At 42.3% G+C, this 242,126-nt stretch overlaps 26 protein-coding genes, 1 long non-coding RNA gene and 1 pseudogene across 33 annotated transcripts in view; 6 read left to right on the top strand and 22 right to left on the bottom strand.

Moving 5' to 3' along the window:
• Positions 1-9,025: 9,025 nt before the first annotated feature.
• Positions 9,026-10,636, bottom strand: LOC121054744 (aspartyl protease family protein 2-like). Its single transcript, XM_040525286.1, has one exon. It carries the CDS (start codon positions 10,614-10,616, stop codon positions 9,114-9,116), a length of 1,503 nt encoding a protein of 500 aa, XP_040381220.1. The 5' UTR covers positions 10,617-10,636; the 3' UTR covers positions 9,026-9,113.
• A 3,232-nt stretch (positions 10,637-13,868) lies between these two features.
• LOC102700566 (calcineurin B-like protein 5) lies at positions 13,869-16,493 on the bottom strand. Its single transcript, XM_006644272.2, has 8 exons — positions 16,310-16,493; positions 15,803-15,885; positions 15,674-15,730; positions 15,075-15,183; positions 14,901-14,953; positions 14,494-14,574; positions 14,295-14,407; positions 13,869-13,938 (listed from the first exon to the last, which is right to left on the bottom strand). Exons 1-8 carry the CDS (start codon positions 16,395-16,397, stop codon positions 13,869-13,871), a joined length of 654 nt encoding a protein of 217 aa, XP_006644335.1. The 5' UTR covers positions 16,398-16,493.
• A 1,601-nt stretch (positions 16,494-18,094) lies between these two features.
• Positions 18,095-21,850, bottom strand: LOC121056055. The gene is made up of 3 exons (XR_005812975.1): positions 21,832-21,850; positions 20,963-21,178; positions 18,095-18,500 (listed from the first exon to the last, which is right to left on the bottom strand). It is a non-coding gene; the product is annotated as an uncharacterized LOC121056055 (long non-coding RNA).
• A 2,876-nt stretch (positions 21,851-24,726) lies between these two features.
• Positions 24,727-26,515, bottom strand: LOC102700279 (scopoletin glucosyltransferase-like). The gene has a single exon (XM_006644271.3). The coding sequence runs from the start codon at positions 26,429-26,431 to the stop codon at positions 24,923-24,925; it is 1,509 nt and encodes a 502-aa protein (XP_006644334.3). The 5' UTR covers positions 26,432-26,515; the 3' UTR covers positions 24,727-24,922.
• A 5,174-nt stretch (positions 26,516-31,689) lies between these two features.
• On the bottom strand, positions 31,690-33,028 carry LOC102699999 (annotated as a pseudogene).
• A 2,635-nt stretch (positions 33,029-35,663) lies between these two features.
• On the bottom strand, positions 35,664-40,872 carry LOC102700202 (amino acid transporter AVT1I-like). Of its 2 annotated transcripts, XM_040519928.1 has the most exons (4): positions 40,697-40,872; positions 40,043-40,133; positions 36,546-37,377; positions 35,664-36,298 (listed from the first exon to the last, which is right to left on the bottom strand). In XM_040519928.1, exons 3-4 carry the CDS (start codon positions 37,347-37,349, stop codon positions 35,762-35,764), a joined length of 1,341 nt encoding a protein of 446 aa, XP_040375862.1. In that variant the 5' UTR covers positions 37,350-37,377; positions 40,043-40,133; positions 40,697-40,872; the 3' UTR covers positions 35,664-35,761. The 2 variants fall into 2 exon arrangements, with proteins under 2 accessions (XP_040375862.1, XP_040375863.1); XM_040519929.1 differs by lacking the exon at positions 40,043-40,133.
• Positions 40,873-45,032: 4,160 nt separating this feature from the next.
• Positions 45,033-47,096, bottom strand: LOC102699920. The gene is made up of 3 exons (XM_006646004.1): positions 46,092-47,096; positions 45,504-45,650; positions 45,033-45,407 (listed from the first exon to the last, which is right to left on the bottom strand). Exons 1-3 carry the CDS (start codon positions 47,094-47,096, stop codon positions 45,033-45,035), a joined length of 1,527 nt encoding a protein of 508 aa, XP_006646067.1.
• A 4,534-nt stretch (positions 47,097-51,630) lies between these two features.
• LOC102699646 lies at positions 51,631-53,448 on the bottom strand. Its single transcript, XM_040525284.1, has 4 exons — positions 52,495-53,448; positions 52,083-52,175; positions 51,703-51,916; positions 51,631-51,635 (listed from the first exon to the last, which is right to left on the bottom strand). Exons 1-4 carry the CDS (start codon positions 53,446-53,448, stop codon positions 51,631-51,633), a joined length of 1,266 nt encoding a protein of 421 aa, XP_040381218.1.
• Positions 53,449-54,445: 997 nt separating this feature from the next.
• LOC102699364 lies at positions 54,446-56,646 on the top strand. Its single transcript, XM_040525254.1, has 4 exons — positions 54,446-54,846; positions 55,039-55,390; positions 55,757-55,903; positions 56,026-56,646. The coding sequence occupies exons 1-4, from the start codon at positions 54,446-54,448 to the stop codon at positions 56,437-56,439; spliced, it is 1,314 nt and encodes a 437-aa protein (XP_040381188.1). The 3' UTR covers positions 56,440-56,646.
• Positions 56,647-61,622: 4,976 nt separating this feature from the next.
• LOC102722920 (F-box/LRR-repeat protein At3g26922-like) lies at positions 61,623-63,313 on the bottom strand. The gene is given in 4 exon segments (XM_006646002.2): positions 61,623-61,984; positions 61,987-62,029; positions 62,140-62,289; positions 62,363-63,313. Coding segments are annotated over 4 exon segments (1,506 nt in total).
• A 5,228-nt stretch (positions 63,314-68,541) lies between these two features.
• Positions 68,542-70,601, bottom strand: LOC102722636 (probable strigolactone esterase DAD2). Its single transcript, XM_040527025.1, has 3 exons — positions 70,407-70,601; positions 70,045-70,274; positions 68,542-69,402 (listed from the first exon to the last, which is right to left on the bottom strand). The coding sequence occupies exons 1-3, from the start codon at positions 70,527-70,529 to the stop codon at positions 68,847-68,849; spliced, it is 909 nt and encodes a 302-aa protein (XP_040382959.1). The 5' UTR covers positions 70,530-70,601; the 3' UTR covers positions 68,542-68,846.
• An 8,485-nt stretch (positions 70,602-79,086) lies between these two features.
• Positions 79,087-82,915, bottom strand: LOC102722356. Its single transcript, XM_006646000.2, has 2 exons — positions 82,352-82,915; positions 79,087-79,383 (listed from the first exon to the last, which is right to left on the bottom strand). The coding sequence occupies exon 1, from the start codon at positions 82,829-82,831 to the stop codon at positions 82,358-82,360; it is 474 nt and encodes a 157-aa protein (XP_006646063.2). The 5' UTR covers positions 82,832-82,915; the 3' UTR covers positions 79,087-79,383; positions 82,352-82,357.
• Positions 82,916-86,401: 3,486 nt separating this feature from the next.
• LOC102722073 lies at positions 86,402-88,231 on the bottom strand. Its single transcript, XM_040519856.1, has 3 exons — positions 87,942-88,231; positions 86,569-87,597; positions 86,402-86,486 (listed from the first exon to the last, which is right to left on the bottom strand). Exons 2-3 carry the CDS (start codon positions 87,541-87,543, stop codon positions 86,466-86,468), a joined length of 996 nt encoding a protein of 331 aa, XP_040375790.1. The 5' UTR covers positions 87,544-87,597; positions 87,942-88,231; the 3' UTR covers positions 86,402-86,465.
• Positions 88,232-89,791: 1,560 nt separating this feature from the next.
• LOC107304946 (protein SODIUM POTASSIUM ROOT DEFECTIVE 3-like) lies at positions 89,792-90,804 on the bottom strand. Its single transcript, XM_015841115.2, has 3 exons — positions 90,588-90,804; positions 90,318-90,393; positions 89,792-90,167 (listed from the first exon to the last, which is right to left on the bottom strand). The coding sequence occupies exons 1-3, from the start codon at positions 90,771-90,773 to the stop codon at positions 90,040-90,042; spliced, it is 390 nt and encodes a 129-aa protein (XP_015696601.1). The 5' UTR covers positions 90,774-90,804; the 3' UTR covers positions 89,792-90,039.
• A 3,314-nt stretch (positions 90,805-94,118) lies between these two features.
• On the bottom strand, positions 94,119-99,838 carry LOC102721793 (protein MLN51 homolog). 2 transcript variants are annotated; one of them, XM_015832564.1, is made up of 12 exons: positions 99,198-99,838; positions 97,818-97,917; positions 97,506-97,732; positions 96,513-97,348; positions 96,280-96,394; positions 95,732-95,851; positions 95,251-95,291; positions 95,099-95,144; positions 94,929-94,998; positions 94,764-94,842; positions 94,535-94,656; positions 94,119-94,436 (listed from the first exon to the last, which is right to left on the bottom strand). In XM_015832564.1, the coding sequence occupies exons 1-9, from the start codon at positions 99,746-99,748 to the stop codon at positions 94,971-94,973; spliced, it is 2,064 nt and encodes a 687-aa protein (XP_015688050.1). In that variant the 5' UTR covers positions 99,749-99,838; the 3' UTR covers positions 94,119-94,436; positions 94,535-94,656; positions 94,764-94,842; positions 94,929-94,970. The 2 variants fall into 2 exon arrangements, with proteins under 2 accessions (XP_015688050.1, XP_006646061.1); XM_006645998.2 differs by having other exon boundaries at positions 94,535-94,606.
• A 5,961-nt stretch (positions 99,839-105,799) lies between these two features.
• Positions 105,800-106,468, top strand: LOC121053277. The gene has a single exon (XM_040519982.1). The coding sequence runs from the start codon at positions 105,850-105,852 to the stop codon at positions 106,264-106,266; it is 417 nt and encodes a 138-aa protein (XP_040375916.1). The 5' UTR covers positions 105,800-105,849; the 3' UTR covers positions 106,267-106,468.
• A 2,453-nt stretch (positions 106,469-108,921) lies between these two features.
• Positions 108,922-110,131, top strand: LOC102721505 (formin-like protein 3). The gene is made up of 2 exons (XM_015833686.2): positions 108,922-109,412; positions 109,547-110,131. The coding sequence occupies exons 1-2, from the start codon at positions 108,998-109,000 to the stop codon at positions 109,876-109,878; spliced, it is 747 nt and encodes a 248-aa protein (XP_015689172.2). The 5' UTR covers positions 108,922-108,997; the 3' UTR covers positions 109,879-110,131.
• Positions 110,132-113,015: 2,884 nt separating this feature from the next.
• On the top strand, positions 113,016-114,144 carry LOC102721225. 2 transcript variants are annotated; one of them, XM_006645996.3, is made up of 2 exons: positions 113,016-113,408; positions 113,534-114,144. In XM_006645996.3, the coding sequence occupies exons 1-2, from the start codon at positions 113,108-113,110 to the stop codon at positions 113,824-113,826; spliced, it is 594 nt and encodes a 197-aa protein (XP_006646059.3). In that variant the 5' UTR covers positions 113,016-113,107; the 3' UTR covers positions 113,827-114,144. The 2 variants fall into 2 exon arrangements, with proteins under 2 accessions (XP_006646059.3, XP_040385963.1); XM_040530029.1 differs by having other exon boundaries at positions 113,018-113,422.
• Positions 114,145-117,109: 2,965 nt separating this feature from the next.
• Positions 117,110-119,191, bottom strand: LOC102720939 (leucine-rich repeat extensin-like protein 6). The gene has a single exon (XM_040524884.1). It carries the CDS (start codon positions 119,140-119,142, stop codon positions 117,397-117,399), a length of 1,746 nt encoding a protein of 581 aa, XP_040380818.1. The 5' UTR covers positions 119,143-119,191; the 3' UTR covers positions 117,110-117,396.
• Positions 119,192-124,722: 5,531 nt separating this feature from the next.
• LOC102699724 (probable sulfate transporter 3.5) lies at positions 124,723-127,742 on the bottom strand. Its single transcript, XM_040520151.1, has 7 exons — positions 127,372-127,742; positions 126,883-127,262; positions 126,537-126,602; positions 126,316-126,429; positions 125,871-125,987; positions 125,647-125,773; positions 124,723-125,559 (listed from the first exon to the last, which is right to left on the bottom strand). Exons 1-7 carry the CDS (start codon positions 127,703-127,705, stop codon positions 124,739-124,741), a joined length of 1,959 nt encoding a protein of 652 aa, XP_040376085.1. The 5' UTR covers positions 127,706-127,742; the 3' UTR covers positions 124,723-124,738.
• Positions 127,743-132,067: 4,325 nt separating this feature from the next.
• On the bottom strand, positions 132,068-136,037 carry LOC107303672 (protein SYS1 homolog). Its single transcript, XM_040520028.1, has 3 exons — positions 135,587-136,037; positions 134,217-134,443; positions 132,068-132,775 (listed from the first exon to the last, which is right to left on the bottom strand). The coding sequence occupies exons 1-3, from the start codon at positions 135,808-135,810 to the stop codon at positions 132,768-132,770; spliced, it is 459 nt and encodes a 152-aa protein (XP_040375962.1). The 5' UTR covers positions 135,811-136,037; the 3' UTR covers positions 132,068-132,767.
• Positions 136,038-138,848: 2,811 nt separating this feature from the next.
• Positions 138,849-141,256, top strand: LOC102699444 (50S ribosomal protein L25). Its single transcript, XM_015838811.2, has 3 exons — positions 138,849-139,384; positions 140,391-140,520; positions 140,910-141,256. The coding sequence occupies exons 1-3, from the start codon at positions 138,926-138,928 to the stop codon at positions 141,128-141,130; spliced, it is 810 nt and encodes a 269-aa protein (XP_015694297.2). The 5' UTR covers positions 138,849-138,925; the 3' UTR covers positions 141,131-141,256.
• Positions 141,257-144,038: 2,782 nt separating this feature from the next.
• On the bottom strand, positions 144,039-146,423 carry LOC102722621 (FCS-Like Zinc finger 11-like). 3 transcript variants are annotated; one of them, XM_015837082.2, is made up of 4 exons: positions 146,236-146,423; positions 145,784-145,856; positions 144,701-145,402; positions 144,039-144,602 (listed from the first exon to the last, which is right to left on the bottom strand). In XM_015837082.2, exons 3-4 carry the CDS (start codon positions 145,375-145,377, stop codon positions 144,437-144,439), a joined length of 843 nt encoding a protein of 280 aa, XP_015692568.1. In that variant the 5' UTR covers positions 145,378-145,402; positions 145,784-145,856; positions 146,236-146,423; the 3' UTR covers positions 144,039-144,436. The 3 variants fall into 3 exon arrangements, with proteins under 3 accessions (XP_015692568.1, XP_006644333.1, XP_006644331.1); XM_006644270.3 differs by having other exon boundaries at positions 144,039-144,560; XM_006644268.2 differs by having other exon boundaries at positions 144,039-144,581; positions 146,236-146,419.
• A 13,160-nt stretch (positions 146,424-159,583) lies between these two features.
• LOC102720665 lies at positions 159,584-194,551 on the bottom strand. Its single transcript, XM_015833680.2, has 36 exons — positions 193,839-194,551; positions 192,817-192,961; positions 192,097-192,369; positions 191,818-191,985; positions 191,516-191,731; positions 191,220-191,314; positions 190,783-190,957; positions 189,359-189,753; positions 187,596-187,719; positions 186,823-186,918; positions 186,662-186,733; positions 183,979-184,116; positions 183,447-183,597; positions 183,002-183,363; positions 181,337-181,779; positions 180,968-181,270; positions 180,655-180,879; positions 180,397-180,487; positions 179,978-180,055; positions 179,417-179,707; positions 179,128-179,325; positions 178,473-178,955; positions 176,807-176,968; positions 176,402-176,731; positions 176,233-176,315; positions 175,435-175,539; positions 174,914-175,145; positions 174,074-174,418; positions 173,877-173,978; positions 173,359-173,502; positions 173,073-173,161; positions 172,547-172,629; positions 172,307-172,422; positions 161,258-161,343; positions 160,657-160,756; positions 159,584-160,122 (listed from the first exon to the last, which is right to left on the bottom strand). Exons 1-36 carry the CDS (start codon positions 194,549-194,551, stop codon positions 160,057-160,059), a joined length of 7,278 nt encoding a protein of 2,425 aa, XP_015689166.2. The 3' UTR covers positions 159,584-160,056.
• A 9,685-nt stretch (positions 194,552-204,236) lies between these two features.
• On the top strand, positions 204,237-215,029 carry LOC102722341 (regulator of telomere elongation helicase 1 homolog). Its single transcript, XM_040525138.1, has 25 exons — positions 204,237-204,338; positions 204,473-204,768; positions 204,966-205,105; positions 205,753-205,834; positions 205,931-206,081; positions 206,301-206,463; positions 206,595-206,771; positions 206,962-207,086; positions 207,364-207,415; positions 208,025-208,166; positions 208,296-208,450; positions 208,541-208,632; positions 208,708-208,815; positions 208,895-208,963; positions 209,469-209,555; positions 209,995-210,054; positions 210,629-210,744; positions 211,145-211,202; positions 211,274-211,373; positions 212,296-212,333; positions 212,413-212,892; positions 213,033-213,178; positions 213,315-213,420; positions 214,215-214,352; positions 214,689-215,029. Exons 1-23 carry the CDS (start codon positions 204,237-204,239, stop codon positions 213,391-213,393), a joined length of 3,018 nt encoding a protein of 1,005 aa, XP_040381072.1. The 3' UTR covers positions 213,394-213,420; positions 214,215-214,352; positions 214,689-215,029.
• Positions 215,030-215,189: 160 nt separating this feature from the next.
• On the bottom strand, positions 215,190-215,987 carry LOC107303618 (transcription repressor OFP14). The gene has a single exon (XM_040520231.1). It carries the CDS (start codon positions 215,934-215,936, stop codon positions 215,190-215,192), a length of 747 nt encoding a protein of 248 aa, XP_040376165.1. The 5' UTR covers positions 215,937-215,987.
• A 10,871-nt stretch (positions 215,988-226,858) lies between these two features.
• LOC102722059 (aldehyde dehydrogenase family 2 member C4-like) lies at positions 226,859-233,534 on the bottom strand. Of its 2 annotated transcripts, none has more exons than XM_006644266.3 (9): positions 233,154-233,534; positions 229,187-229,329; positions 228,685-229,068; positions 228,458-228,547; positions 228,193-228,366; positions 227,960-228,097; positions 227,686-227,823; positions 227,517-227,578; positions 226,859-227,421 (listed from the first exon to the last, which is right to left on the bottom strand). In XM_006644266.3, exons 1-9 carry the CDS (start codon positions 233,269-233,271, stop codon positions 227,148-227,150), a joined length of 1,521 nt encoding a protein of 506 aa, XP_006644329.1. In that variant the 5' UTR covers positions 233,272-233,534; the 3' UTR covers positions 226,859-227,147. The 2 variants fall into 2 exon arrangements, with proteins under 2 accessions (XP_006644329.1, XP_040385927.1); XM_040529993.1 differs by lacking the exon at positions 233,154-233,534 and adding an exon at positions 229,433-229,595.
• Positions 233,535-237,901: 4,367 nt separating this feature from the next.
• Positions 237,902-242,126, bottom strand: part of LOC102721779 (aldehyde dehydrogenase family 2 member C4-like) — a 7,895-nt gene continuing 3,670 nt past the window's right edge. Inside the window, exons 2-8 of the mRNA XM_006644265.3 lie at positions 240,689-240,831; positions 239,828-240,301; positions 239,567-239,740; positions 239,341-239,478; positions 239,087-239,224; positions 238,556-238,617; positions 237,902-238,474 (exon numbers count right to left, since the gene is read on the bottom strand). Coding sequence (XP_006644328.1) covers positions 238,201-238,474; positions 238,556-238,617; positions 239,087-239,224; positions 239,341-239,478; positions 239,567-239,740; positions 239,828-240,301; positions 240,689-240,831 — 1,403 coding nt within the window. The 3' untranslated portion in view covers positions 237,902-238,200. The remainder of the gene's footprint in view (positions 238,475-238,555; positions 238,618-239,086; positions 239,225-239,340; positions 239,479-239,566; positions 239,741-239,827; positions 240,302-240,688; positions 240,832-242,126) is intronic.

The raw sequence follows: 242,126 nt of genomic DNA, 5'->3' as shown, positions 1-242,126 counted from the left end.
CAATATATATATAATTTTCACATAAAATACATCATTTAGTAATTTGAAAAACGTGTTAACGAAAATCAAGGATTAGTTTAGCCAGATAGCCCGAAAAGAACGCATCCAATGACGGCTTGCCACGCTGTCACTCCATGCTTTGGCCACAGCACAAATTAATCAGGCGTCTGACGATCAATTGATTGCCTGCGACGAACTGAAAGCAGATTAGCAGACTCGTTTTTGCGGCAGAACCTGTATAGCCGAACTTCGGTCTTAGATTTGACACGAGCACTCATTTACGATTAATTATTCTTTGTTAGAAAAACGGCAATAGTGTGATGTTCGTGGTGCATGTTACTGAGTGTATGCGTCTGAGCTGTCTTTCTCAGAAGTAATAATAATCAAAGGGGGCCTAATGTATCGGTAATGTGAAGGTCTAAGATATAATCTAGGACGGAGTCCAGATCAAGCCCAATTCTATCCTTAACAAAAGACTTGTTGAACCACAGCAGCAGCTCTGGTTCATGCAACGGCAGGAGTCTTTTCTTTGCACAGCATCGCGTATATCTTCGGAAAGCACCAACAGTCGATGCACACGCACGATGTGAAAGTGCTTTATTAATTGACCGTACAAAATAGTACTAGGTGGTGCATAAAAGACGTGTGCTTTATTAATTTCAAGACATTACAGCAGCGCCTCGTCAACGCAAAACAAAATGGGTTGCTTCTATGGTGTGAAAAAAAAAAGGGAAATCGAATGGAAGGAAAGCAAAGCGAAGATAACAAATAGAAGATCAGGACGATGCCTTTCGCTCAAATGCAGGGAAAGAATGGTGTAAAGTGCAGAGGAAAGCCGGGATGCCATCAGGACATACGCGGGCACTATCTTTAATTAGGCCCCTTAGAGCCCGGTATTTATGTCCAGGATTAATCTGCACCGACTTTAGCTGTACACACAATCCATACATGGCTAACGCCATACTCTATTGTATCGGAAAGCTGAGCCATGGCAACGGAAGAAAAAGAAGAGAGAGAGAGAGAGGAACGGTCCAGACTCGAAAAGAAGGCTGTCATGACGAGGCAATGGAGTGGAGCAATGGGCTGATGGCACCTGCCACAGAGAGCGATTGTGGGTCCGACCTGTAAGCAAGTGTTGAGCCACCTGGCCGACTTTTGGCATGCATGCCGTATTGCCGTTGCACGGGAAAAAATACGTAGTGCAAACGACGATGTCGTGGAATCTTGGAAACTATTGCATAGTTTTCTCTTTAAAATTGTTTTAAGAAGATCACATATACAGTCCCTCTTCCAAAAAAAAAACGAATTCTCCACCGTGTCGAATTTAGAAAAAAAATTAGTCACATATAAAGTACTATTCATGATTTATCATCTAATAAAAACAAAAATATTAATCGCAAAAATTTTTTGAATAAAACAAAGAGTCAAAAATTAAAGGTAAAAAGTAAATTGATTTATTTTGAGACAGAGGGAGTACGCAGTATGATGATATTGGAGAACTACAGAAAATTGCATGACCAATTTCAAATTTGTTCGTGACATAAAATTAACAAACAGCTATGAAAAAAATATTATTCTTGATTTTTGGGATTTTCCCCCTCCACTATTTGCTATTTTTATATTTCACGGGCGAAACTGTGTTTGGTATTGTAATTTCGTATGGTTCTCTAATTTTATCTCACCTATGTGTATGAATTCTTTGAGATTTTTGAAAACTTATATAGTGCAGAAGTTCACGAGCTTGCATGGTTTCTATCAAAATTGTGGTTGCCACGTTCCACTTAGAATAAGATCCTCTGACGACGTACGTTGTCATTAACACTTGGGCCAAACTAACAACGTTCCTCTTGCTTGCACCGCACTCCCGGCAGCTACAGATGCTGCCATCGATTATCATCAGCTGTTCTACGCTTGGGCAAACACGAGAGGCAGCAGCACTGGTAGTGATCTTGTCCTGCTATGGTACATCAATCACTTCTCATCACTGGCCACTCGCAGCTGCCTCGAAAGCGATCTCGTCTTGTGTCCCGTGTTTAACCTTTTCCTTTTCACGATTCCATCGATCGATTTTAGGATTTCATGTGCTGCCCCCGGCCCCAGCTTATCACACAACACGAAGGCGCGAGATTAAGACGAAATCCATCTAAATCTGTGGATTTGCTTGATGTTTATTGTTCGTAAGAGAGGCACCGCTTGACGCAGTCACGGAGCTCTCTCTCTTGTAGCCTCGTAAATAAGGTGAAATGGGTGAGCATGTTCTTAGAGGATGGGCAAAGAACGTAAGTGGTGCCTAAAAAAAGAAAAGGTTAGATTAATTGCGAGAATCTTGACTGGTCAAGAACTCGAGCTAAAAAATTCAGTAAAGTATGCCTTAGCAAAGTTGTTGAGAGAAGAAGAAATTAAATGGTACCAAAGGGAGAAAACAAAGAAAATTGTAGGAGACACTAATACTAAATACTATCACATGATTGCAAATGGAAAGCATAGGAAAACTAAGATTTTTCAGTTTGAACAAGAAGAGGGTGTAATCAAAGGAGAGGAGGAACTAAGAAAGTATATAACTAAGTTCTATGAGAACCTCTTTGGGCCCCCCGATAGAAATAATTTTTCTATGTTTGAGGACAAAAAGAGGATATACCATAGGTGACGGTGATAGAAAATGATATGTTAACAAGAGAATTTTCTGAAGAAGATGTTAAATTGGCTATTTGTCATATGGAACACAATAAAGCACCAGGACCTGATGGTTTCCCGGTAGAATTTTACCAAGTGTTCTGGGATAAATTAAATATGACCTAATGACAGTCTTTAAGGACTTCCATGGGGGCAATCTTTCCCTCGAAAGTTTGAACTTTGGAATTATTACTCTTCTTCCTAAAAATAAGGAGGCAAAGAAAATTCAACAATACAAACATATATGCTTACTTAATGTGAGTTTTAAAGTCTTTACAAAGGTTATGACAAACAAGGTCGCTCTAGTAGCACAAAATGTCATAAGGCCATTGCAGACCGCCTTTCTAAAAGGAAGAAATATAATGGAGGGAGCTATCATTCTTCATGAAACCTTGCATGAGATGCATAGGAAAAAATTGGATGGGGGTGATTCTGAAGCTTGATTTCGAAAAGGCATATGATAAGGTAGACTGGAGATTCCTTCAGCAAACCTTGAGGATGAAGGGCTTTGCGAATCGATGGTGTAAATGGATAGATAAAATAGTGTCAGGAGGAAGCGTGGCGGTAAAAGTGAATGATGAAATTGAGCACTATTTTCAAACAAAAAAAAGGATTGCGTTAAGGCGATCCCCTTTCACCAATTTTATTTAATTTGGTGGCGGATATGTTGGCAATTCTTATAAGTAGATCGAACGAAAGGGATATGACACGAGGAGTAGTACCTAATTTAGTTGATAATGGGTTGTCTATCCTACAATATGCAGATGACACTATACTCTTTATGGAAAATGATTTAGATGGGGCCAATAATCTCAAAATGGTACTAGGTGCCTATGAGAAATTATCTGGCCTAAAAATCAATTTTCATAAGAGTGAGTTGTTTTGCTTTGGTAAGGCCAAAGAAAGGGAAAATGTTTTTTCTCTTCTTTTCGGTTGTAATATAGGGTCATTCCCATTCAAATACCTAGGGCTTCCATTGCATTACAAAAGTCTTTTGAATAAGGACTGGAAAGAACTAGAGGAGAGGTTTGAGAAAAGGCTAAGTAGTTGGAAAGGAAAATTTCTTTCAACCGGTGGAAGGTTAGTGTTTATCAATTCAGTGCTAACCAGTTTAGCAATGTATATGCTTTCTTTCTTTGAAATTCCTAAAGGTGTTTTAAAGAAACTGGACTATTATAGATCCATATTTTTTTGGCAACGTGATGAGTATAAAAAGAAGTATAGATTAGCTAGGTGGAGCGTGCTATGTAAGCCAAAGGAATGTGGGGGGCTTGTAATCCTGGACTTAGAGACTCAAAATAAGTGTATGGTCAGTAAATGGATCTTTAAGTTGATCAACGAAGATGGTGTGTGGCAGAATTTGTTGAGGAAAAAAAAAATTTGGCTAGGAAAACCATTTTTCAGGTCCAAAAACAACCGGGGATTCACATTTTTGGGCTGGCCTTATGACAGCAAAAGAACCCTTCCAAACACTTGGCCACTTCATAGTGAATAATGGGAAACAAGATTTTGGGAGGATTGTTGGTTGGGAAACCAATCCCTTCAAATGGAATTTTCAACCTTGTACAACTTGGTTAGAAATAAAAACTTGGTTGTAGCCGATGTGTTAGTAAGGACCCCCTTGAATGTTTCTTTTAGAAGAGCAATTGTGGGCAAAAACTTGGATGATTGGTTTGATATTGTCTCAAAGGTGGTAAATGTTAAATTGAACAATAAGCAAGACCAATTTTATTGCAAGAACAATAAAATGGGGTTGTTTTCTGTTAACTCCATGTATAAAGTTTTTATGTTTAACGGTGTAATATCTAGGAAATCTTTAATTTGGAAGCTAAGGATTCCTTTAAAAATTAAAATTTCCTTTGGTATATTAAAAAAGGGGTGATTCTAACAAAAGATAATCTTGCTAAAAGAAGATGGAAGGGTAGCTTGCTTTGTAGCTTCTGTAACTCTAATGAGTCAATACAACATCTCTTCTTTGATTGCATAATGGCTAGATACATTTGGATTGCGATCTATCTTACTTTTGGAATCAAGCAACCACGAAATTGTTCTCACTTGTTTGGAAATTGGTTAAGAGGTTTTGAACCTAGGCTTAGAAGACAAACTTGGGTGGGTATTGCAGCGATTTGTTGGGCTTTGTGGCTTTGGAGGAATGACTAGTCTTTAATGGCTATAATCTCATATCTTTTTTACAGGTAATTTTTAAAGCAACTCAATTGGCAATACTTTGGTCTTTGCTTCTTAAGGAAGACGAAGGTGAAGAAGTAATCGGAAAGTGCAAGCTTTTGGAGAAGCGAATGATGGAGCTTTTGTCTACTTCTGGGTGGAACTTTAGAAAAAGAATTGAAACTTAGATTTCAATTATCCACCTTAATTTTGAACTGTTTTAATTATGTTGTACCCATGTATTGGGAGAGTATTTTGTACTCTTGTTGTCACTATTGGGCTGTGTACACCTTCATAAGGTGTAGAGGCTGGGTTTAATATAATCCATTATCTAAAAAAAATGTTCGAGCTCCATGGACTCTACTTGAGCGACATCAGATAGTTGATGCTCTAATTTTTTTTTGTATTACTGAGAACTAATATAGAGTCATAGAGTTGTCTTGTACAATAATACATATAAATATGCGTAATATATTAGTACTATATTATTAATATATAACCAATCTCTCATATAAATGGTGTCATAGAGTGGCTATAAATTTATAGTAAGTTTTTATTCTCAATCCTCTACCATACAAATATAATATGATAATATAATTATGTTTTTACTCGTATAACAAATATCTATGTGTGTGCTTTCATCTATATTGGAATTGGGGAATCGGAAATGGCCAAACATCAACGAGTTTAATTCGAAGGTTGTGTTTCTTTCCTCTCCAAATTATGGATTTTCGTTGACAAGCTTTTTAAGCATATACAGTTTGTTTTGTTCAAAAGTTTTGAACATATATAAAAGTTTTTTGTTTGATCTATATAATGTAAAATTAACTTTATAGTATTTAATTTTATCGTTTATACCCTCAAAATGCTATCATACAAACCAAATTATCACAAATTCGAAATCTTCATCACTCTCAAACGGGCAATAGTTGGACCATTTTTTCTGCAACCCCCTATCTGAGCTAGAACTCTCAACATTGCATTGCTAGACCAGCGGCAAAAGTTTGACATTTATTAAAACAGAAGAGAATATGCTATTTTGTAAGCCCTTAATTTTCTAACACACTCCCTCGACAAATAAACATTTCCTCGACAAATAAGACGAATAATCAAACACACCATAAAAAAATCTTTATGCGAAGGAAATTATCCAATAAAATACAGTGTTATTTCAACCACGAGATTGGCCTGGTAACGTGCAGCACTATCATGAACTATACCATTCCAACAGTACAGTACTATAATGTTTGCTTAACTCTGTTTTTTTTTTCAGTTTGAGAATTTGCCGGACTCGTCGCAAGTCAACTCAAGGGGATCTGCCGGTCGACGAAATCTGAAGCTCTTCGGCCGGACTGGCCAAAAAATAAATAAAACTGCACCACGCATACGGGCCAGTAGGAGGATACGCACAAAATTGAATTACTGTGGCAGTAATAACTCGGTGAACCTACACGTACGTGCCCGTACGTACGTGCAGCAGTGGGGCGCACATGGCACGCGCAACGTACAACGCCGCGGACGATGCTGACAACAAAGGCAGGGGGTCTACTAATCGTCAAACAATGTCCGTTTGGTCCATCAAAAAATGTGAGGCCCTGTTTTAGATCCTTAAAAAGGGCAAAAAATTTTATTATTTTGGAGCATTTTTTGGTAAAATGGATCTAAACTCTAGGATAAGAAAATGATAACTTTGTATTTGGCATTTGACAGTATAGAGTAGCAAATTTCATCAAAAAACGCAGAGTGATGCGGACCACCTCTCACTTTTGCCCAAAAAAGGCAACTTTTACATGCCTCTAAACACCAAGGACCTGTTTAGATCCATTTGGAATAGCAAATGACAAATGACAAAAGTTTTCATGACAAAAGTTTTGACATTGCATTTTTGCAACTCGGTGTTTAGAGACATGCAAAAGTTACCATTTTTGGGTAAAAGTGAGAGGTGGTCCGCATCCCTATGTGCTTTTTGACGAAATTTGCTAATCTAGACTGCCAAATGTCAAATGCAAAGTTGTCATTTTTTTACCCTAGTGTTTAGATCCATTTTATCAAAAAGTACTCCAAAATCACAAAACTTTTGCATTTTGAAGGATCTAAACAGGGCCCAAGTTGCAAAAATGCAATGTCAAAACTTTTATCACCAAAACTTTTGTCATTTGTTATTTATTATTTCAAATGAATCTAACCAGGCCCTGAATACTGCTACTATAAAAAACGACATCACCACGAGATGACGAGACACACACAGAGAGAGAAAATAGCTAGAGACGTTGCTTGATTTGCGGAGTACTTTACTTGGATGATACGCGAGATACTACTCCACTTGCCACATGCTTTGGTTTGAGTTTGACGCCATTTCTTTTTGTTTCCGAGAGGGGCCTTGGCGCATTTCGTGGCCAAATGTTCATACATGTACACATGACATGAGTCATGAGTAAGCTCTAGTAGATGCTGCTACTCATGTGCCGTGTGAGTAGCAAGCGAAGGATGGCATTTGCTGGGTAATCCTCCTCATGATGGCCTGCTGACTACTACTCCCCCGCGCCGGCGCCGCGCGTGACATCCGTCAACGAATCCAATCATCCATGCAACGGCGGTACGGCACTACTCATTAGCTTAGCGCTTGATTGTGTATATGTCCCTTTTTTTAGGTTAAGTACTACTGCTACTCGGCTAACATGCATGGCGCGCTAGGTGATGCGAGTGTGACGCGCATACATGCGCCTGCCTCGTGACGGCGCTGGCCCGCGGGCCCCTTCTCTCCTGGAGGCCAAGCTGAGGCCGAGCCTGCCTGCGATACAGCGATTTGGGGCGTGTCGCCGTCGCGAAATCAATGTGGGTGGTGGTGGTGCACGCAGGCACGCAGCTGATGCCACCCACGGGGGCCACGGGGCGGTGGAAGAAGAGGCGCGGAACCGCGGAAGCGGTTGCGACTTGCGAGCGATCGATATCAATATCTCATCGTCGTAAGCTTCACCGACCCAACTAAGGGGCGCGGGATTTGTTTCCGGAAGAAGGGAGCACCGAGCACGCCATCCGCGTCACGCACTCACGGCGCCACCACCACCACCTGGATCGTTCCGGTTCGTCGGTGCCCGCCGGCGCCGCGCCATGTAGTAGCTAAAAAGTCCGTGCGAAGAAACGTTCCCCTCTCTCCCCTCCGTCTGTGCCACATGCCGTCGATATCCGTTGCACGCACCGTGTCCGTGTTCGGCGAGGCGGCACATGGATGCAGAGTCGGGCATGCAGTGCATCCGCGGCTGCATGCTGGATAAATTTCCACACTGGTCTGTGCATGGGGTGGGTGGCAGGAGAGGCCTCTTGGACAGCGACAAACACGCCCAAAAAAAAAAAAGAAAGGGCCACAGTGCCCGAGGCAGCCAAAGCGGCGGTGGAACGAAAAAGCAAACCCCCTTCGTTTCACTTGTAACAGACCAACGTTCCCATGACCACCGTTCTATCCCTCTCGCCTCCGTATCCGTGGTATTATTTTTGTCTCAAAATAAGATAGTTTTTTAGTTTTTTTATATAATGTTTTGACTCTTCGTTTTATTTAAAATTATTTTATAATTAATATTTTTATTAGATAATAAAATATAAATAGTACTTGATGCGTAACTAATTTTTTAAATTTTTATACAAATTTTTCAAATAAAACAAATGCTCAAACGTTACGCACGAAAAACAAAAAATAGTTATTATTATGAAACGGAGACCGCAGGAGTACTAGGCGAGAGATGGGCCCACGCCATGTGGGCCCGCACTTACAAACTTACCTTTACTCCTCGGGACCGTTAGAAAACTTCCAGGTGACCGGCTGTGTGTTCAGCGTTCACTTGTGCTCACCGTGTATACTCAGAGCCTGAGCCTGTATATTCAGCAAGTGTCACATGTCTAATGCAATTTTAAACTACATGCACTCGCAAATTTTACAGCAAAAAGCCCAGCAGGGTGGCTAAAGACCAAGAAAAGAAAAGGAAACGACAGATTAACACATGCACGTACTGACACTGGTCATACACTCACACTGACATAGTCAAGGAGATTTTTTTTATAAACCATCACTTTAACCGTTTTACAGCTTTCAAACCGCCTTTCATCCCTCTCAGAACACACGCACCGGCAGACAACATCGTGCACCGCCGCTCGCTTTACAGCATCCAAAGCTCCTCACTTCACCACCCTGATTAAACCAAACCCCTTAGTACTTAATTATGACTAACCAAGGCGTACGTACTCCGGTTAATTAGTCTTGCGCAGAGCGTGCTGTGATTTTAGCAGCCCTTGGGCACGAAGCCGAGGCGCTGGCCGTCGCCGTCGAACACCACGCGGAAGCCCTGCTGCTGGATGTTGCCGATGATGGACACGCCGCCGTCGGTCCCGGCGAAGGCGAAGCAGAACGTGCCCCTCGAGTCCACCGGGATCAGGTAGTTCTCCGGCGGCAGCGCGGCCTCGGCGCCGCCCGCGAAGTGCATCGACACGGTCGGGACCTTCACCACCTTGAGGCCGCTCAGGTCGTAGCACGTGTCGAACAGCGAGAACCCGCCCGGGGAGAGGCGGAGGCCCGCGGCCGCCGCGCGGAAGGCGTCGCGCAGGGCGGCGTACGCCGGCCGCGCGAGGCGGGTCACGGACGTGCCGGAGTCGACGATGACGCCGCCGCGGCCGGTGGATGGGTCCAGGCGGAGGTCGGACTCGGCGACGCCCGGGACGCGCGCGCCGCCCACGCTGATGCCCATCAGCTGCACGTAGTAGAACGTCTCCATCCTGGGGTTCTTCACCATCGGGGTGAAGGACGCGGCGGCCGAGGGCCCCACGGCGCCGGAGCCGAACGTGACGGTGGAGGACCGGGACGTGGTGCTGGCCGACGAGGAGGTGCGGTCCACGAGGCAGTACGAGAAGCTCCGGCCGAAGCGGCGGGAGATCTGGGTAGGGAAGGACAGGCTGCCGCGGCCGAGCCCGAGGAGCCCCGCCGCCGCGACGAAGAGACCCTCGTTGTCGTGGCCGCAACCCAGGGCGACTCGCGGCACGCGAGCCCCGCCGGCGAACGTGAGGGTCTCCGTGGCGAAGTCCCCGGCGGTGACGGAGCCGTCGCCGTAGGCGACCTGATAGAGGCACGCCTTACGGCGCAGGTCGCAGCCGCCAGAGTCGAGCCTGCGGCAAAGCGGCGCGGCGCAGTCGACGGCGCCGTACGAGTGGGAGGCCCGCGGGTCGAACATCTGGCCGGACTGGTCGTAGCAGCGGCGGCACGGCGCGCACTGCAGCCACACGACGTCGCTGCCGGTGTCGAGCACCATGAGCGCCGCCGTCGCGGGCGTCCCCACCCCGATCTTGGTGAAGTACTCCCCGCTCCCCTGCGCCAGCCCAGACACCACCGGCGCCACGAACCCACTGCCGCCGCCGCCGCGCGTACCGTTAGCCGCAGCACCCCCCGCGGCCGCGGAGATCCGCGACGCCCTCTTGCTGTCCCGCTTCAGCCGGTGCGCGAGCAGCTCGGCCGCGGTGGCGTTCACCGCGAAGTCATCACGGTGGACGACGCGAAGGCCGACCGTCGCCGCCGCGGCGGCGCCCTCGTCCGCGGCAAGGCTCCCCTGGAACAGATCGTCATCCTCGACGGCGGCGGAGGCGGGGGCGGTGTACGGGTGGGGCGAGAGCGGGGTGGCAACGAGGGTCTGGTACCTCACAGCCTCCCCAACGGCAGCATGAGGGCCGGCGGCGAGGAGCAGGAGGAGGAGGAGAAGCGCCGCGGAGGAGGCGAGCGAGGGCGGAGGCGGCGCCATGAGCAGCAGTAGCAGCAGCGGGTGTGCGAAGTGAGAGCGCAGTGGGCGGAGTATATAATAATAAGAAGGGGGGAGTGTGGCAAGTAGCGTCATTATCACAGGAGATTAGATTAGCGCGGAGGTGATTACTGCAGGACGAGCGGAATTTGCATCTGCGGGGCATGTTCCGGCGGGGGCGCAACGCAGCAGAATAAATGTCCGATTCTTCCGCAGCCGGCCCACGAGCCGGTGACCCCGGCGGTGCGGTGCGGCGCGGGCACGTTCCCATCCCGTGTGCGTCGTAGCTAGCGGCGCCTCGCCCTCAGCTCAGCCACCCGCCACCGCCAGCGTGGGACAGATAGTAGCAGCAGTAGTAGTACTGTGCTAGGCTAGGCTGTGTGTCAGGGCCAGGCCAGCAGCTGCGGCTACGGCGACATGTGACGACGAATCGCGCGGCGGCGCCTGCGTGGGTTCGACCGATCGGCCTCCTCTTCCCTTCGGTCAAGCAAAGCCTTCGAGTTTGCGATCATCCTCCAATCCTGGGACCGTTTGGAACTCAAGTCTCCAAATAGTACACTTGTAGTAGTACATTCGAGGCTGCCTGCAGTGGTGTGGTGCACCGTTGCGTGATGTTCCAGGGGACACGCGTTCCGTACCATGGCTGGCAGCGCCCATCGGCCGGAGCGCAGGGCAGGGGGCACTCGTTTTCAATTCAAGACGTAAACCAGGCGTCCAGGCCCGCTCATACCTGTATATCACTCGTACTCCTATGTAGTAGTATTCACAAGGCGTCGCTGGAGAATTCCGTTGCCACCCAGCTTAATTTTTTCTACATGGGCCATGATCGTGTGACTTCCGATGGCCCGCTACGATCATTTCGGTGTGACGGGATCACTCCTTTTTCTTTTATTCCCGACCGAAACACGCGGCATTGTGCCCGCTGCTCTCGAGGATATAGACTGGCATTTTCGACCTGCTCTCTGGACAAGTGTTTGCAAGGGGAGGCCCACACAGGCCGTTGTTTCCGATGTAGAGATGGACGCTGGATTTTCGTCCTCAAGTAACCATACAATACACCACGTAAACGTCCTCTTTTCTGTCTCTCTGAACTTTCGTCCGCCAACTCCTTTTCTTATGGTTCAACCTTGCTACTCGACGCCCTAGATCTCTTCAGATCTTAACTCCTCCCTTAGTTTAGTTTCTGATTCATCGTTGACTAAGGTTGGCCTTCTATAAGCCTAACATTTATCCCACCTTGTCATGTGGCTTTAGACATTCGCTCCTCCTTATTATAGTATCAATACTCGCCAATGACCAATGTTGACTTTTATCATCTGCACACACATGGAGCAAACAAGCTGCCCAGGTACAAATGTCGCAAGTTGATCCATACTATTCACATAAATACGCATATTGAGCCTGTCAATTTTCTATCACAAACAATACCAAAACACCCTTGGTCCTTCGTAATTGGAGCAACCTTTTCCTTGCCGTGACAAGAGCTGGTTCCCCGGATCTGAGAGACTTGCTTTGATGGATACAAGTGCAGCTCGCTCGCTCCCGATGCAGCTCCCATCCAGCTTGCCAGAGCCAAGGGAAGATCAGAGTGAAGTGTCTATGAACAAAAGCAAGGCAGGGCCGGTCCTGGGGCAGGTCGAGCAGGGCGACCGCCCTGGGCAAATTTAATTACATGTAGCACACAAACAACGAATGGCATATGCATGCACAAAGAAATATCTTGTCGATTCATCTACTTTGGAATATACAATAATTTATAGAGTTTATTTTAATTAACTTATAGTACTTACTCTAAAAAATATACTATCTCCTCTCAAAAAAATAATTTATCTTGTAGTCATAAATAAGTGATGTTTCACATTAATTGCACATATCATATTTAATCTTTTATCATCAATTTATATTTAAATGGTTTCATTCAGCTCTTGAAAATTTAATGATTAGATCTATTTTCAAAAATAGATTTGAAAATATCATACATTTGCGTTGTATTATAATAATTAGTAACAAAATAGGTACATCTATTAATTATTTCACTTACTAAAATGTTTATTTTATAACCATTTAAAGTATATCTATATTTGAATAAAGAGCCTCCATAGTTTTGGATTGCCCTGGACCCCTAAGATGTTAGGACCGGCCCTGAAGCAAGGATATTATGATCGTTGTTGCTTGGGTAAGGAACATTGACTTGCTCATTCTCGTTGAGATGTTTATTTCTTCTCTTCGCAGCGTGAACAAACTTTTTAGCAATGTTGTTACAAACTGAATTCTCGGAATGTGAATGCTCGGAAAAACAAGCTTACACATTGACGTTGCCCCGTCAGGTTCTTGGTCAATGCTGGGAAAAACTGCCTCTACTTTCTTTTGATAGATGCCCAATCGATTCATCACAGACTGAATTCTAAACGTATGTCAAGTCTGTGATGTGTAGCTAGATGAGTCTTCTTTACTAGACAAAATATCTCTGAGTATAATTTCTAGCGTTAAGTGTACGGCTGTACGCTGGTATTGAGTATGCTTGCCTGAACATCTCCTTTGCAAAACTTTTTTTTTAGTTTGTGTAATTTTAAGGTACTTGAGGTGTTTTAGAGATGTATGTAATTTTGCCTAGTAAATGTCGCACCTGTTGGTAAGGGTAAAAGATCTGTTAGTGTAGTGCTTCCATAGTCTGTACAGTTCAACTACTATCAAGATATCTCTGCAGTTCAGAAGTTCTATTAATTCATAAAAGTTCATCTGAACTCTGAATGCAGTAGCTGAAGATAGGATTTGCTCTTAATTAGCTTTAGACCTTTTCTGACGACACAAGCATCACGTCAGAGATGTGGTATCAATGTTACACATAAGAGCATTTTTTTTTCACTATGAAATACATGAGATCAAATTGATGGAATACAACTATTGCCATGTGAAATTGCTAGGAAATTCCACGCTCCAAACAGACCTTGGAGCCCTGAAAAGATCACCCTTCATTTCTACACCTAAAGACTTCCATGCTTGCAATATTTTTCTGACACAAATGAAAAACAAAACACTTGCTGATAGCGAAGAAAGTGGTGTGTGGCTGTACATGTGTGAGCATCAGCTGGTCAGCGATGCTAGAGTTAGATGCTACATTTTTGAGGTATCAACTCTCGTCTCCTGAATTTTAGCTACTTCTCCAGTCCACAATGCACGCGACGAGCAAGTCAGCAAACAATACAAGCGAGAGGTGCTGCAATCTTTGCAGTTGCTGCAACACCGTGTTTCAGGTTAGGCAATCATGTCTGCTTCAGTGACTTCTGAGTGAATCACAAAACTTGGGAATACCATAGTGATGTCCCTGGATAATATTATTGCCCATTAGTTAATGCAAAATATATGAACCAAAAGGTGACTACTGTGAGGTGTATTTGTGAAGCACATTACTTTTAGAGTTTTAGTGTTAACTTCCATCAAGCAATGGAATAAGTAACAACGGCATTATGTAAAAGGAAACCAAAGAATAAACAAGGATGAGTGCAAAACAAGGGGAAATCATTTCTCTTAGTCAAAATCCATATTGATCTACATCTTATGGTCACATATATATTCTGAATTCCTGATGCAGATGAATAATGGCGTAATTTCTACAATCTACATAGCGGGCAACTCTATTCATTGATGCACAATGGTAGTAAATTTGTGCATAGCACTTACTTGAGGTATGGGAGGGTCATATTCCGCAGCACATATGGATTATTTTTGACAAACTCATTCCACTCCTCCTGGTCTATTCTCTCGTCGCCTTTTGTGTCAGCCTGGTCAAATGTCTGTTTTAACAAATTTAAAAGATTCAGAACAATAAATAAGGATGAATTTACTTGGTGTTCTAGTGAGTAATAAGCTAGGACCATACCCTATCTACAATCATCTCGACCGCATCACTTGTAATATTCAAATCTGATTCATCCAAAAGAGCCAACACCATCTCCTTCAACTACAAAACAATAAATACTATTAAAACATATTCTATAGCAATTCACCAAATTGAGTTAATACAGCATGATTGTTATGATGAGGGGAGGAATGATTAAACACCAACATATAATTTTTTTTTGCTGATTAAACAACTCTCAGAAATACAAACAAGCATAACTTTTATCATGCAGTTTTATTCCCGATCTTTCAAACATGTTCTGTAGCTGCTTGATCTGTTGATTTGTTTCAATAAGATAATAATTTTCTATGTAGCATCTATACAGTATATCAAATGGTGCTCAAATGATTTTTCTGGTAATTCAAAAGGAAAAAAATAGCACTTACCTCATGCCGTTCAATAAATCCTGTCTGTCTTAAGTCATACAACTTAAATGCAACTGCAATAAGAAGTTGCAACATCATTAGTGAAATAAAATGTCCGATTCTAAACATCTACATATTCTTATGCCCGACATGTTTATTTTGTAGGAATAGACAAATTGACTGGAGAGTCCTTACATCCAGCTTTCTGTTCTTCAGGTGCATCTGGATGAAACACGCTAAGAGATCGAACAAATTCACCAAATTCTATGACACCATTTCCTTTTTGATCAAACAAGTCAAACACCTGTGATTATTTTCAAACACATAGAAACTTAGGACTGCTTATACTGAATGCCTATACATTCAAACTACCTTTTTTTCTCAACTGAAAGCCTCTTATGTAAAATCTCTTCCTTTCTTGTAGTTTTTAAATGTTGCTTTTATGAACAAGAGAGAAATTACACTACTTCAGGCCACTTAAAAAGAATCACTTTAGAAAGGATAACAAATGAGTGTTGTGTGTTGATGTTGGATAGCTAAGAAAATAGTGAGTACAAGAATGTATACTGGAAATCCTGTCTACAGTTAATGCGACGATATGTAGTTTTGCTGCTTATTATCATAAAGAAGAAAGAATGAGCACTGCAAACATCATTTAGATATATTCATTCAGAAACAATATGGAGAAGATATATTATTGTTAATAATATAAACTTTAACAATGCTGAACAGAGGAATCATAACAAAAAACATACAAATTAACAATTTGGAGCAAACTACTCTAACACTCTTACCCTATCAGCAAACAGATTTTTCTTGTTGTTCCTAAAGAGAGCAAGATGGAATTCTTCCTGGATAAGAAAAAAGATAAGCTGCATGCCTCTTAAAAGATTGTACCTATCAAATTAAGCAGTACTTTCTACCTTGTGAATCAGACCATCTTTGATTATTGAATTACTTAATTTCCTGAAGAGATCGTATAATGCCTCAACTTCATTCACAGTAACTGCAATGATAGGTGAATGTTATAAAACTTGTAATACCTGGCAAAAATATGTCGATTTCAGGTACCATTACAGAAGTAGGTGATGTCATGATAACATATAACATGCTTAGTTAGATGTGTTTGGCCTAGCCTGCAAATCTAATATGGGGTGCCCATTGGGTTAGTGGTAGAAAGGAAGGTTATTGATTCAAGTTTCTATTCTACTCAGGAAAACACTAGTCATTTTCTCCAATATATTGTTCTTTTGTTCGGTTTGCAATGACAATCCCATATGAAAGCTAATCCACAACTTCTAAGACAGAATCGTTAATATATATATAGAAAACAAACCAAATCCTTTTCTTTCTTATGGAAAGATGGATTTCAATCTCACACGGTGTTCCAGTGGCAATATTAACAAAATCTGGTAGATCCACTTTCTCACAAGATGTTTCAGCTGCAAGAGCGACAGCTTCCCGTGGATTCAAGGAATCTGTCGAACGACCCACTTGCTTTGCTGGTAGACAGCCCATCAAAGAATCCAAACGCGGAGGCTTGAGTCCAAAAATGAAGCCGATTGCAAACCTTCAGCATACAATTCAAGTAGAAAGAGAAACGAACCCTGTAAGCTCTACATGAAAAATACATCAGCAGTGAAAACAAAACAAGGGAATATATCAGTGTATTACAAACATACAACAATTAAGATGTTCCCAGATGCTGATATCCTTCAGGAATACAGGCCACAATGTGGAGCATCTGGCAAACTTTTATTGCTAAACACCACCGTGTCTTAAGTCAATACAATAGTGAATGATGGATATTTTTATCATCCTTAAAAAGTATCTCATGGTATCAAGAATTTTAGTACAAATTTTTGGTACTTTAAGGTACAAAGTAACTTAAGGTACCACACTTTTTATACTAAAAAGTGTGATATCTTAAGGTATTTTTTCAAGAATGGTAAAAAAACTCATGAATGATACTCGCTCCTGTCAAAAAAATATCGTTTAGGACAAAATTTGGTTAAATCAATAAAATTCCGATAAGGAATTTTGTGTTAAACATTATATACTGTATGGTACATATTCTTGTAGGGGCTTCCGTCATATGTTGGGTTCTTTGGCTTAGCAGAAATGATATGATTTTTGATAAAACACCATCAAAATCTTATTTGCAGGTATTTTTTAGGGCAACATATTGGCTTCGGGGCTGGGCTCAACTGTAAAGGTATGATGATGATATCAAGCTAATAAATGATGCATGTCGTAAACTAGAGTCGACGATTATGCACCTTTTTACCAACTTCGGATGGAGATTCTCGAATAGAATTAAGTAATTAAGGGTTCTTTTATCTTGTGTTGGTGTCTTTTAGTTTGGAGTTTCTCTACATTATGTTAGTGTGTGTCAAATTTATTCATATACGGATTTTATAATAATTAGCCATAGCTCATTGAGCAAAGGCCGGAATGTTATTCCATTATCTTAAAAAAAATCTCAAGTCAGTTCAACACTGTATGATACATCTACTGGAGTTAGTATTTAAAAAATTCAATAACAATACATGTAGATGGACCGTAAGACTGTTCATGGAAATTGGAAAGGAATAAAGAAATAAAGCTACATAAAAAAGAAAGAAAGTAAAACATTTTTGACCCAAATTGTTCAAGAAAGAAACATTTCTCTGGGCCCAGTTCGATCATCCGATAATCATGACGCCGTCGGAATATTCCTCAGATTGGTCAACCCCTCAACTCTAATGGCGACTAAGGCCTTGTTTATTCCCAATTTTTTTTCCAAAAATATCGCATCAAATTTTTGGACATCTAAATAAAGCATTAAGCATAGATGAACCAAAAAACTAAGGCAGTGTCTATTTAGGAGTTAACTAATTTTTTCTTAAGTGTCAGTCAATTTTTTTGGTGTATTGTCCTTCCTCCTCCTCCCAATGTGGACACTTGAGTTACTGTAGTTTTAGGCTTTTTGGCCCAGATACAAAAGTCTGTATATGCTATCTCTTCCTTAAGTATGGGCTTTTGGTGTTTTTTTTAGCTTTATATTTTTTTTTGCTTTGGCTTCTAGCGTAAGCAAAACACGTTGAAGGAGCTCCACTCCAGTGGGATTTTTTTGGGCTCCTTTTTTCACTTTGAGGTCCTGTAGCACTATTGGGTTTAGTTTTTATAGTCATTTGTGTTATTTTTTGTTCTTATGATTAAGCTAGGATTTGGTTCCGTTGAATTTCCAAGATAACTTTTTGTTTCATTCAATTGACTTTGTCTATCTAACCAAATTGTTTGAAACACATACAATTAAAATTATTCTGTACACTTAGGATAACAAATATTCACCAAATCCTGACCATGTTAAAACAGACCCGAATACAAAATGAGCTAATTGGACTACGCGAGGCTCTGCTTAGTCCAACATCTCTTCACATATAAAATATATCCGTCATATTCACAATGGCCACCATAGGATCTGAGTGCTTAGTGAATTAACAACAATCACAAAATTTATAATCCAAACACCAATATTTTCCTCCGGCTTTCATATCATCATCTTATCCATCGATGCTGATAGTATGCTCATCGGCTAATGTTCTTCGTCACTGGTTAGTAGTGTAGGAAGTTGCCATTCTACAAAATACACCAGTGCAACAAGATGTTATTGTTAACAACTTCAGTCAATATCTAATATAACATAGAAATATTTCCAAGCAAAAATAATGAAATTAATTCTAGTCCCAAGAAACTGCAGTGAAAGCCATAAATTCTAGCAGCAAAACATCGATGATGATATCATCATCATGCCTGAAAAATAAAAGCCGAAAAGCTGCTCTAAATTGAAATATACCATGACTTTGATGGACCAAAAACTCACAAATCCAGAGCTTTAGCATAATACTACCCCTATCGGCTTGTTTGCATCTGGGATGTAGCACCTCCACAACATCGCTCTCACCACTTGATACTACAATTCATCTTCACCCCCAAAACCAAAATTGCAACAAAAGCTACCGAGTGTTACATCAGTAGACTAATCCCAATTTTTTTATATAAAACATACAAATAAAAATTTCTCATCATCCACACCAAATAGCGAACCTTGAGGTAACCCTCCATTTGCATGATCCCGGTGACTAATTATTTTTTATTTGCATGTCACATCCCACCAGTATAAACAAAATTATTGCCATAAACAAAAACAGTAAGCGCATCACCCAAGTGTAACAAAACAAAAGCTTAGCCATGCTGCTAGATTCCTTCATAATTTAGTAGGATACTTTCCCCTGAACATGGAGTGCTATAACTGAAACAAAGAAACCCGCAACACCACACCCCATCTGGATTTGTGCTCAAACAAAATACTTCCCAAACCTCTAAAACCTATTATTCCACTTAGTTTATACTGAAGTTACATCTTGTATATACTAAAGTTGCTTATTGGCCTATTATGCAAGTATAGGTCAAGCTATGAGCAAATTTAGTATATATGTTGGGCAACTTTAGGTGACTGATAGCTGAATGAGAGATCATAAATACCAAAGTTTAGATCGATTCTGAGGAGCAAAGAAATCTCAACCAAACAAAATTGCCCAGCTAGGTGGAAAAATTAGATGGAATGACATAAAGCGAACCAAGATGAAGAAAATAACTATGATTGCACCTAATTTATATTGAAGTTGCGCTTCGATTATACTAAAGTTGCATATTTACAAATTATGCAACTGTAGGTTAAGAAATGTGCAGATTTAGTATACGCATTGTGCAAGTATAAATGAGTGATAGTTAATAAAAAAGAAATCAAAGAACTAGTAAATACAAAATTTTAAATTAGATTTTGGCAAAGCAAAATAATATCTAGTATAAAATCTGGTGTAATAGCTATATACATCACATGAATAAAAAGGCACATGAAAAGGCAGACCCAAAAAAAAGAGAAAACTGGGTAAAAAACTAAAAGTCAATTGTGGTTAGGACTTAGGACATGAATTGCACATGGAAAAAAATGTGATTAGAAGTACATTTTTGCCTGCAAGTACACAAATGGACAAAATAGTGGCAGAAAACTCTGCAATGGTAGAAAATTACACGAGAGTGAATATCTTGCTAACAAAACAGTGAGCTGCACATTTGAGCTCAATCCAAATGTCACCTGATGACCGCAAACAGGGATCCCTAGGGGAGCAAATCCAAATCCCCCATCCCCAACTAAAACCTCGTCCCTCTGTTGAAATTCAATAGTTGCATAAAACTTATAATTGAAGTTGCGCAAATTTACTATAGAATTTGCTTATAGGGGGTAATTATTTTCTCCTAACATTGAAATCACAAAACATAAAGTTCAGTTTGCTGCTTTTCTTTAGAAAGGCATAGCCGGACTATTCAAGTAGAAAAAAAAATGAACAGAATAGATCGCAAGTAAAAAACAAGTTGCATTCAAAAAGAAGTGCTTGACAAAAGCCTTGTGCTAAATTAATAGAATGCACTCAACTATTAACTAGATGCTAAAAATAATGCAACTTTACTATGTGAGTTTGATGCAAAATTTTGTGTTCATGTACATTAATTTTACATTAAATCACACAAAAATTAGGCTAAACAGTGCATGCCAATTGGCCAATTCATTGCACGTGCAGGCAAAATCGACTTGCCCCCTTCATCCTCTGTCTAAAACACAAAATGTTAGTACTGGATATGAAAAAAAAAACGAGCTACAAATAAACCCGCATTCATGCGCTTAGTCATTCGCAACAGAAAACCTAAGATAAAAAAACAGCTGCCATGGGAACCCCGAAAACCTGAGCATAAACATCTACCCAAGCAAAAACCTCAGTTGCGTAGACTATGACTTCATATTTTTAGAACATGGAGCTTATAGACAAGAAAAATTGCAGAAACCTCACGAATTCCTTATAAATCACATGGTCCTATGCAAGATAAACATACTAGATTACTAGGCACAGTAACCAAATTGAAACCACACAAACCCTAGCTCTTCCAATAAATCACCTACAAATGAATCATAATGGGAAAAAAAAGCCTAATGAGATTGGTTTAGCAACTTGAAAGATGGAAAAATCATACTCTCTACATACCTCATCCTCTCCGTTGTCGACCGGCGGAATCCTCTCCGTTGTCGACTGGCTCCGCCAGCAGCACCTTCATCTCCTCGGCCTCCAAATAGCCCCCGTGCCCTCCTCCTACCCAACTAACCAGAGCAGCCACGGATAAGCCAGGATCGCTCTAGCGCAACCACCACCTCCGCCAGCCTCTACGCCTCCCCCTTCCTCTCCTTAGCCCTGCCACCATGGCTGCAGAAACAAATTACTCCGTAAGTGAGTACGAGATGGCCAGATGGAGATGGGGGAATATGCGACGGTGAGGGAAAAAATCTCCAACACGGGACTAGGGAGAGACATTCAGCCTGTTACCAAAGACACAACAATCCAAGCCCAGTAGCATGCACGCATCTTAAAGTAAATCCGATGGTAGGAAAAATCGACTGACACATGAAAAAAGGCAGTCCCAAATAGCAAAAATGAAAAACTAATTGCAAAATGTTGAGACGAATATTTTGAGCCTAATTAGTCCATGATTAGCCATAAGTGCTACAGTAACCAATATGTGCTAATAATAGGCTAATTAGGCTCGAAAGATTCGTCTCGCGGTTTCAAGGCTAGCCGTGAAATTCGTTTTTTCATTCGTATCCGAAAACCCCTTCCGACGTTCGGTCAAACATTTAACTGATATTTCTCCAAAATATTTTCTCAGTCTAAACAGCGACTCCTACCAGCGCAACGAGATCAATGCGGACGGCACAAATTTTTCCAGCACAAATCAAGAAACGTCGCCACTATCCAAACGAAGAAAAATCCACCACGAACCAGAGCTCTGGACTCCATCAGAGCAAAAAGAAAGAAAAAGAAAAGGAAAAGACGGGGGAGGGAAGAGGAAATCACCGTACCCGCCGCCGGAAGTGCTGCGCGCGCCGGGCAGTTCTTCCCGGCCATCCGGACCTCGTCGTCTCGTCCTCCTCCTCTCTCTCTCTCTCTCTCGGGCCGCCGCTGTTCTAGCAGCTGCCGGTCGGGGCCTGTACCTTGATACTACTACTACCACTCCCTTCTGGATTGACCAGAAGAAAATGGATGACACGACGCATCGCTGTAGTCAACTCATATTTCCGCCCCTCGTTAAAATTTATTTTTTAATCTTAAATTTAAATTTGATTTTAGAAATCTGTACCGTATTTTTTTCATAATTATATTTATAGTCACAAAGAATAAATATATTAAATATATATAAATTACTACCTCTGTTTTATAATATAAGATGTTTGTCTTTTTAGTTGCAACGTTTAATCATTCGTCTTATTTAAAAATTTAGTACAAATATAAAAAGTCGTGCTTAAAATTCTTTTGATAATAAAGTAAGTCACCAGTAAAATAAATGATATTTTCTTAATTTTTTAAATAATACAACTAATCAAACATTGGAAGAAAAAAACCAAACATCTTACTATACGAAATGAAACGAGTAGTTTTCGGTCAAATATGTCAAGCTAACTCGGGAGGGGAAAGGAGAAAACGAGACGACTTTACTTTCTTTTTCTTTCCTTTCCGCCTCGCTTCCGTGTGCGCGTGCTCGTAGACGTCAATAGCGTCTTGTGCTCGTGCAGTGGCTTCAGGAACAAAATAGTGCTTGTGCTGTTGTCAGTTGGTTGATGCCGGGGCACCGTGACGTGAACTTCGTAATTTCGCTTTTGCGTTTTAAAAAGATTGCGCACCCACGGTTTACCTCTGAGCTTATAAGCGGCTACCAAATTTACCAGGTTAGTATCAAAATAAAAATATACTTAGAATGGAAGGTGAGATAGTACGAATATAGAATAGGTACTACTTCCCATATTTCTCTATTCTAAAATATAATTTTTTTTATACCTGAGCATAGAGATTAAGAAAGTAGACATGAATATTAGAAATATATTGTGATTGGTTCACATGATAATATAACTTACCAAATTAAATAGGGAATGATTATGATTGGTTGAAATGATAAGATATGTGTAGAAATATCTTTATTTTATGACAAAGTGTGGGTGACAGAAATAACTTTATTTAGGATGGGGTAAGTATAAATCTAGATAATATACGTCTAGATTTGTATTACTAGTATATGTCGTATTCTATCATATGTTTATTATCTTGAGACAAAGCATGTAAATGTTAAAATTTAGATTTTGCGGACAACGACTCATTTGACCCTTGTTTGTGAAAGTGCATCTAGCCACTAAAGCGAGTTTTGGATGATTAATGATAATCCTAGTCAAAGCATGTGTGCACTAACAAATTATGGTTGCAGAGAAGTAAAAAGTTTGACTCATGTACGGAATGCGTGAAAATGTTTGAAGTGGTCCAAAAGGTGAAAAGCGAAGGTGAAAAGCGAATGGGGTCAAGACAGTCACGTACGTTTTCTTTTTTGTTTTTGAGTCATAGGATAATCCGTACTATTAAAAGGGGTCACTAAGCCGCTACATGCATCTGTGAGAGAGTCATGAGTGTGTGAGGCTTGTTTGAGAAATTCTAGAGAGCCTGGACCAAGCAGTCCGTCCCTAGACAACAGCTAGAACATAAGTGTTAGCTGGACTGTCCGGACCCCAACCCATGTAACTTTATCCAACGGCTAGTTGATGTTTGACAGCACTATATAAGCCACATCAGGATTCTAGCAGTTGGTGAGGCTTCAAGTTCAAACTCTAGGGTTCCTAGGTGAGTTCTAGCCCCTACCAAACCTCCCCCACTAATCCAAACACCTCCTAGATTGATTAACGCGACGGATTAGTGCAAGAAGACACCTATTAAACATTGAATAGAAAAATCCTCTCATCACAATCACATTTTGATGGCCTTTATCACTTTGCTATTTATGCACTATGGTAACACCATCGTATCGTGAGGAGTTCTCTGTTAAAAAAAATCACGAGGAGTTTTCTTTTAAAAAAATCATATCATTTTAGTGAAAAAAATGCAAAAATATATGTCAAGTAAGAAAAGTTCTTAAATAAGGCCTTATCAAACTTACCGTGATTGATAGAGCCACAATCGAACACAAGATTAATAACATGGTCTTGCCCGACACATTAATTTAACATGGCCCACATCTGCCATGGCTAGGGGCCTATCGAACACCCCAGTTCGACAGGCTTCTCCACCACCCCTATCATTCGTTGGCAGTTTAATAATGCCTTTAAAATGGTATCCCACCCAGTCAACATGAGCACTTCGTGGATAGTCTCTTGTCGAATTAGGCTATATTGATAAAACAATTTTACATTCTTTGAAAAAGTACTATGAGATACCAAAATTTTAATGTAAAATTTAGTATCTCTTGATACCTTAACTACTAGGACAAAAAAATCACGATTATCATGACAATAATCGTGGACAAGGGATTTTAAAGAAGCACTTTGCTCCATCAGACGACGATTTTAAAGGCCTATCCATAAATTATAGCAGTTTTTCCACTGTTCTTGATAGCTTCTCGCCGCAATAATCATGGTTATGGTGACAATTGCGGTTTCCGCAGTTACCATACCACTGGTTTTGGAAACCCTGGTTGGGGGTGGCTGATGCCGGAGAAGACAATCAGCTTGTTAGAGCTGGAGGAGGAGTAGCTTGCGCACAAACCTTAACGTGGATCCAATGGTGAAATATCCGTAAGAAACCTCCAGAGATTTCGTTGAATGCCATCTCTCAATTCGAAATCCAAAAGAGATTCCGCGATGAGAATAAAAACTCCCCGTACGATTAAACCAAGCAATACTACGATTTGTATGTGACTAACTCCGGTGTATTTTACTGGTAGTAGAATTTATTAGACGGCTATGATTGAATTATAATACTAACAATATTAGCTATAGTATAAATTTGAAAAGACAATATCGTCCTAAAATTACAAAATAATACCAATCCAGTAATTAACGAAGTATAAAAATACCATTTATTTCTACTAGTAGTATAATCCTACATGTAAAATCCAACTACTTGTATATATCGACGCTACCGTGAATTGCCATCTCGTACATCGTCGGAGCTCCGGCGAGCCATCAGCTCGTCAATCAGCCGTCCAACGTCGTCGTACGACGACCCGCCCTTCTCCGGCGCGCCCCTCGCCTTCACGCCTAGCTCCCTTGCCTTCTCCCGTATCGCCACGCCCTCTGCGCCGTCGCCCATCACCCTCCCTATGGCCTCCGCGATAACCTCGCCGCCGATCGCCCGGTGGATCTCCGTATTCGACGCGAAGTCCCTGGCGCCGACGCCGACGCCCACCTTGAGGACGTCCGCGATGAGCTTCTCGTTGTAGAACTGGTCAGCGTACCGCGGCCATGTCACCATTGGCACGCCGGCGCTCACGGCCTCCAGCGTCGAGTTCCACCCGCAGTGCGTCACGAACCCGCCGACGGCGGGGTGGTTCAGGATGAGCATCTGCGGCGCCCAGCCCCGGATGGTGAGGCCGCGCTCGCCGCGCGGCGAGATCAGCCCGGCGAAGCTTTCGGGCATCCAGTCCGGTGCGTCGGTGGTGGTGTCCGCGCCGCTGATGACCCACACGAAGTTCTTGCCGGAGAGGTCGAGGCCTCGGGCGAGCTCGCGAATCTCCGCCGGAGAGAAGCTGGACAGCGTGCCGAAGGAGACGTACACCACCGAGCCGTCTGGCTTCGCGTCGAGCCACCGCAGGCAGGCGTCCGCGTCTGGTGAGAGCTCGCTGGTGCCTCTCGCGGCCACGTCCTTGCTCGCGACGGCGGCCGGTCCGATGAGCCACGTGCGGCGGCCGAGCGCCGTGCGATAGTGCTCGACGTACTCCGGCTCCAGCTCGTGGAAGCTGTTGAACAGCTCGCCGTAGCTCCTCTGGTCGGCGTCGTACATGGTCTTGTAGTAGACCCAGTGGTCTGGCCGCTTCTTCGGGTCCACCATCTGGCTCCGCCTCAGCTCGACGCGGTGCGGCAGCCCCGGCAGGGACACGACGGCGTCGGGGTCGTCGTCGGGGCAGGCCTCCACCGGGTTGTTCCGCACCATGCTCTCGTTGCAGGACCGCGCGAAGACGCTGGTGCCGAGGAACACCAGCCGCGGGACGCCGTGCTCGGCGGCGGCGTCCACGGACCAGGTGAAGAACCCGTCGGCCACGACGGCGTCGACGCGGTGCTCTGCCAAGAAGCGGTCGAACGGCTCGCGCATCCGCTGGATGGCAAGGACGAACTTGCCACGGTCGTCCTCGGACCTGAGCGCCGTGCCGCTCTCGACGCCCGGCGGGAGCCCGACGTCCGGAAAGGGCACGACGGCGACGTCGATCGCCGGGCCGCCGCCGGTACCTCCGCGCAGAGCGGCGTTAGCGCGGTCCACGGCCGAGCGGATGACGGCGGCGTTGACCGGGGTGGTGAGGATGGTGCACCTGACGCCGCGGGCGGCGAAGAGCGCGGCCATGTCGGCGACCGGGATGAGGTGGCCGGGTATGAGGAACGGGAGGAAGAGGACGTGCAGCGGCTGCTGCTCATCCTTGTCCGCCATGCCCATGTCACTCTCAGCTAGCTCAAGGTGGGTGCTTCGGAGAAAGCAGGGTGACGAGCTGAGCAAGCTGAGGTCGAAGCCTGAAAATATCATCTGTTCATGTCATCTTATGAGAACCTCCAGCAGCTCATCCATCCCATCCTTATCTTAAAAATAGAAGATAAAGAGTAAAAGTTGAGCTCCAGTAGAACATCTATCTTATTATTTATTTTTTTATGTCATCCATATTAAGAGAGAGAAACTCTTATATTTAAATGTTCTCTCTTCAATTCTCCAAATAGATATAGAGGATATCATATATATATATATATGATCTGTTATAGTACCAAGGGATATGAAAGATAAAAGTGTTTTACATGATTCATTGATGAATATATATATAGATGACCTGGGATGGTCTTATAGTGCCCCGAGTCAAAAAAATGCCTTCAGCTCGAATCATCCGGGAAGAGCAGCGGTCGCCATTTCTGACTTGGTGATCGATTGCGCTCAAGTCAATCAATTCCCTTGTTTCGGCAGAAACTTCACCGCAATACCGGTAGTATTGCGTGCGGTTGTGTTCTTTTCTCCCCCAAGTTAATTATTTCTCGGTTTTAATTATCTCATGTTTTTAAAATAGATTTTTAACTTCATAGTTTTAATATTAGAGTAATTTTATCATCCTTAAAGAGGTGCCAGGAGGTAGCACTATTTTCTATATAAAATTTAATACATCTTGGTATCTTACGTACTAGAAAACAATGGTACTTTCTGGTATCTCCTTAAGGATGAAAAAAATGCTCTTAATTTTATTGTTTATACTATGCAATAGTTATTACGAAAATTAGATAATCTTTTTATCTTTATCTAAGGCAGTAACATGTCGCTTTCCTGATTTTTCGGTTGTTTGAATGTAGTGGTGAATGGTGAGTGTAACCGAGCACTGAACTGGTCTGCTGATATGGCCGAGCGAAGGAGAGATGATGTGATCGCCAGAACATGGGCACATGCTGCTTCGTCACAGCTTACGTATAACCTCATCATGGTTGAGCAGTCTTTGCCTACAAATTTCTACCGCCTACTTTTTTTAAAAGATTTTATTTTAATGTATTTATTGATTAACCATTCGTTTTATTTAAAATTTTAAAATAAAATTAAAAAATAGTCACGTGTAAAGTTTTATTCATCTTTTATAGTCTAGTTACAATAAAAATATTAACCGTAAATCTTTTAAATAATTACAATAAAATATTAACCATAAATATTTTAAATAAGTCGAAGAATCACATGTCATATTAAAAAATAATAATAATAAGGGGACGCTACCGTACGGTAGCCCGTTGAACTACCGTTGGGATAGACAGTTAACGTGGAGCTATTTTCACATTTTAATTATCTTTTGAAAACCAAAGACAGCCTTGGCTGGTAGAAGAAGAGAATTGACCAAGTTTATATGAAAACCGGGCCCAAAAACCTTAATGCACAGTTAATTAAGGGAAACCGGCTAAAACCTCTACACAGAAAACACTAAGTCTAACCATACAATAAACCACAACGACAGAACCCAACATAGGATGCTACAGCCAAGCTAGACACGAGACGACATAAAACAGCTCCAATATCACAAAGGAGGTGGTATCGTTACCGAGCTAGCTGCCAAGCGACCCAGCAGTGCCGACTTCACAACCGCAACGATATTGTTACCAGTATGCCGACGAAGCGAAAAGCAGCTTCGACAACCTACAAAAGATATCAGCCAAGCCATCAAAGGGCCACTTTCTTCGCATGACCAGCACCAAAACTCCTAGGAAGAGATTACACAGTGTCATTGTTGCTAAGCGTCATTTCACCCCATTAGCGAGCGGATCCGACTTCACTTAGCAAACACACCAAGAAGCAAATCGCCCACCACACGAGGGAAACAGGTCCAAGAAGACGAAGGCCTCGCCGATCAACAAGGCAAGAAGACTATAGAAGTGAAAAGGACCATCCACGGTTGTCGATGCACAAGTAACTTCTCTGAAACAACACCCCAAGAAGGATATGACGTGGAACACCATCGTTACTCGTTCAAAGACAAGGTTTTCACTTAAAAAATATAGGCATGAAAAAAACACCAAGACAACGCCTCCAAAGAGGAAAACGGCGCCCACAGACTTCGTTCGCCAGCGTCTCCACACCACCCAAAAAACATCCATTTCCATAAGGACCAAAGAATAATCTAAATCACCTCACAAGCAATTAGACCTCAACTAAGCCTACCACCACCCTGCCAACTGGCCGTAGGACCGCCAGATCCGAGCACGCTGGCCCTGGGCGCCAGTGCCCAGCCACCCCCGGCTGCGCGGACAATGGCGCCGCCCTGCAACCACCACGCTGAACAACTCACGCCCCTCCGCGGCCGCGCATACGCCGTCGCGCGCCTGCAGCCGAACGAAGTGGAGTCCACGCCTCTCCCCTTCATCCTCAGCCGCCGCCGCGCCGTCACCTCTGCCGTAGGGGGGAGAGGACGAGGGGCGGCGGCTCCCGACGGCGGCGCTCCCTCCAGCCAGCTCCACCGGCCTGCCACCACCGACCCCTCGGCGACGCGCCAGATCTGAAAGGGGCGGAGGCCGACGCCTCTGCCCCCTGCTGCCAGATCTGAAAGGGGAGAGGTGGAGGCCGTCTCCGACACTGCCCTGCCACCACCTTGCCGCGCACGAGCTCGTCCGGTCCATCTCCGGCCAGATCTGTGCACCAACTAGCTCACCCGTGTGCTGCCATGGATCCCCAGCAATGGCGCCCTTGGGAGAGAAGAAGTGCCTCGCCGCCGCCGTCCTTGCCACCGCCAGCTTTGCCGTCGAGCTTGCTCAAGCGGCGGCGAGGTGGGGAGGAGAGCTGGGTGGAAGCCCGGCGAGGAGGGCGTCGCCGTCCGGGTCACCCCTGGGGAGGGAGCGACACGGACGTATTCGTCCTACCCCAACCCTCCCACATTTTAATTATCAATCCAACTATACCTTCAAGCTGAAAAAGTCGGAGGATAGGATCACATGAGCTCACACCATCAGCCTAACGAGATGGCAGACAACAACACGGCTAGCGTATGTGCATCAACTCTGCAGTTACTCACGATTTTCTGTTGAATTTGAACTCTTTGGATAAAATTTTTATCGGTGATTACGTCTTTCCTTATTCAAATTCATAAGAAATTTTATCAAATTTTGATGTTAACAGTCCCATACCAATTTCAGTTTAATTTATTGTTTATAATTTGTAGAAGTCGAATTTAAACTTTTATTTGTAGATTGATATAACTTACATTAATCTATCTTATTAATTCTTTTTATATTTTTAATGACTATTTAGATAATTACAAGAAATGGGTGATGTCCACCCTGTGCTAAAAATAGTTTCTAGGCCGCATATCTTTATATTGCCTAACAGATTCACTCGGTTTTTACGCGCACGCTTCCCAAACCATTAAACATCGTGTTTTTGTAAAAAAATTATATAGAAAAGTTTTTTAAAAAATCATACCAATCATTTATAATTTTTATAATTAATATATTAATCTCTTAATATGTTTTTCGTGTCAATTACTTATGAACCCAAGAATGTGGCCCTAATCAGGGGCGGAACTACAGTGTATCGGTCGGGGTGAGTCTGACCCCGATAACCTCCAAAGAAATTATTGTTATAGTGTTTTATCAGTTAAGATAATACTAAAAATCAAATAAGATTAGTATATTTTTACCCCGGTGATCTTGATTAACTAATTTTCTAGCACCGTCCCTGGCCCTAGTATGGCCGGGTACGGAAGCAGTTGCCAGCCCATCCGATTTGCCCCTTAACCAAATTAGTCATTGATATTGCCGAGAGAGAGAATCTATATGTATATATTTTCTTACACTCCTATTGATTCAGCTTCATCTATAAACAACAACAACAACAAAATTTCAAGTGCCCGACACTTATAGATGGCCATATGGGCCGGGCCTTATTGAAAGCACGAGCACGGCCCAGTAAAACACGGCCTGACCTAGTATAATTCGTGCCCTTGCTGGTCAGGCCCGAGTGAGTGTGTCGTGCTTGGGCCGTAACCTCAGCACGTTGGGCCAGCACGAGCACGGCCCGTTAATGCTGACGGCCCGATATGCCCCGGTTTAATGGTTGGATGGGTTGGCAGCTGGCATGGGAGGGAGGAGGCCCGTTGGAGAATGGGAGAGGCCATCCGCCGCCGTATAAAAGGGGGCGCCGAATCGGCAACCCTAACCCTCGTCCGTCGCCTTGCATTTGCTTGTCGCCTTGCCGTCTCCTCTCCTCTCGGCTCTCGCGGTCTCGCCTCTCCTCGGCTTTCTTAGTTTTTCTTCCCGTCGCCGCCGTCTTCTAGCGGCTCTAGCCCTCACATCCTCCTGCTCCCTCGTCATCTCTGGCTCCAGCAGCCCGGCTCCTCCCGTGAATCCGTGACCCGTCGGTCGTCGCCGCCGAACCTCGACACGACGTCGCCACGCCTGGCTCCGTCGGTCGGCACTCGGCTGGAGTGAGCAAAGTCGTCGATTTGGCTCGTGTACCCCCCAATCTCGGCAACTCTGGTGCTCCGGCAGCGCAGGTGAGCTCTCCCTCTCCCCTTCTCGCTGCTCTCGGGTCTCGGCCTCCTAACCCTAACCCTAATTTCCTAATTTCTTCTAGGTCGTTGGCCGGTGCTCCTTGGAGTGCCTGGCGAGTGCGGCGCGCGCCGTCGAGGAACCGGAGGGCCGACCGCCGACCTCGACATGTCGGACGGTGGTGACCCGATGACCATCAACGATGAGCTAAGGTTGTTGGGGGAACGGGGGGACGACGAGGACGACGTCGACTATGAATTGTGATTTTGACTGCCTGAGTGCATGTGCTTGATAAGTGATAAGTGATAATTTTGTTATTTAGTTGAGACTCTGGTTATTTTGAATTTTTGATTGATTGCTGAAGTATTTGTTGGTTTCTGGTTTGAGTAATTGAGTCTGAATTCAGGCTTCTATGATTTCTGTGATTGTCTGAATTTTGCTGAGTCTGTGAATGAAATTATGAAATTGTGATCTGAGATGTCTATAACGGGCCGGCACGGCACGACCGAGCCAAACGTGCTGGCACGGCACGCTAAAACCACTTCTGTGCCGTGCTTGGGCTTGCTGCTAAGCACGGCACGCGACAAGGCACGGCACGGCTGGCTTGTCGTGCCTATCGTTCCTATGCCTTAGCGTGCCGTGCCCTAACGTGCCTGTGCCGTGTCATGCCGGGCGGCCCATATGACCATGTATACCGACACTGTGGTCGCACTATTGTCTATGAGTACTACAGAAACTAATAGAAAACCACCTCAGAAAGTGCTTATAATCTGCTGCAAAGAAGTGTATGTGCCGGTGACGGCAACGAACACCCCTAGCAGCAGAATTCCGGCGATGGCCACCATCTCCGTGCGACGGATGCCATCGGCTTTGTATATCTTGAGGTAGCAGAGGCAGGGGAAGAGCACGGTCGCCATGACGCTGAGGAACGAGCCGATGAACGACATGAGGTAACCGAAGAAGGGCACCGTCGACGCCACCACCACCGTGCTTGCGAGAATGGCTGTGCTTATGGCCGCCCTCGCCGGCGCGCCGCCGTGCTGCAGCGAGAACTTCTCCTCGACCGCCGCCGTGATGGGCGCGACGAGCAGAGCGTACTTGGCCAGCGGGTTCACCAGCGTCGTCACGATGGCGATCTTGGTGTAGAGCTTCCCGGACGGGAGGTTCAGCGTCACCTGCGACTGCACGTCGTCTCCGTAGATCAGGTAGCCCAGCACCGCCGTGAGGCCGTAGTTGAGGCTGCACAGCACCGACGAGATGAAGAGAACCCTGGAGAAGTGCTTGTTGTTTCTCATGGACGAGTATATCGTCAGGAAGACGGCGTGGCCGGTGAAGCAGACGAAGTAGAGGCCGAGGAGGTGGGCAGGCCGGCGAGGTTGAGGGCGTTGCTGTTCCTGCGGAACCCGGCCTCGGCGACGCCGGCCCAGACCAGCGACGCCGTCAAGGCCGCCGACGCGACGAGCCCGGCCGCCGACACGTAGGCGAGCATGCCGAGGTTCTTGAGCCAGGTGGTGGGCAGTATGACGGCGGCGGCGAGGACGATGAACAGCTGCTTCCCGTGGAGCCGATACCCGAGGAGCTCCATGCTCGCGCCGGGGAAGAGCTTGTCAAGGTTGTCGCCCTCGAGGACGAGGAAGCTGATGGCGACGAGGTAGAGCTCAACGTACATGAAGAAAGCGATGGCCCTCCGGCCGACGGCGCCGAAGGCGAACCGGCCGATGTCCGGGTAGCTGGCGATGGAGCCGTCGGCGCGCATGCAGCGCTCGATGAGCGTGCCGGTGTAGCAGCAGACGGTGCCGACGACGGCGAACAGCAGCAGGCTGAGCCACCCGCCCTGCGACACCGCGTACGGCATGGACAGCACCCCGATCCCCGAGACGGCGTTGGTGAGGTTGAGGCACGTCCTGGAGAACGACGCGCTGGCGCCGGCGTGGTAGGAAGTGAGCTGCGCCTCCACGTCGTCGGCGAGCCCAGCCTGGTCCTTCCCCGGAAGCAGCAGGGGCTCGCCGAGCGCGCTCGCCGCCACCTTCTGTTCTGCCATATACCGATCGATCTAGCACGATCTATGGAACGGAAGGATGGCTAGGTGGAGCAGAGCCAGATCGATTACTCTGTTTAGTTCTGATATGGAATAAGAGCCATGCTGCCCCCACCTCTAGAGTAAGGCTAATAATATAGCCAATAAGCTGGCTATAAGATTTTTTATAGTCTTTTCTTGGTCCACCCATATACTAGTTAACTCTTCATCACTAATACAGGACCCAGATGTCACTCTTACAGAGTTTCTTGGTTCCTGTGCCCAAGCTAGCTACAAGCTTACAGCCTGCTTACACTCTCTCTCATTCTCTCTCCTCCATATAAGCATATAGCCAGTTTATAGCATGCTATTATACTTGCTCTATACACAAACGCTACAAGTGAACTTAAAGTACGTCCACGTGACCACATCCCTGCCTCATCCCTAACTCGTCGAATCTACGATTTTAGGTAAAGGTGCATCGGTATAAAATAGACAACATGATTCAATATACATGAACCGGCGTCCGGAACATGACTATTCAATTAAGGGCCTATTTTATTCCTAATGACTTTTTTCTAAAACTATCGCATCGAATCTTTAGACACTTAAATAGTGACGAATTGCACAGTTTGAGTAGGAAAACGAATATTTTAAGTCTAATTAGTCCGTGATTAGCCAGAAATACTACCGTAACCGTAGGTGCTAATGACAAATTAATTAGACTCAAAATATTCATCGGGAGATTTACATGCGAGCTGTGAAATTCTTTTTTTCATTCAGGTCTAAAAAATCTCTTCTGCCATCCGATCAAACGTTCACCTTGACATCCAAAAGTTTTATTCTGGGAACAAAACCGGGCCTAATTCCCCTCGCTTAAAACCTGCAACGATTCGCACTGGGCAGGCAATGGATCCAGCAAAAGCTGACATCGATCGCGGGAGAGACGACGTACGTGACCCCGGCGACGGCGACGTGGACGCCGCCGCGCACTCATCATATCGGAGCCGGGGCCGGCCCAGGAGGATGTGAGGTGCATGAGGGGGGTGGGTCAGGCATATCCGTATTCGCCGCACGTGTTTGGCAAGCCCCGCTCCGACCGGATCGATCCATCCGCATTAGAAGAAAAATGTGGAAGCCGTGGGACGTACGCCTCGCGTCGCGTTGCACCCTTGTACGCGGCGGAGGTGGAGGAAGAAGGGGCCCGGCGGGCGGGCGGGCGGGGGTTCGAGTGTGACGTGTGTTTTGGTCGTGACCCTGACGTGCCAGACGAGACGCGCGCGTAGGTTCAATTCCCTCGTGAAACCCCTGCGCGTAGGTTCAATTCTACCCGTCGGGCCCGATCCTACCCGGAAAATCGGACGTCCACGTCACCTTCCATCATTTTACGTGCATATTACCTTTCTAATTTTGGAAAGGGACTCTCTTACTCTAATTAGGGTCTATTTGGGGAGCTTCTCCTAGCTGCAGCTTTTTCCAGAAACTGCTTTTGCCAGAAGTTGCCCCAAACGGTTCACAGCTTCTAAGAATCAAAAGTTGCCCCAAACGGTCCACGGCTTCTAAGAATCTGTAGTTACAGATTCTAAAAAATGAACTAAGAATCCAGAACCTGAAGAAGCTGGGTTTAGAAGTTTTTCCAAATTCTCAGAAGCTGGCTATAAGCAGCTGCTTCTCAGAATCTAAAGCTCCCCAAACAGACCCTTAGGCTTGTTTAGATTGCAAATTTTGTTTGCAAAAACATCACATCAAGTTTTTGAACACACATTTGAAGTATTAAACGTAGTCTAATTACAAAACAAATTTTAGATTCTGCTTGGAAACCGTGAGACGAATCTTTTGAGTCTAATTAATCCGTTATTAACACATGTTGGTTACTGTAGTACTTATGGCTAATCACGTCCTAATTAGGCTCAAAAGATTCGTCTCATGATTTACTCCATAACTGTATAATTAGTTTTAATGATCATATATATTTAATGCTTTATTTATATATTTAAAAATTCGATGTGATATTTTTGAAAAAAGTTTTTAGAGACTAAACAGCGCCGATGGTTGATATATACTACAGAGGTAGGTTGATATGTGGCGCCCACAATCATGCATGGACCCATATCTTAGCCATTAAGTTAAATACTTCCCACAGTAACTATATATTCGATATACGGTTCGATTATTTCTTGTTTTGTTTGTTAGAATTAATTTTTTACAATAAGATCATATTTCTCTAAAGATATTATTTTTATATTTTATGTTAAGTCAAAATTTTTATGAATTTTTTATTAGTTGAGTAAATGCATACAATCCCTATTATGGAAATGCAAATTAAGAAACAAAACGACTCAAACAACAAACGAACAAACCAAATGATGTATTTTAATTTTTACTTTTTAACATGTGATTAATAAAAATGGACCTTTTGGTATGTTACCATCGTTCATTTTTAGAACGTTGTATAGCATTCTTTTTAAAAGAAACATAACCGTGAAAAATCACATAGCATGTGGGACATACCATCAGATAAAGTAGGGGGTTGATTGTTTTGATTTTAAAAAAAAAAGCCAAAAAACATATTTACAAACAAAAGATAATTTATAAATAAAACTTTTTATATCCATATTCTTAGCTATCTAAAAGCTAATTCTGAAATATAAACTTCGGTAAAAAAACCTCTTAAAATAAACTTTAAATTTAAAGCTAAAAACTAAAATTTCTGCTTATAAGCATAACCAGAAGCGAAATGATAAGAGCTAGTGTATATCAAAATGTGCCGATAATCTGGTGAAGGGAGGTGTAAGTGCCTATGACAGCGGCACACACCCCAAATAGCAGTATCCCGATGATCGCTGCCACCTCGAGACGGTGGATTCCCCGATGCATGTAGATCTTGAGGTAGCATAGGCACGGGAATAGGACGGCGACGGTGACGTTCAGTGACGACCCGATGAGCGACATGAGGTAGCCAAAGAAGGGGAGCGTGCACGCCAGCGCCACCATGGTGATGACGATGATAGTGCTGGTGAACACCCTACCAAGCCCATTGTTGCCTGGCATGGGCATCGTTGTTGCTGATCTCTTCAGCTTCTCCTCTATCACCGTCGTGATAGGTTGGATCACGAGAGCGTACTTCGCCAGCGGGGTGATTAGTGTCATTAGGATGGCGATCCTCGTGTACAGCTTCCCTGTGGGTAAGTTTAGTGTCACCTGTGCGTGCACATCGTCACCGTAGATCATGTATCCCAACACTGCTGTCAATGTATAATTGAGACTGCACAACACTGAAGAGATCAACAAAACCTGCAAATATTAGTTGCACATATTAATTGAGAAAATTTATGGAATATTAGAACATACTCCCTCTGTTTCATATTATATGATTATCTTGATTTGTCTATATGTATCCATATATCAATGTACATGTTTTGTATATGTGTCTAGATTCATTAGCACATATATGAATCTACTTAAAAGCAAAAAAAATCTTATAGTACTAAATGAATCATAGATCAACCTATTGAGCTGATAGGGTGCGTATTTAATGTACCTTTGGAAAATCCCTGCTTCTCTTCATCGAGGTGTAGACGGTCGGGAATACACCATGGCCAGCGAAGCAGACGAAGTAGAGGCTGAGGGCCGAGGGCAACCCGCTCAGGTTCAAGAGGTTGCCGCCGCCGGTGCGGAAGCCGTTCTCGGCGACGCCAGCCCAGACGAGGGACGCCGTCAGCGCCATGGACGCGATGAGGCCGACCGCCGAGACGTAGGCGAGCTTGCCGAGGTTCTTCAGCCAGGTGGTCGGGAGGATGACGGCTGCCGCTAGGAGCACGAACAGCTGCTTCCCGTGCAGCTGGTACCCTAGGAGCTCCACCGTCGTGCCAGGGAGGAGCTTGTCAAGGTTGTCGCCCTCGAGGATGAGGAAGCTGATGGCGACCAGGTAGAGCTCGGTGTACATGATGACACCGATGGCCGTCCGGCCGACGGCGCCGAATGCGAGGTGGCCGATGTCCGGGTAGCTCCGGACGGAGCGGTCGGCACGCATGCAGCGGTCGACGAGCTTGCCGCTGTAGAAGCAGATGGCGCCGACCATGGCGAAGAGCACCAGACTGAGCCACCCGCCCTGCGCTAGCGCGTACGGCACAGACAGCATCCCGATGCCCGAAATCACATTGCTCAGGTTCAGGCAGCTTCGCCAGAAGGAGGCACTACCGTTGCTGTAGAACGAAGCGCCGCCTGTGCTGCAGCGAGGCAGGAGCCGCTGCTCCTCCACGTCGTTAAACACCTCGTCGTCTTGTAGTTTTTCTTCTTCCTCATCTTTGCCACGGAGTAAAGGCTCGTCGAGATGGCTCGTCATCGTCCGCGTTGTCGTTTTTTGTGAAGATCTATTTGGAATATATAACTATAACTGAGATGATTAATTATGTATAAAAAATTTGGAGATGAAACGGACAGATAAAGAGCATGTAGATATCAACGTAAGAATAATTATGCATAAAAAATGGAAAGATAAATAGCATGTATATATAAATATGATGGATTATTAGAAAATTTTAGCATCGTTTTGTTGGGTTATCAATCTATTAGTACTTCATATCTCCATTTTTGAATTCTCATCAAAATTAGCAAATAAATTTTGTAAGGTGATAATCATAACTTTAATTTTAGCGAAAATATGCAATTGAAGAAGCAAAGAGTGTTTTGGTACTGTCTATGATAAAAAGTTAGTAGACATTGTGCGTTTATATTCGACTAACGTGGGTCAGGGTTATTTGGTTTATGTGTTTAGGTGTTGAAAGGTGAGTATGACTACGCTCGGGGAGAAGCGGAGGTCTAAAGTGGTCAGGATGTCATGTAATAAGGTGTGATAGACGTCAATATTATAGGACCTTTGTTAACGGTGGATCGGGAAAGAGTTGAAGTCCGAGAAGATTCATGTACCGAGTGACAAGATGGGATCTGAGATAGCGCATGGTGGACGGGTCATCATGCGGGGACTAATTTGCAACGTGCTTCACATGTGAAGCATCTTGTGGAATGGAGCAGCGCAAGATGGTCAACAACAGCTCAGCAGGTGAAGCCAGCAGGCCATGATGCGTGCGGTGAGGATGGCTCAGCCATGGACAGGCTGACGGGCACGATCGACCCACGGAGGCGATGTCAGGCCAGCTCAGCAGGTTGGCGCGCAGCATTCACGACCCAGCAGGTTGGTGCACATATGCGTGGAACGCCCGCAGGAGTGTATGTGAGGGCTGGCCACATCTGATCCCGCCCCGCCATTTGGCAACACCCTATTGGACTGCCTCATAGTAGCGGCCATGTTTGTGATCAATTTTGGATGAGCTAGTTATTGTGATCATCCATATGACCTGTTGATGTGGCTCTTTAGAGGCCATTGAGATAAAATCCAAGGGCTGAAAAAAATAGTCTAAGTTAGATGGCTCTCTAAGGATATTTTGGACCTTTTGCATGGGATCTCCACTCTATGCGTGTTAGTGCTGGCACTCTGGAGAGAAAAATGAGAGATACGATGTACTTTTAGTTTGTAATAAGTTTCTAATCATTCATCTCTTTTTATATAGTTCCATTTCATGAATTCTAGAGAGATGTGTATTTAAATTTCTATAAATTTATTTTTTTATAACTTAAATACCACAATTTAAATTCTGTATTTTAAATTGCGGAATTTAAATACAATGAACTTAGAAGACACCAACTCGACACCCTTGAAATTTATGAAAATAATGACGAAACTAATTAAACGGTTTAAAGTGTTTATTGGAATTATGTTTACCATATATCAAACGACATCAAATTAACAACTTAACACCCTTGAAACTTATGAAAATAATGACTAAACTAATTAAGCGGTCTAAAGTGTCCACTGGATGTTTGTTCATTTATTATTCTTTAGATTACCAAATTATGTTTATCATATATCGCTTCGCTATGAGCTATCCAATCGTATATATCAAGAAAATAAGACATCACTCTAAACAAAAAAAAAAATCCATATATACTCAATGTAAACAGAAAAAGAATAAATAAAAAAATGAATATTGAAGAAGCGCCAAAAACCCCACTTAGGGTTTTTGGTTTTTTCGCTAAAAATTAGAGATATAAATTATTCCGAGTGAACTCATATTCGGGATAAAATAGATAATGTTTTTCCTATTAAAAATATATACATCCATAGATCTATACATGTATTAATTAGATATTTTGCATGAGTTCTCACGTTAAAAATTGTATCGTAGATTAATTAGATCAAATTATTATGACCGTAGATTATATGCGATCGAGTTTTAATGGTTGTGATCGAGTTGTAATGGCCCCGCTTAAAGAAAAAGAATTTCGTTGCAATTTATTAATTTATAACTGTATTTGGATTAGATCTTTTATCATACATATACATATATATATTTTTATTGTTTAGTATTACTAGAGTCAATTACTTTAATATTGACTTTTGTGGTTTGCACGTGCAAACAGATCCATTGTCATTGTTATCTCTTTCTAGCTGCACTTATGACCGCTATATTTGTAAACGAAAAATATTTTATAAATAAAATTATTATGTGATCTAAGGTGGAACGAAAAAAACCTCAAAATTAACTCTAAATTTAAGTTTAAAATTCAAATTTTGATTTATAAGCGTAAAGCATAAGTGAAAAGGTGAGACTTATATAGCGTTTACCAGCATGACTAAGCAAAACTAATTATTCTTCGCCTGTTATCGTATAAAATATCAGCTAGTTATATCATAATTAAAATGTATAAATGGATATAAGGTTAACCACGCCAATCACATTCAAAAATAAACATGAGAATTTAAAAATAATATCAATATTTTTTTAGAGAAGGGTATTTTTACCCGGTCTCGCTTAGCTTAAGTAGAGGATCTAGCTCTTCAAATACCCAATCTGAAATCCATGCTTCTATATTGATTCGAACCCAAGATCTTGGTGTTACTCAGATCACGGTAACCACCAAGCTACATGTCCTTTCACAAAAATAATATCAACATGAGGTAAATGCTGGATGACTTGCCTTCCTATCAACGGTCTGTCAACGGTCTTCAATTAGTCTTCTGGACTCTTCTAAAGAACTCGCGATGCTTAAAAAGTTGGAAACTATACAACTACATGTAAAACAAGACAAAAAAAATAAAAACCAAATAAACAATACACAAAAATAAACAAATATTTAGGCCATTTGAACAAACTCAACGTCGAGTTCGTATAGATTTGTTATGAATTTACGACAAGTAATTGATTTTAAGCAATCTCAAAATTTTGAATAGGACACACTAAATAATTGATTTTATAACAATAAAATAAAATTATTGTATTATCAAACGACTAAGAATAAATTTAACTTAGGTTGACTGATCGAGATCGCGAGACCGAGATGATTACAGGGTGAAACCACATGGGCAGCGGGCCAGCGACAGCGAACTTTTTCATCGTGGTCGATGGATAACAGAAATAACAAGGTGATTGCTACGTATTCTTAACGATATAAGAGACAACTATAAAATAATAACTTTTAGTGAAAAAAATTAAAATTAAAATCAACTTCAAATTTATATTTAACATTTTAAGTTTTGGTTTATAAACGTAATCATAAAAAAAAATTGACGGGGGAACGCATCCGCTAAAACACGAAAACCGAAATCATGATAGCGACGAGGATGGGACGAACCTGCAGTCGCAACGACGAAGGGCACGGGGCAACGACGAAGGACAGGGGCAGGGAGGCGGCAGCGCGGCGGCGCAGGCCAGGGAAACGGCGGCAGCGCCGGCAGGCGACCGCAGGCGACGGCTGGACGCAGCCGGCGCCGGTGGCTGCGCACGGCGACGGCGGCGCGAGGGAAAACAGCGACGTGAAATTCGGGAAAGTGGTGAATAGAAACAGGAGAGCATTTATACAGGGAGAAATCGAAGAGATTGAGCCCGGCCAAAAATCCCCGTGTTTTCCGGATTTCGGCTAAAAATTATCGATAATGGTTTGCTCCTATTTTAAGAGTTCCAAACTTCCAACGGATTCATCCGGATTTGACGAGGGAAAGAGGAGTCCACCGCGGGGAGGAGAGAGAGAGAGCTGGAGGTTGAGGAGGGGATGAGAAGTAGACTTTCTTGTCTGGCTTGAATGGGCTAACGCTACCGGACGGGCTGAAGATAGGGTCAGTAACCAGACTTCTGCCAGTTGGACTGGCTCAAAAGAGAATGAGCCTGGGCCAGATTTGGCCCGAATCTTGGTAGAGGATTCCGAAAGGATTTTAATTTAATAATTGCTGAAATGATGTTTGTATTATTAAAATTACTTATTTTGATCTAAAAAAATCAGAAAAATTATATGGTGTATAATTAATCATGGATACTTTTCATAAAATATCTCTAAGCCCCATTTTACTAAGGAAATTTTATTCCCACAATAATTCACATGTTAATTAACTGCAGACTAATATCAATTCTAGAAATAATTTTATTGTTCCCTTATTTGAAAATCAGGGTGTGACATCTTTGCCATATCTTTTTTGTCCCAATATAATTTATTTGTTTTGAGCAATCATAACATTGGAGTGTATGAAAGCAATGAACAAATACAAGCATTGGGATTATTTTGGATCAGAGTGGGCATTTTCGTTATGATCCATTGTTACTCGCTGCATATATGGCTAGATGTAAATATAATTTCTAATCAGGTACGTGAGAACGACATTCCTATTTTTGCTGTGCGGCTTGTTACAGGCATGCACTTCTCTGTCTGTAAACTAGCTTTCAAATTTATTTCAACATTAACAATGCAACTTTTCTGTCTGGAATGCAAGTATTGATAGATTGCATATCAGATAATTGGTGAAATTTCTGAACATATGGGTCTATTAGAGGTTGATCAATGTATTAGTTCATGTCCTGTTTCTGTTATCGAGAGTCTGTTAAAGAGAGATGCACTAATACTACAAAAGTGTTGTTTCCTCCATTCCATATTACAAGACTTTCTTGGTTTACCTAGATTCATCCATGTATCCATATATATGTTTTACCTATGTGTCTAGATTTATTAGCACATAAATAAATCTAGGCAAGATCAGAAAATCTTATAATGTGGAATGGAGGGAATATTTGTCTGTAGGTGGATGTTCACTTTAATTTTAGACATATTCAACTAATAGAAGTACATGCTGACACGCATGTACTTTTGCAGTGCCGAATGTTGAGCATTATCCATATCAATCATATCAATCTGTCATTAGACATCAGTTCATCACGGGCCATTGCAAGCTATGATCCTTACCAGGCACTCGGGTAAGGCCAATATCTATCCATATTTTTTTAACTTTGTCAGAAATAATATCCAAATAACTGATTGTAGTTCCAAGAACCAGATCGAAAGACATTTATACCACGCAGCTAGAAAGATGTCGATGGTGAGGACCGATGCAACTAATTTTGGAGGATGGCATTCAACCCCAGGTAGTACAACGTTGAGATCAAACTAAGATAGATAAAAACATGGCATGCACGATGAGGTGATGTATGGAATAGGATACGACCATGAAGTAGTAGTTCCAGTTGTCTCGGTGGTGGACAGTGAACTTGAAGGAGAATAGAGGCGATTTACGAGATCCACATTAGCGGACCAAGTGTGACAGACGATACCACCTCGTGGTATAGGGCTTCCAACGAAACAGTGCCTGAGCTCTTAGTCTTAATTTCCCCACAACTCATTCATCACAACGATACATGAAATTACTTTTCCACTCTCTCGACCCCACGCATCTTGCGGATGGACGCCAAGTACCAATAGGCAATGTCACCGATGAATCATAGCCCTCCAATCAAGCTTATTCAACGACTGAGAATTGGTAGCTCCCTCTCCTCGAGGGTGGTAAAATCCCTCATATAATATATATTCTCAGGTTAGATATTTTGGCCACCCATTTCACGTCTTACAACATATTATAAAAAGATCAATTATTTTGAAGTCCTATGATATCTAGGTTGGAGCACTACTTTTTTATAACAATAAATGTTTACCACAATGGTCACATGAAAATTAAATATTTTTTTGTGAACATCAACTAGCAGCGGGGGGGGGGGGGGTAATAATATATTGGTCATGCATATTCAAAACTAAAGTTGGATCAAATTACTCTTATGACCAAACATTTGCTATGTTCTAGTATTTACTATTAATTGGTTGCCATATCATGCATTTTGTTCTTAATTATAACATGCATGATATATAGGTTGCGCCTTATTAGCGTTGTGTACAACTCTGGAAATTTTCGTATATTCATCCAAACAGTGGATATTTTTTTTTATCTTTGACATCACTGGATATGAGAAGAATACATTATTGGTACAAAGGTAAGATGTAACCAGTTAATCCATGCAGCATGCTGGCAACATCATAAAGGTATTATTATCAGCGGGCTCCCTATTCTCTATTTCAAAAGTTCTGGAGTTAAACAAGTTAGCTAAACAATTTTGAGCTACTCTTTAGCTCTCATAAGAGCTAGCTCTCACTGGAGTGGGAGTTTGGAGTTATGAGTAGGAGCTTGGAGCTCTACCAAATAGGGCCTTAATGGCGGACTAAAATTTCAGATTGCAATGGCATGATTTAATCTGATTATATGAAGTACTCTATGTTATATGTTGATGATGCTTAATGGTGGACTAAGAACTTGATGAACCTTAGTTGGATTTGAAATTTTGAGGAAAAAAAACCCTGATTTTTATTTCAACAAGTTGTATGTTGATGATGGGTCCGTAAAAATACTTCCAGGAAGTGATTTTTTAGACTATTAGTGGATTCTTGATTTTAGAAATGCTGCACATTACCGTCAGCTCGACTACCGAAGAATCGAACAAGAACATACTATCACATGATAATAGCTAAGCATTCCATATATGTATGTAATGCGTATATATAATCTCTAGTGCTATATCGATCTATACTTTAGATGCCAACAAGACAAAAACACTGCAGATATATGTTTTGAGAGCATTTTTCCCATTTTTGAGGAGATACCACTGTTTTTTATGTAAAATTTGGTACATTTTACTACCTAAGGTACCAAAAGATATCGCCGTTTTCTATGTAAAATTTGGTATCTCTTAGTACCACTAGATACTAGAAGGTATCAAATTTTAAATAGAAAACAGTGGTACATCATAGTACCTACTCAAGGATAAAAAAAAGCTCAAACCATTAACTATTAATCTATAAAAAAATCCTACTAGCTAGTTCTTTGCCATCATCATCTTGAACTTTAAATGACAGCCTAGCTCCGACCTTTATGTCCAAAAAAATGAGTAATTTTACCATCCTTGAGAAGATATTAGGAGGTATCACTATTTTCTATGTAAAATTTGGTACCTTCTCAAGGATGGTAAAGTTACTCATATTTTGGACATAAAGGTCAGAGCTAGGCTACCATTTAAAGTTCAAGATGAGGATGGCAAAGAACTAGCTAGTAGGATTTTTACGGATTAGTAGTTAATGGTTTGAGCTTTTTTTCTCATCCTTGAGGAGGTATCAAAGATGTACCACTGTTTTCTATGTAAAATTTGATGGGCATCAAATTTTACATAGAAAACAGCCCATCAAATTTTACATAGAAAACAGTGGTACCTATTGGTACATTCTCAAGGATGATAAAATTGCTCTAATGGTTTTGAAAGAGAAAGGGATGGTATAAACGAAGTTCTAAACAGTACTATATTACATCTGCGAAATAGAATCATTGACATCCATTACAACAGAAACAACAGCTCTGGGAAAATTAAATCACACCAAATTAATTAAGGGTTACACAAATTTTACAGCAGTACAAAGCGTTGGACACTGCCTCACATTAACTAACATTAATTAATACCACTGGAATTTAACTGTCAAGCACACATGATAGAATTTTCAGATGTCACATTTATTCGGTAATTAACCACCTTATTAAGCAGCCCTTTTACAGACCGTGTGTGACGATCTGAAAGCACAAAACGGTACGAAGATGATAAAAGACACATCTTGATCAACTGTAGCAGCAATCAAAAGGATCATCACGAGAAAGATCAGCTGCCTTCTTGTAGTGCCAGGGGTGGTCTTCACCGGAGAAAATGACCTCTGCACGGCCGAGGCCGATGCTCAGAGACGCCACCATTGTCATTTTAGCATTCAGTTCATCATCCGAAATAGTTCCGCATCGATGCTCGAAGAAGATGCAGACCTTCTCGAGCATCGTTCCTCCTTCGATGACGGAATCGATGAACGCTATCTCAGAATTCTCCCAGGAGAACCCATGAAACACCACCTTCTTGATGCTGAATCTGACGCATTCAACCGAGCTAATCTCTTCCCAGAACTCAAAATCACCAAGGTGGGTTGGAGATTGAGGATCTTTGACAGGCTGCCAAACCAGTGTTCAGGTTATGATATCTCAATCATCCCTGAAGACTTTGTTCTGATCGATGCGAATTAAATTAAGCAGGAAGAATGGCCTTACCATGAGATGCAGCGTTTCAACGTTAGGAAAACATCTGAGCAAGTATGACACCATCTTTGCTTCATCAGCCACTCCAAATCGAACTTGCAAGCCCAATATCTTGACACTTGGAACAGCTAGTTCATCAGGGCTAGTCCTTAACCCAGGCTACAGTAAAGGCATTACATGAAAATATGGAACCGCAAAAAATAAAAAAAGAATCAAGTGACCGAAATTAAGTTTGAATGTATCTCTTCAAACCAATTATGAATTTGGTGAAATTTTAAATATAACCAACAACTTCCTATTACTTTGCTAACTTCAATTAGTATCATATGCAATTATCTATGAAAAAAAACATAAGAATATAAAATTATCCTTTAACATGGGGAAAAGTAATTCCCCCCTAAATTGGCTGACCAGGACATGCTGATACTCCTACAGTGCCCCAGAAGTACAAAGACTATTGTAGCATAAAAAGGCTATTAATGGGAAAGTCCCAGGTATCATATACTCCTACCACCACAGATCTGTACAGACAAAAATCTGAAAAATAATTAATCAATAATTAATTGCAATTTGGAAGTAATAGAATATACTAATGGTTACCTTCATTGAAGTGCCATCAATCTGCAGACGATGAGAGGATGGTTTCAGGTAGCCAATCACCTTGATAGACGAGGCCCGGCTGATCCTGATCCTCATGAGATAGCCGCAGTAGGGGCCTGACGAGCACCACAGGACGATCCGCTCCAGCAGCGGCGCGGCGACGACGGCGAGCTCGCGCGCCACGCACTGGCACAGCACGACGCACCGGAGGCTGCCGCCGACGAGGCGGACGCGCTCCGGCGCGCCCCAGCTGTAGACGAGCACGAGCGTCTGCAGCGCCGGGCTGCACGCCAGCATGTTCTCCAGGTCGCCCTCCTCGATGGAGCACCGGTTGAGGACGAGCTCCCGCAGGCGAGGGAACGACGGCGGTGGCGTGCCGCCGTCGACGCCGCGGTGGAGGACGCCGGCCGTGGACGGGAACCGCCAGACGGAGGCGTGGAGGCGCTCCAGGGAGCCGCCGCAGCACTGGAGGAGGTCGGTGGGGAGCACGTAGAGGCCCGACCACGGGATGTTGTGCAGGGTGAGGTCGCGGACGCCCTTGGCGGCGACGGTGCGGATCCAGCCGACGAAGGTGGCCCTCTCGGACTCCGGGAAGTAGCTGGTCAGGGTGACGGTGTGGAAGGGCCCCGGGTGAGACTCGATGATTCGCGTGACGGCGGCGGCGACCGGGGCCACGCCGGTGAAATTCGCGGCCAGGATGAGGTCGGAGTCCTGGAACACGAGCGGCGCGGACGACCTGGCCCGAAGCCACTGCGACGACAGCACCGCGGTGCGAGCCGGATCGGTGGCCGGGAGACGCGAGACGATGGTGGAGAGGATCTGCTCAGGCAGGCCACCGATGGCATCTTCGCCGCCGCCGACACGGGTATGCAGTGAGCCAGCCAGGACGGGCTCAGGCGCAGCAGCATCGCCGCCACGGGACGACGACGATCCTCCGGCGGCGGAGAAGCAGCCGAACACCCGGCGGAATGGCTTCCTGATGAGCTGGTCCATGGCGGACGGCATGGTACGTGAACGAGATCGATCGATCGGTTCGATTCAGCTAGCGTGGGGCGAGCTAGAGCAAGAGCGAGGAGGAGATGGTCTTGTATGGTGCATGGAACCCGTGTGGGGGTGGAAGCAGCTATTAGCTGCACTAAGCTGTTTGTTAGCTGATGCAGCAGCGTGCACAGGCAATCACAGCACAGGCGCGCAGCTGGTTGGGATGCATGAGATGATGAGAGGAAAGGGTGGGCTTGATGGGGTTGTGTGTACGTTGTGTGTTGGGCCCCATTTGGCAGCTAGCTAACCAATGATTGGGTGTGGGACCAGTAGTGCACACAACAATCTCCTGATCAGCTAGCCCTGCCTGTCAGGTCTCTGCTGTGTGCAGGGACTGAGTAATTAAGTAGTGTTCAGTCTTTGTAAATGATTAATTCTTTCATGATCAATTGTTTATAGGTAAATACTCTGCATATAGTAACATCTCTTTACTAAGAGTTTTACTCCCATCCATCCTTTTGTACCGCGAGATACCAGTACCTCGAGGTACTAATATCCTCACACGTGCTATCCATCCCACGACCAAACTGGTACCTCAAGGTACCATGCAATCGTGACCGTTCGATCTATCATTACCAACCGTCGGGATTTTAGTATCAACTTCATCGTGAGGTGGATAGCACGAGTAAGACTTTAGTACCTCACGGTACTATTACCTCGCGGTACAAAAGGAAGGATGAGAGTAAAACTCCTTTGCTAAACAAAAACGGTGTACAGTACGTGCATATCATATCCATTGTGTGCCGATCGGCTAATTCTTTGGCTCCTATGACAGATAGCTTATTGAACTTTTACATGTGTATCCATCACGATCAAAAATCAAATGCTATAAAATAAAATCATAAAATCAATTCTGAAAATTAAGTTTTAAAATTTAAATTTTGGCTTATAAAAGAACATTAATTGTGTTACAGGAAGACCAATAGTAGTTAATTAGGCAGGCACAGTATCTCGATTTCAAGCTAGCCACTGAAAGTTATATTAAAAAATCAATTTCTTTTCTTATACCTCGTATAACAATGCGATACGGTTATGTTGCTTATTTAAATAAAGTCCTTTGTTTCTTAGATATAAAAGTTTGAACAAACGAACTATTCTAACATAGACATGAAATAATCTAGCAAATATACCTAATAACTATATATGATATGAAATCTAGACACTCCCTGTTGTTTGAAATTGAATTGGATCCTCTCATCACTCTGTATTTCTGTATAAGGAATACGCTATACCGCATGCTCTCTTTTGTATAAAAAATGAATATTAGGACCAAAATGGTCGGTATTCATGTTCTTGACAAAGCTCATTCAAAAGAAATATTCGTCAATCCAATATGCGTTCATGTACACTAGAAAGAATCAATCAGGACTTGATAATCAAGTAACATGACCAACCCCTGAAGACTTTGCGGTTCTAGGCTCACCATCGTATATATTGGAGCTTTTTTCTCATTCTTTGAGGAGGTACTACTGTTTTCTATATAAAATTTGGTACCTTCTATCTAAGGTACTTAGATATCAAAAAGTACCAAATTTACATAAAAAACAGTGGTATCTCTTGGTACCTACTCAAGGATGGTAAAATTGCTATAAACAAGAAAACATAGCAGCAGTGGTGGATACCCTTTACAATATTGTATCGTTAAATATATGGCATTAACTGAAAACTGCAGCTATATATATAGGCTATTGTGAAATTTTAGTCTATATACGTAGCCCGGTGAAGTCTACTCTTTTGTTTAATGACATTTTCTAAAAAAGGTGCTTGTTATAGATTTATAGGTTAAGTACACAGGGGCCTCCAAAGTACAAAATGTGGCTTTGCAAAATTTCTTTTAGTGTTCCCTGAAGATCGATCCTCATGTACATGTTTTACGCTGTTGTCGGTACATTACTCGATTAATTATATGAGATTTGCTCCGGTCCAACAAATTAAAAGTACCTTAAGGTACCAAATCATTGTTTACCATTGGATCTAGCTGAATATGATGTGCATGGTTAGATCCAACGATCAAAAATGATTTGGTACCACGAGGTACCGGTATCTCGAGGTACTTTTTGTTAGACCGAAGCAAATCTATAATTATATTGGTTGGAACAACTAATGACAGAATGGAAAATAGCTTGTACAATTCAATCCTCCTCTAGTAATATAAACTGCCAAGATTGCCCTTCTAGGCTTACATCATTCCTTATTTACAAATGCTTATTGAGTTCATATAAATTTCAAGTGTGCCAGGATTTTCCCCTCTCATGGTTGATCATTCGAAATCTAAATGCATAATAAGAGTATGTGACTGCAATTGTACATAAATTATTTGATAAACACATATATAAGAACAAGGGCATGAATCACACAATAATCAACACATCAAGGATGTGCATCATAATATTTCCGGCCGGGAACGTTCCATGCATACTAAAATTAATTATGCTATATATCCAGTATTTTACAGCATTGGCTCACCACTTCATTTTCCATTAGCATTTTGTGTACATCTCAAGGATGCTTATACTGAGCAAAATATATTTAACATGATATGTCCTGTATAATAAAAGGCAAGACAATGTAAAGAAAATAAAAGAAATAAATCACATGGCAACATCATAAAGAAGTACATCCCCATATTTTTGCTTTCGCTTTTGCTTATAAGCCAAAATTTAAATTTTTAGTCTTAAATTTAAATTTAGAGTTGATTTTGAGTTTTTTTCCACCTAAGTTAATTTTCTGGCACTGGCTTTTAGATTGCTAAGAATACGTATATAAAAATTCTATTCATAAATTATTTTTTATTTACAAATATGTCATTTGGCAATCACCCCATAAGCATATATATAGACGTACGTGATTTTCTATGTCATAAAACAACATCATGCCGGCCGATAAAACGCCCACACACACAAAACTGGGATTGCATCATTTTAACTAGCAAATCTGGACTAATATATGTGAAGAATGAATGGCCCTTGATTTAATTTTTTTTACTTCCTAGTTACAAACTCTATAGCCTAACTTTGTTTTGTATTATTTCTGCTTCCCTGTAAATATCCTTTTGTTTTAATGAAAAGCTAACTATTGGGTTTGGGCCTGGTAGTAATTTACATTATAAAATCTGGAGTAATTAAGTTTCATATATGTCTACTCACGTACAAATTAAAGAACATACCTGAGCGTCCTGATCCCATGATGAATTTGTTGTCCATAGATTAAGACTGCATTTGTCTACTACATACGTTATTTAAAAGAGATTTGCTAGATTTTAGGCGCTTGAAAATTTGTGATTTTTAATTAACTAAAATTGCACTATTATGTGATGTGCAATTTTAATTTGTTTTAAGTGCAGTTTTGTTATTATTATATCTGGAGCTACTTTGTTTTCGTATAAGTTTATATATGTGTACATGTGATTTTGTAAATTCTTATAAATTCTTAATTTGTTTCTTCATGCTTAAGTTGGAATAATTTGTTGTTAAATTTTTTATGTAATAAATAAGGGATTTGTTTATATAGGGAATAAGGAAGAGATCGAACCAATTGATATTTCATCCAACGTATGAAAAAACTGACTGAAATGTTAAAAATTCCAGTTGCCCGATTTCTATACAGTCCCCTTTTAAAAATAAAAGTAGTGTGACCAAATTAATTAGCCACAGCTTTAAGTGAAAAACTACAGAGCCACGAGAGTTTGTGCCAAAAATAAAGCTGCACTGTGGCAAAATTAAAAATCAAGGAAAGTTATAAGGTATGTCACATTTAGGATTCAGTCTCTTACATCTGAAAGGGGTTTTCTTACAGAAAGAAGCTGAAGCTTATAATTGTCAAAGTATTTAAATCCACCAATTATTTCAACCAGGATGCTCTATGCGCTACATGTATCTAGGTCCAGACCTTTCTAGAGACTTCGTATTGAAATTGATTACCTTACATAAAAAATATTCCTGAAACTTCATATATTTTGTATGTTCACATATACTGCATGAAGTTATTGTATTGTTTTTGCTTCAAGTGTACCTTGAAATCTTGAATCCTATGTCTTATGCCTTTGGGATGACTCAAAAGCAGCAAAAAGTGTAAATAAGTATTGCGATTACACAATCTATATGTATGTTAATCAGTAAATACAGAGCAAAAAAACCGATCAGATGATTAAATGTAGATAGCACTATAGCAGTAGCAAGCAGCTTTTTCATTGAGAAAACAAACATCCCATGCCTAAGACATATGGTCGAAATACAGCTTAATTCATGGTTTAGAGAACATCCAATTAATATGGACTTGCAGAGGCTTATTACTATTACATTATTATGAATTCACCAGAAATAACTGATCTGTTCACAGGAGCAGAAAGTTTATATTCAGGCACTGTCATAAAGACACAATCACTGGCCTAGCTTAACTATATTATCGTTGATAGATATCGCATAACCAAAAGGGTCGCAAAGAGATAGATCTGATGCTATCTGGTAGTTCCAAGCATTTGTAGCACCTGCCAGAACTTCTACCCTGCAATATCCAGAAGTCCATAGGATTGAAGAGAATAAATCATTTATGACATTCCCCAGAGCAATACCTGCAGAAAAATCCTTCTTGGAAGGGATAATGTAAATCTCTTCCAGCAGATTTGCATTCTGTGCAATGGAAGTGAGGAATGCAAGTTCACACTCCTCTCCACTGAAATCATCAAATATGATCTTCTTGATGCTTGACCGAACACATTGGATGGAGTCAACATTTTTCCAGAATTCCATGTTATCCTCATCATTGCTCTGAGTATGTGCAATAGACTACAAAAATATTGATTTTGTAAATGTCAACTCTGTGGATAGTTAGGCCACTTAATTTAAAACAATTAAAAGATTAACTAAAAAATCAAAGGGGAACGCAACCATATCATTATCAGCTTAACATGCAATATGTTTACGCAAGGGAAACATTCGAGGAAAAAGGCACCATCTGCTCCTCCTTGCGAAGACCAAAACGAACAGTCATCGCCAACACCTCAACACTCGGAACAACCGTAGTAGCACTAGCCTTCATGCCATTCTACGTTACGACCCATATGTGCAAAACCAAAGCAACAAATTAAGTCACATCACCACTAAATTAGAGGCGTGTACGTATATACATAAGTTTAATTTTAGCTACGGATAAATCCAAATCAAGAGTACGTAAATAGAGTGAGCAATTTTAAAGTCCTTGAGAAGGTATCAGGAGGTATCAAAATTTTAGTGTAAAATTTTAGTACCTCTTAGTACCTAGGTACTAGGACAGTACCTAGATTTTACACTAAAATTTTGGTACCTCTCAATACTTACTCAAAATTGCTCAAATAGAGAATATATAGCTAGGGCTCATTAATTACCTTGATCACAGTATCACCAATCTGCAGAACATGGTCACCGGGACTGAGATGTCCAATGACCCGGAGCCTCGGTGCAGAGCGGATCATGATCTTCTTGCAGCCACTCCACTGCAAAGTATCATCGTTCCAGAGGATGAGGCGCTCAAGGGGTGGCGCGGACACGTCGAGCTCCTCCGGCGAGGAGACCCAGTACAGCATGCACCGGAGGCTGTGGCTGTGAACACGCATCCTCAGCGGCCGGCCGCATGAGCTGCTGCTGACGAGTGATAGCTCCTCCAGCTTTGGGCTGCAGGACAGCAGGGTCTCGACGTCCGATCCCTGCAAGATGCAGCGATACAGACAGATCTCCCGTAGCTCACGGAGAATGTGGCCGTGGCCGGCACGAGAGATGATTCCGGCGGCCTCCGCCGGCAGCCGGACGCCGCCGAGGTGGAGCCGCCTCAGGGACTCGCAACGGAAGAGATCGCCGGGCACCGTGACGTTGTCTGGGTGCTGCAGACTGAGGAAGGAGAGCTCCTCGAGGTGCTTGGCGGCGAAGGCCCCGAACCAGCTGTTCAGGGCCTCGCGGTGAGACCCCATGCCGGTGCAGGTCAAGCGGACGCTGCGGAAGGGGCCAGGGTGGGAGGACAGGATGCTGGACACCCTGGCAACCATGGCAGCATTGGAGAGCTCGTCCAGGGCACGCTCCTCACCGGGACGGCGCCGGAGCTGGGAGTCGTCGAGGTTGAGCGGGGCCGAGTGCCAGACCCCTGACCAGCCATGCGAAAGTGTGGTGGTGTGGATGGCGTCGGTGATGCGGAGGCGGGAGACGATTTCGGAGAGGAGACTGTTGGGGAGGGCGCTGATATGGTCTTCGCCGCTGCCATTAGAGGTGCTGTCGACGGTGGCGGTGCGCCGGCGATCCGTGGTATTGGAGAGGAATAGACGGCGGAGTTTGAGGACAAGGGAGTACATGGTGTCGCTGGCTTTTGGACGGAATTTGGCGGTGAGCAATGTGGGAGAAGGTGATTTTGTGGTTTAGGCGTTAGGGCTCTCCGTGTTAATATATATAGTGTGTAAGCCCGAATTAGGATTTGTGTGGGCTAGCTGCAGTGAGGCCAGCATAAATCTTCCCTTGCATTCCAATTAATAGTATATCTAACTCATTTAATTCTGCTCAAGATTTGTTTCAAGGAATTAAATGGCAAACCATCTCACTATTGCATTAATGTTCAGGGAACTAAATGGCATACAATCTCACTATTGCATTAATGTTCAGGGAATTAAATATCAAAAATTAATTAACCTCTTACCATTGCTTTAATGTTAAGGGTATTAAGTAGCAAAACCCTCGGATTATTGCGCTAACGTTCATTATTTTGTCACTGCTGCATAGAAAGTGTTAATGACACATGGTGGTTAGGAAGGGTGTTTGTTCCACCCACTTTTTTGTTTGAGTAAATACCCCCGCACGGTGCATATATGTTTATTGAGATAAGAATGGATATTGAGGTATGGAAATTTCACAGGTTTCTCAGGGTTTCGTGTCAAGTGACAGATAGACCGTTTCTAAAAAAGATTTCCTTTGTAAACTAAAATGTAATGGCTTTGTGCATCGTAGCTTGATACAAATGTCCGAGACACATTCTTATTTAAAAAAAATGTATCATACATAATTAATGGATGAACTGAAGGCTATTAAGCAACGGAAAAAAGATGTAAAAACGAGACTATTCTCTCGCCAAAACACCAAAACAAAATAATCAAAAAAAAAAATCCCCTTCCGCACCAGCACCACTCCTACTTCCACGCTGGCCCACCGCGCTGTCGGCCCACCCGCACGGAAACCCTAGCGAACTCCGAGCTCCTTCGCTCTCTGTCTACCCTACCTACCTCCTCGATTTCCCCCATTCCTCTCCGTCACACACACCTCGCCGCTGCCCCACCCCCACGCCGCCGGCCAGCAATCGCCATGGATAGCCGGAACATCAGCGGCGTCCTCGCCTTCCTTCCGCCACCGCCGGCCTCCAGCAAGACCAGCCCCCGCCCCGACGGCGCCGCGGTCTTCTCCTCGGGCGCGCGCGACCGCATCAGCCAGCTCCCGCGCGAGCTCCTCCAGGATATCGTGTCGCGCCTGCCCGCCGCCGACGGCGCCCGCACCACGGCGCTCTCCCGTCCCTGGGCCCGGATCTGGGCCTCCGTGCCCCTCGTCCTCGACGACGCGCTGTTCGTCCCCGCCCCCGCCGGCGCCGAGGGCTTCAGATCCCACGCCGTGGTGGTGAACAAGGTGTCCCGCGCCATCAACTCCCACCCGGGCCCCTTCCGCTCCGTCCGGCTCACCAGCACCGACTTCAACAACCACGACTGCCTCAGGCACTGGATCCGCCGCGGCGCCGAAGAACTCGTCGTCGTCCACCGCGGCGGCGGGGGCGGCATCACCCTCCCGCCGGAGATCCTCACCTGCGCCTCCATGGTGCGCCTCGCCGTCGCGCTCTGCCGCCTGCCTCCCTACGTCGACGACGACCTCGACGGCCAGGGCCAGCGAGGAGCCGTCTTCCTGCCCAGCCTGCGGGAGCTCGTCGTGTGCGAGGGCTACTTCCAGGCGGACGACCTGGGCAGGCTGCTCGTCGGCTCCCCTAAGCTGGAGCTGCTCTCGCTGATCAACGCACAGGGCATGCCCAGCTCCATGGACATCGTGAGCCCCACCATGAAAAGCTTGGTTCTTTGTGTGTTCCACACACAGGAGCTCAACTTGCTCGACGCGCCATCCCTTGAGCGTGTGATCATCTGGAGGCCTAGCATACTCGTCTTTGCTAACATCTCTTTGATCAAGATCACCGGCGCGCCCGGCCTTCGCGCAATTGGGTACCTCGACACCAACGCCCATGCGATCCAGATTGGAGGAACTATCATAAAGGTATATCACTTTTGCTATTGATCAAACAATAGCAAACATTTGATTTTTTTTTTCTGTCAAACACGCGCGCAATGCACGGGACTTAGGGGGTGGGGACATCTATGGGTTTTTTTTTGACTTACGTGCACGCCTTCGGATTATCATCCAACGACAGTGACTGGATTTGATTGATGGAATTAAAATTTTTAAACATTTGATCATTAGGTGGACCCAAGGTATATGGATATCACATTTTTGTGCTATATATTGTCTATCACATAAATATCGAATTCGTATTTGGTGTATGAACACCAAGTTGGATTCATTCTAGGGCTAGTCTTTTGTTTTATTTTGGTTTAATGTATGTGCTTGTTATATACCATGTAGGCTGGGACGAAGGTGATTAGCCCGCTTCTGACGATCCCTAGTGTTGAGACGCTGGCTATAAAAGTAAGGTTTGGATCAAAAGGGGAGGAGAATACGCTTCTGTCCTTTCTCAAGCTATTTCCAAATATCAAGACTCTATACGTGATGGTAGTATACTATATCTCTACTTGTAAATTAGACATCAGAGCTTTTTTTAAGTACTTGATCGATTGTTTCTGTTGCCGCGTGAAATTAATAGATGATATTCATATCATGCATTACTTTTGCAGGCTGCTGCTCATCCTTCCCCATCATCTTCTACATCACCTGATGAGCATGATGTAGATTTCTGGATGAAGAACCTGAGATCCATTTTATGTGTCTGTTCTCAACTAACGAAGTTCACATTCTACAACCTACATGGTGTGGTTCTCAGTGATCTTGCATTCATTAAAGCCATCATGGGATCAGCTAGATTACTTAAGGAGATGCGTCTTTTCATGTCCGATGAAATCTTCTTTCATGGGACATTTGATACAAATGAAGAGAAAGAGACTGCTCTAAGGAACTATTTATCTGAGTCTGAGATCGGCTGGGCCAGTGATACAGCGAAGCTGGATGTATTTCCATACGATGGTGCGAAATTGAAATACAAGACAGTATCTGATCCAACCCGCGACGACCCTTTTGATTACATGAGTTAGATGTGTCTTCCTTCTTCTGTGAGACTATGGATTTTGCTAATGCATGGTTGTGCATTACTCTGTTGGAGTTATTCTTATCTCCATGTAATAAGAGGGTTAATTTTAGAAGTATTCATCGTAGAAGCTGAAGTTAATTTCATTTAGCTTGATCTTCAAACGTTTGAAGCTCACTGTTTATATATGCAAACTCTTACATTTTAATTTGGTCTGTGAAATCTGGTGCTGATATTGTCATCTCTAGGTAACATTTTATACTCTAGGGGAAGCTGGTGAATTATAGTGCTGTATATAGTGTCATCTCTTGAGCTTATACTAGTTCAAGCAGTCGCGAAATGCTGAATGAGCATTTTTCTCATCCTTGAGAATGTATTGATACCTCATGGTACCTTCTCAAAGATGATAAAATTGCTCATGCTGAATACTATAAATATCATCCGAGCCTTGTTCTAAATATCATATCCGAAATGCCAGGAACAGACTTTACATGATTGATTTCTGTTTAATTTGATGGCATTTCTATTCTCCCAGATGGCTTACCACCGTAGTTAAATAGAAGCTCTCTAGCTGTTGGGACTTGACACACGATATATATACCCAGCTACAAAATATACTTTTATGAGCTACAAGTGTTTTAGAATGAGTTAGTACGGATCATTACCATCCTTGAAATGTGCATACTACATATGAGGTACCATTATTGTAATTATAACGGGGGAGTTTGCATGTTAGCTCTACCAGATTTGTACATCTCCAAAGTTCTTGTGTTTGAACCTGGTACATATACGTACTTGTGCAAGGGGCCACATAAGATCATATTATAAACAATAGAAAGTTAATTAGTTACAGTTTTTTCTATAAATTAAAAAGTTAAGATGTTGCTAGGCAGCATGTTGCGTTCATTTTTTATGTTTGCAAAATGGAACTGATATGCCTGGAATTAAAATTATGTGTAGTATAAGTTGCCGGATGCTGCAGAGTTCAGTTTGGCATGGGTGCATGTGTTCTGAATCATCTGAATTTAGCTGCAATCGAGATGCAAATCCCAAAAGCCACTTTCGAAGCTAGTCTTCAAGCGTGAGCTGACCACGTACAGGAGAAAGTCTAGCACCCCCACGTTGTTCATGGTTATTTTGAATACCAACTAGCTGTAATAAGATAGTGCCATCCTTTTTACTTCTGAAAAAGTATACAGCTTTATTGCAAATAAAATTATGAACAGGGCATAATGGCATATTATATATCTTACAAATGTCAACACATGGTGGTTTATCAAGCTGTATCTCGAGTGAAGGAAGGTACATGGTCAGAAGGTGCTAAATATATGGTCTTGAGATTGCAAGGTAAATGTACTGACACTTGGTATTAAGTAAGTACTCCTATTGAAACTTGATATAGCCTTGAGATTGCCGGCTAAATTATTGTTCTGTTCTGCTCAAGCAGATATATTGGCCAGTTACATGTGTTATTGGTTCCAACAAATTTGGCAACTGAGGTGAATTATTCGTGTCAACAATCTCTTCAAGAACTATAAAATTTTCAACTTGACCAACGAATTATACATAATTACTTGTGGCAACTTCCACTTTATTTTGCCCCGTTCATAAAATATTTCTTGTAGCCTTGCATTGTGCACTTTTGCGAACTGTACATAACAATAATTCGGTAGCGTTGACTTCCTTTGTTGATTTCACTTGCAGTGTCCATCAGCTTTATTAATTATTTTTCATATAGCTCTATTAATTTGGCGGCAGGGATTGCGAAATAATAATGTCAGCTATATTAATTAGTTTCGCTTGTCTATCAGCTCTTTTAATGTAAGTGAACAAATGAAGGACATCTGATAGGATTGCTGGGAGATCATGTGAAGTGCCAGATATAAGAACACTTCATATTTATTACTTCCATCTTTTTTTTTTAATCTTCTCTCTGAACAACAAAACGCGACAGATGAGTGACTTTTATCTCACTGGTGAATTTTTGCTTTCAAGTCAAAGAGTGTTGCGAAAAAAGGCTTTCCGGTCAATATATAAGTGCATCAGCTGAATTCGTATTTTAACTTTTGTGTGGGCATATGTTAGTGTCAAATTTTGCTTTAGACCAAAGGAGTTATTATCCGTTTTATTTATTTTTCCATCAGGAGTACATTACTAATATTCAAGCCCGTGTAGTAGTTCAAAAGCTGACATGATATATACCTCCACGATGAAGAACTAATTAAGCAGTCGTAACTGCCAATCTCATTCCATTTAAAGCTAGCATTGTTTTAATATTTGCCTTCACATTCTGAGATAACTTATTAATTAAACTTGCTCAGTTAAGAAGTTCTCTTTTTAATTTGCATGTCTTTACAGTAGCACATAGCGCCTAGATCCTGCTACCTCATGCACACCCTGATTAATTGTTGTCACCGTATCACACAGGCTATCGCCAATTCACCATTGACTTCGATGTGCTGCTGTACTGCCAAGGCTTCGCTACCTTATCCTCAACTAGACGCCACTACATGCCTCATCTTGATGCTAATTGCACATTTTTTGGACTGCTTTAGATTCTTGCTCCCGTTTGATGTTTCAATTTATTATAATCGTGATGCCAGATTATGATATATCTTTGCCTAAGTATTGTGCTAGATATTGGCAAGTTGACGAGTCGATCTTGAGCTGTTGTCCGGCTAGGGAAGGATAAGTCACTCAATATATCCATTCTATTTTAGAAGTTTTGTATCATGCGATGTTTAAATGCTTTGTCTTATGTTTGGGATTTTGTTGGAACGCATGTGCACTAGCTTGGACATACACATGGGTGATTGTTTAAAAATATTTGCAAATAAAAAATAATTTTTAATAAAACTTCTATATGTTTCTTAGCGATCTAAAAACCAAGCCTAAAAAATAAACTTCGGCGAAAAAACTCTAAAATCAACTCTAAATATAAAGTTAAAAATTTAAATTTGGCTTATAAGCATAAGCATAAACAAAAAGATGGGAATCAAAAATTACATGTTTAGCTTCACGGACTGAGTAGTATTATTTAGGATTACCCTAAAATTTTCTTATATACCTCTAATAACTGCAGTTTTGAGATTCTGAATTCTGAATTAGGCTCAGTTTTTCTAAGGCACTGTAAGTTCAGTTATGGATATATCTTACAGTAAATCTAGCAGAACTGTTCTGATGAATTTTTATTTTTTTGTCCCTTTTTTTGGTCACATATTTTTGCATGTATTAACTTGTTGGGTGATGGCCGGATTGGCAGCCTAGAAGCAGTTTTAATTTCGAATACATAATGAGCAATCTAACCATACATTCATGATCTTGTTAGTGTTGAGGATAAAACTCCTGGAGAAGTGACAACAAGTTTAACCTTTGTTTTAAAGGGGGATTTTAACACACAACATATACTTTACATCAGTGTGGTAAATTTACCCTACCAGTCGATCGATTATATGGCCGTATATATATATATATATATATATATATATATATATATATATATATATATATATATATATATATATATGGGGTAACGGTGATGAGACCATCACGAATCCACATGTCAGAACGCTATTTGCACATAGAATGCAGAATCAGCTATCTCATTAAACAGCTGAATAAACCAATTACATGCGGTAGATTATCTAGAATTCGCAATAAAATATAAGATAATAAAAGGAAGAGTCCATATAGAACAGAACATGGGGTTAACTGATATTTAGAATGAAAATGCAATAAAATCAGATATTTGAATGCAATACAATGTCAAATTAAAATTAACATTTTTTGTTAAAATTTGGAATAAAAATTTGTATTGGGTTCATCTAAAAAATTATTGGACATGAAAATTGCACACACCAAAACAGAACTCTAAAAATAAATAACTTGTATTAGGAACACATGTTCTTGTCCGAAATTTAGGACACAAAAATAAGCTAATTTTAGCCATGTGTAAATATTAGAAATGTATTTGGTAACATATTAGATATATATTTTCTAGCTCAATTACCCAAATTTAGTTTTAGGGATTAATTTTAGACATGTCTTGGAGATGCTCTAAGTATAGAATATTTCATGTAAATTTCAGTTCCCTCCACGATCCTAAATCATATTTATCCATAAATCAATAAATATTATATACATAAATTTATTAACTTGAATATTGTTGGAGCCGGTACATTTTATAATGTTAAATGGATGTCCGTAGTCCACAGTGTTCGTTTTACTTTGATTGGTAACAATTATTAAAAAATGAGTTATTATATATTATGATAATTTGTTCAATGATTTTTTATTAATGGCTAAAGTTTAAACTTAGCACGAATTTATAAATTGTTATATTTTGAGAGAGATGGAATAATTATTTAGCTATTCAATTGTACAAATAAATCTGGTTAGTTGCTTTATAATGGAGAGTGAGAGTAGTTCCTGACAATGCTATTAGTGATCTGTGACATGATGATTGTTCTGTTATATAACTAGCACCATAGTTCGAAATGTTGCCGCAACCACAGTAGTTTGGTCTCAATGTAAAAATTAAGGCAACAACTTATTGTTGTTCCCCATACTCATGTGCACATTTCAATTCTTTTTAATTCTCTATTTTTTTCAGTTGTATCAAGCATATATCTCAGCAAATTACGGACCAGCCCCCACTGTTAATACTAATCGATCCAGTGCATTGAACAGAACATCTTAAAGAGATGTGAACACAACTGGCTCAAAATGAACTCAAAAGGTTAACAGGCATGAGAGCAGGCAAGCTATGGTTGGTTTGACTTAATTTCCAGGTATGTGAATTGTAAATAAGCACATAAGCATTTATAAACAGAAAACTGCCAAGGCAGTAATTAGTAGTAACATAGTGAGGTTGTGAAATCATTATAAAACAAATTGACTGTCCATTTCAGTACCTATGCACACCTGTACCAGGAAAAAAAACATGGAAGAGCCATTGTGTAATGCATAATAATGCCACCAAAATCAGGCAAAATAGCAAGGGTAATCACATGACGAAGCAACAGTGGTTATTCAGGTAACAGTACTGTGGCTATTTCAACATACCACAAAATTTGAAACATCGGCACACTCAAAATAATTGTCAACTGTCAAATGTCAACTCCCAGTGACTATGTTAACAAAAAGCATGTGCCAGTATCAGTCCATGATGTAACTGGCATTTAGACGCCATCAATTCAGTAATGAAACTGTCACTCACATCTCCTTAGAAACAAAGAATGGGTCACTCAGAGAAAGATCAGATGCTCTTCTGTAGCTCAACGCAGGATGACCTCCTCTACGTCCAATCATCGACAGTGCACACTCCTCACTGGCACTGGCAAAGTCCGTGGAAACCAGTGACTTCAGTGTGCTCGTAGCCTTGTCCACAATGGTCAAATTTTCAGCATCCACCAGAAACACCGTCTTCTGCAGCATTTGCGCCCTCTCCAGAATGAATTTGATGAATTCAAGCTCGTTGATCCCTCCTCTGAACTGATCGAACACCACCTTCTTGATGTGCGACTGCACGCATTCTATAGGCCCAATCGGCAGAACTTGGAACTGAGCTCATCACTGGACTCGTGCTCATCACTGGACTCATGCACATCACTATACTGCAAAACACAAGTGTTCGGTTAAGTGAAAACGATGGAGCACGGAGCAGCAAAATTACTATTGTGATGAACTGATGATTGTGCAAATCAACAACCTTTATGTGAAGTGTCTCAACATGGGGAAAGCATTTCAAGAAACTGGGCAAAATCTCCATTTCCCTGCAGACATGGAAATTCACCTTTATGCCCAATATCTTCACACTAGGAACTCTTGCCGTCGGGCTCACATTCGTCACTCCAGCCTGCAAATAAATGTGTGATTACAAAATCTTCAATTCAAAGAAGCCGCAGGGAAAATTTTCTTGAGCGCTGAACCTTGATGACCGTGTTGCCGCCGATCTGAAGCGCGTTGCTGCCCATGTCCAAGTAACCCAGCACGGTGAGGCGCGGAGCGTAGCCTATCGTGATCTTGATGACTCCATCTTCACCGGCGTGCGTCCCCCAGAGGATGAGCCGCTCCAGGCACGGGGCGTCCACGACGGCGAGCTCCTCGAACATGGACACCCAGAGCAGCACGCAACGGAGGCTGTGGCTTTCGATGGGGACACGTGAGGGGGTGCAGTAGCCAGCGACGAGGGCAAAGGTCTCCAGGGGGCAGCACGCGAGCACGTGCTCGATGTCCTTCTCCTTCATGATGCTGTGGCAGATGCCGAGCTCCTGGAGATGGGGGAAGACGTCGGGGCCACGCGGGTGGCCGGTGGTGTCCGGGAAGCGGCAGACGCCGAGGTAGAGGCGGCGGAGGGAGGCGCAGCGGAGGATGGAGTCCGGGAGATCCAAGTCGAGCGGCCACGGGCAGTTGACGAACACGAGGTCTCCGATGCCCTTGGCGGCGAGGAGGCGGAGCCAGTTGGCGAGCGCGTCGCCGTGTTGGTCCATGAAGTTGCTGACGAGGCGAACGTGGGGGAAGGGACCCGGGTGGGAGGCGAGGACGCACGTCACGGCGTCCGCGAGGGTTTTCCAGATGCTGCGCGACGCGCCGCCGCCGGAGACGTGAGGCCGTTGCGGGAAGAGGTCCCGGTCGATGAGGACGAGCGGGACGGAGCGCCAGATCCCGCGCCAGCGGGAGGAGAGCGCGCTGGTGCGTGCGGCGTCCTTGATCGGGAGGCTGGAGACGATGTGGCGGAGGAGGTCGTCGGGGAGGGCGCTGATGCGATCCTCGTCGTCGCCGCCGCCAGAAGTGAAGGCGGCGGAGAGGGATGTCGTGGCAGAGACGGGTTCTTGCGGGAGGCAGGAGTGGACCAGCTGGAGAATCGTGCCGATCGCCATCGTCGCCGTCGCTGTCGCGGCTTCCGCTTCCGACCAGGGCGAGAAGAGAACCAAGCCGACAAGCAGGCAAGGGGAGAGTGGCAGGCAGCTTAGGCCTTAGGGTTTGGCGCTCATGGGCCTTATGCGTCTGGGCCAAGGATTCTCTTTTTTCGTTTTTTTTGGGCTTCGTTGATCCCAAGATTAACCAACCTAGTTAATTATTCTCGCGAACTTGTTGTGTGACTAACTATCGTACTTAGGTCATTCTCCACGGTCACTTTTATTTCACAGTTTTTAAGTATGACTCGTTAGCGTTTCAGTTTTGTTATGTGAAATAAAATGACATCTCTCAATGGACTCTTTTATTTTACAGTTTTATAGACTTAGTAGAGCATTTAAATTCCTGCACGAGAGTGTGACCAAAAGTGCTGTATAAATTGTAGATGAAAGAAAATTTTGGTCTCAATGGATTTTTATTCAGCTTTTATCTGCTTGGAAACAACGCCATGAGCCTTTCACTAGGATGAAAGAATTTTTTTCTCTTTTCTAATTAAATGTTTGACATGTCATCAAAAAATCTAACGTGAACCTAATTAATACCAAATGAAGTGGCCATTGAGAATGGCCTTATTAGGGTTTAGGCTACGTGCATGCATCGTGATTCTTTCACTAAAGTGGTCGATTGTCCTCTTAGACCTTTAATCCCCGTTACTCTGTTTAGTTTCCAAATATATCACATCGAATCTTTGGACATCTAAATATAGTATTAATATAGATGAAACAAACAGAACCTAGTTACGCAGTTATGGGAGAAATCGTGCGACGAACTTTTGAGTATAATTAGACTATGATTAGTCAAAAGTGTTACAGTAACCCACATGTGCTAAGGATGGATTGATTAGGATCAAAAGATTCGTCTAACGGTTTCCAAGCGACCCGTGAAATTTATTTTTTTCATTTGTGTCTGAAAACATCTTCCAACATCTAGTCAAACGTCTGACGTGATATTCAAAAAATTTATGTTCTCCAACTAAACACTTATTGGACTAACTGAGAATTTGGATACAGATGATCAAAGGAAGCTTATAAAAACTTTCTTTTACTGTACTACCAGTGTCTACCTCTACAATGGTCATTAATTCACAAAGCCTGCTCAGCTACCGGATGATCTGATAATCATAAGTGACATTCCTGCTGACAAAACCAACAGGGCACTGCCGCTGCTTGTGCCTGCGTTTGGTTACGACTTCTACTAACAGGACAGCTTGACAGTCCATTGTGGGCAGCCAGGTGATCACAAATTCACACACATGGTTTGCATTCCCATGTATACAAGCTAGGAGTAATTTGTAATTTGCCATGTTAATAGCCGGCCTTACAATGGTCCTATGACAATAATATGATCCCATATACACATACAGAATTCAGGCTAACCAGGGAGGAGCACAGCACACAATCCACTCTGGCCAAGGCATAACCATGGACCACATATCTGCAGAACCGAACAGCTTGTTAAGCCTTTCAGATAACCAAAGCCTTGTCTAGATTCACACGTGTCCTAACTCCTAATACATCTAACTATATATGTACAGACTATATACATTAATAAATAAATACATCTAAATAAGACTAAAATTATTATAACATAAAATGAAGGAAGTATCAATATAATCAAAATATAGAAGTCATATTTGAGGTTGTCCTTTGTCACACCCCCAAGTTCTGCTCCCAGCACGATTAACCAAAATAAATCATCGAAAACAATTCGTTTAAGTCTAATCAGGAGCAAACCCAGAATAAAAATCATTTAAATAAAAGAAAGCACTTGTTGGGATATTTTAAAGTATTCCGCAAGTGTCAAAATGCACTAACATGACTTAAAGTGGAATTTCAATTCATAGAAATAAATAAAATAATTATTAAAAATCAAGAAAAGGGAGGAAACTTCCTCTCCCTTCGTTTCCAGACAAACTCTCCTTCCCCTCCCGCGGCCCACTGGCTTGTTGTTGCTCCCCTTTGGAAAAAGTTCACTGGAGGTCCCTCAACTTAACATTAAATCTGTCTGAGGTCCCTCAAACAAAACTAAAAGCTATACCCATAAACTCACAAAATCGTCCGAAGAAGGTCCACTCGCAGTATTGACTCTATTTTTAACCAGTTTACTGATGTGACATAAGGTGGGCCCCACTTGTCAGCATCTTGATTTTTTTTACCTATCTTCCTTTCTATTCATTCTCTCTCATTCTGTCCTCTCTCTCTCTTCTTTCTCTCTTCAAGGGGTGGCAGCGGCTGGATGGGTTGGGTGTGGGTGGCGGTGGTGGTTGGGGTCGGTAGCTAGCGGCACAAGACAACGGTCGAGACACGCTGCACGGCGAGCTATAGCAGGTGCTCGATGCCAAGGCACGCCACGACATCTGCCCCAGGCATGCCGAGTCCTGCTGCTACGGCGGGAACGATGTGGCAACGATGCTCGCCACCGACGATGATCCGGACGACGAAGCTACGTCAACATCTGTCGAGTGGATGAGTGTCGTCCCTTTCCCTATAGCCAGTCGCATGAGGTTATGCAAGGGTGTGGCGAGGCCACGGCCATGGTGCTGGTGCTCCTATGCCAACACCTGTACATGGGCGCGGTGTGCGACTACGACCAAGACGACGTGCGTCATACTAGCTCGGCCAGCCCAAGCCGCCACCGCCTGTGCCGACTCTAGCCAGTGTCGTCGCTCACGCCTAGCTCGACTAGCCCAACCTAGCCAAGCGTCGCGCACCACCAGCCCCTGCGAAGTGAGGAAGAAGAGAGAGAGGAAAGCATGGGAGAGAAGGAAGAGAAAGAAAAATAGAAAAAATCAAGCTACTGACATGTAGGGCCCACCTTATGCCACGTGAGCGAAACTAGCCAAAAATAGAGTCAATACTGCCATGGGACCTTATCTAAATGGTTTATGTCAATTTAGGGGTGTACATTTCTTGTTTTGGGGTTGAAAGACTTTAAACGGATTTGGTGTTAAGTTAAAGTACCTCTGGTGAACTTCTCCTCCTTTCCCCTCCTCTCCCGCTGAGTCAACCCTAGGCCATAGCCAGCCAGTTGGCCATGTCCAAGTCGCCTCCCTCCTCCTACCGAGCCACCGATAGGTGGCGCCCATCTATCAGGGGTGTCCTCTGCCTCTGGACACTCGAGTCGAATGCCTCGCCGCACCTCACCTATGCGTCGCCAATGCCAAGGTGTCGCAGTGCCAACTCCTCCCTCCATGCTGACTCCGGGCGACCTTTTCCCCCCAAGCCGGCACCGCCGCCTAATCTCTATGCTAGCGGCTAGCCGCCTCCTCCCTCATGCCGGCACCTAGGATGGCCTGTCAGCCTTTCCTTCACACATGTCGCTGCCTTCTCCCCGCACGCTGCCAGCCCGCAGCACCAACTTCTCCCCTCCATGTTGACTCTAGCCGGCCTCTTTCTCCCAAGTCGCTCTCGTCGCCTCATCGCCTTCGCACCGGTATTCGGCACCAGGGACACCAGATGACCTCCTTCCCCTCCTCTACCATGCTGGTCGGGTGAAGGGGATCCGCGAGGTGGGACCAAGGATGGATTTTGCCCTGATGTTCACTTCGGGGCCAAGGTCAGGGAAGAAAGTCGGGATTAGTATTAGGGTCGTTCTTGCTCAACCCAGTCCCGACACGTCTCGTTGCCAAACCTAGCCGGCAGATAGGAGAAGATGGTGGTGAGGGTTTTATCCATGGCAGTGATGGGGCCATGGTGGTGGACTGGGATAGCCGGATAGGCAAGTTTTTTGGTTCGTCGGCCGGGCCAACAGTGGAGATGGAGAGTAACTGGGCCATAGAAGCGTCATGATTTTGGGTCTGAAAATAAGGCCCGAGTCCTAGATTTATGGGCCTCACTACAGGCCTATCCCCGAGCGAGGAGATTCTGAATTTAAACCGATGCCTACACATGTTGATGGGCCAGGATTTCGTTCAATCCAAACTAGGGCTAATATTGCATTACGTGGGTCAGATGAAATATTTTTTGTTTCTTTCGTTTGTGCTGAATATTTAGGGAAATTCCAATTCAAACCAACCTGCTTGGAATTCAAGCTAAATAGTCAATCAGGGAGGGACTTCGTATTTCACTGTATTTTGGCATACTTGAATTTGACCTGGATGGCGGCATTTGTTATCTTCCTTGTCCAAATTATCACATCCCTCATCGACCTTTGTCAACTTAATTATAATTAATTCCCACCCGTCAGCCGTCCAAAAACATGTTAAATTGACGCGGCGATTAAGGGAGTCTTAAACTGAATAGTTTGATGTACTTGTTAACCTATACTTATTTATTCAGAAGGCATGATGCACTCTCTTCGCCTTAATTTTATCAATACGTCCACAAGCTTCTCCCTTTGTTTCATTTTTTTTCTGTATTCATCTATGAACCAATGTCCTACATGTTAATGTTAAATATATATATGTTCAAATTCATCAGTAATATTCATATAAATATAGTGAAAATAAAACATCTTACAACCTAAAACGAACCTAAAACAGATAGAAGTAATACTCCCTCCATATTTTTTTATATGACGCCGTTGACTTTTTTATATGACGTCGTTGACTTTTAGGTCCACGTTTGACCATTCGTCTTATTAAAAAAATTATATAAATATTAATTATTTTGTTATAATATGATTTATTATTATAGGAACTTTAAGTATGCATTATAATTTTGCATATTTGGATATAAATTTTGAATAAGACGAATGGTCAAACGTAATCCTAAAAGTCAACGGTGTCATACATAAAAATATGGAGGGAGTATCATATAGCTACATGCCTACAAGTACATGTGATAAAAAGAACAACAGGTATTACGTGAAGTGGACATAGATCAGATTAGATTTGAACTAGTATGCTCGTATTTACATATAATTATTCTTCTAATAGTAGATGATGTATTTATTGACAGCAAGGCACACATGACAAGTAGCTTCATCAATCTCAAAAAATGTAAGTCCTCATAGGTATAGGTATGCGCGTACGTGTCATATGGGTTAGTGTGCACACGTTATAAGCACATAAATTTGTATTTCTTTCCGGGAAAAACCACGCTGTATATATTCCGGATGATTTCCAATATTTCAAAAGCAATAGTACAAATCGAACATCGCATTCGTTAAATTTATCCAGACACGCAAGCTTCACACGCTAACAATGCCAACCACATGCTGCCAAATAATCCAGGAAGACAAAACGACTCCGTATTTAATTTTGTCGATTAAAACGAAACTATGTATATAGAGCAATTTTATCATTCTTAAAAAGGTACTAGAAAATATCACTGTTTTCTATGTAAAATTTAATACATCTTGATATCTTAAATATTAGGTGATACCTAGAAATTAATGATATCTCATAATACCTTCTCAGGATAGAAAAAATACTCGTATATATATGTATGTGACGACGACCCAAACAGTAAGAAGGGACACACACTAGCTTCAGCTAGCCGCCGGCGACCGGCCGGCACCGGCATCGGCATGCATGGAATGGAAGTGGCTACCTAGCTAGCTAGCCACATCGATGTCGCCCTTCACATCCACCTCGGCGGCGATGGCGAGGCCACTACTGCTCCCCTCCTTCCCGGCGGCGGCCTGATCTGCAGGCTCCTCGTCGTCGGCGGCGTTGGCGAGCACGAGGTCGAGTACCCGGAGCATCTCGTCGGGCGCGACGAGCTGGGGGAAGTGCCCGACCGAGTCGACGGTCACCATGGCGGCGGCGGCGGCGCGACGCCGCTTGCCGAGGCAGTCCGCCATGTACGCGCCGACGCACGGCGGCGCGGCGAAGTCGCCGGAGGCGTGGACCAGGGTGCACGGCACGGCGACGCGGTCCAGCACGTCGCGGTTGTCGCCGAGGAAGACCATGCGCGCCAGTGCGTGAGCCACGCGCGGGTCCATGGCGAAGAAGCTTCCCGCCAGCGTCTCCACGGTGGAGGGGTCGCCGCCGGCGATGAGCGGGACGAAGCCGTTGGCCCAGGAGAGGAAGTCCGACGAGATGGTTGCCAGCATCGCGTGGATGTCCGGCTCGTCGAACCCGCCCTCGTAATCATCCGAGTTGATGTACCTTGAAACAAAACCAAACTTTACAACATCAACATGGCTTGTCAAGTGGTTCATTAATTTTCTTTCGTAAATCATTCATTAGAGCATCCTCTAAGAACTAGATAACCTAACTATTTCATCGTTAACGGGGATGACTGAAAAACATCTCAAATTTTCAGCCAAAACAAAGAACAATATTTCAATTAGAAAGCCGTTAATTAATAGGGGCTGACTGGTAGTAGAATTTACTCCATGCATTTGATCTATTTTTATCGACGACTGTGATTAAATTATACTACCAATAATGTTATGTAGTAGAATTTGAAGGATAATATTGTCCTTTTTATTGTGATCTCTGTTGAAAAAACAAAATTATAAAATAATACTAATCAAGTAATTAATAAAGTAAAAAATATTATTTTTCTACTAGTAGTATAATACTATAAGTAATATGCACCGTAGAGTTGGCGTAATTAATATCATTGTTTGGATCTAATTAACCGAAGCATGCAGCAGCTAGGTGATGGTCAACGTCACCTTAGCTTCCATGATTCCATCGACCACAGATAAAATGTTTGTTTACATCTGTAGATCTTCGAGCCTAGCTAGCTCCTTAAATTAATTTTGCCATGAATTAACCTTAACAAACGTAGTTAGCTCTCACCTCGGGGAGGCGCCGACGAGCACGAGGTGGGTGAAGAGGTCGGGGCGCTTGACGGACGCAATGCAGCCGATCATGCCGGCCATGGAGTGCCCCACGTACACCGCGCCGCTCACCCCCATCTCGTCCATCACCGCCGCCAGCTCGTCGGCGTACCTCGCGAACGTGTACCGCTCCTCCGCCGCCGCCGCCGCCTCGTCGGCGCAGGAGAAGTCCCAGTCGAACAGGAGCACCTGCACACACGCGCGCACGCGCGTTCCACTGTCATGCGATCGAGCGACGTCGACGCGCGCGGCGGCCGGCGGCCGGCCATCTCATGCATGCATGGATATGGGTTAATTAGGAGTTTAGGACAAAATATATACCATGTTAGTGAGAGCGAGATGGGGCAGCACCCTGTCCCAGATGGCATGGCTGCCTCCGTAGCCATGGGAGAGGACCAGTGTCCTCTCCCCACACCCAACCATTCTTGGATTCATATACATCATCAACCCAGCAGCTAAGCTAGCTAGCTAAACAAGACGAGAGAGAAAGGGTGAGAGAGAGAGAGAGAGTGTGTGTTATGGCTACTCTGCCTCCTGTAGCTAGCTACCCATCCGGTATTTATAGGGCGGAAATTAACTCTATGTTCGAGTTCACTCGGTAAAATAGGGTGTTTTATACAAGAAATAAGCAGAACGATATATTTATAAACGGAAAAATAAATTGAGAATAAAATTTTTATATATGTGTTCTTAATGATCTAAAAGACAAGTCTAGAAAATAAAGTATGATGAAAAAATATCCTAAATTCAACACCAAATTTAAGGTTGGAATTTAAATTTTAGTTTATAAGTATAAGCATAAGTGAAAAGAGATGAGAGTGTACATGCTTTTAAGATAATAGAATAATAAAATTTTGGCGGTTGCATATCCGAAAGCGATATTACTTCATACAAGTTTCTTAAGTCAAACATAATGAAAGCAAACATAAAACAGCCTACTACAACAAGCGATAAAACAAAAAATAAATCAGTTCACACAGAACCTATTTCTAAACCTACAGCTATCCATTTCTGTTGAATATATAGCTCTATGACCGCTCTCTAATTAAAAACACTCTTATATATGGTAGGTAGGCTAAACAATTTATACACAACTTTTTTCTGAAACTTATTTGTACAAATTTGCTGCTAAATAGTCAAGCTAGCCTGAAATTTGAACTAGACCAACCATACCACTAGACATATGCGCGTTCATAATATAATTAATCAAATTTCCTATATACACACACACGAGTCAGATCAATGTGTATGGACTACTTTGCACATAGCATTGATGAGATGAAGTAGGTCATATGCATTGATCCCACTGGTTACTCTATATTCATGAGCTACTTTGGATACATATGTTTAGAGACGTGGTTTTGGCCTCTCTATATATGATGTTTATCGCTATTGTAGAACATAATTGGGTAGCTCAAAGAAAATCAATTATAAATAGTGCAACTCTGTGCAAAAGCAATTATGTATAGCCGCTAGAGATTCTAATTGTTTCTAGTTTAGTGACTCTATACAAAGCAATTATAAACTATGCAAGGTACCCCATCCAGTGGCGAAGCTGCATATACAAAGGAGGGTTCCCAGGAACCTCCTTCGAAAAAAATTTTTAACTAAAATTTATGAATTTTCACCATATATTCGTTCATCCGATCCAAATTCAGATACCCGTGGCACCCCCCCTCTATTTCGCTCTAGCTTCGCCCCTGACCCCATCCGTTCCAAAATGTATCATTTCTAGAATTTAAATCACGGACCATATAAGCATTTCTATCACTCTCACTTATCCCATTGATTACTTTATATTCAAACCCATTTTATCCTCACCTCTCTTTCCAACCCATCCGTTTCTAATTTATTGAGGGGCACGAGTCTATTCTCCTCAACCTTAATCACTTCTAAACAGCCTAGAAATGATGATTATATTTGAAACAAAGTGAGTACATGTTTTGATTTAATTTAGACACTGAATATTTTTTTATCATCGAAAAAGATCTCTTATATATGTCTTATGAGATAGACCATTAGACCTATCAATGTGAGTTTGATTAGAACTGTGTGGTGAGAACTTAATTGCCTGTGTGGCTGACAGCAGGAGAGTATGTGGATTGCCAACGTTGCCTTCAACAGAGGACAAGACGAAGTGGATGGGTATCCAAGAATAACTCAATCTCTCTAGTCAAATGGTGATTTTATATATAACCTGTCAGTATAACCACATGTTTGTTTCCAAACGATGTCATCATGTCTGGCGTGCAGTGGTTTAATTTCTTTTTCTCTTGTGGGTAAGCACATATTAGAACCAATTAATCTATTAAGAATTTTCAGACAGTTAATGATCGAGGAGAATTCTAGACACAACAGAAAATGATTCAACCAAGAAAGCAAGAACAAACTATATTTCCAATCAACTCGACACATATTTACACACACCCTCTTCAACAAATAGTATCAACAAGATGTCGCAAAGAAAAGTACAGACAAGATAGGCCCGCTATATTTGAACATGTGCGTGCCGTTTTGGACATGTTTAATTAAGTCAAATTTCATAAGATTTTAGCATCAATTCCCTTTTAAATGCTTGGTGTATGAAATCATTCATGTAGATTTTCCTCAAGAGATATACTTTAGTAATATTTATCATAGATATTTATTGTCAAAAGGTTGTGTTTGAGTACCGTAGTCATCCATGTTTTCTTTTCACCAAAGGGAATAATAATAAAAGTAAAATTAATAAATCTAGCCTGCATATAGGGGCTAGCTAGGGAGCATCAAAAGTTGTATGCTTCAACTTGAATTAGATGCAGTTTATGGGGGGGGGGGGGAGGCGAGGGGGTTCTGATACCCCCCTGAACTATAATAGCAGACATTTGTACTCCCCACAAAATATTTTCAAATCAGATGAATCATCCCCTACTCGAATGCCAATCAAATTCAGTTTGATGTCTCACATATGTGGCGATAAAATTAACAACTTGTCTTGATGTGGCATATATACATGGTAATAAAATGAATGGGTTAGCACTAGGGCCCACGTATTAGTAATTCCTTTCCTTGTTCCTTTTATATACTCCATTCCTCTCCCTCCCACCCACCTCAAAGCCAACAACATCTCCCTCCTCCAACATAGATTGCCACATTTAATTAGATGTAAAAAGGGAGGGAAGGGGAGAGATAGGAGCGCGCGGTAGTATGAGCTTAGGGAGGATCGCGACCAAAAGCCTGGCAACATAAAACTTTGATGAATGAGGGAGTCAAGGATAGAGGCATACGGGAGGCAAAAGAAGAGGAACGAACTGCCTACCCAGAATTCCTCATTGATAGAGGTCTCCTCCAGGTAGGGATGGGCGTTCGATTAGTTTGGTTACGGGGGAAATTTTCAGTTATAGAAAGTCAATACTAAAATTACAGAAAAAGCAAAGACTGAGCAATTCGGTTTCGGTTTTGGTCATGACCAAAATTTGACAAACTGGGGTTATAACAAAAAAAATAATATGAATTGAAAAAAATTGACAGCACCTTCCCTTTTTATGTCCTTTTTAATAGTTCGATAACCAAAGATGACAACAAATCATAAATATATCAACAAATGTAGCATTATATTTGCACAATTTAATGGACTTTGTGGGTTACTAGGCTTTGATGTACTATTATTAACATTTATTTCGGTTATTTTGGTTAACCGATAACTATAACTGAATTAAACAAAAATATTTCCTTTAGGTCCCAATTGGTGACTAAACCAGTGACCGAATAAATCAGTTTTGGTTCTGGTTAGTTCGGTGTGTTTTTTATATTGGTTTTGGGAAATTGAGCTCAAAAGGCTTGCATTCCTTTTTTTTAATAATGGATAGCCAGTCTTTTGCTTCGGAAAAGCTATATTCACTTGCATAAAATATTGTGTAAACCACAAAACTTGAAAATAACGGAACAAAAGGTCTTAAACACTCTAACACAAGACAAAAGATGCAACTTGTTCCATTCTATTCATAAATCTTCATCCGAAATTGGCAGAACTCCAAAATCCAAATTGAATATATCCAGCTGAAAACGGAGGGATTCCAGATAAATGCGTGACTCTGCTCGGCTGCTAGCTGGCCACTAGCTAGGAGGATCATGGAAAAGTGGTAGTTTGTCGTTTGGCAGGGAAGGTGTGAACTGGTGTCAGGTACATGCACTAATTAATTACATGAACCGATAACAACAAACGTGGCACATGCAGCGCTATCATTGATCTCTGATCCACGGATGCTTAATTATTCTAACAGTGATCGACGTGTCTTAATTAGACAAGCAACTCCGCATAATATATTGTAGATCAAGCTATATATCTTACGACCTTTAATTGTATATGTAAAACAAAGCTGGAGGGTAATGCGCGCGGATATATATGTTTCGTTTTTGCATTATTTGACGTGTGATTTGTGTGTTGTCGACCAGCGGCGCTCTATGCGGATTGAGAACAATATTAAAAATTGGTAAAATATATTAATATATAACGTGCTATATATTACACAAACATTAAATATCATATTTGACTTCTACAAGTTACAAAAATATATATATCACTCTGACTATGAGTACAATAATCAGAGTTTTATTTGTTCCTTTTGTTTCTATGTATAGAGATCGAATAAGAATATACATGTTTATAAAGTGATATATTACATGTTAATATATCTTACAAAAAATCATATGCCAAAACAAAGGATCTCCTCTCGATCAAGGGATTAGAATCCATTTCCCGATATCACTTAGGTCAACACTAATTTCTTAGTCCTAATTGATATTTCTTGGAAGTATTGATATGCCATATTGCGTGTATCTTTAGCCTAATTAATGTATCTTACTATAGAAGTACCTTTTAAGACAAACGTAGTACTCCCTTCATATTTTAACGGATGGAGCCATTGACTTTTCGGCACACGTTTAATCATTTATCTTATTAAAATTATATAATTATAATATATTTTGTTGTGATTGGATTTATAACTAACTGGTATAACTTGTATTTTGTTATTTTCTTATCTTTAAATAGGTCAAACGTATGTAAAAAATCAACGGTGCTATCTATTAAAATACAAATAGAGCATGTATATTTTTTCATGTATTCAATCAGCATGCTTAAATAAGCTTTGCCATGCAGAGTCCACTTCGAAGCCATGTGTGTCCAACGATTAATAGACTAAATTAGATTTTGTGAACTAATGACCCCTCTTTTCCATGGCAGGTCAGATTCCGATACGAAATTAATTAAGAACGCAGCCTTTCCTATAATATAATGATGTGTGCACCTCACGATCTCATGGGGCAAGATATGCACAAAGATTTTGAACCGATATCTTATTAATTGCTAGCGATACATGCCGACATGGTCTCGTTGGAGCCAAAAAGGTCATACATGGATGGCACCATATACCTAGTAAGACACAGAAAGTTAAGCAAAGATTAAAAAAAAATAATGTAAGGCATACGCTAGCTGGTCAGGATCAGCAGCTGCAAAATTCAGGCCAGTCACATCTTCATCACGTGGACAACTTGTTCATGTTCGATCTGTCCACCGTATACGTCCAAAGCTCAACTTTTCGCGCAATTAAATCTAGTTGTCATCAACGTCACACTGTAGTCATCGTACGAAACTACATTATTGATTTGAAAGTCAAGTGGCGAAAAATAACTGGGAGTGGCTACAGAAGTACAGATTGATGAAGTTCTGTTTGTGTTTGTCAGCTAGTACCTCATTCTCACAGGGACATGTCACTGTAGAATGAATTGCAAGAAAATGGAGCACATTTTAATACTCGCTTCAGTTTTTTATTTAACGTTGTAAACTTTTAAATTTATTTTACATTGTTTTTACATAGTTCGTTTATTCAAATTTATTATGTAAATATATAAAATTATAAGTCATCATTGAAGTTCATTTAATAATAAATCAAATCAAATTTTGTTGCTTTCGTTTGTGTTGAATATTATATATAAAAAACTCAAAGTCAACGTCAATCAATAATTATATATTTTTCAATAATATGATAGTCAAACATCGATTTAAAGTCAGCGTCATCAAATAAAAAACGGAGAGATTACAATATGAAAAAAATAACTATTTTTAATATAACCAAAAGTGTTCTTTTCTTAATTTGGCCATAAAGATATTTTAGAACACCGTACCACACACCACACATATAAGAGTCGCTCTCTCGACACAACAACTCGTTTGGTGATTTGCGAGGACCTTAGCCATTGTCGCTCTTGGTCCTCTTTCTCCATCTATCCCCTACAACTTGTCGGTGATGAGGGGGACAGCGACCCTTATCTTGATAATCACTTGTAATTTTAGGAGTTTTATGTCTATTGGACGGATTAAGATTTGATTTTTTATGTCGATAGAATTAGGGTTGTCCAGAGTCTCTTGCTTTTTCCTACCTCTTTGTTAGCTAATTAGCTACAGAATTCATGGATCTTCAATAAAGATCTATGCAGATTTGCCCGTTGGGTCGTTGGATGTCCTATCACCGATGCTGGTTTTACGGTGAGGATCGCAAATTTGTTTGATGACATCGGCTTACAGATTTGCCAAAGTATTAGAGATAGCACTCTATTTGTAAGCTTAGGCATTCTTGATGTAACTGTGTGCTCTCTATTCTAGATTGTAGTATTTTTTAAAATTTGTTCTAAAATATATCTTATGTTAAAAAAAGATTTTGTTTTTAGCCTACCTTACATATCTATCTATACAAAGTTAAAAAGACTAGAATGTCCTTTAACTTTTTTTTAAAACCCAATACATTGGTCTCTTACCTTTTCAAATCATAATATATTTCCCTCTATTTTACCAAACCTCAATGCAATAATTACTTTAAAAAAATCTTTGTGGAACAAATAAGATGAGCAACAAGTGAAGTTTTTTTGGAAGGGACAAAGGATAGCAACTTTACTACTCACTCATCTAAGGTTGTGTTTGGTTGGTGGGATATGCCTGGATGGGAGATGGTCGTCCAGACTTTTGATGCGTTTGGTTCGGGTAACCATGCCTGCCAATATATCCAACTTCACGCATGGCTGCTCTCGGCCAGCCGACCGATCGACCGGATTGCCCACCATGTGCCTATCGCCTCAAGCTACTAGGGCCGTTCGGATACAAGTTAACTTAACCAGATTCTATCGTTTTTCGCACGCACGCTTCCCAAACCGCTAAAACGACTTATTGTTTACGAAAATTTTCTATAAAAAAGTTATTTTAAAAAATCATATTAATCTATTTTTATAATTAATAACTAATTAATTATGTACTAATCAATTACTTTTTTTTATGCTGGTAACTTATCTTATCACCCTTAACAGGCGGACCCGGCCTAGGACCCCACCATTGCCCACCCCGGCCGCGCGTGGTGACGCACCGGCTTGCGCAACATGGACGGAGAATTCTCGGGACGATGCGTGCCCGGCTGGTGTGATTGTGGATGTGCCCTGTGGTGCTGCTGCTTTCAAACATGTTAGCACGTACCGACGGATAGGCACTCCGGAGCCACAGAACATGACACATTTCATTGTTTTTCTTCGGGTGCATGCAGTTTGCATCCAATATGCCATATCCATCGCCCATTTGCTTATTTTTGAATCGTATAGCCGGGTGCCCCCCCTCCCACCCCACACACACACTCCACCCTAGGCCCAGGATGATTTGGAGTTCAACATGATTACCTTTTGGTGGCATATACAAATAAAAGATAATTTATAAATAAAACTTCTATATACATATTTTAGTGATCTAAAAGTTAATACTGAAAAATAAAATTTGGTGAAAAAGCCTCAAAACCAACTCTAAATTTAAGTTTAAAAACTCAAAATTTGATTTATAAGTATAAACGAAAAGATGTACGGGCTACCGTCTTGGTACAGGTTATCTCACGCTTACCATAGGAAACCGTAGGACTATTGTGAAAATTACAAGTTTCAAAAACTGAAAGCTTATCGCACGAAGTTACCGTGATGATAGTGAAGTAACCTGCCTGATAAGATAAATCACAGGTAACCACAATTGAGATTGCAATAATTAACCGTATGAGAATAAACGAAGTAACAGAAAAATAATTTATCTATTATTCACGGTTTTAAAGCACATGATCATAAAGAAAACTCTATAATCAACTCTCCAACGAGCCAACAAGCAAAAGTCGAGAGCCGAAAGGATCATGCGGAACGGATATGCATGCACGTGCAAAGAAAAACATTTATTCGGCGGCCATCCATCGATCAAGCGAGGAAATTAACTGCACAGGATCTCCCATTGGAGATTTTCGACCTGCTCCGTTGATTAATCAATCGGTCACTCTCTGTTCTTTTCGGACTCGCTGTATACCTTGCACCCCAGGCAATCCACGTTCAACCACAGATGCCCCAAACTCGCTCGGACATCTGGCTCCTGTACACTGTTTCACACAGAGCCGCCATTCAGGGCCGTTCGCACCTGACCAAGCCGAGTAAATTTTCAGTGTACGCTTTTCAAATTTAACTCTATTTTTTAAAAAAAATTATATAAAAGTTGTTAAAAAATCAGATTAACCTATTTTTTAAGTTTGCAAAAATTAATAATTAATTAATCATGTGTTACTAACTTTCCTTGCTTTATGTGCAGCTAACTAGACTAGTTGCTTAGTTAGCTTCGAACGCGCCCAGTACACATCAGCACAGACTGGTTTTGATTTGGACATGGTAGTGTTATTGTTGGGCCAACATACCTTGTGTCGTCACCTTGTCGTCGTGCTTATGATTATAAATTAAACTTAAATTAAAAATTGTTTAAAGGCTTTTTTCACCATAGTTTATTTTTCGGTCTTTGTTCGCTAAGAACATGTATATAATAATTTTATTCATAAATTATTTTTGTTTATGAATATATCATTTGATCATCCCAAAAAAAATAAACTATCACCCCCTACGTACTATCTTCTTTCCAAAGTAAAAACATTTATGCACGTTTGTCAAAACCTCCAAAGTCCAGAGATTCATGTTAAGATATACGTAGAAATATTTATATTTTGGAAAGGTAATACTATGCATCAGAGTCTTTTACACTTTACTTCCAGACTGCAACGGCGATAGATAAGGTGGGTATCAACATAGTATTACAAAAGCTACAAGCATTGTTCCAATTTGTTTGCGTGGGGCGGCCAGCTTAACAATTCAGCATTTCAGCCTTATACACGAATAGTTACAGACAAATACGACGAAACAGAGAACGCTGAAAACCTGACGCCTAAGCCGCTTCATGATGCCATATTAAGGAGTACAACGCCAGCACCTGAAAAGGGGGAAAAAACGATGAGATTCTTCGTTAATCAGTTTCAGAGAAGCACATCTCAAGTCGCTGTCAGATAAAATTGGCAACTAATCAGCTTTGTTTTGACAGATCTCCAAGAAATCGATCCTTTGAGACGTGTCCGTTTCGAATTGTCACGTTGCTTTAATTTATTTAGCAGTCGCTGTTTGATTTTTCTGCTCCCGCAATGCTTCCCATAATCCCATCACTGAGCCCTGATCCGTAGCTAAGCTTTCTTTCAGTGTGTACGCATTAAGACACAGCATGAGCTTGCTTGACTTCAGAAGGGCAAAGCAATCAAGTGTATCTTTCGACTTTCGCTGTGACCTTGTGAGCTTGATTTTTCTTTCTTCTCCTAAATAGCATCCACACAATGTCCTGTCAAAGTTAAAACATGTTTTCTCTATTGCAAAGTAAGCTACTATCGTCCACACAACATCTTTTCAAAATTAAAACATGTTTCCTCTATTGCAAAGTGAGTTAAATGAATGTTAACTTTTCTTTTAAAAAAAGGGAAACACATGTTGCATACTTTTGTTATGCACAAAAGCGGACAAGAAGTCTATATACCTTCCTACAATAACTCAGTTTATGGAGCTACACAAAACTGTGATCTTTTAAAACAATACAAAACAACACAATAGTAATGATTATATCCTGATAACAAGGAAATCACACACAGCTCTTTGCAATCCACTGTTAAAGCAAGGAATTCACACAAGTAAAAAAGAATGCATGTGTACAAGCCAAACCTGATGGCATCTAACCCAAACCTACAAATTACATATTACTGTTCTGTTCTAATCTGTTGTTCCTTTCACTAAAGTTCATACTAGTCAAATAAAGTGGCAGTAGTAGAAGGATGGTAGGTGGAACTAGTGAAAGAGCTTGATGTTCAAAGGACTTGTGGCCATTAGGAGAGCATGTCCTACAGAAATCTAGTTGAGCGGCAGCAATTAAATCTCACTCGCAGTAATCCTTATGAACCCCTAATTATAGTGGTTCATCTACATCATGATTTGTCATGGTAATGTTCAGGCTGCTAAGACGTTGTTGCCATTATTCTTCATCTCAATGATACCATCAACAGCTACTCGATCTGTAGCACACAAACTGACCCTCTAGTTGAGATCCAAAGCACGCCCCTTCAAGGCATCACCACAGAACCACACTAACTCTACCACACTTGACACTTCTGTTTCCAAGATGAATCTGCTACTGGTACCAACCGTCCTCTACAGCCGAGATAGCAAAGGTTTCTATTAGTCACTAGTCACTACATAAACTTAAGAAACAGTAATTGGTCTTCACTTGCAAACTACTATATGCAATCATCAGTTGCAATCCAGTGGGGCTACCACCAGCGCACCCAGCATGCTTGTCACTATTCCACTGTATGACCACCAGACCAAGCTGTAGTTAGAGTAGAAAGCCCACAAAAGACCAGAGGAAAGGGCCTTTGAGCGTTAATCAGCTCACTGTATAATGTTTGCTCATGAGAATTTCTGTAAACAGATTACCAGGTTTTCTGACTTTATCCTTCTAATAAGTAGGAAGGAACAAACTGTATTCAGGACAAAATACAAGCCTTTATTCCCATAGCATTTCGAACCTGTTCTTGGTCCTTTTGGTGATATAGTATTTTTGAGATCTTGAAAGCTAATTTTTTCTGTTTCCAGTGATATAATAATTGTGCCTCTGGACGTATATTTATATCTAGGGATGAAAACAGTCGGAACAATATCACTTCTACGGAAATGGTCTTGGTACGGTTGGGAATTTTCCATAGTGATGAATTTAACTAGTCAGTGGTCACTTCACAGAAACTAGAAAAAAAAAAGTTATATAGCTAGAAACAGGTCTCGGTACGGTCAGGAATTTGTGCTGCCACCATATTCACCCCTGTTATTACCACATTCTCTCATAAGGTACACAGAAAACTGGAGGCTAAATCCAGTATCCTGTTTGTGTATAAGGTACATGTACCCCAAGTGCCAAGGTCCCACGATGCCTCCTTTTTCATACTTGGCATGTCACTCAAGTATATCCATTTAATTTATCAAAGACATTACTGCACAGAAGCTATGCACAATCACCAGTAATAGCAGCTAAAACAACTAGATGCATGTGGTATAATTGTTTTAATTCATTTCATTCATCGGTTGGATTGTGGAAGTTTCATTGCTGGATCCAGTTATATGTACTAAAGTGCATATAGATAGAAAAAAAATGCAACACGCTAGCTACACTATGATTTGAATTTTTGAGAGGGGATATTCAGGGTAATAATCACTTGGAAATGTCTCAGTGATGTGAACAGATTCTACTATACAGTAATTATGCAGCACAGTTGATGTACAGCATTTTGTCTAAGTAATTTCAACTATGAGTATATTAAAATTCAGTTCAGCCATAAAGTACAAGTTCCATGACGCATGACGGACATTTGTAGAAACCGGACTAATTTACTATCATTTCTGGCAGACGAAAACTGTAATAAAGCAAGCCTATATTGTATTTCAGACGAAAAAACTCATACAGAGCTAACACTATGTTTTCATTTTAGTGAATTTCGAGCTCGAGAAAATTCAATTTTCTATTTAAGGTTCTCCTAGGTCCAAATGCTTGGGAAAATTACAACATAAAACCTACAATGTCGTGGGACTGTTCTTTTCAAGGCAAGGAAATATTTAAAAGTTACTTTTGAACAAATCTTGGAATCAGCTCTCTATATTCTTCAATTAAGTGGAGTGATTATCATCAACCGAAATTGTTTAGAAACAAATTATCCCGAACAATAAAGATGAAACAATTCAATACTACAAAACTAAGTAAACAATTCTATAAGATTATGTCCTTATATTACATCGCCACCACAATCAAGCAAGCAGAGAGTGAGAAAAGTTGAGATTAAAATCCCAAAGCTGTGGGTGCTAAGACTGGTGAGTACCTTGTACTAAGAGTCGGCCTTGGCGGGGCACTCGAGGCTAGCGTTGAAGTGGCGGGAGGGGAACTTGGCGGAGACGGAGCCGACCTCGAAGACGAGGTCGTCGCCGTCGGCGCGGATCCCGGTGATGGACCACCACCGGAAGAAGGCCCTGACGCGGATGCCGCTGAGGCCGGAGATACGGCGGTCGTCGAGGCGGCCCGTGAGGCGGTCGCTGAAGGAGGCGAGGTAGCTCCCCGCGGGGAGCACGATCCGGCAGCTGGAGACGAGGTCGACGGCGAAGTCCCCCGAGCCGGCGTCGAGGGTGTACCCGCGCACGTTGGCCGGCAGCAGGCCCCGCGGGAACCCGCGGACCCGGAGCTCGTCGTACGCGGTGACGCCGTCGGCGTCGGAGCGGGCGAGCGGGATCGCCGCCGACGCGAGGAGGAAGAGCACGGCGGCGGCGGCGAGGACCGCCGCGGCGGCGGTGGGCGGCGTCGCCATCGCCTCTGGTTCGTTGGGAGTTGAGATTGGGCGCACGCGGAATGGAGGAGGGTGACGTGGAGTGGTGGAAGAGTGTAGAGGCAGAGGCTGCCCGCACCGCGACAGTTATATCGTGGCCGGCGACAAGTCAAAGGCTTGATTTTCTCTTTAATTTAGTTTAATACTAGTAATCTTTTGCAGTGCCAAACAGGGGCCCGGCCCGGCCCGATTAGGCTTGATGAATGAGTGCCAACAAGGAAAAGGGGGTCCACCAAAGATCTCTCAACTTTTGGAGACGAGCTTGTATTTCGTCTTTTAACCGGAATACCAAAAATGTGTATCTCTAAACTCGTCAAATCTTTTTATAAAAGGTCCCTCGACAGTTTTGACTTAATTTTTTATTAGTTTTGCTGACTCGATGTCCAATGAATTTCACATGTCAGTTTTTTTAATTTTTTCAATCTCCTCTCTCTCTCATATTCCTCTCTCCTCGCGTCGAAGAAATTCTTCGTCACCGCCGTGTGGTCGCTGTATGGAAATTGCCTCGGTCCGCTCTCCGCGAAGAACTCGTCAACGAGCTCGTCGTACCCCATTTCATCGTCAATGCCACCACCGGCAAGCTCTCCGGCTTTCCTTCATTGCGTCACAAACCAAAGCACGCCTGCGACGGCGAGCACGAGAAGCAAAGCACGCCTGCGAAGGCGAGCATGAGAAGCAAAGCACGCTTGCGACGGCGAGCACGAGAAGCAAACAGCACAATCCTAATGGCGAGCACGAGAAGCAAACCACCACAGCTTTCCTCCATACGTCAAAAATGTAGTTCTGTATTGATACTTGGTGGTGCAGGTGATGGAGGAGCTGAAGCTGATGGCCTGATGAGGCGTCTGTGCCTGCCCATCTCGGTGCTCAACCTGCTGCCCTACGTCCAGAGCATGGTCACCGTGCTCTCCTAGGCCCTGGGGCGCGGCGAGCACGCCGGCGATGCGCTGGCCGTGGGGCTCACTAACGTGAGCGTCTACTCAATGCTGTCGGGCCTCGCGCTCGGCCTAGAGCCCGTCGTCGGCCAGGCGTTCGTATCCAGGAACCCGCTGGTGGCGCGGCGGGCGCTGCGCCGCACCGTGCTGCTCCTCCTCGCCGCATCGCTCCCCTTGCGTGGGGCGCACCATGCGTGTCACGGAGCAAGACACCGCCGTGGCGCGCGTCGCCGGAAGCTACTGCCGGTACGCGATCCCGAACCTCGCTGCCACCAACGTCCTCCCGGCGCGCGTCTACCTTTAGAGCAAGGGCGGACCGCTGCAAGTCGCCATTCGCCGCTGCCACGACCATCGCCGCCCCACGCCGCGAGCCACCTGCGCGGGCGATCGTATGCCGCCGCTGCCTCGACCATCGTCGCCGCTAGCCACCTGCGCGAGCCACCGCCCACCAGGACGCTGCCTCGGCCGTCGCCATCCCCGCCTCGTTCCGCCGCAAGTTGCCGCCGACTCTGCCTTTAGCCTGCGTCCGCGTGAGCCAGGAGTGAAGAGAAGAGAGAGGGATGAGAGCACGGGAGTGACGGGAGAGAATCGATGTAAAACTGCCCTATGTGGCAGCTCTGGTCCTCCCTTTACATTACCAGTAGGTAATTTGTCTAGTGCCTGTACCCTTTCTTTTGATAGAGGAGTCAGGCAAAAGAAATAAGTAAAAAGAAAAAAAAATAAAATATCATGACATGTGCGACCCACCGGACGCCACATCATCAAAACCAGTCAAAAAGTAAGTCAATACCGCCAAGGGACCTTTTTTGAATGGATTTTACAAGTTTAGAAGTATACATTTCTGTATTCCGGTTAAGGGACGAAAAATAAACTCGTCTATTAGTTGAGAGATCTCTGGTGGACTTTTTCCTGCCAATAAATAGTTTCCTTGTTGGGCCTAGGCAAGAATTCACTCTAGTTAAGTGCTGCAGTGTTTGGGGATGAAAAAAATCAAACAGTATAGTTGTAAATAAAAAAATAATTTATAAATAAAATTTTTATATATACATTCTTAGTGATTTAAAAGACAAGGGTGAAAAATAAGCTTTACTGAAAAACCTACAAAATAACTCCAAATTTAAGATTAAAAATTAAAATTTTGAGTTATAAGTATAAATAGAAACGAAAAGATATAGACGTTTCTTTTCAGAGTTGTTTGTTTGAGTAGGAAAAAGTTGTTATTATAGTAATAGATATAGATGCATCAAGAAAAAAAAACACAGAGTGCAACTGCCAAAAGAAACAAAACGCTTTTTCCCCTTAAGGACATTGAGAGAGAATAATTTCACACCACAATAGGTGTGAAATAAATCTCTCTGATCCCTTTAAATCCTCTTGTGATTGGGATTATCTGATCCCTTTAAATCCTCTTATGATTGGGATTAACCGAAGGCCTAAAGAATACATATTTCTGAATCATTTGATACAGTTGCCCTATGATTGCTTTAGACTTGAGCGTGCCAATCGCTGTTGCCCAGCCCAAGCCAACAGGAAATAGTTGCAATTAAAAGCATAGGAAGGTCCGACTGTGGATCGCTCTGAGCAGAGTTTTGAAGTCATCAGGTTCATGCCAATCAAACATGTAGCAGTAGCCAGCCTACTTCCACCCATACAGGAACAAAAACGAGTATGTTGAAAGTATTTCATTGTCTACTTCCTAACTCATCTGTGTTCAACTTATCCCAGCTAACAGCCAGAAGAACAAGTACCATTTCCTGGTACATATTTCAGCTTTTGGCCCACACAAAGACAAGATGTGAGAAAAAGGATTTCTAGACCCATCTTTTCTGTGTGCATACAACAGTAATATCTAATCTGAATTAGTTGACGAAAACAACTACTAAATACTAATTCATAAATAAACAATATGACAGCAATAATCTAATGTCAGTTTCGCAATGAACACTTCTTTTGAGAATGTCCAAGAAGATGACACCGGCCACATTGAACAATTCGTTTTGGCCGTTTCAAGCTTTCTATCTTAAGAATCTTCATTTTGGGACGACCAGGAGGCCTCCGGATCTTGGGCGGGCGAAGTACCACATATGCTTTGCTTCCTGCGCCTTGTGCAAAAGAAAACGGATGGTTCCATTGGCTTCTATCTGGAACTGGATAGATTGGCTGGGAGTAAGTTTCCCGATACTTCATTACACTGAAGCATTCATGTGCATACAAGCGAGGATCTTCACCACAGGAAAGTAGAGCAGCAACAGCATGTGCACATGGAATGCCATATATTTGCCAGCGACGGCACGAGCAGAACCTAGCTTGTGTATCCACAATGTTTGTTCTCTCAGTTGAGACTATTTCAAACTCCACCTTGTTTGCTCGAAGGACTTGATAACATCCTGAGTCAGCGATAGCTTCAGAAATGAGTTTCTCAGCTGATGGAACAAGAACTGAGTTGTATGACAGCGCCAAGTTTTGACGTTCAACAAACCAGCAGGTCAGTTGGTGCTTGATGTGCTCTACAGTTTGCACAATAGGAAACTCATGGCAATCCAGTGCCCAGTTATATAGCATCTCAGTTATAGCAAGACTAAAATGGCCATACCGGATACCCTCAAAGTAAGAAACTGCCCAGAGATTTGGTGGGAATCGTTGGAACCATGGCATGACATCTTGAACTTGCACCATATCATTTACCTTTGAATCAAATTCTGCTGTTGTTAGAGCATAAACAGCAGTCCAGAAAATGTTCAGAAGTTTAGGATTTTTGAACTCATCACGAAAATTCTCACTCACATATCGTAAGCAGAATCCATGAAAAGCAGTGGGGAAATTGACTTCAACAGCTTCAACCACTTGTGGTCGCCTTTCAGATAGTATCGTCAAAATAGGCATCTTATCTGTGTTAACTCCAAGCATCTTCCTCAGTTCTGAAAAAAACCACATCCAGTTTTCATCACTTTCAGCATCAACAATACCAAATGCTAGCGGGAACATCATGTGATCAGCATCAACAGCTGAAGCACATAACAATGTCCCAAGATACTTTCCCTTGAGGTCTGCCTTGTCGATTTCCAAAAGGGGTCTACAAGCATTTAAGAAACCATGAATAGATGCATGGAAAGAAACAAACAGCCGCTGGAAGCTATTGTCTGGTCCAGTCCCTTTGTATATTGCCACACTGCCAGGATTCGTCTGTACAATCTGCTCACAGTAGGCAGGAAGAAAGCGATATCCATCCTCAAGGGTACCATGAACAGCAGCCATGCTTCTCTCCTTCCCACGCCATGCCTGCATATAGGAAACGGCTACCCCATGCTGCTCTCGGATATCCTGCAATATCTCTTTTGGCTTATACTGCGGGTTATCTCTTAGTGTTGCCTCAACAGACCTAGCTACCCAACCAACAGTAGCCTGCTGATGATGCAAGTCACGCACACCGTCACAGGTGTGCTCCCCGTGCAACGTGCGGACAGTGAAATTCGGAACACCGTGGCACTTCGCCACATGCACACGCCACGGGCAGCCTTCCCTCGCGCACTTGGCGATGAACCGGCTCCGGTCAGATTTCACGACACGCAGCTCGAAATGCATGGCAATGGCCATGTCCTTGACGGCCCGGCGGCATGCGTGGACATCGGCGAACTCTTGCCCGATGGCAAGGCCTTGCTCCACCACGAGATTCTGCTCTAGCTCCTGCACCGGCTCTACGAGACTCTGCTCTAGCTCCGCCCCCAGCTCTGGATCAACTAAAACCTGGTCGTCTTCCATCAACCAGCAGCTCCACAAGACTACCAAGCTCACTTCTCGCGCCTCATAGAAATCCTGCTCGCAATTTGAGCACACGATCAACACACACAATCACCTAGTTACGCAATCAAAAAATGGCAATTCCAAAGTAGGGCATGTGGGTTTAACTCGAAACCCACATTTATCTACTTCCTATTTTCTTCTCAGAGAAATAAACGGCAATAAATTGGCATGAACCTACGTGGAGCATTAGGGCTCGCTCAACTGAACCCCCCAAAACTGCTACTACTACTGGTAGTGCAGTGCACCGCGGCATCCAACAAAAATTGAAGAGAACAAAATCAATCCACGGATCTCCAATCTACCGCTCGATGCCGAATCGAAGTGAGGGCTAGGGGAGAGAGAAATCAAATCAACACCTTCAACTCGACTTCGAGCCGGGATTGGGTGGGGGTGGACCCACCCGCGCCGCCCCTCGCCGGACGTGCGAGCGCGCGAGGGGAGGATGGATGCTGGTGGGGCAAGGGAAGGGCGGGCTTCCCTCGCCGTATCTCCTGCGGCACCCCGAGACCTGCAGGCGGCGGCGCGCGAGGAGACGGGACCGGAGGGGCCTCCGGTGCTCGCTCTCCGGCCGCTGCAGATCGGAAAGGCGGATGGAGGGAGGGGGTTGGGGGCGTTTTGGTCTTTCGCCGTTTCTCATCCTTTTTCAGTTTCAAACTAACTAAAATTCGGGACACCGTTTTAACGGGGGATTTAACTGTATTTAATATTGTCACTCATCGAACAATTCCTCTATTTCATATTATAAGATTTTTTGACATTCTCTAGATTTATATATATGCTAATGAATCTAGACACATATACAAAACATATACATTGATATAAAATAAATCTAAAAAAACAGAAAGTCTAATAATATAGAATTGTCGGCCTTCTACCCCAATCTCGTCAACTCCGTTGCTCCGGCAGCACATGTGAGTTCTCGCCTTCTCGGTGCCCCTAGCCCTAACTGTAGCCATTTCATTCTTATAGGTCATTGGTCGGTGCTCCTCTGGGTGCCTGGCAGGTGCGGTGCGGGTCGTCAGGAATTGGAGGGCCGAGCTGGCCATGTCAGACGGTAGTGACCCAGTTGGGGTAGGGGAACAACGAGGACGAGGTGTTAGGTACAGTGTCATATTTATAAAAATATTCTGTCTGCTAGATCAACTAGGGTACTGGTCATTTGAAAAGACATGCTAGAGCTTGCAAACTTAAGGCTAGTCGTAAGAACATGCATCAATATGTTCTACAGTATAACCCTGATGGCACTGTCCGTCATTAGGAGTATGATCCTGAAGTTGCTCGTACTGAAATGTGTGGACTAATTGCTCGTACCGAAATGTGTGGACTAATTGCACGTACTGATTTGCCACTTTGTTTTGCTGAATCTAGTGCTTTTGAGGATTATATTAGAATTGCACATAATTCTAAATTTATTCTTATTTCTAGGTAAACAACCACCAGAGATTTTGCTAAGCATTTCAATAGCCGTCGTAAGTTAAGGACTGCCATGGAGTTTTAGTCATCCATTTGATGATTAACAGTTCAGATCTTGCACTAGGTAAAAAAAGTGAAAAGTACTCTGTGTTACACTGAACAATGAACCGTTTTGTACCGTCCGATCTATGTTCAATGGTGAACGATGCAACTGCCTAAGCCATGCCTAAGCCACAGTTGCTTCTTCCTTAGGCCTTGTTCGGTTATTTCCCAAGAGGGAGTGATCAGAGAGGATTGAGGGGGAATAATTTCATATCATAATAAGTGTGGAGTAAATCTCTTTCTAATCCTCTTGAATTCTCCCGTGATAAGGGATTAACCGAACAAGGCCTTAGCGGGTGCGGCTAATCCGAATCCCACTCCTTTCTATTTCTTCCTTGTGTCCTCATAAATTGGTAATTTATTACTCTTGCTTTGTTCTATCATAGACATCAGCAAAATTAGAATCGATCATGTTTGAGACATTGTTGCGGGTCATCTACTCAATTATAGGTATATAAACAAATACTTTGATAACTAAACTTTACAAATAGCTTAGAACAAGTTGTCTAAGCAATACAAAAGAAAAGGCTCCTTTAGAAAACATATTTTCAAAGACGTGGAGCAAATAAACACAATAATGATCTAGTGAAATAGCTGAAACGAGCGGGGGCTAAGAGATGTATTATTAATTACTATTGCTGAACATTCCCTTATCTCCAATAATTCAGTTATGTCCAAACAATAGCTTTTGTACTCGTTTACCCTCTGAATTAGAACATTTTTCAGCCTTGGATTGAAGAGTCGTTTATCTCAATAAATGGGAAATTTAACATTTTGTCACTCTTACATACCCAGTGATAACAAATTTGCCACTACCTCTCGCGGATTAAACTCCGTAAAGAGTGGCAAAAAATTAAAAGCCCCTCGATAAAAGATTACAATTGTGAAATTCATCCGATAAACATGTGTGACACGTTGGCAAAACAAATGCACAGGCCACTAGACAGCCGCCAAAATCTGTGCATACTTCATCACCTTGCAGATGCTCTCCAGCACTTCCATGGGGTTAACATTGCCCACCACGGTCACCTTCTTGCTCTCCAGCTCCACCTTGAAAGACACCACTCCTGTTCAAGTTCATCATCGAACAGAGAGGTCGACTAGATCAGAGTTCAGAAAATCGTCGTCAGCCGAGAAGACAACGGCGCCAAGTTGTTGTTTGGGATGCGTATGCATATCATTAGGATGAACATAGTGTTACCCACACATTCATATACCTTCCATCTTCGAGATCTGCTTCTCAACTTTCCTCGCGCAGCAATGGCAGTGCATAGACACCTTCAGTGCTACTGTCTGTGCAGCAGCTCAGCAGTACGTACATGCAGAAAAACACGGCATTAAGTTAATGACAGAGGTTAAAGAAAAGGCTACTACAGGCAAGAGAACGCTTCAGAATTCAGAAACAATTTTATTATCCAACAGCATGATTTCAGTCTTCAGGAACAGTTTGATTTTCCGACAAAAGGTGATTTCAGAAACAATAGTACCTTTGGTTCTTTCGCATCTGACGCCGCGAGCTCCTCGTCGAGATCAGTGATCGGCACAACCTGTTCCAGGTGGCTTCTCAGCAAGCCTCGCCTCTCATTGCTGCCTTCGTCTTCCTCCGGGTGATCTTCACTGGAACGCGGAAACCATGGCAGAGCTTTCTTCAGGCCTCTTGCAGCTCCAGCCATATGGAAGCAGGAAGCCCTCTGATGACAGACACCGACCAGTTTGGTCACCTTGCAATAAACTTATATACAGAGGAGAGCATATGAGTGATTAATATTTATTCATGAGACAGTCAATGACAGTCCCCTGGTACTATTATTACTACAGTGTTGAGCCTTTTTTCAACACTGTAGCTTAACCAACAATGTTCTGGAGGCATATATATATAAGTATATGAGGATGTGCTAGGAGGAAAATCATGTCAGGCCAACAACCAAGGAATCCAAAAGGTCCTTGCAACTTCACTGGTAGATCCATCCGTCCAACTACTTGCCTCTTGATTGAAAGATAGAAATGATTAGAGAAAGTCTATTTTGTGCTACCAGGGAACCCCATTTGCACCAACCAATGCAACGTCGATGCCTCCTGTGTTTCCTTCTGTAATCTGGGTCGGTGTTGGGTTACCTATTGTCTCCTCTATATCACTAGATTGTTGATTTTTTTTTTACTTCGCAAAAAGGTTTTGTGAGGGAATTTTACTGTATTTGAAAAATATCTCGATGTACTATATTTTTATGTGCAAAATCTGTAGATTTAGAAATTTTTAGTTCATGGATGTAACAGGCTGTAGATTAAAAAATAAGACATCAAGATACAAACTCAAAAAAACCTCTCACAAAAATTTCTGTAAACGGATTTCCTCCCCTTCATAGAGATACCAGAAGAACGGTTGGTACTTGTCGTTTGACGAAAGCTGCCGTGCATTGTACTATGCATAATATGCAAAGGAAAGGGGGCCATTTGAACTGTGCATAATAGGTGAGATTAATGATTAAAAAGGAAGGGACAATTTGAACTGTGCATCAGAGGTGCGATTATGGAGAATGGTAAAAATAATTTACATGAGGGGTGAGACTAGTGAAAAATGATAAAAAGAGGTGAGATTAGTTGAAGAAATAAAATGTGAACAAATGATAAAAGGAGGTGAGATTAGTGGAATAAATAAAAGAATGTGCATGAGATGTGGCATTAGCCAAAAAAAGATAAAAATAGGTTAGTGGACGAAATAAGATGGAAAAAATGATAAAAGGAGGTTAGATTAGCGGAAGAAAATAAGATGATTAAAAAAAAAGTGGTGGTCTGTTACAGAGGGAACCCCGGGCCAGAAGCGGGCCCATGGCGCAGCGGCCTGTAATCCTTCCACCCGCTGGAAGTGGGCAGTGATCGCTGCTCTGTGAAGCCAGCCTGACGCTCTAGGGCCGGAGAAGCCCATGGGCCTTCGCCAAAGCCCCTCCGCCCAGCTACGCAACTTGGAACGGGCAGGGCCAACACGATTGCACACATGGGCCTAGGCCCAGTTTCCGCACCGAACATCCGGTACCACTCGTGTTGCCCCCACTTGGGTCACAAGCTCCCGCGACTGAGCTCGGCGGGACAGGGGGTTCGAGCTGGAGATTTAAGCTGGTTCTCCGTCTGGTAGACTATATTAAAAGATTGGATGGTGTGGTTTTACGGTGTTTTTCTATAGGACCTGATATCTGGGTGTTGATATGTCTATATTTCTATAAATAAATTTTAAAAATGGGTTTAAAATTAGCTGGAGCTAAAATGTTATAGAATTTTGAACTGATTTTTTGTTTGAACAATCAAATAGAGTTATGAAATAACCCAAGGGCATTGATCGATTAACTCTTATAACATGATGGCATCTAAGGTCCCCGTTTCAGATCCTATAACATCTATTTAACTCTTTAAGTTAGTTATAATAGTAAGCTTCATAGAAATCTGATAATTTGTTGTCGTCTTTTTTTATATTCAGTTCATGGATTTGGACCCACTTGGCAGTTAACAGTGTCTTTTTGATGTGTTTGCTTGCTGCCCTCAAAAGCCAAACGTCATTCTGAGGCATCTGATTTCGATTGCCTAAGGCTAAATCAACATGTCTGAGTGATGGACTCTAGGTCAGGGGCTCAGGGCATCAACCCCTCCCCCGCCTACAATGGATTTTCTTTTCTTTTTTCCCGAATGTGTTCAGTTGTATCATATTAATGCGCCGCAGAAGAAAGCAGCAAATCCCTTTCTTTTCTCACTTATGAGATTTCATCCGCTCTAATTTTTATGGAAAATACAATGTAAATTTTTAAGTGAAGTTTTATTTTATTGCTAACCGATTTGGGAATATCTCCTACACTGGTTAGCAATCTTTAGCATGCACATGCCACGAGAAACTCTTTCACCGACTCGGTCTAAATACCGACTATATTTTCATTTTTTACTTCTATTTATAAGACAAAATTTAAGTGCAGGTTACACGAATAAGATTTTCGCATACTGAATCTCTCATGGTGTGCAGCAGTGCAGGTGCAGTGCTAGGGGAAGAGGGTCCCTCAGTTTGAAAATGGGGGATAAAAAAAACGCACAACTTCAATAGGAATATAAGTAAAAAAGGAAGATTATAAAACACAAGAAAAATACAGAAATAAACGTTTCAACATACCACAAATAAGATGAGTATTAAAAAACAAGTAAAAAATACAGAAATAAACGCTTAAATAGACTGCAAAATAAACACACAGATGAGATGAAAGGTCAACCACTTTTCTTCGGAACATATATCAACTCTATCTTTTCACTTGTGTTTATAAAACCAAAATTAAAATTTTTTACCTTAAATTTGAAGTTGATATTGAGTTTTTTTTACCGAAATTTATTTTTCAGCATTGACTTTATATCACTAAAAATATGTATATAAAGGCTTTATTCATAAATCATTTTTCATTTACAAATATATTGGTTGGTTTTTTCTTGAAAAAAAAAATCACCCCATAAATGACTTGGGACATTTTCTTGGGGATCATTTTTCACTTTTGAAGGAAAAAAAACTAAACAACAGAAAAATAATTTGCAAATAAAACTACAATGTAAAAACCTTAAAATCAACTCTAAATTTTTGTTGAAAATCAATTTTTCAAATTTTAGTAATCTAAAAGCCAAGATTGAAATATAAACTACGATAAAAGAACCTTAAAATCAAGTCTAAATAAATGAAGGTTGAAAAATCAAAATTATGCTAATAGGCATAAGCAAAAGACAAAAGATCCGAGTGTTAGAAATCTGGTAGGATTTAGAAAGCTACAATCATTTGTTTCACAGGACCAAATAAGAAAAATTTCTATAGGATTTGAATCATATAAAACCTTTCCAGAGATCCTTTGTTTCAAAAGAGTTGTGCACGTTTTTGGTAGTGTAGCAATTTCCATTTCTGCGATACCTGTTTCGGCTTTTATCAGCCAGCTAATCACGGCTCAATGATCTGTATCATTGAGAAGTGCAATGGACAAAGAAACCAGTACAGTGAAAGATGAAAATTGATGCTACCAAGATGAAACCAAACTATTGCTCTCATTCAAGCTGTAAACTTGTCACAAATCGCACCCAGGTCTCCACATTGTTCAACACGTACAAACTGCAGCTATAAAGCCACTTGTGCTTACAAATACCACTATAAGAGGATAGGTATATCAGATTGACACAAAGTGCAGTCACTAAAAAGATGTACTGAAAAACCCCAAACTTTATCAACCAACGGAGATCATTATTCCAAGCCCTCTTCAAGAACTGTCCACATCTTCAGACACGCAACCAACGAATTTGACATTTCTCGACGCATCACAACCGAGCAAAACCTAAATCCAAGAAATGTTCATGATAGAGTCAGTCACCTACATTATTATCAAAAACTGAATGCACGTCCTCTAAATTGCTGCTCTCAGAAAAGGCTCACCACAATTCAAGCAACAAATGCCACCCCTGAGTCTGCTGTGAAGTGAAACCAGCACAAACAGGCGTTTATAACCTTCAAGTGCAGTATAAATCATATAAGGCAGACAACTTTAACCAATTTCTCTAAAAAAAGGTAGAGATATCGATCAATGAAATAAATCATGTCACTTGACAACATATGCAGTGTGCAAATTAGTAAGGGATTTGAAGATGTTGAAATAGGGCAGTACCTAACATAACTTAGGACAAGAAGCCACCCAAAGTGCTCCAGATCAAAACAGGAGATCACTAAGGGCTTAAAAATATAGCCTGCATAAGCATACACCACAGCTAAGTTTGCAGGACGGATACGGAAAATCATAAGGTGATAATCAGGAAAAAAAAATGTAACTGACCGTAAGCAGCTTATTCAGATGCAGTTCACCTTACATGGTGCTTCACTGACTAAAGTTCATCTCTGAGTATCTGCAGTAAAGAATATATACATCAGCTGAAAATCATGGTACGAGAACAGTGAACACCAGAATAACTTTGGGATTCAAAATGTTGCAAAGACAATGCTTGCCTCCTAGGCTTGTTCTGGCGATGATCAAGCTCTTCATTCACAATATCTGCAAGCAAGATGCCAACATATTACTTATAGACGAATTTATGAACTGTAACATATAATATAACAGTTCAAGAACAATAAGTAATCAAAGGTGCAGTATGACTTACCATTTCGAGGAGGAGAAGCTCCCTTGTTAGGGATAGATTCCCTAAAAAAATGAACAAACTATATCAATTCCTACTTTTATAGGAAAATCTTGGACAATGCAATAACACATAGCCAGGCAGGTTACATAATATTCATACTAATGCCTTTATATGTGTAACACCAAAATTCCTCCATAGTCTATTCTAGGTGTATTAACATTTCTGAACTTATCCAACAATAAATTCTTGCAGCCATTCGAGCGATTCACTTCATCAGTTCATTTACATAAGATATACAGCTAAGTACTTGGGCTTATTGAATACTAGTACGATACAATTATGCAAGAGATAATGACTTTGAAGATGTATACACCATGTCACCATCAGATGATTAGGTATAAAAGATATGTTCAGTAAATTAGTTTACACCAAGAGGTGTTTTTCTGAAACAACCAGAAAAGCTTAACCCTCGTATCAATTATTTGTCGATTATATCATTTACCTGGATGGAACTGACGATGAGGTCTGTCCCGAAGACCTGGAGTAAAAGGACGGATCCAGAGCAATATAAGGTGAATATGATCCTCCAAAAGCACCAGCTGCACCAGTTAACAGTGGCAACCTATACCATCATTTCAAGTGTTATAAGATGGAATAAGAAAACGTGCAGAAAAGGCCCAACAACAAAAATCATCGTATTGAGTCCATAGGAAAATAAATCAGAACTATGTACAAAGGAGACAACAAAAAAGTGACACGTCAAAGTAGCTTATAAGCACAAAAGATTCATATCACAAAACAATTTCAGCTATAATATCCCACAGCATATTATATTTATAGACAAAATGAAAGCATTTGCAACCACCTGTCATAAAAACATAAGCTAAGAAAAGTGTAGTTAGTAGGTCAAAACAAGATGTGTGTATTCAGATAATACAAGTTAATATACTGTTTGGTAAAAAAAAATGATACTATTTGGACAAGCATCCGGTAACACAGCAGAAAATATTATTTGGAAAAGCATATCTAGTGAGACACAAGGAAATATACCATGTCATTTCATTATTTCCCATTCCCATCTGCTGTTGAGCCACATAACCAGGGAGGGCCATACCAACAGTAGGAACTCCAAGACCACCAGGATGCTGACTGCCAAACTGCATCACTGCATAAGGATAAAAACAGGAAAGACAATGAGTTCAAATGATTTCAATGGAAATTAAAAAATAAAAGTGATCTGATTACTACAAGAGAAGGTCTGTAGAATGACCAAGGAAGCAAACCTGGGAGGAGAGCTGGAGTGCCAGGAAAATTTTGCTCACCCTGGGGAAGACCAACAGCCCCAGCAGCCCCAATAACCTGGGCTCCACCATACATAAAGGAACTCCTTCCAGTTTCCTGATTATTGGTTTTTCCTGCCCCAGATGGTGCATTTGATTTGTTTGAACTAGGATACAGACCATTCTCACCACTTTCAGTTGATCTAACAGGTTGATGCTGAGTAGTTGATGGGTTGCCAGTGCAATGGTTCAACTGCTGAGTTGGTATTCTCATTGCAGATTGAGTCTGGACTTGCCCTGACTTTTGGTGCACGGCTGATGTGTGGCTTTGCTGTGATATAGGAACCCTAGAATGTTGGTGAACAGATGAAGTGGACTGATTGTTTGAAGGAATCCCATTTCCTCCTTGAGCTCTAGGAGATTGACCATGATTAACTGAAGATGCTGCAAATCCTGATGAATTTAACGATGTTCCTCCATTCCTTGGAGATTGTCTAACAGGACCATCAGCATGTTGATACCTGTCACGTGCACCATAATCCATGGTTGTTCTCCCTCTAACTGATGGGCCAGATTGTACCTTCAAATTGTCGTCCCCTCTAACTGAAGATGGAAAGATCTTATTGGAACCCCCTGCTTGTATATTGTCTCTTCTTTGAGCTGCCACAGAGAAATCTGGGTTGGAAGCACCAGAGGGATAAAATGGTGGTGACGCAGAATTCAAGCTTGAATTGACAATATTCTTTTTAAGAGGGACTGTTTCTGACTGCACATTTAAAGTTTGGCCACTCTCTCTGGCAGCTGAAGCATTTGCAGCTGACTCTCGTGATCTTGCAGGTCTGAATAAATAATAATAAGATAATTATGTAGGGTGAAAATCACAAGCAAAGCCGTGCAGTCATGAGACCTATTTCCATTCAATTATCCCCAGTAGGGTGTGCATTATTGTGGTTTGTGTTGGGTAGTTGGGAAGGATTAGAAATAATAATCACTTACTGTTTCCGTTGGAATCCAACAACATCTCGGTTGTTCTTTGCAACAGCTTCATAGCGTCGAGGTCCTCTCCCTCTAACAACCTTTTGGGGTCGGTTTTGGTTGTTGTTGTTATTGATATCTTCATTATAACCACGATACCTTCCACCTCTGGCAAACCCGCGGCCAGTGCCTCGAGTTCTACCCCCACCACCACGGCCTCTAAAACGACCCCTTGACATTCGCTTATCCTGTAATGCAGAAATCCTAACTCAATATTTCACCAACATTGAATATAGAGCTTTCATTTGCAAATCAAAGGAAATGGATAGTTACCTCATAGCGTTCCTCTTGCAGGTTCATTTCCTCAAATCTGTCATGTACCCAAGCTTGATCATCTTTGGCGTCCCATAACTTCCTCCCACCAAACATTCTCCTGCTCTCAGAAGAAAACAAAAAACAAAATGAGCACAGGTGAAGAGCAAGATATCTTTTAGCAGCCACCATTATCCAATGCCAAGATTACAAAAGAGTCAAAAGTAAACCAATAAGTAAATAACCAACATGAGCCCATATTAAATAGATTGGCTATAGTCACTATAGATTTATCAAAAGCTCGCACTGAAGGATCTGTTTTCAGGGGAAGCACGATGAACATGCTGTATTGTCGATTGCATATTGGAAACTGTTACCATACAAACAAGAGGTTAGCTCACAGCTCACACTTCCCATGTACCATCCCAACAATGTGGTACAGCTTTTTATCATGGCTTGGAATAAGGGGGATCCACCCTCTAATGAATGCCCATGCGTTATTCTATGCCCAACAATAATCATTAGGTTTTAGTAAATATGCAGCGATTACGTGGTACATTTTCTCATTGTATTAAAATATGTCCTACATATTGTAATGCTAAGGCAACACTCATAACGGCCATCTCAAACCATAAAATGAATTCATAATTCCATTCATAGTCAACACAATCTAATATCCCTCCCACCCACCTCCTCTCTCGCTATGTTAGCAAAATTATGCAATAGAGTATATTATTAATAAACATGGGCAACTGTCCTACAAAAACCCTAGCATTGAAAGAACAAACAAAATTCTGTGTAGCTAGCAACCAGGGCAGCACTACCATACCAAGAATATTAAGCATCAAAATTTATGCACACATAATTTCCAAGAACTTAAACAAAAAAAGGTGGGAAAATGTGTCTGCATTAGCCCCCAACAAAGAAGTATCCAGCAGTAAGTCCCTGGATTTGATTGTACGAAAATATTTCATGTAGGGCTCCCTGAAAAAGGATTTTTCTTTCTGGTTTCACTGGCCCCTTATTGTGAGTTATCATATTTCCTCTAAAACTTTTATCAGCTTACAGCTTGCCCGCAATGAGGATTTTCATTTCGAGCACAATGATCGCCCATATGCAAAATAAGTGAGTTCAGAAGATCTAAAGTCTACAGAGCTGCTTTTCAAAGTTTAAACAAATCTCGAAGTTTGTTTTTTTCTTCTGAATGCTTGCATTGCTAATATCACTTTTGTATGAATTGCATACAATAAAACCCATGCTTCATCGCCTACCTTTGGAATCAAAAACTGAATTATAATGCAGCTCTGGCTTCTCCAGAGGCCAAAGTTGCACAAGAGAAATATCAATTCTACCAAAACTATGGCTATAGCAGATAAGGTATAGATTTCGGGACGAACTCACCTGCGTCGTCCGCGATTCTCCTCCTGGAAGCGGTCATCGTGCATGTAGAAGGCGCCGGAAGTGGGTACCGCAAACGGCTCGTGCTCCTTCTTCTCTTCCCCGTCCCCTTCGGCCTCCGCCCCCTCTCCCTCCACCTTCTCTCCCTCCTCCCCTTGTGCACTGGCGACCTCCTTGGGCGGCTCGGCGCGGCCGTCGTACTCCTCCTCGAACCCCTCGCCGACCTCCTCCCCCAAATCATCGTAGTACTCCTCGTCATCGTCCTCGTACGCCTCGTCCTCGTACGCCTCGGCGGCGCCCTGCCCGTCGTCATCCTCGCGGTCGGACCCGATCCGCCTCCCCTCCTCGGACCCCTCGTCGTCGCTGGCCTCCCGGCGCCGCATCGCGGGGAGCGGCGCGTCGTCGGGGTCGCTCACATACTCCTCCTCGTCCTCATCCCCGGTCTCCGCCGTCTCCGCCTCCGCCTCCTCAGGAGTCAGCGGCGCCGCAGGGGGCTTCTCGGCGGCGGGGGCATGCTCTGGCTGCGCGTCCGCCGCCGTCGTTGGGTCGGCCATGGGCGGGCGGGCCGGGCGGGCGAGCGAGCGAAGCAACCCTAGATTTGGCTGCTGCGGCGCGGTGTGGTGAGAGATTTTTTTTTTCTCTCTTTCGCCCCTCTCTTCTCTGTGGGTTTGGTTTTGTGGGGAAAACGAAACGAGAGAGTTCGAATCGGAGGGGAGAGCAGGGGAAATTTACCTATTTGCCACCGTTAAAAACACCGTGTCACTATTAGCTTTCATCCTTATTATTTGCCCTAAGCAAGATAAGGTTTGCTAATTTTATGCCAATTATGCATATGTGGCAGCCTGGGATGATGTATAATGTCTCTTTTGCCCCTAGCATTATTTTGTGTTTCATAAGATACAAAACTAATTATTTAGATATTTTTACAGCAATGTATATATATATATATTAGCAACTCTTTAATCCATGAATAAATAACAATCATCAATTTTTTATTATTTAAATATGGGTTGGAGACCTAGTTATTATGCATATATACGTGTATGGTAAACTTTTGAATCGAGAAAATTGGTGATTGTTATTCATTCATGGATTAAAGAGTTGTTACTGTATGCATATATGTTTATTTTGTTTGATATATATTGCTATAAAATATCCAAGTAATTAGTTTTGTATCTTATGAAACACAAGATAGTGCTAAGGGCAAAAGAGACATTTTGTCCATGCTTTTGAAGCTTACATGTGGTTCTAGGCTGCCACGTGTGCATAGTTGGCAAAAAATTAGTACACCTGCTTTTGCCAGTGGCAAAAAATGAGGATGAAAGTTAATAGTGACATCTCAGGAGCAGTCGTTTGTAACGGTGGCAAATAGTTAAATTTGCCGGAGAGGAGGGGAGAGGAGGCTGGGGAGAGAGAGGCGCGGAACGGGACGGGATTACGGACGGCGTGCAGTTACGGCCGGGGGAACGGGAGTGTAAAACGGCCACGGCAAGCTCTACCCGGTTTTTTTTTTTTACGTTGGGTTTGGTCTGCGTGTTAGATAGGATGGTTTGATTTATTTTATGGATTAATTTTATTTTCTGTTTAGTTGGAGGGATTGTCCGAATCTTGTTCTTTTTAAGAGATTAGATGGAATGTAGTGAACTCATTACTTGTTTGGTTTGATGGATGAACCATAATGAGTTAGTAAGGTTATCTTATTATATTCAAAATGATATATTGAATACTAAGATTAATATAAAAGTAATTAAATATATAATTATACATTTAAAATATTTTAAATAATTTTAATAAAATAAAATAGACATTTCACAATAAATATCCCAGATGCACATGTAGTATAATAAGCTTGATCTTAATTTGTGTTTCATCATAAATAAATTTACTAGTAAGACAACATCAAACGATGGATCATTAAACAATATAAAAACTCTAGCGTCGCCGAACTATCATATGATGGATTCCCACTGTTTTGGTGAGATGAGAACTCATCCCAACCATCCACCAACCAAACAGGGGCAGTGATGGGTTGGCCATATCCCAACCCATCTTATTACTAGAACCAAACATATCCTTATGGCATGCACACTAGAAGCTACTACATGGAGTGGTCTCATGGAAAACAGAGGTGCTGCGTAGGATAAAGCCACACGAAAAAAAGATGTGCTGCATAGTTTGCTCTCCCCTCGTCGGTTGTGCTCTTCTCTCTTACAAAATTTGAAAAGATTCCTCTCTTGGATCCAACTCATCCCACACATCCACCAACCAAACAGGTTAGGGAGGGTTGGTCATATCCCAACCTATCTCATCCCTAGAACCAAATACATCCTTAGGGCATGCACACTATAAGTTTAGTGTATGGAGTGGTCTTAGGGGAAAAAGAGGTATAACATAGGATAAAGTCACATGGAAAAAAGAGGTGCTACATAGGATAAAGCCACCGAGAAAAAAGAGATGCTACATAGTTTTCTCTCCCCTCGCCAGTTGTGCTCTTTCCTCTCTTGCAAAGTGTGTGCTCCCTGACAAGACAAGTGTGCCATGCAGAGGCGACGAGAAGCTCTGCAAGGACACGAGTAGAGCAGAGCTGGAGAGGAATCTCTGACATATTCTGACAAAACCACTCACTAGCTCATTGCATTGTGTATGTCCTTAGTTGTGTTTGGTTACTCAACATACGACCGTTACTAAGATATGGCGAGAAGGGCGACCGCCTAGGTCCAACAAACTCAAGAGGTACCAAATCATATGTGTTGTCAAACCAAAGATACTATGCTCATCAGCTCATGAGATTAGGACCGCAGGAGTACAGGAGTGTAGTTGTCCTCTAGATCGCTCATTTAATCCAGGATTTCTTCTTTTCACCATTCACCATCTCACTGTCTCATCGTTCTCACTAAGTCCTCCCAAATGCACGGAACGGCCCTACCTACACTAGCACATTTCTCCCATTCAGATTGAGTGCGGTTTGGTTGTGAGGGCACATATACATTTTTTGGTTATTTGTATTAATGCAGTCTGGCTAACACAAGATTATGTTTGGTTACTTGTATCGGAGATATGATCGAGCAAAAATTTTTTTAGCTGTTTCTATATAATATATACATGGGTAACTATAAACAACATTACATACATAAAATTACACATATACTGTAAGCATATATTTTTGGTTGAGACGACCAATTTAATAAAATTGATATACTTTTATCATATACACATATGATAAAATTAATTAGGAAAATAATTCTAGCATCTTTACTCTACTATATACATATGACGAATAGCGTATGACATCTATGTAAAATAAAAGTAGAGAGAGGATGGACCAGCACGGAGTCAGATGTAAGGATTCGGCTTGAGCACCATCGCCGAACATGTTATCGACGGAGTATGAACCGCAATCTTTGTTGGAGCTCCCTACGGATCTCGTCAGTGTAATCTTCAGTACCGTTTATCACCATTGATGCATCCCGCGCAGTGGAACTCGCTATCTCGGTTGTTCACGTGGCTGTAGTTACCTGACTGGACCTTTCATAGCCTACCCAACTCCAACTTACGACGTCTACCGTTCCATTTCGACTGACATGGATAGCTAGTGCATGCCTAGATTCATGTTTCGCAAGCCAACAGATACTGTGATTTTTCATAAGATTTTACAATTATCTTTCGTTTCTATCTTTTTGCTTCCGCTTATTTTTATAAGTCAAAATTTAAATCCTCAACCTTAAATTTAGAGTTGATTTTAGTAGTTTTCATTAAAGTTTATTTTTAGACTTGGTTTTTAGATCACTAAGAATATGTATATAAAAGTTTTATGCATAAATTATTTTTCGTTTATAAATATTTTATTTGTTTTTTGCATGAAAAACCAAACAAACACATCTTTATTTTTTCAAAATAGTGGGGTTGATATGTTTGATTCATTGAGAATTTATAAGTCCGTAATGGACTACGTGTCAGTTTTGATGTTCTAATTAGAAACTGTAATAAATTATTATAGTGTTTTTGTTATAACGTATTTTCTATTGAATTTATATGTAGAGTAAGATTCTAATTCGAGCATACTTATATAAATAAGATAAGACCATAAGGGGATGTGTCATTGATTTGTAGTAAAACTAAGTGTTGTGGCCCAAAATCACAAACTAGAAGATGAATAGGCGACGTAAGTCAACTTTCCTCGTCCATCCAAAGTGAACACTAGTGTAGAAATGATCAAATACTCTAGTGTTGTATTACCTGATTATCTTTCTATTACACAAGAGGGATACGAGCTTTTATAGGCCTTGGATTCACTGGGAAGTTACAAAAGTGCCCCTTGAACATATTAGAGTGCACATGGATATTACATTAATCTAAATAACGTCTTGGGACCACAATATGAGCTATTGCCAGTACTTGAGTGTTGGTCCCTAGGTATCTTGGGGAAATAATTTATAGAAACGTAGCCGACAAGCTTCGCCCTATTCCTTCTAGAGCAACATTGTGAGTACTCACTTACTCCTGCATAGTACGGCTAGTAAGCGTAAATAAATCAATATGCTCATAGAGCATAAATAACACAACATGCTCGATCAGCATAACCAATTCAATATGCCCGTGGAACATAAACACTTCAACATGCTCGAAGAGCATAAACATTTAAACATGCTTGAGGAGCATAAGCTTCGAGAATGAATATTTCAACCTATCGATGGAGTGATTAACCAAATAGTGACAAGATGATCATGTACCAACACTCGGAATAAAACCTAGTATTAAATTAGAATGATAATACATGCTTACTTTAAATTGAAATTATATAAAAACAAGTGGTGAGTAATGGTTGCATGACTCCGCCAATGAGGGTTCAATTCCAGTGCACATAAATATTACACTCATGCAAGTGGGTTTCAATATAATTCATTACAATCATATATATGTCATTAGTTTCTGTTTCTTTGAGCATATACGTGAGTGTGGTATTGCATGTGCAGTAATGTGTTTGTGCGTCTATTATATAATCAAAAAAATAATTAATGTTAAACTTATTTGTATTTGACAATAAGAGGTTCTATATTTTTTATGTTGGTAAAATTACAAGGTTGTACCTAACACATAATAAACAATAAATATAGTGAAAACTAACTATTGTCATTTGTTATTTACTTATTGATTCCTAATCGATGTTACGCAACAGATAGCTGAAGGAGAAAGTATGTTTGATACCATGTCATTAAAGTGTGTGCTAGCAAAATAAAAACGATGGTTGTCCAAAGATCAACTTTAAATTCATCTCATCACTTAACTTTCAAAATTATTGCTTAGAACCAACAACATAAGTGGACTTATAAGATTTTGTTATATGTTTAATAATACGAGATATATGGACATATAGAAACACGTATTTTATATCAGATTCAAATTTAGATAATAATATATTTTAGTTTTCTCTCTCATGTCCTTTCCATGAGTCTCAGTTCAGTTTAAGTGAGCGGGCTGAAAATATCCATCCCCTACACTTGGCTACTTTCTCTATTATATCTTTGGACATGTATCCTCCATACACGACCAAACTCACTATTTGTTAGATAAATGATGAAAACGAATGAATCCAGATATTGAGTGCATTGATTGCTTGTCGTTGGTTGCGATGGATTCATCAATCTGCTCTTGAGGTTGAATAAGAGAAGTTGTGTGCTTCAGTTATGTGCTCCTAACTATATCTGTATACTAAAGTACAAAGGGCATTGTTGGATAATGGTTTAGCGGCTCAAGCATGCTATTGATAAATACTCGTTTGTTTATACATGTTCAAAAACATTCCCTAGAATTAGCGAGTGTAAGATTTAAATTGTTGTATATATAGTTCGCAATGCATATTTGCCATTGCTGATGTTTATAGGATGTCCACAAGGAGACATCCATGTGTTTAAGATATATGATGGATTATCTTATTTTGTCGGTATGCTTTTTATGCTCCTAAGCAATTTTATGTAAAATATTTATTATAAAAGTCTATCGCATAATATTTCGAAAGCAAATTTATATTCTTAAATAGCAATAACAAAAATCACATGGTCTAAAAATCTAAATCTTCGCCACTTTCAACCATATCCTTCATTTAGTTAAGATATTCTAGTTTTCAAAGTGCTCATATAGATATAATATATTTGTATATGTATTCATTTATAAGGATAAATGTACATGTGTGTATATAAGCATATGATCTTATACCTCGGTTCTCAAATGACAATGTCTTAGTTTCTTTGCGTTTTATCGGGTCGTGTATGAGCTTTACGTATAGCCTTGGCTACCCGTATTGAGGATATTTAATAATTTTATCACCTTTAGATTTAGTATTTAATCAATATGTCAGACACATTAAATGTTAAATATGTAAGACGTAGTCGTGGCAAAAAAAATAAATAAATGCTCCCCACCACCTCGCTCCATTGCCCTAGTTTTAATGTGCTTACCAGGCCCTTGTTTGGGCCGTTTGGCCCACTTACCCAATGATCCTGACACCGAACCGGACTAGAGAGAAGCGTGAGGCGGTCAGCGTCACACCGAAACCATGACCTACACGCCCGCACGCCTCAGCTTCCATAACTCCCATGGCGCGCAGCTGCGTCACATCCATGCGCGCCGGCCTACCTCCTCCCCATTCCTCGTGGCAATGGCGACCATCGCTGGAGGCGCCTCGGCGAAGGTACTGCCACTGGCGTTGCTGCTGCTGGCGGCCGAGGCAGCAGCCGTGGTGGTGACCGCGGCCGCCGGCGGTGACGAGGCGGCGGCGGGCATCATCATCAGGCCGCCCTGCTTCCACGCGTGCTTTGACCAGTGCGTGCCCCGCGAGGAGTACTGGTTCTGCCAGTTCTCGTGCTACCACAGCTGCTTCTCCGGCGCCGGCGCCGGCGCCGGCGCCGGCCGCTTTCCCGGTGACTGCGAGCACGCGTGCGCGCTGTCCATGTGCAGCCAGATCGACCCGGACAGCAAGGTGATGGCGGTGTGCCTCAGCACGTGCGCCAGGAGCTACGCCGTGGCCGGGTGCCGCCGCCGGCCGACGGCCAGCAGCTTTACGGCCGCCTTGTGATTGATTAATTCACCGTGTAATATATATGGCTTCTGCTGCTGCTGTATAATACTAGCAGATGTCTATAAGCTGATACAAAGGAGGGAGTGAACAAAAAAAAAGAAATGGGGTGAACTCTCTACATCAAATACATATATGAAGAGATAAAGAGATAAACATCAGAGTTAATCTTTTTGTCAATATATTATATCGGATTTTCTAACTGTTATGTGACAGATTTTTTACTATATTTTCAATCAAATATGTGACCTTCTGAGAAGATTTACTGGATTTTATTTTGGGCTCCGCAGTCCATGTATCTATTAATTGTGGGTTATGCAATATTAGTATAATTGATCAACATATAAAAAAATAATTCATATAATTTGTAATTACATAAATTGTATTAGAAATTTACAACAATTTTATTTAAGGTGAATTGTAATAGGATTCGTTAGCCCACTATTGGTTGAAATAATTTATATAATATATAAGTACATGAATTTTATTATAAATTTACAACATTTTTATTTATGTAATTATTATAAAAGTGAATTGTAATCGAATATGTTAGCCCATGGTTTGTAGTTGGGTCTATTAGCCCACTATATGTTGACTATTCCCTCCGTTTACGTTAATCCTAACGTAAGATGTTTCACTATTTTTTTAGTTACAATGTTTGATAATTTGTCTTATTCAAAAAATTATGAAAATATCATTTATTTTTCTTATGACTTACTTTATTATCAATAAAACTTTAAACACAACTTGTCATTTTTTATGTTTGTACTAAATTTTTAAATAAGACGAATGGTTAAACGTTGTGACTAAAAAAGTCAAACATCTTATATTATGAGACGGAGGTTGTATCAGTTTAGAACTATTTAATCAAAATTTTTGGATATAGATCGTGTGGTAGAAAAATGTGACTGATTTTACCGTAGGTTTCCTATCAAATTCTGCATAGACAGATCTTATTATATATGCTAGCTCTAATATAAATTTATACTTAATAAGTCTGCTTTACCGTGAAACTTCTCTGGAGTCAACCGGGACAAAACAAAGAGCAGCAGACAGACATACCATTAAGGCCTAAGGGCATGATTAGCTTAGTCACGACGAACATCTCGATATAAATATCTATACTAATTTAAATGACTCGGTGGTAGTGACAGTTAATCTATCACCCTATCATTTTCTATAGTTCTTTTTATAAATTAGTCTTTTTTTATAATATAAATAATCCAGATTTGATTCAAACAAATGGTAATATGGCAGCATACTTGATAAAAATATCAATAATATTCCATCCGTTTCATCTTATAAGACTTTCTGACATTAGCTAGATTCATATGTATGCTATTGAATTTAGACGCATATACAAAACATATGTATCGATGAATTTAAGCAAACCCAAAGTCTTATAATATATAACGGAGTATTTTGTAATATATTTGCATAGTAAATCATGGATATTTTGAAAGCGATATTAAAAACAAATAAGGGTGCATGCATGGTAGTGGCCGATCGGCATTAGTCGCAACTAGAAGCGTGTCGGAAATTGCTAAATTATGACCACCGGAACCTGTGCTCCAATTTGTAATGCAATATCATATACTAGTTCGATCGAACAACCCAATCTTGTCTTCAGTCACCCAAGGAGGTTGTCTATCCCTAAAGCCGCGTTTGACCCGTGCATAAGTTAACTTATCCTACTCGTTTTCTGCGCGCATGCTTCCTAAACTGCTAAACGGTTTATTTTTTGCAAAAAATTTTTTATAGAAAAGTTGTTTAAAAAAATCATATTAATCTATTTTATATTTTTTAATAATTATTAATTAATTAATCATATAATAATCTATTACTACATTTTTTTTTTGTCAGGATAAGTTAACTTACACCCATGAAAACGAACACGGCCTATCTTCCATACAAATTACCCGTACGGCTGACGCAAGTAACAGCGGATTAATCCCTAACATGGTGAAAACTAACACCCTATCTTTTCATTTCAATTTAAACTTTTTCAATCTTAAATTTAAAATTGATTTTGGGTTTTTTTCACCAGAGTTTTTTTCTAGTCTTAACAAATAGATCGCAAGAATACACGTATAGAAAGTTTTATTCATAAATTATTTTTTATTTGCAAATATATTATTTGATATTTTTTGTAGAAAAACAATATAAGCCCTAGTTGATCAACTACTCCTGCCGTAACTCAAACACAGATTACTGCGTTGATATTGGCAATGCACAAGAGATCCATATACTGAGCTGGCAACATCCGTGCATCCTAGAGACAGTATCCGGGTATCTTATCTATATGGTCTGCTTGCTAGAGTTGTCCCATCCGTGCAAATCCAACAGCAACGACAGCTAGCACAAACAGATCGCCAACAACAAAACCGAGAGAAGCCTGAGATGTTCCCTGCGCTGCGCGACGCACGCGAGCGAGCGGATCCGGTTTGCCCCCCCGCGCGAGCCCCGCGAGCAACAAAAGCGTGACAAGATTTTTCCCGCATCTCTGAGGCAGCTGATTCGATCGATCGCCGGAGCAAAACTCAGCTTGCATGCCGCGCGTGCACGGCGTCGAATCCCGGACGCCTCGCGCGCGCTCCAAACGCGTGACGCGCCCGCCCGCCGCCGGCCGCGCGCGCTATATACCGCGCGCGCGCCCGCCTCAGCGAAGCAACGCCACCACCCGTTTCGCACTTCACATCCCCGGCCCCATCGATCCACCGACCGTGCAGCAATGGGCTCCAGTGCGGCGGCCAAGGTCGCCGTCCTACTCCTGGCAGTGGCGGCGCTCCTCGCCGCGGCGAGCGCGCAGGGCCGTCGAAGCTTCGCCGGTGCGGCCAGGTTGAGCTCGAGCTTCGCCGCCGTGCGCGGGGACGACGACGACGACGACCACCGCAAGGATGACGGCCACTGGAAGTGCTACTCCTCCTGCATGAGCAAGTGCTGCGACGACGACGACGGCGACAAGGCCAAGGCTGCCGTCTCCGTCGTCGGGGACGACGACGACCACGACGACCATGACCACGACGACGACGACGAAGGCGACTACCACAAGTGCAAGGCGGAGTGCCTCGGGGGCTGCTTCAAGGACGTGCCGGGCGTCTGCTACCACAAGTGCGTCGCCGATTCCTGCATCAAGCTGCCACCCTGTACGTAATTAGCACCGCCTACCCAGTAATTAGCCAGCGATAATTCAGTCATTAATCTCACCTAAACTCTGTAACTAATTGAATTATTACTAAATCTATCCATGAGCTGCTTTTACTCGTGTGTGCATCTGCAGATAGCTCCGACAGGGTGGAGTGCTTCAAGAAGTGCGGCCACAAATGCTACCACGACGACGACGGCCCGAAGCCCAAGCCCAAGCCGAGCCCACCGAAGCCTGGGCCGAAGCCCAAACCCAAGCCTAGCCCGCCAAAGCCCAAGCCGAAGCCTAGCCCGCCAAAGCCCAAGCCGAAGCCGAGCCCACCAAAGCCTGGGCCGAAGCCGAGCCCACCAAAGCCTGGGCCGAAACCGAGCCCGCCCAAACCGTGGTGGCCAATACCGCTGCCTAAGCCGCCGTGTCCCCCCGGCGCCGCCGTGAAGTCGTCGCCGGCCGACGAGAAGAAGAACTGATCAGATGACACGCACGTATACGACGCAAATGATCAAGTGGAGCTCGCTGAAGTTACGGAGTAAATACAGCCAGGGCGACTTCTGATTGCTGCAAATTAGTTACTACAGATGACATACGCGATGTAATTGTCAAGTGATTATCTTTAAACTTGCCATATGTATGCCTAATCCTATGGATGAATTCTACATGTGTACTATTGAATTCGGGACAGTGCATCTACACTCTCTATAGATAAATTCCGATTTGTTGCTCTCTGATTTATTGCTTGGCTTCTATTACCACTGCAGTCTGCAGTGCAGAGAGGAACAAAGAGGAAATGCTTCGTTTTGGGGTGTTTAGTTGGAGAAAGGAAATTTTTTTTTGTCACATCAGACGTTTGACCAGATATCGAAAGGAGTTTTCGGACACAAACAAAAAAACGAATTTCACAGAGTGCTTAGAAACCATGAGACGAATCTTTTGAGTCTAATTAATTTGGCATTAGTATGTGTGGGTTATTATAGCACTTATGACTAATCATGGATTAATTAGGCTCAAAAGATTCATATAGCGATTTCTCCTATAGCTATATAATTAGTTTTTTTTCATCTATGTACTATGTTTAATGCTTCATTTAGGTGTCCAGAGATTTGATGTGATGTTTTTGGAAAAAAATTTGGGAACTAAACATGGCAAATTTTGGGCCGAATAAAGAATCATGTTTGGGCAAAGGAATATCGAGGATAAAGGAAATATGGCCAAGGACAACAAGTCATTTGGTTTGAATTCCTATTCCCATATTTGATAAATGTGATCATCGTATCACTCCATTATTTTCGCTTATACTTGTTTTTAAAGCCAAAAATTCATTTTTAAAACTTAAGTTTGGAGCTTTTTAAAAACTTAGTCATTTGGTTTGTAAGCCAAGATTTGTACAATTGTACCTTTCCACGGCCCAAAAACTGAAACCATCTAACAACAAAAGGTTAAAAGGCCATAAATTAATTTGAAATTATGTTCTAAGATTCAAAATTGCAGCTCAAACGAGCAAGCCCACTACAGATAAAATAGATAGAACAACCATGGAAAGAGACCCATGCAACGAAAGTGACAAAGAAAGTCTATAAAATAAATAATAAAATGAAATTCCAAAATTTAAAATCAACTTTTGATTGTAATCTAAACATCAGCCAAGAAGGATTTTTATAAGGCTTTCGTGAACACAACCATTCAATGCAGTTATGCTGATATCTGAAGCCCAAATCTATGCTGATATCTTAAGCCCAAATCCCGGTTCATCCATGCCTAAAGTAAGGGATCATCTTTTCGATTATCGAGTTAAAATACCAAATGATATATTTATAAATAAAGTAAAAATAAAAATATGGGGTTGAAGAAAAGTTAATCAGAGCTGGAGTTGATGCCTAAAGTAACAAAAGTCATGCTAATTGCCAGTTAGGCCCTATTTAGATCCTTCAAAGGCAAAAGTTTTGCCATTTTAAAGCATTTTTTGACAAAATGAATCTAAACACTAAGGTAAGAAAATGCTAACTTTATATTTAACATTTGGCAGTCTAGACTAGCAAATTTCGCCTAAAAGTATATAGGGGCACGGACCACCCCTCACTTTTGTAAAAAAAAATGGTAACTTTTACATGTCTAAACACCAACTTGTAAAAATACATATCAAACCTTTTGTCATCAAAACTTTTGCTATTTACCACTTATTATTCCAAATGCCTCTAAACAGGGCCTTAATCTGATTTATGGAAGCCGAGCCGATTTGCACGTGCTTCGTTTGACACAGAAGGTCACAAAAGCTAATTAGCCGTAAAAAACAATAAAATAAACATAATTAGCACATGATTAATTAAGCATTGCTTATTAAAATTAAAAAAATATAGTTATTTAATCTTTTAAAATAATTTCTATAGAAAATTTTTACACGAAGTATATCGTTTAATAGTTTGAAAAATATGTTAACGGTAAACTAGAAGTTCAGCCAAACCGGCTAAAACGAACGCAGCCTAGAAGGCCTTCCGGTAATTCCAGGCACATGGTGCTTTTTTGCATGCGAACTTGATGTCGTCAAGCTAGGAGGCTCTTTTCATTTTCCTTTTACTTTTTGTCTCATGTGCCCTTGAGGGAGGTTGTGCTTCCTTCTGTATTTCTCTTCCTTCTATTCCTGCACGTATTCTCTCTTTTATCCTTCGAGGCTCCTCTTGCCCTAGGTAAGACTATTTAACGCGATATGCTTAGGTGGACACGTCTTATCGTAAAAAGGATCAATGGACTTTTTTTTTTCTTTTCTAAACCAACTTAAAATCGAATCCAAAAAAAATGTTTGCCAATTACAGAGTATAAAACTATAAACGATTTTTCCCATTGATTAGTAGTTGTCTACTCCCTCCATTTTAAAAATGTAAGTTGTTTTGATTTTATTGAAAACAGTTTAATGAAAAAATTTCAACACTTTCAACGCTAAATAAATATATTAAATAAAATGCATATTCAATAATGTATTTAATGAAATTAATTAAGTATATACTGTACATGCTATTTCTTAAAACACAGTCAAACTTGGAAAAAAAATCGAGTTTGTACCATAATGCCCTACATGAAACGAGGGAAAGCAATTAGAAAACATAGAATTTTGAATCTGAAGTAAAAGTGTCCCGCTTGCCACTTGGTACAAATGTACACTACGTGATGAATTTTGAATTTGAAGTAAAACTTGTTCATTGATCAACAAAGGCCACGCTCTCACTCATCACCGGGATATACACACACACCGGTTCATTGCAATTTTAACGTTACAAATCGAACAGTACTCACCACGCCTTCCGCCGCGCTTGCAGCCGCGGCGCCGCTCCCTCCCCGAAACCACGCAACGGCATCACCGCCCAACCCCGACAGCAACCGCGCCCGCCCGCGCGCGCTGCCCGTTGCGCGCAAGCGTCCCTCTCCACACGCGCACCGCGCGCGGCGTCGCGCTCGCTCATCAGTCATCCCGCCCGCCCGCCCGCTCGAAGCACAAACTCGCTCTCGTTTCTCTCTTGCTTGCTTGCTTGCGCCGCCCTCACGCGCCCACGCGTCCGGCGTGCACAGGAGCATCGGCCGCGGGCAGCGCGCGCTACAAAAATCCGCCGCGCGCGTCCCGGCTCGACCGGTCGATCGTGGTGGCGCGCGCGCAGGCAGGGGGAGAGGCCAACAATAACCCGGAGCGAAAGCAAGCGGTCGACGGTGGCGATGGTGGTGGTGGCGGGAACGGGACGGGTCGTTGCACTCGGGGTGGTGGTGGCCGTGGTGGTGCTCCTCGGCGCCGGCGGCGCGGACGCCGACTGCTTCGACTACTGCTTCAAGGACTGCATCTCCAGGGACAGGTCCATGATCGACTACTGCAACTACGCCTGCGACAAGACCTGCTCGCCGGACAGGCCCCTCGCGTCGTCGTCGTCGTCGCCGCCGCGACCCTTGGCCGCCGCCGCCGGCGACATGGGCTGCCAGCTCTCCTGCGCCTGGGACAGCTGCCACCGTCTCCGTCCGGCCGGTAAGAGCGAGCATGTATGCAACAGCGCACGCGCGAGATGCCGATGTCATATCAATGGCGGTGTGATAAACCAATGATTAACTGTTTGTGCGTTTCTTGGACACGTTCCTGGTTGGTTTTCGCAGACGGCAAGGCCACAGAGATCTGCTTCGGGCAGTGCTACGACGGCTGCAGGACCACGACCACGGCGCCCCTGCTGCCGAGGCCTCTCCGCGCTGGCGCCGCCGGCGTGCATGCCGCGGCCTGGCCGGCCAAGTCGCCGGACGTGGCCCTTCTCGCTCCCCCTGATGACGTGGACCACCACGTGTTCGCTACGGTCCCTGACAATGTGGACCACGTGTTCACTGCTCCCCCCGATGATTTGGACGGCCACCACGAGTTCACTACTCGTCCAGATGACGTGGACCATCACGCGTGACGTACACTTGACAACTACGAATGGGGCTAGGCTACCTGCGACGAGACGGTGAATGACGTACGAATAAGCTACTAGCGCAGCAGCAGCACGCACACACGCGAGCATTAATTACGTACATGTCACCATGCACCGTATATATATATGCCAGCTTTAATATATGTACTCCATGTAAAGCTTAATTAACTAACTAGCACCAGTAAGAGTTAGTTGCTGCTGCATGCGTGCAGTTCAATTGGTCCACTACTGTACTAGACTGCTTGCTATATCTATGTGTAAGCGAAGTTCAGAGTTACAGTGTGATCAACTGATCATTGCTCATTTGTTCTCTTCTTCTTCTTCTTCGCATTGAGAACCGCATGATATGTGTTCTAAACAAAGCGTCTTCGGCTCGGACAATGGATACAGGGATACGATATTTATGCTACGTATTTAAACTTAGCGTATGGCCAGCAATTCTGCTTCAATTAATCATCTAAGAGTGAATCCACACTGGACGCACGGCAGAATGCGTCGACTACTAGTTGGGCTCTCAGATCTTTGTTAGAGAAGGTAACCAGCTAGGGCCTCATTCATAAGGCCCACACCAATTAGGAACGAGATGGGCCATGTTTATGGGCCAAGAGAGAAGGCGGGTCCATATTTGAGAGAGAATGTAACCCAATCACAAGTCTCCACATATAAGATCCATTACTCACGCAGTTAACGCCTAGCTGGTAAGTTTCAGGCAACCGCACATTTGGGTACAGTATTATATACCGGTCGTATATGAATATGAATATGAATACACACAACAGCACAGCGAGGTCAAACACTCACATGCAAATGGCAGTTGTTAGTTGTTGGTGCCCGGCCGAACGGTCGATCAGACGACGCACGGCCTGCGGCCCGCAGCTACCCAAATACATGTCGTGACAGTACTAAAATCCTGAACCCACATGTAGAAACACCACCCGGTCGACGCCTCGACCGGAAGCCGCAGCGGCCGAAAGCCCAAGCCGAGAGAACCCCGAGAGCCGGAGGCAACGGCGAAATGATAGTCACGGCGCCGCCGACGCCGCCGCCGCCGCCGCGTGCGCAAGAAGTCGCAACGAACTAGCGTTAGGAAAGGATTTAGTACAAAACACCAGGCGAGCGAGCGAGCGAGCGATCGGTCGATCGATGATGAGGCGAACCCCAACCCCCCGCGCGGCGCGCACATGCACACGCCGGCCATCTTTTTTGCCGGTTGGTTGAACTGCTTGCTGGCTGGTCAGTCTGTCAGTGTGTGCGAAGTAGTACTACTCCTAACAACCTAACCTCTTGCTCTCACCTCCTCGGCGGCCATGATCACCGGTGCCTACCGAATCAGAAGCGTGATTCATTCATTCACAGGACACGGCCGAACTGTTTTGGCTCTTCGCCGATTCATTCACACAGGACACGGCCAAACTGTTTGGCTTTTGCCCTGCAAGGCGCAAGGGGAGAGACAGACATCTCTCTGTTTGCACATATGCTATCTGGGCTGGGTTTTCTTTTTCTCGATATCTGCGGATGTGTTTTTAAACAGTTAAATGATTTTTGTAAAAAAATTACATTTGCTATTGATCAAACGTTTAATTTTTTGTTCTTCTGTCAAACAAGCGCGCAGTGCATAGGGAGTTGTGGGAGGGTGTATATGGGTCTTTTAACTTGTGTGCATGCTTTTTAGATTATAATCTAACGGTAGTGGCCAGATTTAATTAAGAAATTTTTAAACATTTGATCACTAGGCGGACTCAAATTATACAAAAAATTACCATCTCATATTAGAGATTTTCAGTTTAATAGTAATTAATGTCATCGTTCATCTTTCATCTTCGGCTGCAACACATCCTTTCTCTGCTGTTTGTCGTTTGGTATCATGCATTGCATGCGTATCACCTCTGTTCGATCCCCTGGGATCACTGTGACTTTCACTTTCTTTTCCCTTTTTTGTTTGGAAGGACAAGTTTTGATTCAACCATTCAATCAATTTGATTGGTCAGGAAAACAAGAACTGATGGACTCTGAACTGTTCTCTGCATATAATCGTTGGTGCAATGTGGGTTTGATTGGTCATTTAGTCTGAAAGTGTGCATGTTTGCTGCAGAGCAAGAGCATGTAGTACTCCGGAAAACTCTTCTAACTCATCGTATGTGTAGTCGTATATATACGGTAAGATATTTTTTTAATTATTATACGTGCAACGCATAACTCTGTTCTATAGCTGGCTGCAGCGACGAAAGTTCTTCGCACGTTGATGTTCGTGTAGGCGATTATCTATCAAGTTCTTTAAGTATCATCCAGCCAAGCGCGAGACGTGGGTTAAGTCAAAATCAACGGTGTAAGTCTTTGCATTAAACAAACGAACAGAGTTTGAATCCAGTGACACCCTTTGCATAGTACTACCTCCTTCGTTTTATAATATAAAATATTTGATTTTTTTGTCACATTTAAGCTTTTATCTTATTTAAAAATTCTATACAAATATAAAAAGTAAATAAGGTAATTCACAGGCAAAATAAATGATATTTTTCATATTTTTTGAATAAGATAAATGATCAAACATTGTAAATAAAAATTCGAATATCTTATATTACGAAGAAACGGAGGGAGTAGTATACTTGTACTGCAGAATCACAGATATAACACAAGAATGTACTGCAGTAACTGAACTGTACAACCATGTACAGCATCTCCATGTTCTGTTGCCGTTATACTCCAGAAACATTATGTACCAAAGCAGATATAAAGTGGTAGTATTTCATCTTGAGCTGACCCTGGGAAATATTCCATCCAACAACCTGAAAGCATAGCCAGCAATGTTTGTGTTTTCTTGTTTTCGTCCCATTCTTCTGATGAATTCATGTTCAATATATCCAATACATTATCCTGTGATGTCAACTTCTCATGCCCCAATGCAATAATACTACTGCTACTAGCCCTACTATCTTGCTAGAGAGATCATGCAGATGAATGTTCTGATGCGATGACTTCTAACAAACTGGCCTGACAGATTACATGGTCCCGGCACTTCCCTTGCTATGCTAAACTTTTGCTGACTTTCTCGCTTAGAACATCGCGTAGCCGCTGGCAACCTTTGAAGAGAATGAAGTTGACGATTCTGCAGAGTGTTCAAATTGCTACTGGTATACTTTTCTGGAGACTTCAGAATCTTAGCTGTTCCAGTGTAGCAGAATCCAATGCTTATTTAGTTGTCAGTAATAGTATATAGGAGTATTTAACTTTTCTAGGATAATCTTGCCAACTCATAGACACATCATCATAATAATGCAAATGAGTATAAAATCTCTCATTGTTTTCTTCTTCATTTCTGTCTATGTGTGTAACCATTTCTTCACAATGGATGTTCTGTAATGCAAGCAAATTAATTGGAGAAAAATAAAAGAAGAAGAAGAAAAAATAGATACATCACAAGAAACCAAAATAAAATTAGAAAAGGAGGTAGTAACAGCAAAGATTTAGCAGCTTTTTTTTACTCAACATACAACAAATGAACAATATGTATGATCATAGTGTACTGTGAAAAAAAAATCCCGAAAAGAATCAATTTTATGGGTTCGGTGTTGCTGCTGGCGGCGGCGGCGGCGATGAGTACTCGTACACCGGCAGCTTCCACTTCACCGGTGATGGAGGTGGCGGCGACGGGTGCCTGTCCTCAGGCGACACCTCGTAATGTGGCGGCGGTGGTGGCGTTCCTTGGTAGGTTGGAGGTGGCGGCGACAGGTACCTGTTCTCCGGCGACACCTCGTAGTAGGGCGGTGGTGACGCCTTGTTGTACGCCGTAGGTGGCGGCGGCGAGAGGTATCTGTCCTCAGGTGACACCTCGTAGTAGGGCGGCGGCGGCGAGCTGTAGTAGACAGGAGACGGCGGAGGAGGAGATGGAGGCGGCGGCGATGGTGATGGTGGCGGAAGAGACGGCGGCGGGGGAGAAGGAGGAGGAGGCGATGGAGATGGCGGAGGAGGAGATGGCGGAGGAGGTGAAGGTGGCGGGGGTGATGGAGATGGTGGGGGAGGAGACGGCGGAGGAGGTGAAGGTGGCGGAGGGGAAGGTGAGGGCGGAGGAGGAGACGGCGGCGGCGGCGAAGGTGGCGGCGGAGGAGGAGAGGGGAGGACGAACTTCTTGCACCTGAATGCGTCGCAGTTGACGGGGTGCGTGTTGAAGAACTGGCACTGCTCGGCCGGCCTCTGGTCGGGGCGGCCGGGGATGCAGTTCCGGCGGTCGTCGAACTCCTTGACGTGCATGCACACCGGCGGCTCGCCGGTGATGAAGTTGTACGAGTAGGTGAAGTTCTGCAGGTGCGGCAGGTGGCAGATGCCCTCCGGCACGTCGCCGACGAGGCGGTTGTTGCCGAGGTCGAGCTGCTCGATCTTCTCGAGCCTGGCGAGCTCGCCGGGGATGGCCCCCATGAGGCCGTTGTGGCTGACGTCGAGCACGGTGAGGCTGGTGAGCATCCCGAGCTCCGGCGGGATGCAGGACTTGAGCCCCGTGTTCATGAGGATGATCTCGTCGAGCGTGCGGGACATGTTGGCGATGGAGGCCGGCAGGCAGCCGCCGAAGTCGTTGTTGGCGAGCACGAGCACGGACGCCGGCGAGTTGCCGACGTTGTCGGGGATCTGGAAGCGGAGGCGGTTGGAGTTGAGGAAGATGGCGTCGAGCGGGCGGTCGAAGAGCTCGCGCGGCACGGGGCCCTCGAAGTCGTTGAACCGGAGGTCGAGGTACCGGAGGCTGGGCATCCGGAGCACGACGTCGGGGAAGGCGCCGACGAGGCGGTTGTTGCTGACGTCGAGCTCGTGGAGGAGGTGCAGCTTCTCGAGCGACCGCGGCACGACGCCGCAGAAGCGGTTGGAGTTGACGTGGAACACGGCGAGGTCGGTGAGCAGCCCGAGCTCCTCGGGGAGGTGCCCGGCCAGGTCGGCGTGGTTGAGGTCGACGGAGGCGACGACGACGAGGTGCGGGTCGTCCTGCGACGGCGAGCAGAAGACGCCCTCGTAGGCGCACACGTCGGCCCCGTGCCACGTCCCCGTCACGTTGTGCGGGTCCGACAGGATGTCGCGCTTCCACGCCTGCATCGCCACGTACGCGTCGCGCAGCCGCGGGTTCGGGAACGTGTACGACGGGTCCACGTACACGCCGCCGCCATGGCCGCCGCCGCCGCCGTGGTCGTCGAGCAGCCGGCGCCGCTGGCTCAGCGCATCTCCGCCCGACGCCGCGGCGGCGAGGTGCGGAGCGAGGATGAGCGCGAGGAGGAGGATGCTCTTGGTGGCGCTGCGCGTCGTCGTCGTCTTCGTCGTCATTGCCGTCTACGCATCGCCGGCGGCGAGATGACGGGCTTGTGTCTTCTGATGCGGGTTGATGCAGGGGAGGGGAGGGGAGGGTGGGGTGGCTATATGGTCGCCGCGCGGGAATAGAATATTGCGGGGGAATGGACGGCTGAGATCGCGGTGGTTTGACTGATTGGTTGGTTGCGCGATCGAGCAGCGCGCCGTGGACGAATCATGAACGGGCCAACGGCGAACTGAGTTGCCTTCCATTACGGGATTCCAGGGAGGAACTACGATAGATTCAACCTCTTTTTTTTTTCCTGCCATTATCCTTTCGAACGTAATTTTTGTTTAATTGATCGAACGTTTTTGATTTTTTTTTCTTCTGTCAAATACGCGCGTAATATATGAAGACTACGGGAGAGTGTGTAGGAGTTTTTTTACTTAAGTGTGCGTGTCTTCATTCAACGATATTTTTTACTTAAGTATGCACGTCTTTATTTAACGATAGTGACCAGATTTGATAGATTGAATTAAAATTTTTAAACATTTGATCTAGGCATACTCTTTTGTTTGCAAGTTTTCACATGAATCAGGTTTTGTTCGAAGTTTGCACTGATAATCTTGAGTGTGATTTACACAAACTAGCTAGCTGTTTTAGTCCCCGCAGAACCTCCTTATTTGAACAGTCTCGTCGCAGAATGCGTTTTTTCTTTTCATCCTACTCTCGTCGCAGAATGCGTTTTTTCTTTTCATCCTACACGGCCTGGGTTGTTCTGATATAGATTATTGATGAAAGATCAAAAATCATCTAATTTTATAACAGCTATTTAATAATATAAACGATAAAATGAACTATTATAAAATTAAAAATCTACTTTAGAATATGAGACGATAAACTTCTCTATAAAAACATTTTGTGTTTAACCGTTCCAAAAGCATGTGGTGGGTAAAAGCCGGAAAAAACATGTCCCAAACAACGCACTCACATTGTGTAGAGTTTCAAATACGGCAAATATTTATTTAGCAGACTAATATATTTTGCGGCTGTCAAGCTATATCCTAAACAAAGTTGTCCTGACTCTACGAGAGGGTTACCAGTATTCAGTAGTGAGGGTCCCGTCGCGACGTGCATGCATCGATCGAAACCTACCGACGCGCTTAGTGGGCTTCCACCTTAGCTCTCTCTGATTACATTTCACAGAAAATTGAGATAGACATCGCTATTTTTTTTAAAAAAAAATTGATTTTCGCCGACCATCCAATCATGAATAAAAAACGTACACGTGAGGCACTCATCTCTTTGATTCGTAATTAGGTTCGGCCTCTTCTGAAATTGTGCATTGATATATACTCGAATCCTTCGTTAGTTTGAAGATGATTAGGTGCTCAATTAAGTAATCGAGCAAGTAATCTTTGTCTCGAGAGAAAAAGTAATGGAGTGAGTAGTCCTTAAGACGCGTCGAGCCCATTAGCATAGGATTTGGCGAAAGCATTTCTCGCCATGAAACACGGGAGACGCCTGTACATACACAACCTGTCATGTGGAGCTACACGTCCGTCCTCATATTTCTCTCATTTTTTAATTTTGTAATGCCATACTAGCCCCCTTAATCTTGGCCCTTAGTACTTGGCATTGACTAAAAACAAAATATTTAACGGCTCATAATCTCGTACGCTTGTCTCGGTTGTCTGCATCAGGCTGTTATAAGCAGCATCTCGACGGAATTGATCAGGGATTGGGTGATCGATGCAAGCGGTAAGGACACCTAAGTAGCAAACATGTGTGTTTCTCATTTGAAATCGCCCATGCTGATCAGCAGAACTACGAAAGGGTGTAGGTAAGGTGGACAAAAAGCTGGAAGTTGTGGGTTGGATAGGTTCAAGCTCAATTCAGATCAGTTGAAACTCATGGTCTTAATAAGTGAACCGAGCTAATTTTTTTTTAAGCTCGTGAGCTTAGCGAGCCAGCTTACAGATTGCTCATTTAGCTCGTTAGTATAAAAAATCATATTTTTATATATTTTAGACTTTTTAATTTTAACTAGTGCATGGTATTATAATTAGAACCAAACTTTCATATCCAGTGAGTTCCATGTTAATCGTGCATGTTCTTATTTTAATGTATGATAAATCTTTATATTATATAGATAATTGAAAAATATTATATAACACATTATCGAGCGCAACGATTTTAACGAACCAACTTATGAGCCAACATTAATAAATCAAACCAAACTGACTCCCTAAGATAACGTGGCTAAACGAGCCAGCGTTATGGGACCCTAAAAGGCTGCTGTGTTCATCGTCGCTGTTGTTGACTATGATTACGTAACAGTAACATGGATTGCTAGCCGGTTTAGAGCAAGTTCAATAGTCAACTATCCACTCCAATTCATCTATAACTAATCTAATAGTCAATTTATACAATAGTTATCTACAAAACATATACTACTATGTCTTATCTGTTATACACACATTGTGTCTTAAAATACGTGTTACAGCTACCTATAAATCTATATCTTATTAGTTTTCTTCTTTCTCACTTATCTTAATAAAATATGATTGTAGCTGATAGGCTGCTATTGTACCTGCTCATATGGTCGCATGGCTGCTCAGGTGGGCCACCGGGCCAGGTGCAACAGCGCCGGGAGGGTGGCATGTGAGGTGGGCCCCACGCGTTGTCACCGCTCAAACACGGCTCTCCTTCGAGCGATGATGTGCGCGCCAACGGAAAGGCGTGCGCATGTGTCCCCAGCGACCAATCACAATCACAGCTTAACCCAAACATCCCCTGGCTGTTGCCGCGGATGATGATGCCGCTGCTGTCCTGCACCGTCCGCGCCCCGTTTAACCTTGAGCGGAACCGATACAAAAAGCTACTAGTAGCAGCATCATGTGCAGTTTTTTTCTTTAAAATGTAAAATTACCCGTCCAAACTAAACATTCGTTGTGTGCTCGACTTGGGACGTTTTGGCAAAGCACGAATCTCTTGTGACGCTTCACCGGGAGCTGCACAGGAGACATTCCCATTTTCTGCTAGGAATTCAACAAACAAAATGTCCGGGACGGAGCCCTTGAATTATTATCTCCGTGATCAATGCTTCGGAAAGAATTTTTAATGGACCATTATTTTGCCTGTATTTTTTCCGCCTGGCATGGAGTGGCACTTGCGCGTTTGAACGGCGCCAGCTCATCGCTGATCCAGGTTTTTGTCCTCTTGCTTTACGTCCAGAGAAGAAAACGTCACCCAACTCCGACGGCCGCCGTTCGTCTCCATGCATGTACTGCCTGTGTTTCCTAATTCCTATACGGACGGACCGGCCTGTCTGAATTGGTTGGATACGTGCCAGGGGTGTAAGTGGGCCAAACCATGCCGGCCCACTTATACCCAGGGCCCAGGGTTATCACAGTGGATGGCCTTTTTTTTGGGCTTATTTTGGGTCCGTTTGGTGTAGATTGGCTCAACTTTAACTTATCTAGAGCCGGATCTATATCAAACGACATAGATTCTATATTTTTTAGAGTGAAGTTAACATATTTGCTCTAAAAAATAAATTATAGGAGTAGAACTAAGTTTTTGTTGTTCCACAGATCCACTACCCTCTAATTATTGATATAATTACGTAAATTTATCATTCACATACCCATAAAACCACAAGCATACTATTGTCAACCTATCCATATCCTCTCTTTTACAAGTTTAGAGCTGACCAAGCTAGTCAAACAATTTTGAGTTGCCCTCTAGCTCTCACATAAGCTAGCTCATATTGGTGTAGAAGTTTGAAGACCTACCAAACAAGACATTTATATAGACGAAAAATATCCATTTTAGCTTCCCTGGTATGGATCGAATTTTATTTACGTCACAAAAATTAGGTATAATATGTATCCCAACTTTTAAGAACAGGGCAAATCAAGCCCCTTGATAGTTTAGATAGTGGTTTCATAGTATGTATAATCTACATGGTAATACAATAATGAAAGGTGGTGTCGTTCCATGTGGCAACACCGTGGTTTCATAGTCAACAAAAACAATTACAAAATATCAGTCAAAAAATAAAAATACCAACATGTTCCCTTCATCATCTCTTCCCATCACTCTCCTCTCACTAGACCGACGACGGACAACGGTGCTGATGGGCCTCAGCCGCATCTAGGGAAGTTGTGGGCCCGACTATCACCTATTCTTCCTTCCACGCCGCTCAAGCTTGAAGTTATTTTACATGGGTTTCAACTTTCAACGAAAATGTGCCCGACCACTAGCCGCAGAACCGTCGAGGTTAACGAAAGCTGCTCTATAGCCAAAATCCAGAGACCGCCAAGCAACCGCCATATGCTTGAGGTGCACATGTATGTCATGGTGGTGGAAGGAGTGTTGGCACATTTAATAGCTCATCACCGCCTCTTTGAGCCGCTTGCAACGAGCTTGAAGCCCCTAACCGTGGCCATGAAGTCTGCTTTTTGTCGTCTTTGTCAATCTGGTGAGAAGAGAGAAGGGGAAGAGATGGGAAGGGCAAGAAAAGGGTGGAGTCGAAGAGAAGTGCATGTCTCATGGTAATAATGGACCAAGAATCTTTAATATTTTCATTAAACCCTTAAATATTTTTAGCTTAAAACTTATAAAATTTCAGCCCAACTTATTATGGACTCTGACCCATAAATTTTGTATAGAAAAACTTGATCTCATTATCATCCCTACGTAGGTCCTATGTTTAATCTTTTAAGTGATATAAGTGGATCACAGTGGTTTTTTTTTAATTTTTTTTGCTAGTGAGGTAGCCATGGTGTTGTCACGTAGGACAAAAGCACCGTTACTTGCTGACTGTAGTATCAGTTTGTCACTTAGGACGACAACATCGTCTAAACCACCAATGGATCTTATTTGAAAGTTGGGAGATGTTGTATATCAAGTTTTGCGGTTGAACAGCGTAAATGAATTCCGACCCATGGTTGAGTGACGTGCGAGTAAATTTTTTCCTGTGTAGGCTTGCGCAGTTCAACACTTCAACAGTTAAGGTGTTGATACGCACACTTGAGCCTATAATATAATACTCTCGTTATTTTTTATTTAACATATTATATATATAATCATTCATCTTATTTGAAAATATTAATACAATTATTACTATTTTGTTGTGATTTAATTTATTACTAAAGGATCTTTAAGAATGTTTTGTAATTTTACATATTTGTAAAAAAATGAATACGACAAACTAAATATAGATATAAAAGACAACGGCAACAAATAAAAAATAATAAAAAAACATGGAGAATACTAGTACTCCCTTCATATTTTTTTATACGACGCTCTTGACTTTTAGGTTCAAGTTTGACCATTCGTCTTATTCAAAAAAAAATTATATAATTATTAATTATTTTGTTATAATATGATTTATTATTATAGTAACTTTAAGTATGTATTATAATTTTGCATATTTGGATATAAATTTTGAATAAGACGAATAGTCAAATGTAATCCTAAAAGTCAACGGTATCGTACATAAAAATATGGAGGGAGTATTAAAATATGGAGGGGGTATTAGACTAGTATAATAACTGTACAAATTACAAAGTTTTTAGTATGTACTACTACGTATATACTGTCACGCTCCGCCAGCTTGGGGATCTACACCGGAGGGACGCCGCCGCCATGCTTGGAGCCCTGAAGCGTGTACTGGCACGCCGCGATGGCGTCGCCATTGGAGAGGAACATCCAGCTTTCGCCGACGAGCTCCGCAAAGCCCGACAGCACCAGCTTCTCCGCCACCTCCATCCTCGGGTTCGTCACCGCCATCTTTATCCCCTTCCTCTCGAGCTTCCCGTGCACCTCCCGCAGCATCTCGATCCCGGGGCTGTCGATCGCCGTCACGCCACCGATATCGAGGACGACGTAGAGCAGGTCCTCGCCGCGGTCGTCGCCGGCGATCCTCTCCTCGTCCTCCACCCACCGCGCGATCCTCTCCCGGAGGTACTCGGCGTTGGCGAAGTAGATCGGCGAGCCGACCTGCAGGACGAGGACGCCGGGCGTGGTCACCGCGCCGGGGTACTGCGCCACGTCGCGGAAGGTGTCATCGGCGCCGCCGCCGCCGGGCACGCGGCCGAGCTTGCTCGTCGCCGGCCGCGCCACGTGGAGGAGCGCCCTGAGCACGGAGATGGCCACGGCAATCCCCAGGCCGGTGATCATGGTGGAGAAGACGACGCCGAGGAGCGCCGCGGCGCAGACGGCGAAGTCAGCCTTGTCGACCTTGTACAGGCAGCGGATCTCCCGGTGCTTGATCAGCCCGAGCATGGAGCTGGTGATGATCGCCGCCAGCGCCACCAGCGGCGTGTACCGGAACAGCGGCGCCAGCGCCAGCAGCACCAGCGCCATGCACACCGACATCACCGCGTTCGACATCGCCGTCCGGCACCCGGCGTGGTAGTTCACCGCCGTCTTCGAGAACGCGCCTGCGTGCAGCATAAGCTATGGATGAGCATCCGGCGCCCGGCCGGCGAAGTGGACGACGCACGCACGCCATGGACGACGTAAAGTACCGGTGGTGATGTAGCAGGAGGTGAAGGAGCCGATGAGGTTCATGAGGCCGAAGGCGACCATCTCCTTGTTGCCGTCGATGCGCTCGTTCTTCATCGTCGCGAAGCTCCTGCCGACGGCGACGCCTTCCTGCACGCGAAACAAGCTCAGACTCTCGCCACGCCATGATTCAGATCTTGAGAGAAAACCAAACCAAACCAAACGAAGCAGAGCAGTTCTTGCGCACCGCTAAGGCGAGCATCCCTGACACGAACCCGGCCTTCATGGCGACGCCCACGTACTCCGACTGGAACTTGAGTTGTGAGATCGAGCTTGGGTTGATGCCTCGCTTCAGTGTACCAACCTGAACGACAAGAACATATATTTTTTTTTCAGGTTAAAGATTTCGATTTCGTACAAACTAGCTTACGCAGCAAGAGTGAAATACTACATCCGTTTCATAATACAAGATGTTTGACTTTTTTTTATTGTAACGTTTGACCATTCGTCTTATTCAAAAATTTAGTATAAATATAAAAAATAACAAGTCATTTTTAAAGTTCATTTGATAATAAAGTAAGTCACAAGCAAAATAAATGATATATTTATAATTTTTGAATAAGACAAATGATTAAATATTACAATAAAAAACTAAAACATCTTATTAAACGGAGGGAGTACTATTTACTTACGATAGGGATGCCATGCTTGTGGCCCTTGATCAGAAAAGAGAAGACGCATCCTACGATGACAACCAGCAGAGGAGACATCGCTGAAACCCAGAACAGCTTTGGCCGTCTTCGTCTCTGTGATGCAATCGTATATATTTTTCGATATATTAGTGGATAATTGCATATCGATCAGGTAGAAGAAAACTAAAATTTGAAGGTTGGAATGGCAATAGGTGTGCTACCACTTGCTCAGTGATGACGAGGAAGACGAGGAAGCAGACACCAAGAACGGTGCTCTGCCACTGCCACTGCAACAATACATAGAAATGCAAAGTTAGAATCATGGAGCCAAACAACTATAAGTACGAAAAAGAGGCAAACGATATATTTATAACAGAAAAATAATTTATAAATAAAACTTTTATATATGTGTTATTATTAATATAAAACCAAAATTAAAAATAAACTTAGAGAAAAAACCCTAAAATTAACTTTAAATTTAATATTAAAAATATAAATTTTGACTTATAAATATAAACAAAAACGAAAAGACATCGATAATATTAGCTCGTAACAATATATACCTACCAGGTGCGTGTTGTGGAAGACGAAGCGGAGGACGGAGACGACGTCGGTCTTGGTGGTGAAGTGTGTCATGCCGAGCAAGCCCTTGAGCTGCTGCAGCATGATGACGACCGCCGTGCCGCCCATGAACCCGGTGATCGCCGGCCGCGACATGAAATCCACCAGGATCCCCAGCCGGAGGAACCCCAGCGCCGCCTGCAGGACGCCGGTGAAGAAGGCCGACGTGAAGACGAGCTGCGTGTAGAGCCGCGGGTCGTCGGACGCCCTCACCTTGCCGCCGACGATGGACGCCACCAGCAGCGACGACGTGGCCACCGGCCCCACCCCGAGGTTCTTCGAGCTCCCCATCGCCGCGTACACCAGCGGCGGCACGAAGCACGAGTCTTTCCAAGGATCAATCAATGGCGATCGATCAGTACGTCAAGAAAGAAAAAAATTCATTCCTCGCGGCAAGAACTAATATAGCTAGCTGTGCACGGTGATCTCACGTACAGAGGCCGATGACCGGCGGGATGCCGGCGAGGGTGGCGTAGCTGATGCCCTGCGGGATGGAGAGGCTGGCGATGGTGACGCCGGCGAGGAGGTCGTACCAGAAGCTCTCGGCCGAGTACCCGGCCACCCAGTCCAGCGCCGGCACGAAGTACCTCGCCACCCGCCACGCCCGCCGCGCCGGGGGCAGCCCGCCGATCCCCCGGAACGGGTCGTCGGGGAAGAATGTCTCCTTCAGCCCCGCCCGCAGCGCCGAGCCGAACGGCCGCGGCTCCGCCGGCAGGTTCACCCTGCAGCGCCCCTGCCGCTGCTCGTGCTCCGGCGCCACCGCCGCCATGGACGACGATACGTGTCGGTAATAATATTGGAGGGAAAAGCTAGTGTCTGCTGCTACGTATACGGTATCGTATATATGCGGTAGTGTATACGTCTGTGTACAGGTTCGGAATGGATTCTGTAGTGGAAGGGGAGGGGGGGGGGCGTGTATATATATACGCGTAGAAAATACGGTGTGTGCTGCGTTTGGATCCGTGGGCCTTTCGACTTGCCGTGTGTGTGTTGCGTATTTCGGTCCGGGTGCGCACGCCTACGTCACCTAGTTTTTTTTTTTTGAGATTGTCGACGTGAAAATTCGCTCGTACGAAGAGTCGAATCCAAAACAACAGATGCTACTGAGTGTCTTTTTAACCACTAGGCTACACGCCTTTCACGCGTCACCTCGCTGTTGATGAGCAGCAGTTGCGCTGGGCTGTTTGGTTTTACTGGACCGTCACATTTGTACTCCCTCCGCTTTAAATATATTTAATTTTAATCAAATTTAAAGAAGAATATTAACATTTTCAACATGAGATTAATGTGCTGTGAAAATATATTTAATTATATATATTTAATGGAACTGATTTGGTTTGATAGATGTTTCTGTACTTTTCCTAAAACTCACTAAAATAAAAGAGGTTTTACTTTTACTTATCATCCTGACCTATAATACTATGTGCATCACAAAATGTAAGTATTTTTAGATTGTTTAGATTGAGAATAAAAGAATATGATGCTTCTTAATAAACAAAGAACAGATAGGTTGGAAAAGGTAGATGGAAGTAATATAGGAAGAATCTTAAGTAGCACTAGTGAATAATCTCAGCAATACTTATATTTTAATATAAGTTTTAAAATAAAGTAAGTATGAAACTAAGGGAATATTAAATATTTTTACTACGGAGCACACGCTAATCACCTTTTTTAATTACTATATCGAATTTTATTTTTGAAACACAGTGTAAACATTGATGTTCATATAAACTACTTCCATAAACAACTTCAAAAACTGAATTGTCATATCTTAATATTGGCAAGGTAATTCTAAGCGTTTTGGTACCAAAATTAGTATCAATAACTGACATTGGGTGATTGATGCGCACGAGCGCCTTGGCTCGTAAAGTCGCTAGAATATGATTAATTATTTTTATTATAAAATAATAAATAAATTGAATTGAAAATTTTATATTGCAAATGAAAATTGCACATAATGGTGGTCGAAAGTTTCAACCTGAGTGATTTTCATTTTGAATTATAAGTTTTGAAATTTGAATTTGGGATTGATTTTAAATTGAAGGTTAAATGTTTTGAGTTTCGGTCCTGGAATTGAAAGTTTTAAGCTAAGATTTAAAGATTGGATGCATGTATGTGGCCCCTCACTCGAATTGAAACCACGCACCGCGGATGCGCGCTTCTCGGTGGGTGTTTCATGGAGGTGTCATATACATTAATTAGGTGACACATCAGTAAAAAAGAGAATATTTGCATGAAACTACAAGAAGAGAGAGTGAATTAATTTTATGGCCATAAAACTTTTGGACACCGTTACCAGATCCTTAGTAACGTAGTGAAACTTGCATTGAAGGACTCGAGGCGTTTCATGCAATCAAACACTCTCTGCATGCAATTAGATTTTTAGCAGTAATTAAATGTTTTATCTAGCTTTGAAAATAGTACAGCTGTTTCATGCATTGTTTCATCGAGTTAACTGTTTTGAAAACTGTGTAGTGAAACTGAGCATTTGAGACCGGCCTAATTAGCCAACTGATGCTCATTTTTCTTTTCCCGTTGTACATGAAAAATGTGCGTGCGCGCATCATTGTGACTGAGCATCATTCGAGAACATTCAAAGAGAACAACACTAATGAAAATTCCATCGCCTCTCTTATTATTTCTATTGGAAACGTACTTGTCACAGAAAAACTAAACGCGGAAAGATCGCTACATGGACGAATCAGCACCGCATATCCGCTGATTTGTTGATCCTCGTCTTTTTCGTGTGACGATATAAGCAACGTTCTAACTTAAAAATAAATTATTTTACTCTGGTTAATTCCTGACTATATATATATAAAAAATATTACAATGCAAACAATCACAGGGACCGCCTTTAAAGATAAGCATATAAATATAAGCATGGAATATGACGGTTGGTTCTAATGGGTTTTTTCTTCAGTTGTGGCACTTGTTATTTCCTACGAAGAAAACATTATTGTATAGAAGAAATGTGGCCCATGCGCTCGTGGTGTCGTGACGCCGAATGGGCCGGCCCGCTAGATCTCCTGGTAGAAAAACCAAGGAATTCTGACTGCTCCTTATATATTTTTTTTCCCTCCTCTCTGACTTCTAAACCGAAAATACGTCAACTAAGCAGCCAAGAAAAGAAAGAGTATAACTTTAATTTATTTTTTATTCTATTGGTTCAAAATCCAAGAATGAGTAATACTAAAACTTTGGATCACCGTGATTAATCCCATTGTATTTCATAAAAATCTCCAAAAAAAAAAACACAACCTAATAATTTTGGATTAGATTAGATTTTTTTTATTGTACTTTCTTTTCAACATTGGCTATAAAGAAACTACAACACAACCATACATGTTTTATTCATAAATTATTTTGGTCATTTCTCCACAGCTTATTAGAAGTATTTCAAACCCGTTCTTCAGTTTGGAGCTGTGACGCATGCTACGTCCATGTCGGCCATCCCATTCCCATCAGCGTTGTTCGTTCACCGGACAATATATTTCCGGCGGCCGGCCATCCTCCGGTGAGATGGCGGCGTGACGCGACAGAAAACTGAGGCACCAAACATGGTGTAAATTTAATTATGAACAACCAGTTGACCCGTCGAGCCGCCACCAGGAAATCCAGCTTACAGTAATGCGCAGGAAAGAGAGACGAAAGATATGATGTCAACGCATGGTAGATACTAATTAATTAATTTAGTTCCCCTGAGAAAAACGTGAGATTTGTAGAGCTTTGACAAAATGGCACCTGATCACATCAGGATGGAGAAATACTAATGGCTCAAAATTTTTATACCAAAGCAAGAACAGATCATGCAAACTGTGCTACTCCTACCTGATAAATGGTTAGTACTGTCTTGGAACATAACAGTACAGGCTTGCAAGGTTCGGAAGCTCAAAACAAACGGATTTTGACCTGAGGATTATAATGAATATAGCTAGGTCCAGTTCACCGGCGACGACAAATGCAATTACCAGGTGCGCTAATCAGGTGTCGTATATCCAGCTAGCTCACGTTCAAGTCTGCTTAAACTGAATACACGGGCAAGCAGTCACGCAGCTGAAAGTAGCTGATCTACACGTTGGAATAAGAAGTGGAGATAATTCAGTCTTCAGGGTTTGGACCACGCTGCTGAAGCCTCAACGCACCATCTTTTTGCCTCTGGTAAGCCAAAATATGAATTTTCAATCTTAAATTTAAAGGATTTTAGAGTTTTTTAATAGTAATTTATTTTCCAACTTTGTCTTTTAAATCGTCAAAAACATATGTATAAAATTTTTATTCATAATTTTTTTCGTTTGCAATTTTGGTGTTTTACTTATTCCTAAAATAAGACAAAAAAATGGGCAAATGCCGCCAGCAAATATGGAGCTAATTGCAGAGGGAGTGATTAACTTCTCTTAATTGCAAAAAGCTAACTGTAGGTGCAGTAATTAACTTGCTGTTAATCGGGAGCTAATTGTAGAGGGAGTACTTAACTTGCTCTTAAAGTCTTGATCGAAAATAAAAGGCTAAGAACACGTACGAAGGTGATTATTAGCTGAATCTCTCAATCGCCACGTAAGCAAATTTGTTACGTGGAGCAAAAAGAGGAAAGAAAAAAGAAAAGCTGTTGTCATGTATAGCAACGGCTTAGAGTTGACTCTTGTCATTTATTAAAGAAAATTTTCTTGTATGACGATGTATAAAAAAGAAACTAGCGTAATAAAAAATATTTTATTGTATTAATGAAGAAACCATACCTGACTTTACTTTTGTACATATTATTATAAAATAGATTCTTGTTGCTGATATGACTTAAGATAAAACCCATAAATGTAGGTGCAGCAATTAACTTGCTCTTTTACTCGCGGAACTGTCTGTAGCTTTGGTATTTTACTGGCTGCAAAACTGCAGCTGAAAGTAAAAAACGAGGCATGAGAGCACCGCAAATGCTGGGCAGGACAACCAGTTGACATATACAGCTGTACACAAAACCTGAAAACCGATAGCACACTGAGACAACTTCTACAGAAACAAATGTCAAATGCATATTTAATCCCAGTGAGAAAGATGAGGTAGAAGTGCTTTTGAGTTTTGACACCTGAGATTGCAGTAACAAACAAATTACCTGAGATTGTGTCATCACGTAGTACTAGTGAACTACGGAACCAAAAAAAAGTGGGCACCCATTTTTTAAAATTTTAGCTGGAGTTCACCTGAAATTGAGATTACAAGTCGTACCAAGCATGTATCTATCCAATTCATGTCAACACCTTTCACGTAACACACAGGGCACTCATACCGATATACATGACCATACGGCGTTCAGAAAGACAACATGCTTTGGATGGATGTTTCAGTAGTCATGTGTTGTGGCCAAACTGAACTCTGTTGGAATGAGCACAGGGGGAAGCACAGGAAAACTGGATATATTATCTGCAGGATAAAGCTACAGAAGAATAGAATGGCGCAATACAGACTCTAAGACTAAAGAACACAGGTTTCAAAGGTGTTTGTATCTAGCCATACAAATTGTCAAGTAGTCTCCTTTTTTGTCAATTGAACGGGACTATCCATATAGATGAGAAGACTTGAATAGTTGAATACATGCTTTAAAATTGAGTTGGCATTCCTATGCTTGGCCTCAGAAGCCTTGATTTGCACTCAGTCTCTATCTTGTGGCTTTACTGGGAGATCATGCATCACCTTGCAAGTTTGAAGAGTATTGGTTGTAAACCAGAGAGGAAAACATGTATCACGAGTCTCTTCTATTCCTAAAGAAACATATTAACAAGCATCCCTTGGGGGGTAACAGCATTTGGAAGCCATCTATACTCCTTTAGTCTGTAAGATTAAACACCTGAAAGATAGAAGAAAATTAAGCAGGCTAACAAGTTCAAAGTGACTGGAGAAGATTATCCCTAATAAAAAGTGACTCGGAAGAGAGAAAAGCTGTATGTTCATGTAGTAGAACCAAATCCCATATACCGCAAAAGGGAAAAGAGAAACAACCAACCACGAGCTGAAAGTACATAATTTCGTTACAACAGTATCATTTTATTGTTCTTGGCCCAGTAGATAATAGGTGCAGGCATATTCTTGTTTATAGATAGCGTCTGTAAAATATATGAATAAACAACATGCTAGATCTTTCTACTGGTTAATCTTGAAGCCACTCTGAGAAAGGCATGAAAACAATTAAGCGCTGGACCAGGTAAAATATCAAAATTTATTCTTTATGTTTGTGAGGTCACATGTTCTATACTATCTCACAATTTCAAGTTCATAGAATGCCAAGTCAAAAGCCCGCAGTGCTGGCCCAGAAGCATTTTAAGCCTAAATCCCAGTAAAATATTTAGGGCCAGTTAATCACTGTAAGTCTGTGACACTAACTGCAAAGTGCAAACCTAATTCTGAGCCCATCCCTCACTGGAGACAATTCAAGAAGTTATCTGCACATGGAAGGCCCAGCCCAAGCTAGAATTCATTAACCAAACACTATTGAGCCTTAATTGGCATGACACTATTCTGTGTCAGAATGCACCATAGTCAGAAATGTTAGAAAATGACGACTGTGACTAAGATCAGCATAACATGATGGAACTTCAAATTTCAGGTAATTTCAAATGACGTGCTAAACTTGTCACAGCACTTTATAAAAAGACAACAATATGAAGTCAATTAAGCATCTTAACACTGCTAAAATTGAATTCACAACTTAAATGCCAGAATTGGACTAGCAAAATGCCCACAAACCAAAAGGTTGGTACATATTTTCTAGGGTTTGGGTTTAAAACATTTAGCTACATGGTATATACAAGTTGTAGTACACCAATACTTCTACAAACAATTCAACTTGGTGATGGAACATACCAAGGAGAGCTAAATAGAAAAGCCTTTCTACTACTCTTTACATCAATAATTCAACTTTTGTATCCCATCAGCCAACAGCATAAACACATCTGAATATATATTTTTTTACAGAACGTGGGCATTTGTGATGGAACAAGGTCTAAGCTACAGGTCTCATGAAGCTAGGTGGCAAGCAGCAAAATCAAAATCATTGAGAAGATTTATTTTACCATACTAACATGCCACTGCTTCATAGTCCATTGGCAATATAGGCTAATACTCTAGCTAGCACAATATGATTGTGTAAGGGCTTTACATACTACAGTACAAAAAGGCTAAAGGGGTAAGCAAGCAAATCATACAGGACTTTTTATGCATATATGAAGAAAATAATTATATAGAGTTAAAATATAAAAATAAGCCAGATTCAGTAAGACTTAATTGCTTACTTGCACGAAGCCGTGATATTGGAATTTCTTTTAATTCCCGCCTTATACATAGGTATTCACCAAGAAGAGACATGATCGCCAAACCAACAATATTAACAACCCACCATGTAACTGAAGCTGGCCATCCACCATAAACAATGCAAATAAACAGATGAATAATGTAGAGGGTGGCTGCAAAGTCCAGGCACTTCTTAGCTCTCTCAATCACATAAAGCATGAAAGCAGCTCTGCACAAGCAAAAGCATGAAAGTTAGTTTAGCATTCAACCATATTTTAACCAAAACAAGGTTACACAACTGAAAGGGTTAAACATCATCAAGCTTATTTTCTTTGTAGTTAAACAAGGCAAAATCCTTTCTCAGAACTTCAAGAACCAGCTTGTCCTTGATAATTAATAGCATAGTTTTGATTTCTGCAATCTGCAAAACCCACGACAAATATAGTTTGGAGGATTAATTTAAGTTGTTTGTTAGTAACCTGTTAAAATGCATGAAAAAAAATAGAGCATAAAGGGATTTGTTTCCCAAAGGGCCTCTTTGCTTGCTGTAATCACCAAGATGTAATAGTGCGCGGTATGTTGGTTGTAGTTTTTGCATTCTGTAATGGTTGCTGGGAGAAAGTGGAGGCATAGTTCCTCTATGTTACAAACTGTCCTAGGGTGATTTGGAGAACGAAACTGACAAGAGCAGCAAATGAAAATGAAGCCAGAGTTCTGCAAGAAAGATTTAGACAATCGATGTACATGCTCCTTTAATCCCAGCTAAGCATCTCTCAATTCTAACTGCCATATATACATACAATTCAGGACGAGGATACAATAGTAAGCACCATAAGTTCACATTCAGAACAAATGAAAATAAAACTATACCAAGAAACATTGTACTCTCGCTCTCACAATGTACGCATTGACTTGTAAGAATCACATCATGGTCCTCACATTACGCCAAAGATTCGGGTGTAAAATTTGAGCTGGTACTTCACTGCTGCTGCGTCCAACTACTGATCGAAAGAGGTAAATTTCTACTTTCCTCGTAACAAGTTTCTCAAGTTAGCGCTACCAAATTGGCACACCTCCCCTAATCGCACAGATCTGAGAACAAACACCCAGTCAACCAGCAATTACCAGGCATTAGTCTTACAACCTGTAGTCAACTAGCAAACACAAGCGCAGGAATCCAATTCCTTAAGAAGAAACCTCCCGTACTAGTAAATCTTGCACAAGAATCAGGCGCACACAAGAAGCAGGTCGTAGCACGGAGTAACCAAGAAGACTAAAGCGGAGAGGAGGAGCTGTCTATCCCGAGCAATGGGGGGCATAAGGTGGAGAGAGAAGGTAGGTGTGTGTGTGTGTGGGGGGGGGGTGTACGTACCCGGCGGCGGCGGCGAGGAGGAAGGAGGCGATGACGCACCAGCCGGTGGCGGTGCGCGGGGTGAGCGTGGCGAAGTCGAAGAGGTAGAGGAGGGTGAGGCGCGGGACGCGGGTGCCGACGAGGAGCGCCATGAGGAGGCCGAGTGCGAGGTAGTAGAGGCACTGCAGGCACACGATCTGCGACACGATCAGCCACGGATCCCACACCATCGCCCCGTAGAACATCTTCGCCCCGCCCGCTCCCGCCGGTGGCCGAGAAGAGATCCGGGGCGTCGCGCGGGGAAACGAGCTGCGGCGGTGGTTGGGCCGGCCGGCCGGCGGGATCTCCCTGCCTCCCGCGGCTGCGCTGCGCTGGCCGCTGGGGCTGGGTGGTTCGCGAGTCGCGGGGGGAGAGATTGTTAGGTTTGCTGGTGCTGGAACGGACGAGCAGCCAGGAATATGCTTTTGTTTCTTTCTTTTTTGGTTTCTCTTTTGTATGTGGATTAATGGGAGGGTGTTTTCTCACTCCCTGGGCGCGTCCTAAACTGGAGTTCAGAAATTTTAGTAGTGTACGATTAATTGAGTACTAATCATTAGATATTTGGGAAAGGAATTATTTAATTTTTAAAACATTTTCTATATATAAATTTCTGGTATAAAATATTTCATTTGTTTCATATTATAAGACATTTTGAGTTTGCATAGATTCATATGTGTGCTAACGATTCTAGACACATCTGTAAAATATATACATGGATCCATGGCAGAATCTAGACATATTATAACATGATACAACATCTAGCCATTTGAAAACCGTGCTAACGAAAATTAAGGATTAGTTAAAAAGTCTAAATGGCTGAAAAGAACCGGTCCTCTGATTGAGCTGCCAGGTATGTTTGATCCTGGATTCCTGGTGCTTCGTTGTGCATGAGTTACGGTTACCTTTGCATCTGGTTGAACCGGTTTGAGATTGTAGTGTTCTTGTTTGATTAGCTTGGTATCAATAAATTTTACGCAAATTAGATTTTGCATTTACAGAGCATATTTGTGTATGTGTAAGTATGGCACACGTGAGTAATGGTGTGTATATGCAAATGTGTCTATCATGCTATAAAAAAAGGAATATAAATAATTATTTTTCTAGAAAGAAGTCGAAATAATCAATTTGAAAAATTATAATAATAATGTAAACTAATTATGATGCCTACTTTCCATGAGAATTCATACTCCAATGCAATATTTGTAACACAAACTAAATATACTATATAAATATATCCGATGGTTAATCTAATAAAACTAATTTAGTGTTATGGACGTTAATACTTTTTTTATAAACTTTATCATATTTGAAAATGTTTAACTTGGAATAAATCCAATGTGCCGATGGTACATTAGGTACAGAACCAACTAAAGTTTTGTCGTGGATTCTTTCTCAAAATTACTTATTGTATATGCATCAATTATGTTATTGAAATAACATGTTGTTCAACTTGTTTGTGTCCTAGTTGTGGTCCTTGTGGACAGGAGTTCTATTATATTACCAAATTCGAATTCATTTGAGACTGATATTACGCTTCAGCTTAACATAATTTGGCTGAAAAGTTTCAACTCCAAATTTTAATTATGATACTACCTTTATTTATTTACACCATCCATATGGCGCCTTATTTACGTAAAGATATTTAGTTAGGATTTAATTGGTTATAGGTCTTTTCATAGTTATCTCAACTTCACGGATGCATGCACAAGCACACATAGCATATTTTCGTAGAATTTTTTATTCGCTCTAGAAGAAATTATTCATTAATTGTATCAAGCATTAATATTCAATATATTATTCACGACATGAAGTACATAAAAAAATCATGTATGTTCATCTAGATGACGTTGCCACCGGTGTAAGCTCTACCGGATCGTCTCGTAGCTGATGGTGAGTTTCATTATCCCTTGTCTTTTTATTTGTGTTAATAAATTCCTCAAGATTGGGTGTTCCATCACGGGAAACTCTAATATTTTCTCCCCTCTCGTTGCATTGTTTCTTTGGGATCCATTTTCCCTCATTTTAATAATCATATTTAGCCTTAACTTTTCATTTATGCTTATGCTTGTAAGCCAAAAGTTAAATTTTAAAACTTAAACTGGGAGTTGATTTTTAGGATTTTTTCATCGTAGTTATTTTTTAGGCTTTGCTTTAGATCGCTAAGAACCCGTATATAAAGTTTTGCACATATTTTATAATTGTTAATAAGTTGTTTTGCTATGCTTAAAATAAGCCAAAAGATAAGGATGATTATGAATGATGATGCAAGCTTTCATAATATATACCAATGTCTCTTCGTTATTCCACTTCCGATGCATACAATATATAGAACCTAGCATTCCGACAAACCTCTTTTCTCCGAAAGTGCAAGTAATCGAGTTATATTGTTCACGTTAGGTGATCTCAAATATTCGTTTTGAAAACTTCGACAACTTTTATGAACCTTCTCAAACTCTCAAGAGTCATACTTTCTCCAAGATCGAAATAATCATCGAAGGATATGTGGCTAACTATAAGATAATTAAAGAATATTTGCAATGACCTTCGTGATCCTGTGTTGCATTCGTTATGCATACTCCCTCTGTCCAAAAAAAACGAATTCTCCGGTTTCCATGTCTAACGTTTGACCATCCGTCTTATTTAAAAAAAATTCAAGAAATTAAAAAAAATTAGTTACACGCAAAATACTATTCATGATTTATCATCTAATAAAAATAAAAATATCAATCGCAAAATTTTTTTAATAAGACGAAGAGTCAAAAATTAAAGGTAAAAAGTAAAAAAATGGTTTATTTTGAGACGAAGGGAGTAGAAACAAAGGATGGTTCATTCTAAACCCACGCAAACATGAATAAATATAATGAGATGCATATATAATCTAAATGTAATCGTGGTCAATCACCTTATGTCAAGCAACAGACCTGCCATGTGTTTGGTGCATTGCTAATGAATATTAACACATATGCCAACGATATACTTAATCGACAGATGAATCTAAAAAATATCTAAAACATCTTACTTTAGAAAAAGAAGGGATAGTCCGTAAACTATTGTATTGCTCTTGCGGATGCTCTTAATTTCCAGTGAGCAAACGGCTTTGTAAACACAACCTTCGGCCCATAAAGCTGTCACGGACTCACGGGCCGAAACTTCTCGGCCCATCACAAGCAAACCCTACTGGCCCACGGCCCACCTACCTCCTCTTCCTCACTCCGCTACTCCGCTCCAGCCAGCCCAACCCACCATTCCTCTTCCTCCCACCTCCCCAAAACCCCTACACCCGCGCCGCCGCCGCCGCCGCCGCCGCCGGCGCAGGCCGCAATGGCCATGCTGCTCCGGCGACCCATCCAGACCCTCGCCATCCTCCCCCTCCTCGGGCGCCACCTCTCGGCCGCGGCCGCCGTGGAGGCGGCCACCGCGGAGTACCACCACCACCACCCGGACCTCCTGTCGCCGCCGTTCGACTACCTCCCGGGCCACCCGCGGCCCGACGCGAAGCACGACGAGCTCATCCTCGCCGTGCCTCGGGCCTCCTCGGGGAGGCACGCGGCGGCCAAGGAGCGGAAGGCCGGGCGGGTGCCGGCCATCGTCTTCGAGCAGGAGAACGGCCAGGAGGGCGGCAACAAGCGGCTCGTCTCCGTGCAGTCCAAGCAGATCCGCAAGCTCGTCGACCACCTCGGGCGGTCCTTCTTCCTGTCACGCCTCTTCCGCCTCCAGGTCTGGTCCGAGCACGCCGGCCAGGGGGAGCTCATCGAGAGCGTCCGCGTACTGCCGCGCAAGGTGCGCCGATCGCCTACTTGCCTTGTTCGGTTCGAGTACATATTGTGTGTGTGGTAGTATGCCAGTATTGCTGATAAAGTAGTTTGGATATTTTATCTTTGCATTTCGTAGCTTATTCTACATTACAGTGTCCTTCTGTAGTTAGCGCTCAATGTTTAACACTCACTGTGAACTGCTTGACAAGAACTAAGTAATTTTCTACTTGATGCTCAATGCATCTGTCTTACAAAAATAATGTCAATTTCTTGTCTTAGGGTATTCAGGAGCATCCGTTTTTAGATTGATAATTGGCTTTCTGAGTACAAGTTCCGAAGCTCAAATATTCATTACCTGTGAAGTTAGCCAATATCCACTTCCATTTTGGTCTGGCTGAATTGATACAGCACAGCCAATTATGTAAAAGAAAACATTAAAGATCTTGCATTGTTCAGTTTAGTTTGGGCTTAAGGGCTTGGACATGGATGCCCCCTCAATCATTGTCTTCAGTAGTGCTTGTTTCATATATTTTCCAATCAGACTATATAATGTCACATCATTTCCATATTCTACTCAGTTGCCTCGTTTTCACAAACATTATGAGAGTTGTGCTATATCCCTAAATAATTTTTGTTCAGCTTCTCTAGTGTCAACGATGGCTCCCATAATGAAATAAAATTAGCTTTTATTGCTGCTGTCAGCCTGTCACAAGTATAAGCAGCAGAGCCACCTACTTCAGGGTCTTGCTGACAACAGATCTGGTTCATGGAATAATGAAATATTATGATGGTATCTAGCTCAATGCAACAAATAAATTGGACGCAATTCCATCTACTTTAAAGTGTCAATTGCAAACTGCACTGCATGTATCGAATAACATCTCGATGCAATAGTGAATGTTACGATTAGTTGTGCAGTTGTGGCCTTGTGAGCCTGTAGCTAGTGATGTAATATTCAGGATATCTCCCTCCTCAGTCCTCATTTTCTTTGCACATTCTTTGACTACTTATTTGAGCAATCATATTTTCAGGTACACTTGCACGCGGGCACTGATGAGCCTCTGAATGTGACATTCATGAGAGCTCCTTCTTCAGCGTTACTAAAGATAGATGTTCCTTTGATGTTCATTGGAGAGGACGCATCACCTGGTCTCAGGAAAGGTATGTAGCTGCATTTCATATTTCATTTGCCACATCTATATTAGTTGAAGTTTCAAACAAAAAAAATGTTCTCCATTATTTTCCCATATCATAAACGGGCGAGCGGATGTTAGATGCACATAGCTGTCTTACAGAAGAGAAAATCTGTTATTTAGGTCACATTGAATCAGTCCCGTTGCACAATGCTAATGGAAGTTTCTCATTTATCTTGATCAGCACTAAACGGTCCAGTGCCACTTAATTGGTTTGTTGAATGGCTGAGTTTGTTCATTTTCACACAGTTTTTAACTACATTGCAGACATATACTGCTCTGTGATGCCTGCACGCCCGCTTTTTAATAAGCTTCTGTTTAACAAATTTCCAGGCTAATATGGTATCTTATATGCAGGAGCTTACTTCAACACAATAAAACGGACAGTTAAGTACCTGTGCCCTGCTGACATAGTACCACCCTACATTGAGGTGGATCTAAGCGAGTTAGATGTTGGGCAAAAATTGCTGATGCGTGATCTTAAAGTCCACCCAGCCCTTAAGTTGCTTCAGTCACCAGAACAACCCATATGTAGCATTATAGGATCAAGAGCGCCTGACCAGAAGAAGTCGAAATAATTTCTGTTGTATCAACTATTTCCAACAGAATAAGCTTTTTTTTTTTTTGTATTCACGCTTGAGTTATTCAAGAGTTGATTGCCCCCCTAGAATGGATACTAGGATGAACTGTAGTCAGGGACCACTATGAATGAATGTTTTGAGAAGCCAGATGTTACAACTAGAATCCATTCAGAAACGTCCATGTTCAGATGTGGCATGGATTGTTCATAGAAATCATTCATTTTGATAGATTTTGTTGAAAAAGCTTTTACATGACGTGTTTAAATACCTAAGTTCTCTTTAGTGTAACCATTGGTATTCAATTCTTCATTCTACTGAAAAAACGTTGTGCTTTCTACACCACCGCTAAAGATATGGTGGTACTTTCAGAGGCAGCAGACTTCAGCGCAGAAACCAAAAACACTTTTACAGAAAAATCACCATATTCACAAGGAGGTTGAGATATTTTATTACTGCAAACTTTTGAATACACTCCAGGTTGAAAAGACCAATAACACGAATGCAATGAACCGCCAACCTTCAAATGGTTGCAGACGGTGCGAACGACTTCGACGGTTGATGCAACACTTGCTCTCACGGATAAACACGTAATCCAAATCCAAACAAATACCGAATCTCCATAGATCCTTCCATCAAGCTGGCAGTCAGTAACTCAACTAACACCCTAGCGCGAACGCCATCCTCCTCTTGCCACCGCCAGGACGAAGGTAGAACGAAATAAGGGGTATCGCTTATTTTGTTTTTAATGCTTTGAATTGGATTTAGGCTATCACATGTTGAATTTGGATTGAGTAAGTTCGTGTTTATACTCATATAAAAAAGTAGTTAAGGTGGTGAGTAGTGATGAATCTGTCACCTGCCTACAATTAACTTCTTCCTTTAAAAATAATAAGTGAGACATATATATCAAATCATTTTTATTAACTCTATTTTAATAAGATGCTAATGATATTTTTTTAATAAAATCTTGTTGCAATGCATGGGCAAAATGCTAGTACGGTGAAAATAGAGAACTTTAGTTAAAAAAATTAAACCAGATTCCTAGTTATCTCTCTTGCTTCATACAGCTCCGCTCCTAGTTATCCCTCTCGCTTCATACAGCTCCGCTCCTGGCTGCCACCGGAGCTGGCTGCACGGCCGAGGACCAACACGACCGCTATGAAGGTAGTAGCGGGGCTATGATGCGCCCGATGGAAGGGAGTGGCACAACATCGATGAAGGCTATAGGCGGCAGTGTAGGCACAACAGAGTGGCTCCATGGCGCTCTAGGAACAACGAGGAGTGTGGCAACACGTCAAGGGCCAAGGTTGTGGCTAACGGTGGAAGCTTCGGTGTTGACTGTTCCATGGTTGAGCTGGTGGGGCAGCGCAACGCGATGGCAGAATATGGTGGTCGGCGGTGCCAAGAGCCTCAATGCCAACCTGAGTTGGTGGAGACGGCTTGGAGCGTCAACTGATGGAGGTGGTTGGTGGTGGCATGGTAGCACAACAATATTTTTGTATGGTGACTATTTGCTGAGATCTGTAGTTGTAAAAATAATATGGTGATGGATGATGCGGATTAGAGCCGCCACCTCTTCCCTCCCTCTCTCTCGCAGAGATGTAGATCTCCGTATGAATGGAAGAAGTCGGTGAAGGCTTAGAAGGATGCCAAAGCAACAAAAATCAATTTTGGAGCTTGGGCAGAAGAAGGCTGAATCTTAATTAGTTTTTTTATCTTTACTTTTTTTGTTTGTTTTGTGTTCCTTAGTGTTGTGGTTTAGAGCCTAAGAGACTCATGTATCCTTCACTAACACTAAATTATCTAGATACTAGAGGTTCATCAGCCGACTTATCCCCCTTCCTATTTAATTTTGATATCCACCTCCAATGAGACAAGATCCATCGCTAGATTCATCTGCAAGGACTACCATCTGATAAGCTATTACGACCCTACAATTAAACAAATGTGTCATAAGTCAAAAGCCACATTCTTACCTTTGTAACTGAAAAAAAAACACCCCCACACACACTCTCTTTGGTTTTTATTTGGTGTCATTAACTTAGGTTATGCTTGACTATTCATCTTATTCAAAAATTTTATAAAATTATAGCTATTTTGTTATGATTTAATTTATTAATATAACGTTAAGTACGACCTATAGCTTATATTTAGATAAAAATCTTAAAACAAGACAAGCGGTCATAGATCTAAAAATCAACGACGTCATATAAAAAAACAAGTAAACACTCATAAAAAAAATATGACCTTATCAAGACTTATTACCTGATCAGTCAAACTTGAAAAGAATGGATGGCTCCGGTGTTGTCGAGGCACCCTTCCTTCCTCCCCGTAGAGCCCTCCCGTCCGCCCTCGCCGGTAGAACCGAGCGCCGGTGGCCGACGGCCGCCGGCCGCCCCGCGCGGGTGTCGCCAAGGGAAGCGACGGCAGATTAGGTTGGGCCGGATTTGCTTATGGGCTACAGAGCCAATCAAGAAATCAGAAACCACTTGGATTGGCCTGACGAGAGGTCTACAATCAACGTCAGAAACTGGCGCAACGCAAATGGACGAACAAAACTGCCTTCAAAGCCTGAAACGAGAGCAACATCTGAAGGGACAGGTCCTCCTCCTGAGCAGATGAAAGCTGCGACCCAGCTAAAGCAATGGTAACACCTGAACCAATTTCGCATGAATCACACATCATCTGGGCACTACTAAGTAGCGTGCAAATGTTAACTGGAAACTACTGCTAGCATTTCCTGATTGATATGCTGCACATCACCATGCAAGATTGCACGCCATTGTGCTGCTGCAAGCTGATTCTTATATCCCGCAGACAAGCTGGAAGCGATTGCCACAATTTATGAGAATCAAAACATCACCATCGTCATCATCATGACAGAAAGTAAAAGCGAATAATAGCATTTAGTAAACTTGAAGATTAGCGCTTTCTTTCCGCAAAAAAACAAGCAGAAACATATATTCGAATTATCGGATACATGATAGTGATGATCAACGGTGTCAACACGATGACAGCCGATTGAAAATGAGGTTCAAGCAAACACAAGCTCAAACTCAAACGCACGCCCTTTTCCGATCAAAATAATAATATGACCGGAAGCAAAGTCACCGTTCAGGCTCCTCCAAAAATTCGAGGACCCAGGTAAGTAAATTAAGAATTCAATAGGTAAATTCATCAGTGCCGCAGACAAAAATCTTCAGGCAACAACTCAATGAAATATGATCACATCCATGGCTGCAGCTTATTAACCTCAGACAGCGCTTCAGATAAGACCACATCAAGTTGTTTACTGATGCTCGTTCACTGGATCAGCTGGAAGATACAGCCACCGTTGGTGGGTGGGCTGCTAGGAGGTGCAGAGTGATCTATCACGGGCTCGCCTTCTTCCATCTCATCTTCCATGAAACTCTCCCGGCACTCCATGCTGCAAAAGGCTTTGTCACCCCTATAATTGAAAGGTAGAATACTAAACATAAAGAAAAGATCAAAACAACTACCGGTTTATTGAATAAATCAATACAAATATCCATAACAACGATGCGTCCACTATACTGGATCACTTACTGATAGATGTAGATGTCTTTCCCTTCTTTGAGTTCCTCACCGCAAAGGCAACAGAAGCTCATCATACCCTCTTTGAGATGAGGGAGCAAACTCTCCTCCCTCTTATTCTCATCGGGCATCAGCTGCTCACCTTCAAACTCTAAGACACGATCTCCGAAGAAGTGGGTAGTTCTAGGGTTAGGACCACGAGAAACAACACGGGTGTAATCCTCTGAATTGAGAATGTCATCCAGAGACATGAAACTACCCTTCAGTTCATCATACATGCTCTCATCCTTCTGATCAACCACCTCAACTTCGACAGGAGCAGTGAAGCTGTTCTTGGAAGTTAAATTATCAGTGATTCTCATCTCAGACCCAAGAAGGACCTTCCTACTGCCCAAGGGAGTGGAGCTGTCATCAGCAGTAAGTGAATCCACTAGTCCAAGCCCAACCCTGTCACCAAGCAAGATCTTTTGGTTCTGGTTGGCATCAAGGAAAGATGACCTCGGTGATTTGGTACCAAGGCCTGGGAAGAATTTGAGGTCTAGGGGAGATGTTGGACTGCGGACTGAATCCATCTCGATCAAACATTTGGTGCTCAGTTTGACAAGAAGGTCAGGGACCCTGAAGAACCCCATCTTCTGAGCAATCGATTCAGAGGAAGTTTGTGGAACCACAGAGGATTCAGCTGCCATTTGATCTTCCCTAGCTTTCTTCCCGCTGCAGATTTTATCGTGTTAATAACTTAATTCTGTAATTCCACCATCTTCTTTAAGACTACAACAACTTAGGAAGTGGCTTTACTCTAGTGTCAGTATCAAGAAACTCCATGGAGTCAAGAACAGAACAATCAGGTCGATTTGTTACGGAACACTAGTATGTATTCATCGAGAACTAAAATAGAAGCGTTCTAAAAGATTCAAGTGCAAGGCAAAAATGTGATCTTTTTTTCTACAGATTCCTTAGCTTGTACGCCTAGATAATACTCCTATTTGTTAGTGATTAAAACATAATAAAAGCAACATCATACAGAGAATCTAAACAAAATATAAGAAAAAAAACACGCCTTTACTGATTAATCAATTATCACCCCATTCTCACCTTCTTCTTCACGACGACTGCTCTTGCCTCACAAGATCGTTTCCTCGCTCATCAACAACAGCGACAAAATCTCCTGGAAAACCAAGAACAGCGCGAGGGCAACACGGTCAGTGATGAACCGATGACTAAAAAAAACAGTGGAAATATTTTCTTCCCACAAGAACACAGAAATGAAGAGAGATTAAACCCCCTAAAAATCACAGAAACCCCAGAAAAACGAGAAGGAAAAAAAATCGAACACGGGACAGAACGATCAGAAAAAAAAAACCCAGATCAGAAAAAAGAGAATAGAATTCCAAGAACCAACATATAGATTAAAACCCCAACCAAGAACGCCTCCCAATCCGTCCCTCCTCCCACGATGGAATGCAGGTCCAAGAATCCCCCACGAAGACAAAAGAAAAAGAAGAACGCCATGACGCGGGAGAATCGAGAATCGGGCGTATCCCCACCTTCTCGCCGGCCTCCTCGGCCAGCAGCACCGGTCACCACCACCAGCAGCAACAAGTGGGGTGGGGGAAGAGGAGACTTGAGGCCGGCGAATGCCTCCCCGGAAAGATAAAGAGGAGGAAGAAATAGTGGAGGTGGAGAGAGAAGGTTTATGAGAGAACTCTTTTCTCTCTCTCTACTTTCTCTCTCTACTTACTGGTAGTTGTTGGACCCTACTAGTAGTCCAGGAGTACACACTTTTTTCTCTCTCTATACAATTTCTCTCTCTAGGAGGGGCCTGTCCCTACCAAGCACACACACTGTTGATTTGATTGAGAACAATGGGTTAGATTTTGCAGGTGCAGGACAAGTGTCAGCTGGTGAGATTTGTTTTCTTTTGGTGGTTGATTAAGGCCTTGTTTAAGTTCTTAGAAAATTTTTAAAAAACATCACATCGAATTTTTGGACATCTATTACATAGTTATATGAGAAATCGTGAGACGAATTTTTTGAGACTAATTAGTCTATGATTAGCTATAAGTGCTACAATACCCAATATGTGCTAATGACGGTATAATTAGGCTCAAAAGATTCGTATTGCGGTTTCCAGGCGAGCTGTGAAATTTTTTTTTTCATTCGTGACCGAAAATCCCTTCCGACATTCGATCAAACGACCGATGTGACATTTCTGCCAAAAAAATTTTGCCATATAAACACCCCTAAGATATGCATATTTTTTTTTCTTTGAGGAAAAAAGTTGTTGTATGGTTTGGAATGATGTTAAGATAATTAAGTAGTACTATTTATGATGTCATGTTCTGTGTGGTTGTGCTTTCATTGATGTGGAGACCTGCTTTGTCATGTTGTTAGTCAGCATGTGTAGAGAGAGATGGTAAGAGGGAGATAGTGTGTTTGTGTTTGGGTGAAAAGGAAAAAGGAAAAGTGGATATTATTTGTGACTTTTCTTTTGTTGTGACCTGAATTTTTTGGTTAACTGTTTTATCTTTAGCTGGAGGAATTTTTTTTTTCATTATGCAGGTGGTGGAGACACCAAAATGCATGATGTCAAATCTGCTTTTTTGACTTGGTTTGTGTTGGCATTTTTTTTTCTTCTGGAGCAGACTCTGCTTGCAGTCCACTTGCCAGAGAATTTTTCGTCCACTCCCCCGGTTTGCAAGGGCATATCCGTATCTTTTTCTCTCTCACTTTTTTGAGAAGTTAGAAATCTTTTTAGGAAGTTATTTAGAGATTTCCCAACATGAAATTTCCAAAGAAAAATTAGTGACAACATTAGAAACGCATATACCCCAAACCTCAAAAAGAATATGAAAGCACATATTTGTTCAAATATAATTATAAGAAAGACAGGGCTAACATTAATTTTGGAGCCTCATCTTTTCACCGAGCATGTTAGCAGCACCATTTTTTTTCTTATACTTATATTTATAAGATAAAATTTATATTTTTAACTCTAAAATTGGAGTATTTTTATCATATTTTATTTTTTGTCTTGACTTTTTTAACACGTACATAAAAAAATTTATTCATGGACTATTTTTTATTTGTAAATATATCGTAACAATCACCCCCACTATATTTTTATCGACATATTTTCTAAGCCACTGCTCCATACTAAACGCAGTGCATCTTGTGCAGAAGTTTTTCGTACAAAAGCTTCTCATATGATATTTCTAAAGTAGGATTATCACTTTTAATTCAGCCATTTATAGTATTAAATAGATATAACCAAAATCAGATTATTCTTCATTATTTTAATCTTAGCTTATCTCAAACACCCCATACTAGAAAACACGTATATCCTCGGAAAAGAAGTGCGGTACATTGAGGACCCTAAATTTCTTTTCTTAAAAGAAATAATAATTACTTAAAAATTTTCCTTGTATAAATTATTATCGCTCTGAGTTAAGTACTCGCTTTGTCAAAAAAAAAGTATGTCTAGTTTTCAAAAATTGTCTCACAGAGAGTTTATCTGAAGCCTATACGGATGAGTCTCAGCAACTCGATGTCTAGATACATCTAGAAATGCTGGCTTATTTAATAGTTGGAGCATGTAATTAGGTCATTCTCGATGCAATGTTACAAGGTTTTAATATCATTAAATGATATGTCATGCAAGTAAAAGATAGTGATGTGACATAGAATTTACTATAAGACAATTTACGAAAATTATGTTTTAGAGGAATGAAACATATTATACATGGTTATCTAACTAGATTGAAATCTCCACTAAGAGCAATTCGTTTTATCTTCACATATTTAATTAACTCATGTTAGTCACTTAGATGCAACATTTAAGTGAAGTGTTAGCCTATTAAACCATAAAGTAAAATTTTACATTGAGAGAATTTGTTTCATTCACCCACTAAAATATATTTTGATGATATAGCTCAAATAAAAACGACACAATAAAATGTTGCATGACTAATGAAACGACACTATCTAAATATCCAATCAACGTTGCTAGGGAGTACAACTAACGGAAAATTTTATTTTACTTTGCCACTCTTACAAATGAGTAGCATCGTATTTAGTACTCTCCTGTCACAAAGAAGGGTTGTGAGAGAAATTAAATCCACTCGACAAAAAGTGACAAAAAAATTAAAAGCCCCGCTTTACATAGTCAAGGATTAAGCAAGATGTTAAAAACTCTACACCCTTAGTCCCTAAAAGAGTCAACATATGAAGGTGACTTTTAGAAAACTAGGTTCATGTTTTCGCTTGTCCTTATAAGCTAAAATTTAAATTTTAAAATTTAAAATTAGAGTTGTTTTGTAGTGGTTTTATTGGAGTTTATTTTTTAGCATTTCGTTTTTAGATCACTAAAAACAAGTAAAAAAGGTTTTATCCAAAAATCATTTTTTAATAACTCATAAATCATTTCACTTATGCTTATAAAAAAAGCAAAAGGTAAGGTAAGGCTGTGGGTATCTTAAGTTCATCATCGGAAATTTATTTTATTAAGGGAGGGAGTACTGCCAGTTCGATGGCTAAAACGAGAAGAAAATATTGGAGTAGGAGTCCAGACACTCTGGTGCAGAGGATCCCATTTGAAGAAAATATTGGAGTATGAGTCCAGATACGCTTATGCCTAATTGGAGTTGGAGTAGTAGTAGTTAAAATTTTAAGTTGACAAAATCACCTGTCTTAAGTTTCACGTGCTTTTGAATTACTGGTTTTCAGAGGTCGTAAGAAACCTGTTACTGAAGTCAAAATTGTTGACCGGTATGTAAGGGCACTAGAAACTATTGTTGACCGGTATGTAAGGGCACTAGAAACTATCTTGCTTTCTATATTGGGTCAAAAAACTATCTTTCACAATACAACTTTTATATATTGTTATCACGTGACACATTTGTCTCTCTCACATGACACTGAGTTTTAATCTTAAACCAGTTTCTTTATCTTTATATCTCTTCTCAATAAATAACCTGTCACATCAATAATTTGCTTACATGACAGTGTAATAACTAGGGATAGAAAGAAATAGATTGGGAGTGCTCTAAAGATGAAAAAAAGGGCATCCTATGTTGGAAATCAGTGGAGTACTCGTGCCAGTACCAAGTGAACGATGGTGTATTAAATGGTACTTGATATGTAAGAACCGTGCACCACAAAAATCTATGATGATTTTAGTCAAAGAAAGTGTAGTGAATTTAGTACATTTATGATTTATGGGTGTCACTTTGTGTGCTCATCACGCCTTCATGCTTCCTGTTAGGTGGCTGGGGTAGTCATGAGTCATGACCGCAATTTACTGGGGGCAGCTCGGCATTAACTCGCAGGTCACGAGGCTTGATTAATTGCAAGTTAACACACGTAGGTCGAGTGGTATCCGAAAAGATTCTCGATAAGAAGCAACTCTCGCCGTTTCAAAAATATATGGTATATTTTGTTATATATACATAGCTAAAATTTTGTTTAAAGGTCAAATACCAATATATTATATAGTATTTGATATAAAAGTATACTAGCAAAGAAGTTTCAAATATGAATCTAACTCTACAGTTTTATGTTATAAAAATTATATTCTGTAGTGTATTATTTGATTAAATATTTATCCTAATGACACAAAATACATACCATATTTTAAAATGAAATGAGTAGTAATAAAGTATTTCTGTAATGTAAACTAGTATTACTGTGAGCATAGTATCTGTACGATAGGTATAATCTACAGTATTACATGTTAGGATATTCGATGCATGTATAGAAATCTAAAGAATGCACTATTGTGACAAATAGGAACAGAGTTTAGGGGTGGAAATTTATTACTCACTTTGACCTAAAATATAAAAGCTTCCAAAAATTTTAATGTATTTGAATAATGGGTTATGGATGGGGGCATTAGAGCAGATACAGTGGCAGGCTATAAGCCTACTATAAATATGTTTTAAAGAGATAAGAATGAGAGAAGAGAAGTGAGCTACTAATTTATAGTTAGTTGTAGCACGTGCTTTAAGACACAGTGTGTGTATGACATGTGGGAACATGTATTAATATTTTATGGGTAACTATTGTATGAGTTGACTATTCGATTGACTATGAATAAATTGAAGCCAGTAGTTGACTATACTATTAAACATGCTCTTAGGAAATTGAAATGAATAAATGGTTAGGAGCACATATAGTTCTGAGCCAAGCCACTGCATAGGGGCTTCAGAGAAATAAGGTGGGAAGAATGAATGACTGAAATTTAAAGATATTTTTTAGTGTGTAGAAAATCACTTTCCTAACCCATTTAGCCAAACGGATCCTAACAACTTCACACTTATACATTCTCTTTTCGACCTATCATAGATTTTTCATCACCTACTCACATTCCCAAGTGCCCAACCGATCTATATGATAATGGATGGTTGAGTTTTTTTTTCCTCAGCAAATCATATGATTTCTTCGTTTAATTTCACAAACATCTTTAACGTCCGTGCAATGCCTAGCTTTAAAACTTGTTACGTTCTACGACGGAGCGAGTAAGGCCTCGTTTAGTTTCTAAATTTTTTTTTCCAAAAACATCGCATCAAATTTTTAAGCACCTAAATAAACCATTAAACATAGATGAATCAAAAAACTAATTGCGCAGTTATCGAAGAAATCTTGAGACGAATCTTTTAAGCCTAATTAGTCCATGATTAGCCATAAGTGCTACAGTACCAACATGTGCTAATGACGGATTAATTAGCTTCAAAAGATTCTCGCGGTTTCTAGGCTAGCCGTGAAATTCGTTTTCTCATTCGTGTCCAAAAACCCCTTCCGACATCCGGTCAAATATACTTCTTCCAAAAATTTTCTCAATCTAAACACCACCTAATACAAAACTACCGACAAAGTCAGGACATATGCAAAACATTCCCATGTATATGTGACAAGGGAGCTTCTTTATCATGAGTTGCTAGCTAAGATAAGAATATTAACATTTCATAAATGAATCGATATGTTTTTAAAGATTTTAGGTAGCGTTCGTTTAATTAGATTATTTAATATTATTTTTGGGTTTTACGCATATGTTACTCAAACTGTTAAATATTTTCTTATATATATGAGTTCATCATCTTATATTAAAGGTGGTGGAGTGCGTTGTGCGTTAGGGTGTTCGTGTTTTTTAGTGCATGCGTGCATCAATTTTATGCGGTGTTTTCTCTTTTTTTTTTCGCAACGTGTGATACATTTTAATTCTTCGTGGGCAGACAGATGGATAAAACTCTTCTTTTAAAATAGTGAAGAAATACAAAATGGACAAAAATAAAGCAACGAGGTTTATGCCTGGTACTGTAAACAAGGAACTAGTACGTAAACAATTAGTCAGAAAAAAGTTCAGACGTGCTATATAAGCAACAAGGTCACACAAACGCACAATAATGCTACAAAATGTCAAAGTTTTACTACTACTATTATTACTATACGATGGCACCGTTCGCAAGTGACATGTCTAAATTATCTAATCAGCGCACGTAAAACGAAGAAAACCATTAGTATATGATTAATTGAGTATTAGCTTTTAGAAACTTAAAAAACAAATTAATCTGAATTTTTTAAATAACTTTTATATAAAACTTTTTTTTCAAAAAATACACCGTTTAACAGTTTGAAAAGCGTGCGCACAAACGAAGAGGGAAAAGTGTTCTGGGTTGGTCGGTTTCGAACGATCCCTGTAAACCAGCTTTCTCCTTTCTGGGTGCAGCACCGGAGGGTGGAAACCTAAAAGAAAAGTTAGCGTGGAACAGCGACCATCCTGCCAAAAAAGAAAAAAACAGATCGATTTGGCCAAATCGGGAGGGTCTTTTTCCCCATCCGGGTCAGGGGAAGACGTGAGCTCCAATCCACGAATCCGCCGGCCGGCCTCCCTGCGTGGAATCAGCCTTGGTTGCTGGGCTGCCTTTTGCTTAGGTGGTGTTTAGATTGAGAAATTTTTTTTGAAAAATATCATATCAAATGTTTAACCGGATGTCGGAAGGGGTTTTTGGACACGAATGAAAAAACGAATTTCACGGCTAGCCTAGAAATCGCGAGAACGAATCTTTTGAGCCTAATTAATCCGCCATTAGCACATGTTGGTTACTGTAGCACTTATGGCTAATCATGAACTAATTAGGCTCAAAATATCCGTCTCAAGATTTCTTACATAACTGTACAATTAGTTTTTTGGTTCATCTATATTTAATGCTTTATTTAGGTGTCTAAAAATTTAAATGATGTTTTTGGAAAAAAAATTTAGAAACTAAACAAGACATTAGCTTTCGGATATAGCAGTACTGTAGTACCAGTTGCATTTTTGACACTTTAATCCCTTCTAAAAACTTATTTTATTTATAGATTGTTAGAAAAAAAAATTATTCTAGTTCTATCACCGCCATGTTCAACATGTATAGCATCACCAGATACTTCATCTCTAGATGCCATGTACGAAGACAATTGTTTCAATTTTAATGAAAATGTGATACAATATCATAGGAGATAAAAGTTGGTCTCAATGATGGCCTACTCTGAGCTAACGGGTAGCGACTGGTGGCGCTGAAGGAAGAGGGTACCTTGCTGAGCATAAGTTTAATGCCATGTATGACCTTGTCTCGATCACGGACGACCTACGGAGCACCTTTTTAGATTTGGCAATTTTGCATCTCCAAAAGAATGACCATCTCAATTCCATACTTAAATTTAGCAATTTTGTAAAAAAATATTCAGTGACTATTTGACTTACATGCCATTTAAATGGCTAAACTTGAGTCCTCAATAACCAAATCTAGCAACACATTCTCTCACTAGCACAATTGATATCCGTGGTTGAGACCCTCTTGTCATCCTTCCCTTGCTAAGATTTGGATAGCGGGGATGGATAATCTCTTAGAGATGCTCTATAAATTCGAGTTGCCAAAACTAAAATAAATAACTAAATTTTTATTTGAAGATGCTCTTACACTCCTATCTTTCATACATCTTAGACCTTGACATGATCATTGACTAGCCTATCGGGGGGCTAGAGTTGAAGTGAGGTGGCTAAAGGACTTCTTCAGGAAATGCGGCATTTGGGGATTTGGGTTAACCAAGGATGATGAAAGTGGGGTCAATGCTAATAGCTCTAGCACCAATCTCGTTGTCAATGATGCTAATGTCGAGTTGTCGGCTCATGGCCACGCCAGATCGATATCATGCACTTTGGCAATATGGCTTTAGACCTTGGCACCGACAACTTTGATGTTGATATAGAGGTCTTAAATCTACAATAAGTTTTTCTGGTGGGTTTATTTAAAAAACAACTTTTAGAAAAGGCTTAAGTGTCAAAAAAAATCCAGGTAATACCCAATACTGTAGTGCACTGGCTCAAGCAACAGTTTGGCAAGTATAATAATGACGGTGATTATTATATCGGAGAAAGCAATGTGATGATAGAGTATAGCTTTGATTGATAAACAAATTTCGAGGCCTTGTTTGCCTTGTGAGCGACCACTGTTTGATACGATCCCAACCGAAGCATCTAGCATCATCATCATGCATCCTCACCGCCGAAAAAGAAATCACAAGGAACAAGGTAGAGACATCAATCAAACTGGTTTTATGCGTCGTTCGATCGATCAATCAATCAACTAATCAATCAACCAGCCAGCCTTTTATACTTATCGTATAGTATATGGCCGGACTCGCGATGCGTTAAATTATGCTGCCGGTGATTAAGATGGTGAACGATATTAGCGGTGAAGATTAACAAGAAGAAGAAAAAAAAGGGGGTGTGAGGACTTGCAGCTGCAGGCAAGGAGTCACGAGAGCGATCGATGGTCGTTGGAGTGGAGCCTAGAGATGGCAACTGGGACACGTGACTCGAGACCCGATGGGTATTTACTCGATTAGGGTATGTGTATGAACTAAATATATTACTCATGAGTAAGTAATTGGACAAATACTTCACCCGACGGGTATGCAGGTATGAAAATGTTTTTATGATCCACATACCCGTTTACCTATGGTTAATAAATACCTGCAAGTTTAAATGCATGTCATGACCAATATAATTAGACTAGCCTAATTAACCAAAATTATAGGTATTTAAACTATCCATACATTTTCCACCACACTATATGAATGTGTGATGTCCTAAATATCTAGCGTCTATGCAATATACTATATGGAAACCGTGATATTTAGATTGTTTTGAACTTTTGCGAGGACATGGGTGACCCGACGGGTAAGGTTTACCCAAGCGGGTATGGGTATGAGAAAATTTTCTTACCCGTGATGGGTATAAGTATTTTAATGATACGAAATTTTATTAGTAGGTATGGATATAGGATAGCAATACCCGATGGGTATTTACCCATTGCCATCCTAGAGGCTGTGAGTACCTGCTGCTGCTGCAACTGCACAGTGGAGTGGAGTACCTGAGCACAGTACCGACCGAGCCCTGGCTCCTCCTGGGAGCGCATAAATAAAAAGCAAGCGATCGAGAGGGCGGAGAAAGCGATGGATAGATTGGGTGGGTGGATGCAGGCGGTGGTGTGGTGACACCCATTTTTCCGCGATCGCGACCGCCGGTGCGTGCGCGCGCAGCCGAGAGCCCGTGACCGTCGCGTCGTGAAACCAACGTACGGCGAGGCGATCGCAAGTCACAGCCCAACCCAACTGACGGAAGTCGCGTCGCGTCGCGTCTTCGTAGCAGTACGCGCGCGCGGCTGCTGCACCCGCACCCGCACCCGCACCCGCACGCTCCTGTCGGTGCCCGTTCTTTTACGATCAAAATAGGTTATAGGGCTTGCGGGTAGGTAGCGTGCCCGCGTCCCTGCTCGCTGCTCACCCCGCGACGAAACTGTACACTGCTGGTATGGTGCACCGGAACGATGGTGCGGACCAGGGTTTACGTTACCATGGCTATTATGCTGCTACCGTTGGTGGTCAGTAGCGGTAAACCCGTGATAACCGTTTCTAAATTTAGATAAAAAATTAAAAGTAGTTTTAAATTATTTCTAAATTTATGATTTTGTACAACCATGGCCTATGGGTGCTATAGTGATAATGCTGGATGCCCACATACCCTAGGAATCAGAGAAGTCCTGTGGAGCACTTTCCTAGCTAGCCAGGAGTGGCTACTTACGGTGTCGCTAGCTACAGTATGTCTGCCACTTCAATTCGCTGTGGTGTCAAAAAAATGATAATGCCCATGCGTGGTGGTCCACCGACGGAAACATACACACGCCATACGGTTGTAGCACAGGACAAGATACGGTTGGGTGGTACTGCTGCCACAGCAACCACCGGGATACGCTGCTACCGTATACGCTGGCCCAACCCTCTTCACATGACACCCGTGAGAGACGCGTTCAATTCCCGGCTGGTCGCAATCCAACGGATGGCCACGACGCGAGCCTCTCTGCAGAGGAGAGGAGTCGTCGTGGAAACTCGAAGCTGCTTGTGCCCTGGTGTGGTGTGGTGTGGTGCTTGCTACGCCGGCTGGAACCAGCCTTCACTGGCTCACATCCATCGTGCATCAAAATGCCCACGAACATGGAAAAAGAGTAGCGGGTAGAAGAAACGGACGAGAGGCTGAGCTGAGGTTTTTATGCGTCTTTTCTGATAGGAGGAGGGCAAAAGGTGGCTTTGAGGTCGCGGGTGCACCGTGCCATCATTCGGTGAGGCCACCACCGTCAAAATGCTCACCGCGGTGGCGCACTGCGGCAAGTCGCAAGTTCTTCCTCTTCCTCTCCCCCCGAACAAAACCGCGCTTTTCTCCGCGCACGCAACGCGGCAGGAGACGCAGGCATCCACGAGAGGACCCATTTTCCTTCGTCGCTCCTCCGAGAAAGGAATTTTCTAGTACACTGCTTCGCTGAACCGACTACTGGTCTATTACGGAACCTAATATCTTTTCGTTTCTACCTATATTTATAAGCTAAATTTTAATTTTTTAAATTTTAATTTTAAAGTTGATTATATGACATTTCTATCTTAGTTTATTTTTTAAACTTTAATTTTAATCACTAAGAACATATATAAAAATTTTATTCAGAGTTTTTTTTTTTGCAAATAGGCGTTTCGTCTTTTTCTTTTTAAAAGCCAAGTGATGACCTGACGTTTTTCTGATAATAAAATTCATTAATTCATGTCTTTGCTTTATAAACATTACAACCAATTATTATAGATATTCTAAGACAAATAACCGTAAAAATACAAACTAACAGCTTGATTGAAACAAGAATACTGTAATGTAATCCGTGCATTCCTCAAACTAGTAATCATATATCCGAAATCAATGATCAAGTTGATCGAATTCTGCTCTCATCACACTAGACTGGCATTAAACTAAAGCAGAAGATATTGTTGGAGACTAGTTAAGCTATATATCAGTTATTTGTTCAAATCAAGTCACCGCTACTACCATTGAATCCAATTAATTGCGATAAAGCTATAAGTACCTCCTACATTAAGTCTTTAAAAAAAAGCCGTAACGATGGCTAGGTTTTCACCAGAAGAGAGAAGTTTTGTGACATATGAGAAGATGTATGACGCTCATAGACGTCACCAATGTTCCTCCTAAAATTGTGATGAATTCTCCATGATTACATTATCGACATCACGATGGCCAAAACATGCCATCTCATCTTACCACCGGTGCTCACCGAACATTTCTGGGAGCAGCAGTTGAGCATAGGGATAGCAATAGGTAAATACACATCGGGTATTGTTACCCTAGACCCATACCCACCAGTAAAATTTCGTATCATCAAAATACCTATACCCGTCACGGGTACGAAAATTTCCCTATACCCATACCCGTTTAGGTAAACCTTATCCGTCGGGTCACCCATATACCCGCAACAGTTTAAAACAATCTAAATTACATAGTTTTCATATAGTTATTACAATAGACACTAGATACTTAAAACATCACACATTCATATAATGCGGTGAAAAATATATGGATGGTTTAAATACCTAGGTTTTGGTTAATTGGGATAGGCTAATTTAATATTGGGCTATGACGTGCATTTAAACTTACGGGTATTTATTACCCATGGGTAAACAGGTATGGGGATCATAAGAACGTTTTCATACTCGCGTCCCCATCGGGTGAAGCTATTTGTCCGTTTACTTACCCGCGGGTAATATATTTAGTTCATATCTGTACTAATAAAGTAAATATCCATCGAATCTCGGATCACGGTCCCCGTTGCCATCTCAGCTTGAGCGTGCCATGACAAGCACCACAGGCGTCTGACGAGGTAGAAGGAGCGAAGTTTGATGTTGGCAGTGTCCTTGGACGGACATTACCGCATAGCACGCCGCACCATGTCATATGCATGGTTAGCACGACCGACTGAGGCTGCGTTCGGTAAGGAAGGGTGTAAGTTAATTTACTCGACGCAGAAAATATAGTAATAGATTAATACATTATTTATTAATTATTAAAAATATAAAATAGATTAATATGATTATTTAAAACAACTTTTATATAGAAAATTTTTGCAAAATATACCATTTAGTAGTTTGGAAAACGTGCGTACGAAAACGAGAAAGATAAGTTAACTTACCTGATGGGGCGAACGCGGCCTGACTATCACAAGTAGGCCCCATTCAGCAACCAACTTATCCTGATTTCTTTGTTTTTCACGCGCACGCTTCTCGAAATGCAAAACAATATATTTTTTTGAAAATTTTCTATAGAAAAGTTGCTTTAAAATATCATTTTAATCTATTTTTATAATTAATAATTAATTAATCATGTATTAATCTATTACTATATTTTCCGTGTCGGATAACATACTTACAGCCGAACGCAGCCGTAGTATAGTTATACCTCCTCCAATAATATAAACGATTTTAGCTATCAAAATACATAACCATAAACTCTTATACTACACGACGGAGTTAATACACTAGTAGAATTCACTCACGTTACGACTTCTCCAACGTTTCCTCTTCGTACTGCTTTCTTTTATCGGCATCGAGCTCAGCATGTGCATGAGAGGCACCGACGAGAAGAGAGATTGTATAGCCCTCACGCTTGATGAATCCCGATCACCACTCGAGTAGCTTTTTGGACGATTTTTGGTGAGCGTGATGCACCAAGAAATCTTTCAAACTCCACAGAAATAGTCCAAAATCCGAACGTGGTGAGCTGCAGATATTACCGCAGTACCGGCAGCCGGCCAACGAAATATGGCAAGTTGAGAATCGATTCCTACCCAGCCCAGCTTGCAAGGAAACTTAACATTTGAGGCAGTGGTGTATCCGTGTAGTACTCGTCATATTATCTTTGCTTTTTTCCCCCTTTTTCTACTGCCACTAAAAGCAAGAGAAAAGATGAGCGCAAAATGGACCCGGGGGAAAAAAAGACAGATTATGCGCAGGACATTTTTCTGTAGGCTATGAATGCAACCTTGTTGTACATACAAATAATTGTAGGCGATCCAACAGGTAGGTCAAAAGGTCTGCCAAAAGACGTCCTATTAGAAAATAGATCTGGTCCAATGTGACAACGGGTTTGTAGGCTATACACGACGAAAGTGGCCCATCTATCGGCCGTATGCAGCATTTGTGACTTCGTAGAAAACAACTCACAAGATGGGTCTTAATCCAAGTCCAACCACGTGTAAGAAGAGAAACTAAGCGGACATACTCCCTCCGGTTTTGTCTTATTTTTTTATTTAACATCGTTAACTTTTAATCAACAGTTCATCTCATTAGAAAATTATACAAATATTTAAAATTATAAATCATATATAAATTTTTTTAATAAATCAAATCACACCAAAGTAATTAATGATTATGTAAATTTTTTAAATAAGATAAATGATTAGATTCAAAAGTCAACGACGTCAAATAAAAATATTATCTTAGCTTTTAAATCACCAAGAACACATACATAAATTTTTTATTCACAAAATATTTTTCATCAGCAAGTATCCGTTTGTTTTTTTTTCTTTTGCTTATCACCCCTAGATCAGCAGATTACAGCACAGGAAACCAATGTAGTACATCAGAAGTACATATAGGCTGCGGCTTTGTAGACATTATTTCCATTATACAAAAAACGCCACAAAATTTCCAACTCTGCAATGGAACTAGTTAACTACAAAATTTGAAGCCCAAGAGGAACCACACAAGCACCTCCTTTTGCAAACGCGCCCAAAAAAAAAGGCGACTGGCAAGAACAAATATACACGGAGGCTTGGGTGTGCACGCAAAGGTGAGCACGCATAGTTACATGAGGAAGGAGAACTATACATCATGGTCTTTGATCTTTGCTCTTGGCATTCTCATGGTAGTTTACCCCCCAAAGAACTGCCGAGCTATGTCTTGTTCTGAACACTCCGGCAGCATTTATGGGGTGACAGCACATATTACATGTACTGAGCTAGCCATTGTTTGCACATATCAAGAACGGGTAATGCATTTGCATGTAATGCCTAACAAACATGAAACATGAGTTACAACAAAATACAGTGAATATGGGGAGATGAGGAAATTGAATTATGCATATTGTTTCATTTACTTCAATCTTTCCCCTAAAAAAATCGTCATTTTTTTAGTCACTAAACTGTAGTTCCGATCTGCCCTAACATTTTGAACCATAAAAATAGGGGGAAAAATCAAAACAATGATAAAGGGGCTAACTGATATTTCCTCTGTTTCACAATGTAAGTCTTTCTAGCCTTGTCTAAAATAACAGGGATATATAGGCCTAAAATAAACCTGAAAAATTGTAATATTGTAGACTTCCGGTTTGGTTTTCTTCTACCATTGACCATAAAAATAGCATAGACCTGATCTCAAATTAAGGGATCAAATTGGTATATACATATTATCAGAAGCACCAGATTTTTGACACGTGGAGTTTTTTGGCCCCTGGACTCTGGTTATAGTGAACATATGATAAGGAACAGACAAACTTGTTCAATCATTAAGTATGAAATATCTGTAGATCTGACAAGGTGCCTGACCTGATGAGCAACGTATTGAACATCAGCAACACTTCCACTTCGGGAGGCTATCTGGAATGCACTTTTTAGACGGCCACAAACAACACAAGCAAGTACTTTCCTGAATAGTTCAGAAGCAGGTTAGAAAGGATGGAAAGGAGGTGGTTCAAAGTTAACCTTAAATCCGTACTAAATAGTAAATATAAATAAACATGTTTCATTCCTGAATAAACGCTGATAAGCAGTGAAAAGAATAAAGGGCTGAGTCCATTAGATTAATTTTGGTAAATATTAGGCTTTAGGGATGGTTTGTACACAAAATGAAACAAAACTTTAGCTAGAATTACTTTGAGGGTGGTTGTAGGCCTGCAGTGGCAACGGTGTGTGAAGTGATTCATGCGGGAAAGCGTGTCTCAAACTCCTATGATTGAATGGCTACTGGTCTGCATAGTAGGTTGCTGGTGTCTAATGATTTTTTTAGGATGATTATGATACCAAAACAAATTACTATTTTGGATTATTATAACCAGTTAACCACTGGCCAACAAGACAACATAACAATTAGAAAAACCATACCAGCAGAACCTTTGAGTAATTTTCCTATGCAGTGAACAACTGATACCTGTGATTGCTGAGTAACATGTCAATAAGGCGATCTGGTCTTTCTTTGTGCTTATTAGCATAAACATTTATGGCAGCCCCCAGAACCTAATAAAAGCAAGTGAAGAAATACATCAGCAGAGCAATATCTACACCATCTATTCCTCACACGGTAATGGATCTATAGAATAACAGCCATCATCTTGTGTTACGTATTGGGCTGATGATAAAACATATTTGTTCTGTCAGGGAACAAAAGTATCCAGAGCATTGTTTAAACATATGTTAAGACTCCACATCTATCATCAGTAATATATGTTAAATAGTTGAACGCCTTGTTAAACAAATTCATGCTGCAATATAAGAAATAAAGTTGGATAGTGTTGGTGTATTGCCTTTGTGAGGCCCAGTAGCCCATGTGTGTGGCCCAACTAGAGGCCCTTGTACTAGTGTACTTATCCCCCCTTCTAGGGTTTGGAGAAATGGCAATTCTGAAATTATTCTAACATGGTATCAAGCTAGGTTTCTTCTCTCTCCTCCCCACCTCCTCCCCCTCTGCCACCGCTGCCGGCATGGCCGGCCGCCCTCCTCCTTCTCCTCTCCCCTCCCCCCCTTTCCCCCCTCCTACGCCGCCGCCCTCGCTGCCATGGCTGCCGCGGGCGCTGCGGGCGCCGCTGCCCCTGCCCTGGCTGCCGCCGCCGTCCCGTTCCCTCCCTCCACGCTTGCCAAGCTCGGTCAATCCCCGGGCTTCTCCTACACCGGCCTGGGCATGCCGCCAGAACTTCTCGTCACCGCTCCGTCTCCGCCAATCGTCTCCGATCGGCCTGGGAGCGCGAGGGTGCCGAGTCGGATGCCCTCGCTCGCCGTGTTGCTGAGGTGGAACACTTCCTGCTCCTCTCCGCCGGGCCGCCGCCGGTCATACAAGTTGCCAACACCGCCTTGACCCGAGTGATCCGATGGTCGCTCAGCTCCACCTTCAGGCGGTCAGGGTGCAGAACATCCGAGCTCTAGTCTCCGTCGTCCTCGACACCTCGTCCACCTCCTACGGTCACTGGCGGGACCAGGTCCTCGCCCTCCGCTGCTATGCCCTCGATGATCATGTCCTTGCCGATGCTCCTGCTCTGGCACGCGACGGGATCTGGCTGCACCTCGATAGCATTGTCATGTCTTGGATCTTTGGGACCATTTCCCTCGATCTCCAGGACATCGTCCGGACCCCCAGCGGCACCGCGCGCCAAGCCTGGCTGGCTCTTGAGAGCCGGTTTCTGGGCAATGCCGAGGCTCGCGCTCTCCAGCTGGATGCACAATTCCGCACCTTCGCACAGGGGGATCTCTCTGTTTGTGAGTACTTCTGGAGGATGAAGGGCATGGCGGATGCTCTTCATGACCTCAGCTGCCCGGTGAGCGACCGGATTCTGGTCCTCATGTCTTGAGGGGTCTAAATAGCAACTATGACCTCCTCCGGACATGGCTCCCTCGGCAGCGACCCTTCCCCACCTTGCAGGTCAGGGACGACCTCACCCTCGACGAGATCACCTGGGGCCTCATGCCTGGCTCGTCCACCTCATCCACCTCCACCGCTCTCGTGATTGCTCCACCGACTTCCTCAGCACCGACTGCCACTTCCCTTCTTGGCACTCCTCCCCCCGGGCCGAGCGGGGGTGGGGGCAGTCGCTCCGGGCGGCGACGCCGCGGTGGGCGTGGTGGTGGCTCTGGGGGTGGAGCTGTCTCTGGTGGTGCTCCTGCTGGCTCTGGTGGGGGCTGTGGGGGAGGTCGTGGTCCTTCCACCGCGGCACCCGCTCCTGCAGGTGTTCCCTGGCCATCCTTCACCAACCCATGGTCAGGGCGCATCTCGATGTGGCTGTTCTAGACTTCGGGGGGCAGGGCTCGTCCTCCATACCAGCCCATGGCCATGTTCGCTGGCCCTGCTTTCCCGGTGTCCTGGGCTCCTCCCGCTCTGCCTAGCCAACCTCCGACCTGGCCGGAAGGATGGGACCAGGCGGCCCTGGCTCAGTCTTTCAGTACCATGCAGCTGACTCCACCGGTCGGCATGGAGTGGATCGCCGACTCGGGAGCCTCTTACCACACCACTCCTAATGCTGGTATACTCTCCTCTGTCCATCCCCCATCCTTCTTGTCCTTCCGCCATCATGGTTAGGGATGGTTCTTGTCTTCCTGTTACCTCTGTGGACACTGCTCCTGGTCCCTTCCATCTTCCTGATATTCTTGTTGTGCCCCAGATGGTTCACAATCTTCTTTCCAGTCGCAAATTTACTGCTGACAATTCCTGTTCTATTGAATTTGACTCTTCTGGTCTTACTGTGAAGGATTTGGCTTCCCGACGTCCTATCCTCCAATGTGACAGCCAGGGTCCCCTTTACACCCTCCGCCTTCCTGCTTCTGTTGTTCCGCCATCGACTTCTCCTTCGTCAGCAGCTTTTGCCACTACTTCCACGACTTGGCACCACCGGCTTGGTCACCCTGGCCGCGACGTTTTGGCTCGTCTCCGTCGTATGCAGATCTTCCTTGTACTAGAACGCCTTATGAGCATTTTTGCCATGCCTGCTAGTTAGGTCGTCATGTTAGACTTCCTTTTTCTTCTTCTTCGCATGTGAGTCATGCCTTTGATCTTATTCATTGTGATATGTGGACTTCCCCTGTCATCAATCTTTCTGGCTGTAAATATTATCTAGTGATTGTTGATGATTTCTACCATTACTCTTAGACTTTCTCGTTGCGCGCCAAGTCTGACACGTTTTCCACCCTCATCCACTTCTTTGCCTAGGTCACCACTCAGTTTGGTCTCACCATCAAGGCCGTCCAGTGTGACAATGGTCGTGATTTCGATAATCACGCCTCATGTGCCTTCTTCCTTTCCCATGGCGTTCACCTACGCATGTCTTGTCCGTACACCTCCCCTCAGAACGGCAAGGCTGAGCGGATGATCCACTCCACGAACGATGTCGTGCGCACCCTCATCCTCCAGGCCTCCCTTCCTGCCCGCTTTTGGGCCAAGGGACTCCACACCGCTACCTACCTTCTCAACCGTCTTCCTTCCACTGCCTCCCCTGCTCCTACTCCCCGCCAAGCTCTCTTCGGCACACCTCAATATGATCACCTTCGTGTCTTCGGGTGCACCTGCTACCCTAACACCGCCACCACTTCTCCTCACAAGTTGGCGCCTCGCTCGACTTGGTGCATGTTTCTTGGCTACTCCCCTGACCACAAGGGGTATCGCTGCTTTGATCTCACCTCTCGACGAGTCCTTATCTCCCACCACGTTGTTTTTGACAAGTCGGATGTCCCCTACTCCACCTCCCCTACTCCCTCCCCTACCTCCCCTACTCCCTCCCCTGATCATAGAGTCCGTGTTTCCGACTGACCCGGTGGTCCAGCCACCTGTCTTTATGTATCCCCTCCCTGCAGGTTCCCATCACTGCTTCCAGGGATTTCCGCTGCACCACGCGCGGCCCCAGAACCCTCTCCCACGCCACGCGCGGCACCGGCGTCCCCTTCCGCACCACGGGTGGCCTCAGGGATCTCTCCCGCGCCACGCGCAACCCCACCGTCCTCTCCCACCCGGGCTGTGCTTGTCTATTAGCGCAGGATGGCGCCGGCCACAGCTCTGGTGCCCCGAGCGTCCCTGCCGCCGCCGTCTCCGCCCGAGCCAACGATCCACATGTGGGCCCGCTCTCATCTTGACCCGGTTGTGTACCATCCGCCTGTCGTCCATCGGGATCCTGGCCACATTCATCCCATGGTGACAAGACGGGCGACAGGCGTTCTCCGGCCTTCGGTCCTCTCCGCCACCGCGAGTGAGCCAGGGATCTCTCCGCTCCCCTCCTTTGTCCGCGATGCCCTGGCTGATCCTCACTGGCGTCAGGCAATGGAGTATGCTGCCCTACTTGCCAACCAGACGTGGGACCTAGTGTCACGTTCGTTTGGTGGCAATGTGGTTACCGACAAGTGGATCTGGACGCATAAGCGTCGTGCTGATGGTTCTTTGGATCGCTACAAGGCTCGCTGGGTTCTCCAGGGTTTCACACAACAGCCTAGTGTGGACTATGATGAGACTTTCAGTCCGATGGTCAAGCCTGCCACAGTCCGCACGGTCCTCTCGCTTGCTCTCTCGCTCCTGGCCCATGCATCAGCTCGACATGAAGAACGCGTTTCTTCATGGCACTCTGTCTAAGACAGTCTATTGCAGCCAGCCAGCAGGGTTTGTGGATTCCAACCGTCCTGACATGGTGTGCCGCCTCAACAAGTCCCTCTATGGTCTAAAGCAGGCTCCTCGGGGTTGGTACTCTCGGTTCGCCACGTTCTTGGTCTCCTTAGGGTTCACAGAGTGCAAGTCTGATACCTCCCGGTTTGTCTACCGTCGTGGCACCAACACTGCATACCTGCTACTATATGTCGACGACATCATACTTGCAGGATCCAGTCAACTTTTGCTCCAGCGCGTCATTCAGTCCCTCTAGCGAGAGTTTGCTATGAAGGATCTGGGTGTGCTACACCACTTCCTGGGTGTCACTGTCGAGCCCCGTCCTTCTGGCCTCTTCCTCCACCAGTGCCAGTATGCCCTTGATATTCTGGAGCGCGCAAGGATGACTGACTGCAAGCCGTGTTCCACCCCTATCTACACTAAGGCCAAGCTTTCTGCAGACTTGGGCGATCCTGTTGCCGACCCGACTGCCTACCGGAGCCTTGTTGGTGCCTTGCAGTACCTCACCTTTACCCGGCCGGACATCACTTATGCCATCCAGCAGGTCTGCCTTCATATGCATGATCCTCATGAATCCCACCTGGCTGCTCTGAAGCGTGTCCTACGCTATGTCCGTGGCACTGTTGACTACAGCCTGGCTCTTCACCAGTCTACTTCCACTGAGCTTGTCGTCTACACCGACGCCGACTAGGCTGGCTGTCCGGATACTCGTCGCTTCACCTTCGTCTATGTTGTCTTTCTTGGCGGCAACCTTGTCTCGTGGTCGTCCAAGCGACAGCCCGTTGTCTCCCGTTCCAGAGGCGGAGTACCGGGCTGTTGCTAACGGCGTGGCCAACGCATCCTGGCTTTGACAGCTCTTGGTGGAGCTCCACAGTCCGTTTGCCAAGAGCACTGTCGTCTACTGCGACAACGTCAGCGCTGTCTACCTCTCCACCAATCCAGTCCAGCATCAGCGAACGAAGCATGTGGAGATCGACTTGCACTTCATTCGCGACTGCGTTGCTATTGGCCATGATCGGGTTCTCCATATCCCGACTACCTCCCAATTTGCTGACATCTTCGCAAAGGGTTTCCCCTCCTTGACTTTCTCGGAGTTTCGCTCCAGTCTCAACGTAGCCTATGGCTAGTTGTGACTGCGGGGGGTTGTTGATGCTGAAAATGACAATCAACGGTCATACACGTAGGCCTGAGAATCAATCTTAGACCATTCCAGTGCAAGACCTAATTCTTAGAAATAATGGGCGTGCCAGTCAGTTTGATCCTGTAACTGACAAGATATAGCATGGAAAGTAGTTAACCCCGAAATCGCTATCGGTCGGATAGCCGATACCGTCTCAGGACCCTAGCCGATGGATTAGATGATGGGCTTTACAGGAATTTTAGGATAATAATCATAAATATGCCCAATCGGCTGAGTCAGAAACAGGATAAATACTAAATAGACCAACCAGCTAATTAATCTTAAAAGATCGGACTCAACCGTGACAGTCTTAAAACTAATCAGTCGATCGGACCATGTCAGTACTTATCGCACATAAAATTGACAGCCGATACGAGACTAAGTACAGAATTAAACATAGACTAGAATGCTATACTAATTACCAGCATAAAACAATAATAATTAATGGCATGCATTCTCACACCAGATCTAGAAGATGGAACCTAATCGAGACAGTACAAATCTAAGCATAGTCACACACAAGATCAATTAATTATTATAACATGCGAATAATAAGATAACATACCAGTGTAATCTGTCAACCAAGTTATTAAACCCGGCCGATCGGACAAACTTCTATGAGTATATCATACCAAATATACAAGATCAAACCTAACCGAGATCAGACCTAACCGAGACAATATGCAATCCAGTACGATATAATCAGAAATATGAAGATCGACGAGCTTAATGAACCAATCGACAGATACTTAGGGCAATGCTGGCTAAAACTCCAGCGATAAGCCCTCACGAGCCTCCGATCCAATCTAGTAACGTGAACCCAGCAAGCCAAATTGATCGGATCGAACCGAGACAGAATCAGGCTAACCAGAAATACATTTACCAGATTTACCAGAAACTAACTTGCAGGGTTCGGACTCCAATTAAATATAAGAATCCTAACCGAAATCTAAGATAAGGCCTAATTAATTTACACAGACACAATTAAAACCGAATCTATCTATAAACCTTGGGCCCAATCGGACTCCAATCCCTGTCCGATTCAGACTGCATCGGCTGCAACCTCACCGCATCCAGTTTCCTGCCTCCAGCCGATTCGTGTTTTCTTACCCGATTCAGTCTTCAATCATGTTTCAATTGGTAACGTTAATTTGCCAAAATCTGGCGTTAACACATGCCCCCCAATTTCGGAATAATTCATTGTTCCAAAATTTCCTCTTTTGCAACCGATTACCTCAATCGGCTTTTACTGTAGCAACGGTACAGTCTCATCCCCTGCTTTAGCACTGTGCTAACGGCCATCTTCGCTGGCTTGCGTTATAAGCTTTCTTCCTCCCAGACTTAGACCTTTCTTACCATTGCTCTCTCCTCCTTCGAGCCCCGGCGATCTTCACTCCTGCATCCTCCATACCCATTCCATCCCCCGGGCTCGGACTCCCCGCACGAGGTCGCCAGGTACACTGCCGCCGCATCGCGAAGAAGCGTTGATCAACCCTATCGCGTCAAGCCTCCATCAGCAGCAATGGCATCCGCAAGTTCATCACCGGACACCCCATTCGAGATCCCCGAGCGCCGCCGTCCCAGCTGCCGCCCTGGGCGCCCCTAGGGCCCCTACCGCCGGCCCGGGGGCCACCGCTGCTATTGGTGTCGTCGCCAGCCGCCGCTGCCCCGCCCTCGGCCGCTACTGCGCCACCTCCGGCCACGCCTCCGGCCCCCCATCACCTCCGTGGGCCTCGCGGTCGCGGCGGGAATAGGTCCCACTGTCGCCGTCCCTCCCTCCACGTTTGCCCTGCCCCCGGGGTTCTACACCGGCCAGGGCATGCCACCGGAGCTTCTCATCGTGGCTCCCTCTCCGCCGATCGTCTCCGACCGACCCGCCTTCGCAGATTCCACCCTTGCAGAGGCTCTCCTCATGGCAAAGACCGAGGCCTTGGCGGCCCAGGAGCGGGTCCAGGCGGACGCCCTCGCCTAGGACTTCCTACTTCTCTCCGTCAGGCCTTCGTCGATCGTCCACATCACCGACACCGCCACCTCCTCTCGTCCGCCCCAGCCAGATGGTCCTCGCCTCGACCAGAGTGATCCGATGGTCGCTCAGCTCAATCTCCAGGCGGTCAAAGTCCAGAACAGCCGTGCCCTTGTCTCCGTCGTCCTCGACACCTCGTCCACCTCCTATGGTCGCTGGCGAGACCACGTCCTCGCCCTCCGCTGCTACGCCCTCGACGATCACGTCCTTGCCGATGCTCCCGTTCCGGCGTGGGAAGAAATCTGGCTGCACCTCGACAACATCGTCATGTCTTGGATCTTTGGGACAATCTCCCTCGATCTCCAAGACATCATTCGGACTCCCGGCGGCACCTCGCGCCAAGCCTGGTTGGCTCTCGAGGGCCGGTTCCTAGGCAACGCCAAGGCTCGCGCCCTTCAGCTAGACGTGCAATTCCGTACCTTCGTGCAGGGGGACCTCTTTGTTGGTGAGTACTACCGGCGGATAAAGGGCATGACAGATGCTCTTCATGACCTCGGTTGCCCGATGAGCGACCGGATTCTGGTCCTCCTGCTGCGGCACCAGCTCCTGGAGGTGTCCCCTGGCCATCCTTCAGCAACCCATGGTCAGGGCGCATCTCGATGTGGGTGTTCCAGGCTTTGGGAGGCGGGGCTCGCCCACCCATGGCCATGTTCGCCGGCCCTGCTTCCCCGGTGTGGCCTCCTCCTGCTCCGCCTAGCCAGCCTCTGACCTGGCCAGGTGGGTGGGACCAGGCGGCCTTAGCTCAGTCCTTCAGCACCATGCAGATAAATATTATCTGGTGATTGTCGATGATTTCTCCCATTACACTTGGACTTTCCTGTTGCGTGCTAAGTCCGACACGTTCTCCACCCTTCTCCACTTCTTTGCTTGGGTCGCCACTCAGTTTGGTCTCACCATTAAGGCCGTCCAGTGTGACGACCGTGAGTTCGACAATCACGCCTCTCGTGCCTTCTTCCTTTTCCATGGTGTTCACCTGCGCATGTCTTGCCCGTACACCTCCCTTCAGAACGGCAAGGCTGAGCGGATGATCTGCACTACGAACGATGTTATGCGCACCCTCCTCCAAGCCTCCCTGCCCATTTTTGGGCTGAGGGGCTCCACACTGCCACCTACCTCCTCAATCGCCTTCCTTCCATTGCCTCCCCTGCTCCCACTCCCCACCACGCCCTTTTCGGCACGCCTCCTCAGTATGATCACCTTCGCGTCTTCGGGTGCGCACCTCTGTGCCACTTCTTCTCACAAGTTGGCGCCTCGCTCGACTCGGTTCGTATTTCTTGGCTACTCCCCTGATCACAAGGGGTATCGCTGCTTTGATCTCGCCTCTTGCCGATTCCTCGTCTCTCGACACGTGTTTGACGAGTCCGATTTTCCCTACTTCACCTCCTCCACTCCCACACCTGACCCTGAGCTGGAGTCCGTCTTTCCGACTGACCCGGTGGTCCAGCCACCTGTATCTGTCTATCCCTTTCCTGCAGGTCTCCCGGGTCCACCGCCACCACTTCCGGTGGGTTCCGCTACGCCACGTGTGGCCCCGGCGTCGCCTCCCTCGCCACGCGCGGCCCTGGAGCCCACTCCCGCGCCACGCGCGGCCCTGGCGTCGGCACCCGCGCCACGCGCGACCCTGGAGCCTTCTCCTACCCGGCCCCTGCTTGTCTATGGATGTAGGACGGCGCCGACCACGGATCCAGTGCCTCCACCTCCTCCACCCGAGCCACCGATCCACACTCGGGCTCGCTCTTGCCTCGACCAGGTGGTGTATCATCCGCCCGTCGTCCATCGGGATCCTGGCCACACTCATCCCATGGTGACACGACCGGCGGGTGTTCTCCGGCCTTCATCCCTCTCCGCCACTACGGGTGAGCCGAGGATCTCGCTGCTCCCCTCCTCTGTCCACGACACCCTGGCTGATCCTCACTGGCGTGAAGCGATGGAGTATGCCGCCTTACTTGCCAACCAAACGTGGGACCTCGTGTCACGTTTGTCTAGTTGCAATGTGGTTACCGGCAAGTGGATCTGGATGCATAAGCGTCGTGCTGATGGTTCCTTGGATCGCTACAAGGCTTGATGGGTTCTCCGGGGCTTCACTCAGCGGCCTGGTGTGGACTATGATGAGACTTTCAGTCCGGTGGTGAAGCTTGCCACAGTGCGCACGGTCCTCTCGCTTGCACTCTCGCTCCTGGACTATGCATCAGTTGGACGGAAGAACACATTTCTTCATGGCACTTTGTCAGAGACAGTCTACTGCAGCCAGCCAGCGGGGTTTGTGGACTCCAGTCGTCCTGATATGGTGTGCCGCTCAACAAGTCACTCTATGGTCTAAAGCAGGCTCCTAGGGCTTGGTATTTCCGGTTTGCCACGTTCCTGGTCTCCCTGGGGTTCACCGAGTGCAAGTCCGATACCTCTCTGTTTGTCTACCGTCGTGGCACCGACACTGCATACTTGCTACTATATGTTGACGACATTATTCTTGCTGCATCCAGTCAACCTTTGCTCCAGCACATCATTCAGTCACTACAGCGGGAGTTTGCTATGAAGGATCTAGGTGTGCTCCTTCACTTTCTGGGTGTCACTGTTGAGCCTCGTCCCTCCGGACTCTTCCTTCACCAGCAACAGTATGCTCTTGATATCCTGGAGCGAGCAGGGATGACTGACTGCAAGCCGTGTTCCACCGCTGTCGACACTCAGGCCAAGCTATCTGCCGACTTGGGTGATCCTATTGCTGACCCGACTGCCTACCGGAGCCTTTGCAGGTGCCTTGCAGTACCTCACCTTCACCCGGCCAGACATCACTCATGCAATCCAGCAGGTCTGCCTCCATATGCATGATCCTCGCGAGTCCCATCTTACTGCCCTGAAGCGTCTCCTCCGGTGTGTTCGTGGCACTGTCAACTACGGTCTGGCCCTTCACAGGTCTCCTTCCACTGAGCTTGTCGTTTACACTGACGCCGACTAGGCTGGTTGTCCGGATACTCGTCGCTCCACCTCCGGCTACGCCGTCTTTCTTAGCGACAACCTCGTCTCCTGATCGTCCAAGCGACAGCCTGTTGTTTCCCGCTCCAGTGCAGAGGCGGAGTACCGGGCCGTCGCTAACGGCGTGGCTGAGGCGTCCTGGCTTCGATAGCTCTTGGCAAGGCTCCACAGTCCGCTCGCTAAGAGTACCGTTGTCTATTGCGACAACGTCAGCGCCGCCTACCTCTCCACCAACCCGGTTCAGCATCAGCGGACGAAGCATGTGGAGATTGACTTGCACTTCGTTCGCGACCGCATTGCTATTGGGCATGTTCGGGTCCTCATGTCCCAACTACCTCCCAGTTTGCTGACATCTTCACCAAGGGACTCCCCTCCTCGCCCTTCTCAGAGTTACGTTCCAGTCTCAACGTTGCCTGTGGCTAGTTGTGACTGCGGGGAGGTGTGCGTTCTTGTGTGTATTTTTACTTCTTGTCCAGTCTTGAACTCCGCTGCGCCGGTAAGTTCAGACTGCGGGGGGTGTTGGTGTATGGCCTGTGAGGCCCAGTAGAACCAATAGAGGCCCATGTACTAGTATACTTATCCACCCTTCCTAGGGTTGGGCTAATGGCAATTCTGAAATTACTCTAACAGTAACAGAAGCTGAGGACTGCAGAAAAAAAAGGACAGTACATGTTACCTGATCCCATTCATCATCATCTATGGTTCCTCTTATGTTCTTCAAAAACTCAGTCAGTTGGCCACCTTTTTTTCTTTCTGCAAGGGATGCTGCCACACCGGCATATATATCAACAGCTGAAAATAGGGAAGTATTTTAGTACACAGATATCATGTCCAAGAAATCTTCCAAAATAAGCATATATTGGAATATCAATGCCACAAAATTAGGAGTAAATACTGAATTCAATATTATAAGTACCAGGGAGATCAAACTCATGAAGCAACCGAAATGCTAAATCAAAATGCTTCTCAGCCAGCGTTTCAACAACCATGCACCTCCGCCTGTAAACAAGAATAGAATATATTTAAAACTCTAGGCTCATTAGTCAACAAGGCAAAGCGAGACATCAAACAGGTGATGAATCTAACTAAATTTATCATAAAGATAACATAAACAGCAGTTAGTCCCAGCTAGTACCTACAGAAACCTGATACAAAAACAAATAAATAATGAAAAGAACAGACTCAGCGGAGTTGCTTTTAATGCCTTTTACTCGTTGAAACCCTACAGGGGAACTGTGTCAACATTTCTGCCATTACAATTAAAATAGCTCAATAATAGCACAGTAAAACTAAACCATGACGTGGACAATCTAAATTCAACTTTATCATGTGATAGGGGTAATCCAAGAGGCACATATCTTTTAGATGGTAACATGTTTGAAATTTGACCTCCAAGAGCTGTTGAAAGAAAATCAGCCTCAATAAGCAGAAGTGATACAAACCTCAGAGTTTCAGCATCGGTTGGACTCCCAAAAAGGGAAGTTTTCCACTGTGGACCATCTACACTATTGAGGGCCTTCACTACATCCATCTATAATCAATCATGTAGAGATGTTTTAGCTGATTTAAATTTAAAATTGCATAGATAAAATTAGTACAGAGCCAAAAATAATAGTCATGCTGGTTTTTGTAAAAAAATAAACTGGGTTATTAAACATGCACACACAAATATTGATACAAAAATAAGTAATACTTGACAAAGAACATTTGTTTCAATAAGTTCCTCACCTGATATGAAACCCTAGTAGATAATTTCATTATTGTTTCCCGAGTCATTTTTTCTGATGCACTCTTATTGCGAGCAGTTCTTGATACCAGCTTTGTAGCCTCAATTGTTCTATCTCGTACCGATAAGGCCTCCTCAAAATGTGTCTACATTCATAAGAATGCTCATCATAAGAAAACACATCAAAATCAGTATTGTTTGTTTTACACCATAAATAGAACTCCAAGTAAATGAACCCAGGTCCATATTAAAAAAATGTTTTTATTTACAGCAGTCAGCAGCTATCAGTGTCACTGTGTGATGAGCAAGTTGCATCAACAAATCAATCGTGCAACATAACGATTGTATTATGGTACCACAATCTACGAATGGATGTGGTTTACGAAGATCCTTCTGAGTAGGCTAGATAAGAATATGCTCCTCTAGCAATAACAGTGAAAGGAATGGGCAACTCACACCTGTGCAATCATTTGCAGATATCACGAGCATGTTATACTATAAAGACATGATAAAAGTGTACCTTGGCATGTCCCAAATGCTTCAGGGCCTCCTCTTGAGACATTGAATTAATGTACAATTGAATACAGCAAAGGCCAGAAGCAACATGATCACCTTTTAGAACCTGACACACCATATTTCAATGTAAATAACACTTTCTTTGCCACAAAAACAGTGTATTCCATATGAATGATGTGAAGAGAAATTTGTTAGCAGTACCAGAAAGTTGTAGAGATAATTAAAATGCCGATGTGTTTCACAATAGTTACAAATGCGAGTGAGTATAGCATTCATGTACTGTGTCATAGTTGAGCCCTGATACATGGGTGACTGGGTAATTGTCAAGATTGTGTTCTCCAGAACAGTCATAGCACCATATCCAAGACATAGATCACACAAGTCATCGATTGTCCCATAATCAGTTGTCAAAGGGTCGTTTCGTGGAATTGAAGACAAAGATGTTTCCCCCTCAGCAGTTGGTTGATTTGAGGGGAAGAACAAGGAGCATGCTTCTGCATAATGACCATGCCTGAACATGAAAGCAAGCATTTCTGGTCGAGCATACTGTAATAATACCAAAAAAATCATTAATCATTATAATCTGACAAATTATTAAATCAAATGATTCAATTTCTAAAATGCATCTAACAGGAGATGTGCCGATTGCCAACCAAAACATCAAAATAGTCAGGGTTGTGGCTTTAGCCACTGAGATCTTGTAGGAATGATCACCCAGTAGTGAACAAGTCATGAGGAATACAATTCAGGTTGATCCAGCAACAGTTACACCATTAAGCAGTAACTGTGCTACCTAAAGGAGTTGGGGTGATGGTACAATCTACGCACCTACCTTCTCAATCCAAAAGATATTGTCCATGTGTTATTTGTAAGATCTTTCTGTATGTGTAAATGCACATTATCTGTAAATCTGATGTAATTCTGTGCAGATTTGGGGGTTTGGGAGGATTTGGGGCACCTTTCAAAACTTATATTTATTCGAGATCTGTTGCAGCATGTGGAAGCTATGCTAAAGAAAGAAATTAGGAGTATCAAACTTACTTCTTGCAAGTAATGAATACATTCAGCATATCGAATGCCATCAAGGTTGCTGCGAGGACCATCTTCTAGGTACGAGCTAGTAGATGCAAACTGACTATCCATAGGATCTTTAGATTGTCTAGGCCTCTCAGATCGTGGGAATGTGGATGGCATATATAGAACATTGAGATAAGCATCAGCAGAAAGGGAATCATCAAAAATGGTCGCTGCACTTTTTGCTAGATGTTTGTACCTGCAATGCAAGGTTAATAGCAGAGTTACTGAAAAGGACAATAAGTTTCTCCTAGTTCCAAAAAATTGGCAATAGATTGGTTTAGTGAACTAGATCAAAAAAGGCAGCAGTAAATTTAGCATATAAGGTTTATTGTTGTGTTATCAATAGAGCATCATCAATATGACTATGGACCAGATCATCATGGCTGTTTAATGCAATTGCCATTTGTGTTTTTCTCTGTGAAAGGACAATGTTTTTACTGGAATTTCAGAAAAGTAATTTAAAAAACCTTGACTTAATCACTTACATGGAACGGACAGAGGAAACATCAACAGGAGGCCCTCCTTCAATTGTGCTGATGATTTCGAGGACAAAAGGAGTTGCATCACCTTTGTACTGTTGAAGAGCTTGCCTGGAAAGGAAGTAGAACAAGAGAAGGTCAAACAACAAAAGGTAAAGAGTATCACTTTCTCTAGCGAATTAGAAGATAATGAGCTAACAAAGTGTTGAAACTCTGAATGCTCTAGATCAGTTTTTGCAACGTGTCCTCACTCCGGAAGTAAAAGTGTTTCAAAATTTTATCTATATAGTGACTCTTTTAGCTCACTATCTCAACAACAAACATAATAAAGGAAACACATTTTTTTCATCTTTCTGGTGATAAAGTTAAGGATAGCAGAAAATAGGCATGTGCTTTATAGAAGTGTTTCAAAATTTTATCTATATAGCAACTCTTTTAGCTCACCTATCTCAACAACAAACATAATTTTCATCGTTCTGGTGATAAAGTTAAGGATAGCAGAAAATAAGCATGTGTTTTATGTTAAAATATCTTTTAATCATTGGCCTCACGTAGAACTATTCATTTTCTATACAGCAAAACTCCATATGAGAGAAACATATCAAAAGAAGTTCACAAGGAAACCCTCTTCGTCATTAGCAACCACTAACTTCAGGACTTAAAAGAATCAAAATAATCAGGAAAGATTATTAATCCATCCTCTTTTGTCTTATTTTCTGAAAGCAGACATATTCTTGTGTTACCCTGACATTATTTCCTTTTGGCATGAACCTACAAGAAGAATACAGCAGAGTTTTCCCTTACTTGAACTTTACACGTGCTTGAGAGTAATGCTCCATTCGAACTAGAGCATGGCCCCATGCAGCCCAAACAGGGAAAGCTTCAATCTGAAATTAATCGCATCATTAAGCATGCCGTTCATGGCATAGCAAGTGTGAAGTATAAGCCAGAAATAAGTAGTAACATTTTGTACCTTGCATTTTTTACATGTATATACAGCCATGCTATACCGTTCATCACTGACCAATCGGTCACGTAGATTAGTTGAAGATTCTTTGTCAGCAAAGTCATCGAGTGAGGCAATAATCCCTGATCCAAGAAGGCTTTGAAGAAGCTCTGCACGCCCTAGCCACAAATCAGTTAGAGAAAGGAGATCGGACAGCTCATCTGGATTTTGGCTTCCAGTGCTTGAACTGCCAGTGTCCACAGAAATATCATCAACGTCTCTACTTCTTTCAGAGCTGCTTGACAAATCACTAGCCCCCACTAGTTTTTTCAATAGACTTTTCGCATAAGAGAGTGCCTGAACATATAGAATACTGTTAATTTACCAAGTTGTGGCACTCAAAAGTTCCATCCTGTTGGCCATTTCTCGTACCTGTACATAAGTTTCGGTTGCATGATAAGCCCTAGCTATGTTGTCCATAGATGCATTGAGGGGCAACTGCAGGGAACTTAGCACATCCCTCATCTGGGTTATACAGATTTCAAGTGCACCTTTTCCAGCTATTGAATCATTGGTGCACAATGAAAGCAATGCCTACAAAGGGGATCTTGAAAAATTAGAGCAAATGGATAACAGAAAGTTGACATATTGAAAGCATCACTTAACTCCAATTCATAAATTAACATATTTACAGGATTTACTAGTAAAAGAAGTAGCAACACAAATCTCCTTTCTAAGTTTATTAATATATTAGAAAATGAATTACAGGAGCTATTGCTCAATTATCTTGTACAAATAACTCTAGTCACATTGTAAACCAGACATGAAAACTAAGCACCAACAAGAATATCATTACAAAAATGAACACCTCTAAAAATACTAGCATGTTATCACTATATTACCCTACTTAGTGTATACTGTTTAGTCAATTCTCAGTATATGTTATGGATTGGCTAGGTAAGGGTCCGAAGACGAGGATAGGGTTAACTTTAGAGATTCATTTATTTATTGATAATAGAGTACATGAGGTCCCTTTATATATACAGGGTGCACTAACTAGACACCTAAGGAACTAATCTCTAATATTGTCAATCTCTATCTCTAGTTTACTAATAAACCTCATATCTTTCGAAACTAGATTATCTCCTATCTTTATTTGACATATTCCCAATTTATCATGCCTAAACTGCTGCATGGGCCTGGCCCATCCCCATAACACTACACCCCTTGGCCCTTGCAGACAGAACCTTGAGCTGTCAGCTATTCCTCTCTGATTTCTTGAAATGCTGGAGTTTTGTCAAACTGTCCATCAGTAGGAGCCAAAACCTGAGTGGATCAGTCCTGAAGAAGAGGTTGCCTAGCAGTATAGGAATCAAACAAAGCATAGCACAATACATAAATAAGTTGAAGTGAATGCAGCTCTGGTATAAGGTGGAATGCCGTTCATTGTAGTAGCTGTCCTCCATAGTTTGCAGAACCAATGAGGCTGACAAAATAGATGGTAGTGGCTGTGGAGGTGCGCAAAGGCAGGAGTGCTCCAATGACATCACGGTTGGCATGATTAAAGCAGAAGTGACTATTAGGCGCGAGACTCATCTCAACTTTATCCTCTTTTGTCACAAAAGAAAAGTGAATTCCAACAGAATTTTACATAACAATCAGTAAGACTATTAGGCCAAAGACTCATCAACTGTATCCTCTTTTGTCACAAACATGTGCATTTCATATCCTGGATAATTTAGAAATCCCTTCCAGAGTACACGGTTCCAAACAACATGTGCTCCAACATTTGATAAATCTTATGTTTTTCTAGCACAGTATCACCCCTATCAAATTCACATCTGTGCACACCAAACTCTAAGACAACTAAAAAAACAAGGTTTCATTGTTTAAAAACAAAAACAAAAAAAATCATAACTAGAAGCTACTAGTAGAGCACAAAACCTGCAGGCACAACAGGCCATCAGCAAGTTAGGCCAGCCGTCAATGCATAACATAATACATGGAAAAAAACACAACAGCCAACTAGATTATGGAGGTTAAAATGTAAAAATCAATAGCATTAGTAGAAAGACAAAGCCCAACAAATTTGACATACCTTAAATAGTGTAATATCAGGGGAGGATTCATATCTATGGCATGCATGAGTTGCGTTATCCTTATCAGGGTCTCCAGTAAGCACCCATTCCTCAGGAGCAGAGACAAAAGGAAGTCTCTCTTGCCCCTCAGAAGGGTATTCAGGTGCTCGCTCCTCCTGTACACCAGGCATTGCTTCCCAAGAGGATCTTTCGCCTCCTGAACCTGAACTCTTCCTTTTCCGAAGAATATCTTTTGGGGGTGTTTTGGTGCCACTATCACGAGGGACCCATGAGAATGCTTTGCGTGCTTCTCTCTGGAAGTTACCAAAGCTCTGTGCAAAATTTGTTTTGGCTGGTGCAGCGACCTTTTTTTGTTTTGTTCTTGAGCCAGAGATGGCTAGTCGAGGTTCCCTAGGAGTAGAACTAACATTAATGGAGATTGCTTTCTTAGCATAAGAAATAATTAACATATCATCCCTCAGGGACGGAAATTCTTTCAATATCTGCAGACAAAAATAAGAAATATAAATATTCCATTAGTACAATAGGTCAAAACATGCGAGTAAAAAGTATAATGGCAGCAGCTAGGAGATTAGTATTGAGAGAAGGCATTTGTTTTTATTCTTCTAGGGTAATCAAGATTGCATGTTACAACAATCAGTTGAGATGTAATACCAAAGAAGCAGACTGGAGTTGCTTCATCATCAATAATACTTCCAGGATCAACTGAGGGTGTTCATGCAGAGAAGAGCAACGCTGTTGTGATGGCAATGGCAATAAGGACAGAACACGGAGACCTAAGGCCCATGAATTAAGTCGTGCAACGTCATCATCGGACAGATTCCCAACAGTACGCTTAAGAAAAAAGTGTACCTGAAAGCAAATTAGTTGATTCCAATTTAGTCATGGAAAGGTAAGTTTCACCACTATTTAATTGACTTATGTGTCACATCTGGCAACATACAAGAAGTTGCTTTGAACGCAGGTCAGGTAAAAGCTTCATGGCACCAATAGCAACAGGAAGAGCATCATTGGAGTCTCGTAAGGTTGACAGAAACCGTGACGCTGCAGCTGGGCCTCCACCATTAAGGGGATCAGTGGTTAGAAATTTGACCAGTTGCCGGCCTTGCAGTTCCCTCCGCAAATCAATTGATAAAGAGGCACTTTCAGCAACCTCTAAAGCAGCAGAAACAGCTCCTTTGGCAGCAAGTCGAAGTGCTAAACCTTCTGGATCATCTTCACAATCAACTTTGACCTAATAATTTCAGCAATCAGAAATTTTATGATGACATACTTCAGAGAGAACTGCTCTTATATTTCAGGATGTGGTTCCAAATGTACACAGATGGAAGAGCTTTTAGAGATGCTATTCTTCTACACAGTTGTAGAATGAATGGTGTGCTTAAACAAATAGTTTTAGGGTTAAAAACTATTTAGTTACAGTTAGGTCCTTTGTAACTTTTGTTTGTTCTACCAAGTAATTGCCGGGAAAAGTAAGAATTTTGCGCCCAATTGATTGGGTTACCTCTTGCCATCTGGTGTAATGATCATCTGCACTCATAATATGACCATAGCGCTGCAAAGATTGCTTCATGTGTAGCACCTGTAAAAATGAAGATGCAGAGATTAACAAGCAAACATTGTTATAGATCTATTAAACTCAAAATTCAGAACATGTAATCTCAAGAAACATTTGCCCCCAAAATGTAATCTCAAGCACATATTGTACACGAAATGCTAAGCAGTTTCACAAGAAGGCCAGTACGCCGTTCATAGTGTTATCTTGGGTAGACATATGTCATAGGTGGCACTGTGCTGTGCGTAAGAAAAGTCATGGTTTCTTAGATGAAATAAATCATGGTTTGAGCAGAAGAGACAAGATACAATATGACCTTTGAAGATAATGTACAAACTTAAAATGCACTTGGATGTAAATCTGGCTACCTCACTCCGCATTGGATCATCCTCAGGTAAGTGACAGATGCACATAGTTAAAACATTTGCTGCGGCATCAAGATCCCAATTGTGCAGGTACCTACAAATGTTCATATACAGTAAATAACTCAATAAGCACATATGGATAACAGAAATACAAATTGCATGTGTATCAGGGATACTAAAACTCAGAATACGCCTAGAATATGCAAAATCAGAAGTCCCAGCATAACAATGAAAGGTTCAAACTAAAATGTCATATCATACTTCAGAGCAAGCTGAGCTGCAAGTTTTTTATCTCTCAGCCTCAAGCAATACTGCCAGGTATCACTCCCAAAATTATGAGATCCATATGCATGGAACTGTCTGGCCCCTAAACTTATTTCTTCCTTTTGTTCAATGAGCAGCTGAAGCAATTTATCTGAAGCTCCATTGCGCAAACAGCGGTCAGATAGAGCAAGAGCATCAATCAGTTTCCTTTCACAAATTAGCCTGCAAAGTAAACACACTCATCGAACTCAAATTACCACAAACAATCTTTTCAAGCAGCAAAAGGAATGGCATACAAATGTTGTGTTACCTCTCAACTGCTTTCTCATATGGTCCTTCATTATCCCAGTCAAATGAAATAAAAGTTGTTGGCTCTAGTTTAGTCTGATCACACTTTGGGGATTCTAGTGAATTTGAAGTGGTTTTACCGCTTATGACAATATCTTCAATCTCTGATTCGGCATCACTGTCAGGTTCACGGGCTCGCTTTGGCAAATATTTTCCCTTGGGCTGATGCAAGGTGACTTCATTTTCAGTTGCAGATGCTACAGCAGATTCAGATACTCGATGAAGGTTACACTGCATCTGTATCCAGCGGTTCAATGTTGGGTACCTGTGAAGAACTTAGACAGTTACAAAAGTAAAGTATAGTATGATCACTTAAGTGACTAATCAGTACCTTTCTGATTGCTCAAGAGCAAATTCATAGAATGACCTCTTGATTTCAGGGGCTTGTGTTGCATCTTTTGCATTGGAACATAATTCACTGTCACCAGATAGTATGCTACTTCCAAACACACAGGCCAAAACTGCTCTTACTGATGATAACTGGGCCAAATGTTTAACTAAATTTAGTTGGAGAGGATAAAGAGGTTCCTGACGAGAAGACAACGATGAATCATGCACACTCCATCCTTGAGCAGATTGTGGTCTGTTTTCCGAAGTTATGTTAGAAAGGGTAGGTAAAAGAGGAATGCAAGCCCATCCTTGTCCTGTGCGTGGAGGAAAAACAGGTGGCACGCAGGCAGATATGATCTCATGCACAAAGTCTACACCCATTGTATCAGCTACTTTTGCAGCTGCATCAGTGCTTCCACGCTCAAAAACAAGACGAGTTAAAAGCTGCATGCCCAAACAAAAGTAACGACTCAGTATTTGAAGACACACAGAAATTGCCATAATTGAAGCAAGGAAAACACTTGGTGATGTCAGAATGCTACCAAAAGAGCAGTTTATACAAATCATTGTGTTGCAAGTTTAACATCAGGATGAGATAGGCCTGCATTGACCATTTCGTTATCCCCTGTTTCTAAAATGGTTCACTTCACACACAAATATACTGATGCCCTTAATGCTTTCATCGATATATCCTCATGTAGGCATGATGCATTACCAAGTCTTTATCCTCATGTAAGCATCGCGTTTAACAATAAAGGTTGTTGAAACAAATCAACAAGAACCATCATGGTTGAAGCACTTTGCATAAAAGTTCTGGTCAGACACAAAATCATAGCAAATAGAATTGGACACTGCTATGTTCAACTAAATTGTATATAAACATTTAATTACATAAACTTGTAAAAGATATTCCAAGGACACCTAACCTCTCATCGTTTGCTTGTTAGCTTATCAGCTGCTGCCAAAATTTGAATTTTGAAGGTTACTTTTAGAGTGGATTTTCGAGGGTTTTTTATCAGTTAAGAATAGAGATATAAAATTTTTAACCGTAAAATATTTTTGATTGCTTTGTTTTTTTTTTACGCCTTATCAGCCGTAGCTCAACCAATCATAGTACATATATATTTGCTATACATGAAAATGATGAATTTCAGGTTCCACAATAGCTCTGAGGTCAAACAGATCTCAGAACAAAATACAAGAAAATACAGAAATTTATAGACTACCATAAAAGAAAAATTTTCTATCACAAATATTGGCAGTTAAATAAAATAGGAGGCAAAAACCCAATGAATTAAGTTAGGGGTGGTAATGGGTCCAACTATTTTGCCTACAAAACTTAAGGGCCGGGCTTAAAACGGGTGGAAAATAAAATTGTATAGAGTTTTGAGCTAAAAATTTTTTAAGAATTAAATAGGGTTGTGAAAGAACCCACGGGCCTTGTCCCATTCCCACCCCTAAATTAAGTATGTAATAATATGAGGACTGAACCAAACAAGCCTAATAAAATTGCCATCCTAGTGTAAACATCATTCTAAATGGGAAAACTTGCATAAGGATTATCATTTAAAGTTTCCAATACAATGAAATAAAAACGTTAAAGTAAAAATGTATAGATTTTATCTGACATCAGAAAAAAAAATGTGTAAAATTGTAAATAACTTACATCTTTGGGCCTTTCATAGACTAAGGAGAAGTAGTTGAAATCATGAGTTGTATCAGTTCCATCAACTATGTCACCAATGGTCGCAATATATATTATGAAGTTTGATAAATATGTGGAAGGCTTAGAGGATACAGGACCCAGGTATCTGCTAGTAGATCCTTTGTGCTCCACATTACTTTCAAGAACAGCTGTTGTTGGTGTGTCAGTCCTAGACGCTTGCTTCAGGATTCTAAGTCCATGACCAAGGATTATTCCTTTTTCGGAGCTCAAAATATCTTTCTTTTCTAACTTGATATTCTCCTTTGAATAAGTACTATCAGAATCCTCATCAACAATAGCTCTTGCAACATTATGAAGCTTACCTGAAAGATAGATGCTCAGCAGTGCTACTAGAACATCACGGAAAACAGATATTTACTGTTCAACTGAATAAAGTAGAAAATACCATTCAAGAACTGTCGCTTTCCTTTGAAAGCATCATCAATCATTTGGTGCAGGAGTCCAAGAGGGCGTTGCTTTTGTCCAACTCTGCTAGATTCAGTCGACGAAGAGGCATTCATCTCGGTAAAAACTAATTGAAGATATGGATAACCCTCCTAGATGAGACCAAAACATAAGTCATTCTTGTTTTCAAATAAAAAAGATTGCTGCCTCTAGTAACTAGTTATTACAAGTGATGCATTTGTACACCATTTGTAGTAACTAGTAGTGTAGTACTGAGGAAAGAACTAAGCTAAACAAGAAGTCCTAGATCAATTCATGTATGGACTATTTGGTTTGAGGAATGGAATGGGCTGGTCCATCATTGCCTCATCCTCTCAAGGTGTATGCTTAGAAGAAAGATGAGGAATGCAGCCATCCCATTCCCATCAGAACCCTGATATCAACACGTAATGGGCCAAATCATCCTAGGATTGGTTTGATTTTAAACAACCTAGTAGTGTCTATCAGTGGTTACAAATAAAACAAAAGTTCACCAGATCCAAAATGTCACGTAGACGCTGAAGCATGCGTTTTATCACTGATATCAGAGCAACTTCTTGAATCTGATCCCAATAATTTGGACCTTCTTTCGGGGAGCTTCCTGGAAATATTTCAGACAACAAACTTGTAGCCTGCATATGAGAAAAGGATTTCTACTTATATACTGTGAGCCTTCCATTATCTAAAACGTGTATATACTGTAAGGTAAAAAAAAGTTATCCAAGTAATATTGTGCTGCCTGTACAATTAGAACCAGCATAGCAATCATAAACATGGTCTGCAGAACAGTAATTAGAATGCCAAATTAAACAAGCAAAACATGCAGAGCCAAACTACTTGCTGTCTAATGGTTCCAACTTTGTGTTCTCAGGATTAATGAAGCTGTAGCGTTCAGTGAGATGTGCTTTAAGTAGATAAAAATCATTATTGGACCTTCACAGAAATAAGGAAAAATTGGTTCCGTACCACTGAATATTGAACAAAAGAACATTTGCCAAGTACTGTTTAGCTATAAAATCTGCACATGGCGTTCCTGGAAGCTAGACCCCTTTGTGTTTACTACCTCACATTTTCCATTCGCTGCTTTCTCTGCCAATGTAAGAGGGCCTGACTGAGGACAGTAACTGTGGAACAAGCACTGGTCATCATGTGGCCACTAGCATGGCTCAACATCACAGTAGTGCAAGTGATTTTACCTCAATTATAACCAGGCGTCAGTGAGTGCAATGGTCAGCAATGGTGTGGTTGAGGTCCTTGACCAGTGAAGAATGCAATCAGGCAGCTGCATGGTTAAGGTCGTTGCCTGTGGTCAGGAAATTGCAGTACCTGATCAGATGATCTAACAACTGCAACAGCGCTGAGTATGAATCATGTCCAGCAGTGGCTAGATACAGTAGACTGGATATGTTTGACGGTGGTGGCAGCAAGGTTTAATACCGTGAAGCAAACAGGCATATGTCCAGATAGGCGGAATTTAGGTTTAAAGCCATGAAGGCAATGAGAATGGGCAAGCAAAAGATGGTAGCTTGGTCAGCAGCTGTAGCGGCAGAGACGCTTCTGTGGACACAAGTACAGCAATGCTTACTATGAGCATGACTCAAAGGACTTTTAAGGGTAAAAGGGACAAGAGGCAGAAATCTTGTTAGGCTAGGCCAAGTTTCAGTCTTAAATCATGAAATTGCATTTGCCATCATACTGGCACTTCAACTACTGCTAACAGTGGTCAGGGACTCAGCGCTTGAAGAGGGAAGGACCAGGGAAAGAAGGTGTTATTGATGTTCATAAAATGCCCTCCAAATATCAAAAGCATTGTGGCATCCTGTGGGCCTGTGGGGCATGTGCGCAGACGTGGTTTCATGATTTAAGAAAATAAAATTATATGGACTAATCTCCAACTGAGATGATGTGGATCCATGTATCAAAAAATCATGTGGCAGCCACATATCTCAAAACTTGCACCAGTTTTTAAGACTAAACAATTTAAAGCTCTTAAATAAAACTTTAACACCACTAAGAGTTGTGAGACAAAAAGTGGAGTGTTTTCTCGTATATAAAATGGAGAAACCTACATTAGAATGTGTGAAAACAATTTTATGTTTTGGAGGGAGTCATGATGCATAATGGCCACTTTTAAGATTATGTTTGGAGTAGATTTTCCTTTGTGGTATAAATAAAAGGGTAGGGGGGGGCACAAGGAAGTCTTGAAGTTTTGTTCAAAGCAAAAATGACAAAAAAGAAAAAGAAAGAAAGAAATTTGCAAGGCCGTAGCTTTAGAGAAGAAAGGACATATCCACACGGTGGAAGATGGTAATGCTCTATATACATGCCACAGGCGTTGGTACTGTAGAAGATAGGGAAGAGTTCACCTTCCAGAATAATAATATATATTGCCTAAAAAACTACACCCTACATTTTTTTTGTTTGACGTCGTTAACTTTTTGATTTACGTTTGCCCCTTCATCTTATTCAAAAAATTTATATAATTATTGACTTTATGATTTGATTTATTACTAAAGTAACTTTAAGTATGATTTATTGCCTAAAAAACTACACCCTACATTTTTTTGTTTGACGTCGTTAACTTTTTGATTTTCGTTTGCCCCTTCGTCTTATTCAAAAAATTTATATAATTATTGACTTTATGATTTGATTTATTACTAAAGTAACTTTAAGTATGATTTATAATTTTGTATATTTGGACAAAATTTTGAATAAGACAAAGGTTCAAACGTAAATCAAAAAGTGAACGGCGTCAAACAAAAAAAACAGAGGGAGTAGTTTGGTTCCTAAGGTAAATGTTAGTCATTTTGTATCATTAATTCATTATTAGGAAGGTAATGGTTTAATTATGAAATTAGATAGTATATAGTTTGTTAGGATGGTAAGGGCCCTATACTCCTATTGTTGAGGATGAGATATTATTTGAAGTTACTGGTTCACATGAATAGCATCAGCAGTACTGTAAAAGGGAACCCTACATCACCCATGTACTTCTATTATGACAAGCAATACATCAATACAGAATTATAAAGTGAGGTCTACCTTGATTACATAGGCCCCACTGCCCACTCTCAAGAGTGATCTCACCTTATCCCAGTATTTGAACCCTTACCCAATCTTCATGAATCAATATCCATAAGAATAAAGGCGTAGAAATGCATAACCATCAAAGCTTACCTCATCAAGAAGAAATCGGCACATATCTCCTGTTCTAGCAGAAGTTGCAGCAACATCGATGCAGAGCAGAATCTGAAAGTTCACATGATGTTTTCAGGTCAAAAATCCATGGTGATGATCGTGAAAAATACTTGATTCAGACCATAATTAGAGATTCTCACAGTAGTTAATGGACCAAGCTGAGCACGAAATGACAAGATATCCAATTCCTGTGTGGCATTTGAGTTGTCCGTGGCACGATTTACAGCATCTTCAACCTGGAAAAGGTGAAAGTATTTGCTAATCTTCAGGCTACACAAACAAAATGGAACTAGGAACAACCACATTTGATACAATTTCACAATATTTTCTAGCACTGATCAACATTCAGTTGTTTTGCAGGAATGCACATATATGCAGCACAAAATCCTTCCCCTTTGATAACACAGATCATAAGGTTGTATATCTGCCACTCCAAAATATGCTAACCGTGTCTATGAAACTGAAAAACAGTTTACCATGTGCTCCCACCAGTCAAAGAGAAGGTGAGACTCTAAATGGATGCAGTAAAATCATTTCATTGCCCATATGAAAATTATACAGGTGCTTGAGGCTGGGTGGATGTTTTCCAAAGATCCTTGGTCATGTCATGACTCATGGTTATATTACGTTTTACAAATGTAGTGCAATAGAAATTGCTCCACTGGTGAATTATGCATTTTTAGGACCATGCCAATGTCCAATTTTTTTGTGACTGATGGCAGTATATGGCTCTTGAAAATCCTAAATTTCTGCCAATTTGGACTGTTTCCCTTCAACCTGTCCCTTGTGAGAGGAGAGTGTAGTAATGCTAAACTTTATGAGTTAAAAGTGAATGAATATAGAAGGGAACCAAACAATGCACATCAATAAACCAATAAAAAGGAAAGATAGCACAAGTAAGCATACCACATACCAATGCTATTCTATACGCACCAGCTACCCACTCAGCTAGTTCAAGAGAAGCTTTATCCTCAGCAGGCAAAGAAAACCGCTGTACAGCCTCTTCTCCTATATCATAATTTGCCCTTTGCATACATCTATGAAGAATTCCAATGGTGTACAACCGATCAGAATCATGTGCAAATATAAGAGAGAAATAGAATGAAATTAAGAAAAAAGGGAAGTATTGTAATAAATATTAAAATATCAGAAAAGTAGAAAAGACAAGAATGAAATTAGGAAACAAGACAAAGTAATGTACTAAATATTAAAATATCACAAAGTAGAAAAGACAAGAAAATAACGAATAAAAAATAGAGGTTATAAACAGCAGAAATTTTGAAACAGTTCTACTTACTCACTCTGTTCCAAGTATAAGTGTTTCTAGGATTTGAATCTTGTACAGTACCGCAATGAAAGCATTTATATATCCACAATACTTGCCCCATCAATCACTTTTCATCCAAAATTATTCTCATTTTATCCCCACCTATCCTCTCACCCCCATCAATTCCTCATTTATTAAGGTTCACTAGTGTTTTTTCTTCTCAACCTTAATCTTTGCTAAACAACCTAAAAATCCTTACATTTTGGAACAGAGGTAATACTACATAGCACAAAATAAAGCTTACACAAATTATGGTAGGAAGTTCTACATATTTCCAGTATTCTGTAACAGTTCATATTTTTATTTCACAATAGTTCGTGGGGCTGATATTCTTGCCATGTTGATAGCTCAAAAATCTACAGCATCACCTTGGAGTGTAAACTACTTAGTGCGCGAACGGATCTGCAGCCTAGTGGTTGCAGCACTCTAGTAGCACCTACCAGCTCCAAATTTTTAGAGTTGGTTTAAAAAAGGTCACTTGCCCCTTGGTTAAAACATGTGTTAAGAAACAACCTATGGTGGGTGAGCCATCGTGTATGGGGCAAGGGCCTCAAAGCATGGGTTAAGGCCCAAACCATGGGGCCCGAATCTGCATGTCAAGGTGTCATGGGCACAGGCCAAGGCCTGTGGAGCCAACTTCTGGCAGAGTGGCGGGTGAACAGTACCCTCCGTACTGTGGCAGAAGGTTAGGAGATAAGATAAGATAAGATTAGATCAGGTTAGTTACTTAGAGTTAAGTTTCACCATCTATATAAGGATGGTCTATTACAGTAAGCTATGGATATCAGAGTTAGTCTCCCTCAAGTAGAATCCAATCTATAATCTCTCATCATCCCATCTAAGCCAACGCCAGCCCGGATATCTTCCCGGCGGTATTTATCCCAATGAAACCCTGCACAGAACACAAGAGCATAGGGTTCTTGGCCTTTCTCACCCGACTTTGGCTGATGTTCTAATTAGCTTGAAAAGTCGAGGGACGGTCTTTCCCCCACTGGTTGAGTTTTTAAACTACTTAGTGTGATGCATGCCTGTGGTGCATGCTTCAGGGAAAACATACATAGATTATACATAGTTTGATGTGACCTTAGCAGAGTAAACAGAGATGCAACATGATGTGCGCATATAAACAAATCAACCTAACAACAACTACCTCCAGTTTTTTTAAATGACATCGTTTAGTTCAAAAATGAATTAAAACCAACATCATTTAATTGATAATGGAGGGACTATATTGGATAATGCTAGTGCGCAAAGAGCTTGCGTCAGAGCGTGACGATCTTTAAGATGTACAAACAAGTGGGCACAATAATAAACAGGAAGAAATTGATGTACAACAATGAGGAACTCACACGTTCAGTAATTTTGATGGAGCAGCACGTAAAAGAACTAATGCCTCCTTCCAACTCCATTGCCGTCCAGACAGAGGTGGAAGGCGTTGTAGAACAGATAAGCGCCAATCCAAGTCTTCAATGGAATGTTTGGTATGTTTGAATCTCCATTCTAGTGCTTGCCCACCAGCAGGTGATAGCCCCATGCTTGACTGATGATCCGTATCTAACACAAGATTATGACGAAGTATATCAAGAAGCAACCCGACAAAGGATGTCACCATGTTCTTCTCTTCAGATTCAATATCACTATTGGAGCACTCATGACTAACAGAACATTCGGAAGGGGCTGCTTCTGACAGCTTTATGCTGTCATCCATATGTAACACTGATAATACAATGCTGATCAAGTAAATCTGCACAACAAGATAGCCAATGAAGCTTAACCACATGATTGATACATTCAATTTGAGCTCCGGACAGATGGATATGAAAGTAATGGCATCATAGTTTATACAGACTTAAGTGATCATAAATCAACTTCAATCAATATATCATACCCTCCTCTAAAACTCAAAACAAGCAACATTTTTAAAAGATTTTACAGGGAAGTATCAGCACCAAATGCCCGAGATTGTAGAGGACAGTAAGGCAAGCAAAATCTTACAAAGAAGCTGTCCCTGTCAGGATTCTTTTTAGTTCCTTTATTATTCAAAATGTAGGGATGACTGGAGCAGCAGGAGGATCCAGACCTGGTATTCATCAATTTCGAGAAAGGATATACTAGAATAATGAAAATGGTCATTGTGGCAGGCAATGGAAAAACATAAAGTTTCAAAATGTATGCTATCCTCACCAAGGATATTAGAAATGACATTGGGGCTCACATACAAACACGTGACAGCGATAATGCTGGCTGCCAAATTAAGATTGGACTACATCAAGGGTCACCCATGAGCCCTAATAATTTTTTGCCTTAGCGATGGATGAAGTCAGAAGGGGCATACAAGGGGATATTCTCTGGTGAATGTTATTTTCTGATAATGTGGTGTTAATAGATGAGAGTAGGATATGTGTTGATAGGAATCTGGTGCTCTGGAGAGTGGAAATAGAATCTAGAACCAGGCTTTTGTTGATTTATTTTCCCTTTATGCGGCCCTCATCAAATAAGTGCATATAAAAACAAAAGGTTTATATAAATAACATGCTGTAACTGACGACTTTTACATCAACAAACAAAGATGTGTAATTTAGTAATATAAATGTGTTCAGATAACTAAATTTTGGTAAAATTTATGATCCCATGATTTTGCTATATTTATATTTTAAAAAAACGCTTAGCATGCCGGTATTGCATGCTTCACATGAATCATCACTTCATTTAAGGAGAGTATGCAGGAACAGGGCCAAAATAAAGGGAAAAAAAGATGTGCAGAAAAGCCAACCTTTCGTGGAGTACTTTTGATAGCCTCCATAAAATTTTGCATCTCCCTCAAATATGACAAGGCTATCCGATAATGGTGTTCATTCCCGTCAATTGCGCTCTTTTCCATCTCTCCTATAGAGAGAGCAACTGACTGGAGAGCATATCGCATGTGCATCAGCTCGATGTCATGCATCCTACACATTTATGAGTGAACAATACAGTAAATAAGATAAGATCTTACTTCTTTGCATAATAATATTAAGAAATTTTATAAACAGGTTAAGGCACTATCAAGGTCAGCAAAAGGCTGCTGGGAAATTACTCAGGTCAGAGATGGTGAGATCTCCATGGACCAAAACGTAATAATCATAGAAGTCAAGAATGCAACATCAATGATTTAAATCAAAAGTAAAAAACAGTAGCTGATAAAATGCCATTATAGAGATGGTTCCGAACCTCTTCCAAATTGCAGTTGTTGAGGAAAGTGGCTGCATACCAACAAGCTCAATTGCATCTTGAAACTTTATTCCTGGGACAACATCAAATAGCACCTATATGGAAGTTAAAAAAGAAACAATTTCACAAGAATATTGAGCCATCAACTGGAAAACCAAAGGTTCTGCACTCAACATGGAATGAATAGGGCTAGAGACAATGTAAAATCTGGAAAGGTGTAGCAAAAATGTGGCCACGTGAATGCTTGTTGGAGAAGTGATATCAGCATGATCAGATTTAAGAGAATTAGAACTCACCCTAATGGGTGTCTGCACAGCTAACCGTTCAAGTATCAAATTCTCAACAAAAGGGTCTAATATTTTTGTACTGTTAACATCTGAATCTTGCTCTTGTTGAGAAAACGATAGTGAATCCCTCAAATTCCATGGGTGCCCAGAATTAACACTGGAAACGAAGCATGCAACATCCAGATGAAAGCATAGAAGATCACACAAGTACTCCTCGCAGGATGTCTGCCAACAGAAGCTGTCACAATCCTTCACATGTTTTTGTGCATGCTATCTGAGAAACAAAAGAGGGCCAAGAAGCACAGAAGTACCTCATCTGTCTGTGTACGGTAATGTGGATATTCTTTTAGCCGTAAGGCTTGGGATTTGCTTGTCCAAAATAACTGCATTAGCTTTCTCCGCAGTGCTGTCTTACCCTTCAGAATATCCCACCCCAAAACAGCAATTAATGGTTGGAGTAGGGGGAACATTGAAATAACCTGCAGATAGTCACTTGTCAGAGGATAATCAGTGAGGTATATAACTAGTGGAAAATGACCTGCAGTGCTCATAGTAGCAAAAGGCAGCATATCTCATTAGAAAATGCATACATTAACTGCTTCTTGAAGTTGTTCCCTCTCAATCAAAGAAAGAACAGTTTCCATGACGACTTCAAGGACATGTTTTCCAGAAAGTCGGGAATAATGATACAGCTCTTTCTTGCAGGATGTTATAGCTCTATTCAATATGGTCTTGTCATCCAAGTCAGCGCCCCTCTTCAAGGACAATGTTTCCATGAACTTTTTAAAAGGAAGAGGCATCCAATTAGCATCAGAGATACCATGATCTTCAATTTCTTCAGAAAGAATGTCATCCAAGATGAGCTAGAACCAAACACCAAAGAACTAGAATTAGTACCATCTTGTTATGAACCAGCAAGAGTGCATTCCAAAAAAACAAAAGACAAATAGCATTAATATAGTAGATACTGTGGAGGGGGGACAGTGGATAATGAGGAACATGGAATTCCAGAAAGGCCACCTACATTGATTTTCACCTGAAGCTTAAGAAAAATTGTAACGATGAAATAATGTTAATAAGCACCCAGAATCTGGAATGGATAAATGTTCAGTGACCTAGATTTTTTTTTTTTTTACAAAAGGTAGGTCAGGTTCCCTTGCAGGAAAAAAAAAAGAATGGTAACATAACATAACGGTTGTATAAAGAAATAAAAGGCTAGTTGAAAACAGATGGATAAAGCAAGTTCATGGGAAAGAACTTCAGCAGTGGAAGCATGCCAGTAGAAATGATAAAAACGATTCTGTAGCTACCTGAATCAATTGAACAAGCTGGGGACTGCTAGACTGAAGAGCTGATCCAAACATTTTAATTACTCTATCATGAGACTCGGACCATGTTCCACAATAATTCGATGATTTTGGCCAACCCCTTCTGACAAGCTCTCTTAATACAACCCTGTAAGAAGAACCTAAAATTTTATCCAAGGTATCCATATTTACCAACAAACTGAGACCAATGTAGATAGTACACTATTAGTTGAACACATGTAATCTGAAACCAGTTAGACAGATTCTATGCTTAACCTTAAACTGCAAACATGAACATGATGATGCTAGATCAAAATACGAAATGAATTCCAGAACTTTCTTGCCATAAGTATAAATAGCACCTAGTGATGGCAGTTTAGTCAATCAAAGTGCAAAATTATGCCATCTCACTCAAAACATTACAATTATCTTAACTCCCCCATGCCCATTGCAGCAATGCCTAGAAAGCAACCCTGAGTAGTGTACTTGTAATACAAACATAGGCTACAGCCAGAGTTAAAGGACAGGTCTCCGGTGGGAGTTTACAAACCCAACTGAGATATTAAACAGTGATTAAACATATAACCACAAAACAGTTCAGTCAACAGAAGTATAGTCTTAACTCAACTAGTATCTTTTAATATGCTAACTACCATGCTAAAAGTATCTATATCTCCATTGTCACAGTGTCCCTACAGTAAATTAAATCATTTACATGCAAATGTTGAGATGTGCACCAAGAAACATGCAATTCCTAATCCAGCTGTAAGATATGGAAAGGAATTAGCCAAACATGTTGAGTCTATGTTAATATTAAGAAAATGGTGTTCATAAAATAAATGCTAGTTGTAACTAAAACTACCACTTATCCTACCATTTCATGCATGTGCTGATCACTTGTGATGTCCACCAAATTTTCAATTTGCACCTCAAACTAAATTTTGATCCTATAACATGATGAGATTTTCCGTGATAAATATGAATTTAGTTATATTTAGATTCCAACTATATACAGTAAAGCTTACTTATACTCATCCTCCTCCACGCCATGACCAAGGCAAAGGAACCGAAGATGTCCGGTGGCCCCCTTGAGATCCTCTGACGCAACAAGTGACTTCACCGCGTCCAAGTGAGCTAGCTGCACACTCCGCCGCAGCCACAGGAGCACGTCCGTGCCTAAACCATTGTCCAATCCAACCTGCCTCGAGATGCCCTCACACAGCGCATCAAACAGCTCGGCTTTGTCTAGAAACACCCCCCAGAGCCCCGTCAGATCTTCCTGGGAGATCGCGACCTCCTCGACACCGAAGCCCGCCTCGCTTCCTCCCTCCACCTCACGCTTGAGCCTCGCCACCCCCAAATCCAGCAGCCTCGAGAGGATCCCCCGTGCCTCGGCGCCGGTGGCGGGGTCGTCCGCGATGGGCTGGAGGAGGACTAGGAATTCGGCCTTGAGGCGGAGCGCCTCGGGGTTGGGGGTGGACGGGAGGGCGGCGAGCTCGAGCGCGGCGAGCCAGGCGAGGTGGGACGGGGAGGGGCATGCCGGGGGCTCGGACCAGAGCACGCCGGGGACCCGTCCGCCCGCGGCGACGACGGCGCGGAGGAAGCCCGCGGCGAGGTCGGGGTCGGCGCGGCGTCGGAGGCTGAGGAGCGCCGCCCGCAGGGCCTCGAACTGCCCGAGGAAGAGGTGGTTCGCGGCCACGCGGGCAAGGAGCGCGGCCTCCCGCTCCGACGCCGCCATGCCGAAACTCCTCCTCCCCCCGCGAAGGCTTCGGCCTTCCCTTCGGGATCACGAGGCGGCGGTGACCATCAGGGCGGCGTACGCGCCGCGCGACGCGGCGGACGGCTTCGCGGATGGGCGGGGCGGTGGGGTGAGGGGGGAGCTCAGGTTTTTGGCTTGCTCGTGTCGCGCACTCGCGCTCGGCGCGGCCTTTGGCTGGGAATAGGAGGAAGAAGGGCGAGGCGGCGGCCGGCCGAGTTCGCGAGAAGGAGATGCGATGCGGCCGTGGTGCGTTTCGTGCCGTGTAATCGTTTTTTTTTTTCTTTCTTTCTTTTCTTTTCTCCAAGGAAAACGTGATCTCGACGGATCTATGCCGTTGGATCTGATGCTGGGTGCCAGCTGTGCCAATTCCGACCGTTGGGACAAATTTTGTGTCGTTATAAGTCTTTTTTTCTTTCTTTTCTTTTCTCCAGGAAAACGTGATCGACGGATCTATGCCGTTGGATCTGATTCTGGGTGCCAGCTGTGCCAATTCCGACCGTTGGGACAAATTTTGTGTCGTTATAAGTTTTTTTTCTTTCTTTTCTTTTCTCCAGGAAAACGTGATCGACGGATCGATGCCGTTGGATCTGATGTTGGGTGCCAGCTGTGTCAATTCCGAGGGACAAATTTTGTGTCATTTATAAGTTGTAAATGCACCAACAAGATTGGTAAAGGAAACCTCTAAAAGTATATGTAACACCAAATTCTAAAATTCAGATTAGCTTCGCGACATAATTTACTAAGAATCGTGTGGACTTTAGAATTTAACAAAACAAGAATGTGTTTGACCAAATTGTGAGATGAACCTATAGAATTAAGGCGGAGTATCGCAAACAGCGTATTGTAAAAAAATTACCATGTAAATCATTGTTTATAGTTTAAATATGTGGCACTACTGTTCTATAGGATTATAAACACAGTAGTTTATAATAAACTTGATGCTAAAATTGTAGCTTTTGAAACGTTGCCTTAAATTTGTAGATCCATGATAAGCTCCATGTTAAGTTGTTGTTTTGTGATGCTTCACATGAAATTAGTAGTTTTACGGTAGTGTGAACAAAGTATCCGAAGTTTTGTAAATTTAACTAAAAACTTAATTTTAAAGATCCAGAATCGCTTTGAATACTTCGAAAAAAGTGTCAGGGTCAATCCTAAGTATGTACTAAGTGCTCATTTGGAAGGCATATTAAAAAAAATTGCAATGATATGGAACGAGTGACCATTTTTTAACGGAACGGATGAATGAATCTCAAAACAAATAAAACACATGAATCACTGAAAACGATGGCTCACAAAAAAATATATGGACTTTGAGATTATATATTGCTTAGATCGAGTGAGAATAGATAGGGAAATAGAACGATCTCATTGGAATTCTTGAACAAAACAAAAACATGAAGCTGGAGCTCATATAGTCGTAGAAATGCATTCCAAAAGAATTGCGCAACTCAGAATTATACAAACAAAATAAAACCCTCATTTTCCCTTTAAAATCCTCCAATCCAAATAAACCCTGATCGAAAAATTTGCCAAGGGTCTTCATTGCGTGCTTCCCAACAATAAGGATATGAAGAAAAGAAAATCAACCCAAATGAGTCCAAACTCAGTCCGATTTAGCACATGATAAGTCCAAAAAATAAATTTGAAGAAGCCTTCGTTGTTTTTTCATGGTATTTTTTTCCTATTTACAAGTTTTTTTTTGGGAGGTTCATGAGCCAGCTCGAGCTAGGAACAAAGGCGAGTCAAGCTCAGGATTCGTTTCCTAACCAACCTGGATCAAGCCAAATATATTCTCACGCGGGCCTTCATGAATCAAGCCCGTTTCCACCCAATAGTATAAAAAATGGTTCGAACCAACGGTTGAAATAGAAAAAAAAATAGAACCGGCAATCTCGCGACTTGATTTTGCTGACCGTCCTTATAATCGATTCGATAAAAACCCGTTAAATCGGCGAACCCATGACATTTTTTAGAATCGAACAATTTTTTTAGTTTGTATGACAATATGACTATGAATTTATTATGTTACTGGACTTTTTTTTTGATGTGGTTGCCATGTAATAATAGATATACTGATTTATTTATACATAATTTTACTAAAGGGACTATTGTATAATTGACTCTATTTTAAAAGCTAACTGCAGATTTGACTCCCTTTTCACTTTGCAGTTTTGACATTGGTTTTCAAATTTAAAGCGGTCGGCTGATCCTACCCTGTTAAGTGAGCATAACGATGTCAAATGAGACATAAATGGATATTTTATCCCTACATATTTGACCCTACTTTATAAATGTGTATTGTACATTTGGCTCAATTTTGTACATCAGTCCTCATGGAACAGAGGGAATAAAAAATAAAATATAATCAAAATGAACCAAATCCACTCAAATTCCAAGAGGGAAGTTGACAGAGAATTGTTCCCGTAGAACCAAATTTGTGGCAATCCAAATAATGTGGACTAATCAAACCTGTATTACACTGCCACTTTGAGCGCTTTCATCAACCCATGAGGCTAATCAATAGATCAAATGAATATCCTGAGAACACAAAATAATAATTCATGCATGCCCGATCTGATCACCTCTAAGCTAAACCCAGAAACCAAAAATTATTCGGCGGCCAGTGGCTTGCACTTAAATTAATCATAACATGACACTGTTATGACATAGATAATTAAATGGTCTATTTAACTATCTAGATATAATGTACATATGTACACAAATGCAATGCTCCATCGCTTTCGGCTAGATGGACACCTTCTTCTACCCGAGCTTCAATACCTTCATGTGGCGGTTGGAGTGCTTGCCACCGTTGAAGCCTGGGCCCATCGATGGCTGGTACTCCGGCAACAGCCTATCCATCTTTCTCCGGATGCCACATGCATTGTAGAGCGTGTCGGGGCCCTCAAGCCCCATTCGCCACCGTAGCATCTTCGACGTGTCGCGGTGGCTGCATGTCACGTCCTGAGTTTTATTCTAGCTAAAACTCAATTAAATAATACATTAAAAATAATTTGTTAATTAAAGTTCAGGAGAAAACCCAGTGTGCAATTTACTTCAATTTAATTCGAAGCTTTTCGGAATGTTCTAAAATGTCCCGAAAGCATTTTAAATCGTTAACAGGATTTATATTTGAATTTCAGAGAATAAAATTTGCTCTAATAAACTTAATAAAAATCGGCAAAATTGGAGGGAATTTTTTTCCTCCTTCCTTTTTCCTTTCTTTTCCCCCTTTTCCCTTTTCTTTTTCTCTTTCTTTTTTTCCCTCCCTGGTCGCACCACCCTCCTCCCTGCTTTCCCTCCTGGCCGAACCCAACTCCCTCTCCCTCACATGCATGATCTCTCCCACCCCCTCCCTACTCGTGCCATCCCCCTCCTCCCTGTCAGCCGTGCATCCCCACCTCTCTCCAAAATCAATTCCTAATTCTTATCCCATTCAAACTTATCTATCCCTTTTTAATAGGAGATGGATAACTAGATTTATCTCTAGCTCCCCATATAAATACCCCCTACACCCTTGCCTCTTTTCCCCGTCTCCCTCTCCTATGCTCCTCGAGCCGCCTCCTGTCACCCCTCTCCTAGCAGCAAGTCGCTAGCAGTCCTGTTGCATCCCTGTTCGCAATAGCGAAAGCCGGTCTAATCTGTCGCCGGTCTTCAGGTTCGCATATATTTTATTCTTGCGAATCAATCTAAATTCATCTACTGTTTCATTGTTTAGGTTTTCTAGCCGAACAGCGAGGAACAACACCAATCCGTCGCTGATCTCTCCACCAAATGTCAGGTTCGCATACGTTTTACTCATGCGAATCAATCTATTTTTAATCTACCGTGTAATTGCTTAGATTTTCTAATATGTTAGCTAGCATGAGATTGCTTTACACTATGAAATCCAATTTCATACGTGTAGATTTATTTTACGTTAAAGTCGTTTAGTTTCAGTTAGCGAGTTGTTAAACCTCAATTTAACGGGTCGTTCAATCCTGTCGTTGTTCTGCTAACAGTTCACAGTTTCACGTTTCGAATCTAATTCATCGTACAAATCTCTGATTCGTGCACGATTTGGTTATGTCGTGCGAATGCGTGTACTGTCCGCAATTTCCCGAGCCATGTCCCAACTCACGCTCGAAGTCCGCATCACCTCCCTTGTCCACTCCTATCTCCTTCCCTTCCACTGGGCCGGCCCGTCAGCCGCGGGCCGCTCTACTCGCCTCTGCCTCTCTCCCTTCGGCCCAATTCCTCCCCTCTCCGCTCCCGTTAGCCTAGCTCTCTTCTTCGGCCCACCGTAGCCCAACTCGCCACGCTCTCCTCTTCATCTCTCCCTTTCCCGCATGGGGCGAGCCAGGCTACGGCCTAACACCCGCGCCTAAGGTCCGGCTCACCTCCCCCTCTTCCTCGATCGCCGACAGGTGGGGCCCACCTGTCGGAGGCGCCTTCATCCCCCAGCGCTCGCCTCTCCCTCGTGCCACAACGTCGCGTCGTGTCATCGGCTGCCCTCCGTCGCCGCCGCCGCGCCACGCTACGTTCCCAGCCATCGCCGCCACGCGCCGTCACCGTCGTGCGCTGTTGCCACCGTGCCGTTCGCCTCGCCATCACACCGGCGCCGTCGTGCTGCTGCTCTGCCCACCCCGCGACGCTGCCGTTCTCCACTGCCATCGCGTCGCCGCCGCCTCGAACACGCTTCGCCGCGCACGCATCGTGCCTCGCCGCGCCGCGCCGCGGTCGCCGCAGCTATCCTCCGCGCGTGTGTCGCTCTCGCTCCGCGTCCCTCCGTCGCCTAACTCACGGTAGCACCGCCGTGCCCATGCCTTGCTGTCGCGCAGCGCCGCCGCGTCATCACGCACGCTCGCCCGCGCAATGCGCGCTGCCCCCTGCCACCCCGCCGCCTGCGCTGGTGCAATGACCGACGCCATTTTTCCCGTGCCGGCCACCGTCAAATCCGTCGCCCGGTGCAACCACCCCTCCTCTTTCTCCGGCACCACTAACCACCTCCCCGCCCTAGCCGGTGCCGCACCCCTATAAACCCCCTCTCCTTGCGCGCCGCCGCCACCTCTTCCCGCAAGCACCGCCGCCGCCACCGTCGCCCCGCCGCCGATCGATCTCGCCGCCGGTTGCCGTGCGCCGCCACCCACCTGCGTCATCGCCTCCGCCTCATCGACGCCGACTTGTTGCCACCCTCCGCGTCGCTGGTGAGCACCCCCTTCGCCTCTCCTTCTCACTTTTCCTTCGGCCGCCGCCGATCTCGGGTGCCGCCGCCGCTTGGTTGCGCCGCTAGCCTCCCGTCACGTCGTTACCGTCGCCTACCCGACTCGGCCGGTGTTTCCGAACGTCGCCGCCGTGCGCGTCGCTCGTCGGCCGTGCCGCCCCGCCGGTCTCCGTCACACCGGTGCGCCGCCGTTCGCTGGTCGTCGCCGCCGCTAGTTGCATGTCGCCGCGGTGCGCCGTCGTCCCTCACACCGTCGGTGTCGCCATGGCTTCCCCCTCCCTCCATACTCCTCTGTCTCCCCTCGTCGTGCCGGCCGCCCATCGCTCACCTCGCCACCGCGGTCTTCCGCCGTCGTCGTCGTCGCCACCGCTCTCCTCTACCTTACCTCGTGCACATCTCGTCGCGCCGGCGCTCCGCCGCGCTCGCCGCCGTGCCGCGCTCACTCACCGTGCCGGTCCCCGTCGTGCGCCGCCACCCACCGCCTCGCGCTGCCTCCACTCGGCCGCACACCACCATGCTGGCCGCATCGCCTCCGCGTCGCCGCGCCGACACCCTCACCCGCACCGCCTCCCCGTCGTTTGTCGTCGCCACCGTGCGCCACGCTCGGCTGCCGCTCATCCCACCGTCACCGGCCGTCGCTCGTGCCGCCGTCCCGCCACCTGCCGCGCCGTTTGGCCGAGCGCCTGTGCTCTCCCCTCCCTCCTCTGCTCTCTACCTCTGTCAAGTGGGCCCGGCCCGTTGGTCTCTCTCTCCGACCATGGGACCCACCTGTCTGTCCCTTGTCTTCAATGACATGTGGGCCCACTCAAAACTCTCTCCCACCTGACCAGTGGGGCCCATCTGTCAGCAACCTCTCTCCCCCTTTCTCTCTCTGACCCGTGGGGCCAGCCTGTCAGCCTCCTCCCTCTCTCCCTTGCTGCCGACGTCAGCTCCTCCAATAATTGCGCAATAAATGCATTAAGGTTTTTCTGTTTAGTTTAAAAACACAGTAATCTTCTAAAATTTATAGCTAATTCATATAGTCTCCGTTTAGGTCCATTCAAGTTTCATTAAATCCAGAAAAATGCCAAGAATCTATTAAAAATAGTTTATTTCTCTGTTTCAGTAGTTTTATAGCCTATTTTTTCTTGTTTTGCCTTGTTTGTCGTAGGTTTTGACCCTGTCGCAGCGCCGTTCGTTCACGAAGTCGTCGCCGAAGTTCTTCATGGGTCTAAGCAAGGCAAGTGACACCCTTCTTTGATCATATTGAACCTATGATTATAAAATCCCCCGCTTTTACATTCAAACATGCATTGTATTCAAATGTATTTACTTTATTTATCTATTGGGCTGTTACCTTTATATCCGTTGAATTCCCATTTATTATTATTGTTATCCCAGGGTTAATTTGACTAGAATTAGGGTTAGTCAATGCTTAGCCATGCTTAGTTCAACTAGCTCACCAATTATTATTTAATTATTGAGTAGACTTTGATATACCTTTAATGGTTATGATCATGATGAATTTCCCGATGGTGGATTAATATAACTAAAATATTGCTTATGGTGGGCTGTGGGTGTATGGTTTTGAGACTGCACCGCTTGTCCTTCCGCACCTACCGGTTGCACTAGTCCCCACCATACTACGATGGTAGCCGCCACCGCATCCTTCTCTGTCGTCGCCGCTGCCACCATCGTCGAGCCGCTGCCGCCATCGTCGAGGTGCTGCTGCCGCCATCATCGAGCCGCTGCTGCCGTCGTCGCACGAGCCCAGCCCCCGCCACCGCCAGCAGCTGTCAAACCCTAGCGGGCGGATAAGAGTGGGTACAATAGTAGACTATAAGCTACTACGTAGCTATAAATATATTTTAAGGAGATAAGATGGGAGAGAGAATAGTAGTAGCCACTGTAGCACTGACTCCAAGGCGCAATGTATATATGACAAGTGGGACAGAGTAGTATATGTTTTGTAGATATCTATTATATGAATTGACTATTAAGTTGACTATAGCTGAATTGGAGCTAGTACTTGGCTATACTATTGAACTTGCTATAAGGTTAGATGAGGGGAGCAATTTTGTCTTTTCGCTTGTCCCTTTCTTTTTTTTCTATTTTTGTATTCTGAATTTTTTTTCTATTTTTGTATTCTGAATTCTCACGGTACCATAACAGTAAGGTCAGGATGACTGTTTTAAATTTAAAAACCAGGATCAAAACTGCAAAGTAAAAACCGTTTAGTAGTTCGTGATATATGTGCGCGAGAACGAGGGAATGTTGAGTTTAGATGCGAGGAAACGAACGCAGCCACCAACTATCGGCCCAACGAAACAAAAGCTCATCTATCGGGCCTGCCCATGCTAAGATTCAGCCTTAACGGGTTCAGCTCCTCCAACAAAACATGGAATAAGTTCACTATAGGTCCTTCAACTTAACGTCGAATTTATCTTAGATCCCTTAACCTCAAAACCAGAAATGTGTACCCCTAAACTTGTATAAATCGTTTGAAAAACATCCCTTGGCAGTATTGACTTATCTTTTTGACCAATTTTGCTGAGTTGGACTTTGGTGGCCCCACGTGTCATGATTTTTTTCCTTCTTTCCATTTTTTTCTTCCCCTCTTTCTCTTCTCCTTCTCTGTGTCGGTACGACCGGCGAGTTCGCCTCGCTGCTTAGTATCTGCACTACCGCGTGCATCCCCAGCTGGAGCGTCGGCTTCGAGCTCAAGCACGACAGCCTAACTAGCAGTGCACTCCTCATCTCCCCTCGTCATAGTCGCCGCTTAACCTCGTGTCCATGCCAGCGAGGAGCTTGTCACGCCCCACCCGCTACCCAGGCACCCGTGCCCTATCCTGCTAGCCGTTGCCATAGATGTAACATCTGGAACACCCAAAACGCCAACGTCGGCTTCCCAGGACGAGGAGTGAGCCTAGCGACCATGAGTAGCTCGTTGCCGGACTCCACGATGTAGCGTGCTGTGACATGCTCATCGTAATGGCGACCCTCCTGGCCAAATTCTACGGGGGAGTCGATGGCCAAGTCGCCTGCTCCGGCGCCTCCATCCCGCCGAGCCATACGGTGGTGGCGGCATATCCCCCGGGAGCACCACGAGGAGGGCTCCCCCCCGGCAACAACCAACAAAGAAGAATAATGCAGCTCTAATCAACGACAGCATGCACGGTGTCTGGTTGCTGAAGTATGAACGCATGCACGCAAGATTTATTTCACTAATCCGACCCACAACTAATCGATCAATTAACTATGCCTTTTCTTCATCTCGATCTATGCTTGTCGAGAAATAAAATAGCTAAAGAAATCGGGCCCTTTCACCCAAGACGTCACTTTGGACGCCACTGATCTGGTCGTCTTTACCGGCGTATAGCACGATCAATCATCTCCTCTGTTCAAGGCCCAGGTAGATATTCTTCCTTAATTCCAGCCTTAAAACTTTAGCGTCTGTATGATTAGTTTCTGTATTAATACTCCATCAACAAGGCGTTTGAGATCAAGATGGTTTATTCAATGTGTGCATAAACACTACAAGTTGTGCACCATGAGCCAAGAACCATGTCTATCGTCTGCGACGTGTTCTGATGCTGCGCGACGCCATGGATGCACAGAGCTCACGTGTTATTAGGTGTTGCATTTTGAGTAGGGCTACGGCGTGCTGGCGGCGAGTGTGTCGAGAAATCTGCAAAGCGCGATGTTGGGCCGATCATGGCGTCGTTCGGACGCCGTTGCGCGGAGCGGCCAGCTCCAACCGCCACCGCCGCCTGCCCGCACCTAAGCTGTCGCCCGAGCCCGACCTGCCTTGGCCGTCGCACGCTGTCGCCGCAAGCCAGCATAGGCCGACGGCCGTGCTCCGCCCTCCAGCGCCCCAACTGTCCCTCCGCCTGTCTGCGGTTCCGCCACCCGCCCGCGACCCAGCTATCGCCCGGCCCGCGCCGGCCATGCTCCGTCCTCCAGCGCGCGCATTCGAGAGGAAGGAGAGGAAGAAGAGAGAGAGAGTAGAGAGCCTGATAGAGAAAAAAAAGAAAAGAGGGAAAAAACTGACACGTGGGACCCACCGTATGCCATGTCAGCAAAACCGGATAAAAGTTATGCCAATACTGCCGAGGGACATTTTGTGAACGGTTTATGTGAGTTTAGGGGTACACATTTCTGCTTTTGGGGTTAAGGAACTTCATACAGACTTGACGTTAAGCTAAGAGACCTATAGTGAACTTATTCACAATACATCCTTAACGGCCCAAAAAGCACCCGCGAGGGCCGCGACAGTCCAACGCCGTTGCCGTTCACACCCCACGACCCACACGCCCATTTCCACGCGAAATCCTCCTCTCTATTTCCTACTTTCCTCTCTCTCTCTTTTTTTTTCCAGGGCGCCGCCGCCTCCTTCCCTCGCAAGCTTTTCCCCCTGTTCCCGCCCAATCCCCCTCCCCTCCACCTCCCCCTCCCCCTCCCCCTCCCCCTCCGGCCGCCGCAATGCCGGTGTACAGGATCCGCGGCGTCGACGTCGACTTCCCCTTCGACGCCTACGACTGCCAGATCACCTACATGGACCGCGTCCTTGAATCCCTCCAGCAGGTAACCCAAACCCCGCGAGGCGCGGAAACCCTACCGGCGTCCGGGTAGCTGTTCGCGCGCTCAGCGCTTCCCCATGGTTTTGTTCAGTTCGATTTGAGTGAGTGAGTGAGTGAGTTCGCCGGATCGATCGACAGGGAAAAAACGCGCTGCTGGAGAGCCCCACGGGGACGGGGAAGACGCTGTGCCTTCTCTGCTCGGCGCTGGCGTGGCGCCGCACCTTTGGGGAGTTTCTGCGTGGAGGAGGCGGCGGGGGTGGTGGTGGCGGCGGCGGTGGGAGCCAGCCGTCGCCATATGGGAGCCAGCCTTCTGGGAGTCAGCGCTCGGGAGATTCTGGGTCACAGTCGTCGCCGTACCCCGTGATCATCTATGCCTCCCGGACCCACAGCCAGCTCCGGCAGGTCATCAAGGAGCTCAAGGCCACCAATTACAGGTCAAGCCCGATGGCAAGCAATTGCACTTAATTGTCAATTCTTTTGTTCTAGTTAACTCCTGAATGCGTTCAGCGTATGCTGTTAGTAACCCCACATGAATGCCTTGTTGTGGAGGTCTGTAGTTAGCTTCACGAGCTGCAGCTCTAGTTTTAGTGCCCTATAGCTTGTTCAGTTTCTGGCAAATACTATTCTGTAGGCCAAAAATGGCAATACTGGGTTCCCGTGAGCAAATGTGCATCCACAATGAAGTGAGCAAACTCCGGGGAAGACAACAGAACAACGCCTGCCACTACCTCTGCAAGAAACGGTGGTGCCGCCATCATAACTCTGTCACTGGTAATTGCAACAGGATCCTTGTTACATATAACCTTTAAAGTTATCTTTGCAGTATGCACAGAAAATTAAAGCTATGCTAAATACATGCATGCCCACACACATTAGGCATTCCTGTATCATAAGCACATTTGATTGAATGATTGGTACAAGAAGTGTTCTGTTTGATGCTACAATCAGTAACTTGAATACTTGAGGCTTATAAGTTATCCTTCAAGTTGGATACTTGGATGTTACTTCTACATTGATGCCTCTGCAGTACTACCCGTGATTACACAAACTTATCACCCTTTAGTGCACAGTCAAACTATCTTAATTTTGACAAAATGTGTTGTCTAAACTCTATAGCATGTAGTTGGGACATAGGAAAATGGTATGAGCAAAATTGTTGTGATTGTGAAAGCACCACCATAATATTTTATAACATTTTTGAATAGACAATGATAAAGTTTAGTGGTTGAAGGGACATCTTGTTTTCCCTTTAAAAAAGAGACATCTTGTTGACTTGAAAAAAATTGAAGCAATTTATTTTTGTTGCCAGAGGTAATATCTCCCATATTCCCCTATTGGTCTGTCTATGTTAGGTACTTTGTTGCAGTTATTTTTAAAGAGTTCTTTTACAGATTAACCGTATGTTGCACATCCTGTAGAATACATGAGGAACAGCAGTGAGCTTGGAAATGAGGCTTTTGACATTGAAGACTTAGTTAATATTGGGAGAACTAAGGGCCCGTAAGTTTCATATTTCATCTGCCCTGAGTTGCATACCACATGCATGCAACAGGACACCTACAAATTTTGCTGACTTCATTTTTTTTTCCATTTTAGGTGTCCATATTACATCTCTCGGGAACTTTCAAAGTCGGTTGATATTCTTTTTGCTCCTTACAACTATCTTATTGATCCAGGAAATCGACGTTCTTTAAATGGAATACCATGGGATAATGCAGTACTTATATTTGATGAAGCACACAACCTGGTACGGAAATACGTACTCCTGTCCTTCGTTTAATCTACAACTATCTAACTATCTGTTTCCTTTAGTATTAAAAACTTTATATTTTATGCTTAAGGCCTAGGCTTAAATGAACCAACCGCAACATTATCTATACCTAAGTGGCTAAGTTTCGTTCTGAGAAAAATATATTTCTGGTTATAGCTCTATCTGTTTTGAATTTACCATAGTCCTTTTCTGCAGGAGAGTATATGTGCAGATGCTGCATCTTTTGACTTGCTTCCCAATAACCTCTCTTCTTGCATTGCGGAAGCTCAGGAATGCATCCAATTGTGTTCAGCAAAGAGGTCCATTGAAAGTTCTGCCGATAAACAATTTGACCCTGAAAATTATGCTATCCTCAAAGGTGAACCATATTTCTTTTACAGCAGTGAATCATACTTATATACATATTACTAGGTAGAAAGTGTCTACCTTTCATGGTAATGATTTAGAATGTGAGACTTCCTAATGTAATAGATGGGCCTTTTTTTCCAGCCCTTTTAATGGCACTTGAAAAAAAAATTACTGAGCTGGTGATTGAGTCCAAGGAGATGGGCTATACAAAACCAGGGAATTACATGTATGAGTTCCTCTCCGAACTGAATATTACTTCTGAAACATCCAAAAAGCTGATTGACACAATTGATAGTGCTTCTCTATTACTTGAGGAAGGTAATTGATATTTCCAGGGCCCTTCTTTCCACCGAAATACATTTTCATTTTCTCAATGGACTAGTTACTTAAACTTTCAATATTTTTTCTAGCTCTATAGGTTACCTTACTTGAACACATTGAATTTCTGATAATGGTTTGGCGGTTCATGCAAATCAGTTGAGTGCCTTTATTTTTTCCCTCCACTTAGGAAATTCTGCTGAAACTGGACCTGGGATGAAGGCTAAGGCTACTGTATGTAGATTGGAAACAATCAGGGATATTCTTGACATAATATTTAGGGGTGGTGGTCAAAGCCATGCAAAGTATTATCGTGTAAGTCTCTCTACCTCAGATAAGTTATGCTTCTTTCTTCTGTCATTTAATGTTTGCACCAACCATGCACAATAATACATGATATATACATCTGTCTATGTGTCTGTGCGTCTAGTCCCTGTTTAGAAGATGGGAACTGTTACCTTCAAATTCCTGTGTTCCAAGTACTAGGGCTTCAGTCTTTTTATCCTTCATCTTTTCACACTTTGCAGTATAAGGTAGCATACTCTGCTGTAATTTTATGCTTTTACAATTACACTCATTCTTCTCATTCCAGTTTCATGTGAATGATTGTCAACAAACTTCTGGAGATGCACTGAAAGTTTTGGGTAAGTTCACTTGTATTATTGGCACTCATTATTTAAAGCTGTTTCCATGTTAGGATGATTCTGTAACTGATACCCATGTCCTTTTTCATTTGCTACTACTAATTCATGCTTGTATCTTATACTGATGATATGCATCCAAAATATTCTCACACTGTCACCCAGTTTTTATTCATTATTATTTCATATCTGTAACATAAGCATACTTTTGTAGTTTGGAATGGTGGCAGAAGCTACAAGTTCTGCTTTAAGGACTAGTGTCCAAGCTTACCTCATTTAGTTGCCTTGTTATTGTATATATTAATGGTAGTGAGGTCCACAAGATCTGGTTTTAAAGATTTGTCTCTGAGCTTGCAGCATTTAGTTTCATACTTGTATCAATATTATATGTATAATCCATGAGCCAGAGTTAATATTTGTATTAGCTCTTGTCTATTTCCATGCACTTTAACAACATCTATAACTTTACTTGACTCCTGGTACGATTCCCTTTAACCACATAAATATTTAAAAGTTAACATTTGAGTTGTAGCAGTGTTGCCTTCATTTACTTTCCTCAGTAATATTCTAATTATATATTTATTTAATTATCTGGAATTTCTTATATTGCAGGTAAGGTATCAAGGACTCTTAGTTGGTGGTGTTTTAACCCAGGGCTTGCTATGGAAGAGTTTCTGAAATTGGGTGTCCGCTCGATTATATTAACATCTGGCACTTTATCTCCGTTGGATTCGCTTGCCATGGAACTAAACCTGTAAGAACTAAGGCGTCTCAATATTATTTCTATTTTTACTTAATTATTAGCTTGAAGCTTCTGTGATCGTGTAAAATTTATTTTTATTTGTCTATTAAATGTTGAAGTAATATATTTTCATGAATCCAGTGAATTTCCAGTTAGGCTAGAGAACCCACATGTCATTGCTTCAGATCAAATCTGGGTTGGAGTTGTGCCTGTGGGCCCATCAGGACATCCACTTAATTCTTCTTATCGGACCCGTGAGACTCTGAAATACAAACAAGAATTGGGTATAGCTATTGGTAGGCAGTTGGCAACACCTAACAGTATGCAACTTTTATATTTGGAATTAACTCTGCTGTATGCATCTGATTTGGATACGTGTTTTGCAGTTAATTTTGCCCGCATTGTACCAGATGGTCTTCTTGTTTTTTTCCCGTCATATTCTATGATGGACAAGTGTATCAACTGCTGGAAAGATATGGTATGTTTAATTTCAATGAGTTATTGTTTAGTTGAGGTATTTGGCCTTGTGGAAATGAGGATTGAAATATTACAGAACCATGAAAATTCAACGGATGAGCACACAATCTGGCAACGAATCTGCAAGCACAAGCAACCAGTTATCGAACCTAGGCAGTCATCAAACTTTCCAAATGCAATCGAGGTTGTGAGATGTTTTAGTAGTCACCATTTTAGCTTTACACTCTATTTTCTCACATAACTGCATGCCATTTGATTTGCAGGATTATGCAGCCAAGCTACGTGATTCTTCCACTACCGGGGCAATATTTTTTGCAGTCTGTCGTGGCAAAGTTTGTTCCTGCCTATCTTATATCTCTTTTTGCTTTCAATTTTAACTTCTGGTGGAGTTCAGTGCTATTTTTCTTCTTTTCGTTAGAGCTCCAATACTCGTGATAAATTCTTCTGTGACTCTGGTTGTGTTGTTGGATCTATGTAATTCATTTTTTTTTTTCAGATGTTCAGTTAGTCCTTTTGCTTTAAAAGATGAAGCATGTTACACAACATTTAATGAGTCTATAAAGAGAGCAATGTGCTAATAAAGTTGTGAATTGGTATAGCTACAATCTCATGAATGATGATGGATCACTAAAAGCAGAACTGAACATGGAATGGAATGCTAATAACATAGTAGCATTCAACTATAGTGCAATAATTAACCAATTATAATAATCACACAATCATTGGAATGATAGATATATTAAGCATTAACAAGGTAGGGTTTTCATTTTCAGATTGTTGCATTCTGGCTAACCTCAAATATTAGCTCAACTACCTGTGCATTTTATACTTTTGCAGGTTAGCGAGGGCCTTGATTTTGCTGATCGTGCTGGAAGAGCTGTAATAGTTACTGGAATGCCCTTTGCCACCCCGACCGATCCTAAGGTTTTCCTTATTTTCTTGCTCACCCTTTTCCTAATATAACCATGTTACTGGGATGCCTTTTGCCACCCTGGCTGATCCTAAGGTTTTCTTTATTTTCTTGCTCACCTTTCTTCTACTGTAGTTAAGGGGGATTTATTTGGTTGGAAGAAATATTATAATTCTACCTGCATGACATTAATAATGCCCCCCTTTGCTAGCTTAGAGGATTAGAGCTTTGACTCTGAAATATCTGTTGACAATTCCATGCGACTATGTCAGTCAGCTTAAGTGGCATTGAGTTCTGGCAAGCTTGAGTTAATTTTTTTTGACCTCCTTTCACATATTCATTTGTGTGGTTTCCAGCTACTCTCCTTTCCTACAAAAGTACAATATACCCTGGATAGAATATGAGAGTATTCATTATTCTAAAACTGCAGTTTCCTTTATGTGATTGTTCCAGGTTCGGCTCAAGCGCGATTATTTGGATAAGCAGGGCACATCATCTAACAAGAACTCAAAGGTTAAATTATTTTCCACATTTCATTGTTTAATGAACCTTTATTGATAATCCTTTATATTAAGCTTGAACTTATCATAACTCGTTAAGTAAAGTTCACCAATTCCTCTCTAATTACATGGTGCAAGCCTAAAATATTGTGACAAGATAAATTACCATGCTATATCATAACAAAAGTTTTCTGCACCAAGTTTGTTTGGACAAATTACATTGTAAAACACATCAAGCTTAAAACTGCTCTAAAGTGCAGTAAATTTTAAGATTTTAACCGAAGATGTTTGGTTTTATAGAGTTCATGAAACCCTTTGGCCTCTCAACATGGCATGGGTAGTGAGTGTAAGCAATAGGTTAACATCCTTAAGATACATCAAATGCTTTTTAGTGTTTTTGGAAAAGTTTAATGGCTTAATATCCATAGAAGAAATGTTCCTTAGTTAGATTTCTGTTACTCTTATTAACTCTCAAGCAGTTATACCAGGAACTAGTAACAAATTACTTTATGCACACAGTGTAATCCCATTCACGTGCTTCGGTACCCTCACAATTATTTAGAAACAAGTTTGTGATCTTTTTGTAGGCTTTGACAGGGGAGGAGTGGTATGTACAACAAGCAGCAAGGGCTGTCAATCAGGCTGTTGGACGTGTCATTAGACATCGCCATGACTATGGAGCAATTATTTATTGTGATGAAAGGTTCAAAACTAATCACAACCTTCTAAGCAGGGGTCAAAATGTCATTAGCTTTCTGCTGGATATTCAACTGGGCTAGCTGTAGAATGAATGTTTTTTATATTCTCTTCTGATTCTACATATGTACAGTTTTAGCCTTCTTAGTTTAGTTCTCGTTATGCATTCCATATCGCATTGCATCAAATAACAATTAAAAGAAGATAACCACTTTTAAAATCTCAATATACTTATTCTGGTTTGTGCAATATCCACTTTACATATAGCATTTTAAGGACCACGTGATTACCTCCAATGGCTTATTGATCTCGAACCTCATGTGCTTAGAAAAACTACAAGTCATTATTTATCTGAATCTTGGCTTTTTGAATCAAGAAAGTTTCTTGACGTCAAATATGTCTTACAGGTTTGTTTGGCAAAATTATCAATCTCAGATGTCATATTGGCTGCGACCTTACATAAAGGTAGGTGTGTAGATTCCATTCTTCAATGCTCATCAAAGTCATCTTTACTATTCTTATATTTTCCCCTGCAGTGCTATAAAAAGTATGGAGAAGTAGTCCAAGGGTTAACCAGATTTTTCCGAGATAAAGCGTCTATGGATTCTTCAAAGCCAAAAGAGACAGATTTTAATGGTGAGAAACCCTATTTGAATACTGCGATGAATCCCTTTATATCCCGAGTTAGTGTAGTAAACTTCAATTGACTTGTTGTATATAAATCTGCTACTGTCAATTTGATCTGGATGATCCCCACACACAAGTTTAAGGACACGGTGTAGTTACTCCCTTGTATGCCAAATGATGTCTGCTGAATAATATTTTGGTTGCTTGTTATTTTGGTTGATGGTTTGTTTGTCGCTTCCTGCGAGTATGGGTTTTGTGTCCTTAATTGTGGTTGTGTCAATGACTCATATTGATTCACTTGTTTGCATCTAATTAACTATAACAAGTAAATTGCTGGGAAGTTTCCTCCAGAACACATCAATAATGTTCTATACTAGTTAGCTACCCTAATTTTAGCTTGTAGTCCATATTCGTATATCAGAATTCAACCTGTAACTATCAAACCTAGAAGAGCAAAAATCAGTTCTTGCACATTTGCATTAAAGGTGGCTCTAATTGTGCGCACCAGTACATTTTCTAGTTCTGCGTGTGAAGCCCATATGCCCTCTCTTTTTCTATATATGAATTTGTACATTACAAGTCAAGCACTGCACTGAAGGACCTCACGTAGCAACACAAAGAGTCTTGAGTTTTTTGAACTATTAAGTCTTGACAGATACTTATAGAGTACGGTGCCAAGATCCAGCTCGTGAATGTTAAATCCTCTTTAAAATACCTTTTTAACATGTGTTGCTGTCCTGAAGCCCTGAACCATTTTTTACTTGTACAATGCAAAACCATTGGCAGGACAACTAGACATTTCTTGAGGCTCTGGTTTATTTGCTGTGAGCTGCCAAATTTATTACTATACCGTGTTTCTGCTGATCAACTATTCTCTTAAGGATTTTCGTTTATCATTTATTTATTTTTGTGAAAATGCTGTTACATGCAGATAGTATTGTACCGCTTGCAGCCAAACATACACCTCAGGTAATTTTGTTACTTGCATAGATGATCAATATTCAGTTTATATTCTGGTACTTACAGGTGGTATTCTTTCTTCTTCTAGGCTGCTACTACAACAAATGAGAACCAGGGAACTACAATATCTCTGAACGCAGCTGCCGCAAGAAGTAACTATATCAAGTTTGCCCAGATCACTCCTGCCAATCGCTCTGCCCTTTCTATGAAACATGGTTATTCATCTACCTCAGAGCGCTTGTCCTCTGAAGACCAGTCTACGGATGCTCAGATTGTTGATTTGACTGCTGATGTGACAACACATGGACATCTAGCACGACATACATTCAAGTCCTCAGGGGTTAAAAAAGCTAAAGTAATGGTTGGATCCAAAGATGCTATTTGTTTTGATGACAGATCTCCAAAATTACAACATAATGTTGGGTCAAGAGCTTTGGCTGGGTTGTTAGGTGAGCGATCTACAGCTTCATCAAACAAAAGTAATATTGAACTGCCTGGAAACAGTAGTTGTATTCATGAGAAGTCTGGAGGCCAGGAATCTAATGCAGGGCCAGCCTTCTTGAAGCTGGTATGCTATTATCCCCTGTAATTTGATTTTGCTCATGAGATTTGCAGAATAAGTGCTATATTGCTATTATGTTCATCTTTGAGTTATGTTCTTATGTGCATGAGATAATTGTAACCATTTAATATGAATATTTTTACCAGGCTCGAGAAAAGCTTAGTACTGCAGAATACAGAGGTTTTGTTGAATATATGAAGGCCTTGAAACTGAAAACCATGCACATCAAGGATTCACTTGATGCAATAGCAAAACTGTTTTCGTCTCCAGAGCGACTCCCACTTCTTGAAGGGTAAAAACATCTGTTGACATTACCAGGGATCTATTGAACTTTCATTGTCATGTCTGTTCCATTATGTTCTCTACCAAGCCCAAAGCGAACTTTCACACCTTTCTTATGCCGGATTTATGGTCTTGTTTGTGTACAGGTTCAGGGTTTTTGTTCCAAAGAATCATCTTCCTTTATATGAGCAGCTTGTTCAAAGCTATACTATGCCTAATACGTGACGACTTGATCTGGTGAACTATCTAAAGGTATCACCCTGTTTCTATATATGGAGTATATTTTTATTAAATGATAACATCATTTAAGTATCATCTATATGGAATTTTTTCACCCATATCTATATGGAATTATTTCATTGAGGTGCACATCATCACATTTTTTAACGTGATGCCTTTTTTTTATTTCCAAGGAGAAGTGGATATTGTGAGAACATTAAGCTTGAGCAAAAAATTCATTGACCTTCCAAATTCAAAAAGACCTCAAGTGTTTTGGGAGCTGACCATAATTACTAGTCTTCTATATATTTTGTCACGCTATTTAGTATTTACATGCTTAGAAGTCATTTTGCCAATATTCAACATGGTTCTGCATCCTTGATTCATAGCTCAGGGGTCAACATGAATAAATTTCAGGTTTTTATAGGTTGATTTGCAAGCTTTCTACTATTTATTCAACGGCATGATTTATTGACTGTTTAATATCAGCTACTTGTCCAGTGGCATTTTGTTGACTGTATACAAAAGAACTTCAGAGTTTGTATACAGTCTCTTAACATGCAAACTGCAGATATAATCTGAATAGCATGTGGAGCAAGAGAGTAGGATAGTATGTTCTGTACACATTCTATTTAAGCCAGGAATAGGATGGGCTTCAGTTACAATGATGCCCTACAAACGTTTGTACGATAAATTGGCTAGATTTACTTTTATCTCCCACATGTTACTCAATGGTATATATAATATGAATAGCCCCTTTCATCGTTGATCAGCTTCATGAGGATGGTAAGATTATTTGAGTTTCTGACTACCATTTGCATCTGCAGATCAAGTTCTGGAAACTTCCATGGTGAATGCAACCTGTGCTTCCCATTTCATATTTTTACCCTTGAGTTCTTAAACGTCAATTCAAACAGTAGAATTATTCCCATCATTTGGTACGCGGGGGCCATTGAAGAAGAAATGTAAGTCTTTTTCTATATGACGAATATCCTGGATTTTTTTTTATTTTTCAAACCTTTTTAATAAATAATTTTATTACTAAACCTCAGAGAAAAATATTTTCACCGTATGAACCTTTTGGCTGTCACGCTGGCGACAATGGCGTAGCAAGCCTGCCACGCCAAATTCTCTGCGTGACAGCGTTATCTTGTCACGCCAATATTGGTGGCGTGACCAAAAGGTTCATACGGTGGAAATATTTTTCTCCGAGGTTTAGTAATAAAATTATTTATTAAAAAGGTTTAAAAAATAAAAAAATTCTGGTCTTGCTAACTTATATAAATATCTGATTTGACCAGTTTTCATGCCAGCCAGTGCGTTGCAGATAGTGGAGTATATGTAGCTTAGGATGGAGGTGAGTCCACATATGGGTACCTTATTGGCCCACTAGCTCAACTGAGAATGTACGTTCATTGCTAGTGAAACTGCGTTATTAGCTAAACTGGAGTGGGTAACGGGTAATGTGGTGGGCTGCCCACTTGTCTCTTTGTGTAGGTCTCAATTGTAAATTAAATCAATACCTTGAATATAATTATCTTTTGTTACTTTTATGGGAAACTTTAATACACATTTGAAATAATTTGTTGTGTTATAGATTGACCCAACCTACCTGATGGTTTCTGTTGAGATGACGTGCTTCAGGCTATCCTGATTGTGTTTTAGCAGTATTTTTATCTGGTTGCTAATTTCATGTAAAGTTTACTTTGCATCATGAGGTTACATGGCTTGGGATGTTTTATCCATAATTCTTAGTACTCGAGTGAGACAATTTTTTTTTCAATACATTACAATCTTGTGCCCTAATAGCCTTTCCTACTCCTGACACTCTTATCAGTCCGTTGCGTTTTTCCACGGGCTGGGCGGCTGACATGTGCTCCAGCGGTGAGATCTGCAAAGGCCTTGAGAATGTACTTGTGCACGCTTTGATCATTGAGCTGCAGGTAGTAGAAGAGCAGCTCCTCCAAAAAGTCCCAGTCCAATGGCAGAGTCTCCTCGCCATGGTGCAGCTCTATCATGCTCTGCATGGATCTCCGGAAGTCTGTGTAAGGATTCATGGAGAACAGCACGATGGCCGTGCTGCTACTGTTCTCATCCCCTGAGCTTTCTCTGATGTCATCTGCAACCGAATCTGACCTTGACGTCGATGTCTCTGCGGCTGCTGCTGCTGGCTGCGTCCTGTCGACGATGGACGTGAGCTTCCCTGGAGACGATGGGCGGCGCGCGTTGTTGTCGCCGTCGTGGATGTAGAGGGACCGGAAGTTGTCGAAGAGGAAGCGGTCGACGTCGGAGAGCGTCGCGGCCTGGTCTCTGCTGTTGCTGTCGTCGTCGTCGTCGTCGGTGGTGTTGTGGCCACCGCCGCCGCCGCCGCCGCCGTGCAACGACGGGGTTCTGGGGAACCTGCAGGTGGAGAGGAGGCGGCTGCTGGTGATCTTGGCCGGGATGGTTGAGCTGGGGATGTGTATTGGAGGGATCTTCTTGAGCTTTCTTGAGAGGAAGAGCTGTATGGATTTGCGCAGTTTGGCTCTCTTCCGGTTGTCTTCCTCCATGTCTCGATGAAATGTGAACTAGGATGGCAGCAGACAGAAGAACTTTGGAAACTGAACGAGAGGATTGAATGGTGGCATTCTTTGCTTTATTATGGTAATGTGAGTTATCGGCAGGGGGTTTATGGGAGGAAATTAATGGAAAAGGAGTTGATCTGGGGGCATTAATGGTTGTTTCTTTCATAGAAGATGGATGTCGGTCCTGTTCTTTACCCAGAATAACTCCTGATTTCCTTAATTTTTCACGTACACGCTTACCAAACTACTAAACGCTTACCAAACTACTAAACGATATGTTACGAAAACTTTAGAGTAAAGTTGATTTAAAAATTAATATCAATCTATTTTTAAAATATTATATAGCTAATAATTAATATTTGGTCACGTTTTACACGTCGGTTACTCACGCGGCCATAGTCGTAATGTAGGGTTGGGCTGGGTTCTCTTGATGAGAAGTGACTCGAATCAAGGCCTCGTAGGATTATATTGGAGGATTCCAATTCTTGGATAAGTTTTTCTCCAAGGCTACCAGAGTTGTTTCGATATCAGGATTTGATAAGTGAATATCATGGAACGAGCCGAAATTGGACGAGAAATGTATAGCAGGCCACGTAAGATGTTGAACGAGGCGAAAATTGTCCCATGCTAAACATTAAATATGCTCTAATTGGGTCCGGATGGACCAAAATGTATCGAACCGAACCCTTACACGTTCTAAATTTTTGGCAACCGGAACAATCAACTAAGCGAAATATAATAGCCCAGGCAACTGCTAAAAGGACTGAAATTTGGAGCACTGAAATACCGAATAGCTAGATGGGCTAATATTTGGGCCTACTAAGCAATAAGCGGGCCAAAATTTAGCCCACCCATTGATGACATGGGCGAAATTTAGCCTGTGGGCCTGCTAATATGTGGCGTTTATTGAGAAAAGTTCAATGTACATTCCTCCACGATATGTAGAATTACATTCACAATCTTAACCGCAAAACCAGGTACAAAACGGTCTTCAACATTTAAAACCAGTACAAATTGAGTCCCCCGGTAGTCTGGAATATAATTTTAAATTGTAATCTTTATTTTATGTGGTGCCTACATGTAACTCTGTCAAGAAAAAAAAAGTGGAATCCACCATGCCAGAGTCACATAGAAATAAAATTAAAAAGCAATCTCATCCCCTCCCTCTCCTCTCTGTCTCGCTTCCCCTCTCATGCCTCTCCACTGGTGAGGAGCAGCACACACGACGACTTAAAAGAGCTAGGAATGTGCCGTTGCTAGGACAAGTGCTTGACACCGCCACATCCTCCTCTTATCCTCTTCTGCCACCGCCAATCTGTGCTCCCACTACCGCTACCTTTGGCCAAAGGCGGCGGCAGAGAGGAAGAAGAGGTGTGGTGGTGTAGGATCAATATGTCAACTTGAGTGGAATGAATAGGCAATTTAGAATTAATTGCCCTCTTTTTATTTTACTAACCTAGGTCCATAGGTTTGAGTCGGATCAAACTAAACTACATAACTAAATTTTGTTTTACAATTTTAAGGTGATAGTGGCTCAAGTAGTCTCTAGGAATGTAAATTGCATGGCATTTAAGTGCAATAAGTAAATGGAATAGAGACAAGGAATTTCTCATCTGAGGTTCGGAAATTCTTCATTTCGTACTAACTATTGAGGCGAGTTCAACTTCACTGGTCATGAAACCTCCTAATCCCTTGAAAAGGGATGCGCAAGGTTGAGAGCCATTCTTGAAGTGTTATCTACAAGCCTTAATCACTAGAGGTATCTCTTCCTTCACTCAGAAGATGGTGAGCTCCAAACCACTCATAAATCAATCACCGGGCCTTCTCTACAATCTTCTCGGAGAGGTCACTGAAGATCTCTACCAAGTGTTTAGAAGGCGGATCTAAGTGCCACTAGATAAACAATGATGCAATGCACTTGACTTGGGCTAAACAACCCTCAATCACTCAAAAATGAAGAGAGAAATCTCAACGAGTGAGAGAGAGAGTACCAGGGCTCAAATGAACTCAACTAGGGTGCCAAGAGAGGCTGGTTGTTGTTACTCAAGGAGTATTTATACTCGTACCAACTACAACTATCTATTAGGGACGAAATCCCCTAACCTTGCTCATTTCTGGTCTGACCAGGGTCATTCCCAATGGTTTAAAAATAACCATTGGGCCACATTAAATGTGCTCGCTGATTTGACCGGTGTGAAGGCCTGATCCGATCGGTATCCCACCTCAAATTGGCCGATGATACTGGTTGGAATCGGTCTGATCGGCTAGACGCGGATGGTTTGACCACCACCCCTTCCAACACTCTAGTGGTTTTTGACACGGTTGGTCCAATTGACCAGGGCACACCACTCCCACTAGAACTCTTTGGGGTACTGGACTAGGCCGGTCCGACCGCCACTCAACGGAGGGCTCCAAAAAGAGATAACCAAGAATGCAAGTCCTAGTGCAACACTTTTTCAACACTTAGCAAGGTTTCCACCACTCTTGATAGTATGGACAAAGCTTCAAAGAAAACCTAACATAAATTCGATCACCCAACACCTTGATTGTTTAAACATGCTGCTAGATTTTTCATCTTCGCATCATAGCTTTGCACCATCAATTTTAATCAGTGGTTGTCCTCCTTAGTGTGTATCTAACTTTTCTTGCATATACTCAAACACAATAGTTAATTCACAATTAGTGCCTATCATTGATTACCAAAATTAACATGAGGTCCAGATGCTCGGGGTGGCACGATATTTTCTCCTTCCTCGGGTGTCCACTATCGCCGATGGGCAACGCGGGGAAAGCTCGGAGCACCATGCTTACTTCTTCGTGTGCCCTGCCCTCCACCTCAGGCTCCCTCCGATCCTTTCCGCCCTCCTCACATGATCGACCTCCCATAGCATCGTTGATGTTGTCTCGACCGCTGCCCGAGGAAGGTCTGCCTCTAGTCTCGTGCACGACGATGGAGAAGGAGGAGGGGCAGAGTGATGAGTTGGAGAACTTATCCACTAGCGTTGCTTCAATGAGCCTGAGCTAGAGAGCCATTCCCCCACCATTGCTTCCATCAGTGCTGTCTCCATCTGCTGCCGTTTGTGGAGATGGCGAGGACACTAGCATCGCCCTCTAGGGGTGGTGAGCGGAAAAATAATGGTGGCATCATGTGAGATGGGGAATAGAGGGGATTGGTAGAGGAGGAAAGAGGTGGGACCCACTAATTTGTGGATACCACATTTTAAACTTTTGTGATCGATATGTGAGCTCCACGTATTTGTTTTAGTTTTTTATTTTTCTTCCGATGCCACATAGGTGCCACATCAATACCACATATGAATAAAACCAAGTCAGACATACCGTATAAGTGTCATGTCAAGCAAAACCACTTCCAATACCATCAAGAAACTTAATTTGCATTGTTATTAGATGTTGGGGATGCCCTGTATCCAGTTTTCTGACTGAGGGACACAAATGAAACCTGACCATAGTTGATGGACCTAAAGTCGAGTTTTTCTTTTGTTTTGTCTACGTGACTTTTTAAATGGGCTAAATTTGCTGTGACTAGGTCCAACGGTGTCTCAACACCAAGAGAAAAAAAGTATTTCACCTGTTTTGTATTATAAGACTTTTTAACTATACTAGATTTATCTATTGATCAATGTATATTAGTTCATCCATATAAATTTAGAACAATGCTGGAGTTAACTCTTATATTGTGAAACGAAAAGAAAAATAGCATGCACCAAATCACGTTAGGAAAGGTGAAAAATTTACATTTTGTTTTCACATGGCCATAATCCATTGATAGCATATGAGCCTGCTAGTGTTCGATTCTCCATTTGGCTATAAATATTTGATGGTTAGGACAAAAACCATACATACTTTTAAAACTTGGACAATCATGTTTTATTAGAGTACTTTTATAAAATCTAGATAATTTACATTATTATGATTGTTTTTTACGACAAATCTGCACATACCAACTATTACGCAACGCATCTGAGAAATTAACCATCAAAGTTTCCAGAAGTTCGGCCTAATTTTGTTATAGACATAAAATATCTATGACTAGAGGGGGAACTTAGTTTCAAAACTACAACGTAGACGAATGGGGTATCTACTTCACATCAAAGAAATTTGCTTAAGCTTTTTTTTTTCAATTATTCAATCTGAAATAATAGCACTATCATCTTTTCACTTTCGCTTATACTTATAAGCCCAAATTTAAATTTTTAACCTTAAATTTAGAGTTAATTTTGATAACTCTCTATCGTAGTTTATTTTTCAGTAATTACGTTCAGATTACTAAGAGCACATATATCAAAGTTTTATTTATAAAATATTTTTTATTTATAAATATGCCGTAAAAAGTGAAACTATGACCCTATATGTCAATCTCACGAAAAATTAATGGCTTACATCTGTCATGGTTCTTTTTAGAGTAATTTTAAGGTCCTTGAATAGGTATTGAGAGGTAATAAAATTTTAGTATAAAACTTAGTACCTCCTAGCACCCAAGGGACTAAGAGATATCAAAATTTACATAGAAAAAAAGATACCTTCTCATTAAAATTGCTCTTCTTTTTATGATCCCCTACTCCTCAATGCTTTGCACTTTGCAGTGAATCTTTCACCTATATATTGCGTCACCGGAGCAGAGCAGCAGTTTACTAGTAGCAGTACATTCTTTTTACAGTAACATGCAGCCGGCCAACCAAACTGGTTCATTTTCCAAATGAACTGCACTGCACTGCACTGCTTACGCCCGGTCAACATTGTTGTGCAGTTTTCTAACGCCGTCCCTTCCTCAGGATTCCCTGCCAAAAACCGTGCAATTGCCGGTCACCAATCACGACTTCCTGCCATTGAACCCAGACAAAAAAAAAAGAGAGAGAACAGTTTCTCATATCATTTGAAATCACACGACAGTACAACACCCAACTCGATCTCTAATCAGAATCAGTACGTGATGATGATGAGAACGGCAAAAGTTGGTTTCTGTTTTTCCAGCCCGTCAAAGTTGAAACTGCACTCCAAAATCACCCACTCATCCTACCCAGAGCCGGCCCGGCTAACACAGCAACGACACGTCAAGAACTCAGACTAAATGTCACATGTACGTATCCTGTCTAGCTTGACAAAGAGAGGCCTCAGATCAAGTCAATCCTGACGAGCCAGACAGGCAAAACAGATTGACGGTTTCATTCATTCATTCACCATGCATTCTCTGCAGGAGTTCTTGAGTCACAGGTCCTGATCAAACAAAGCACACTGGCAGTTGCTTCTTCTGCAGCTATATATATACGTAGCAGGTTGTTCATTCCATTGCATTGCCAAGAACATCGATCAGAAGGGTGTTAGCAATCCAGCCTCAAGAAGCTCAAAAATTGTCTAGGGTTCTTTCATTTCAGGTGTTAAGCTGTAATTAAGGGATTGAGATGGCCAGCCTGAAGGCTTGCCTGCTGCTGTTCACCACCTTCTTCCTCTCCGGCCTCATGCACCTGTCCATGGCGCAAGCCGCGGCGACGCAGACGGCGGCGGCGGCGGCGGCGGCGCCGGCGCGGGTGATCGACGCCAAGGCGATTGATCAGGCGATCGCCTACCTGCTCATGCTCGCGGCGTTGTTCGTCACCTACTTCTCGCACTGAAGCTATTTTCTTTTCCGGTAGCACTGTGGACGGTCTGAAAAAAAAAATAGATTGTCGCTAAGAGAAACGAGAGTGCCATGGTTATGGTCGATCTCTGTCCAAGCATGGTCTTTTTTTTAGTGTTTTGTGGTTCCGTTTTTGATTTGTTTGGGTGTTGTAAGAATGCATAATTGCATATGAAAGTCTAGGTAAAACCTATATGTTCTTTAGAAGCATGTGTTCTAACTCTCAAGTGAGTTAAAAGAGGGCCATGCATGGCTATGTATCTGTTTATGTAGCATTAGCAGATATTACTTTTACAAGTTAGGTATATTTGTAAATCTTTGAATAATGTAATGTGCATATACTGAATGCTGGTAAGTCTGAAGTTTTCTTGTTCTGCGTAGAACATCTCTTGTGAGTATATTTCTCATATTAACAATATGGGTATAGACTTAAAAAAAATTGCTTAGTTATTTCTATGGCTGGATAGTGGGTATTGAAAATGTTGTACTCCTTCCATTGCAAAATATAATCATTTCTGAGATTTGAATTATTTCTATCACTATTCATGTTACTGCATGTCCCATTCAAAATTATTTTAATTTTGTTCCCACTTACTCTCATCCACATTCATTCCTCCTTTATTAGGAGACATGACAATACTTTCTTCTCCACTTAATCCTTACCAAATAACCTAAAAATACTTATCTAAATTTGGTTATCCATATATTCATTTGGATAATTATCTAAAACAATTTTATTCTTCATATCTCTCTGTACTCTACTAGATCATCCATATATGACATCCTTAATATCTCTTTATAGGATAAAAAGAATATCTAAATATGACTTTTCTCTCTCCTAATATGGATGACATCTAAAAATAGAAAATGTGATAGATGCTCTGTTGGAACTCAGCTTTTACTTTGCATCCTCTATTTTCAGAATGAATGATGAAATAGATGATTTGATGAGGATGTTCTTAAGGATTTCAGTGAATTTATGGTTATTAAGAGATATTAGGATGTATTACCTTTCTCCCTTTTTTTTGAGGAAACAAAAGATGGTATCCAGGTTGCATCCGAGGTACTGAATTTTATGCTAAAAAACCGTTATATTTTCAAAGACTGTAAAAATTTCTTAAAGGATTTACAACGTTGATGAGTCTACGATATGGTACACGGTTGCAATGTTCATCGTGACATTGCATGGTACCAATGATTACTCCAACGTGCTCAACCCGTAGAGCACATCAGCACGGCAGCAACGTCCATTTTTCAACGCATATTGGCTCGGTCAGCATTGCTCTGCCCAACGTACTTCTTCTCCTAACTAAACGACGCAGAGACCAAATTAAACAGTACTCCTATAACTTACAACTCGTGTGAATTTATATTCAGACGGACTGATCTTTCCGGCAAGTAAACCGGCCGGCAAGGATGCACAATATTGTTCAAGATTCAGAATGCAGCAGAGAGATCAACACCTTACGTTAACCACGCACTCTTAATTATCTCTAGTCAATCTCGGCCGGCCCAGACAGACTGACCGATTCACCAGTTCCTCTCTTCAAAGTCTTGATCAAACAGAGCACACTGACAAATTCATCCATCACTGCATGCTGAATGATGATACTGCCACTGCATCAACCCTGGCAGTTTGCCACTGCATATATATATAAACACACATGCATTCCTTCCCATTGCACTGTCACATACTGATCGATACATCGAGTACTAAGAAGCTAAGAGCTAGTAGTAAACTGAAGAAGAAGACGAAAAAGAAGGCTAGCTCAAAGACAATGGCGCAGGGTTCACCGGCGGCGACGGCGCCGGCGCGGGTGATCGACGTGAAGGCGGTGGATCAGGCGGTCGCCTACCTGCTCTTGGTCGCGGCGCTGTTCGTCACCTACCTCGCGCACTGAATAGTTGTGTGATCGATCTTGGCAGAAAGGAGGGGACGCCAATTTCGGATACTGATCATCTCAAGTCCTAGCTTAGCTTCTTGTTGGTTTGTGTGAGCACTGTACCGTAGTATATATATTATATGCAGATGGGTTTCAAGTTCTTGCTATTCGCCTAAGGGGGAAAAATGTCTCTGGTATGTTTGATAATTTGAGCTGAAACTGTAAACTTCTAACTCCATTCATGTACCTGTTATTCCTGATGAGAATTTGATCTTCTTTCTGAATTTGTTTGAGTATTGAATGGTCATACGCTGTACGTACTCTCTATGAAGTTCGAGGAACTTTTTCTTTGGAAGTAAAATTGCTTATATGTTTAAAAAATATGGGTATAAATGGACATCATTATTAGACCATACTTCTTACGATCTGCTAGGTTTAGTATAGTGTTGTAACGTGAAGGAAGTGCAACCCAATAGATCATACCCTTCCCTCTCGTCGAAGTATGTAATTTTGTCGGAAACTTGGAAGAATTGATTCTGGGTCAACGGAGTGCAACCCAAAAGAATTAAGGAAGACCATTAATTCCAAGTCAACCTTTAAGGTACTGAAAGGTTGACGACAATTCATAAGAGTCAACATAAGAGGCCAACTATTTTGACCTCACCTGGTACGTCTATCAACCCCAATAAAAAAAGAGGGAAGAAAATGCAACCCAACTAGCTTTGACATCTTAAAGTGCGCGTGGTGAAATCTGGAAATTTTAAATCACTATCATATACCTATTAAAGATGTGATATTTATTTGTGGGCAATGAATTTAATAAATATGATGATAATATATAATAAATTCATACTCAAAATATTTCTAACTTTTAGCAATATATAAAAAGATAAAATCATTTTTAGAAAGTAACGTCTTAAAGTGCGTGTGGTGAAATCTGGAAATTTATTATATATTCTCACCATTTGTGGGCAGTGAATGTTAATGAAAGTTAAAATTATTTCCAATAAAACGGAAAAACTAAATAAAGCACTGCTGCACACTATTTCGGCGTACTTTACCGTGCATCCAGAACAGAAGAGAGCAGAGCAGGGCGGCATGGCCCGGTCAGAATTACCTGCTGCTCTCTAAACGCTGTTCCTTTCTGAAAACTTCCACCAACTAATTCATGTCACCGCATCCAAACTACTCACGTCAACTGCTTCATATATTCTAAAATATAAACAATTTTAAATTTTAAAATTTATATTGAAATATAAACATTTTCAACGGTAGCGGAGCCACGTAATAGATGTGGGTCAACTAACCCCACAGCTTTTTGCAAAATACACCTTAAGCATGTGGATGAAAAAGTAGATGCATTTATAAGGATTGACTACACGTAATTATATATGTATGCATTTTGACCCCGTAGAGTTTAAAACCTGGTCCCGACACTAATTTTTAGTAGAAGTATTATTCATAGTATTTACTTGTCTCATCAACCATTTTCTTTTTTTATTTAATCTTCATTTATAATCTCATGCCCATTCATTTCTCGATGCAATACTCTTTTCTTTTCAACCTTTATACCTGTTAAATAATCTAAAAATATTTATATTTTAGTACAAGAGTCGGTACAAACTTCAACTGCAAAAATCATTCGTGACAGGTGAGAAAATTAAACCGGACGCAGCTGGCATTCCGTTTGCCATTAGGGACGAAGTCACTAACCGGCTGGCCGGTCCGCCGGCAAATACGTACGCGCGCAGGTCCAAATCAAGTTCACCACGGCAAGAACACCTCCAGTCAATCTCGCCGAGCCAGACAGACTCACAGACTGACCGATTCATGGCTACTTCAGTTCCTCTTTCTCTCTCTCTCTCCAAACCAAGCACACTACTGACAGATAATCTTTTTTGCAAGTAGAATTTTTTTTTTGAAATGTGTATGGATTGCATTCAGCCTTGCTGGTATATATATATATATTCCTTTCCCTTGCAATGTGAGACACTGAAGCAAAGGTAGTGTTATCTCAGATTCTCAGTTTTGAGATCGTCGTACGTTTCAGCTTGAGACTTAATTGACAACTTAAGCTTTGCAGTAAGCAGCTAATTTAAGCAGCGAAGATGGCGCTCTCCAACCTGAAGCTGAAGGTGCACGTGCTGCTGTCCACGCTCTTCTTCTTCTTCTTCTTCTCCGGCCTCATGCAGCTGTCCATGGCGCAAGGCTCACCGGCGGCGCCGACGACGGCGACGGCGCGGGTGGCGATCGACGCGAAGGCGGTTGATCAAGCGGTCGCCTACCTGCTGATGGTCGCGGCGCTGTTCGTCACCTACCTCGCGCACTGACGCTTTTGTACGTAGCATTGGTCTGTATATGAGATGGCGGCCTAACTAATTAAGGCTCTGATCATACTGTCATTTGATGATGATGATCGAGTAGAGAAGATTGAGAAACGTCCATGGGTTTATGATATCCTTTATGTTGTAAATTAGTTGGTCGTGTAATTGGCGCAAGTGTTTTGCAAGTATTTTCCTTTCAGGAGTCTACTAATTTTCAGCCTTCTGTGAACCACCTACATTTTCATTATTCGCTTACACTATAAGAATCTATTTAATCTGTGATGAAATTTTCATGATGTTTTCTGAGATCATCACGGATATGCAACTATGGATACAATGCCCATGATACCGTGACAGTTTATCGATTTTGTCCTAAACAACAAATATTTTTGACTGGAGGAAGTAATATATAGCGATGTCCCTAATCATGTAACAAATAAGAATTTTTCTATTGTTTCAGTGTGCACTATATCCGCCTACATCATTGTCCATTTCAAACTGGAAACCGTCATATATTCGTCATAGGCTTGACTATTTATGAGCAAGTTATCCATGCTTTACCATAGAACATTGAGTTATAATATAGTTGATTATTTTATGAGCACATTAGGAATGAGTAGATAGATTGAGTAGAAAATAAAACATTCTTATTTATTCTGTTTTTTCTCGTGAATGCAATGCACTACGTGCGAGGAAAACGGGTGGTGTTTTTTTGGGAGATTTGCTTCAGTCCAACAAAAATGTACATGGAGATATCAGTACCTCGTGGTACCAAATCGTTTCTGATCGTTGGATCTAATAGTGCACATCCTATTCAGCTAGATCCAATGGTGAGAAACGATTTGGTACCTCAAGATACCGGTACTTGAGGTATTTTTCTTTTGGACCGGAACAAATCTCTTTTTTTTTTTGGTTTTGTCAAGGTGGGTTTCTTCCTGGATTTCTCAAGGTCCTCGCGGGGGACATTCGACTGTGCTTTTGAGATATGACTGAATCCATTCTAGTCATACGGTTAAAACGTGTTTGTCGAGGGCACAGCATAGCAACACTCGTTTGAATCCAATCTTCAGCAAAGAACATTTTTTTTCCTACTATTTCAAACGATGGAACACGAGTTGTACACATCCACTCTGATCAACCATTTCAGACAAGGACCAGAAGAACACCTGCACCATCACATCACATCTCACCTCCATCCAACACAAACCACATCAGGAAGCAGAGCAGATCGAAAGGAAACAAACACCCCAAACACCACACTACTAACTACTGCAGGTGCAGGCAGACGATCGATCGAAGCAAAGGCCAGCAAGGAAGCTCTGAAACTGAAGCAGAGGTTGCCATGCACCTAGCCCTAATACCAGGGCGAGTCGGGGACGGCGGTGATGACGCTCTTGACCTGCAGGTACTTGTCAATGGCGACCAACCCCTGGTCGCGGCCGAAGCCGCTCATCTTGTAGCCGCCGAACGGCGCGTCGGGGTCGAAGGCGAAGTAGCAGTTCACCCACACGGTGCCCGCGCGCACCGACCTCGACACCCTGTTGGCGATGTCCAGGTTCTTGGTCACGACGCCCGCCGCCAGCCCGTACTTGGTGCAGTTCGCCCTCTCTATCGCCTCCTCAACCGTCCTGCACACCACAGAAAATTTTGTTTGTTCAGTTAATAATTTCAGAATGTTTTTTTGGATGAGATCGACGTGATGTTGTGTGAAATTTTGACTGACTTGAACTTCATGAGGGACATCACGGGGCCAAAGATCTCTTCTTGGGCAATCGTCATGTCCTCCTGGAGAATTAACCCACATGTGTGGACAATATGTTAATCAGTGCCTTCTCTGTCTTAACTGTGGTTGTATTGCAGGGTCAATGAATTTTCAGGTGTAATGTGATTACCTTGACATCAACAAATATTGTAGGCTCAATGTAGTACCCTTTGTCACCAGTGGGCTTGCCTCCTGTGAGGAGAGTTGCTCCCTCTCTCTTGCCGATCTCAATGTACTTGAGAACCCTCTCAAATTGCACCTTGTCAACCTAATAATTGAAATAAAAACGTCCATGTAATTCTGATGCTATTTTCCACTCTGTCATTCTCAGTGTTTTTTTTAATTCCTTTTCTTGTATTTTAGTAGAAAGTGTTTCTGATGAAAATACAAGTAGGGTAATATACCTGGGGACCCATATTGGTGGTAGCATCAAAAGGGTCTCCAACTTTCCAGTTCCTGGCAACCTCCACGGCCTTCTTCACAAACTCATCATAGATCCCTTCTTGAACATAGACGCGAGAACCGGCCACACAAATCTCTCCCTGAAAATTTCAGAGACCCAGAACACGGTCAATTTGGTACTCTGAACCACATCCTCCAACCTGACATTTCTGAAACCTGGTCCGGCTGCATTTACCTTGTTGAAGAAAACTGCAAGAGTTGACAGAGTAACAGCCATGTCGACATCGGCGTCGTCGAACACTATCATCGGGGACTTGCCACCGAGCTCAAGAGACACATTCTTCAGGTTGCTCCGTGCGGCTGACTCCATGATGGTACGGCCAATTTCGGCAGAGCCAGTGAAAGCAACCTGACATGTGTAGCAGAATTTTAATTGGTCAGAAACTCATTCCGACAAAAACAGAAATGCTACAGTGCCGAGTGGTGATCGGATTGCTCACACTGTCGACGTCCATGTGGGAGGAGATGGCCGCGCCGGCGGTCGGCCCGAATCCCGGGACGACGTTGATCACTCCATCTGGAACTCCGGCCTGCGTCATGGCATTGAAATGTGTACTGAACTTGTCATCCAGATTCTACAAAATCTACTCAAGAGCAAGAAGAAAGAAGACGATGGCAGTGTGCAATGCAAGTGCAACGCAATGGTAGATTTTGGTTTGGACATTACCAGCTTGGCGAGGTGAGCGTAGTAGAGAGCGGAGAGGGGCGTCTGCTCGGCGGGCTTGACGACGACGGTGCAGCCTGCGGCGAGGGCGGGGCTGACCTTGAGGAAGAACATCATGGTGGGGAAGTTCCAGGGGATGATGACGCCGACGACGCCGATGGGCTCCTTGAGGGTGTACCCCTGGTACTTGCCGGCCACGCGCAGGGCCTCGCCGTGGATCTTGTCGGCCGCGCCGGCATAGTACCGTAGCATCTGCGCCGCGGCGGGCATGTCGATGATCTTGCCCAGCGTCAGCAGCTTCCCGGCGTCGGCGCCGTCCAGCGCCGCCAGCTCGTCGGCGTGCTCCTCCACCAGGTCGGCCAGCTTGTTCATCACCCTACTCCTCTCCTGCATTCCGACAACACTATTATCGTGGGTTTTGTCGGACGAGCTACAGTGAACTGTACACCGGACCAAATTGTAACTTTTGGTTCGAAAATTTGTGCAGTGGAATGGAAACACGTACATAGCCTGACATGCGGGGCCACTTTCCATGCTCGAAGGCCTCTCTTGCGGCCTTGACCGCGAGGTCCACATCAGCCTTGTCAGCCTCTGCAATGTGGGCTAGGACATCGCCTGTCCGTGGGTCCCTTGTCTCGAATGTCTTGCCTACGAAAATCAAATTCAAATATATTGTTACATTCATCCATTTTTTTTGGGACATGATTCTAGGAGCTAGCAAAATTAATGATTTGAGTTTTTTGTGTGGTACTTGGGCGATGTTGAAATATCCCTCCGTGCCTTTGAATGTACCTCTCTGTACCATCATCATTCTTTCCTCTAGAACTATTTCTTATTTGTAGTTGAAAAGGTATGACTCCATTTTTTTTTCTTGAGGGTGAAACATCCACATATTTCAAGAGAAGTTTAAAAGATCAAATATTTTAGGCCAATCTCAATATATAGTTTCATGGCATAGTTACCAAGACTGTAAACTAGTTAACCGAGCCAGATGAGTTTTATGGGGATGAAACTCCTCTCTCATCTCATGAAACTCTCTCATTTAATGACCCTGTCAAGTCAGCAATTTTGCTGATGTGGCACCTTATTTAATGTGCATGACACCCTCATGAAACATGCATTGAGACTGGCTTTATAGAGAACATTATTGTGATCACTAATTTTGAGACATTACAATGCTACTACTCCATTTACTTGTCAACATTGATCGGTGCAATGGCCAATAAAAAGAAGAAAAAAGAAAAATTCGAAGGGGGAAAGAAGTACATCACATTAACTTTCAAAGTTATGTACCAAGAGGAGCTTCAATTCTTGGTCAATCCTGTTAGTGGAATAGCGAGGGTCAAAACTGACAAACAACCGTCCATTGCTTTCATCCAAAAAATCAGATTCTATGTTCTTCCCCAGTTGAAGAGGGAAGATGGAACATTTTTTGGTAGCTTTTCAATGCTACGAACAACAAAATTAGCTACTGCACAATTAAAAATCTACTTTACACATATAAGATAATTAGTTTCTATATAGAAATTTTTCACACAAAAATAACGTTTAGTCATTTGGAAGCGTGAGAATAAAAAAGAATTCCACTGTTTAGCATGGTTCAAACGCAGTACATCTAATAGTTAATGTCAGTAGTAGAGTTTATCGAACAAGGGGTAAAACTAGAAATGAAGTGTACAACAAGAATATCCTACATGATGAAGCCCATAGAAGAACATGATGCCTGCTTTTACTATGGTCTTTATTGGTGATTATCGGAGAATAATAGATCTAGCAGTATACAGCAAGTTATATTTGTTCATCCATAGGCTCCCATCGTTAGCTACTGCAGCTGCCAATAAACTAAAATTTAAAACTTAATTTTGGTATTGGTTTTATGGTTTTTTATTGTGAGTTATTTTACGACACTTGTTTTTGAATTAGTATAGACATGCATATAAATTTTTACCCACAAATTATTTTTATTTACAGATAAATTATTTAGCTTTCTCTTTTAATAATAAAATTATAAGAGAAATAATTTTCCGATTATACAGGGAATCTTCCCCGAGAATGGAAGATATTTGTGACAAGTCAAACAAGTTACCACTCACCACGACGTCACGTCTACGTCTAGCAGCACAAGTTGACTCACTTCCCTGTTTCTTAGGATGTTTTTTTTTCATAAGGAGAGACCAAATGTTGGATATATATTTTTCTCGCAGATAAAATCCTTCTCCCTATAAACAAAGGTGGTTATGGTCCAAATGATATATTTACATGAAAATATTATAAATAAAACCTTTATTATATGTAGTCGTAATGATCTAAAAGCAAAGGCTGAAAAATGAACCACGATAAAAAAATCCTAAAAACAACTTTAAATTTAAGGTTAAAATTTAAATTTTAACTAATAAGCATAAAAAATAAATGAAAAGATAAGGTGAAAAATATATTGAGAAATCGCCTTTGCCATCGTGTTGCACGAAGCACGATGGCACGTTTGGCCGCTTTGACTTCATGGTGCTCCATGTCGTACTTAATTAGCTACTTGTAGCTTGCTATGTGCTGGCTGCTAGTGATAGCTATAAATGAAATAAACATATACTATCTCTATCACTAAATATTTAATGCTGTTAAACTTTTTTATAAACGTTTGATTCGTCTTATTCAGAACTTTTTATCAAATATGTAAAGTTATATATACATAAAAGTATATTTAATAATAAATAAAATGATATAAAAATAATTAATAATTGTCTAATTTTTTTAATAAGATAAATAATCAAATGTGTATAAAAAAATTAATGACGTCAAAAGTTTAGGAAAGGAGGGAGTACATTCTTATATCTATCTATCTACATAGGTATAGCTACAAGATCAGCACGAGAACAACCGTTTTGACTTGGCTTCTCGATCTCTGCTGGCCTCCTGTTTCTACGGATGCAAGCATGTCTTGGAGTGCGTTCGTTTGTACTTGTTCCTACCTCTTTGTACTCTCGTATTCTTGTTTACATATTTTTAGAACAGCCAATTAACATGCTTTTTGCACAAAAAAATCTATAGAAAAGTTGACCTAAAATTAATGGTTGTGGTTTATTTTCTCTAAGTGTATTTTAGCTCATATCTATTAATTAATCACACGCTAATAAGACAAATCTTTTTGCCTGTACGGGGAGAAATTCTCAGCTGTAACATAGCCTAAGAGTCAACATTATGTCCATAATTTCCTAATGTCACACGTCCATGACTCGTGCATGAAAGTATACCTTAAATTGTTTCATTTTTGTTTCAGTTAATTACTTCTCGGTCATGAATGATGCAAACGAACAGAAGGAAAACATTGAAATGTAGCCTTAATTGATGTGATAAACCAAGAGCATGATGCCTACGGCTACGTGTGTTCCTGTAGCTAGATTATTTCCTAGCTTTTTATGCGTATATATGTTTTTTAAAGTATTTTTTAATATATATATATATATAAATTTATAGATTTTCAATTTTTTATTAGCTAATTTCATATTTTATCATATTAAGTAGCTATTAAAAAATCAGATAATCTTTAGTCATAAAAAACAAAAATGACTGCCCTACCTAGTACGTACTCGTAGGAATGGGACGTGCACTGTCAGTATATGGGTTTCATTTATATGTGAACACGATCGTTTAACGTTTTGACGGAGACTGCAAGAAAGAGTATAGCTACTGGCAGCAATTATCAAAACAAACGAAAACGCGCTCATACTATCAATTAACACGTAGTTGTACGTTAATACGCACCAACATATTTATATGTTCCTTTTCATGCAAGAAATTGAGCGGAATTAATTCCAACAAATTAGTTAGTTCGATTATTAATCAACAGCTTAAGCATCATCGTCACATATTCCATGATCAATGTTAGTTTTCCTGAGAGGAATTTTCAGTTCTCCCTGAGAGATTTTCAGTTGACTGACGACAGCGACGTCGACGGTATATATAATTGTAGAATATGGTTACAGATATTGTTCGTAATTACTTACCGTACGTATTTTAGGTGAGTTTTTTTTAATACCCTTAAAAAATACATAAATATATCATATTTTTCAGTGTAAAAATTTAGTATTTTCGATGAGGTATATAAATTTTATACTAAAATTTTTGCTATCTCAATAAGAACGATAAAAAACCCCACTTTAGAAATTAGTGATGGCAGGAGTACCCAAGAGCTTAAATAGTTTTCGCACGTATGTTAATTAGACAAACGATTAATTCTACGTTTTTCAATACAGGCTTTTTATCATTAAATTCGAACTTTTTCAAAACCGTAAAATTTCTCTCGCGTCTCATATAGCTAGAAACTTAAAGGCATCAGGAATTCAGGATCAAATTGCAATCAAAGAGGATGAAACTATAATCAAAGACGAAAGCGAAAACGATGAGACGTGTATCTATATCCTTGAAGAAATAATTAATCAAGCTAATGAATCGAGTTAATCAAACAGGATACGTACCGGAGGCGGCGTCGACGAACTCGCCGTTGATGAAGAGCTTGGTGAACTTGATCTCCGGCACCACCAAGCCGCCGCCGGCCACCGCCGCTCCATTACCGCAGTCGCCGGTGCTTCCCATGGACGACGACGTCGTGGTCGATCTCCCACTACTGTTCTTCTTCCTCGCCTCGCCCAGCTCCTTCGGTCGTCGTCTTCCTCTCGATCGATCGACACAAGGAGAGGACAGAACAGAAGCGTCAGTGCATGCGTCTCTCGATCCTGGACACCCGGCCGGCTAGCTAGCTTGATCTTTATATAGACGACGACGACGACGACGACGACGACCCAGACTACGCATGTTAACTGTCCCGGCGCAGGGAGTACCTAGGACAACCACTTGCTTGCTGCTTCGTTGGCTGGATTTTGGCCCAACTCTTCCGTGATCCCCGTTTGATATCTCTCATGGCTGTTGCTATCTGTTGGTGTCACATCCTATGCATGACCTCCTTTTCATGTACTCCCTTTCGTGAGCAGCGTCGGTCAGTTTCGTATTGTAAAATATTTTAGATCTACGGTAAATTAGATCAGAACTCTTTGGATTAACCAAATAGCCAGGGACGAAGCTAGAGCGAAATAGAGAGGGTGCTACGAGTATCTAAATTTAGATCAGAGAAATGAATATATGGTAAAAATTCATAAACTTTAGTTAAAAAATTTTTCGAAGGGGGTTCCTGGAACCCCTTGGTATATGCAGCTTCGCCGGTGCAAATAGTGACATGTTCAACTAGAAACAAATGTAATGATAATTTAATAAAATTAATTTGGTGATATGGATATTGCCACGTTTCTCTATAAAAACACGGTAGAAAAATATTTTGAAAAGCATTTTTATTCAAAGACAAACTCAAATCATCTTATAATATGAAACAATAGCCACATCTTACTTTTGTTGTTTATCAGTTGTCGGCTAATTAATATTTCCAACGCATAGCCTAAGCTTGCATACATAGTGACGAAGAGAGCGATGTTGCGACTTTTTGAATATACATATATATATACTTTTCTTTGTTAGATAGGAACTCCCTCAAGAATTCATGGCAGCACATCTCTGTATTTTCTATCGCTGCTTCCATGTGCAGATTAATTAACTACGGGTCAACGGCCTCACCTTAATTCCTGTGCCGCCGGCTGCATGCTATATATATATATATATATATATATATATTGTGTGTGTATATATATACGTATAGTATGTGATGGTTTTGTGCGTATAGGTCCAGTACTACTATACTTGCATATTGAATTATTGATGCACACTGGACTGGAGAGTTGATCCAGACTTTCTCTCATCGATCGACGTGGCTTCTTCTGCTTCATATATATGTTTATATGCTGTTTGCACGTGTCATACATACCTTCTTCTAGAAACATCATTCTTCTATCATCTACCCTCTGATCTTCGATCGATTTAGTTAGTATTAAAAACAACTAACCAGATTTTCCTACGCAAATTGCGTGGAGCTAGATCGAAGTTTTTTAAAGCAATATTGTACTTCAGTTCCCACCTGTCTTAAAATGATGTGTCTATTTTAGTCTAATTTTTATCTGAGAATAAGTGCCATTTTAGATTTCTACTTATAACTTTCTCTTTTATCTTACCGCCGACGAACCTCTCGGTACCAACAAACCTAATTTAGCAAGGAGAGGGTGATTGTTTGGGTTTTTATGGAAAAACACCAAACGGCATATTTGTAAATAAAAAATAATTTATGAATAAAACTTATATGTATTCTTAACGATCTAAAGGTCAATGCTGAAAAATAAATTTTGGCAAAAAAAAAATCAAAATTAGCTTCAAATTTAAGGTTAAAAATTTAAATTGTTTTGCAAGCGTAAGCAGAAGCGAAAAGATGTGAGTGCTCTATGTGAACAATCCAAAAGGGACACTTATTTTGGAACCAACAAAGGATCTGATATACAAAGTATCTCTTAAAGTTCAGGTTTAGTTCCACACTCTAAAATAAACTTATTAAGTGATTCATTTTATTAACCTAAGTTATTATACTAGTATTAAGAGGAAGCTGAATGATTTGCAATTGAAATCTACAAAATTACTCCCTCTATTTTTATTTGATGTCGTTGATTTTTTAATCTACGTTTGACCCTCATCTTATTCAAAAAAGTTATATAATTATTGATTATTGTATTACGATTTAATTTATTACTAAAATAACTTTAAGTATGATTTATAATTTTGTATATTTGGATAAAATTTTTGAATAAAACGAAATGTCAAACATAAATCAAAAAGTCAATGGCATAAAAAAATCGAAGGGAGTACCGGGATAACAAGAGAGAAAGGAGAAATGGATTATGATGGACCTAACTTATAACATTGTAGGCTGAGCACAAATACAAAAAAGAGTTATGATGACTTTTACGTTGTTTGTTTTTAAAAAGAGTACTATCCTACTCTTTTGATTCAAAAGTACTATGTAAAGGGGACGTAGGTATGCTACCTCTCTGTTTTATAATGTAAGATGTTTTTAAAAAGATGTTTGACTGTTTTGGTTGCATTCCTGTAAAAATATTGATATCTCAAGAAAAAATCTCGTAGCAATAGAAAAAAGTAAACTTCCAACTTGAAAATTCCAATTGACTAGAGAAACATTACAATCAGAAACTTTCACCCACCTACGTAGCAAACTTTTCCCAGCTAGGAACTTTCGTGGCAGGCACACGGACCTTTTAGTTGGTTTCATGACATTTTTCAATTCCGACATGTCAAAAGATATCTTACAGAAAAGTTTGTGCTTATAAGAAGAATTGGAAGGAGCACAACAATTTGAACCCTTGGAAGAAAGGTCATCCATTACAGAAAGGTAAGTGCAACCAACAGACAAAGCTTGATACAAGATGAAACCTGTTGGATGCACCATATATTTTGACATCAATATTCAAGCATATGGTGGATGCTAGGCTATTGTCCCCTTGTCTACTTGGCGTAATAACCATTTGTTTTAATTATGTGGAGAATACCATGGGAACACCGGTAATGAACCCATCATTCATCAATATTTAAAGTTTAAACAAGGGAATTTCACTTATCACCCTGTAACTATCAATAAAAAAAATGAGAAATAATGACTACGGTATTGTTGTTTAATTTGTGAAGCACCTCAAATGCTACTTAAGATTCTCTAAAAAAGTTGATTAACATGTTACTTACTCTCTGTCCTAAAATATAAACATTTCTAATGTTCATATATCAAAATATAAACAATTTTAGAGTAGTAATAATCTTATATATTTTTCACCTATTTTTTTACATCCAACCATCCAACTACACTCCAAACACCCCTCATCTATTGAGGAACAACGTAGTCTTTTTCTTTTATCCTTAGTCTATTATATAAAAGTTAAAATTGTTTATGTTTTCGAACAGATTTCATAAAACAACTGCAAGTCAAGGGCAGCATCTGGCATTCTCGCTCAACCGTCTTGTCACGGAATAATTTCCCGGGACATCGATCGGCTTGCAATCGTCAGATCGTCACGTACCGCTCAATAAGATGGTCTTAAATTCTTTGACTAATTTAAATTAGCGATCCATAATCCAAACAGCAGTTGCTTGATGGAAAGCCCTACAATTGATTAATATTCATAGTTCTTGGAGGAGCTGGCAACAAATTAAGTAATTTATGTAGTCTATAACTGATCGAAAGCTAGTTGCGTTTAAGCAATGCCATGTGTACGGGTTACGCGATTTGTTGTGGAGATCATCATGAGAGCTAGCTACTCCTGCCCCTTGTTTCGTCTAAACTAACGCGTAATCAGAGGTTGACTTGGGGGCATAATTACAATTAGCTTACCTGAGCACGGCATTATCTCAGCATCTGATAGTACTAATCACTTTGATTAGAGTTTAGAAGTACTCTCCCATCACAAATACTAGTTATTTTCTGGGTAAGCAAATTCTAATCATACTTTTAAAAGGTAGACTATCAATTTATCTTTAATAGATATGTAGATTCAATAAATGAGAATCATGCGAGCGGCTTTGTCTCAAAACATACTTTTATAAAAAATGATAATTTAAATGGGTTTTATAAAATACTTTACAACAGGAATCAGTAGTTCAGTACTCCCACAGGTAACTAATAACGCATGTCGATTTGAATATATCTTAAATCAAAATTCTAAATTTTAAACACCGGATGCATGAAATTCATATACGTAGATTTGTTTCGAAAAATATTTTCATAGTATCATGTGTTTGTCATGTTTTTATAAATATTTTCAATGTCCAAACGAAATGTTTCATTGACCGGAGTAAAAAGTTAAAGTTGTCATGTTATTGTCCAAAATAACATCTAGTCGTGACTGAAGAATATCTATGCCAATCTCAACTTTTGTTAGTCCCACTTCCAGCAGACTCTTAATTGGAAAATGACGGATCTCTGAACCACTGTATCGTTGACAGTTGATCCAAGGGTGGTATTCTGTCAACCAGCCACGATCAGCAAGCAGCCTTTTGGGATGCAAAGCATATTCCAATTCTTAAATGAAATTTGGATATCTTATTCCAATTTGCAACCGACTTCTTGAGTAGTATCATAATCCTGACTAGCTAACTACTAGCCAGTAGCTTGTGTCTAGCAAATTGCATATGAACGATCAATTCCTTACTATTTGTCAACGAGGTCCATGCGATTTTATAAACAGATGTGTCAATAATTCACATTTGTGGCGATTAATAGAAAAAAATCAAAACAAACATGTCAATGTGTCGGTGTCAATCAGTATGCTGTAATTAATCTTTTCTCATAAGTTTACGTCAAAATCAGAGAAACACACCGAGAATTCAACTGAAATATACATGTCTTTATTCCAAAAGAAGGGCAGTGACAAACTGATACAAGCAATTAATTAAGCACATATAACCCAAACTTTCAGCTGTATAGAAACAATGTCACGTGTAATTTTCTGTGCTGTGTTCATCAGATCATCAAGAATCAGATCATATTTTCTTTCCTGTGCTGTTCATTGTTTGTCATCAGAAATCAGATCATAGCCAGGGGGTGTTGTAGAGGGGAGTGACCACTGCCTTGGTGTGAAGGTACTTCTCCAGGGCGTCCATGCCCATGTCCTTGCCGAACCCGCTCATCTTGCATCCCCCGAACGGCACGTCGGAGTCGAAGCCGAAGTAGCAGTTGATCCAGATCGCGCCTGCTCGGATCGACCGCGACACCGTGTTCGCGACGTCGATGTTCTTGGTCACTATGCCGGCAGCCAGGCCATACCGGGTGCTGTTCGCCTTCTGGATCGCCTCCTCAACCGTCCTAAAAATTCAGACTTTCAGTTATATGTTCGTGTCAGTTTATAATGTTCAGGTTGAGTATGTTCAGAAAAGAGAAGGCTACTTGAATTTCATGAGAGCCATCACCGGTCCGAAGATCTCCTCTTGGGCGATCGACATTTCTTCCTGCATGCGCAAAATGATCAATTATTTTTGGCACAATTGGTCATGTTTGTTTTCTTCTCTTTGATCATAGCCTAAGGCCTTGTTTAGTTCCTAAATTTTTTCTCCAAAAACATCATATCGGATTTTTGGACACCTAAATAAAGCATTAAACATAGATGAACCAAAAAATTAATTGTACAGTTATGAAAGAAATCTTGAGACGAATCTTTTGAGCCTAATTAGTCCATGATTAGCCATAAGTGCTACAGTAACCAACATGTGCTAATGATGGATTAATTAGGCTCAAAAGATTCGTCTCACGGTTTCCAGGCTAGCCGTGAAATCCGTTTTTTCATTCGTGTCCAAAAACCCCTTCCGACATACGGTCAAACATTTGACGTGACACTTCTCCCAAAAATTTTCTCAAAATCTAAACACCACCTAAGTAATGGTGACCAAGCGAAAATGCTAAAACTGTTGTTGGTCATGCCTTGACGTCGGTGAAGATGGTGGGCTCGATGTAGTACCCCTTGTCGCTGCAGGGCTTCCCTCCGGTGACCAATGTCGCGCCTTCGCGCTTACCGATGTCGATGTACTTGAGGATCTTCTCGTATTGCTCCTTGTCAACCTTCGTTGCGATTGCGCGGAATTGGTTATCACAGCTTTCTGAACATCTTGTTTCTCTGAATTTTGTGTACATAGTTGAAAGATGAGAGCATGGTCACTCTTCTAGTATGTATATACCTGAGGGCCTTGGTGGACATGCGGGTTGAACGGATCCCCGACAACCGATTTCTTGGCCTTCTCGGTCGCCTTCTTCACGAACGCGTCGTAGATCCCTTCCTGCACATAGATGCGCGACCCTGCGACGCAGATCTCGCCCTGCAATATGGCAGAGTTGTTGTGGAAAGATGATAAGATTTTGACAATACATTTGTGCTTGTGCTTGATAGTTTCTGATGAGATCGACCTTGTTGGTGTAGGTGGCCATGTGGACCAGGTTCACGGCCATGTCAAGGTCTGCGTCGTCGAACACGATGACCGGAGACTTGCCGCCCAGCTCGAGCGACACGGGCTTCAGGTTGCTCTTGGCCGCCGCCTCCATGACCAGCCGGCCGACCTCCGTCGAGCCGGTGAAGCTCACCTGAAACCATCACAAGCTGGTCATGCGCCACAGCTGCTACTGCCTCCTTTCAGAATTCAGAGCTGCCAGTAAAACTATATCTCGGACCTTGTCGATGTCCATGTGGGAGGAGACGGCGGCGCCGGCGGTGGGGCCGAAGCCCGGGACGACGTTGAGCACGCCGTCGGGGACGCCGGCCTCCTTGGCGAGGTGCGCGTAGAAGAGCGCGGAGAGCGGCGTCTGCTCGGCAGGCTTGACGACCATGGTGCAGCCGGCGGCGAGGGCCGGGCTGACCTTGAAGAAGAACATGGTGGTCGGGTAGTTCCACGGCACGATGTGGCCGACGACGCCGACGGGCTCCTTGAGCGTGTAGCCGTGGCACGGCCGCGCCATCTTCAGCGTCTCGCCGTGGATCTTGTCGGCCGCGCCGGCGTAGTAGCGGAGAAGGTTGGCGCCGTTGGGGATGTCCAGCAGCTTGCCCATGGCGAACAGCTTGCCGGCGTCCACCGTGTCCAGCGCCGCCAGCTCCTCCACGTGCTGGTCCACAAGGTCGGCGAACCTGTGCAGGATCCGGCCCCTCTCCTGCTCGCGCGTCGCGCCATGGACAGCCACACCGACAAGCGTCATTTGGCGCCAAAATTTCAAACGGCACAACATTTTTGAAAGTCTCAAGTCCGGTTAGGCCCAATCAGGTACAGTGCTAGTGCTGATGGGCCTCCTAGTATTAACGGGTTTAGGATCGGTTCGGATCAAACCCGTTAAGAGCAACATGTTGCGCCAAAAATTCAAAAAACACCACAAGGTTTAATTTGAAAGTGATAAACCGGGTTAGGTTAGGCCCAATTAGTACAGTAATACCAAATGGACTGGGCCTAGTATTAACGGGTTGGATCCATCATCCAACCCGTTAGAGTAACATGTTGCGGGTTTCGGGTAAATACGGTGGAGAGAAGGGGGTGGTGTACTTACAAAGCCGGACATTCTTGGCCAGGGGCCATGGTCGAAGGCCTCCCTGGCGGCCTTCACGGCGAGGTCGATGTCGGCCTTGTCCCCCTCGGCGATCATGGCGGTGACCTCGCCGGTGCGCGGGTCATGGGTCTCGAATGTCTTGCCTGTAAAAAGAATGAGAAGATCCGTTAACGGGTATGATCTTGTATGACCTCTTATTGCTGTACTCTTAAAAAAAAAACTTGTTAATTGTTATGATCATTTATAACCTCTTATTGTAATTTAAAAATATATATATTAATTGATATGACCATTTATGGTACTCCCTTTGTTTCAAAATATAAAATATCATTGTTTTAAATAAACATGATCTTTTGCAACATTGATTAATAAATGAACAATATAAAAATTCAATATTATGCTTGTCATATGATTATATTTGTATTTAAAACTATGTTCATATGATGTTAATTTTGTAGTGTGTTAATAGTCAAAGTTATATTTTGCCGAGCGTGTAAAACACTTATATGCTTTATATTTTAGGATGGGGGTATTCTTAAAAGTTAAAAAATGTATTAACAGTACGTATTTTGGCAGCCAGCTTAAATAGTTAAACTAAGAATAGTACTGAGATAGCCATTTAAAACAGTACTTATATGCCTTATATTTTAGGATTGGTGAGTATTTTTAAAAGGAAAAAGTACTAAAAGTACATATTTTGGCAACCAGCTTAAATATTCTAAACACAATTAGTAAGAACAGTACCAATAGCCATGAACAGATTGTAGAAGAAGGTTTTGGCTAGGAGGGACAATAATGTTCACAGATTCTCACATGCACACTTGTGCAAAATTCGTCCAACTACACAAAATATATACTTAGTTGCACACGCAACAAGCACGGATGTCGGAAAATATATAATAATTTATATGTAGAACCCCATTGTTAGTAAATTAATTTTGTACTCTAGTTGCAATGGAAAACCAAAGCGTTGACGTCTAAGCATATGCTACTAGCACAACTAGCTTTGAAGAAAATCCTAAAAAAAACAGATTACCAAACGTCACATGACAATAACCTATCGTAGATTTTTTTTTAAAAAAAAAAGATGTGCTATTTGCACGCTTGCACGATAGCTTTCACATGGCTATTCCGAAAAAACTAGTTAGCAGATTAGAAATTTGCATGTTACCATTTGGCTCCTAAGATTATCAGGTCTCTGGATCTCTGATCAGCAACTTGCAATAATTAATTTTGCTTCTAAGACACGATCAATCAGTCGTATCCGCTTGTAATAACTAAAAAAAATCATCGAAGAAGACACCGGCATGACACACTGAAAAAGAAATATTTTGGACGGTCTTCAGTGTGATTGTGTGAATTCCAAGATTTGATTTGTGAGTTAATTAATTAATTAATTAATTAGAAACCAAATTACTGTTGGCGATGAAAATGACCC

The sequence above is a fragment of the Oryza brachyantha genome, chromosome 1 (assembly GCF_000231095.2).
Source record: "Oryza brachyantha chromosome 1, ObraRS2, whole genome shotgun sequence".
Lineage (NCBI taxonomy): Eukaryota > Viridiplantae > Streptophyta > Magnoliopsida > Poales > Poaceae > Oryza > Oryza brachyantha.
Note: the sequence above shows the minus strand (reverse complement) of the source record. Positions and strands in the feature narration are given on the sequence as shown.

Bases quoted from the DNA above. Each gene is read 5' to 3' on its own strand.
- LOC121053277 (XM_040519982.1), top strand. From the start codon at position 105,850: ATGGCGACCATCGCTGGAGGCGCCTCGGCGAAGGTACTGCCACTGGCG.
- LOC121054744 (XM_040525286.1), bottom strand. From the start codon at position 10,616: ATGGCGCCGCCTCCGCCCTCGCTCGCCTCCTCCGCGGCGCTTCTCCTC.
- LOC102720939 (XM_040524884.1), bottom strand. From the start codon at position 119,142: ATGACGACGAAGACGACGACGACGCGCAGCGCCACCAAGAGCATCCTC.
- LOC102722341 (XM_040525138.1), top strand. From the start codon at position 204,237: ATGCCGGTGTACAGGATCCGCGGCGTCGACGTCGACTTCCCCTTCGAC. The intron at 204,339-204,472 runs GTAACCCAAACC...ATCGATCGACAG, and splicing joins TCCTTGAATCCCTCCAGCAG to GGAAAAAACGCGCTGCTGGA. The intron at 206,464-206,594 runs GTGAACCATATT...CTTTTTTTCCAG, and splicing joins AAATTATGCTATCCTCAAAG to CCCTTTTAATGGCACTTGAA.
- LOC102722073 (XM_040519856.1), bottom strand. From the start codon at position 87,543: ATGGAAGACGACCAGGTTTTAGTTGATCCAGAGCTGGGGGCGGAGCTA. The intron at 86,487-86,568 runs GTGAGTGAGAAT...CTCTAACAACAG, and splicing joins ATGGATTCTGCTTACGATAT to CAGAATTTGATTCAAAGGTA.
- LOC107303618 (XM_040520231.1), bottom strand. From the start codon at position 215,936: ATGGAGGAAGACAACCGGAAGAGAGCCAAACTGCGCAAATCCATACAG.
- LOC102722636 (XM_040527025.1), bottom strand. From the start codon at position 70,529: ATGATGTATATGAATCCAAGAATGGTTGGGTGTGGGGAGAGGACACTG. The intron at 70,275-70,406 runs GTATATATTTTG...GCGTGTGTGCAG, and splicing joins ATCTCGCTCTCACTAACATG to GTGCTCCTGTTCGACTGGGA. The intron at 69,403-70,044 runs GTGAGAGCTAAC...TTTTGTTTCAAG, and splicing joins CTCGTCGGCGCCTCCCCGAG to GTACATCAACTCGGATGATT.
- LOC102722621 (XM_015837082.2), bottom strand. From the start codon at position 145,377: ATGGCAGCTGAATCCTCTGTGGTTCCACAAACTTCCTCTGAATCGATT. The intron at 144,603-144,700 runs GTAAGTGATCCA...CTTTATGTTTAG, and splicing joins AAAGACATCTACATCTATCA to TATTCTACCTTTCAATTATA.
- LOC102700279 (XM_006644271.3), bottom strand. From the start codon at position 26,431: ATGGGCATGGCGGACAAGGATGAGCAGCAGCCGCTGCACGTCCTCTTC.
- LOC102722356 (XM_006646000.2), bottom strand. From the start codon at position 82,831: ATGGCGACGCCGCCCACCGCCGCCGCGGCGGTCCTCGCCGCCGCCGCC.
- LOC102699364 (XM_040525254.1), top strand. From the start codon at position 54,446: ATGGATAGCCGGAACATCAGCGGCGTCCTCGCCTTCCTTCCGCCACCG. The intron at 55,391-55,756 runs GTATATCACTTT...TATACCATGTAG, and splicing joins TTGGAGGAACTATCATAAAG to GCTGGGACGAAGGTGATTAG. The intron at 55,904-56,025 runs GTAGTATACTAT...TTACTTTTGCAG, and splicing joins TCAAGACTCTATACGTGATG to GCTGCTGCTCATCCTTCCCC.
- LOC102699920 (XM_006646004.1), bottom strand. From the start codon at position 47,096: ATGCCGTCCGCCATGGACCAGCTCATCAGGAAGCCATTCCGCCGGGTG. The intron at 45,651-46,091 runs GTAACCATTAGT...CCTTTACTGTAG, and splicing joins TTGATGGCACTTCAATGAAG to CCTGGGTTAAGGACTAGCCC. The intron at 45,408-45,503 runs GTAAGGCCATTC...CTGGTTTGGCAG, and splicing joins TTGAAACGCTGCATCTCATG to CCTGTCAAAGATCCTCAATC.
- LOC102699646 (XM_040525284.1), bottom strand. From the start codon at position 53,448: ATGTACTCCCTTGTCCTCAAACTCCGCCGTCTATTCCTCTCCAATACC. The intron at 52,176-52,494 runs GTAATTAATGAG...GTCGTAACGTAG, and splicing joins TTGGTGATACTGTGATCAAG to AATGGCATGAAGGCTAGTGC. The intron at 51,917-52,082 runs GTGCCTTTTTCC...ATATTTTTGTAG, and splicing joins TTCGCAAGGAGGAGCAGATG to TCTATTGCACATACTCAGAG.
- LOC102720665 (XM_015833680.2), bottom strand. From the start codon at position 194,551: ATGGCGGCGTCGGAGCGGGAGGCCGCGCTCCTTGCCCGCGTGGCCGCG. The intron at 191,986-192,096 runs GTATGCATTTTC...GACTATCTGCAG, and splicing joins AACTTCAAGAAGCAGTTAAT to GTTATTTCAATGTTCCCCCT. The intron at 173,503-173,876 runs GTACACTTTTAT...TTATGAATGTAG, and splicing joins AGCATTTGGGACATGCCAAG to ACACATTTTGAGGAGGCCTT.
- LOC102721225 (XM_040530029.1), top strand. From the start codon at position 113,108: ATGGTGGTGGTGGCGGGAACGGGACGGGTCGTTGCACTCGGGGTGGTG. The intron at 113,423-113,533 runs GTATGCAACAGC...TGGTTTTCGCAG, and splicing joins CGGCCGGTAAGAGCGAGCAT to ACGGCAAGGCCACAGAGATC.
- LOC102699724 (XM_040520151.1), bottom strand. From the start codon at position 127,705: ATGGCGGCGGTGGCGCCGGAGCACGAGCAGCGGCAGGGGCGCTGCAGG. The intron at 126,603-126,882 runs GTAGGTATATAT...GTATTGTTGCAG, and splicing joins TCTTCCACAACACGCACCTG to TGGCAGTGGCAGAGCACCGT. The intron at 126,430-126,536 runs GTAGCACACCTA...ATTGCATCACAG, and splicing joins TCGTCATCACTGAGCAAGTG to AGACGAAGACGGCCAAAGCT.
- LOC102700202 (XM_040519928.1), bottom strand. From the start codon at position 37,349: ATGACGAGCCATCTCGACGAGCCTTTACTCCGTGGCAAAGATGAGGAA. The intron at 36,299-36,545 runs GTACATTAAATA...TAATATTTGCAG, and splicing joins GAAGCAGGGATTTTCCAAAG to GTTTTGTTGATCTCTTCAGT.
- LOC102721793 (XM_015832564.1), bottom strand. From the start codon at position 99,748: ATGGCCGACCCAACGACGGCGGCGGACGCGCAGCCAGAGCATGCCCCC. The intron at 96,395-96,512 runs GTTTGCTTCCTT...ATCCTTATGCAG, and splicing joins CACTCCAGCTCTCCTCCCAG to TGATGCAGTTTGGCAGTCAG. The intron at 95,292-95,731 runs GTAAATGATATA...TCATTTTTTTAG, and splicing joins TCATCGTCAGTTCCATCCAG to GGAATCTATCCCTAACAAGG.
- LOC107303672 (XM_040520028.1), bottom strand. From the start codon at position 135,810: ATGTTCTACGGGGCGATGGTGTGGGATCCGTGGCTGATCGTGTCGCAG. The intron at 134,444-135,586 runs GTACGTACACCC...TTGCTTGTGCAG, and splicing joins CTCCTCGCCGCCGCCGCCGG to AGCTGCTTTCATGCTTTATG.
- LOC102699444 (XM_015838811.2), top strand. From the start codon at position 138,926: ATGGCCATGCTGCTCCGGCGACCCATCCAGACCCTCGCCATCCTCCCC. The intron at 139,385-140,390 runs GTGCGCCGATCG...TCATATTTTCAG, and splicing joins TCCGCGTACTGCCGCGCAAG to GTACACTTGCACGCGGGCAC. The intron at 140,521-140,909 runs GTATGTAGCTGC...TCTTATATGCAG, and splicing joins ATCACCTGGTCTCAGGAAAG to GAGCTTACTTCAACACAATA.
- LOC102721505 (XM_015833686.2), top strand. From the start codon at position 108,998: ATGGGCTCCAGTGCGGCGGCCAAGGTCGCCGTCCTACTCCTGGCAGTG. The intron at 109,413-109,546 runs GTACGTAATTAG...GTGCATCTGCAG, and splicing joins CTGCATCAAGCTGCCACCCT to ATAGCTCCGACAGGGTGGAG.
- LOC107304946 (XM_015841115.2), bottom strand. From the start codon at position 90,773: ATGGCTGGAGCTGCAAGAGGCCTGAAGAAAGCTCTGCCATGGTTTCCG. The intron at 90,394-90,587 runs GTACTATTGTTT...GCTGCTGCACAG, and splicing joins CAGATGCGAAAGAACCAAAG to ACAGTAGCACTGAAGGTGTC. The intron at 90,168-90,317 runs GTATATGAATGT...GAACTTGAACAG, and splicing joins GCAGATCTCGAAGATGGAAG to GAGTGGTGTCTTTCAAGGTG.
- LOC102700566 (XM_006644272.2), bottom strand. From the start codon at position 16,397: ATGGGCTGTCTACCAGCAAAGCAAGTGGGTCGTTCGACAGATTCCTTG. The intron at 14,575-14,900 runs GTAAGTGCTATT...ATTGTTTTGTAG, and splicing joins GATTTATTGAACGGCATGAG to TTGAAGGAGATGGTGTTGGC. The intron at 14,408-14,493 runs GTATGGTCCTAG...TTGTTAAAACAG, and splicing joins TCGAGATGATTGTAGATAGG to ACATTTGACCAGGCTGACAC.
- LOC102722059 (XM_006644266.3), bottom strand. From the start codon at position 233,271: ATGGGAAGCACCGGCGACTGCGGTAATGGAGCGGCGGTGGCCGGCGGC. The intron at 229,069-229,186 runs GTACGTGTTTCC...GTCGGAATGCAG, and splicing joins GGCCCCGCATGTCAGGCTAT to GAGAGGAGTAGGGTGATGAA. The intron at 228,367-228,457 runs GTGAGCAATCCG...TACACATGTCAG, and splicing joins CCCACATGGACGTCGACAGT to GTTGCTTTCACTGGCTCTGC.